The following is a 288,358-nucleotide window of genomic DNA, read 5'->3' on the forward strand; positions in this document are numbered from 1 at the left end:
CATAGTTTCTTGTTTGTCGGTCATGTGGTGGAGAATTTCTCCCTGAGTCGTAACTGCGCGCTGAACTGTTGCGTCTGAAGTTATTCTGTCTCCCTTGATAATAATAGTTCTGGTTGTCATATTGTCTATTTCTATGATTGTCTCTGTCATATTCATTACTACGGAAATGCGATCTTTCTCTGTAACAATTATTACTCTGCCAGTGGTTGTCATATGGGTGGTGTCTGTTTTGGTCACGATTTACGTTATAAGAATAGCCTTGTCGTGTATTATTTCTGTCATCGCGGAATTGTGACAGATGTGACCTGTAATTGTTGTGCTCCTGTTCCCGCGTTCCCCGATTGTCAGTGTCAATTTCCAGTTCTTGTAACAGTCCCTGAAAAGCTTCAATGTCTTCTTTGCAACGTCCTGCTAAAATAATATGTCGTAAATGTTCAGGTAATTTGATTTAGCAAATGCGGATGAGTTCTGAGGGGCTGTATGGGTTTGACAGGTACTGATTCTTGTGCAACATGTCTTCAAAATATTTCACAAGACTGGAGAATTCAGGTTGTTCGAAATGTTTCATCATTATGATGCCATGTTTTACTCGGTCTTGTGTGGCTTGAGACCAATATGCTGAGAGGAAGGCATGGTAAAATTCTCCTTCACTGTGGCAATCGTGAATGACTGATCGCATTCTTACAGCTGGTTCATTCTCTAAATAGCCACACATGAATTCTAATATGTGTTCTAACGACCAGTTGGGAGGAAAACAATGAGAGAATTGATGGAGCCATGCTTGTGGATGAATGTCGTTGCCAGATTTCTTAAATGTTTTGAATTTACGTGTAGTAATGAACAGCTTATAGTCAAAATCATCATGTCGGCAAGTCGCATGTCGGTCATTGTTACATCGTTTCGGCGGTTCCATCTCAAAATTCGGCGTACCTTGCCAACTTCTTTCACAATTTCCGAAGTGCCCTGTGTTGTTATTTTGTGTCTGTTCCGTATTTCTATGTCCCTCTTCCCGTATTGGGGCGCGAGTGTCCTCTGAAACACGTAATTCTTGTACTACTTGTGCCAACTGATCTTGCACTTCCCGGATTTCTCTTTTGTACTGTGTATTGATTTGATTTTGATTTTGTTTGAATTTTCTAATTTGTTCATACTCTTCAGTGTCCGTGAAGGCTACAGGTGTTGTGTCATTCAGATCATCATCTACCTTTGAAGATAAATTAGTGAACTGATCCGAAAGTTCGGCTACTTTCTCCGATAGTGTACTTATTTCCTCAGTGTGTTTTTCTGAACCAAGTTTCAGAGTATCTACTGTGTCCTTTAAGTTTTCCTGAGTTTTTGCAAGTTGCGTAACCGAATCGATAGATGCAACTGAGTCAAATTTTGCTTGCAAGGTCTCATGATTTTCATGAACAATAGTTTGCAGTTTTTTTATGGCTCCATCGTGATTCTGTAATGCATTTTCATGCCGCGAAAAAATAGGTTAAAAATGCTCACAAATTTGTGTTTTTACGTCATTACAGATTTTTGACATTTCGATTCAATGTGATGTAACTCAGTAGTTAACTCCTCACGTGTTCGTTCAAGAGTTTGCTCCAATGAGTCTAGCTTTTTAAGATTTTGTTCCATTGTGTCTAACTTTTGAAGCTTTTGCTGTGTTTGTCCCATTTGTTGTATTAATTGTAATAACAATGCATTGGTGTCTGAAACATGTTCCTCAGTGCTTTTCGGCAGTGAATTTGCACCGGAAACATTCACATTTTGACAAGCAGAAAATGTGTCTTGACTTATTTGAGAAAGCGGTGAGGATCCAAGACCTGAATCTACAGTATTTGCGAGATCGTGTCGTGTCATTTCGGCTTCCTCAGGCGAGCTATTGCCGACCGATCGATCGATAATGCTTCCCTCTTCACTAATTGTTTCACTGTCCACGCCATTGTTTGCCGCCCGCTCCATTTCCCTATGCACAATTACCAAATTACTACTTTGAACATCAGTTAATTCATTACTCGGTGGCGCTAACACACTGCTTTCATTTTCACTGTCATTTCTCAGTTTACTTTGGAGCCTAGTATTACGTTTTTCACACGCCATTATTGTCACAATATTTCACACGATAACACAGAAAAGCACAATTTGAAGTGCAAAAATAGGAGAACACATTAACATAGCACTGAAAATAATATTTAGTTAATTGCAAGCGTAGCTGCGAAATACTTGGTGCAAATCTACATGCATGCCACAACTGTTTTACTGTACAACAATGAACGGCTACAACTACAAAGGAGATTCTCTCTACAATTACGCGCTAGCAATAAACAAAAGCTACACTAAATACACAAACTACAAGTAAAATCAGAAGATTCCAGTGAGGTATCCTAGGCTAAGGGTCGACATATGAAACGTCCCCTTTCAACAATTATACATGACTGTGCATAAACTGACACACAATATTTTGTTAGCGCAACGCAATCTGACTTTCAAAATTCCCTACAAAAGAATGGCCCTGACTAACATTAAACTATACCTTTCACAAATCACTTACCTCACAAAAATCTTCGCTGCTCAAGCTACTGCAATACAGCTAGCGCCACTACTGCCAGCTAAATAAAAGATTCAAACTATGGAAGGCACTAACTACTGATAGGGATAGTTAGCAAATGAAAGATATTAATAGAGAACAAACAATGTATTTACCTTGATATCATCATATATAAATATAGCAGTTCATGACAAATTACAAAACTCCGCCATCTCTCTCCTCTTATCCACCACTGCTGGCGGCTCACCTCCAACTGCGCAACGCTACGCGCTGTTCACAGCCAGCTGCCTAACACTACAATGGCGAGTATTACAACAATGCAAAGCAGCCACAGACTGCACACAGCACAGCCAGTGATTTTCATACAGAGGTGGCGTTACCAATAAAAAAGCCTAAACAGCCTACTTACAACACGTACATGCATTTTTGTCAAGTCGCCAATATATAACACTCTCGGAAATTGCGAAAATATTTAGTTGCATCAATGGACACAATCTGACACTCATGGGGCATTGAAAGACACCCATAAGTACTACTACTTATAGTACACTTCTCGATCAGAGTAAACAGTCTTATCACCATTTCAAATCTCGTCTGACATCAAAGTAGCTCAGACGCTATAATGAACTTATCAAACTTCTTACTGGTGCTGTAACACAAGACAACGAGAAATGATGTGAACTAGTGTATACATTTTGATATACAGTTAAAAAATAGATACAACAATCACGTCCTTGTGAAATTAAAAGACTTTGCATTAATGGTGGAGGAACACATTAATAAGGATCTACGTCCTTGAATCTTTATCAGATTTAAAATTACTGAGGACATATTTTTAATACAGGGTTGACTAAGTTTTAAGTGTCACACTAATTGAAATACTAATTTAACATTTTAAAATAGTAGATAACCGTCCTTTGCATCATAAGAAGGACACAGATAGATATTGATTAACATTTTTATATCATCAACGTTAAGAAATCATTGCAACCTGTAACAGCAGAAAGTGAGTAAGAAGATCAGAATGAATTAGTGCGCAGGCACTATTTTAGTGTGAGTGTAATGAGAAATCAATGTTACCAGAGCTACAGCTCTGCCTGTACAGAGGGAGTTAGCTATCGAGACAGGGAAGTGGACCAGACACGGATGGAGTCCATGGAACGGACTGACGATCACTGGTTTGCTTCTTCAGCTGGCTTAGTTTGGTTTTTAGACGGTTTTCCACATTCGTTTAGGTGAATGCTCGGCTGGTCCCAAACATCCTCCTCAACATATGCCAAATAGAGACAGATGAAATACGAAACCCTACAGAACGGAATTTACAAGATTCACATACAAATGGCGCACACAAATTTCCTCTGTTAGATATAACTTGCAGCTGTGGTGACTTTAAGGGCAACGCTGTAAACGGTAGGAAAGGGAGATTATGTACAGCAAGTGAGATAAGGATCGGTAAATTTTTTTTTGTATACATGAACAATTACACGTTCCACACGTTGGTTCTGAACTTAATATCTAAGAGTTTTTATCTGTAACCACTTAAATCGACATGTGAATTATTTAACTGTTCAGAAAGAGAAAGTTTTTCAGTAGCAAAACCAAAAGTAGTTAAACAAAACAGATTTTAAAGTCATTACGGCGTAAAGTACGTGAATATGTAGGTCTTCTATGTCAGGGTGTGGTATCAGAGTATTAACTATATACATTGTATAACTTAAGGTTTGTGTCATTTACAGATGAATGAATCCTTTAACAATTAATTAAACCTGTAACGTCAATTGGAGCATCAAATATATTGATATATTACCGAGGTGATCAAAATGCAGAGAATCAATTTAAGTATCGTAAAATCTCTTTTGATGATAAATTCTGACTATGTCTTAGAATATATGAAGAAAGCTGCCTGTTTGAAATGCCCTCTGATAACAATGTGTTAAATAATCATTAGTGGTTAATCATGATATGAATTACAAAATACGTAAATGACCCATATAACAAACAAAAACACGTACAATGAGCGTTCGAGGGAGTAGTATAACAGTAGGGTTCAGGCGCAGCTTGACCTTTCAACTTTTGTTTGCCTACATCAGGAATAGGAAATCAATGATTTTGGACTTATGACATTGTTGGTCAATGACCATTGACTTTTGGTCATGGCACTTACAGGTATGCCACCATCCATACCTATGAGCACATTGTGTCATGAAGATGATGGATGTTTGAAATTTTAAAATAGGCAGGAAAATTAAAAAATGTTGAGTAATAAATTTTAAAATTTTCATGTCTTTTTTCATCCAATCACACCGCACATACACACCCACAGACCCATCCACCCACTCGCCTACCAACCCACCTCCCCCCCCCCCCCCGTCCCATACACACACACAAATACATACACAACGCATTTATCTCAAATTCACGTAGAACGTGTAACTTGGAGTATTTCATAGTACTTTAAATGGTGCTCAAAAGAATCCACAGGCTCTGAATTTTTGCGTCATATTCTTCGAAAACATCACTTAAAATAGCACTTCTGTATGTGCAAATGTTGAACGAAATCTCAAATTAATTATTTTCTGTCTTCAAATTATTGTCAAGTATCACAAGGCTGGCAGATGGGCAGCTGCAAGACTAGACTTATTGCTATGTATTTCACAAGCCTCAGCTGCTATGAGAAACTCGTACATCCATTTTTGTCAAGTCGCCAATCTATAACACTCTCGGAAATTGCGAAAATATTTAGTTGCATCAAATGATCACAATCTGACACTCATGGCGCATTGAAAGACACCCACAAGTACTACTACTTATAGTACACTTCTCGATCAGAGTAAACAGTCTTATCACCATTTCAAATCTCGTCTGACATCAAAGTAGCTCAGACGCAATAATGAACTTATCAAACTACTTAATTTCCATATCCGTGATGCTTGTGAAGTATGACAATTTCCTTTCCAGATCTAAAATGTCTGCAAAAAAGGTACCAGCAATGCAACGTTTGTGTGGTGTATCACAGTGTTTATTTTCTGTATTACACTTTTATTTTCCAAACATATTCATCGTATTGGTGGCTAAAACATTATTGTGCACTCTAAAGAATACTTTTTTCCATAATGAAACACATACCATATATAAAAAGTAATAGACAACTTACAACCAAGGTGCTCCTAAAAAATTAATGCTAGGAAACCACACAAAGAAATACACACATTGTTGTGGATTGGCAAGACAGCCAACCCACTATGAGAGGAAGCCGAAAGGCACGCGTTTTAGCTCACGCAGGCTGGCGTGAGGTCTGGAACAGGTCAAGGAAATGAGACTAACAAAAAACGTACGTAGCTGCAGGAATACTAAACTTTAATCCATAATTGGTGAACATCGCTCTTGACGGTACATATTTTACAGCATCAGTAGTAACTGGTAATGGCGCTTTGCTAGGTCGTCGCAAATGACGTAGCTGAAGGCTAAGCTAACTATCGTCTCGGCAAATGAGAGCGTAATTTGTCAGTGAACCATCGCTAGCAAAGTCGGCTGTACAACTGGGCGAGTGCTAGAAAGTCTCTCTAGATCTGCAGTGTGGCGGCGCTCGGTCTGCAATCACTGATAGTGGCGACACGCGGGTCCGACGTATACTAACGGACCGCGGCCGATTTAAAGGCTACCACCTAGCAAGTGTGGTGTCTGGCGGTGACACCACACACATAATGTATGTAATTTATTGGGCCTACTCTTAGAACAACATCCTGTTTTTCAGCACTAGGTGTGAAATAAACAGCTGCAGTTGGAAGTATGCCTTTCCGAAACGTCTCCAAATTGGAAATATGGCTCATTAAAACGTTTACACGGTGCATTTCACATAATCAACACAGTAATGCAATAAACATACACAACATAGAACACCACACACAGTATAGCCAAAGACTATTTTACAAAAGAACGAATATGGTGTTTTATTATGATGTACTGCTTAAACTGAAGAACGACTGCTTTGCTTATGCACATACGCAACATGACAGAGGATGGTGACGGAAATGTAGCATGAAAAAGAAAATGACGGACTTCGTATCTCAAAAGGAAGTTCTTTGAGAGAATAATTTATGATGTATGGAGTACAAAAGCAGAAACACAGGAAGTTCCTATAATAATTCGATCAGTATGAAACTCTATTGTTTCTCGAAATATGCAATATTTCGTACACTTTGCGAGCACGTAGGGCATCCAAATTAAATATTTCCGCATCTAAATTTCTTCATTACTTACTAAGATACGTTTGAGAGGGCATTTATTCCGACTGGTAAACGTTTTAGAGTGCCATAGCTCCGATAGCCGCAGTTTGTTTCGTACCTCAACCCGACAGGGTCCAATCATTTGTCATAAATGCCATCAATTTATATTTCTGTTGGCAGATTCTCTTCGCTCCTCCTAACCTGGTGCTGAAGAATGGGGTCTTGTTTTAAAATACCAATTTATTTGAGCTTTTGCCTAGTACTACAGGTTGTTGCAAAAAGGTACGGCCAAACTTTCAGGAAACATTCCTCACAAAGAAAGAAAATATGTTATGTGGACATGTGTCCGGAAACGCTTACTTTCCATGTTAGAGCTCATTTTATTACTTCTCTTCAAATCACATTAATCATGGAATGGAAACACACATCAACAGAACGTACCAGCGTGACTTCAAACACTTTGTTACAGGAAATGTTCAAAATGTCCTCCGTTAGCGAGGATACATGCATCCACCCTCCGTCGCATGGAATCCCTGATGCGCTGATGCAGCCCTGGAGAATGGCGTATTGTATCACAGCCGTCCACAATACGAGCACGAAGAGTCTCTACATTTGCTGCCGGGGTAGCGTAGACAAGAGCTTTTAAATGCCCCTATAAATGAAAGCCAAGAGGGTTGAGATCAGGAGAGCGTGGAGGCCATGGAATTGGTCCGCCTCTACCAATCCATCGGTCACCGAATCTGTTGTTGAGAAGCGTACGAACACTTCGACTGAAATGTGCAGGAGCTCCATCGTACATGAACCACATGTTGTGTCGTACCTGTAAAGGCACATGTTCTAGCAGCACAGGTAGCGTATCCCGTATGAACTCATGATAACGTGCTCCATTGAGCGTAAGTGGAAGAACATGGGGCCCAATCAAGACATCACCAACAATGCCTGCCCAGACGTTAACAGAAAATCTGTGTTGATGACGTGATTGCACAATTGCGTGCGGATTCTCGTCAGCCCACACACATTGATTGTGAAAATCTACAATTTGATCACGTTGGAATGAAGCCTCATCCGTAAAGAGAACATTTGCACTGAAATGAGGATTGACACGTTGCTGGATGAACCATTCGCAGAAGTGTACCCGTGGAGGCCAATCAGCTGCTGATAGTGCCTGCACACACTGTACGTGGTACGGAAACAACTGGTTCTCCCGTAGCACTCTCCGTACAGGGACGTGGTCAACGTTGCCTTGTGCAGCAGCAACTTCTCTGACGCTGACATTAGGGTTATCGTCAACTGCACGAAGAATTGCCTCGTCCATTGCGGGTGTCCTCGTCGTTCTAGGTCTTCCCCAATCGTGAGTCATAGGCTGGAATGTTCCGTGCTCCCTAAGACGCCGATCAATTGCTTCGAACGTCTTCCTGTCGGGACACCTTCGTTCTGGAAATCGGTCTCGATACAAACGTACCGCGCCACGGCTATTGCCCCGTGCTAATCCATACATCAAATGGGCATCTGCCAACCCCGTATTTGTAAACATTGAACTGACTGCAAAACCACGTTCGTGATGAACACTAACCTGTTGATGCTACGCACTGATGTGCTTGATGCTAGTACTGTAGAGCAATGAGTCGCATGTCAACACAAGCACCAAAGTCAACACTACCTTCCTTCAATTGGGCCAACTGGCGGTGAATCGAGGAAGTACAGTACATACTGACGAAACTAAAATGAGCTCTAACATGGAAATTAAGCGTTTCCGGACACATGTCCACATAACATCTTTTCTTTATTTGTGCGTGAGGAATGTTTCCTGAAAGTTTGACCGTACCTTTTTGTAACACGCTGCATATCCTGGATAGCACAGTTACGAACTATTAGGACTACTTTATAATGTCTACTGTCTAATTTATGTTACACGGCATGTGGTTAGGAGCAGATATATTATGTTTTAAAGTTTACTGTCATATTCGAAGCACCATTATGGCGAATATTTGTGGAAAATAGCACAGTAATACCTGATCTAAGCGTTGTGATATGCAACGTCTCTTGTGTGTGCCTGGAGAACCAGGTGATGGTAACACAGTCGTTGTGATGGTTTTTTTAGTAGCGCGGTCCTTACATGTAATGTATATTACCGGCGGTAGAATCCTTCTGCGGTCAGCTTCAAATGACGATTTTCAATAGTGTTCCTCGATAATAAGTCTCCCATTTGAACTACCTGGTGAGTGCTACCTGACTACTGAAAAAGAAAAATTACTCACCATGCAAAGTGACTCTCATGATCAAGTTAATTAATTAGTCTATCAATTTGATATCAGTGACATGCCGCCTGGCAGGTGACAGCTAGGGCATCACAAATATGATTTTTCCTTGGAGTTTTTTTCGTTACGGCGGTATCTTTTAACGATATTTCAGTCGTCCATTTATACAGGGAACGGCAACCATCGTAATAAAATCAGATGTTTTACCGAATTTATAAAATGGTACACAATATAAAACTTATTTACAACTTCCCTGTGCTGTTACCTTAAGAGAGTTCGTATGTGGCGAAACGTTTGGTTACCTTAAGAGAGAGTTCGAAAGTGAGGAGGCGTCCTGTGACAGTGGTGGATCTCAGCACCCCATCATGAGCCAAAAATTAGTTTGAGATTATAATCCTGTGATGCATGACGTGACAGATAAGGAAAGATATTTTTCTACCTGATAAAAGAAGACTTAGAGAGAACATAGCCTATGCCGTCCTCCTTTACAGGATTTTCACAACACGTAACGATACTTTATAGAAGTGAAAACTCGTGTATTGTCCGATATCTACTATCTTCGAAAATAACTCGTAGAAACGGGAGGAATCTACAGTTCACGACAGAAATTCGAAGTGTATGGTCAATTTTTGGAACTGGTAGGTGTATGTCGAGGGGAATTGCTTAGAAATACTTTATACGTCGAAGCTGCAGCTGCTTGTTTCAGAGTGCATCGTGGCTGCCTGCAAGGACGGTCACGAGGAGTTGTCAATTGGAAGTAATGGATTGGCTTAGCCCTCGACATGTACAAATAATGCGCCCAGCATTCCAGCAGCATGGGCTGGCGAAGTGACCAGTGTGCTGTGTGAGCGCGACAGAAGCAGATGGGTGTGTGTTGCGTGAGAGAAGGATCTAAATGATGCAAGTTTGCACTGGACATATTGATAACATCCGAATTCCTACCACTCCAGTCATCCCTTGATACCCTCCGTGGCTGGGGGCGGTGCACTATGGCATATACGCGCGGAACGTGCGAATGTTTTTAGCTGTCTCCGACATATAGCCATGACAGCTTATTGCTACGGACTGGATCGTGGTTTAGGTGTGTCATGTTTAGTGCTTCTCAATACATCACAGTGGACTCTGTCTTACAGTGGCATTTGCTGTAGTCTCTATTCTATTACACAGAAGAACCTTCCTCCCTCCATCCGAATGTAGCGGAGAGTGCCAATTTTGGAAGTCTATAACACTTTTAAAAACCCAATCGCAACCTTAAATTCACGACTGATCAATTTATTTTCTCCGATAGTTGTATTGCTTGCACGCATGCATTCGGTACGGGCAGGCACGGCCGGCGCGTCCGCAGCTCGTGGTGTGCGGTAGCGTTCTCGCTTCCCGCGCTCGGGTTCCCGGGTTCGATTCCCGCCGGGTTCAGGGATTTTCTCTGCCTCGTGATGACTGGGTGTTGTGTGATGTCCTTAGGTTAGTTAGGTTTAAGTAGTTCTAAGTTCTAGGGGACTGATGACCATAGATGTTAAGTCCCATTGTGCTCAGAGCCATTTGAACCATTTGTACGGCCGGCGCGCCGCGTCGAAAAATAGTGGCGCCCAACAGCAAGTGGCGCGCACTTCGTGATCGCGAATTTGTGTGATCATCAGGATTTTTTTTCACCATATATGTTCAATGCAAACGTTGTGGTGGAGTAGGGTGCGTACAAGACCTCAGATATATTTAGCGCTATGAGCTACACTCCTGGAAATGGAAAAAAGAACACATTGACACCGGTGTGTCAGACCCACCATACTTGCTCCGGACACTGCGAGAGGGCTGTACAAGCAATGATCACACGCACGGCACAGCGGACACACAAGGAACCGCGGTGTTGGCCGTCGAATGGCGCTAGCTGCGCAGCATTGGTGCACCGCCGCCGTCAGTGTCAGCCAGTTTGCCGTGGCATACAGAGCTCCATCGCAGTCTTTAACACTGGTAGCATGCCGCGACAGCGTGGACGTGAACCGTATGTGCAGTTGACGGACTTTGAGCGAGGGCGTATAGTGGGCATGCGGGAGGCCGGGTGGACGTACCGCCGAATTGCTCAACACGTGGGGCGTGAGGTCTCCACAGTACATCGATGTTGTCGCCAGTGGTCGGCGGAAGGTGCACGTGCCCGTCGACCTGGGACCGGACCGCAGCGACGCACGGATGCACGCCAAGACCGTAGGATCCTACGCAGTGCCGTACGGGACCGCACCGCCACTTCCCAGCAAATTAGGGACACTGTTGCTCCTGGGGTATCGGCGAGGACCATTCGCAACCGTCTCCATGAAGCTGGGCTACGGTCCCGCACACCGTTAGGCTGTCTTCCGCTCACGCCCCAACATCGTGCAGCCCGCCTCCAGTGGTGTCGCGACAGGCGTGAATGGAGGGACGAATGGAGACGTGTCGTCTTCAGCGATGAGAGCCGCTTCTGCCTTGGTGCCTATGATGGTCGTATGCGCGTTTGGCGCCGTGCAGGTGAGCGCCACAATCAGGACTGCATACGACCGAGGCACACAGGGCCAACACCCGGCATCATGGTGTGGGGAGCGATCTCCTACACTGGCCGTACACCACTGGTGATCGTCGAGGGGACACTGAATAGTGCACGGTACATCCAAACCGTCATCGAACCCATCGTTCTACCATTCCTAGACCGGCAAGGGAACTTGCTGTTCCAACAGGACAATGCACGTCCGCATGTATCCCGTGCCACCCAACGTGCTCTAGAAGGTGTGAGTCAACTACCCTGGCCAGCAAGATCTCCGGATCTGTCCCCCACTGAGCATGTTTGGGACTGGATGAAGCGTCGTCTCACGCGGTCTGCACGTCCAGCACGAACGCTGGTCCAACTGAGGCGCCAGGTGGAAATGGCATGGCAAGCCGTTCCACAGGACTACATCCAGCATCTCTACGATCGTCTCCATGGGAGAATAGCAGCCTGCATTGCTGCGAAAGGTGGATATACACTGTACTAGTGCCGACATTGTGCATGCTCTGTTGCCTGTGACTATGTGCTGTGGTTCTGTCAGTGTGATCATGTGATGTATCTGAACCCAGGAATGTGTCAATAAAGTTTCCCCTTCCTGGGACAATGAATTCACGGTGTTCTTATTTCAATTTCCAGGAGTGTATTTGTGACAGATATTTAATGCTTGATTTGCATAATGTTTGTATGTGATACTCGAACGTTTGAAATGTATTTTATAATGAAGAAGGATCATTGTAAGGAAAAAGAGAGGGTTTTTAGTCATCTATTTGACTCCTGTAAATTGTTAAACAATTAATTTGACAGGCTAGTGCAAATGGATTATTTAAATCAATTTTTGGTATCGAAACTGCCTCAGATTTCCGTTTGTCTCCAACAATAGCCAATGGGAATATAGTATTCTCAGGAGAGATGAAAACCTCTATCTTCGTATTGGAGACGTTGGTTCACACAGACAAGCAGGGAGTGGCTTCTTGAGAGCGACAGAGGAGTGCAGCGAGTCTGGAATCTGCCGATCAACAGAATGCCGTCACTTGAAGCTTTGTTTGGGGGAAGCGACATGAAAGCAGAACGTGATCTGTAATTAGGTCACTGGGCTGTTTTGACCTTCGTGGTTGCGCCCTGGCGATAGACAGACACGTGGGACACCCAAAGCGATGGCTATTATATCGCACTTCATTCCATTTCCTTGTGATTACGGTTATTATGTCATGGGGAGCAATGTTGGGGGGGGGGGGGGGGGTTCACTCATGAAGTCTACCCAAGTGAGTGAACCCTGTCTGCCGAAAATTGATTAAATAAATAATAAGCATCAAATGTATCAATATGTTATTGACTTTGATTTGAATTTCGTGTCGTGAGATGGTCTGAGCCCGCATGACAAGTCGGTGCTGGTCTGGGCGGCTACAGTTTTTCCGTGCTCGTGGATCCATCCGAAAAACCTTGCTTCCAGTCTGTACAAAACTCTGTGGTGAATTGCGGCCGCGGGCAAACGTCCCACTGCTTTGCTGGTATCCCAGTTACGACCGTGCCTTGTTTTGCAAACTACTGTGATTGTCTATTTAACAATATTTTTCAGGATTGTTTTCATAGTTTCGATACTATGTATTTGCGCTCATTTATTTTAGCTATGTATTTTTTTTCAGTGTATTTTGCCATGATGTATTGCCGTTCCACGTTCATCTGGGAAGATAGTCCAGCATTTTGCGTGCGAGTCTATTTGAAACAAATTGTTTAAAGCAACATTTGCAAATTTGTTTGCCTTATTTGTTTATGCACACTAATATTTGGGAATAGTTCAGGAAGACTGAGACGTTCCACAAGTGTGCCACAATATTTTTTTAGAGGCAGTGGCAGTGTACATCGCAAAACTGATGCAAACTACTGTGCACCGATCTGTTCTTTGAAGGTGTATTTACAGCCATATTCAATTGGATTTAGTAGGTACTGAAGCAGTTCGTGTTCACAGAGAAGTGTATTTCCCACAAAAGCACGTCAAGTATCTCAGGGATGGTATACAAGTGTGTGGCGATCTTTTCTTTTAGAGTAAGTATTCAAGTGCGGCAGTGGAGGTTATCCTCAGAATTGTTTAAATATTCTCACATCATCTGCTAAGCTCCCTCTTTGTGTAGTGATTCATTTAGTTCATGTGATTTCTTCAAGTTATGTATGTGACGATATTCCGTAACATCAGATGTAATAACTCCCAAAGTATTTCGTGAAATGCAACACAAGAAAGTGTGCCAGGAGGGCTGGGGCAGTTTAGAGTACATAGCAGGATCGATTCTCACACGGGCATCTGCCATGGAAGCAAGAAGTTCTAGCCTATGTCGGTCTTCAGCATGGGGTTTACTGGGCAAACGCTGTTTTGCTTGCGGATCGGTCCGGCCGCGACCGACGGCGTATGCAGACCCAGCAGGACGTGAGGAGAAACAGAGAAAGACAACAGTTTTCAGAGGAATTTCTTGGGTGCTTTTGTCGGGGATTAGCGTCACATCTGGTCCTAGAGTCTCGGGGCCCGAGCGCGCAGCCAATTCTCAGGCTCTCGCCGATGTGACGCGGGGGCCCGGCAACCGACACCGGTTCTGAGGTGCGTGGCTGGGGCAGCCTGCAGGGACGGAGATGCAGAATGATGGACAGTGCGTGTTTCGCGAACGATTTTTAACATGGTAATTACATGTGATAGGTGTTTCATGACGTTATTCCTTGCACGATCGGGATAAAAAAAAGCGGTCGATTTAATTACTTCCTTACAAAACCTACATCATCCCAAACAGCAAAATGGTTCAAATGGCTCTGAGCACTATGGGACAACATCTGAGGTCATCAGTCTCGTAGAACTTAGAACTACTTAAACCTAACTAACCTAACGACATCACACACATCCATACCCGAGGTAGGATTCGAACCTGCGACCGTAGCAGTCGCGCGGTTCCGGACTGAAGAGCCTAGAACCGCTCGGTCACAACGGCCGGCTCCCAAACAGCAGAGAATGATGAGCACCAGAAATCCAACCCCTGAAAACTGAATTGTTTATAAATAAACAATATGCTCTCGGTTGTGCAATTGAGTTTCCTATCATTAGATCCTTCCTCTCCAGCACAGAAGCGCCAGTTTCCAGGTAGGGGAGGGGGAGAATGTATGTGTGCCCCTGTTGAAGTCAAGCCGCAGTGTGGGGCAACATGACGGTTGTCCGACTACTCACCATAGGTCTCAAATATTATGTGAGAGAATCAAGCGTGAATAGTTATTTGGGTATGACTTCAATCTGGTATTAATTAATGTGAGAATGGACATAATATACTTTAAATTTTACGCAGTACACATATGAAAAGCCCGCCCGGTTGGCAGTGCGGTCTAACGTACAACTTTCGGGCGGGAAGGAGCGACGGTCCCCGGCACGAATCCGCCCGGCGGATTTGTGTCGAGATCCGGTGAGCCGGCCAATCTGTGGATGGTTTTTAGGCGGTTTTCCATCCGCCTCGGCGAATGCGGGCTGGTTCCCCTTATTCCGCCTCAGCTACACTATGTCGGCGATTGCTGCGCAAACAAATTCTCCACGTACGCGTACACCACCATTACTCTACCACGCAAACATAGGGGTTACACTCGCCGGGTGTGAGACGTTCCCTGGAGGGTCCACCGGGGGCCGAACCGCACAATAACCCTGGGTTCAGTGTGGGGCGGCGGAGGGGTGAAGTGGACTGCGGTAGTTGTCGTGGGGTTGTGGATCACTGCGACTGCGGCGGGGACGGAGCCTCTCCGTCGTTTATAGGCCCCCGGTTAACGTAACATAAAATAACACATATGAAAAGCAGAAAGTTATTTGTATTGTTGCAGTGTACCTTTAATGGAATGAATATGTACACGAATGTTGTCAAATATTACATACTGTATACTAAAGGAGACAATTAAGCGTTGCTGCTATGGAGCCTTAGTCGAGTAAATTAAAACACAAAGTAAAGTATTTTCATCATCTCGCAATTTATTGTGTGGAGGAGAAGTTACTTTTGTTCATTATGTTTACACAAGCGTCTTCACTGTACACTGACTCACGGATGGGACTTCAAAAGAAATGTGTGAGCTCATTGTTGGCATATTTAATGGCACCCACCAAGTCGTGTAATGACGTGAGAAACACTAACTTTAGAATAAGTACAGAACTGATAGAGTTACTTTGAGACATAGTAAATTCTCGCATAACAAGAAGAATATCTCTTCTCCTGAGCTATGAAACTGATATCTGATTAAATTTTCAACTAATATAAATAACTTTCTTAAGATAAAAATTTCTTGAAAATTAAACAAAGTAGGTATTTCATCAGTGATGGTAGCAAGAAAATTAGGTACCTGACATTTTTGAATGGAAATTGCTGCTGTTTTAAGACACATATAATTTTAAGCACCAAAAGTGAACTTCCGGTTCGCTAGTATTACCTTGTAGCTTCACTTTGCTTAGATGTAACACTATTGGCCATGTTTTTATAGCAAGATCTTGCTTCACCACAAACTACCTTCCACAAGGCTAAGTACAGCTACATTATCTGTATTAAATTCAGTACATCTAACTACATTGATGGTCTATATTACTTCAGTTACATGACCTATCTGGTAACCATTCCGCACTGCTTTTTAATCTTTTGATGCTGTAAATCCTGACATTTGTAAGAGACAAATGCAGAAAGAAATACTTACATATCCTTAGGAATAAACACAGAAAGAGGATTCTGCTTCAAATGGGAAAGGAAAAAAAAAACGTAATGAAGAGATCATGTAAAGGACAGCTCTTCTCACGCTGAGGAATGAAAAAAATAGAAATGATCGTGGGCGACTTGCGCACATGAAATGATGATGAAGATTACACGACACAAAGGCTATGAGGGGAGAAAATCTTCTACTCGGCTGTGAATCGAACCCAGTCCCCCCGCAGGGGAGACAAACACGTTACCACTCAGTTAAGCAGGTGGACTGCTGAGCAAGCAATCATGAAATACACAGTTCCGATACAAACACTGTATACAACATAAGAAAAAGTATTACACAAACAATGTGCTGATGGCACCTCATAACCATCCCTGTTGTATGAAATACTGTCCCATTGCCTATAACTAAGTGACAAACAACGCAATTGGGTTCCACGACCTAAGCAAAAGAGAAAGGCGTTCACAGGAATTGCCTCAATACCTAAAAGGCATATACGGCTGCAGTTCTTCGTAGTAGCTGTTACTCATCTTTCATGTGCTTGTGTATGACATCAATAATGAGACAAATCGTTTTCTCCTCTGGCTGTCCTTTCTGAAATAATCCGTAATACACAATACATTACTTATTTCTAGAACAAAAATTAAATCAAAATAATACAGAAAACCAGTATCGAAATTCCTTATTGCAACATTATGCAATATTAGGGAAAGACAACAACACACATACAGCAGACTGAAGTGTAGTGCATAGACACAGACAACAAAATTTAGTAGCCTTCAAGGTCTGGCCCTCTTTCTGGGTAACAAGTACACCTTCCTACACACACAAAGATACAGACACCGTAATCCACACTACCGTAGCCGAGGCGACACTGATTGTAGATTATCTACTATTCACAGAAGTTGCTAGAGCTGACTGATGTGGGGAGGTGACATGGACGGATGCATAAGGCATAAAGAGAGCCGTGGCTTAGTGGTAGCATGAGGAGAAAAGATGGATGACTTAGCAGCTGCACAACGAGACTAAACAAGGGAGTAGAACATGTGAGTCATTTAGAGAGATAGAGAGGGGTAGGGATGGGTAGAAAGAGAGGAAGGTGGGGATGATGAGAAAGTGATAGGAGGTAGCTCAATCTGGACAGGGAAGAAAATAAAAGGGAAAATATAATGTGAAGCAGTGGGAAACATGTTAGTGGTGGTTTGGGCATGGTGGATTGTGAAAATGTGGGATATGTTGGAGAGATAATTCCTGCCTGTTTAGCTCAGAGAAACCTGTGCTGGAAGGGAGTATCCACATAACATCCATAGTGAAACAGGCGTTAAAGTAATTTCTGTTGAGGTATGCAGCAGTTTCAGCAAGGTGTAGGTCAAGTCTGCAGTTTAACACAGTTTGGTGGTAGCTGTTCGTGAAATTAGACTGTTGCTTACGTGTCGTGCCTACACAGAATGCTCCACAGTAATTGCAGGATCCCTGATCTGCACATGGATGCTTTCACTCGTCGCACTGTCTTATATTTGGTGCGAAATACTTGTGACTGGAGTACAGTAGGTGGTGGTGAGTGGGTGTATGGGACAGGTCTTGTACCGGCATCGTCTAGCGGAAAATGAACCTTAGGCAACAGAATTGGGAGCACAATTGGAATAGGGATCGACAAGAATATTTTGTACATTGGGTAGATGACGAGACACTGTTTTGGACCGAGCGAGGTGGCGCAGTGGTTAGACACTGCACTCGCATTCGGGAGGACGACGCTTCAATCCCGCGATCAGCCATCCTGATTTAGGTTTCCCGTGATTTCCCTAAATCGCTCCAGGCAAATGCCGGGATGGTTCCTTTCAAAGGGCACGGCCGACTTCCTTCCCCGTCCTTCCCTAATCCGATGAGACCGATGACCTCGCTGTCTGGTATCCTTCCCCAAAACAACCAACCAACTGTTTTGGATGAAGTGTGTAGGATTTTTGGTAGAGTATCCATCATCAAAAGTAGAACGAGAAGCAGTGTGAGCCATACTGAAGGATGTGGTTGAGCTTCCCAAAGACAAACTGATAATCAGTGATCTGAAGAGACCTAATCTGTGCCTGATTAGTAGGTTTACAGCTGTCATGGCAGGACATGGCACAGGATATCTGTTTGTGGATTAGGTGAACATTATATTGTCTGTGAATATAGACTCTAGTAAGGCTAGATGTATATTTCGATATCCCGTGCTTATCACTATATGCAGTGTCAATGAATAAAAGAGTGTAAGGAACAGACTTTTTGACAAGGAACGAGCAACAATTGTGAATGTAGAGGTGCTATTAGTTGTTTATGTACTCGATATTAACTCAAGATCTACTATCAAATCCGTTTCACCAGTCCCATGCCAAACATCAAACACCATCCCTCAAATGGTTCCATAAATATCTCATTTCACGCCAAGTGCACCACCCACAAACAATACCTCCACTTTGACAGCCCTTACCAGTTCAATGTCAAAAAAAAAAATACAAGGCACCATACCAACTTATTTTCTGCCATATTAATTCTTTTTGAAGGTTTACGGATGATAATGTTGAAAGGTTACAGTACTGCCCGACATTGAAAATAGGTACAACATTCTTCGTTATTCTTGTCAGAACAACATATTTTTTCCTAATAATAACTCAATTTCACTTAATACACCGAAGCCGGATACCAGTGTAGGAAGTAATGACAATTTATTTATTTAATTGATCACAAGTGCACTCTCACAAAATAAATCCCTACATCCAATTTGGTGAGATCTGCGACATGAATGATTGTATGGTCGTCTGCTAACTGCAGATAGTGAATGTGCAATATATGATCATCTTTAAGACGGTTCTTTGGTCACCTTTGGTGGAACCAAAGAGAGAAAATTTACCAGAGCTTTGAGCACCTGAAATGTGGCTGACCAATACGGTAGCATGGTGCTCCCCCACCTTGGCGGAGGTGCGAGATTGGCCATGTTTCAGCACTCTGCCGCTGGATCTTGTGTTGGTAAGACCTGTCTTAGGTGTATTCTGTAAAGACAAAACAGTGGAGAAATGGTATGCATGTGAAATACTTAAGAGTAGTTTGGAATAAAAATTTCTCTATTTCAGGAACTTTTGTGCGGAGAATTAAATGTCAGGCAGGTAATATTAAGGGGATCGTAGCAATCTTCGGAAGTGACTAACGGTCACAATGAAACCACGTGTAGCAATAAGTTGAAATACTTCCGAGTGCATAAGTTAAGCTGAATCACTGGCGTGTATACTATAAGTTGGAAATATTTAAGAAATGGCGTGTGCAGGACTTTAAATTAGAGACGAGTACTTCCACGTGGTGAGTACGGTGTGAGTCTCAATCTGTGTATGAGACAAAGGATAAGGAGAAGTACTCATCCATGGTATCAGTTGTGGACTCGCGTGTGTGATGAATATGTTCTTAATATTACTTTGTGTGTTATGTTTCCGTGTGACGCTTGATTCAAACTATAATACTCTAAGAGTGAAGCAAGGTGGGTCAGCCGTCTATCCAGCAACGCCACTTGGCTTGTATTGTACAGGAAGACGTGCATATATCCTCCAGAGTTGATAGTAGGAAAGAAAAGATACGAAGTGGGACAGTGTCGTGTGAAACTGGGATGAATACTAATTGAAGTGGGAAAGGTGAAAGTGATGTGATTATAACGTTGTGACTATTCTTTGTATTGTATGTTGCCAGTGTGATGTATTTCATGAAATTTAAGAATGTGTGGTTGGCATGGGAGAGTAACAGGATAGTTTCAGAGGCTGTGGGTTATGCATGTTCCTTTTTGTACCGCTCGGTCTGGAGGAAATTTTCGTGGTGATGGGTGTGAGAGTCGATGTGTGAGATATAGCAAAAGATCCATCATCCTATCGAGAAAGTGCACTGTAGCGTTAAATAATTACGAGACCATAAGATAGAGAATCACAAATGTAAAGCCATGCCCACCGGGCGGAATTTCTCGTGTGTTATTGTTGTAGGTCATACAATTTGTGTGTTTAGGTTATAGAATTTATCGGAATAAATGAGATAGTGAAAAGAAAAAGATTAGTGGCCTTTTCCTTCGAATAGTATGTTGTCATGATACCCTTAATTTATAATGTGTGCGCCATTCATATTCAGTGCGTGGGCCACGTGTTGATGAAAGCTGTTAAATAAGAAAGAAAATGTGGTAGTGCCAGTGCGTAGTGAACAGTTTGAGTTGTGTAAATTACTAATAGTCACATGTGCGTTATCCGTTTCCGTTGCGTAATATGCAAACAGGAGAATAATTTGTAACTTAATTGTGAGTACTAGAGCTCATGTTACTTGATAAATGAGAATGAATCCACTCGCTTGGCAGACCACTCATCTTGCAGGCCTGACTGCTTGATGCCACAGTATGAGCAAGGTATGTGGGTGCCTCTCATAATTTCGACCCTGCCAGGATTGTGCTGTTAGGGGTTGCTGTTAAGATTTCTTTTGATAGGATATATTGTGATAGCGCTAAGAAGTAAGATTTTTTGTTTGCCATTTCTTTCTGGATTGGTGAGGATCTTTTATTTTTTTAATGTAATTAATTGCTGGAAGATCGTTGTATATATTTTTTTAAATTTGCTTTATGTCCATAGTAAGTAGGTCGCAGTCGAAAAGTGTAGTCACCATGGAGGAGAGTGATTCTGGGGCGAACGTAGCAGTGGAACAGGAAGTAGGTGTCGACCTAGGGGTTAATGAGCGAGAACGGCAAACACTCGGAATGGGCTGAATTGGTCAGCGGACCGTGGCTAGGTGATCCTTTAGGCGGCGGGCTTTGTCCACAATCGGGGGCTTTTCCCGACGACGCGGGCGAGCTGGGACTAGGTCAGGTATGCAATGAAAGTGTAGCTACCCTTAGCGAGGCTACGGTTTCTCAGGCGAACGAGGTGAGTGCACCGAAAGTACCAAATGACAACGTGCTACTGCAGTTTTTACAGAGGATGGATAGAGATAATAAGGAAAGATTGGAAGCGATGGATAGAGATAATGAGAGATAGGGAGACTAAGGAAAGATTGGAAGCGAATAAGGAAAGATTGGAAGCGATTGATAAAGATAGCAAGGAAAAATGGCTCTGAGGACTATGGGATTAAACATCTATGGTCATCAGTCCCCTAGAACTTAGAACTACTTAAACCTAACTAACCTAAGGACATCACACACATCCATGCCCGAGGCAGGATTCGAACCTGCGACCGTAGCAGTCGTGCGGCTCCGGACTGGATAGTAAGGAAAGATTGGAGGCAATGGATAAGGCAATGAGGAAGCTACACACAGTTATCGATGATCGTCTGTCTGCAGTTAATAATCGGTTAGATGAGGGGGAGAAGAATCTGGGTGCATTGAACCAAGTATGTGACGCCGTGAAAGAAAAAGCCAGTAATTTGGAGGTACGAATAATTGGAATAGAGAGTGATATTACAGAACGTAGGGACGTGTTGCCGGATGAGCGAATCAAAGAGATGGTGGAGGACTTACTTGCAGATAAACAAGGGGTATTAGACAGCGTGGAAGCTCAAGTCACCCGGCAGGAAGTGGCGCTAAATAAACACAGGGATGAAGTTGCGGAGGTAGTGTTCAGAATGAATACGATTAGCGCAGATGTAGAAAAGATCAGTAAAAGAGGCGAAACAGGCTCTGACAGTACGCAGCGAGAGGTTTATGCCGACCAGGAGGAGATACAATCATTATTACAGTTTAAAGAGGCACAACTAGAAATAAATAGGAAACATAGGGAAGAATTAGCACAGTTGTAATTAGCGTGCGGTAGTGAAGGTGACACACCAACAGGTAGATTGCAGAGGGAGAGTGAGATAAATTCAAAAAAAAAAAAAAAAAGGCAGAAAGATGAAGACGAATTCAGAAAGTCAGAAGAACGGTTGTGTCGGATAAAACAGGTGGCAAACCCAACTGGGAATAGTCCAAGGCTGTCTCAATTTCAAGATTCGTTACCTTCATCGTGGGGACCGCTCCTCAAAATGATGTTTGTGTGTAATCATTTGAAGGACGAGGCTAGAGCGAAAATGCAGGAAGTTATTAAAGACTGTAGTAGCTACAAGATATTTTGTGACAAGTTTTAAAATGAATTCTGGTCGAAAAGTAAGCAGGACCAGGTTAAGCAAAGCATATTGATGACGCCAAATTGTAACGAAGGTGGTGTAAGAGATCCAGTGGCGTGCTATCAGGAAGCGCTGAGACGAAATAGGCATTTGGATGTGCCATACGAACCTGGGGAGCTCATTAGGATCTGTATAACGAAGTTGCCAGTGAAATTGCGCAGAGATATAGCGATAGCAGGCAGAGGCTTAGACGATTCTTCGTCATTTCAGCACTTGTTACAAGAATTGGGTAATGAGAGCAACTTCGTGAATGGAGGCACGACTCATAGGTCAGACAGAGTCGAGGGTAGGAACGGCAGAAACTATCAGAATGACAGGAGAGCGTGGAATTCTGGCATTTCTTTCTTGCATTAATGGATTGATGGATAGGAGAAACTAATCTAACATATCAGCCCTTAACATCTTGCCTTAAAACACATGCCGCTGGCACTGAAAATTGTCTATGTAGCAGACATACTCTACTGATACGTAGGAATGCAGATACCTTACTTCTGAGCATAGAATAAAACACCAGTAATGGAAACTGTTAGGCTAGTCTCTCAGAGCAAATTTTGCAAATTTTTATTTGGAACACTAAAGTAAAAGGACTGTTTCCTCAAAAAACCAGTTGCTAATAATGTTATGTAATAATGCCAATGAGTCCAGTTTAATTAGTGCGATTTGACTATTGCAGGTACTTAACACGTAATGTAAAAAGCCAACAGTGTGATCTGTATGGCATAGTGTACGTTTACACCGCTGTTACAGGTAACATTAGCAATGTGACCGAAGTTTTTAGATTAGATGCCATCTGACCTATAGTATGTCATTGTCGTGGTGACAGTTATAATGAAGTGCTGCGTATGGTTGTTCGGAATCTGGTGTTAGAGAAAGAGGCCACTAGCACCAAAGTTTCTAACACTTGTGCTGTACCTTTCTCCCAGCTTGTATATTCTCTGCACACATTTAATTTTCATGGAAGCACAGGTTCCTAACCAGCAAATTCTTTGCTGTGTATAGTGGACCATTCAGAGTGAGGCGGATTGTCCATGAAAATGCTGTACTGATTGAGACGATTAAGGGAAAACAATTGCGTGGGCTTCATCACATTTCTAACATCAAATTATGGAAAACTTAAGGATAGATCGAAAGTAGGCAAGTTATGGTAGATAGTCAGTGTATTTATTTGTGATTTGTAGCGTTGTGCAGGGTAAAATCGAACATAAGAATTTTCATGCGGGATGTCAGGAAGTATGACGGAATAGACTGGTCGAATGAGTCATGAACAGGAGTCGACAGAGTGGTGTATGTACGTATTTTTTGTCATATGAATAAGGATCAAGCAGAAACGATGTGATGATTAATGAGTGCATAAAGATGGTAGATAGAGAGAGAAGCGACGTGATAAATAGTAGTGGATAAAGGTGATATTTAAGGAGAGAAGCGACGTGAAGCAGTGTGATCAATAAAGAGATATTCGACGTGATGAAACAGTGGTAAATAAAGGTGAGTAGAATTAATAGTGTGGAGGTGTTTTAGATGTATGTTACGGAGAGGCCTGTGTATGCTGCAGTCGAGATTGATGCCAATGGCGAAGGAAGACCAGGAAATGATGGAGTAGTGGACGGACGGAGAGCCGAAATACGAATGAAGAGACATAAAGGGAGTATGAGATCCAGATGGTGAACGTTGTGGAATACTGACGTAAGATGTAATATAAGTGTAAATCTAATTCTTATCATAACATTTGCAATATGAAAAAAAATAACTTTTGTTGTTGTTGTTGAAGCCTGGTACCAGTATAACTAATCGAAACGGTTCCAAGAATGTGTACAGTTATTTTGCAGGATGAATAATTTGTGTATTTTTTTTCTTAGATGAAATGTCGCAATTCTAAGTTGATATTCAGCAGGGTAAATAATCGGTAAAGTGAATGGAGAGGTAAGCCGATGGAGAGAGGTGCCAGAGTGAAAGGACAAATTCGGAGACTGGAATGCTATCTACGAAACAATTCCATGTGTTATGTGGTTGAGTATAAGGTAGCAAAGGTATGGTATCTTGTCGTGAGTGTGGTGGTGTTAAGGTTAGCTGACTTCTAGACCTATTCTGTTGGTGTATTAATGGATTGAATGAGAAGGAAAATGTGGTGTCCGTTGAGTGAGAGTCGTAGAGTAGTGTAATCAATGCGCACACTCCTGTAAAGGGGATGCTACCAATCCATAACTAAAACATTATTGTGCTTTATCGTTTGATTTGGATGAACCTCGATGGAAGATCAGGATATGACGTCGTGTGGATGGTAGATACATGTCCTAGAAATATTGTAATGTATAATAAAAGGTAAAATATGTAAAGAGATACTAATTCCTGTCTGTCACAAGCACAAAGGTGCATTGTATGTTGTAGACTTAGAGTCATCAGTTTCTAAAATGTTTATTGTGTTAGGATGTTAAAGTAGTAGTTTACTATTTAACATTATGTGGTAGGTAATCGTGAGCTGTATAGATGTTTTCTTATTTTTTTGTTAGAACACTTTCAAGGGGTATTAATTTCAGTCTGTCACAAGCACAAAGGTGCACTGTATATTGTAGTTTTAGAATCAACAGTTTCTAATATTTTCACTGTTATAGGATGTTAAAGTAGTCTACTATTTGATATTGCAATTATGAGCTGTATAGATTGGTTCTTATTCCATTTTATTTTGAACACTTTCATGTTTTATATGATTTATGACAGGTACAATCAATAGCACAAGTGTCGGCTGTATATAGAAAAGGGATAAATGTTGATGTTGTATGTGTAGAAAACTAGGGTGTATGATTTTATGTTTCTTATAACAAAGATTCTTTTATTACCAATGTATCTAATAGATCATTCATGTAATCAATGAGTATTTAAATACTGTAAGAATATCCTTTTGTCTGTAATGTTGCAAGATGCACGGAAGTGTCTGACTGATTGGGTGTCGTAGCGCTGAGGTGCCCACGCAGACCGCGCCCGTACCTATATAAAAATGGTGGAGGCCAAGCTGACGTCGCCATGGGAGAGGCGACAGAGCCGCTGCGCTCCCCACTCCACTGCTGGTCGAGGTACATTCCACGCGCCCACTACAGCAGGTCAACGGCCTGGGATGACACGCACGTACCACTGGCCATTCATAAGTACCGCCACCCTTACGACTGGAGACAGTATCCTGCGGAGGCAACAGCGGGTGGTTTTTTCTGCTCAATGGCTTTGCGCGGCGGCGGCGCGACGGCAGAATGAACGACGCGCAGCAGAGTCTGGCGGGCATTTTTTAACAGCAACTATTAACTATTACTGGGCTGTGGAGCCGTGAAACAAGATGACTGCTCGTATGTCTCAATAAGGTGGAAAGTGAAGGACTGGTGTTTCCATGTTGTGAGTGGTGGAAAAGATTTTGCCTTTAGCAGACAGGACGATTGTTTTGTTTTGTCTTGACCACTGAACGGTGGGATCCATAAACTTTTGGCAGTGACTTGTTAAGTGTGCTTTGTAAACTGCATGTGGGACGCTTGGTATACTTAAAGAGGACAGTTGTCGTTTGATGACTAATTATTGTATGAATGCAAGAAACTAAAGTGGGACATTGGCATTTGCATTTGTAGTAGGAGACATTTCTTAAATTGGTGTGGGAGTAAGTGCTGTTTGTTGGAACTTAAGACTTAATTACACCATGAACTAAAAAGGCAGGATCGTGGATAATAGTAGTTGCAAGGCCATTTCTGGACGACCAGATTCGTGTGGATGGTACTCTGAGAGTGACTATAACATTTGTGTGTAATGTGAGATACACTCTACAGTTCAGTGCGTGTTCAAAATGCCGATTTGAGTGACCTAAAGACTTTCGTCCGGGTAACCATGGGAGAGCTTTGACACCGAGACAGTGTTTCTAGGAAAACTATCAGCAACCTTTTGTGCCCAAGAAAATCACTGAATGAAATGTTTCCATTTGACTCGCAAGATAGGGAATAATGTATTTGTAATTGTGTAAGTTTTTTATGTGTTTCATTCCTGAAGGGACAGCAAGTGTAATTGTATTTCATTAACATACGTGTTTAGAATAGTTAGTGTTTTTTTGTTTGTTCAGGGTTATCAAGTTCACGTAGCATGTTTATTAGAATATTTGGTACAAGGATGCTTTAATTATTAGCCAGTGTCGTAATACTAACCTAGCGGCTCTTGTTGCATTGGTCAGTAAGGTTGTCACAGGGGACAAGAGTTTGCATTGGACAACAAATATCGGAATTAACTGATGCATTTTGATGTCGTGGACAGTACTAATCTTGTTGGTGTGTTGACTGAAGCCACTTATTTTCATTATCACAGTGGTGATATTTCACATTGAAGTGTAACGGAGGCTAGTCGAAATGCAAGTTCTTGTCGTCTAAATATGTAACAACAAAGAAATGAGCAGTAGAGTGAAATACGAGAGCTACTGGTGGATTCAGGCACTTATTGCTAACTATTTACTGTGTGCATTGATCAAAGTTGATGAACCGACTAGCTCAGCAGCATAAATTTGTACTGGTGGACAAGGATAAGGTTAAACTCACAGTCGAGTAGTGGTGGTAATTGCTTAAGTGATGATAGTTAATGAGGTATGACATGATGTCTTAGATGAACTACACTCCTGGAAATTGAAATAAGAACACCGTGAATTCATTGTCCCAGGAAGGGGAAACTTTATTGACACATTCCTGGGGTCAGATACATCACATGATCACACTGACAGAACCACAGGCACATAGACACAGGCAACAGAGCATGCACAATATCGGCACTAGTACAGTGTATATCCACCTTTCTCAGCAATGCAGGCTGCTATTCTCCCATGGAGACGATCGTAGAGATGCTGGATGTAGTCCTGTGGAACGGCTTGCCATGCCATTTCCACCTGGCGCCTCAGTTGGACCAGCGTTCGTGCTGGACGTGCACACCGCGTGAGACGACGCTTCATCCAGTCCCAAACATGCTCAATGGGGGACAGGTCCGGAGGTCTTGCTGGCCAGGGTAGTTGACTTACACCTTCTAGAGCACGTTGGGTGGCACGGGATATATGCGGACGTGCATTGTCCTGTTGGAACAGCAAGTTCCCTTGCCGGTCTAGGAATGGTAGAACGATGGGTTCGATGATGGTTTGGATGTACCGTGCACTATTCAGTGTCCCCTCGACGATCACCAGTAGTGTACGGCCAGTGTAGGAGATCGCTCCCCACACCATGATGCCGGGTGTTGGCCCTGTGTGCCTCGGTCGTATGCAGTCCTGATTGTGGCGCTCACCTGCACGGCGCCAAACACGCATACGACCATCATTGGCACCAAGGCAGAAGCGACTCTCATTGCTGAAGACGACACGTCTCCATTCGTCCCTCCATTCACGCCTGTCGCGACACCACTGGAGGCGGGCTGCACGATGCTGGGGCGTGAGCGGAAGACGGCCTAACGGTGTGCGGGACCGTAGCCCAGCTTCATGGAGACGGTTGCGAATGGTCCTCGCCGATACCCCAGGAGCAACAGTGTCCCTAATTTGCTGGGAAGTGGCGGTGCGGTCCCGTACGGCACTGCGTAGGATCCTACGGTCTTGGCGTGCATCCGTGCGTCGCTGCGGTCCGGTCCCAGGTCGACGGGCACGTGCACCTTCCGCCGACCACTGGCGACAACATCGATGTACTGTGGAGACCTCACGCCCCACGTGTTGAGCAATTCGGCGGTACGTCCACCCGGCCTCCCGCATGCCCACTATACGCCCTCGCTCAAAGTCCGTCAACTGCACATACGGTTCACGTCCACGCTGTCGCGGCATGCTACCAGTGTTAAAGACTGCGATGGAGCTCTGTATGCCACGGCAAACTGGCTGACACTGACGGCGGCGGTGCACCAATGCTGCGCAGCTAGCGCCATTCGACGGCCAACACCGCGGTTCCTTGTGTGTCCGCTGTGCCGTGCGTGTGATCATTGCTTGTACAGCCCTCTCGCAGTGTCCGGAGCAAGTATGGTGGGTCTGACACACCGGTGTCAATGTGTTATTTTTTCCATTTCCAGGAGTGTATATTACATAACCAGTATGTAACTTGTGGTATATTTCATTGTTTTTTTTTCTCGGTTTTATTTCTATGTAGGTTTGATATACATTTTAGAGTAATGGTATGGAGCCTGACATTCTACATGTAACTAGTGTACGCAATGTTTTTTCTTTTGTTGATTTTATCTTGTGTTTAGACATTGCTGTGTAAAGATTATTACAACGCAATTATGAATGTCAGATTACTTGCTCTGTGTTTGGACGGTGAGCTATTTAAAATTTTATGAGTACAATCAGTACTTCTTATTTTTTTTGTGTCGAATTAGTGAAGTTTGGATTACTCATAAAAATAACGGAGATCCCGGTAACTAAGCAAATTTTTATCTCACCATTATTTTTTATTTGTGTGATGTAATGTTTCATTTGTCATTTGGGTTGTTGTAAATTTGTATGTGTACGTTACTCCGGATTGTGGAGAGTACAATAATGCAACAACTCTGTCAATAATTTGGTAAAGTAACAGGCTTTTGGTCGTCTATTTGAGGTCACCAGGGGCTAAGGTCTCCTCCTGGTTATTATGATGACTTGCTACGTTTGTTCGAACACAGTTTTCTAAAAACATGTGCGGAACTACCCTCGCATTGCAAGGATAGTACCGTGCCATTTTTTTCTGCATGGGTAGCCGGTGGTGAAAGGGTACAGTAACGCCCAAAATTGAACATAGGTACAACATTCTTCGTTATTCTTGTCAGAACAACATATTTTTTGGTAATAGTAACTCAATTTCACTTAATACACTGAATCTGGATACCAGTGTAGGAAAGAATGACAATTTATTTATTTAATTGATCTAATGTGCACTCCCACAAAATAAATCCCTACATCCAATTTGGTGAGATCTGCGACATGAATGATTGTATGGTCGTCTGCTAACTGCAGATAGTGAATGTGCAATATATGATCATCTTTGAGACGGTTCTTTGGTCACCTTTGGTGGAACGAAAGAGATAAAATTTACCTGAGCTTTCAGCATCTGAAATGTGGCTGACCAATACGGTAGCATGGTGCTCCCCCACCTTGGCGGAGGTCCGAGATTGGCCATGTTTCAGCACTCTGCCGCTGGATCTTGTGTTGGTAAGACCTGTCTTAGGTGTGCTCCGTAAAGACAAAACAGTGGAGAAATGGTATGCATGTGAAATACTTAAGAGTAGTTTGGAATAATTATTTCTCTATTTCAGGAACTTTTGTGCGGAGAATTAAATGTCAGGCAAGTAATATTAAGGGGATCGTAGTAATCTTCGGAAGTGACTAACGGTCACAATGAAACCACGTGTAGCAATAAGTTGAAATACTTCCGAGTGCATAAGTTCAGCTGAATTACTGCCGTGTATACTATAAGTTGGAAATATTTAAGAAATGGCGTGTGCAGGACTTTAAATTAGAGTCGAGTACTTCCACGTGGTGAGTACGGTGTGAGTCTCAATCTGTGTATGAGACAAAAGAAAAGGAGAAGTACTCGTCCATGGTATCAGTTGAGGACTCGCGTGTGTGATGAATATGTTCTTAATACTACTTTGCGTGTTATGTTTCCGTGTGACGCTTGATTCAAACTATAATAATCAGAGAGAGAAGCAAGGTGAGTCAGCCGTCTATCCAGCAACGCCACTTGGCTTGCGTTGTACAGGAAGACGTGCATATATCCTCCAGAGTTGATAGTAGGAATGAAAAGATACGAAGTGGGACAGTGTCGTGTGAAACTGGGATGAATACTAATTGAAGTGGGAAAGCTGAAAGTGATGTGATTATAACGTTGTGACTATTCTTTGTATTGTATGTTGCCAGTGTAATGTATTTCATGAAATTTAAGTATGTGTGGTTGGCATGGGAGAGTAACAAGATAGTTTCAGAGGCAGTGGGTTATGCATGTTCCTTTTTGTACCGCTCGCTCTGGAGGAAATTTTCGTGGTGATGGGTGTGAGAGTCGATGTGTGAGATATAGCAAAAGATCCATCATCCTATCGAGAAAGTGCACTGTAGCGTTAAAAAATTACAAGACCATAAGATAGAGAATCACCAATGTAAAGCCATCCCCACTGGGCGGAATTTCTCATGTGTTATTGTTGTAGGTTATAGAATTTGTGTGTTTAGGTTATAGAATTTGTTGTGGACTGGCAAGACAGCCAATCGACAGTGACGGGTACCCGAAAGGCACGCGCTTAAACTCGCGCAGGCTGGCGTGAGTTCTGAAACAGAATACGTAATGAATGCTATAAAGAAAAGTACGTAGCTGCTGGAATACTTAACTTTAATCCACATCTGGTGAACATTGGTCTTGTTGATACAGTATATGCGTCATTAGATACATAGCAAAGGATAAATGGCGCCTTGCTAGGTCGTAGCAATTGACTTAGCTGAAGGCTATGCTAACTATCGTCTCGGCAAATGAGAGCGTAATTCTCAGTGAACCTTTCCTAGCAAAGTCGGCTGTACAACTGGGGCGAGTGCTAGTAAGTCTCTCTAGACCTGCCGTGTGGCGGCGCTCGGTCTGCAATCACTGATAGTGGCGACACGCGGGTCCGACGTATACTAATGGACCGCGGCCGATTTAAAAGCTACCACCTAACAAGTGTGCTGTCTGGCAGTGACACCACAGAATTTATCGCAATAAATGAGATAGTGAAAAGAAAAAGATTAGTGGCCTATTCCTTCGAATAGTATGTTGTCATGATACCCATAATCTATAATGTGTGCGCCATTCATATTCAGTGCGATGACCACGTGTTGATCAAAGCCGTTAAATAAGAAAGAAAATGTGGTATTGCCAGTGCGTAGTGAACAGTCAGAGTTGTGTAAATTACTAATAGTCACGTTGCGTCATCCGTTTCCGTTGCGTAGTATGCAAACAGGAGAATAATTTGTTACTTAATTGTGAGTACTAAAGCTCATGTTACTTGATAAATAAGAATGAATCCACTCGCTTGGCAGACCACTCATCCTGCAGGCCTGACTGCTTGATGCCACAGTATGAGCAAGGTATGTGGGTGCCTCTCAATGTTTCCAAGGATTAAAGGTTTCAAATTATTGTCATTTCTCACGAAACAGTTATCAATCTCACAATTACCAGAATGAAAAATTCTCCTGTCACAACACAAAAAAATTTGCTGTGTCCTGGCTAGTGTCAGGAATGTAAGAAAAGGGTAGTAGTTCTTCTACTTACCTGGCAGCTTCTAAGACATTTACATCAAAACATCTTGACATATTCGCCTTTTTTTAAAAAAAATTGTGAGTATTAGCACCCATGTCATGTGACATAATGCTTCATATCAAGCAAAGTAACATGATAATTGATCTCAACTCGTATAACATGACAGATGCCTTAAATTCATCCAACATCGCATTTGTCATGCCCTGTAACATGATACAATATGTCATTAAAATTTAGGATGTGTACATCCCCTCTCTGATACTTCCTAATATACACAGATGCACCCCAACTGTTGGAAGATTTCCTATTGTTGATGCATCTCACATCCTAGAACCACATACATTTGTGTCTGTTTTTTCTTATACCCCTCACTATATGTGTAAACGTTGGTGGTCCTGGGGAAGACATGGTCCACTCAGGAAAAAAGTTAACCACCATTCAGAAATCAATAAATTGGCTTAGTGTCCCACCAAAAATTTTAATCCCACACCCCCCCCCCCCCCCCCATAAAAACATTTTACCTATTACACGCATGATTTGCAGCAACCGACCTGCTTACATTGGCTGGCGAAAATTCTAGTATTTGAACACAGGATCGGAGACTTAAGCCTACAAATTACAAGATGCAGGTATGCCAACACCCTGCAGCTAACGGAGCTCACTGCACTGGGGAAGAAGGGTTATCTCGTGAAAAGGGAAAATATGTCAAGATGTTTCGATTTCAATGTTTTTGAAGCTGCCAGATAAGTCTAAAAGCTAGTTCTCTTCTTTTACATTGATAGATCCCGCCAGGACGGGTAGTCGGTAACTGGGACGCTATGAGGAGAGGACGCAGTGTTGAGGCGCTCCGTCCGGAAGGTGATCGCTGTGTCGTCCGAACAAGGTACAGCCAGGACAAAAGCACCACAGGCGCAAAAATGCGAGCTGGTAGCAGTGTCACAGAGACTCGCCACTTGCGCGAGTTCCACAAGCGCCACGGGCGGCGCTCAGGATGAAGGTATCGACCTCGCCTCCGCCAATTGCCGGCCGAGAGCAATTCGCCAATTACCGGACGACAGCGGACAAAAGCCTACTCTGGAGATAGAAGAGCAGCTCTCGCTCACTTGGTTAGTTGGTTATAGATCACCGTACAGGGCTGACTTAGGCAGGGAACGACGTTTAGTGAACTCTTAGAAATGAACAGACAGTTGTTGTAAATTGCATTTGCTATGTACTGTGAAGTTCACCTACGATTATTTCCATTTAGTTATTATGGGCCTTTTTTGTTTTATATTACATGCAGTGTTGCATACTTCATTATTCGACAGGTCACAAAGATATGCAAACCCTTCAAACTCGTTTGTGTGACTTTGCTACTAATTTGTTGAAGTGTTTTAGATCCTTCGTTCGCCTATCCTGTTCCCTGACACTGGGGCATAGCTTTGTAACAGTGGCTGGGAGAAATTGTCTTAGCGGTGTACTGCATCAGATGCCGTTCCACAAAATCACAAACTCGGCCTACCGTAATAACAGTGGCAACTCAGCCTCCACAGCGAGTAGCGACGAGGCCTTTACAAAACTGATGACGAATGTTTACAGAAATGGTTTGTTTTTATTTATTTATTTATTGTTCCGTGGGACTAAATTAAGGAGAAGTCCCCATGGTCATGGAACGAGTCAATACATGAAATTATAACACGATAGTAGAAACAGATAAAATGAAATATAAGAAACACAATGTAACACTGGAACTTGCTTAATTTTTCAGCTCATCCAGGAGCTCCTCGACAGAATAGAAGGAGTGAGGCATGAGGAAACTCTTCAGTTTAGACTTAAAAGTGTTTGGGCTACTGCTAAGATTTTTGAGTCCTTGTGGTAGCTTATTGAAAATGGATGCAGCAGGATACTGCACTCCTTTCTGCACAAGAGTCAAGGAAGTGCACTCTATATGCAGATTTGATTTCTGCCTAATATTAACTGAGTGAGAGCTGCTAACTCTTGGGAATAAGCTAATAATATTGATAACAACAAACGACATTAAAGAAAATATATACTGCGAGGGCAATGTCAGAATTCCCAGACTATTGAATAGGGGTCGACAAGATGTTCTCGAACTTACACCACATATAGCTCGAACAGCCCGTTTTTGAGCCAAAAATACCCTTTTTGAATCAGAAGAACTACCCCAAAAAATAATACCATACGACATAAGCGTATGAAAATATGCGAAGCAGACTACTTTTCGTGTTGTACTGTCCCTTATTTCAGATACTGTTCTAATGGTGAATAAAGCAGCATTTAGTTTCTGAACAAGATCCTGAACATGGGCTTTCCAAAACAGATTACTATCTATCCGAAGGCCTAGGAACTTGAACTGATCCGTCACGCTTATAATATGCCCATTCTGTCTGATCAAAATATCGGTTCTTGTTGAATTGTGAGTTAGAAACTGTAAAAACTGAGTGTTACTGTGATTTAGCATCAAATTATTTTCCACAAGCCACGAACTTATTTCATGAATTACACTATTTGATACTGTTTCAATATTACACACAATATCCTTCACTGCCAGGCTGGTGTCATCAGCAAACAGAAATATTTTTGAATCAGCTGTAATACTAGAAGGCATATCATTTATATAAATAAGAAACAGCAGTGGCCCCAGCACCGACCCTTGGGGAACATCCCACTTAACAGTGCCCCATTGGGACTAAACATCACTACCACTCTCAATATTGCGGAGAATTACTTTCTGCTTTCTGATCTTAAAGTAAGAGGCGAACCAACTGTAAGCTTCTCCCCTTACTCCATAATGGTCCAACTTCTGCAGTAATATTTTGTGGTCAACACAGTCAAAAGCCTTCGTTAAATCAAAGAAAACACCTAGCGTTCGCAACTTTTTATTTAATCCGTCCCAAACCTCACAGAGAAAAGAAAATATAGCATTTTCAGCTGTTAAACCATTTCTAAAACCAAACTGCACATTTGACAGCAAATTATGTGAATTTAAATTCTCTAGTAACCTTGCATATACAACCTTGTCGATAACTTTAGCAAACACCGATGGCAGAGAAATAGGTCTAAAGTTGTCAACATTATCCCTGTCTCCCTTTTTATAAAGTGGCTTCACTACCGGGTACTTTAATCAGTCAGGAAACCGACCACTCCTAAAGGAAAAGTTACAGATATGGCTAAGTACTGGGCTAACATACATAGAACAATACTTCAGTATTCTGCTAGATACCCCGTCATATCCATGAGAGTTCTTGGTCTTTAGTGATTTAATTATTAACTCAATCTCCCTCTTGTCAGTATCATGGAGGAGCATTTCAGGTAACAGTCTCGGAACACTTTTTTCTAAGAGCGCTATATGATTCCCTGTTGGACTAGGTTTCTATTTAGTTCACCTGCTATATTCAGAAAGTGATTATTAACTACTGTACATATATGCGACTTAGCAGTAACAGCCGGCCGGAGTGGCCGCGCGGTTAAAGGCGCTTTAGTCTGGAACCGCGCGACCGCTATGGTCGCAGGTTCGAATCCTGCCTTGGGCATGGATGTGTGTGATGTCCTTAGGTTAGTTAGGTTTAAGTAGTTATAAGTTCTAGCGGACTTATGACCACAGCTGTTGAGTCCCATAGTGCTCAGAGTCATTTGAACCATTTAGCAGTAACACGGACATTCCTCCTACGCACTGATTCCATATACTCGGCCTGTCTCTGCAGACCACATGGTTTTAATTTTATTCTAAAACTTAGCTATTCTATCTGCATACCACATACTTTTTGCCTTCCTAATAACATTTTTAAGCACCTTACAATACTGTTTGTAATGGGTTGCAGCATTTAGATTTTGACTGTTCCAAACGTTTTGATATAATTGCCACTTTGTTCTACAATATATTCTTATCCCTCTAGTCAGCCACCCAGGCTGACTAGAGGGATAATGTCGCTCATAAAATAAGTTCGTGGCTTGTGGAAAATAATTTGATGCTAAATCACAGTAAGTGCAGTATATCATGGTAGATACAGTTCGCGAACCAACTTCCCCTCTTTGACTCGACTCACGAGCGCACTTGAAAATTATGTGCTCAAGTATATCTGTGGGTAGCTTCCCAACTCTGTGCGGTTGCCCTTATGAATTAATTTATGTAGTAGCGGCATTTCGCGTACTGCTTTGCGGTGTGCTTCAGCGTGGCGACACATGGAAGGTTGTGCCCTGGTGTTTGATAATTCCCTTCGGCCTCCGTATAGGGTGACCATTGATAGGTTGATTATACGCGACCAGTTAGCTATTTCAATACTTGTCAGCACTGATAGTAGTATGGACAAGTGATTCCAGATTATGTTCAATTGTAACATCTAAATTTGTAATATAATTTCTGTCACCTAACAAAAACCGGAGTTGGACTTTTCAGGCAATTACCTCTCGTCTCCCAAATCTCAAATCCATAATTATTTGAGTAAGAACCCCCTTAGTACCGTAGAAAATAATGCCAAATCAACAAGCATTTCTCCCTCTTGATAACGTAGTAGGAATATGGGCGTAGGCCTGAAGAAATGCTAGCGGTTACCACCCTCGTTACTGAGTGCTTTGGTTTTCTGTGTGTGTCTTGTTATCCATTGCGTGTACTAGTGTTTTATCAATAATTAAAAATCGCACGAAATATTATCACACCAAATATTATCACGCACATTCAAGCACTGCATTCAGTAGGGGAGATAAGAATACTGTGTCATACTAGTGTATAAGCACCAAACAACCAAGCAGACAAGCAGCGCAGGCGGGGACGCAAACAAGAAGACGGTTACCGTGCACGTGGCGACCGCTGCCTAGGCGTTCCTAGAGCTGCAGGTTCTACTGAAATGCGTCAGAGTATTACGTGTACTAATAATACGTTTCTTCGTGTACAATTCTGTTTGTACTTAGGTCGTCATTGTCTTATTATTTATTGTTCATACTAATGTCAAAAAATGTGTGTGAAATCTTACGGTACTTAACTGCTAAAGTCATCAATCCCTAAGCTTAGACACTACTTAACCTAATTATCCTAAGGACAAACACACACACACCCATGCCCGAGGGAGGTCTAGAACCTCCGCCGGGACCAGCCACACAGTCCATGACTGAAGCGTCCCTAGACCGCTCGGCTAATCCCGCGCGGCCATACTAATGTCTTTCTGCTTGTTTCTTTGTAGGGTATCGGTCGGAAAGCTGAGTAGTTGATATTTGACTGTTGGATTATGAGCTGTATTACCACGAGGTCACGTGCCCGTAATATGAATAACATGGAGGAGCCGCGAAACGCAGACAAGGGCGAAACTTAGAAAGTGGAGCGAGCGATTTGAAAGGGCGTGGCGGCTACATATACGCATCAAGAAAAGTTTTTCATCACCTCGGTTCAGAGAGTTCCGGAATCTGTACAGAAAATCGGAATAGAGATCAACATAAACATCATTTCCGCCCTTTTTATTGCTCATGAAAACCACACATTGCATGTTGTACCGCCATACAGGTGGTGGTCCAGATTGCTGTACACACCGGTACCTCTAATACCCAGTACCACGTCCTCTTGCATTGATGCACTCGTCGTGGTATACTATCCACAAGTTCATCAGGGCACTGTTGGTCCGGATTGTCCCACCCCTCAACGGCGATACGGCGTAGATCCCTGAGAGTGTTTGGCGGGTCACGTCATCCATAAACAGCCCTTTCCAATCTATCCCAGGCATGTTCGTTAGGGTTCATGTTTGGAGAACATGCTGGCCACTCTAGTAGAGCGATGTCGTTATCCTGAAGGGAGTAATTCACAAGATGTGCACTATGGGGGTACGAATTGTCTTCCATGAAGACGAATGCCTCTTCAACATGCTGCCAACATGGTTGCACTATCGGTCAGAGGATGGCATCCACGTACCGTATAGGAGTGACGGCGTCTCCATGACCACCAGCAGCGTACGTTGGCCCCACATAATGCCACCGCCAAAACAGCAGGGAACCTCCACCTTGCTGCAGTCGCTAGACACTGTGTCTAAGGCGTTCTGCCGGCCGAGTTGCCCCCAAACACGTCTCCGGCGATTCCCTGGTTGAAGGCATATGCGACACTCATCGGTGAAGAGAATGTGATGCCAATCCTGAGGGGTCCATTCGGCATGTTGTTGGGCCCATCTGTACCACACTGCATGGTGTCATGGCTGCAAAGATGGACCTCTCTATGGACGTCAGGAGTGTAGTTGTGCACCATGCAAGCCTATTGCGCACAGTTTGAGTCGTAACACGACGTCCTGTGACTGCACGAAAAGTATTATTCTACATGGTGGCGTTGCTGTCAGGTTTCCTTCGAGCCATAATCCGTAGCTAGCGGTCATCTGCTGCAGTAGTAGCCTTTGGGTGGCCTGAGCGAAGCCGGTCATCGACAGTTCCTCTCTCTCTATTATCTCCTCCATGTCCGGACAACATCGCTTTGGTTCACTCCGAGACGCTGGACTCATACCTTGTTGAGAGCCCTTCATCGCACAAAGTAACAATGCAGACGCGATCGAACCGCGGTATTGACCGTCTGGGCATGGTTGAACTACAAACAACACGAGCCGTGTACCTCCTTCCTGGTGGAATGACTGGAACTGATCGGCAGTCGGACGCCCTCCGTCTAATAGGGGCTGCTAATGGATGGTTGTTTACATCTTTGGGCGGCTTTAGTGACATCTCTGAACAGTCAAAGGGACTGTTTCTGTGATACGATATCCACAGTCAACGTCTATCTTCAGGAGTTCTGGGAACCTGGGTTATGCAAAACTTTTTTTGGGTTGTGGATATACCTCGGTAGCCAGAGGAAGTGTTTCGGCCGTAGGTAACGGACAAATTAAAATAGGGCGGAAACGGGGCTGGCCTTTACCCCTGCACCGGTGGTCTGTTGTGAAGGGCGCGACGATGACGAAATTGGCGCGGAACAAGCACTGGTAAAGCCTTCAGCTGAAACTCACGTGGTCGAAATAATTGTTGCACCAAGCATGGGGAGTAATGACGCACTCATGCAGTTTTTGCGAAAACTTGATAATAAAACTTGATGAAACAAATAGAAAACTTGTGAAGGACGAGTGGAGCGTAGAGGAGCTCGGCCGGACGATTAACAAAAAGACTGACACCCAAAACCGTGCTTTCGATCAACGGCTCGTCGAGCAGGAAAGTAAAATAACCAAACAAGAGGAGAGAATCAGAAAAATTGAAGGGTCGTTTCAGCAAGAGATACGGAATGTTCGATCGGACCTTGCTGAGGTGAACGAAAGTTTAGTAAACCGAATGAATAGCCTCAGAAAGGATTTGTCGGAGCGTGATAAAGTAGTTCCAAGCTCTGGAGACATAGAAGATGTCGTGGAGAACATCTGTGAAGGCCAAAGTAAAGTCGTTTATAAGGTGTGTGAGCAAGTTGCCGACCAAGCACGGTCAATTATGACACAGAACGTCACTTTTAACAATGTCGCTAAGATGGTTGATGAATTTGCTGTAACAGTTGAGTAACTTTCACGGCAACCGTCGTCGTCAGAGCGAACACAATCGATACCGATAAACGAGTGAGAAGAGGTAAGATCACTCTTTTCGTTTAAGCAAGCACAAACGGATGTAAAGTAGCGCCATACAGAGTCCGTTACAGACTTATGTGAGCGAGTATTAGGCGAGGACAGACGTGCCAGAAATGACGGCGGTGTAATGTATGATAGCAGTGCGGAAAATCTAGAAAATAAACACAGGAGATGCGAAGAGGAGGAGGTACGTGATTTAGTGGACCGTTTGTGCAGATTACGGCGTGTAGGCGAGTTAGCTGATCACAGACAAGACAGTGATCAGCACGAGGAGGAGTGTCGTCGACACTTTGTGTCTGTGCACACGTATTCAACATTTCTTGACAGCAATAATGAATTGCATCCCTCCCTCTGGCTTTCGCAATTTAATTATTCTTTGACCACATTGTGGGGACATGTATTGCGAATCAAATTTGTTTGCAGTCATTTACTATGTGTTGAAGCAGCGAGAAAGCAGGCCCGCGCAAATGAGTGTAAAACTTATGAGGAATTTAAATTCCGGTCGAAAGGAACTCAGGGGCGGGAGAAACTAGGAATCCTTGTGGAGGAAATGTATTCAGTCAGTACACACGGCAGTCTGTTAGAGTATTTCAAGTCGATTGTTAGAAGCAACCAGTATTTGGATGCCCCGTACGGCGCCAGGCTTACAAGAAATACTCTGACTAAGCTCCCAAACAGACTCAAAAGAGATACTGCAATATCTGGTCGAAATATGATAGATGTTAAGTCCTTCCACTCTTGCAAGAGGTAGCTGCTGACAGGCGGCTTAACGATCCGATCAATATAGTGTCTCTTGCGGCGCAGCGTCAGAGTGACGGAAACGGAGAGAGTCGTAATACTTGGGGGCACCTGCGCAATAATCGACATCGCGGCAGATGGAATAGCAACAAAAACCGAGGATCGTGAGGAACCAAAGGTAATAATAGGTATTACAATGACAGGAATGGACCGCCGGCAGATGATAGGCCTCACTCGAGATGGAATGGCGACAGGCAAGAAGAGCGTCGCGTAGGCAGAGGCGCGAGCGATGGTCCGTAAATAATACGATCATGACTAGCAATAGAGTGGCAGGACGGAGAGTGTAGCACACACGGTACGAAAGAGGCGGTAGCTATTTTGTACATAGGCTTTGATGATATTGGTGATAGTTTACTACAAGAAGAAGCAGTGGTAAACTCAATTAATTGCCCCATTGTAAATATTATGATTAATAATATCAGCTCTTCCTGTCAGGTGGATTCTGGGAGCCAAGTATCAGTGTTAAGGGAGAACATTTTTGAACGGAGCTGTGCAGAGAAGGACTGGCTTGTCCTTCCGTTGCAAAGAAACAAAGATGCGTGGTGCCATACAGATTAAAAGTGTCGTAGCTACAAGTCAAGCAGAAGTAGAGTTCTCGTGTCAACATCACAATTTTTTGCAGTGCTTCTCATCGCCCAGTCACTCACAGTAGAGGCTATGTTAGGAGTAGATTTCTTGAGTACTCACAATGGACTATTAGACTTTGTCCGGTCTGGTGTTACGTTAGAAAACGGACGAGAGAGTACATCACTCACCTTTGAAGAGGACGATGTATGCGAAGAGAGGATTTGGGCACCTATCCTGGTCTTCACGTCGAGGAAGATGATGAAGGCAGTCTAGAGTGCCTGTGCGTGCTAAGTAACCTGGTGAGTCATGAAAAGGAAAGTACTAATGTAGAGGAAGTGATAAGGGATAATGTGCAGCATATAGAGGTGGTAGAACACAGCGAACAGCTGCAGCAAATACTGTGTCAAAATATACGAGTTTTCTCGGAGGCACCAGGACCGATTTGAGGTCTTCAGTATAGGTTTCGCGTGAAGCCACACAAGCCCATTGTCTCCCATACTTACCCACTTCCTATTGCCTACCGTGCGGAGGTAAAGAATTAGATTTATTCGATGTTGCGATTAGGCATTGTCGAGCTTCCTGTAAACTCGTACAACAGCCCCCTTCATCTAATGGCAAAGAAGGGAGGCGCCGTCAGATTAGTATTAGACTCACGGAAGATTAACGAGATTATTGAGCCTGAAAAAGATAAGCTTCTGCAAATACTTTACGGAGATAAAGTCTTCACTTCAGCGAATTCTCGTAGCGGCAGGTCGAAGTAGAACCTTCCTGTCGCAAATATACTGCGGTTTTGTGCTTCGGTAGATGCTACCAATTTAGATGATTGCCCTTTGGTCTGAATATTCCATCAGCATCTCTCATTTGTTTGCTGAATACAGTTCTACCGGATGACTTACGCAGTCGAATAACCTGTTGTATTGACGACGTGTTAATAGGAAAACCCTCACTGGAAGAACATAACGGGGTACTGAGTTCACTACTGCGAGTGTTGGGTGACAGGGATGTCTGTGTAAATTTGAGCAAGTCTGAAGTAGGTAGAAGCGAAATACGATTTTTGGGGCATGTAGTGAAGGGATCCTGCCAGATCCAGGTAAATTGTTGATAATGAAGCAGTACGCAGCATCAAGATCAAAGAAGGGATTGCGGTCGTTCTTGGGCCTTGTAATTAAGACGGAGACTGTCACTACACCGCAACTATGCGATTTTACCGGCAAGAGAACTCCGTGGCGCTGGGATGAGAGGGCACCAAGAGAGTTTGAAGAGCTGAAAACGGCACTGCTAGAGGCACCGCTTCTTATACATCCGGATCTACGGAACGAATTCTGCATGACATCAGATAGCTTGCGCAATGGCGTGGGCCTAGCTACCTTTCAGGAATAGGAGGTAGACGGAAGATAAGTCGCACAACCAATAGCCTTTAAGCTGCGGGCCCTGAACAAGACGGAAAAAAAAACTACACAGTGACAGAGCTGGAGGCGCTCGCTCTTGTGTGGGGCTTTGCCAAATTTTGGTACTACCTTTACGGGCGAGTGGCAAAGGAGTACACCGACCACACGGCCTTACAGTTCTTGCTGTTTACAGGCTGACTCATAACCACCTCACTAGATAGGTCTTATATCATCAAGAGTTTAGTTTCAGGATTATTTATTTTCCCAGGTCACAGAATATCGTTGAGGACGCGGAACCCCGCAACCCGATAGGGATTGTCCGCGGAAACGATGAAGAAGAGAGTGAAATCTGGTTCATCGTCATGTACATGAAGCAAGTAACGTTTGAAAGTTACGAAAGGAGAGCACTGAGCCATATGGACATGGAGCAGGAGAAGGACAAGAACCTCAGTAACATAAAGAAGAAAATTCGGGATGACAGCTAAGCACACTTGCGAAATCTCTACTTGATCAGGAACGGAGTTCTATTTTATTGGCGTAGTGTAAATAGCGATCTGTGGTTAATAGGCATTCCCTAAGAACTAATAAATAATCTTGTCTGGTATGCCCTTGTTAGCCACGCACATTTACGTGCCCGTAAGTGTTGTTAGAAGTTAAGAGAAACATCTTACTTCAACAGTATTGAGCGCAGTATAAAACGAGTACTCGCAAAGTGTAAAATTTGCCAGAGAGCTAAGCACTCAACTGTGAGAACCCAGCCACCATAGTTACCCATAGTCCTTGCGTGGTTAAAAGAGTTAGAGGCAATAGATCTGTTAGGGCCTTTGACGACCACAATGAGTGGTTACAGGTATGTACTTGTGGCAACGGAATTGGTGACGAGATATGTGACATTTACTCCTTAGAGAAGTGCGACGGGCAAATCAGTCGCTGCAGCGTTTCAACGGTACTTCTTGGCCGATGGAGGTACAGTCAAAAAGGTACCATCTGATAACGGGCCTCAGGGTAGGTCGCGTCAATGGCGAAGACTTTTGATGAGAAGGAGAACTGAACCAGTGTTCGTATCGCGTTCGTACTCGGCATCAAGTCCCGTCGGGCATGTTATAAGGGAACTAGTGAGGTTCTGCAGGATTTATTGTCACAGGCAGCAAAGAAAGTGGGACTGTTACTTACGTGATTTTCAGAACATTCTGAATGAAATGCCCCATTGTGCAACTGAGTTTTGTCCAATACAGGTTTTTAGGAATGAGCTACCTGCTGATAGAACTAGGGAATTAATTGACTTCTCACCACCTTGTAGGCTGAGATACAGAGGAACCGCAGACAGGATGATTAACCACATCAAAAGGAAAGCAGAAAGAAGGCAACAGAAACAGAAGGGAGAAATAAGAAATTTAAATCTCCGGGTTGGGGACTAAATATTGATAAAGACCCACGGACTATCGAAAAGGAGTCATTACCTTTGCAATAAATTATTTAATGTTTATTCAGGACCTTACCGTGTTAAGAAAATAGTCCATCAGAATGCAGCATTCACTGAAACTATAAGATCGCAAAAGCCCAAATTATGGATTATGTGGACGATGTGGCCTATTGTACACCTTATTTTAGATCTATGTGGCGATGCTGTGCTGATTATATTTATATGTTTTGAGGATGCCATTATGGCCTTACCACATTAGGACATCAAAGATTGGAATAAGAAACATTTAAAATCCAAATAGTCTATCATGTGTGAAATATCAAGCTATGGACAACGTAAAAGAGGTAGACGAGGAGATATAGTAAATATTAATTTACGCGTTATGTAGAAAATGACCTTATGAGCTAATCAGTCAGTTTTAACCCACAAACGTAGCAGGCAGAAGGTAAAGCGAATAAGGAAAATTTGTTGCTTTGCGGAAGTTACTTGCCTAGACAGAGCAAAACCGACTAACAGGGAAACCATGAGTATTTACGAGAATGGAGCGAACCTCTAAGAATAACGTGGAGATAAAATGCACAAAGGGAACGCCTAAGTATAAGTAGATTGCGACAGGGGAGCGCCTTATGGAGTTGCACCAGTAGAGCGCATTGTGTTTATTGTCGGAAGCTGGGGGCGCAGAGTTCGTGTTGTATGTTGGTGGATGAAGGTAGAAGGGAGACGCTGATCTTGAAGTGGTAAAAATGATGTAGCTTGTAGTACGATGGAGTTACGTTAAAAGTGTGTGGCAACTTAGAGGACATCGATTAGAAGCTAAACAGTGTGTTAGGTTCAGCTAAATTCAGAGGAGTATTGTATCACAAGCAGGAAGTACTTACCAGTATCGTATCGATATCTTGATTGGCATAATGTAATTAATTAGGTATTCAATGTGTAATGACTATATTGGGTAAGTGACGTTGTTTTAACGTGTTCTATTGCTGCTAACAGGAAAAAACAAACACGATTCTGGTGGATGTCCCGTGTGCAGAAATGAAGCCAGGACTTACAGGCATTGGTGAAGAGTGAGAGGCGTAAGGTATCATCGACCAACATTAATGATGAGAGTCTGCGACCCAAAGAGATTGCTTACAAGTAAAAGGGTTTCGGCAAGATGGCAGAAGATGTTAACCAAGAGGTGGTTTGCATAGGTAACGAATTTGTTTTTCTTATTTGTACAATGGCATAACGAATGGTAATGTCAGCGATTATTGCTGGATCTCTGCATTATGTTTTTATGTTTTCAAAAACGTTCAAAATGTGTGTGAAATCTTATGAGACTTAACTGCTTAGGTCATCAGTCCCTAAGCTTACACACTACTTAACCTAAATTATCGTAAGGACAAACACGCACACCCACGCCCGAGGGAGCACTCGAACCTCCGCCGGTTTTATGTTTTCATTAGCATCGTGATCTATTACCTAAATGTGGCTCTTTCGCAAGTGTCAGCAAGGAAAATGTTATTGGCATGACAAAAGGAGCAGCGCAGTTGCAAACTAATACATGTGTTTTGTATTCGGTGTTGAGCATAAGTGCTGGTGATGGAGTAAGGAGATAGCAAATGTTTCCCTACCACTTCCTGTCCAACCAAGTACTCATGAACTCCTTCTGCTGTTACGAACTTCTTTATGAGAGTGAAACCGGAAATTAACTGTAACATTTGTTTAGGGTAGAGTAACTGTTTGTGCCACGTTATTATGTAAAGCTTTCCATTGGTTCAGGATAGATGTACCTTTCAAACTGTGTGGAATTTATTTGTGTTATATAAAGAGTTAGTTGCTCGAACTATAATAAGTCCAATATGTGGTCCCTATTATTTGATTAAAAGGGGCAGTGATTTGTATACTTATTTGTTAGGACTAGGAGCCATTATGGTAGATTAAAGAATGCACTCCATCTATTTGTAAAATACTTTAGGAGGCACCGATGAAGAAATAACGAATTGTTGTAACCTTTTTGTGTTGCAAGGAAACTAGCAAGGTGTGCAGGATGTTTAAGGGATGCCATTAGTGTGACACTTGCTCATACGTAACATTTTTTATGTTTCGAGGGAGCGCCAAGGGCCACTACCCCTACTCAACGCGCCAGGCATAAAGCGCTCGCCGCCAGTGACCTTAACGCTAATGACCTTGTGCGACCTTCAGCTGCAAGGTCACGGGCGCGCGAAGTTACGAGCCGTGGGTTAAGAGCGAGACAAATTGGGTATTTCGGCTCGGGAGAGAAGCGGCAGAGTGACCAGGTGGTCGACAGTCAACTGGGTGCGCTGGCGCCAGAACGAGTGTACCACAACACGCGTGTTTCACCTGACCGGCGGCCCCGAATCAGGTGGGCTGCCAGAGGAGTCAAGCAAGGGCCACTACCGCTACTCAACGCGCCAGCTGCGATACCGGGCGCGCTGTCAAAGGAGGCGGACCGACACACTCCCTCATCGCGCCGACGAGCGTAAACATTGCGTCGTCCACCGACAAGGCGCACTGCATCGCGCGATCTAAGCGCCATACAAGGACGACCACATGGCGGTAGATGCTTTCTTGTGAGGGCGAGCTTCTTACCAAAGACTGGCATCCTCTTTAGCTCGCTTCACGTTGGCACTTAATCGCAGTGTGAGGAAATTCGCTTTTCTACACTATTAGCAGAGTGTTCTAATAGAGAGAGAGAGGGGAAAACCAGGTGGCTCAATCCCAAGCGAGGTAGAACGCTTTGAGTTTGATGAACAGGAGGGATTTGGTTGGGAACACTGTGTGTCAGTTTGCCTGGGCAAACATTAGTTGATGGTTGTACTGAATGTTGAACTTAGTGAACACAAACAGCTACACTATTAGGACGGTAGTAGGGCGTCGGATGTATTACTCTGCTGTGGACATTTGCCTAGTAAGAGACATGTCACGTAATAGTTTCTAGGACAGTATGAGTAAATTATGTACTTTAGGCGAACGAGTCATGGTGGACTCAAGATCCATTGTGATCCATAACGTTATTATTAGTAGCTGAGACCGAGAAGAACATTACAAGTTTCTATCTGGATGTAAATGTCGTGTGAATTGGGCCTCCCGTCGGGTAGACCGTTCGCCGGGTGCCAGTCTCTCGATTTGACGCCACTTCGGCGACTAGCGCGTCGATGGGGATGAAATGATGATGATTAGCACAACACAACACCCAGTCCCTGAACGGAGAAAATCTCCTATCCAGCTGGGAATCGAACCTGGGCCCCTAGGATTGACATTCAGTCGTCTGGATGCAAGAATGGGGCTATCAGATGTTTGATTCGCGGCCATGAGTACCTATCGTGCTCAACGATGTTACACATTATGTAGACTGATGCAAGAGAGTAAGCGACAATCTGTGGTACTGATGTTAGAACACTGCACTTGTTGTCCACGGGCAACGTGGAGACGATGGTTAGGAATATGGGATAATTAACGCGGTAATCTGGTACGCAGAAGGACAGTAATACAACGCGGCTGTACCCTCGAAATCGTCGGAATCAGGAACGTCGAAGTTACTTTGGAAGGTAGCCCTCTCCGACGATGACCCTAGGCAGTAACAGTGATAATGCCTTCGTGTGACGATCTGTTGTCTGTTAATGTGTCATGAATATGATCGCGTGCTGATCAATGTTGAATTGGTGCTAATGGGTGCACGTAATTGCTCTAGTTTTGATATGATTCAGAGATCGCAGACGAGCTGTGAGCAAAGTACAGTAACGTTCTATATTTTATCTGTGCACTTGTCATTTGCGCTGATGCATTTTTCGTTATGTTGGAATTCGTGCGTAATGATGTTTTATTGTGATCATGTTGTGTGTACGTTTGTACATTTTCTGAGTTGATCATGGTTTTAAATATTGTGTTGGCGTATGGATATGTTTGCGAGCCTTAGTGTTATGTGACTCGTTAGTTTGTTGTCATTGGTGGTTATGTCAGTCGTGGTAGTTATCTCATATATTGTTTAAAACCTTTGCCTAGCGTGAACGTTATCAGTTTTGGGAAGCTGTTACCGTGATGTAATTGGGTTGGGTTGTTTGGGGAAGGAGACCAGACAGCGAGGTCATCGGTCTCATCGGATTAGGGAAGGCTGGGGAAGGACGTCGGCCGTGCCCTTTCAGAGGAACCATCCCGGCATTTGCCTGGAGTAATTTAGGGAAATCACGGAAAACCTAAATCAGGATATCCGGATGCGGGGTTGAACCGTCGTCCTCCCGAATGCGAGTCCAGTGTCTAACCACTGCGCCACCTCGCTCGGTCATGATGTAATTATTGTGAGGATATAAGATAATCTTGTATGAAGTATTGCTCATTTTATTAGTTGATTCAAGAACTCTCATTCATTGGTTTGACTAAAAATTTCATAATGTTTTAAGGACTACATTTTATTACATTATGTTAATTACCTCATTCATAAATGTGCTTGGATTTCTGTTTCATGAACTTCCCTTGTAGAATTAATTTTGCAATATAATACTCTTCTAAGGATATCAGGTAATCTTATTTAAATTTGATAAGTATTAAGTCACAACGAAACTTTCATCTATGCTGTTGACAAAATTTTGTATAAGACAGTACTTTTACACTACGCTTATCATTTCCTTAAGAAATATGTTTGCGTTTATGTTTGAGGGACTCTTCTAACGGAATCGCATTTGAAGAATAATTTTCCGGTTGTTGAAATGTGTATAACCTGTGTGAAAGTATTCGATGCCTTATAAGATTTACGATGATGTAGTACTATGTATGTAACTTTTGTCTTGTTGATTACGACAGATGACTTTTCACTTTGAGAATCACGACTTAGCTTGCTTTCATGATGTTTGGATTCTATAAACTACTGAGATGTATTAGCGAATATGTATGTGTGACTGACAGTTCCACCATTACTGATGTTATAATATTACAGTCTAAATCATTAGCAATTTATTTTATTGAAGGTAGTTGGGTAATTAATATGCAAAGAAAGATAAAATTGACGTAACGTGGAACTTAAAGGTCCCCTTGACGTCATGTCAAGGTAAAGAAATTACTTGGACTGATTATCCACTCCATTTCGACGTCCATTAGATAGGATTATGAAGCGGTACTGTAAGTACGGTTCATGAATAACCCAACTAATGGACATGTAGATGGCAATTACGTTTTTATTTCGATTGCGTTTTCAATGTGTCATACTCCATCATTCTCTCTGTACCTTTCAAATTTGTATGAGGACGTGTTGTGTGATTGCGTCAGGCCTAGAAAGATGAAGTGCTGTTTAAAAAATTGTCAGTAGTTGCGGTAAGCTTCTCAAAAGAAAAACAAGGAAAGCTAAACGCAGGGATTGCTTGAGACACTTCGGAAAGATCGGGTGTGGGTGTGTAGAGAGCGGAGATTGACCTTCAGCTAATAGGAACGTGACGGTTCGAGCAACGGCCAGAGTGGCAAGTCTGTAGCGTGGCGGGTAGTCGGTAGCCGGGACGTGCTGGGGAGAGGTCGCAGCATGGAGACGCTCCTTCCGGAAGGTGGTAACATGTGGAATGCAGTATATCATGGTAGATACAGTTCGCGAACCAAGTTCCCCTCTTTGACTCGACTCACGAGCGCACTCGAAAATTATGTGTGCGAGCATCTCTGTGGGTAGCTTCCCAGCTCTGTGCGGTCGCTCTAGCGGCATTTCGCGTAATGCTTCGCGGTGTGCTTGAGCGTGGCGACGCACGGAAGGGTTGTGCCCCGGCGTGTGATAATGGATTCCCTTCGTCCTCCCAATAGGGTGACTATTGACGGGTTGATAATACGAGACCAGTTAGCTGTTTCAGTACTTGTTAGCACCGATAATAGTGTGGATCAATGATTCCAGATAATGTTCATTTATAACATCTAAATTTGTAATAAAATTTCACTCACGTAAAGAAAACGGAATTGGAGTTTTCAGTCAATTAGCTCTCGTCTCCCAAAGCTAATTATTCCTAGTAAAACTGAATACGTGGAGAAAACTGAAAAAATTTTCTAGGACAATGGCATCGTGCCCATAGACCCCATAGACCCCACATCCGCGTTGCAAAAAGAGATTAGATCAGGACTCCATAACACAAAAAATTTAATCGGTTAATTTCGTAAAAAATGGCTTATAAATGTGAACCCTAAACAACAGACCAAACCTTGGATATATTAGAAGCCAATTTTCGTTTTTGCCCGCATCTCGTGGTCGTGCGGTAGCGTTCTCGCTTCCCACGCCCGGGTTCCCGGGTTCGATTCCCGGCGGGGTCAGGGATTTTCTCTGCCTCGTGATGGCTGGGTGTTGTGTGCTGTCCTTAGGTTAGTTAGGTTTAAGTAGTTCTAAGTTATAGGGGACTGATGACCATAGATGTTAAGTCCCATAGTGCTCAGAGCCATTTGAACCAATTTTCGTTTTCGAAAACAAATATTCATTATCGAAATAGACGAATTAATGACCCTTTTACGCATCACTGTTAAGTAAAACTATTTCTCATTTAATGGCCGACTGTGTTCACAACCATTTGGTCTAGCCATGGGCTGCCCGTTGGTAGGTATTTTGTGAGAAATTTTTGTAAATTCTATGGAGCACACTTTTTTCGAAATAACTCTGATTTAACGAGCAGAATAATTTTTTATGCAAGATACCTAGATGATTCACGTTTCGTAACTGAAGGCACCCACTTTGACATAGATCACATTTTTACGGCGTTTAACAACCTCCATGAGAAAATAAGCTTCACCCAAGAAACTGAAACATCTACCGAGCGAGGTGGCGCAGTGGTTAGCACACTGGACTCGCATTCGGGAGGACGACGATTCAATCCCGTCTCCGGCCACCCTGATTTAGGTTTTCCGTGATTTCCCTAAATCGCTTCAGGCAAATGCCGGGATGGTTCCTTTGAAAGGGCACGGCCGATTTCCTTCCCCATCTTTCCCTCACCCGAGCTTGCGCTCCGTCTCTAATGACCTCGTTGTCGACAGGACGTTAAACACTAATCACCTCCTCCTGAAACATCTAACAGAACTTTGAATTTTCTTGACCTAACTTTGACAGTGTGGTGTCACCGCCAGACACCACACTTGCTAGGAGGTAGCCTTTAAATCGGCCGCGGTCCGGTAGTATACGTCGGACCCGCGTGTCGCCACTGTCAGTGATTGCAGACCGAGCGCCGCCACACGGCAGGTCTAGAGAGACGTCCTAGCACTCGCCCCAGTTGTACAGCCGACTTTGCTAGCGATGCTACACTGACAAATACGCTCTCATTTGCCGAGACGACAGTTAGCATAGCCTTCAGCTACGTCATTTGCTACGACCTAGCAAGGTGCCATTACCAGTTAATATTGAGATTGTAAAACATGTACCGTCAAGAGCGATGTACACCAATTATGGATTAAAGTTAAGTATTCTAGCAGCCACGTACCTTATTGGCTATATTAATTACATTGTCCTGGTCCAGACCTCACGCCAGTTTGCGTGAGCTTAAACGCGTGCATTTCGGCCTCCTCTAGCAACACGGTGTTGGCTCTTCTGCCAACACATCAGACAGTGACTGACAATAAAATAAGTTTTAACATTTTTCCTAAAGACAATTTTACCGAGAATATTATTCCTGTTGAATCCACACACCCCCGAAGCCCACAAAATGGCCTTTTTCCATTCAAGTATACATCGAGCACTATCTATTCCGCTTTCTTCAGACAATTTACAGAATGAATTAAAGACACATGAATATATTACCCAAAATAGTGGTCACAATCCGAATATTGTGAAACAAATCTATGATAAGAAAACTCATATAAACATTACGAACTTATCTACACTAAGCAGCCGGCCGGAGTGGCCGTGCGGTTCTAGGCGCTACAGTCTTGATCCGAGCGACCGCTACGGTCGCAGGTTCGAATCCTGCCTCGGGTATGGATGTGTGTGATGTCCTTATGTTAGTTAGGTTTAATTAGTTCTAAGTCCTAGGGGACTGATGACCTCAGACGTTAAGTCGCATAGTGCTCAGAGCCATTTGAACCATACACTAAGTACCACTTATAAAAGTCACTCCATTAATTTCATTTCCATCCCGTTTATAGGCAAAGCTTCTTACAAAATAGGGCGCATTTTAAAGAGTCGGGGCTTTAAAGTCGCCTATTCAACTAATAATAGCCTTAAAAAGAACCTAATCCACTCTCAAAGTAACAGGATAAATTGTCGCGATTAGGTGTTTACAAAATAACCTGTAACGATTGCCCTAGTTATTTCATAGGTCAGACAGGAAGAGCTTTATCGGCTAGATACAAAGAGCATGTACCTACAAGAAGTGGAGATGGCACCCGTGGCTCGACATTTGCAGAACATCTAATCCAAATGACCCATGCCCCTAATCCACTTACAAACACAGAGCTCTTAAACCAAGAAGCTAAAGGATGCAGGCTACATATACTCAAAGCAATGCAAATTTTCAAACACCTTCTTTATGATAAAGACAACTTGCTTAAGGACCAATTGCTTCGAAGGATTTCAGCTCTTGCTTCGTCTACCATGATGATGCGGGACTTTCTATGTCGCCCAATGCCATTGCCCTCCTATCTTTATGTTTACATACGCAGTTCACGTAATCATCGTTATTTTCTACAAGTTTAAGGCTTTTCACAGTTTTATACACATCAAATGTTGTATCTATAATTATGCTTGGTAAAAATTGCACGCAACATGACTTCTTATAACTGCCTTTATAATGACCTGTGACGTGGTTCGCCTCTCTGTACTGCTTATTAAGCAGTTAAATATAATACTGTATATTGCTTATTACCCAAGCCAGTACCTGGCTACAACATACAGCCTTTCTCTTATTTGTAGCTTAGGGTATTTTCCGATTATACACTGCACATTTAATACACTAACCTATGCTCAATGCTGTTTCACAGTTTGTTACACATCTAATGGTGTGTTTATAATTAAGAACGTCATAAAGTTTGCATATAACTCCACTGGCTATACAGTCTTTATAATATTTTGTGGCTATGACATACAGCCTACTGGTTTTCTTATGCATTAATTGCTGATCACATACTGTATATCTGACCGCTAACCTGTATGAGACACTTGTCCTTATTATCATTCACAGACGTTAATTCATAGCTAAGGTCCACACATCTAGTTAACTTATGGCCTTTTCTTATTAAAAGCTTCCTTTACGCTGTATAATGTCATTTGCCTCTCATAGAACTGTAACTTCTGTTATTATGGTTTATGTGCAGGTAACATTTCTCGCTGTTGTAACAAATAATGTTATCAATTAATGTTTACTCATACTTTTGTACAGTAGACTTTTTATATGTCTTTTGTCTTTGGGCTATGGTTCTAATGCCATTAATAGTCCGAACTGTTGTAATAAGCTGTAAGCTATTTTCCATAATAATCTCAGTTAACAATTACTGGTTTTAACAACTTTAAACATAGCTTACAAAAACCAGCGCCTCCTTAAAAAACAGATATAACTGCGATGTTACATTCTCGACTAATAATAACCTGAAAACCAATCTCCTTCCCAATTTAAAATCAGTACGTTCCCCTTTGTTACATTCAGGAGTCTATAAAATCATTTGCGACACATGTCTTTCATATTATATAGGACAACAGGGCGTGCTTTTTCAATCTGATATAAAGAGCATCTAACTGGGGGAAAAGGCATTAACATTCATAATTCTTCTTTCGCTGATCATTTGCTGATCACCGGCCACAAACCTAAGGAAATTAATGAAATTAATATTCTGCACACAGAGAAAAAAGGTCGTGGATTTGATGTTCTTGAGGAAATGGAAATATTCAAACACTTCTCCCACAATGATAACCTTATTCTTAATGAACAGCTACAATTACGTAACAAGAATTTTTTCAGTGGCTTCAAACCTTTACTGAAGGATCCTTAAACGATACCTTTCATCTACGTAAATTCTTCCTCATGTTTTTTCTGAAAGGTTGTTTTCCTCCCCATACTCTCATTGCAGTTTAATCACCTACTGTACTTTACTTTAACAAATTACTGAACAATTTTTTTTCTTGCTGCTTTTAAATTATAGTATGTCTTCACACTATAAAATGTTTAAAAGTTGTACGCATCTGCTATACAAACTGCTGTAACCTTTCTATCACGTAAAGCAGATGTTATCAATTTTCATCACTAGAGGGCGTGACACCTCATGTCCACATTGTAGTATAGCCGGCGCACGCGCCACCCAGTTTGATGCTACATGTTTCAGTATACACAGCAGCCATTAGCGGCAATCTTTAATTTTTAACTAGAAATGATGGCAAAACTTTTATGTAGGATGCTTTATTATGTGACGTGGCGTTTTTGGCGTAACAATTGTATGACGAGAGCTGTTATGCTCAACTTCTTACGTATGTAAGTACATCTTTATATACGAATATTAATTATTACTGTCTGGGGACTCCCCATCTCCTTACCATCCAAAACAAAGCTCACAATCGCCTCCGCCTCCTGAAACTCCTGTCCGGCCGGACGTGGGGTCTGCATCCTCCCACCATCCTACACACCTACAAATCCATGATCCGCCCTATCCTTTGTTATGCCAGCATCGCTTGGATTTCCACCCCTCCCCGGTTCTATACCGCCCTCCAAATCCTCGAACGCCATGCACTCCGCCTCGCCTTCCGCATCCGCCTTCCGTCCCCCACGTGCATCCTCTATGACCTCATCCCCTTCCCCCACCTTCTCCTTTTCCTTGAACACATGCGCACACTATATATTGTCCGCCGCTTTGATCCCCCTCACCCCCTGGTGTCTCCTTCCTCTTCACTCCCAACCAGTTGCCGCGCCTTTACCATTGTGTCCCTCCCTCTCTCCATCTCCACACCCTCCAACTCCTTTCCCAACACAACTTCCACCGTCTACCCCTCCCGGATGATGAGCTTCGCCCTGACATCTACCCTTCCTACCAACTCTAACCCCCTCTTCCTGCCTCCTCCTCAGGGCTCCCTCTCCTCCCCCTCCCTCCTTCTGAGCGGATTTCCCCTCCTACTCCCCCTCCATCTCTTGTGCCTTCTTTCAGTGTCTCTGCGCTCCCTCCTGCCCTGTCTTCCCTTTTCCTCTCCCGCCCCATGTGTCTCCTGCCTCTTCGTGAACCCACGGTTGCCCCTCCTCTCTTCATCCCGCCGCTTCCCCAGCTGCCCCATGCTCTCCCCTCCTTTTCCATCCTCGCTGACCTTTCCATCGGCAGGTCCCACCTGGTAGCTTTATTCTTCGTCATGCGTGCTCCAAGTGGGTTTTAAGTGTGTTGTTTTGGAGTGTTTCTAATACTGTGGCCAATTTTTCACCTGTGCATGCGCATCCAGTGCCTTCTCTGTGTTTTAAGAATCGCCAACTGTGTTTTTTAACTTTCTGGTGACTTTTTTAACTGTCCCCAATGAACGTCTCCATGTCAGTGTATTTTTACCTCCATTTTCTCCCCTTACTCTGTTTTATGTTCCCCTTTTTTATCTCCTTATGTATGTATTATTTTATTCTTGATTTAGTTGTCGTGTCACTCGGCTGAAGAGCGGCGGATTGTGCTGCTGACAGCCCTCCCCTGCCCATATGGGGCAGGGGAATGAAATCACAATAAAGAAAAAAAAACAATATTACTGTCTGGTATTCTGGGGTTGGATTCCCTCACTTCCTCATCGAGGACTCGCACTGCCTGGGCTACTCTTAGGGTGTATCTTCGACGTGGAAGAGCCCCAGCCGTCCCTGTCGTGTTGTTGCCCGTCTGCACGCCGTCAGTGCTGCCCGCCACCGCCGCCGCCGCCGCCACCTGGTCGCCGTCTCTCGGTACTCGCCGCTTCTTCTGCCGCCGCCGCTTCTTCTGCCGCCGTCTCTCGGTGCTCGCCGCTTCTGCCGCCGCCGTCTCTCGGTGTTCGCTGCTGCCTGCAATCATGGACGCCCCCAACTACCACCACCATCTACACCTCCCCTTCACCTGCCCCCACTGTAACGTCATGGAGTGCTTCCTCTGGGATTCACCCGTCTCATCCAACTCCCCTACTCGCAGTCTCCTCCCCATCTATCTCCTCTCCATCGCTGTATCCCCACCTGTACATCACTCCTACTCCTACCCCTGCTGCTGCTCCTGCTCCTGCTCCTGCCTCTGCCCCTGCTCCTACCCCCCCCCCCCCCCCCCGCCCCGCTCCTGTCGCCCGCCGAGACGACTTTCCCCTTCTCCGTCCTGCAACTACCACTGCTTCCCCTGCCCGAGTCACCGCCCGCCGCGCCACAGTCGCCGCCACAGAGCGCCCTACCCTCTCCTCCGGTGCTACTGCCCCACAGGAAGGCCCTGCCTCCCACCACCTCCCTATCCATCCAGTCCCTCATCCCTCCTCCCAGGCAAAACCCGCAAAAAATCTTCCAAACGGCCCTGTGGTGACACCCCCCTCTACTCCCTCATCCAAAAAGCCACTGCCCGCCCCACCTCCCGCTGACCCCGCTATGGATACCACACCACCTCCCTCCTCTCCAGCCCCCTCCCTGTATACCTTTGTCCTAGCCAACCCTGATCCGAAATTCCTGGATGCCCGCACCCTCACCCTTGAAATCCAGAAGTACATCTCCAGTGCACCCATCACCCAACTTATCCCTCGCAGAGACTCTGTTCTCATCAAGTCTCCCTCTCCATCCTTCCATACTGATCTCCTCCAGCGCCTTCCCCGCATCACCTTTTGGCCCCACGCATCCCTCACCCCATTCCTTACATCCTCCTCTCCTCGTCAGCCCCGACCGCCTCGTCGTCCGCTGACCCTCACCGCCGTTATCACAAAACTCAGCCCTGTGGTTGCGGAGGCTGAGGTGTTGGCGGAACTGATTGCCCACCCCGCCCTGGAAGTCTGCTCCGCCCACCGTATTTACAACTCCTCTGGCCCTACTTTCCTCATGCATATATTTACAGAGTCCACCTCCTCCATCGACCACCTCCTCACGCAGGGAGCCCTGATTTTCAACCACCGCCACCCTGTTGACCCGTCCCGTTCCCCTCCTCAATCCTACCGCTGCCAGCGTTGTCTCCTTTACAATGACCACCTCACCCAAAACTGCAAGAACCCACCCATCTGCCTCATTGTAAAGCCTCCCACTTCCTTAAACAGTGTCCCAACCTCGCCTCCCCCCCGTCCTGCAACACCTGCAATGAACCTCACTCCACCTATTCCTCCAAATGGAAAGCCAAGCCCTCTCCCACCAACCCTTAACTCACTGTCCCCGTTCGCCCCATTGACCCACCCATCCTCCCTAACAATTCCCTCTGCCCTCCCCCTACAGCGGAAGACATCATCCGGATCCTCACAATCGTCCTGCAGAACATCCACCCCTTCTAGCGCCCCCACACACTCCAGCAGATTTCCCTTGCCACCTGCTCTGTTTTCCACTTAAACACCTACGCCACATACTCCCACAACAAAGCCCACTTTACTTTCACCCGCCTAGACACCTTCGTTTAAGCCCCTCTCTCCCCTTCCCGCACCCTTCCCACCCCCAACCTCATGCCGCGTCAACAGTATCATCTCCTCTACCTCAACATTCGCTCCCTCCCTGCAAACAAATACCTCTTCATGTGTACCCTCTCCCAGCACCACGTTGACTCCTTCATCCTTAACGAAACCTTCCTCCAACCCCACCATGTTGTCTGCACCTCTCCTTCACCGCACTGACAATCCCCTTCCCCTAGCCCGGGGTGGGGTCGCTATAGCCCACCTCAGGCATCTCCCTGTCCGGCCACAACCCCTCCTCAATGACCCAACCGAACACCTTCTCCTCAGCCTATTTTTTCCCTCCCTCACCGTCACCTGTGCCACTATCTATATCCGCCCCACAGCCCCTCTCCCCTTTGACTTCATTTCCCATGTTGACCGTACCTTCTCCACCTATGTGATCGCCGCTGACCTCAACATCCACAGCCGTGACCCTGCCACCCTTCGGCGGTGGCATCAGTCCCTTGCCACCCTTCATGGTGACCTTGTTCCTCTCCCACAGCCCACCCGTCCTGAAAGTAGCTCCACCCCCGATGTTATCCTCGCTTCCCCTAACCTCCTTGGTCGCATCGCCGTTGATGTCCTCGATCCCGTCGGTAGTAACCATCTCCCTGTCCTTCTAACCATCTCCTCTACCCGTCCCGCCACTGCAGCCACCAGCCCAGCTGCCCCTCCAAAGTCTGCCTATGACTACCACCTTGCCAATTAGGATGCCTACCGGGAATCCATTGCCTTATAGGTCGAAAGACACCCCCTCACCTTTCACCACCCTGATGACATCACGCATGCCTCTTCCTTCCTTCAGAAGACCATGACTGACGCTGTGGAGGCTCATGCCCCTACCAAACTCATCCACCCTCACCGCCCTACGCTTCCTCCACAGGCCGTCCATCTTCTGCGTGAATCCCGCAGGGTCTACCGCTCCTTTCTCCGCACTCGTGACCGGGATACTCTCGCCTGCCACCGGCAATTACAGCGACATATCCGGAACCTCCTTACAGCAAAGAAACGCCGGGACTGGCGCCAGACATGCACACGCCTCAACTCCACCCTCCCTGTCAACTCCTCCAAGTACTGGTCAGCCTTCCACTGCCTTACTGGTAGCCATCACACCCTGCATTACCCCATCCTCCATGACGATCGACCCTTTCCTGACGACCTCAGTAAGGCTAACCATTTTGCTTCAGACCTATCCGAGGTCTTCTCCATTCCTGATGATCCCCATTTTGATTACTCCCTCTTCCCCACCGTCCTTGACCACACTGACACCTCTGTCCCCCCACTTGCCTCTAGCTTCCAGTACTTGGATTGGTTACCCCCCTCAGACATCAACACTCTCATCACCACACAAGACATCACACTCGTCCTCCACTCCAAACGCAACACCGCCCCTGGTCGTGATGGCGTCACCTACCATCACCTCAAGGAATCCCCTCCATCCTTCCTGTCTGTCCTTGCTAGCCTGTACAATGTCCTCCTCTCCACTGGATTTTACCCTGACCTGTGGAAGACTTCCCTTGTCCTGCTGTTCCCTAAACCTAACAAACCCCCCTCTGATACCTCTTCCTATTGTCCCATCTGCCTCACCTCCATGTTCAGTAAGGTCTTCGAGGCCATCCTCTCTCGCCGTATTCACCGCCACCCTAACCAGCACCGCCTCCTTCCTCTTACCCAATGTGGCTTCTGGCCTTCCTTCTCTGCTGATGACCAGCTCCTTAACCTTACCAATCTTCTTTCCCTCCAACTTAACTCCCGTCGCACTGCTATCTTTGTTTCCCTTGATATCCAGGACGTGTATGACCATATCTGGCATCCCGAGCTCCTTTTCAAACTCCAGACCTATGCTCTCCCCATCAACTTCGTCCGTCTCCTTGCTTCCTTCCTCTCTCATCGTCCCACCTATGTGACTATCCACAATTCCAACTCCTGTACTTTCTACCCCTCCGCCAGCACGCCCCAAGATTCTGTCCATTCCCCTCTCCTCTATCTCCTGTACACGGCTGATATGCCCAAACCTCCACCTCCTGTTCATCTTCTCCAGTTCGCTGATGACACCACCTTCCTAGCCCTTTATCCTACCCTTCAACGGTCCCAATGTACCCTCCAAACCCACCTAGACCAATTCACCGCTTGGTGCAACCAGTGGTTCCTCCGTGTCAATCCCTCCAAGACCCAGGCGAACATCATAGGCCGCACCACCCACTACTTCCACCTCCATGATTTCTACCTCACCATTTATGGCCATCCTATCCACCTCACTCCTACCCTCAAATACCTTGGCCTCACACTCGACCGCCACCTCACCTGGACTCCCCATCTCCCTAATATCCAAAACAAAGCTCTGGACCCCCTCTGCCTCCTGAAACTCCTGCCTGGCCAGATGTGGGGTCTGCATCCTTCCATCATCCTTCACATCTACAAATCCATGATCTGCCCCATCCTTTGTTATGCCATCGTCGCTTGGATTTCCTCCCCTCCCCGGTTCTATAAAGCCCTCCAAATCCTCGAACGCCATGCGCTCTGCCTCGCCTTCCGCATCCGCCTTCCATTCCCTACGCGCATCCTCTACGACCTTGTAAGGTGTCAGGCAAATCCAACACCTTCCATGAAAACCCTGACATGATAAGCAAATCCAGTAGTATATGTCACATAGCTCCAAATAAATCGTGACATTAAATTAACCAAAGTAATATGAGTAACTAGTGAGAAAATGGAATACCACAGACTAACACAAGAATGCCTAAACGCATATAATACCTTCCCACCATGAGACAGGCGCAGTTCCGAGGGGAGAAACGAGAACAGAAGCCGAGAGCAGAACTGTGTTAAGCTAGAAGGCCCTACGATAATAGATGGACACCCACGTCGCCAGCTAACCACTAGGACCACACCACCCACAAGTTTTTAGCGTGAGACTTTTTCGCGTCTCTGTTACGTCAGGACCACCCCCCGGCCCATGTTAAAAGATAGAGCCCTCCAGAAGAACAGTATAGATCTTACAATATCGCTAAAAGGACCACACCAGCTGCAAGCTTTAGCATGGGACTTTTTCGCGTCTGTTACATTGCAAACTTTAAAAACATTGCCCCACCACGAAAAGTATAAAGTTTCTCATAAGACAGACAGAATTTTTGTAGGCGGAGCTTAAGGTTAACATTGAGACCCTGATTGGTCAGATGAAAACACAGCCAGATAGTTCTTTTAAACCAACTTCGGTAAATTGTAGTAAGGAGAAGTTAGGAGAGAGTTGCATCCGAGACGGCGAGGTGAGCGGAGCTGTGCTGACCGCCGCCCCCTGACGAACACCGACAAGGTAATGAACACACGCGATGCCGCATAACAGCGCATAAAGCTTCACTCAGAACTGCAGAAGTCTCATCTGTTACACCCCGTTTTTGCGTAATACTAGTGTCGATCGTCAATTGAGGCTCATGGTGTTCACATTTGCCACTTGAAGTAAAAATCTGAAACACGATGATTTTTCTGTTATGTAGTTATTGAGAAGCCACATCAGCCGCTGTAATTTACGGCACGTTAGATAAGTAGTATAAGATAATTGACGGTCACTGTAGACCATTTTGATCGTTTTATCTCTTGTGAAACTTAATTTAAACCTAGATTATATATGTGATATGGCATAGGTCATCCTTCGATCCATTGTAGAACTTGGAAACCCACTCAGGGAAAATTCGTTCACATTTTTGTTGAACGTAGTTGGTTTCTACCATCCTGTTTTAAAACATTTCCTTTTATCAATAGTGCAATTTATAAACGATGTTTTGTGCTTAGAATAAAATTTCCAATGGTAAACTTAACTGCTTATTCGACGTTATTTTACCAGCTAACTAAAAATAGGAAATCCTTGAACCCCTTCCACTAAATTTAGTTAGTATTAAGATTCTTTTACAGGGAGTGCAGTGGAGCTGACGCTGAAATCATTAAGTATTTGGTTATATCATCGCTTGTCTCACTGAACTCTTGTGAATTCTACATGTCATGTGTGGTCTGACGTCTCCTTACCAGTAACAGGTCCCAGGTTCAAACTAGTCAATTCCCTAAAAAACACGCTCAGAGCGTCGTTGCGCGAAAGTGGTAGGGAGACATGATATAGAACAACAGAAACCACGCAGAATGTTAGAGAATGGCGACCCTGCCAGGATGGTAAAATACCGTGATTGAAGGGCGACCACATGCCTTACTAGGTCAGAAAAATATCCTGTTGAAAAATTTTCGTAGTAAAAAATTTTTTTGAAGTTACACATAGTCGAAAACAGTAGCTGCAGCGATAGATAGTAAAAGTATTCAATAGAAAGTGAGTCTGGCAGAGAGAATAGCATTATTATGTTATGAATTTTAATATTGTTAGAGATAAGTTTTCTCCTCAATGCAAGCGCACAGGTGGCGGATACATCGTTGACAAGTTGATTCTGACCCAACAAGTAAGTGAATGGTTTGTCAAGTCGTGTGAACAAAAAGTTTATGCAACGTGTGAGATCGTATGAGCGCATGTTGACTCGAAGTAGGGCGCGTGAATTGCTTTGAAAACATGAAATAAGGGATTCGGAAAGATTAGCAATGGCAGATCGAGACCTTGACCGAATTGGGATAGAGACCCAGCATGAAAATGGACATTGAATAGAGGACAGTAAAACAGACGATGCAGTATCGAGAGAAATAGGACGTATAACGCACCATAACGAGGATAATGTACGTCAAGGCATAGAAAACGTAAGTCAGCATGCGACAGAGGAGCAGAAAAGTAGAGAGACAGTCGATGAGGATTCTAACTTGCGTCTTGTATACGTAGAACTCATACGAGATGCATTCAAGTTCTAAGGCCTCCGATTTTTTATCTAATTAACTACTCACCCGAAATCGATGAAACTGGTGTTACTTCTCGACGTAATCGCCCTGCAGACGTACACATTTTTCACAACGCTGACGCCATGATTCCATGGCAGCGGCGAAGGCTTCTTTAGGAGTCTGTTTTGACCACTGGAAAATCGCAGAGGCAATAGCAGCATGGCTGGTGAATGTGCGGCCACGGAGAGTGTCTTTCATTGTTGGAAAAAGCCAAAAGTCACTAGGAGCCAGGTCAGGTGAGTAGAGAGCATGAGGAATCACTTCAAAGTTGTTATCACGAAGAAACTGTTGCATAAAGTTAGCTCGATGTGCGGGTGCGTTGTCTTGGTGAAACAGCACACGCACAGCCCTTCCCGGACGTTTTTGTTGCAGTGCAGGAAGGAATTTGTTATTCAAAACATTTTCGTAGGATGCACCTGTTACCGTAGTGCCCTTTGGAACGCAATGGGTAAGGATTACGCCCTCGCTGTCCCAGAACATGGACACCATCATTTTTTCAGCACTGGCGGTTACACGAAAGCTTTTTGGTGGCGGTGAATCTGTGTGCTTCCATTGACCTGACTGGCGCTTTGTTTCCGGATTGAAAAATGGCATCCACGTCTCATCCATTGTCACAACAGACGAAAAGGAAGTCCCTTTCATGCTGTCGTTGCGCATCAACATTGCTTGGCAACATGCCACACGGGCAGCCATGTGGTCGTCCGTCAGAAGAACAGTATAGATCTTACGATAACGCTAAAAGGACCACACCAGCTGCAAGTTTTAGCGTGAGACTTTTTCGCGTCTCTGTTACGTTGCTAACTTTAAAAACATTGCCCCACCACGGGCAGCTATGTGGTCGTCCGTCAGAATTCGTGTCACCCACCTGGGTGACACTTTTCGCATGTTCAGGTCGTCATGCACGATTGTGTGCACAGAACCCACAGAAATGCCAACACTGGAGGCGATCTGTTCAACAGTCATTCGGCGATCCCCCAAAACAATTCTCTCCACTTTCTCGATCATGTCGTCAGACCGGCTTGTGTGAGTCCGAGGATGTTTCGGATTGTTGTCACACGATGTTCTGCCTTCATTAAACTGTCCCACCCATGAACGCACTTTCGACACATCCATAACTCCATCGCCACATGTCTCCTTCAACTGTCGATGAATTTCCATTGGTTTCAAACCTCGCAAATTCAGAAAACGAATGATTGCACGCTGTTCAAGTAAGGAAAACGTCGCCATTTTAAGTATTTAAAACAGTTCTTATTCTCGCCGCTGGCGGTAAAATTCCATCTGCCGTACGGTGCTGCCATCTCTGGGACGTATTGACAATGAATGCGGGCTGATTTTAAAACAATGAGCATGTTTCTATCTCTTTCCAGCCCGGAGAAAAAAAATCGGAGGCCTCAGAACTTGAATGCACCTCGTAGTACAAGTAATCAGAGCTCCCTCACCACAGAGTACAAGGAATGCGAGCAGAAACGTGTCACATCACAGTTCAATGCAATCGGTTGCGAACCAACACTTGGGCGAAAACACAGAGCGTAGGACGTCGGAAGAAAACGCAATAGGACCCACCAATCTGGCAGAATTATTACAATTAATGACGGAAACCATGACAAGACAAAATAAAGAAACTGCGAACCAAATTAACATTCAGAATGCAGAAACGACGAACCAAATTGCAGAAATCACGACACAAATGCGTAAGATTAAAGACCAAAACAAAAAAATTCAGTTACACCTAAGTCATATTGAAGGCGAGGCAAAAGAATCTCGAGAAGTGATAGGAAACTTAATAACAGGTCACAATCAACTGAGAACGAGACATTGACAAGGTACAAGCGGACGTACAAACATTGCGTAATGACATTCAGGACGAGATCAAAACTTTACGTAACAACACCCAGGGAGAAGTTAAGAAACTAGAGAAACAGATAAACGAACTTACTAGACAAGCAGCAGGTACAGCGCGTGAAGTTGTTGATAACAGTGCGTTACACAAACGTATCACAAAAGCAGCGCTGAAAAGATATGATAACTGCATAGTCAAAATAGAAGCGCAAACGAAGCGACAATTTCAGAAATTGCGAACAGAGTTGTTGGTTGGTTGGTTGGTTTTGGGGAAGGAGACCAGACAGCGTGGTCATCGGTCTCATGAGATTAGGGAAGGATTGGGAAGGAAGTCGGCCTTGTCCTTTCAGAGGAACCATCCCGGCATTTGCCTGGAGTGATTTAGGGAAATCACGGAAAACCTAAATCGGGATGGCCGGACGCGGGATTGAACCGTCGTCCTCCCGATTGCGAGACCAGTATCTAACTACTGCGCCAAACCGCTCGGTACAACAGAGTTGTTGCAAACCATTGAAGAGCGTAGTGAACAGGATCGAACAAGCACAGAGTCTGAAACCACATCCGTATCTGTAACAGCACCGGAAAAACAAGCAATTAACGAAGATATTACGCATTTGCGATTCCAGTCACAGGCGGAAAGTAACATACGTGACAGTGGAAAGCCAGGTCGCGAAGAGTACAGTGCAATGCATTCAGCTACACGTTCACAATCGATGGAAGAAAATTATTGCGTACCACTCCAACGATACTACGCAAGGGTAGGCGAAAGTTACAGTGGACAACATCCAATGGATCTACCACAACCGGAAAGAACGATGGGAGAAATGATCAGAAACAAAAGTGGCGAAGAATCGCGATTTTCATATGGAACTATGACGAACTACGACAATGATCATTTCCTCCCAGCCAGAAAATTTCAACACTTTCGAGAAGGAAACTCGTTACATCCACGAACTTTTATTGATCAATTCCGAGTAAGATTACCAGAACACTGGACGCTAGCACACAAATTAGACTTTATATGTGCACACATGTCAGGAACAGTCGCAGAAACCGTGCAGAATGTTGCAGCGACATGCCGATCGTACGAAGAACTCAGAGAGAAGTTTCTCTCACGATATTGGTCCAGCGAAGCACAGAACAGAGTGAAGTACGAACTATTAAAGAACCCATATTTTGAAAATTCAGGAGAGAAGAGTCCCATGAAATTTTTCGAATTAATGGCAAAGAAAAATCAATGCTTAGATGTACAATACAGTGAGGGAGAGTTGATTAAATTATGCGCGATGAAGCTACCATTGAAATACCAGCAATCATTAGTAGGTTGCGGAGGCAATGACGTCGAAGCATTTAAAGGTATTCTAAGGGAACTAGAGTTCATATTTTCGGAAGATGACGCAAGAAAAAGACGAAGCGCACGTGAAAACGAAAGCAAAAAGCAGAGGAATCCACAATACACAGTACGAAGAAAGAATAATTATGAACCATGTGATAACTTTGCACCAAGAAACGACAATGGATTTAAAAAAAGAACCGGTTATGGATTTAGAAGAGAATATTGCAATAACTATAATTCACCCAGGAATGGCAACAACTATTACAGAGGGAATAACGACAACTGTAACGGGTACTGGAGAACCAATAAACCGACAAATTATCAACAAAGAAACCACTATCAACAAGCTGAACAAGAAAAGAGAATACAGAGAGAAGAGGTGGTGGTAAGACCACCAAACCCCGATAAACGTTCGAATTGACAGCTGAGCGCCCATGCCAAAGAGAATGGCGCACCGACCCAGGACAATTGCAGCACCTTGAACAAATGGTTCAAATGGCTCTGAGCACTATGGGACTCAACTGCTGAGGTCATTAGTCCCCTAGAACATAGAACTAGTTAAACCTAACTAACCTAAGGACATCACAAACATCCATGCCCGAGGCAGGATTCGAACCAGCGACCGTAGCGGTCTTGCGGTTGCAGACTGCAGCGCCTTTAACCGCACGGCCACTTCGGCCGGCGCACCTTGAACAGAGAAGTAAAAATCTTATCACGAGAAGAGAAGAAGGAAGAAACAAATCTGCAGGGACCAGATGAAAACGAAGACAAGAATATAACAATATCGTGTTGGGACGAAATTAATTGGGAGAATACTGACGAGGAAGATGAATTACCAGAGGCATGCACAACGAATGTAGGAGGAAAGGACGAAGTAATGAGTATTGCAGAGCTATTTGATATGGAAACCATGGAAACCGAATTCAATGAGGATAATGCGCAGTCGACAGAAGTTGAAAATAAGTTACGAGTGGGCACACACCCCAACGTATATAATGAAGGAAGTTATAAAGCGATAATTAGAGCATTTAGATGCGATTATATTGAAGAAAGTGCAAATAAAGGAAGAAATAGAGAAGAGGAAATAAAAGAGAGAGAAGTAGCAGTCGAAGCTTATCCTACAGAAAGTTCGAATTCACATGGGAAATTCCTAAAAAGACTCATGTATGATTCAGTGGAGGATTGGTTGATGCAAGAAGAAGAAGAACAGAACCAACCCTTTCAAATTCAACAATTGTGAAGGCCATGGTAAAGCATATCCCAGTCAATATTGTAATTGATAGCGGAGGTGAACTGACTGCGATATCAGAAAATTTATTCATTCAGTGTAATGCCAACGAGGAATTGCCAGTTCTGAAAACACGTAAGATTTAAGTAAGAGGTCCTATTTGAAACAATGTTGCGGAAGTTACGAGACAAACAAGGTTAACTCTTTCGAGTCAAGGTCAAAAGATCGAAGCCAACTTTCGTGATTATACCTAAACTAACTTTAGATTTGATTATAGGTGCAGATTTTTTAAATGAGAGACGAGCGATAATAGATATGGGGAAAGGTAGCGTAACATTCGGGAATGTCACACTTCTCTTTGAGCAAAAGCTAAAATTAGAAGAAATATCAGTTATAAACAAACAATTAAGAATGATGCGAGATAAAGAGGATGAAGAATTAGAATGGTATGCACAAAAGGAGGAATCGCCTCAACTCATATTAGAAGTCCATAAAGAAATCGACGAAAAATTGCACGAAGTTTAAGGAATTTCAGAACACGGTAAAAGAAAATTAGAGGGTATTTTACGAGATAAAGCAGAGGTATTATTCCCTATGACTGGCAGTGTTAAACACTTTCAGTACAAGTTTGAAGTAAAACAGGCAAAACCTTAGGACTTCACCATGTGAGCCATATCAAAAAGTTTGAAGATTAATTTTATTACTGGTAAATTATCAGCACAATATTTCAAGATTATGTTGCAGATAAGATCGTCAGGAGAAAGAACAGTGAGGAGAGAGGAAGGTGGGAAAAAGAAAGTAGTTTCAATAAAAACAAGAACAAAAATAACACCAATATTACCAGAGATTAGGGTGAAGGAATCAAACGTAGATAGTCTAACAGCATGAAATACTAAAATGGTATACACCATGACACTACACAAAAATAAAAAAAGAATTTGAGGATTCTTGTTAAGACTCAAAATATCTTAGAATTGTAACATGGAAAGGGCGCCGAAATTTGTAAAACTTTTTAAGAAGGTGTAAAACAATGTAGGTACTAGACATATGTTAGATGATTATAAGTAAAACATTTTGTAAAAACCATTGTAAAAACTCCAGCAAAGACCAGATGCAGGGACCCACAAGTTGCAATGCGAGATGTATCAAGAAAGGAAATGACGTAATTAGCAAGACACGGTTCCTACAAGGCAGAAGCATCGAGAGAAGGGAACGGACAGCGACACCAACAGAAGGCCCTTGTAACTGAAGTGTTCCGTAAATCTGCCCACTAGGCGGAACCCTGCAGAGACATGACAGGACACCGAACGCCAGAAGGGACCCGTGCAGGGACTGACAAGCAAACACCAGACTTTCACCGCTCGTAAGCCCCGGAGCGCCCCGAATGAACGGAGCGGGCAAAAAACGGCCCGACGAGAAGACCACTTGGGCAAGCCACCACTGGCAAAAAAATATGTGTAAAAGTCACATTACTGCTATTAAACAGCAAGCTGATGCACGAAACTGAAGAAAACTTCCATAAAGTGAAAATGACACACCCAAACAATTTATCAAACTGTTACTAAGAGGAGAACTTCAAAGCGACTAGTTATCAATAAATATTTCCATATCCTGCCCAGATAAGAACCAAGAAGCAAGTAAGAAGCAGAGAAAAAGCAGGAAGAACAGAAGATGAAGATTCGCAAGATTGAGACCAAGAAAGAAGATAGGTGAAGAATAGACGACATACCTTCCCAAATCCCTATCCTATTGTAAACGAGTCGTCTGCGAAGTATTACAATGAAAAACGACCGCTTTCAGCGACACATAACGAAGACTTTCACGCGTACAAAGCCAGTAAACCAAGAGATTCTGCACTCACAGCTCCATTCCATTATGGGGCCTCCACAACAGCAACACACACTTGCAAAGCCAACAAGGAACGACGAACAAAGCTGTACGTCAAATACTTGCCCACATCTATCTCGCTCAAGTCCATCACTTTCATGCAAAAACATTCGCCAACCTAATGCCTAAATATTCATAGGATTGTGTGAATGTGTGAACTCAAATTATGTGCTGTGGGAATTGTGCAAAAGAAACGTGTGGAAAACTAAATAAATTAAGCACACCAGACAGCTAATAAACTACAAAATAACAGTCATTGACTATGGACTTCAGTAAAAAATAGACTATCGATAAAAATAAGTCATTAGTTCTGAAATGGACAGTATATAAAGAACAAAAGTAAGGCATAATAAACACTAAAACTGTATGCCACTTATTTTCTCCTCATTGATATAAAAGAAACACTATATTTTACTTATTTTCTCCTTATAAAAATAAAGAATAAAAAATTATCTTGTTGGATGTTTTCCCTTTTTTTTAACATTTGTACCATTCGTTAGGATAACATCTCAATACTTGTGTATGTCAAAGCAATTCTTGGAAATAATTCTTATTTGTTAGTGTAACAATATTGAAATGAGTGTCTAGAAACAAAAACATTTGACTTGTACATGATATTTAGAAAATGTGTTAGGAATTGATTTTACATAATTACTACATTTATAAATAAATATATTTCTAAGAAAATCGATGTGAAAGACTCCTCACTTTCGATAACAAACTTCTTAAAAAACAAACTTCACACTTAAATAAAGAAAGAAAATAATTAAAAATTAATAATAGCATAAAAATATTCTTCTCTTGCCATTTTTGAGAATCATGTGGAAGAATATAGAAATATAAATTAGTAATACAAACTAGCATAGAACCAGATTAACGTGGCTGAACAGTAGGCAACAATATTTAGATAACGGAATAATTTTTGACTGACTTAGACAACGACTCAATCATTGCGTAACTTCAGTATTGAAATTAAGTTCGAAGGGTGGTGATATGTAAGGTGGGAGGCAAATGCAACACCTTCCACGAAAACCCTGACATGATAAGCAAATCCAGTAGTGTATGTCACATAGCTCCGAATAAATCGTGACATTAAATTAACCAAAGTAATATGAGTAACTAGCGAGCAAATGGAATACCACAGACTAACACAAGAATGCCTAAATGAATGTCATACCTTCCCACCGTGAGACAGAGGCATTTCCGAGGGGACAAACGAGAACAGAAGCCGAGAGAAGAACCGTGTTAAGTTAGAAGGCCCTACGATAAGGGACGGACACCCACGTCGCCAGCTAACCACTAGGACCACACCACCCGCAAGTTTTTAGCGTGAGACTTTTTCGCGTCTCTGTTACGTCAGGACCACCCCCCAGCCCATGTTAAAACATAGAGCACTCCAGAAGAACAGTATAGATCTTACGATAACGCTAAAAGGACCACACCAGCTGCAAGTCTTAGTGTGAGACTTTTTCGCGTCTCTGTTACGTTGCAAACTTTAAAAACATTGCCCCACCACGAAAAGTATAACGTTTCTCATTATAAAGACAGAATTTTTGTAGGCGGAGCTTAAGGTTAACATAGAGACCCTGATTGGTCAGATGAAAACACAGCCAGATAGTTTTTTTAAACCAACTTCGGTAAATCGTAGTAAGGAGAAGTTAGGAGAGAGTTGCTTCCGAGACGGCGAGGTGAGCGGAGCTGTGCTGACCACCGCCCCCTGACGAACACCGACAAGGTAATGAACACACGCGATGCCGCATAACAGCGCATAAAGCTTCACTCAGAACTGCAGAAGTCTAATCTGTTACACTTCGTTTTTGCGTAATACTAGTGTCGATCGTCAATTGAAGCTCATGGTGTTCACATTTGCCACTTGAAGTAAAAATCTGAAACGCGATGATTTTTCTGTTATATAGTTATTGAGAAGCCACATCAGCCACTGTAATTTACGACAAGTTAGATAAGTAATATGAGATAATGGAGGGTCTCTGTGGACCATTTTGATAGTTTTCTCTCTTGTGAAACTTAATTTAAAACTAGATTATATATGTGATATGGCATAGGTCATCCTTCGATCCATTGTTCAGGGAATATTCGTTCACATTTTTGTTGTACGCAGTTGGTTTCTACCATCCTGTATTAAAACATTTCCTTTTATCAATAGTGCAATTTATAAACGATGTTTTGTGAATAGAATTTAATTTCCAATGGTAAAGTAAACTGATTTTTCGACGTTATTTTACCAGCTAACTAAAATAACAAAGCCTTGAACCCCTTCCACTAAATTTAGTTAGTATTAAGATTCTTTTACAGGGAGTGCAGTGCAGCTGATGCTGAAATCATTTGGTTATATCATCGCTTGTCTCACTGAACTCTTCTGAATTCTACATGTCACGTGTGGTCTGACATCTCCTTACCAGCAACAGGTCCCAGGTTCAAACTAGTCAATTCCCTAAAAAACACGCTCAGAGCATCGTTGCGCGAAAGTCGTAGGGAGACACTATATAGAACAACAGAAACCATGCAGAATGTTAGAACCTCATCCCCTACCCCCACCTTCTCCTTATCCTTGAACACATCCAGACACTATATATTGTCCACCGCCTTGATCCCCCTCACCCCCTGGTGTCTCCATTCCTCTCCACCCCCAACCAGTTGCCGCGCCATTACCGTTGTGTCCCACCCTCTCTCCATCTCCACACCCTTCATCTCCTTTCCCGACGCAACTTCAACCGTCCACCCCTCCCGGATGATGAGCTTCGCCCTGACGTGTACCCTTCCTACCAACTCTAACCCCAACTTCCTGCCTCCTCCTCAGGGCTCCCTCTCCTCCCCTCCCTCCTCCTGAGCGGCTTCCCCCTTCTACTCCCCCTCCATCTCTTGTGCCTCTTTTCAGTGTCTCTGCGCTCCCTCCTGCCCTGCCTTCCCTTTTCCTCTCCCGCCCCACGTGTCGCTTGCCTCTTTGGGAGCCCACGGTTGCCCCTCCTCTCTTCATCCCGCCACTGCAATCAGTGGCCTGTCTTTACTAAATACTTGTTTTAAGTTTGTATTACTCCGCAAAAGCATGCGCGCCATCACCAGCTGAACTCGCTGTGTCGCTGGCCGCGGCGCCCAGTTACGACTCAGCGCCCGCAGCCCACCTGTCTGGCCCGTTGGTGTGACCTAACGGCAAAACATTAGAAGTGACGCAGTGTTGTGACTATGTACTGTAGTGCTAACAATTTAAGTTTGAAAAGGCCAATATCTGTCACGTGTTAATTTAATTTTATATGGTGACTTTATGAAGAAGGCTACATTAGTATAGCCGAAACATAGGTAAAGTTTCTTTGCTTATGCAACAGGAGGCTGAAATTTAATATAAATAATAAAAATAGGTGTAACGCACTGCTTAATATCAAAACTGGGACCCTCTTAGTAATAACAGCAATATAACGATTGTTGTATCTATAACGGACAGTCAAATGATAACGAGACAGGCGAAAAAAAAGTAACTAAACTGTTCATTATCTCGAAAGCATCACCATAACTGTTAACACATTTATCCCACCGTGAGCAAGACGCACAATGCTTTCATCGAAAAATGTTTGCGGTTGCCTACGGAATCATGATTGTACCCAGGCGTTCAACTCTTCATCCGAGGCAGAACGGCGTCTATGATTTTTTTTTCAGGTCTCCAGAAACATGGAAATCGCATGAGGAGAGATCGGGACTGTATGGAGGATATGCAAGGGCTCCCAGCGAAGATTCTGCCCCTTACTCGAAACAGCCTTGCAACATGCGGGCAGTTCTAGCGGGATAAATGTATTAACGGTTATTACTTTTCAAATAATAAACAGTCTGTTAATTTTTTTCTATCTGTCTCGCTTTCATTTGACTGTCCTTTTAGGAAGCAAGATTACAGAGGCTGGCAAAGCGAGGGACGTTTAAGTTGACATGCAGATGAAGGAAGTTTTCTTCAGTAAAAGAGCTGAGGAAAGCATAAGTATTAGGTACAGAATAGTGTGAATTTGAAACGTAAACCACCATAAATCTGGATAAGAAGGAAATGGAAACATTCGGAAAGTGATACTTCGAAGACTGTTAAAAATATAGTGACATCGTAAAGTAAATTACTCCCGCCTTGCCACACTAAGACAATTGCGTAACAAGACTAGCGGATTGCCAGAAGAGAGTATGATTTCTAGTTTGCCTGTGGATACATTTCTGCTGCGTCACGGATAACAGGTGCATTACAGTGGGGGAGTGAAATCGCTCGGCATCCAGAAACGTACCCTAAAGTCGAAGTAAGCGGGACAGTACTGTTCTTGTGTGCATAAAGAATAATTTGACATAGATTTACCATGAAATTTCAGCGGTAGCGTATGACGCCTGTTCAAAAAATTCCGTAACATTCGTAATTTCGCACCAATAGTGTGCTAGAGCGAAAAGCGGTTGCGATCCCTGCACACGCCTGTTTTTAACATGTAAGTGCCGGAAGTGCATTGTTTTATGTCTATTAGTTATTTTTCAGTGCTGTATCGAGTAGGACGTTGTGTGGCACAGTTTGCGAATTTCGAGATGCCAGAGTTAAGGGAGCCACGCGTCTGCATTAAATTTTGAGGGAAATGAAGGAAACCTTTAAGGAGAAACATCATATGATCAGGAAGCCTAGGGTGATGAGTGCCTGAGTGCTTAACCCATACTCGGTGTTACGAATATTTCACGCGGTTTAAAAAAGCCCGGCCGGGAGTTGAAGATGACTCTCGTGGCCGGCCGGTGTGGCCGTGCGGTTCTAGGTGCTACAGTCTGGAACCGCGTGACCGCTACGGTCGCAGGTTCGAATCCTGCCTCGGGCATGGATGTGTGTGATGTCCTTAGGTTTGTTAGGTTTATGTAGTTCTAAGTTCTAGGGGACTGATGACCACAGGTGTTAAGTCCCATAGTGCTCAGAGCCATTTCAACCATTTTTTTGATGACTCTCGTTCAGGACGCCCTATGACGTCTACCGACGACGCACATGTGAAAAACATCAACGAAATTGTTCTTGCCAGTCGAAGACTGACTGTCCGAGGGATTGCAGAAAAATGTAACATTTCATTTAGAACATGTTACGAAATCCTGACACAGCGTCTTGGAATGCATTGGCTCGTGAGTCAAGATCAGAAATATCTTCGCCTTGCAATCTGTGAAGAATTTTAGGATAGTGGAAATGAGAACGAGATGTTCCTTAAGAGACTCATAACTGGTGATGAGACGTGGGTCTACGGTTATAATATTCATACCAAGGTTCAATCTCCACTATGGGTTAGTAAGGGTCTCCAAGGCCTAAATGTTCATCAGATCTGGTCAAATGTTAAAGCCATGTTGATAGTTTTCTTCGACATTGACGGATTAGTTCATCATGAAATCGTGCCAAATGGACAAACTGTTAATCGATTGTATTACCGCGGCGTGTTGCGACGCCTGCGAGAAAATGTGAGAAGGAAACGCTCTGAAATGTGGCGCACAATTTATGGCACTTGCATCACGATAACACACCCGCACAGTATTCCCTGTTGGTTTGTGGCTATTGCACAAGAAACGAAATCACTGTGCTGCCTCATCCTCAGTGCTCTCGGGACCTGGCTCCTGCGGCCTTCTTTTATTTCCGAATTTGGAAACTTCGTTGAAAGAACAAAGATTTGCAACGATACACGAGATAAAAGAAAATTCGCACAGGCGTTTCGCGCGATCCAACAACAGGCGTACCAAGACTGCTTCATGAAATGGAAACGGCTTTGGGAACAGTGTATCAATTGTGAAGGAGAGTATTTCTAAGGAGAGCATACAGAATAAGTAAAAGGAAAGGGTAGAAAAATTTTGTGGATAAAGTTCTGAAGCTTTTTGAACAGGCATCGTTATGGAACGAACACAATGTCAGGTCCAGCAGCAGTAAAATGGTGACAACAATTTTACAACTGCCGCGCACACGTGGGGTATGCTGATCGTGTTTCCGTGTCACTTTGAAGTGCAGTGATACGTTCAATAAATGTTACGTGGCGTACCATAACAATGTGCAACTTCGTGTTTGAAGTCGCTTCGTGATCAGAAGCAAATGTATACTAAAAAGAATAGGCGAAGGAAGATGTTACGAAACACCTTTACCAGAAGAGAGCGACAGATTAGTGGGGGTAACTGCCACGGTATCCAAGAACAGAAAAACTGAAAAAAGCAGTAGAGGCAAAAGCGAGTAGGGCTGGGCAATATGAAAAACAGACTATGTAGGCTTTTGGATATAGAAGTAAAAAGATTAGCGTGAGACAGGGAAGTATAGAGGGCAGTATGAAACCATTTGATAGACCGATGACTCCAAAATTGTATTGGTATTTTTGTAGTAGTGAAACTAGTTACCGTATCCCGTCAGCCTCAAACATTGCAAACTTATTACTTCTTTCTCACTAAGTTACGGAACCGCGCGGAGTGCTCACGCGGTTTGAGGCGCCATGTCACGGACTGCGCGGATCCTCCCGCCGGAGGTTCGAGTCCTTCCCTCGGCCAAGGGTGTGTGTGCTGTTCTTAGCATAAGTTAGTTTAAGTAGTGTGTAAGTCTAGGGACCGATGACGTCAGCAGTATGGTTCCTTACAAATTCGCACACATTTCAACATCTGAACTAAGTTACGGTGGCGACCACTACACCTGCCATATTCAGTACTGACCCGGAAGAGATCGTATTGCTGGGCCACCCTTCAGCCGAGAGCCGACTTTGCGAGAACGAGATTAGCTGTTCGCCACGAAGTTAGGGAGCCGTGACCTGTGCCGACAGAATTCCAACACGGGAGCTCACTTCACATTCTGCCCGCAGAACTTCTCAGCACTCTCCCTCACTACTTCCACAGCAACCTCCAATGTCGTGTTACACACGTAGCATACCTGTGACGGAGTGGTTCAAAACCTTACCGTCATCCCATGGAACAGCTTGTCGTGATGTTAAAAACCTCTCGCTCACTGTACTTTAGTCGGTCTACTACTGGTTATTTCTCCCATAGTACTGTCCGAATACTGTTTTTACAGATACTCTCAAATGCAGTAACACGGTTGCTTCGCTTTGAGATCATGTGTGTAGATTAATTATGACAAAATCGGATATACTTGTTGTGGATTAAAATTAATCATGCGAAAGAGATGTAAAACGACGCAGAAAGCCAATTATATTGCACTTTAATTTCTGTACTGAGCATAACATTAACACAGTCATCATTGTCATGACATATTTAACGGTATTTAGCCAAATACTCAACTGCGAGAAGTACCTTCTTTGTACAATGACAATCAATAATAAACAACGTCATCTTGATTCCAACAGTCCAATTCAGCACAAAAAGCATAATTCAGACACACTTTATTATGACAGGTTACCAACGTATTGACGACGAAACAACTGCAGTTAGCAAGGGACTATAACATTTGTTCATAATCTGACTGAATAAACTTTTAGAAGATGTTCTGCAGATGCTGCTGTGGCGATAATCGCAGGGGGATCAGTAAGATCATCTACATGTGAATCAAGAAAAATCTGTCGTTATATGTACGATGAAACTGACCATGTTATCAATTTCACCGACTGATGTGACGAAAAGGGAACAAGAGGGTCACATCAACATCCCCTTGTCACGGAGGTGTGAAGTAAAACTCCTCAAGCGTAGGGTTTATAAATGGAAGTACACAATCAGACATAGTATGATGTTGTAATCTTCAATTCGAAGACTGGTTTGATGCAGCACTTCACGCCACACAACAGATCCTTGTGTCCATGGTAAATATGACGACTATAATTCCCTTTTGCTTTCAGACGAGTCGCAATAACAGTATAACAAGGTCCGATTAGTATGTTCACAATGAGGCCACGAAATGGATCATTAATGCTTACGGTGATATACAGGATGAAGAAAAATTGGCACGCTTCGCAGCTGGCATACGATTCCTCATCCTCATTCAAGACAGAAGTGTATCCAGCAAATTGCTTTAGTAAAGATGAGATATAAAAATGAGGCTCTGTCAACGCTGTAACTGCGTGGTGCATGGCTAAGGACAGGTAGGATAAACCTAGCGCCGTGCTGCAGCTGTTCTATTAGCTCAGTGAGATGAGAGAATGCTGCGCAGAATGGATACCCAAACCCAGAGATGTTCGAATCGTGTTCACTTCAGGGATTTTTTCAGTTAAAGCATCAAATTTTATCCTGTTCACAAATCCACAATGCAGTGTTTTGTGTATTTCTTTATGTTACTGTTACTTTTAATTAAGCATTTAGATATAACATGAACTTTTTACAGATGTAAGTGACCACTTCAGTGCACACATGTCACAAATAAAGCCAACAGAAAATAATAATTGATATAGTTCATCGTCTGTATCCAATGGGACACAGAAAATACAATATGCAAGTAGTGGGACAAAGGGAGGATCACCCTACAATGAATTGTTGCAAAATTTATTCAAGATGGTGGATCCAAGATGGCGGCGATAGATGTGGCAACAGCGCAATAACCTCATTGCAAGAACTTCAAATTTTAGCAGGAAAAATGTCACTTGGGCTACCTCCACTAACCTATGTTATCCAGCCACCACCTCTTCCTTGGAATTGGCGGAAAAAGGACTCAGTCTGTGCTGGGCTGGTGGATAGGATGGAGGGAAGTCTTTATTTTGTATGCAGTGTATATATAAACAATTTGAATTGTCATATAGCTCCATCCAGCATGTTCACCATAGCGTCCAGAGTCCAACTGACCTAGTACACAGTACCGCCACCAAAGGTTGCTGTCCTCCCTTCTGTCATGTAGTCAAAGATAGTGGTATGGGGAAAAATGGCGGTAAAACCACTCAGTCTGTGTCGAGCTGCTGGAGAGGAAGGAGTGTGCTTTGTTTATTTTCAGTGGGAAGTTGGAATAATTTACTTAGTTTATCTATTATGCTGATACGAAAGACTCGCCCTGGAGTGCTTGGCGTCACAATAAATAGCCTAGAAGCCTGCAAACAGCTTATAAATTGCCGTAAATATGTAGTACACTGATGTGCAGACACGCAAACAGCTTTTAAATAGTCAAAATAATGCATGTAAAACGTTCTGCAAACACGCTCACTAATTTTAAACTGTCTAAGTAATGCACTGCACACCCTACAGACCTGCAAACTACACGTTAATTAGCGAAGTAAAGCAGTAAACTGATATACAGACATGCAAACAACTCGTAATCGTCAAAAGACAGCATGTAAAACGATCTGCAAACAAGCTCACTAAACGTAAACTGTCGAAATAAGGCAATGCACAACATATAGACATGTTCATAAAATAATTCAGTACACTGATGTACAGTCACGTTCACTATGCACAAAAAATGTCAAAAATAATGCAAATATAACGCTATACAAACACACTCACAACACTTAAAGAGCCGAAATAATGCAGTGCATAAACACCCATTGCACGTAAAAATGCTTTCGAACTATCATTAAGAAATTCGGCCGCAACAAATCGGCGATTTGTTCACTACAGAGATCCAAACTGGACTGATGACCAGATGTGTCAGGCACACACGCTGTTCCAGCCTTTACCAGGTGCAAGATGCATCTAGGCGCACACACGTGTTTACCCATCCAGTGTGGCTGATGCATAGCCACAAAATGTTTCCCTAGCAACTCACTCTCATAGGTGCAGCTAAAAGGTTGTCATTGTTATACTGACGTCACGTAACTATGTACATAACAGCCAAGTCTCTCTCTGGACGCGCTATGGAAATCTTTTGCAATGCTTTCGGGAACTGTTTACGAATATATCCCAGAATAACACAGAATGCTTTCTTCCTATTGATCCTAACAGTACAGCCCATCCATTACATATCAACCATTACCGGAAATCGCAAGGTGCTGCAGGAATAGTTAACGGTAGCTTTTGTTGTCGTAGGAGCTTTTGTGAAGTATCAGCTTCTCTGCATGGAAATTCTTGTTCTCAAAGGCCCTGTTTACGAAAATTGCCCAGAATAACGTCGAATGCATTCCTCCAGATGCTCCTAATGAGACATCCTGTCCACAACATGTTACCCATGCTGCAAATTTTAATGTCCTGCTTTCAACATACGTCTCAGAAACAGTACACGTTTCACACATATTCTCATCGCTAAAAGCCTTCTTCGTGTCAGTGCATTCTTGCGAAAAACTCGTTAATCACAAAATCATTAATGCTGTTTGGAAAGAGACAACTGTCTAAATACAGACATGAATATCAGAACAATGAATGGAGCATTCTGATTGGCTCTTACTGTATTTACCAACCTAATTACTGATGCTTCCAGTGCAGAAACACTGTCCGCCTTCTTTCTCTACAGACAAGACTTTCAGCGGCAAAACAATATTACACAGATCGTCATATTGCATTGACAGTTAAGAGCTGCAAAAGTCGTCTACCCATCCTCAAAAACAAAAAGACACTTCCTCATTTCAACTGCTCTGCCACTGACGATGGAAGATTGAATAATTCAGAGTGAAACCGATCTCCAACCTGGCTATACAGGGTGGTCCATCAAATGAAAAAACTACAAAGGACGAAACTCGTCTAGCTTGAAGGGGGAAACAAGATGGCGCTATGGTTGGCGCACTAGATGGCGCTGCCATTGGTCAAACGGATATGATCTGCGTTTTTTTAGATGGGAACCCTCATTTTTAGTACATATTAGTGTAGTACGTAAAGAAATGTGAATGTTTTAGTTAGACCACTTATTTTGCTTTGTGATAGATGGCGCTGTAATAGTCACAAACGTATAAGTACTTGGTATCATGAAACATTCCGCCAATGCGGACGGTATTTGCTTCGTGCTACATTACCCGTGTTAAAATGGACCGTTTACCAATTGCAGAAAAGGTCGATATCGTGTTGACGTATGGCTATTGTGATCAAAATGCCCAACGGGCGTGTGCTATGTATGCTGCTCGGTATCCTAGACGACAACATCCAAGTGTCCGGACCGTTCGCCGGATAGTTACGTTGTTTAAGGAAACAGGAAGTGTTCAGGCACATGTGAAACGTCAATCACGACCTGCAATAAATGATGATACCCAAGTAGGTGTTTTAGCTGCTGTCGCGGCTAATCCACACATCAGTAGCAAACAAATTGCGCGTGAACGGAAATCTCAAAAACGTCGGTGTTGAGAATGCCACATCAACATCGAATGCACCCGTACCATATTTCTATGCACCAGGAATATGAACGTCGTGTACAGTTCTGCCACTGGGCACAAGAGAAATTACCGGACGATGACAGATTTTTAGCACGCGTTCTATTTAGCGTCATTCACAAACAGTGGTAACGTAAACCGGCATAAAGTGCACTATTGGGCAACGGAAAATCCACGATGGCTACGACAAGTGGAACATCAGCGACCTTGGCGGGTTAATGTATGGTGAGGCATTATGGGAGGAAGGATAATTGACCCCCATTTTATCGATGGCAATCTAAATGGTGCAATGTATGCTGATTTCTTACGCAATGTTCTACCGATGTTACTACAAGATGTTTCATTGCATGACAGAATGCCGATGTACTTCCAACATGATGGATGTCCGGCACATAGCTCGCCTGTGGTTGAAGCGGTATTGAATAGCATATTTCATTACGGGTGGATTGATCGTTGAAGCACGATACCATGGCCCGCACGTTGACCGGATCTGACGTCCCCGGATTTCTTTCTGTGGGGAAAGTTAAAGGATATTTGCTATCGTGATCCACCGACGACGCCTGACAACATGCGTCAGCGCATTGTCAATGCATGTGCGCCGACCGGAGTGGACGAGCGGTTTTAGGCGCTTCAGTCTGGAACCGCGCGACCGCTATGGTCGCAGGTTCGAATCCTGCCCGGAGCATGGATGTGTGTGATGTCCTTAGGTTAGTTAGGTTTAAGTAGTTCTAAGTCCTAGGGGCTGATGACCTCAGATGTAAGTCCCATAGTGCTCAGAGCCATTTAAACCATTTGAATGCATATGCGAACATTACGGAAGGCGAACTACTCGCTGTTCAGAGGAATGTCGTTACACTTATTGCCAAATGCACTGAGGATGACGGACATCATTTTGAGCATTTATTGCATTAATATGGTATTTACAGGTAATCACGCGTTCTCAGAAATGATAAGTTCACAAAGGTACATGTATCACATTGTAACAACCGAAATAAAATGTTCAAACGTACCTACATTCTGTATTTTAATTTAATAAACCTACCTGTTACCAACTGTTCGTCCTAAATTGTGAGCCATATGTTTGTGACTATTACAGCGCCATCTATGACAAAGCGAAAAAAGTGGTCCAGCTAAAACATTCATATTTCTTTACGTACTACACGAATATGTAATAAAAATGGGAGTTCCTATTTTAAAAAACGCAGTTGATATCCGTTTGACCTATGGCAGCGCCATCTAGCGGGCCAGCCATAGCGCCATCTCGTTTCCCCCTTCAAGCTAGACAAGTTTCGCTCTTTGTAGTTTTTTGGTTTGACGCTTATTTCGTGGGATATTTGGCCCGGTCCCGATCAATGGGCCACCCTGTATATCACCACATGCCATACCGATGTAGTAAACACCCAATTAGTATCCTGTGCTATTCAAAATCATCACTTCTGCATCCTGCATATAGCTATCGCCGTCAGATACTCGTACATATACCACCAAGACAGACTGCTTAAGCTTTCCCCCCTCCCCAATCAGTTTTCCTCTCCTTCCCCCCCTTTTTTCCCGTCATCTGACCAGTTTCCCCCCACCTGCTCTCGGGTGTGGTATGTCATATTTGTGCCAACTTTTTAGTGCAGTGTTTAAGTGAGTGTTCAGTGTTGTGCGTCTTTCCACATTGTTGCGAAAAGAAATCATGCTGTCGCTGGGTGTGCATTTTATATCTTTTGCGAACAGAACCCAGACTGTCGCCGTGTTTTTTAATAGTCTGTCTATTATTTTTCTGCTTCCTGTGTATTTTATTAGCATCATCAACCCTGTGTTTTATGTTTTAAGCTCCAGAATATTCTGCCATTTTACCCTTAAGTCACCGGTTTTATCGCCAACTGCTATTATTTTTTCTTATCTTTATCTTTTTACAACAAATTCTGTAGGCTGAAGAGCGGCGTAATAAGGCGCTGCCAGCTCGCCCCCCTTTAGGGGGAATCGAAACTCAATAACGGAAAAAAACTGCTTAACCACATGGACCGTATATAGTCCTTGCAGCACCAGACATTTCCTGCGAGCTCAGTAGGTCATCCACCATAGCCAATGGTCACAAGTCATCTGCCCCCGCACACACACTGGCCTAACACATGACCAGAGCACGCTCAGTGGACCGAGGTCACTCTCCAAACTGTTGTACAAGGGTAGGTCGGTTACCCTCGGCACAATGTGGTTTCTGTTTTGTACTCCGACCTGCTTGCTTGTTTGCTTTCTACACCAATCTCCAGACTGTGGGATTACAAGAACATACACTACATGACCAAAAGTGTCCAGAACCCCATAAACACACATTTTTCTTGTTAGGTGCGTTGTGCTGATACCTGCTGCCAGGTACTTCATATCAGCGACCTGATTAGATATCGTGAGAGAGAAGATTGGGGCGCTTTGCAGAACTCAGGGACTTCGAACGTGGTCGGGTGATTGGGTGTTACTTGCGTAATACGTCTGTATGCGAGATTGCCACACTCATAAACATCAATAGGTCCACTGTTTCCGATGTGATAGTGAAGTGGAAACGTGAAGGGACACGTACAGCACAAAAGCGTACAGGCTGACCTCGTCTACTGACTGACAGAGACCGCTGACAGTTGAAGAGGGTCGTAATGTTTAATAGGGAGACATCTATCCAATCATACAAGAATTCCAAACTGCATCATGATCCACTGCAAGTACTATGACAGTTATGCAGAAGGTGAGAAAACTTGGATTTCATGGTTGAGCAGCTACTCATAAGCCACACATCACGCCAGTAAATGCCAAACGATGCCTTGCTTGGTGTAAGGAACGTAAACATTGGACGATTGAACAGTGGAAAAACGTTATGTGGAGTGACGAATCACGGTACACAATGTGGCGATCAGATGTCAGGGTGTGGCTATGGCGAATGCCTGGTGAACGTCATCTGCCAGCGTGTGTAATACCAAGAGTAAGATTCGGATGCGGTGGTGGTATGGTGTGGTAGTGTTTTTCATGGAGTAGGCTTCACCCCTTCTTTTTTGTGGAACTGTCTCAGCGCAGGCCTACATTGATGTTTTAAGCATCTTGCTTCCCACACTTCAAGAGGAATTCGGGGATGGCGATTACATCTTCCAACACGATAGAGTACCAGTTCATAATGAACTGCCTGTGGCGGAGTGGTTACACGACAATAACGTCCCTGTAATGGACTGGCCTGCACAAAGTGCAGACCTGAATCCTATAGTATACCTTTGGGATGTTTTGGAACGCTGACTTCGTGCCAGGCCTCACCGAACGACATCGATACCTCTCCACAGTGTAGCACTCCGTGAAGAACGGTCTGCCATTCTCCAAGAAACCTTCCAGCACCTGATGGAACGTATGCCTGATAGAGTGGAAGGTGTCATTAAGGCATTACCGATGGAGGGCGCCATGAACTTATAATTTTCAGCCAGGTGTCCGGATTACCATACAATTTTTGCCATACTTCTCGATAACAAGCACATAGCAATATCTCTTGCATTGTACTATCGCTTGCACGGTATAATTCTGAAGATATAGACTCGAAATTATTTCTCTAGAAACCTGAAACTTCAGCGAGGTGAAGCGTGCTGTAAACCACTAAGTAACTAGAAACTTATCTTGTCTGCGAAGATCCTTATGTGAAAACTCGAAACAAGTAGAAGAAACTGATATTTCAACTCCCGAATACCGATGTCGATGATATAACAGATTCCAAATCATGTTTATAATTAACGAAGTTAGCTGAGGTGTTCCTCATGTCTAGAGAACCAGCAAACGTACCTAACACCCGTCTTTCATCTGCTAGATGCACACAATACACACCACAGTCGATGTTCTCTCAACCAAATAAAGACGGGGAATGCGCAAATGCAGTCAACCGCCGCGCGGGATTAGCCCAGCGGTTTAAGGCGCTGCAGTCATGGACTGTGCGGCTGGTCCCTGCGGAGGTTCGAGTCCTCCCTCAGGCATGGGTGTGTTTGTTTGCCCTTAGGATAATTTAGGTTAAGTAGTGAGTAAACTTAGGGACTGACGACCTTAGCAGGTAGGTCCCATAAGATTTCACATACATTTGAACATTTTTGAGCAGTCAACCAGACAATTTACACGGGAGGGAATAATGTCCAGTGCAAACAAATGTCCATATTGAATCTTCTGAAATTTCCACTGAGAACACACGCAGTCACGAAGGCTGTCCAAGACATACTAAGTATCAATTCTCTATCCAGTCATCTAGAGGACAACACGATTAGGTCAGCTGCATTCCTGTGCCCCAAGCGGCCTTTGCGTTTGGACAGCTTCTGCTGTTATCCAAAAACGTGCATCATTCCCGCCACAGGCCATCGTCACTGCGCGCCATGCCCCCCAGACAGAATCGTCCTAGGAATCCGGCCACATATATATTACTTACAATTGAATATTGCGATTGCGATATCAATTGGACGACATTCCACAGTGAGCGAATTATCACAAATACACCCTGCTGATGACTGTGGCTCTGGACATAGAAATACCTGTAACAGTCTTATAGCTTGACATACTTTTCCAAGAAAAAAAAATCTTACATTTCCTTTGTGGCTATCGTAGTATTCAACGTCAAACCCATACCTTCCCTCTGCTTGGACATAATTCAAATGGGCCAAATGGCTCTGAGCACTATGGGACTTAAGATCTGAGGTCATCAGTCCCCTAGAACTTAGAACTACTTAAACCTAACCAGCCTAAGGACATCACACACATCCATGCCCGAGGCAGGATTTGAACCTGCGACCGTAGCGGCCACGCGGTTCCAGACTGAAGCGCCTAGAACCGTCCGGCCACCACAGCCGGCTTGGACATAGTCATTTTCTTTGCACACGTCGGAACACACACACATACTTTATAAGCCTGATGCTCAAGGCGAACCTGTCACGCATCCCCTACTATTAAGAGCAAAACTTTGACAATAACTGGTTTTTGGCGATACGAAACGATACTGAGCGAAAATCAGCAATGGGTGAATATGTCTCATAAGTTTTTCTTATGAGTGGTACTACAGTGTCGTAGAAAGAGAAACGTCACCGTTTTACAAGCCGCCAGATGTTAAAAACACGGTTGCAACTACCATGTTACCATCACAGTCGGTCTTGGTTCTACAGGTGCTCACAAGTATCGCTAATGACATTCAAAATTGAAAATTATGCAAGCCTTATAAATCGAGGTATGGCATTATCTCCGAATGAAATAGTTTTTCCTCACAAATATCATGACAGTGAATATAGATCTTGATCCCGGAGTGTATATCATCAGACCAACAGATGGGTTACACGCTGCCGACGGTGTAAACTCGTAATAGAATCACCGTATTTTGAAAGTGATTCCGCTAAAGAACACGGTAGAAAGCCGGTATTTGCAGCTCTTTCATGCCACTGTTAGGTATTTCTCCAGTGTTTGTAATGCATTTTTTCTCGATGCCACATCAGATGTTCTCTGATATGTCCACTGGGTTATAGGCGATGGTTGACTGGGAATGATCACACACAGTGGATAGTGTGCTGATTGAGGTCATAAGAAATGAACACAGATTTCTAGTGCTACACTTTCCAGTAGAAATGGTATCTGAGATTTGCATTCAACCACATACCTGGATCTTATGGAGAAGTCTTTTAATGACTACAGCCACCAGTGAATCATATTTCTGGTACTCTCATATCTCGAAACGAGTCACCTTTCTCGAACCTATCTGCTACAGTAAAATTCCAACGTGATTCTCGATAGTCCCTACTCATCTTGCAACTGCTCCTGAAACACTGCCCTGCCATTCCTACAGATTTGCACATGTGATTGTCCTAATTTAAGTGGGAACTGTGCATAATTCGGAGAAAGCTATATCTAATACATTCTGCAACCCGTGTAGAAACAGGCTATGCTGAGTTAGTGCGACAGGACCGTGTTTTCGCCATTCAATGAAAGTGGGAACACGACAGTAGCTCCGCCAATTGACACATTGTCAATTTGGCAATCCGTAGGTGAGTAACCAGACAATGGCATGTGCGCGTCACTTTGCACAATGGGCACACTCGTCATTCGCCTCTCAATATGCGCAGGACCGCACGGAATGTCTGGAACTTGAGCTGCGCGCTGTAATCTCGTCCCAATTCACAAGTGTTATATGCGCCTCAATGTGCGCTTAGCCTTACTGTGAATATGAGAATGGTTTCACAGAACTTACCAGTTACCTTTCTTCTGTCTGACCATACAGCCGGTGTAAAAGCATGTTATGAACGGATCTTCCCGCTGTCCTTGTGCCCTTTCCTAAACAGTGAGGAACAAGATAACAGTACAAACATAGGGCAACATAAAACGCTTCCGTTGGTCACTAGTTTACGCTTCAACAGCCAATAGCTGATCTATTACGATTATTTATTTAACTAAGTTACATACATATTGAGCTCCAGCGGCAGACTGGTGAAACTGATTTGTCTATTACGGGTAACAACCTATAATGTGGACATGTCTGGAAGTATTTCTTCCGATACTTCGGTTCCTACGTTAAGTTTCTTCGTAACCGCTGTTCACAGTAATGACACTGAATCAGTGGTTTGCTACGTTTCTAAGATCATTACGTCTGTGTGTAACGAGATATAAACTAATACCCGCTTCTCCACCCTCCCCTCACCAGCATCAAAATTAGCGACGAACTAATGTTTGGAATGAAAAACAATTTTCTTTGAACACTTTTGTTCTCAAAATGGCGAAACATAAATGATAATTTTGGTAGGTGTTTTATTGAACTACGAGCTAATGAGTCACTGAGAGTAGAATTAAAATGGGGATTGTAGGTCATTTTTCGCAGAACCTCCAAAATCGTGCAATTCCTCCGATTTCCCTTGAAATTTTACGATTTTTCCCAATGTTTACGGAAACGTTACCCACTGCCCCATTTTCATTCTACTATTAAATAAGCTGGGACACATACGGAAATAATACTTAATCAAGCATTTTTATCATTTTTTCAAGTATTTTCGCAATTTTTACGGATTTCTCCCCTCATTTTCATCAATTTGTTCCACTTTTTTACTCATTTTCTTTTGTTTTGAATTTCCTAAGAAAGTAAAAGTAGCGAATCTATTTTACTACAACAGTTTTTAAACATCTTTGTCTAAGAAATGATTTACACAAGAAATTATGTGACCTGACTAACTTGAGAAAGTACGAAATTTAACTAAAAATTACAAATCATGAAATCCATTATTATTATTTTTAAATTTCTCGATTCCGGTGTATCTCAATTTAACCTTTCCATCTGCAAAAGATTGAAGATCCTAATCTGTTATTAATTTCAAATGTCTACCTGACAAAATAATCTTAAATTCGTTATTGACATACATACAAATTTTTTTCTGCATCTACTATTCAAACATCTGCATCAAGTAATGTTATACAAAACGTTTACTAGTAGCCTACTGATTTTTGTAAACAAATTAAAATTTGGGTTAGATAGAGCAGCAATCAGTCGTAGAATTAAGTTGCTTTAATATGACATTTATAGTCACAAAGCAGACCTGCTTTGTGACTATAAATGTCATATTAAAACATCTTAATTCTACGACTGATTGCTGCTCTCTGCGTTGTGACTATGAATGTCATATTAAAGCAACTTAATTCTACGACTGATTGCTGCTCTATCTAACCCAGTATAGCCACAGTCGTTGCGTGCACCCACCCCATGGAGGGCAACCTGATGAAATCAAAATGTCTTGCATTATTGAGGTTCTGTAGTAGGAAAGCCATTTATATAAGAAAAAAAATTAATTGTATGATGAGAAATTACTCAAAAGAGAGCAATGTTCCCTATCAAATACCTTCTACTTGGTGACCACCTATGTACTGTGTCGGCCGCTACCCAATCGGCCGCACTTTCAAATATGTGCGCCGCCACCCGCGTTACCTATAGCCGCCACCGCAGCACGAGAGTGCTGCCATGAACGATTACGCCGCTACCAATGAGATGCAGGTATTCCTTCTCCGAAGCTCCAGAAGAAGGTGTACTGAAGTTCGAACATTCGTGCACTGTGCCCATTTTGTGTGTTTGCCAGTTGAATAACATGTACAAAATTTTATAGTGGCCAGGGCTTGTGATCTACTGAATATTTATTGTACTAGAAACTGACTGATTTGTAAAACTGCGGTATCTGTATATGGCTCAACATTCAAAGCTAGTGTTAGCAAATGGCGCTGCAACTACAGCAACAAAGTTGTGTATTATTTTTACTATTTGATATTATACGTGGAGTAAATTAACATCTAAATTTTCTGTTCATGAACAGCATCCGTTCCTCGCTCCTGTATTCGCTAAAGACCTACGCAGCGCACAAGGAAGTTACAACTAAAACAGACTGGTGACGAGGGAAAGGAAATGGAATTGTTTAAGTGTCAAATACACGTTGCTGCTACAAAGAATAAATTTTTCCTCACGCAGTGTCGTAGTGATCAATCCTATGAAGAAAGCACTGTGGAACTGCAGGGCATGATTATTGACCGTAAATTCAATTATGTCTGTGCTGCATTTTATTGTTATGAAATTCTTCGCGATGCTATTATTCAGAAACTATCAGATCAGAGATTGAGAGTTAAAATTCAAACTATCGAAGCCCTAGCCTCAGTGAACTGCTGAAAGTTATCGATGCACGCGAATTTCAAGATTTAGCCGAGCAAGGCTTCTGTCTATCAGCTATCGTTTCGCTAGAGACAAGTAACCGGGGCCCCAGCCACTGCCCCCTCCCCCGCACTCGCACGTCAGCAGCGCGTAAACAAGGCCGGACACGCTACATGCAGCCCTTGCCGCGCCGGTGCAACGCTAATTACACTGTTACAGTTCCGCGCAAAGCGAAGTCATGTGCGAAATGCTGTCCCCCATGATCGGAATAATTGGTTCTTCAGAGAAGCTGAACGCAGTTTTCGTCATCGCACGGGACATATAAAACAGGTCTGCCAGCAGAGGACTTGAAAGCCGTCCTCTAATTCACGCAGGAATAATGCGCAGAAGAAACGGATGGAAATCAATGTCATTTCATGTACAAATTCTGTGCCTCCTCCTGCTCAAAAATCATACAAGCGAGGATGCAGAAAACGCACACACACGCATTTAATGTGAGTACAACACAATTCGAAAAGGCTTTCCCAGTCTGGAAATTCACGAAATCGCTCTTGCGCACAGGTGGAATCTGAGAACAATTTTTCTCAGCACAGAGTGGACAATTGCATTCAACAAACACACCGCAAACTGTGGATTACATTGCAAATTCGTAACCAACCAGTGCTTTTTCAGCTAGATACCGGAGCTTCGGTAATGCTGCTTAACCTAGATACACATGAAAAAACTGGCCAGCCACCTTTGCAAGCACCAAGTCTTCATCCCACCGCCTAAACGGCGACAACATTTCAGTGCTTGGAAGGTGACGGACTCCTACAAAATAGAAAAACATGACTAAGAAAGTCCCTTCCACTGTAGTCCACTCAAGCACGAGCTCAAATATTTTCAGCTTGGATGCGCTTGAGTCCTTCGGATTAGACACACAGGACAACGGGCATGCCATTGACACAAAAGTTTCGTATGCTGCAAGTCGACAACTTTCTGACAAGTATCAACTTTTGTTCGACGGTACTCTACGATGTGGAATAGATGTTCACGCCCACATTACTCTAAAACCTAATGCACAACCAAAATTTTGCCGCATTCCTCCGGTGCCGCATACATTACGCGACGTCGTGGCTATAGAAATTCAGAGACTGGAATCCGTTTGTGTCTTAAAACCTATTTGAGCAAATAAGTGGGCATCACGCTTAGTCGTCATTCGTAAACCAAATGGGAAGATTCACCTCTGTGCGGTAAATTCCCGACAACCCGTTCATTCCTACGGATACACGTGTATAGAGGAAATTTTGGATCGCGTAGCGGGAGGACAGTTCTTCTGAAAATTGTTCTTGCAGAAGCCTATCTTCAGTTACCATTGGACGAAGAGACTAAGAATATGTTTTGTTGTGGATACTCATGTCGGTTTGTTTGAATATCAACATCTACCTTCTCGAAGTGGTTCCGCGCCTGCTTTGTTTAACAAATTTCTCGAACAACTAACATCCAAGGTGCCTTCTTCTTTTATGATCTTGACGACATAATTGTCTTCGGGCAAACATTGGAAAGGCCTTAAAAATAAGGACTGTCTTTTCCAGGTTTTAAATGAAGTTGCCCTCAAATGTAACTTGCAGAAATGTTCTTTTTTCAACACAGCGATTGAATTCTTATGACGCATCATCGACGACAATGGTGCTCGTCTTTCAAACAAAACATTTGAAGCTATTCAGCAATTGTCATCCGCTAAGAATGTGCTTGAACTCGAGGTTGCTCTTGGAAAACTGACTTATTACGTAATATTCATTCCTAATGTGGCGCAAACTGCCACGCCTCTGAACCGCCTCTGACGTAAAAATGTCCCATTCCATTGGACAAATGACTGTGATTACGATTTTCAAAGACTGAAAAACGCATCACTTCGTCAACCTTGCCTTATGCACCACGATCCACTTAAACCACTTGTTCCTGCAGTCTAAGCTTCGTCCTAGGGCAGCAGGGAGGCTTTATCCCAAAAAATTATCAGAACAGAACGCCCCATCATAATATCTTGACCAGTGCTAGTAGTGGGGCAATGGAGCTCCAAGGACACTTTAGATATCACATTGATAAACAAGTTTATTAAACTGATCAATTAATTATCCTCAACCCAACCCTCACTCTCACCACTGGATGACCTCATGGGTTTTGTCCGCGCCTCCAACTCCTCACTCCCTGTTCCCCATCTGCGCTATAGGCGGGAATTTCAGATTTTGGTGGGAATGTCAAAAAATTGTGAGAGTTTCCAAAATGGCCGGAAATTTTTGTCCCAGGCTTTGCTAATGACGTCCCAACCCATCCACCACCTGGGAACTGATGGCAAATTCAAAATGGCGGTGACTTTCTGGGACTCATACCACAGTCCTTCTGGGTGGAGAGCTCAAGTGCACCCCTCAGTACAGGGCACCTGTCCAGAGGTAGAAGAGGTAGGTTGAAAACTGAAGCAAATATCGGTCTTAATTACGTAATTCATCACAATGATTGGAACTAATTACACAACTATCTGCATAGCGCTACTCAAGGAGCGCCTAAAATAGCAATGCAACTCAAAAATTGAGCGTGTAGTACAACCACTGTAATCCTACTGGGAAAAAGTACACAATACCACTCAAACCTACTGGCAGATGTACTCAAACCCTACGTAGGAAGATACCTCCACCTATAAGCTGGCGGGTAAGATGTTTGTGTGGAAAGTATTTTCTTTATTTTTGGAGGGAACTGTGTTTACCTGTCGAGATACTACCGTTAAACAGAGAGAAGTTTAATAAGAAGTAATATTACCTGTAAGCATACAGCTGAGAACTGTGACTATCACTGTTTGAAGTTGGAGTTCGCTACAAACGCTTCCCAGTGCATTACTCAACAATCACCCTGCAGGCCTGGTGATCGAAATTCAGGAAGGATATTACACGCTACCACAACTGAAAGAGAATGCTTCTCTGCTCTAATTACACATCGAAATTGTCATGATAAAATCAGTACTTGTAAACAATGGGTCATGATGAAGCACATGTACTGGCAATTGAGAAAATCATTGCAGTACTACATCTACAGCAAAAACTAGTCTCAAAAGATCACTCCAGGAGAGAGGGGAAGCAGTTGCACATGTCTTTTCATCAATATGCAGCCACGAACTAACCAGCTTAAAGCCAGTCTTACCTCTCCCCACCTACCATCCTTCATACATTTTCTTTTTCTACCATGACTTCGAGCTGTTTTTCAGGTACTAAACTGACACTAACATGGTTAGATCCATTGGCTCCCGCAGAAAGCTGGACATCACATGGTGTAAACTATGCTCGACCCACAACACACAGGGTAGTAGAAATGAAACACAGAGGCGATGTGTCTTATTGGAAGGCATATACTAGATTGCAAATGCACATAGATGACTGTGCAGTAAGTCCATTCAGTCACATACATCGAAGTATACTGTACAGCGTCCTATACCTATGCAGTTAGGTTATCAACATACACTCCTGGAAATGGAAAAAAGAACACATTGACACCGGTGTGTCAGACCCACCATACTTGCTCCGGACACTGCGAGAGGGCTGTACAAGCAATGATCACACGCACAGCACAGCGGACACACCAGGAACCGCGGTGTTGGCCGTCGAATGGCGCTAGCTGCGCAGCATTTGTGCACCGCCGCCGTCAGTGTCAGCCAGTTTGCCGTGGCATACGGAGCTCCATCGCAGTCTTTAACACTGGTAGCATGCCGCGACAGCGTGGACGTGAACCGTATGTACAGTTGACGGACTTTGAGCGAGGGCGTATAGTGGGCATGCGGGAGGCCGGGTGGACGTACCGCCGAATTGCTCAACACGTGGGGCGTGAGGTCTCCACAGTACATCGATGTACATCAGTGGTCGGCGGAAGGTGCACGTGCCCGTCGACCTGGGACCGGACCGCAGCGACGCACGGATGCACGCCAAGACCGTAGGATCCTACGCAGTGCCGTAGGGGACCGCACCGCCACTTCCCAGCAAATTAGGGACACTGTTGCTTCTGGGGTATCGGCGAGGACCATTCGCAACCGTCTCCATGAAGCTGGGCTACGGTCCCGCACACCGTTAGGCCGTCTTCCGCTCACGCCCCAACATCGTGCAGCCCGTCTCCAGTGGTGTCGCGACAGGCGTGAATGGAGGGACGAATGGAGACGTGTCGTCTTCAGCGATGAGAGTCGCTTCTGCCTTGGTGCCAATGATGGTCGTATGCGTGTTTGGCGCCGTGCAGGTGAGCGCCACAATCAGGACTGCATACGACCGAGGCACACAGGGCCAACACCCGGCATCATGGTGTGGGGAGCGATCTCCTACACTGGCCGTACACCACTGGTGATCGTCGAGGGGACACTGAATAGTGCACGGTACATCCAAACCGTCATCGAACCCATCGTTCTACCATTCCTAGACCGGCAAGGGAACTTGCTGTTCCAACAGGGCAATGCACGTCCGCATGTATCCCGTGCCACCCAATGTGCTCTAGAAGGTGTAAGTCAACTACCCTGGCCAGCAAGATCTCCGGATCTGTCCCCCATTGAGCATGTTTGGGACTGGATGAAGCGTCGTCTCACGCGGTCTGCACGTCCAGCACGAACGCTGGTCCAGCTGAGGCGCCAGGTGGAAATGGCATGGCAAGCCGTTCCACAGGACTACATCCAGCATCTCTACGATCGTCTCCATGGGAGAATAGCAGCCTGCATTGCTGCGAAAGGTGGATATACACTGTACTAGTGCCGACATTGTGCATGCTCTGTTGCCTGTGTCTATGTGCCTGTGGTTCTGTCAGTGTGATCATGTGATGTATCTGACCCCAGGAATGTGTCAATAAAGTTTCCCCTTCATGGGACAATGAATTCACGGTGTTCTTATTCCAATTTCCAGGAGTGTATTTCTAGCCTACCATTATCACTGGCCATTTTTCCCTATGTGGATGGGAGTCGCAGAGCGTTCTCGTATTTGTAGGATGAAGATGGAGATTGAAAGATCTCCCCACACTGTCCTCGAGCAACCCCCCTGCAACACAGCCACCAATTTAGTCTGCAACTGACCAGAAGTAGGAGGGTACTATATCCACTACGTTCCACGTCTCGTGAAGGAGCAGAGCGAGCTGACTCTGTAACTACTGTTCAATGATGGCTTACTCACAGAACCCATCCAAGTGCACGCGATCTCTCCAGATACATGCATGTCAAGGAAGTTAACACACGTTATTGGTGTATAGTACATACGAGAGTGTTCCAACGGTACAACAGATGGTTAAGAAGAAATGTGTGCCTAATTCATGATGGAGTACCAGACATCCATCCATCTAACATGGATCTGGCACACAAAATACCGGAAGGGGGATGATCATGTGCCGTCATCGTGGATATTATGAATATAAAATGAGGTGCGATAGGCGCAGCAGGATGCCTTGATTTATTCTTATTACTAGAGAATCTAGACACTCTTGTTACGATATATTGCTAATATAACTTCCATCAAGTGTGTTACACTTTTTAGCGGCAGGAATTTAAGTGGCCTTACATCCCCTACATAACCGGTTTGCAAAGAGTATTTCGTTCTTTGCAGGGCTGTAGCACTGTCAGAAATAAAGCACAAGCGGTTAAAATAGAGACTTCACGAATGGTAATATGCACAGAGAGACTCTGTGTACATGTGTGTAGAGCTGTTGGCAGCGGATGGTCGTGGTTTGAATGCATAACTTGCTAACTGTTAGTCTATGAATTACGTTGCCTGGGAGATGCACTCTGTAGGTAGGGAATATGGTGGAAACTCTTACGGCCCAACATAAGTGCAGTCGACACACTGTCAACAAATACATAATTTATTAGTAGGATAAAGAAATAGCCGAAATCTACAGTGTGCAGATGCCCTGACAGGGTTGTGGAAACATATCAAGGTTGGAAGGTATAAACAAAAATAGGGAAGCTCATCTGGCAAGCAATAAGAGCAAATACTTATGGGAAAAATATCAGAGCAGGAACAGAAATAAACTCTGCACACATGTCGACTCCCTGTTGCACATCTCTATGCCATAAAGTTGAAGTCAATGAACATGGAAAACTGTTTCCAGTTTCTGAGACTCCATGAAGTGCATCACTATATGAGTCTGAAGATAAGCTCTCTGATGTGTCGTAGCAGTACACGGATATGCTTCCAGCCTACAAGTTTCCAATTTCCACCACCCGTTGAGCCTCTTATAGGTACGAGGAAAGTGTTACTGTACTTTTCATGATCGTTCTATCCAAAATTGAGGTAGGGAGATCATCGGGAAGAGGGGAATTCCTAGAATTTTTAGTAGGCTGATGTATAAGACACACAAATATCTTCGTATAAAATCAAACAGCTCGTGGATATGTCAGCAAGACGACAACATACGTATGGAAAGCTACCGAAAATGTACGAAAAATGACATAAAATAGGTAAAAATTGATTAAAACTGGGTATAATTACCACAAATTGATAGAAGATACGTAAAAGTTAGGGAAAATGAGACGAAACATGGAAATTCGCGAAAATCTTGCAAAATTACACAAATTGACTGAGAGAACATAAAATTAGAGACAAAAATACCCTGATGTGGGGGGAATTTAGGTGGTTTGTGCATTCCCAGACTCTCAAGAAGGAGAAAAGCTTAAAAATTATGCTGTGTCTGCATTTAGTTTTAACTCATCCCCTCCTCCTGTAAATTACGTGGGTTTTCGTAACAATTACTTCAACAAATGCGGTATAAGGACTACACAGAAGCGCTATATATTACAGCAGGTGAATCATATGTATCCCTATATAAGACATGTTCTCACACATGCAGTCTAATATAGATATTGTCGAATTACGGTTGGTTCTCACAAGCAATGCTGTTCCATAAGTAGTTGGGAGAAGAATCAATGTGTTTATCAGACTTGAGACATTCCATAGCGAGTTCTGTAGAGGAGTCGACTGATGTTACATACTTCTGCCCTAACAGAGTGAGATGGGTGTACTCCAGAGACGTGGTGTTAGGACGAAAGTCCTATATTTTCCTAAACATGAACAGAACTACCTGACATCAGACCCTGACTTCTATGTCCTAGAGGAAGGCTACCAGGGCCGAGGTGAGGCTACTTAAACAGCAATAAGACTGTTACATCTCCTTCGACTACTGAGCATGGTGTTTACTTCCTCGTAAGAAGTCTCTGTTTTTCGGTGTGCGTTTTCATGCAGTAGGGTGTGGGTGGTAACTCAATGTATCAACTGTCGAAAATATTCATGTCGTTTTTCCTATCTCTGTTTCCTAGTGAGGCATGGCTGCGCCCATCAAAACCTCTACTAGAACTAATAAGCATGATTGATGAAGGAAATGTGATTGAGGGTACACACGTTCCCAATTTAAAAACACGTATAAAATCGGTCAGTCCCCTAAAAGACAGACCAGTGGTCTCCTGACTCCGTTCTAGATGGTTTATATGCAGTTTGAATGGCGGATATACACCGACGATACCTATGTAGTGCGGAACAACGCGGCCGCTTCCTAGGATACCAGAATAGTGTAGGAGGAAGAAGTTTTATCGTCCTGAACTTCATTGCCGCAGTGATGGGGTAGAAAACTTGCAGGGTGGTTGTATGTTGCACATACATGTCCCGTATTGGAGTATTACGAGAGTTGCATTCTGCATGACTAATACTTCAGAAACCATATGGCTTTAACAATACAGCGTATTTAGGTGCAGAACCATGTAGCCTTAGGAGTGTGTGTGTTTACGTTCTATGATCATTTCTCTCTTGCTGCTACTTTCCTTGCGCTGACTCCAGACACTGAAAGAATACTCCAGCATTGATAGCCCAGTTGATCTACGTTGAATGTTTGAAACTCCATGCATCTGGAGCTCCATCACATATAAGCCACATAATTGTTCTTAACCATCTGTTATGTCACCGGAACACTCTCATGTCTACTATACACTGATACCGGATGCTAACCTCCTCGACATGCACGTATCTGGAGAGATCTTGTTCACTTGGATGGGTGCCGTGAGTATAATTGGTGCGGAACAGTTTTCGTTCAACATCGGTTGTGGACTCAGCTAGCGCTGTTCCTTAACGAGACGTGGAATATAACAGGCATAATATCCTTCTACTTCTGGTCAGTTGCAGATTAAATCGGCGGACATGTTGCAGGGAGGGTTGGTCGAGGACAATGCAGAGATTTTTCAGTTTCCGACTTTATCCTACCAATGCAAGGATACTCTATGACCCCCATCCACATAGGGAAAGATGGCCAGTCGTAATCCTAAATTCCGCACTCTGACAGATGTGCTAGAAGAATGTAGATACGTGCTACTCTTCTCTTTTGTCTATCTGTGACTGATTTCCACAGACTGGATGGATCTCTTAGTGGACAATAAATGACAGGATCGAACAGGCCTGTATCACTACCTACGGTAAGGAGAGTTAGGGATGAAGAGCGGTAGGTGGGGAGAGGTAACACTGGCTCTAAGCTGGTTAGTTTGTGAGCGCACGTTGATAAGAACACATGTGCAACTGCCTCGCCTCTCTCCTGGTGTGATCTTTTGGGGTCAGTTTTTGCGGTAGCTGAGTTATTACAATGAGATTCTCAATCTCTAGTACACATGCTGCATTATGACTCACTGTTTAAGAGTGCTGGTTCTTTTCATGACAATTTGATGTATAGTTAGGACAGAGAAGCGTTTTTCTGCACTTGTGGTAGCGTGTATTAGCCTTCCAGAATTTCGAGCACCAGGGCTGCAGAGTGATTGTCGAGCAATACAGTGGGAGGTGCCTGCAGCCAATTCCAACTTCAAGCAGCATAGAAACAGTCCTTAACTCTATGTTTACAGGTAATGCGCTTATCAAATTTTTCTCTGTCCAACACCAGAATCCCGTCAGTTGAACATATTTCCCGTGAAAAGCAAAGATGATACCTTCCAATCGAGCCTTTTTCCCGCCAGCTTATAGGTGGATGGGTCATTCTATGTAGACATCTGCCACTAGTTTCGAATGGTATTCTGAGTCCCTGTTTCCCTGCAGAATAACAGCTGTTGTGTGACATCATTAACGTTTAGGCTGTATTGTAATTTTAAGTGCTGCTTGTGTAGTACTATGCATATAGTTGGGTAATTTGACTCGATCTTTGTGATGAATTACGTAATTGGGACCGATCTTTACTTCAGTTTACGACCCAAAATGAATAAAGTATACCAACCTAACCTACCTGGACAGTTTCCCTGTGTTGGAAGGTGCACTTGGTCTTTCTGCGCAGAAGGACCAAGATTAGAGTCCCAAAAAGGGCAACACCATTTTGATTTTTCAGGTAGGTCATGAAGTGTGTGTGTGTGGAGGGGGATGGGGGGAGGAGACGTCAGGAAAGACTTGGACAAAGAAATTACCAACATGTTTGAAATTCCAACATTTTTGAATTTCCCCAAAAATTCGAAATTTCCCAAAAATTCGGAAGTTCCATCAATAGATCAAGTGGGGCAGGTTGAGTCTGGAGGGGTAGGAGGTGGGAATCCACAAGCCAGCTGGCGAAAACCCATGATGTCATCTGGGGTTGGGGTTGGGGATGACGCTGGGGTATGGGGGTGGTTGTAATTAATAGATCAATTTGGATATCAATTTGATATCAAAAGTGTCCTTGGAGCCCCATTACTCCACTACCAATTCTCAGATTAATAATAATCCTCTGAGAAGGAATTCCTGGCTACAATATAAGTTCTCACCAAATTTCGTCCTTACATATATGACAGAAAATTTTTCCTGGTCACGGACCATAGGCCTTTGACTGCACTATTTCATCTGTCGAAACAAGTTCCCCAACCACACGGCGCAAAATTTTCAACATAACTCTCTATTATTGTCAAATTACCAGTATGATATTATGTACCACATGATGGTACACCACGTAAATGCTGACACATTGTCTCGTTTACCTGTAAGCAAGATGCAGTATCCAACACATTGGTAGCTTGTTTACATACTAATTCTTTTGATTCACAAGCACTCTATTCTTTTCCTACCGATTTACAACGCACTGCAAAAGCCACAGAGCATGGCCAAGCTCTATGCCTGCCTAAAAGCTACATTCATAAAAGTTGACCACGCCTCGGAATTGTATTCCCGATCCCTAAGTTCGAAGATAGTTTGTGCACCACAACAGTTTATCTATTCTGATTGAAGTGATTCTGCTTCGCACACCTAACAAACAGACAAGAGTGTTGCCTGCCTCATTGCAACAACAGATGTTAAGTCACTGGGGAACTGTTCCCACTAAGCAGTTGGCGTGTCAACATTGTACATAGCTCGGTTTAAATAAACGAGCAGAACATGCGACAGCACAAAGTCGTACTTCTGTGGACAATCATGTTGCTTCGTGGCAGTAATTTTTCTGCTGGCCACATTATAATACTGCGTGGGACTGCCCCCATATATACACTCCTGGAAATGGAAAAAAGAACACATTGACACCGGTGTGTCAGACCCACCATACTTGCTCCGGACACTGCGAGAGGGCTGTACAAGCAATGATCACACGCACGGCACAGCGGACACACCAGGAACCGCGGTGTTGGCCGTCGAATGGCGCTAGCTGCGCAGCATTTGTGCACCGCCGCCGTCAGTGTCAGCCAGTTTGCCGTGGCATACGGAGCTCCATCGCAGTCTTTAACACTGGTAGCATGCCGCGACAGCGTGGACGTGAACCGTATGTGCAGTTGACGGACTTTGAGCGAGGGCGTATAGTGGGCATGCGGGAGGCCGGGTGGACGTACCGCCGAATTGCTCAACACGTGGGGTGTGAGGTCTCCACAGTACATCGATGTTGTCGCCAGTGGTCGGCGGAAGGTGCACGTGCCCGTCAACCTGGGACCAGACCGCAGCGACGCACGGATGCGCGCCAAGACCGTAAGATCGTACGCAGTGCCGTAGGGGACCGCACCGCCACTTCCCAGCAGATTAGGGACACTGTTACTCCTGGGGTATCGGCGAGGACCATTCACAACCGTCTCCATGAAGCTGGGCTACGGTCCCGCACACCGTTAGGCCGTCTTCCGCTCACGCCCCAACATCGTGCAGCCCGCCTCCAGTGGTGTCGCGACAGGCGTGAATGGAGGGACGAATGGAGACGTGTCGTCTTCAGCGATGAGAGTCGCTTCTGCCTTGGTGCCAATGATGGTCGTATGCGTGTTTGGCGCCGTGCAGGTGAGCGCCACAATCAGGACTGCATACGACCGAGGCACACAGGGCCAACACCCGGCATCATGGTGTGGGAAGCGATCTCCTACACTGGCCGTACACCACTGGTGATCGTCGAGGGGACACTGAATAGTGCACGGTACATCCAAACCGTCATCGAACCCATCGTTCTACCATTCCTAGACCGGCAAGGGAACTTGCTGTTCCAACAGCACAATGCACGTCCGCATGTATCCCGTGCCACCCAACGTGCTCTAGAAGGTGTAAGTCAACTACCCTGGCCAGCAAGATCTCCGGATCTGTCCCCCATTGAGCATGTTTGGGACTGGATGAAGCGTCGTCTCACGCGGTCTGCACGTCCAGCACGAACGCTGGTCCAACTGAGGCGCCGGGTGGAAATGGCACGGCAAGCCATTCCACAGGACTACATCCAGCATCTCTACGATCGTCTCCATGGGAGAATAGCAGCCTGCATTGCTGCGAAAGGTGGATATACACTGTACTGGTGCCGACATTGTGCCTGCTCTGTTGCCTGTGTCTATGTGCCTGTGGTTCTGTCAGTGTGATCATGTGATGTATCTGACCCCAGGAATGTGTCAATAAAGTTTCCCCTTCCTGAGACAATGAATTCACGGTGTTCTTATTTCAATTTCCAGGAGTGTATTTTGATGGTCCCTTTTGGTAAACATGTTAATATGATAATTATCGTCGATGGCTACAGCAAATACCATTTTGTTACCCCAATGCATCCGACGAACACTGCCAGCACTATCAAGGCCCTCGCTTCTGTATTTTCTTTCAAGGGCTTGCCACAAACAGTTGTTTCCGACAAAGGACTTCCTTTTGCTTCCAAACAATTTGCAGAACTTTGCTAACATAATGGTGTGCTGCATGTCAGTGCAACACCATACTGACCAGTCTATCTGCAAGGCCGAACGTTTCGTTTGAACGTTCAAGATGTAAATGTCAAAACTTCGAGCTTCACATTAACGTGAAGATACCTTACTGATAAATCTGAGTTCATATCGCACTTTGCCTGCTCCTGACACTCCTCCAGCAGAGGATTTATACAGGAGACGCCACTGAAACTTGCTGCATTTGCCTCATCCTTACTGCTCTGCTCCACCTTCAGACTTAACCATGGTGATTCAGTTGAATATCAGGGTTCAATATCAAGCATATAACAAACCACATTTATGGGAATCCAGCGATGTTCTCAAATGGTTCAAATGGCTCTGAGCACTATGCGACTTAACTTCTGAGGTCATCAGCTGCCTAGAACTTAGTACTAATTAAACCTAACTAAGCTAAGGACATCACACACATCCATGCCAGAGGCAGGATTCGAACCTCCGACAGTAGCGGTCGCTCGGTTCCACACTGTAGCGCCTAGTACCGCACGGCCACTCCGGCCGGCGATGTTCTCAGATTAGCTGGCAGAGTGTAGTATACTTTTCGTGGCAGCGCAGCACCACTAGAATCAGCACGGCGCTGTGAATTCAGTGACCTGCTGTAGATCAAACTGTTCCAGATTTCTTCACTGCACGACGTCTGGCCGCCATGACGCAGCCACATCCGTTCACCACAACGTAGCCTCCTACCAATCTTACAGAGCGGGTGCCTCCAACATGGCCATCTCATCAGTGGAAGTCTCCCCCTGCCCACCTGTGACGCTGTTGCTGCCAATGTTGCAGATCACCTCTCTCATGGACGTCGACGCCGTCGCCGTCTGCTAGTCGGTTTACTGAGGCAGTTTACCTGACTCCCGCAAGACGCAATGTCGGGATGCAGGTTGGTCTGCTCTACCCCCAGCCATGCAACCAGCGTCATCATCATTCATGGTGTAGGTGTCCCCCCATACCTTTCAAGTTTGGTGGGGAGGGATACAGTATCAGCCAGTATCTGGTCGTCCACACTTTCAAATGCTCGAGCCACCAGTTACTCCACTGCATTCCTTACAACTGCCATTGAGAAATGTCGGTGCTGCCACAAACGATGATGCTGCTGCCAATGAGGTGCAAGCATCTCCTTCCCAGAGCTCCAGCGGTGAATATGCTTAAGTTTGAATATTTATGCACAAAGCCAATTTTGTGTGTTTTCTAGCTGAGTAACATTTATAGACTTTCACAGAGGTCAGGGCTCATGAGCTACTGAATAGTTATTGTACTGAAAAACTGACTGATTTGTAACTCTGCGGTATCTGTATATGGTTCAACATTCAAAGCTACTTTTAGCGACTGACACTGCAACTACAGCCACATAGTTACGAATCGTTTGTACTTTCTGATATTAGATGTGGAATAAATTAATATCTGCATTCACTTTTAACAACCAGCATCTGTTCCTCGGTCTGTATTCCCTAAAGAACCGCATGGTGCACAAAGTTGATTTAACACTATAGACCGAGCTTCTGGCCTCTGCCATCCTGTCCATCAGCATATCATGGAGACTAACTTCTGAATCAACAGAAGTGCTCTGTTTATTTGGGCTGAAACCCTCCACCCCTTCTTTACTTAGGGTAGGTCTCAAAACTACCCAGAGGATGGCGATAAGTCATACAGAAGAAAGGATAGAAAACGTTTTGTCAAATGGATGGCTAGTTGTCCCCACACATGAGATGCACCAATAACTGTGAGATAATGGCGAAAATCCTTCAGTCGGCATACTCGTGTAGTTTGACACAGAAAAGCGTACTGCAGCTTGTATGTATAGTTGGTATTCGAGTGGAAATCTTGATTCAAATATCTGCATTTTATCAATTTATTTTTAATGTAAATACTTTATTTTCTTCACATATCACGTTTTTTAGAACAGAGGAATTCTAAACAGCATGCTGATGTGAATGTGAACACTGAAAATAAATTAAAAAGGAGTGTTTTACATGTAAAATTAAGTATATTCCCATATTAATTTAAATGGAGTATGATGCAGTTACATTTGCGAATGAAGCAATCAACGGCTTCGGGAGACTCACAGAGGTATGAAGGTGGAGCGAATAACAAGGCGTCTTGTTATCTAGAGGCAGCACTGTGGCTGTATATATGTCGTCAGTGTTTGCTGTTTATCTCAGTCTGCTGGAAAGGGTCAGAGAGGCAGGAGCTATGGAACTGCTATGTTGTTCTGCAGCTCGTAACCAAAGTAACTCAGGCAAATATTGATTAATTTCGAAAATTCAAAAAGCTAGCAAAATCTACATAAAAGGAGCTATACAGAGAAATAATGCTAAATTGCTGAGCTAATTTACTTGCCGCGCATCATCTGTAATATTTTTCTTTCCATATATAATTATTATGGGAACCGTATCTGCAGGTATTTTCTAACTTGCACAAATTTCCATCATCATCTGCTGAATTATTACATGTTTTGCTACATGTCATGCTTACGACATAGAGAATATATTTTGTTATGATATTTTATCAACTTACATCAACATCACCTTTCAGTTATGTGAAAAGTTTAAAATCACAAAGGATACTGCAAGCTTTCAGGCATTTATATGTGGGGTCTAAGCTCCACATGTCTTGAGGATTTACTTTATTTCTGCCATTTTTTAAATATGTTTTTTGTACCATAACATGATCATGAAGTATCAAATTGGCCAAGTGATTACAATTAGTTTGAAACACAATATAAATGAAATAAGTTATATCATAGTCCACTGATTTGTAGTAATCCACGATATCTTACTCGAAATTCTTCTTACCTCTTAACCCAGCCACTTCAACAGTTTGCAATTAATAAAAAGTTCTCATTAATTTTGGATTTTCCAGTATAATCCTCATTGTTCAAGCTCAGAATTAGGTTCATATTTAACATATATATGCTAATTTCCATGTTTTCTGCTACAGTCTTACCCTTCCTTGGCAGTGCACCCTTTACTTCAACTTGAGCTTCATTGTAATGAACCCTTCGAATAATGGCACTTGAACTCCAAGTAAAAATTATGCTAAGATCCCCTTCCTACATGTGGATAAAGCACTGCATTTTTATTCTTCTTTATTTTACTATATTTAAGTATATGTCCGTCCATATAAATTTCATCAACAATAGATGAAGTTAAATTAAATAAAATTGATGACGAAATAAAGCGATGATCTATTATAGATAAAACATTATTACCTTTCCTTATAGCTACAAAGTCAAGTAATTTTGCTACATAGTTATCAATTAATGTTTTCATTAGATTTTCCATCATAAGCTGAATAATCTGTTCTATCAGCTGTACCAGTTTTAAAACTCATGTGCAGCTGATCTTGATGAATACTAATTTTAGTATCATTGTTATTTTTAGATTTCTCATTTACAGGGAATGAGTAGATCTGACAGCTGTCAACTGTGTTTGAATCGAATAATTTCAGGAATATATTTAGCTACAGTCTTTTCATTACAAATATTTTTATTACTAAATCCAAGTATACTACCAATACTATCTTTGTTATCCATGTACAATTTAACATCACACGTGAGTCTCTCTATTTAAGCTTTCATCTTATTTAATTAGTACACTAGGCTGTGTGTATAAACTTTTCTAGGCTTTTCGAACTATATTGACCAACAGAAATTTCTATTGTTTCTCCATTATACTAAAGTTTAATATTTTTGTTGTAATATTTGGAATAAGAAATGTTGTATAAAAGCCAACAAATGTAACACTGTCTTAACTATCTTTTATAAGGACAGTCAATCGCTTTTTGTGGACAGGTGACTTACCACTCAATTGAAATAATCTACTCATTTACTATTAATTAAGTATTACTAATTAAATTACAGCAGATTGGGAAGCAAACTTAAGACTTAGAAAGAAAAAATCAAAAATTTAATGTAGTGAGCTTTTACCAAATTCATTTTCATGTAGAATAGCAGGTCCAAGTTGATGCAGATAAACTACATTAATAACTGACAATAATGTCTTAGCTCCAGAATAGTTGAACTGGAATAAAATCAATAATTTGTATGTTTACACAAGAAGTTTAGATGAGCGAAGACGTCAAGAATTTATAAAAATGTGTAACAAAATCGAAGACAAAAATAATGAGAAGCTTACTAATTCTACTGTAAATAAGGATGAAATTATGCCACTAGATTAACATCAAGGTGATTCACTTTTAATATTTGATGATGCCATTCTTGAAAATCAGGATGTAGTTAGAGAATACTTAACTAGAGGAAGATGTAAAGAAATAGACTACATTCGTTTAGGTCAAACATATTCAAAGATTCCAAAACTATGAGAGATAATCATAATGTCATAATTACCTTCAGAAAGGTGATACAAAGTTAAATCATACTTATAATGAGTTTGCTGGTGGTGACTTAAAAATTGATGATTTGTAAGGAAATGTATAGTAAATGTCAGAATCAGGACCAGATTGAATTTTTACAATAGACATGACTGGGAGGCCTCGTGAAGTCAAATACAATGATACAGTTAAAAATTATCTTAACAACAAAAAACATGAATGTTGATTTTTCAACCCTGGGGATTTGCCAGATTTAAAAATGAAGGTGTCAAAATAATATGTTAATATATTATTATCTTTATTAAATGTTGGCAAATTATGACATAGAAATTGTTAAAAAAAGCTCAGTGAATCTGAAGAAAAGCTTGAAAAACTGAAGGAGGGATTCAAGTTTTTTTAAGGGGAAGGCAACCAGCAACAAATATGAGAAATTTGAAAAAGAGGATCAACCTCTTATCTACGAAACTGAACAAGTCAAGCAAGTATTCGAAGGCTTAGGTGATAATGTATTGAAAGAAATTGAAGAAAGAAGAGTTACTGAAAAGAAATAGTTTCATGTCACGGAGATTTACAACCAATTAAATGATGTGAAAGTGATGATCTTCCTGCAGATTATGACTACACATTAAGTGTATTAGAAATACAAGATGCACTGAAGAAGTACAAAAAAGAGGTTAAAGATAGAAGAGCTAAAGGTCAGGACGTTACAGAAGTATGAGATGTATATGATAAATGTCAAGAAGAGCAGAAAAATAAAGGACATGCCAATGTTAAAAAAGTAACAGATGTTAGAAAAATGAATGCAAGTGAAAAAATATTGGGTTATAACAACCACAGTGAGTAAAGAGTTTTTGGACTACAAAGTTACAGATGTACTGATGAATCTTTTAAGTGAATAAACAAAATCGCTATGGACGATATGGGTACAAAGTTTGATACTGCTGATTTACGAAATTGTGCAGATATACTGTATCATTCTGGAGCATTATATTCTGATAATAATCCAAATAAATGATATCAACTATAGCTAAAAATAAAAGATTTCTAAAAGAAATTGTTGAAATGTAGTTTCCAAAAAGGAGCTGCAGTCCAATTCCTCAGAGTCTTCAATTGATGACGAAACAGGTGAAAGATTATCAAAGATATATACCAAACAACCAGGTAAATATTTCTGAATGACTGATGTTAGGGATTTAATCGACAGATATGGTGTAATTCATGGTGAAGCATTAGCTGAAAGTAGAAATTATCATAGTGCACCAGTAGGAAAGACAATTATTTTGAATAAATTCAGCGACTTCATTGTTAAAAATCTTTAAAAAAATTCCATACTCGATTAGGTTTCTCAGCAATCTTCCTCAAACATTTTGGAAAAGTGAGAAATATATGAAAGGGTTGGTGAATACTTTGATCAATAACCTCCATCTGAAATGCGTCTTCCTTGCTAACGATTTTGTGCTCTACGAACCAAAGAAGATGAAGATAAGCTAGAGGAGCTCAAGGAATAAATCCATCAGACGAAGCCTGAAAATAACATGATGTTGCATATAGAGATTGTGGAGATTTACAGAAAACACATGTAGTGGACAATCAACTTCAACTAGCATTAAAAGAAAAATTGGATCCAACTGCAGTTAGAGCAATAATATGTGGAGGATGAAAATTAGGAATAGTCATTGAACTTTATGAAAATTTTTGGGGTCCATAAAAATTTCATTAATGGAAAAGCACTGCTATTAAAAATATTTATCTTCATTTTATTTTTATCCTGTACAAATCAATAATTTCAGCATTGATTACAAATTGCTGCCTGGTGACAAAACTAAACCAAAAGCAAATAAAATTAAGCATAATAATGAATACCTACACTTGATTGGTAAGAAAGAGAGACAAGAAAACTCATGAAAACTTACTGAGAACATTATGTGTACCTGTTATGAAAAAATTATTGAATATCTAATGATAAGGAAAGAAGATCGATACAAATAAAAAATGAAGTGAGTTTCTTGCCATTATTGTTAGCAACATTACCATATTTAACCACTACTGGTTCATTAGTTGGTGCAGCAGCTGCTGCTGCTGCAAATGCAGTAATAAACGATAAGAAAGGTGATGGAGAATTGACTGAACAAAAGAGACACTACCAAGCAATGAGGAATAAATGCAAAAGGTTAAAAAGTTGCAAGACATAAATGATTTATAATATTGATTAAGTTCAAATATTATATCCACTGCAACTTAAAAATGCATCACTTGAATTGAAAAAGCAGGATAAACATTTTACATTTATAAATAAATCTGTTGATATTATACTTGTTCCAGGCGAATTACTCATGTTTGGGGAATTGTTGCTAGGACCACATGGAGATGATAGACTGGAACAATCTATACAAATGGATAATCGTATTTGGTGCTTTAACTCCAATAAATTTACTGACAGACATCAATCACAAAGAGTTATAACTAAAAATAGAAGAACTGAAGATATCTGCACAGTTTGTAAAACTAAAAATAGTAAATTGTTAAAGAATTGTCAACATTCACGAAAAAAAATTATTATTGAGTTTCATAAAGCAATGAGAAAAACTTTTAATAGAGGAAATGTCGTTTCTCTTGGAATAAATGAATTAGTGAAAGCAGATGTACATATGTATTTTTGCAACTTGAAAAGAATTTCAAAAATCAATAAAGAATATAAATATTTATTGACTGTAATTGATGTTTACGAAATACTAGCATGCTGGAACAGCTGTGGACCAGCGAATTCTGTTAATCAGTACAACAACAAACCAGTACAAAAGATGGAAATTTTACTTCTTTTTTTCGCTCGATGACTAGTCTGATGCTGAGACCCTTATTCAAAGCATCTAACATAGTCAAGACTGATATTTCCGAAAACGTGAGAACAATGTCAAAAATGTGCAAACAAACAGTTATGGAGCAAACAGATAACTCATGTTTTCAGATATACCAATTCTGCCTGTGTTATGATGACTTGAAAATGTGTCTCATCCCGAAACTCGTCACTGCGTGAATAAAAAAAGGAAATTTGCAACTTTGGATTGGTTTTACATTGTACTTTGATTTACTTATTTTCAAAACTTCTGCAGCTATTCCAGTTGATGGTAAAACTGGCCAAAATGTAGCTGATGTTTTATATAATATTTAAAGTAAGAACTCAAAGATATCTACAAACAGATAATGCTAAAGAATACTATAACAAAGAATTTGATGAACTTATAAAGAAATACAACAGTAACCATTACTCAATTTTTACAGACTTAAAAGCATGTGTTGTCGAAAGATTTAATAAAACAAAAAAGGAAAATACGATTAACAGGTATGCTATGAAAGAAAATTGTAAATGGACTGATCACACCGAATAACTGATTGATGAATAATACGACAAAAAGCATTCAGCAATGTAATTGAACCCAAAAGATAGGACCAACTAAAATGAAAATGACTTGTTGCAAATAGTTTATGTAACAGATGTAGCAACAGCTAAACCCAAATTCAAAGTAGGTGGTAGATTAAGACTAATCATATTGAAAGGAATTTCTGGAAAAGGATACAATGCTAATGGGTCAGCAGAATTTTTTTTAATAGAAAGTGTTGTTCTCTCTACCGTAATTACATAACAGTTAAATGTTTTAGATATAGTAGAAACAATAGCTACAGAAACTAATTATCAGAAATATATCTTGCTGCAAGAGTTTTGAGAAAGAAAGGAGATAAAGTTTATGTTAATTGGTTAGGATTTGATACTTCAAATAATAGTAGGTTAAATAAAGAGAACGTTATTTTATGAAATATTTCTTACATTTTGTAAAAGTTGTTGGTCAGTCTATGCAGCAACTAAAGCAAATAGTTTCTGTAAAAATTAATATTATCACTCAATTCTTTTCTGTTTTTATTGTATAAGCTGATTGAGTTGGGATTGTTTTCGATTCTTATTATTTTTTGACAATTTGGATGTCCATCCTCAAATGTATATAACTGTCTTTGAGTATATCTTCTTAGACTTCTACTCGCTTAGTAATCATACTCAAATTCATCATCAAACAATTGTGGAATAAGAAACATATTTCTCAGAGTAACACCTTCACTTGGTATAGAAAAATATGGTTGGATTTAGTTAAGTTCTACAAGTATTTCCTATGCAAACTCATTGTTGACTAGATCTTTGACTGACTGTATTTAATAGAAAACTTTTTTATTAGATTTTTTGTAGATAATGCAGATTCATTGATAAATATTATGTTTTATTCATTATGGATTAGGGAGGGATTGGCAGGCCTCCTGATATTTTCACCACTGTTGGAATGTCTTTTGTGATAATGAAAATCTATATTAATATAGCATGTTAAGACTGCTCCACAGGAAATCTTCGTAACGATGACATAAAATATCATTTGTTATGGATATTTTCAGCTTGGTCCATTTTTTATTTTAAAATTAATGAATATAATCCTGTTTCAAAAATAAATATAGTATGTGGTGAAATTCTATCTCTTTGTAACTTTTAATACGTTTTCCTCTAACATCATCAGTTAAAGATTTTCTTGAATTAGGAATTTCCACAACATCATGAACATCCATAGATAATATTTATTTCCAGTCACCGGCTTCCAGGAAACTGCATTATTTTCAGTCAGTGGCTTTACATCACCTGTAACTCGCTTTTTTTTCTCGTTAAAATACAAGTCTTATTAACAGACAACCTACAGGCCTAAAAGTAAGTGAATTAAAATCTAGAGCAGAGTATTAGGATTTAAAGGATATTATAAAACAGCATTGTGTTGACCTCATCTTCATCATCATCATCATCATCATCATCATCACCATCATCAACAGCAACAACAACGATGACGTTAATGAATTAAAAGCTAAATAAAAACATTTTATCCAAATGATTCTTCATTGGCTGCTATTACACTATCAGATTTCATTGTCAAAGATTTGATCAAAGATTAGATCAAATTTTCCGTCAAATATATTTGACAAAGATCTTTGACTTAGCACTAGAAGGGTATTACACTGTCATCATATTTTTCGTCAAAGCTCAAGATGGCTGACAACAACAACTTGTTATTAACCATAGCAGTTGCATGTACCACAACTGCACTGTGTACACATGTGGAAGAGAAGTGTGGGGGAAAAAGGAAACATACCTAGGTGAAGCTGTAGGTTTTACGACGACATGATAAAAGCATTCAACAAAACTTGTTACATGAGCTTATAGTGGAGGACGTCAAGTTGCACATCAATTACTTAAGAATGGATGTGCATACATTTCTGTATGTGCTCAATGAAGTGTATCCTCATATCACAAAGCACAATATTCACCTAAGAACTGCTACATCTGCAGAAGACAGGCTGATTGTAACACTCCAATTCCTTGGAGTTAGGGTTAGGTTAGGTTAGGTTAGGTTAGGTTAGGTCAGGTCAGGTCAGGTCAGGTCTCCAATCTTCTTAATCAATTTTTGTATTCAGCATGCCTCATGTTGTGAAGCGCCTCATCAGCTTCATACATCTCTATTAATTTTCTAGTTGTCGGCACACACCAATTGTATTTACCAGATGTGTTTCTAAAAACACTACAGACGACAGAATGCTGCAGCGATGCTAGCGCTCCATGTGGTAACATGTCACATTGCGGTGAACAGAAGACAAGCGACTTCTTTGATCAAATCTACAGCGAGGCCCTAGATTTGATAAAATATTGCATGACGTTTGACAAAGTTCCCTATTACACCATCAAATATCTTTGACAAAGATATTGGACAAAGATATTTGACAAAGAAATTTGATAGTGTAATACTGGCCTTACATGCGAAAACATAGATTTAGAGAGATTATATGAATCGTATTTAATAAATGAATCATACAGAGACATAGTTGTTGATTATATTAAAAGAGAAATCCATTCAGTTAAGGTGATCGGAAATACTTTCTATAATGATGTTACAGATTATCTGCAAAATTTGCGAAGGAAGGAATTACAAGATAAAATTGACTGACAATATCTATCAAAACACGAAAATATCTGGAAACTTTATAAGAGAATTTCAAGATAAAATAAACTATGACACTATATCAACATATTAATAATTTCCTGAGGATTTAATAACAGTATTTCAGGATAAGTTTAATTGGTGTGGAACATCAAGATTTCAGAAATTATCTGAGAACGTCATAAGAGAATGCCAAAACAAAATAGATATTGAATGTATGTCATTAAAAAAAATGATCTGAATTTTATAAGAGAATTTCAAGATTAATTCAGTTGGGAGGATATATCAAGTGACAACAGTTATGAGAACATTTAATGAGAGAATTTATACACAGAATAAACTGGAATACCATATCAGCAATGCAAAATTTATTTGATGATTGTATGAGAGGATTTCAAGATGAATTAAATTAAAGGGATATTTAAAGTACTCAAGTATTGTCTGAAGATTTTATAATGGAATTTAAAGATAACGTTGATTGGCTTACCATATGGAAATATCAACATCTATCAATATCTTTCATACAAAAAATAATAATGCCCTATGAAATACTATGTAGATCCCAAGTGTGTTGCTCTACACACTTAAATGATCAAAATCATCAGACTATAAAAAGAAATGTATTCATGTGTTTCAAAAAGAATACATTGTTATGTAGTTAACAGAGCATTCTTCTTGTCCAATGTGAAGAAATGTCACTAGATGATATAGTTAGTATTTACTGTCTGTATGAGCATACAGTTTGGAATTTAAAATTTCTGGAATTTAAAATTTCTGGGGTATGACTATTTTTCCTTTCAAATGTCATACAGAAAACACAAAATTTTCATTTTTTCAGGGTCTGGAAAGGTAGATCGAGCATTGTTTACTATTTTCAATGTGACATTCAGCACGTCTGCATTACCATAACGAATGTTGCCTGGAAGAACGAAAACAATTTAAATTTCTCAGGGAACAATTGGTTGGAATGAACTTTTTTTATTTAAGCAATGTTATGAAGATGAGTTACACCACTAATCTGTTCCTCTTGTTTCAGATTACTGAAGTAATTCTGATAGCAAACAATGCATAATTTTTTGCAAATTATCTAGAATAAATTTATCAAGTTAGGATCATAATTAAATCATATCAATTCTTCACAGTTTGAATGAGTACCTTGAACAATACTCGATAGTTTGTGTAGGATTATTCTTTGTATTGTCGTAACACATTCATTGTATGCACAGTTATGAGCAAATAATTTTAAAATAATGACTTTTGACCTTAAATTTACATTGGCTGTTTCAGTTACTACATGCAGTAATCATCTGTTTTGCTCTTCCTTTCACTTACTATTTTATTTAAGATTTGTATGTGATCTCGAATTTTATTTACATTATTCTGGTGAACCATTTGGTCTTGATATATTTCCTTAATGTTATATTTTCCCTGTTCTCGAATTAATCATAAAACTTCATTAGTAACTTACTCTTGAATTGTTTGGCTACTTCTTTTTTAGGCTTTAAAATTAATGAATACAAGACATATTGGCCGATAAATACTGATGATTTTTAATTTTTGCTACACCTATCTCTGGAATGGCTGCTGTATATTCTAATGTTTGAGTATCATCTACTGCTATGTTCTTTCAAATTGCTTGGTTTGTATCTTTATACTCCAATACCTCTGCAACATCTGTAGCTTTCAAGCAAGAATTATTCTCTTTTTCAGTTATCGTATATGTTTGCTTACCGTTGTTTTTGATTAGATCTACAATCTACTCTATTTAACAGAGAAACGTTTTTGAAAATATGATTTTTGATTTTAAATTGAAGAATATAATTGAAATTCATTTGACGAAAACAGTATTTCTTGTGTGTTATAAATATGGCATCATGTGGTTGAGTCCTACTTCTAATAAATTTGCTAATATAATCCAATCATCTTATGATATTTCAATTGTATATAAATTAAAATACTTCTACTATTGTTGTTTGTGAAACTAGCAGTTGCAGCACCAAATGAAGGAGACTTACTTCTATGGCCAGATGAGAAGAGTAAACCAATTAAACATTTAAACACCATTGGTTAACTAGATATTTTAAATAACGAGAATACTCAAGAGAGTGATGATAAATTAAGAGATTCATTTCAGTTAACAGTTAATACACTGAGTTAACTGAAGAGATTTTAATTTTTATATATAAATGTAGATGTGTAAAATATACATTTCGTAGCTATAGAACAAGCACACATATGGGAATTAAAACCACAAAATGGTGCTACAGAGTTATAACTAAGAAGTAATAGAAGCATCGAAGGTAGCATTTCGAAAATGGAATAGTTAAATTGACAATACATTTCATAGTGATACTAATAATCCTGATTTTTAATAATGTAAGAAATACACATGGATCTAAAATATTAGTTTACCAGTGTCCAAAAAACCTAGATGGGAAAGGCAATGTGTTAGGTCATGCATTTTATCCAAGTGTGAATAATGATCTGGTAGGGATAAGTATGGATCAACATGCAATTTGGTACTCATAGACTGATAGTAATACACCAAAAGATAAAACAGATCTATTCAAACTTTTAGTGCATGAAAATTTTCCTGCATTAGGCTTAGAACATGCAGATGATTACAGATCATTAATGCATCCAATATATAATGTATCAAATTTAGAATTCTCAGAAGATTATGTTGATGCCATTGAAACTTTATTTGGTAAAAAAATATTTCAGTAGTACTAACAAAGCCATGTGTAACAAGGAGCATACCAGTTATACCATCTGAACCAAGTGAATCATTATTTCAAATTCTGTGATTAATTACAATTTGCAGATGGTATATCATATATATTTACATAAGATTTGGGTAATGACAGATGATAAACCTTACAAAGAATGGATGGAGTTTGGGGTATATAAGATGACATAAACAAAAGCGAAAATAGGTTAATGGAGCTTAGTACAATTAAATCAGATGATGGTGAGGAAATTAGATTAGGAAACAAGGACTCTGAGCAGTAAATGTGTTTTCTATTTGGGCAGCAGAGTAACTGAGCCAGCTGCAGAAGTACAGAGAACATAAAATGTAAATCTAGGCTGACAGTGTCAAGAAAAGCATTTCTGAAGGAGATACATTTTTTAACACCAAATGTAGACTTTAGTGTCTGGAATTCTTATCTGAAGGTATTTGTCGAGAGTGCAGATATGTGTGGATGTGACACAACAATGATAAACAATTTAGACAAGAAGAGAATAGAAACTTTTGAAATGTGATGCTACAAAAGAATGGTGAAGATTAGAGAGGTGGATCATGTGACTACTGAGGATGTACTGAATAGAATTGGGGAGAAATGAGACTTGAAGCACAGTCTGACTAAAAGGGATCAGTTGATAGGACACATTCTGAGACATAAAGGGACCACTAATTTTATTTTGGGATTAAGTGTGGGTAGTAAAAGTCGTAGAGGGAAATCAAGAGATGAATACAGTACACAGATTGTGAAAGATGTAGATGGCAGCAGTTGTTTGGAGATCAAGAGCCTTTCACGGTATAAAGTGTTATCAGACCACTCTTCAGAAGACCACAACAGCAGATGGACTATAGCAAAGACCTAGTGGTGAAGCTGTATTTTATATATATAATGAGGTCCGTGATAAGAGTGGGGGGACAATGCAGGAGACAAGGCAAGATCCTAGCAGAAATGTATACACACTTTGAACTGTCATACACAATTTGTTTCCCATTCTACAAGGTCAAATATCTGTCAGAAATGAGAAAGTAATGTTATGTTTCTTCAACAGGTGACAGCAGTGGCAAGGAAGTAACTGCAACATGACGGATGTGCATTTGAGCTTTGAAGCGCGGAAGCACATAATTAAGTGGTACTGTAAGTTTGAGACTGTAACTGCGGTTTGAAGGCAATGGAGAAGTGAGTATGGTACAGAACCACCTTCAAGGTTAACAATTACACATCTACGTGACAAATTCGAAATTCATAGAACAGTGTGTGATGTGCATAAAGGTCGACCAGGGCGACCTCATACAGCTACAAGTGATGATTCCACAACTGTGGTCTTGGAACTGTTTCAGCGTTCGCCTCAAAAATCTTCAAGGCTAGCGGCACGTGATAGTAATATAAGTGCTAGTAGCGTGCTGCACATTCTGAAGAAAGGCTAGTTTCGTGTGTACATTCCAAGGCTCATGCAACACCTAAGTGATGACGATCCAGACGGAAGGTTAGAATTTTGTGAATGGGTTCGGGAGTTGGTGAGACATGAACCGGGATTTATGGGTAGCATAATTTGGTAGGATGAATCCCAATTCAAACTCAATGGAACTGTCAATAGACACAATGGTGTGTACTGGCCTGAAGATAATCCTCACATTACAGTCGAAAAGGCTGTGAATTTCCCTGGTGTAAATGTGTGGTGTGGTTTGTCTCCAAGGGGACTCATTGGGCCTTTCCGCTTTGAAGGTACTGTTACTGGAGAAACGTACCTAACAATAGTTGCTGATTCCATATTCCCTGCCATTTGTCCATCATACGGTAATGATGAGATTTATTTCCAACAAAATGGCGCCCCGCCGCATTATTATAGGGACATACAAGCATACCTGGATCACAATGTGCAAGGCAAGTGGAGAGGACACAGGGGACCAATCCAGTTTCCTGCACACTCTCCAGAGCTCACGCCACTGGATTTCTTCTTATGGGGCACAGTAAAAGATGAGGTGTACAAATGTAAACCACGTAACCTGGACACACTTTGGTACAATGTATGGAATCAGTGGTGACTCGTACTCAGAAATGTATTGATGCTGAAGGCCACCAGTTTGAACATTAATCACATTTGCAAAGTCTATTAATTTTTCCAATTGTACGTTAAGCTTTCCATTTCCGGAAATTTAACATTATAGAACAGGAAAAAAATTTTCTATGGCGCTTCAAAGCGTGCATACATTTTTTGATGCACCCTGTATATCTGTGCAAGCCTCTTCCGCTCTGAGTTACTACTGCAACCTACATCGTTCTGAATCTACTCACTGTAATCATCTCTTGGCCTCCTCTCTATCGTTTTCACCCCCCATGCTTCCCTCCAGTGTTAAACTGGTGAAAATATATGACATAAATTCACAAACATTCTAGTTAATCCCTGTATATCTGAAGCCACTATTCAGTGTAGGATTATGCCAGCATACAGCTTTAAATGGTATAGTCAACACATAGTGAGACAGAATATTTTTATTTTTGGTGATATTTTCTATTAAGAAATCGATGAATGTAATTTTAAATATAAAATACTTCGATTTATTAGAAGAGGATATTTGGCATTACTTGCTGGAATAAATTACGTATTTAGGTATAATAATGGAGTGTCTAGGGATGACACATTCTATGAATACATTGAATTCACAAAAAAGGTAGTTCGAGCTAATGCAACTGATTAATCACTTTTTGGCATGGGTTACAGGAAGCAATCTGCATTAGTTCTTCACACAATGGCTATGTTTTGGTATAATACAAATTTTACTTTTTCCTTATGAAATTTTTTTGCTATATAAATGTAGCAATCTTCAGACTGTATCAAGTTCAAGGATAGTAAAACTTGTGCAGTAGAGAGGTCAAGTGATAATCTTACTTCAGAGAAATACACAAAAGATATTACAGGAGAAGGTGTAGACAATGTATAAGTATCATAAAAAACTGTATAACAGACAACAAATTCTGTGTGTATCTGGAAAATATATTTATACATGTATTTACAAGGAACATTTAAAACAAATTCCAAGTGATGAACACCCTAAAATCTTATCATCGATGAAACCAGAATAGCAGTAAGAAACTGAGAGTGATACTATAACATCAAGATGTATTAACTTTAAAGAAATTAAAGATTTGAATTGTTTTTATCATATATACTCTTGTAAACACGTATTTGTGACTAAATGTAAGAAATGTATTTTAAAATATACAACAAATAGCAATTCTAGTGTTAATAATCAGGCTGATTATGCTTCGAATTCAACCTTTCAGGAAGATCCCAAATACTTTTACTATAACCTATTAAATTTCATTTTGTATTAAATTGTGAATAAATTTAGACACTGGTCAATTGGTGAACTTTGTGATTGTCATAGATGGAATATTATAACTTGATGCTGTGAACTAAGAAAAGCTGATTTAATTGCTTTTATTATTAGAAATGAGGGAGATTCCTCGAAACAATTACCTTATTCTAAAATCATTGAAAATGATGAAACTTATCAAAATAATGAAAATAAACCAATTAAAGATCTGTTTCCTTCATATACTAATGTATTTTGGGAATCAAGAAACAGAAGAACAGCTAATGACAATCGATTTAATGAAGCATTTACTGAGAGACTATGGCCTAAAGTATAGAAAATATTAACGTAAGTTGTTCTTGAATGCATTGAAACAAAAAATTACGAAAATAGTGAAAAATTATCGAAACATTCATCATGGATGAAATTTAATTTTATCCTGTTTTACTAGTATCAAATGTAAACCGACCAAAGGATTATAGAATTTAAGTTCCAGACACAAAATTATAAAATCAGAAATGAAGGAGATTTGATTAGGAAATGTAAAAAAGGAAATAAGAGAAATTGTATCAAAAAAGTTTAATCTTCAAACACAATGATCAGGCTGGGCATTAAACAGAATTGTTGACTTGCAATTATGAATTAATAAATAAGTTCCATTGAGAAACTCATCTTATATTGACTTACCAGAAACAATAAGAAATAAGGAAGATATAGTATTGTGAAAAATAAAGCTCAAAAACCTTACTGTGGGCTACAAAACCTGCATAGTACCCTGTAAATAAAAATCTGATACACTTACAGGATATAGAAACTTTGGTCGTAATATGGATAAAAAACTTGAATAATTTTAATTTCCTATAGTTGTCTGTTATATTCCAAAAATTGAGACCAAATTAATGTATACATTAATATTTTCTCATTTGATGAGAAATATCAAGAATATCCACTAAAAGCAACAAAATGCAAGAGATAAGAACATGTAAATTTATTGTGTTTCAATGGAGATGGGAACTTACACAGCTGTTGGATAAACAAATTATCTTCACTTTGTTTAAACTCAAGTAAAAAAATATAAGGAACCGAAATATATTTTGATATGTGCTTGCGCCACTTTAACAGTACAATTACACACCAAACTGTTTAGTTAACAAATCATTAAAAGAAGAATTGCCAGAGAATGGGTCATATCTAAGTCTAGAAATTATTAATATAGCCAGAAAGTTCCATTTCTTATTTATGCAGATCTTGAGAGTTTGGTTGTAAAATTGTTCAATGGCCAACCAAACCTACAAATGGTAAAAACATTTAAATGAATTCAAAAACATTCAGTCCTGACAGAGGATAATATTCACAATGGCTAATACAAGAAAATGTTAAAATAAGGATGTAAATTTAGGAATGAACGAATAAATGTAATTAAATTAAAATTAAATAGCAAATCATATACTATGAAATATCAAAACCATGAAGCAACTGGATTTTATTATTACATTAAGTATATTGAGAAGAAATGAAACCACTAATATCTGAAAAACAATCACAAGAAATCTAAAATATGTTCAATGTGTGGTTATAATAACTCTAAAACAAACCAAAAAGTGCATCATCACAATCATTTAACTGGAAAATATATGAATCCGGTATGCAATAATTGTGATTTGCAACTAAAACAATTTAAAGTTTTCCATTTTATTTAAATAATTTATCAGGATATGATTCTCACAGTTTCATAAAAGAACTTAATTATGATGAAAAAGATACATATTTAATACCACATAATGATGATAGAACAAAAATGGGATGGAATAAAAACGAAAATTAATAAGTTATAACTATTGACACATTAAATGTTATGGCTTAAGTCTTCACAGCATTCCTCAGATTTAAAAAAAGATCAAATGACAAACATCAGACAGTTTTTTCAGAAAATCTAGAAATTTGAAAGTAGAAAAAGGGTTTACCCTTATGTGTACGTGTATAGTTCGAAAATAATGTGAAGAAACAAATCTTACATCAATACTAAAATTCTATAATAAAGTAAATAAATGTGAGAGAAACAATGTAGATTATAAACATGCAAAATTAGGTTGGGAAAAACCTAATATACAAACCCTGTAAAATATCATCACTACATCTTAACACTTACATTTTGTTGGTGGTTGAAGTTTTCAAAAATCTTAGAAAAAATTATATAAAAGCTTCTGATTGAGACCCATCTTGGTATTCTATAGCACCTGGCTTACCTTGGGATGCAATGACTAAACAATCACTTGAGTTCTTACACGATTATTATATGATATTAATTAGTGAAAAAGGAATGAGAGGTTGCATATCCCAGTGTTGTAAAAGATATTTTAAAGCAAATAATAAATATGTATATAAGTTTATGACTGATATCAATTTTTAGCATATTTAGATGCAAACAACCCATATGTATATGATATGAGCGAATATTTATCATATACTGGACTTGAATAAGATGGCCCAGCATGTTTTGATTCTAGTAAAGCAATTAAGATGTTAAACACTTATCAAGTTGGATGAATATTGATAGTAGATACTGAGTATCTTAGAAAACTGTATGAGTTGCATACAGATTTGCCTATTGCTCCTGAATATAATACTGTGTCAGGTACTAAAGAAAGAAATCTGTTGAGTATCCTGGATAACAAGCATAATTATGTAGTTCACTATAGAAATATTAAATGATATCTGTCTCTAAGAATAGATATAACAAAATTATGTGAAGTTTTAAAATTTAAGCAATCTGGTTTTTTGAAGAAATATAAGGACATTAATACAGAAATGTAGATGAATGCTAACAGTGACTTGGAAAAGTGTTTCTACAAGTTGATGAAAAAGTGTGTGTTTGGAAAAACAATGGAAATCATAAGAAATAGAGTGGATATAAAATTAGTTTCAAATGTAAAAAATTTTGAAACCTGGTACCATTTCAAACTTCAAAGTGAGAACAATATTTGATGAAAATCTTGCTGCTATTTGTAAGGATAAAACCAAAATTATGTTTAATAAAGCAATTTACATTGGTATGAGCATACTTGATTTTTCTAAGGAACTGATGTATTATTTTTACTACAATGTGGTGAAACCAGAATATGGAGAATATATTGAGCTGTGTTATCAAGATAGAAACAGTAACATTTCAAGATAAAAACTCAAGACTTTTTTTATAATTACTATATTCTATACCTCTTCCTCTTCATCATCATCTCCATCATTACGAAATGAAGAATATAATTCATAATTTTATTTGCTAGCTCTTCAGAAACATAAACCCTTTCAGGTTGTTTGTTGTTGTGTACTGAGCTGTCCATTTATAACATATGAATTTGAAATAGAAAAGATATTTTAAGTGGATGTGTTCAGATCTACTGCAATACCATAATGAAGAAATTTATTGTCCCCCTCCCCACTAAATTTTTTTTCTATATAGATGGAGCCTGCACTCAAGAAGTAATTCTCAGTTGTTTAAAAAAGTAGTGAGCTACAAGTAAACATTATTTTTAACATTACATGATGCTAGTATTTGAATACTGGACATGGAGAAAAGATTTGTGTGGAGCTCAGTAATAAGTCTAAGATTATTTTGTCAAACAAATGTTTGAAATTAATAACTGATGGGGATTTTTCAATTTTCTGAGAAGGGAAATGTTGAACTGGAGTATAGTGGAATGAATAAATTTGATAATAATTATTATAGATTTCATGATTAGGAGTTTTTAACTTAATTCTGTAGTTTCTCAAGTGAGCCAGGTCTCATAATTTCTTACCCATATTACTTGAAAAAAAGAAAATATAAGAAATTATTCTAATAAAATAGATTTATTCCCCTTATTTTCTATAAAATGGTCATAGAAGAGGACATAATGGCGAAAATGGTGTAAAACAAATGAAATATGAGTCATTTCCATGAGTTTACCTGGTTATTTTGTAGTAGAATGAAAATGGTGATTGTGGGTAATTTTTGCCTAAATATCAGGAAAATAGTGAAATTTCTAGGAATCCTGAGGAATTTTATGATTTCGGAGATTTTGGGAAAAATGAACTCAATCCCCAATCATTCTTCTAATGGGGAATTGAGCACTGCTTATTCATAACAATTTCTTAGAAAACGATGAAGCAATTGTTTGTTCATTGCGATTGCTCCTCATAGCTCCTTCCCAGAAATGGTACACGCTTGATAAAACACATGCATCTTCAGCACTGCTCCCCTCCCAAGGGACACTTATTAAAACCATACCCCCATTTAAAATCAACCGAGTTAAAATGCACCATGCTTACTGTTTGTAAATCACTTGATTCCTGGACTCCTTACTTCTGATGACAGAAACTGGAAGCCTTCAGGCTAGAAATGCCTTGTGACTTTCACTGCCACTAATAATTATAATAGTAATGTATAGTCCATACAGCAGTGAATTACCCATTAGGTAGTTAGTGTTGTGTTTTACTGTCAATTATTTCGTTTATCTGTTCCAAAGTGTGTGACAAAGCAATTTTTCGTCCATTACAGGAGCCATCTGCAAGTCATTTTCGTGATACACATGGGAAAAACGTAATTATTGGTAACTTCTGTAATCAGTCTGTGATTTTACGAAATAGTAATAATGCAATGATCTTGTAAAAATAATTTAGCTTGTTGACAAAAATTCAAACACTTTTGCCGTTTCCACTTAGAAAATTTTATTTTATCCCTGAGAGGATAATTGCCCCCAGTTTCGGAACCATCACATTAGATCCACAAGTTCAAGACATCCAAAGAAGATTTGTGACTTTTATAACAGACACGCGACGTAGACGGGCAACGCTAATTTTACTTTTAATTAGTCTGCAAGGTAGCACAGGTTGGAAGAGTAAAGAGACAAAAGTTAACGATTATAAACGTAATGGCGACTGTGAACACTTACAGCGACGTTATAGCATGACAGGCTACAAACTGACATCGCTGCTTTATAACTTACAAAGAAAAAATCTTGGTTATTGATTATCCAGTCTGTTGATATTCTCAGTGCCCACACCGAGTGTAGGAGCACTTTATCTCACGGTATGCAGAGAATGCCGACGATGGCTCAAGCATTCCTATGCAATGCCGAAGCGTAAATGCCAGTACAAACGTTGTGAGACGATGTATTGCTATGGACCGTTGTGACATGCCACATATGCAGACTATGCGCAATCGACGCCATAACCGCTACGTGAGAAATACGTTGTCATATTGCAGAGGTGATTGCCAGTGAGCAGAGAGCCACGGCGGAAACTCCGTAACGTACCTCTTACCATAGAATGCATTACACAGATGCAATGTTTTAATGTAACTGGTAAATTCCTGAAGTAAACACAGTACTTGTATGGTGTTCCTTGGTGTCTTCTGATAGATTAGGCTATCGTGCGTTTCCGTCAGGTGATAATCAAATAAATCCTACAGATTGAGTTGCCACTTATTACCTGACTAGCAAAAATTGTATTTATTGAAATAGGTATTTAAATGCATATTAGGCTTGGCCTCAACACTGTCATAGACTTCAGTCAAACGGAATAACAGTAGTTCTTTGTGGTATTAATCGACTGTAAGCTATTCGTGTTATGCACCATTAAAAGCAATGAATTAGATCCATATTCTTTACGCTGGGACAATTAAGGTAACTGACATCATGCCAGTAGGAGGATAAAGCGGTTTCTAGCGCAATTTTAAGATAAAAATTGATATCAAACTAGATAATTGCCCCCACGTCGTGGGTTTTTCCCAGCTGGCACGAACGTCCCGTTCCTTCCTCCTCCCCCTTCCCCCACCACTCTCCTCGCCCTAATCCCTCCTCCAACTTTCCTATTGGTAGGAATTTCCAATTTTGGCAGGAATTTCGAATTTTGACGGAAAATTCAAAAATTGTATGACTTCCAAAAATGGAGGGAATTTCTTTGTCCTAAGACTGTGCTGACGTTCCAACCTCCACCCCCAGCCGGAAATTGGCGGGAAATTCAGCATTGCGGGTGCCCTTTCTGAGGCTCAAACCCTGGTCCATCGTTGTTCTGGGCTGAAAGCCAAAGTGCACCACCCTACACAGGGAAATGGTCAGTCTCTATCCAGATACAGGAGAGAAGGTTGTGTTACCGTGCTTAACTTACTTTGAGTGGGAAATTGAAGTAAAGATCGGTCCAAATTACATAATTAATCATAAACATAGGTCCTAAGTACACAACTATATGCATAGCGCCACACAAGGAGCGCCTAAAATCGCAATACAGCTCGAAAATTTGCGAAATCATATAAATGGTGTTATCCTACTCCGGAAAAAATTCACAACGCACTCGAAAGTAATAGCAGATGTACTCAAAATAAATAGTAACTGCGCATAGGATAATCCCTTTACCTACAAGTCGAAATAAATCCCTCTGCTCCACATGAGGATTGGCGGGGAAAAGGCTGGGGTGGTATTATCTTTATTTTTGATGGGAAATGTGCTCAACTGACGAGATGCTGTTGAACAGACGGGAGTTAACTACATATACTACCAGTAAGCGTACAGCAATGGACTATGTCTACGGCCTCATACAGAAGGAAGTGAAGGAGGTGATAACGGACGAGCGTTTGGGGAGTACTTTTCAGCAAATAATGGTGGAGCAGCGGGATGGACTGCAGATGCAATTTACAACTCATAGAGACTATTGCCTGTGCTGGAGCTGTAAGTGTTCCTGAAATGGCCTGTCAATCCACAGAGCAGGAGATGACCTCACATGACCACAGCCATCCCCCCCTTTTTTTTTTTTTTTTTTTTTTTTTACCAACCGCGCGTGGCTCTCGCTGTTTGGCGTCCGAGTTCGCTACAGACACCACCCACTGCTTTTCTGTATGCCCTACACTCCAATCACCCTGCAGCCCAGGTGCTCGAACTTCAAATAAACGGTGCTCTATTTCTCGACAACTTCGTCCTGTTCCAATGACCCCAAGAGGTCACCTTGGTATAGCTCCTGAGTAACTAGTACACTGATAGAGAGTGTGAAGGGTTTGGGCAACAAACCATCACTGAATTGTAGGAAGGCCAATACAAGCTACCACAGCTGATGGAAAATGCTCAACTGTTCCAATTACACATAGAAATAGTGAAAAAAACTAGCACTCGTAAACAAATGATTCATAGTGCAACACACGCACTGGGAATTGAGAAAAATCATTCCAATAACACAACTACTGCAAAAACCAACGCCGAAAGAGGAGAGGGGGCGGAGGGGCAGCTGCAAATTTGTTCACATCGATGTGCGGTCATGGACTAACCAACTTAGAATCAGTCTTACCCCCCCTCTACCACCACTCCTCCCTGCCTGTCCTTATAGCAGGTAGGGATACGGGTTTCTTTATCCTGTCTCTGATGGTGCACAAAGACATCCATCTGTGTGTACTCTTTCAGGTCTGTGGTATTTCAGTTACAGATCGACAACAGACTCAAGAACAGGACGCTTCCTACAACTCGTTAACCGTATTTCTCGGAAAGACTGGCCCCTGTAACAATAGCGAAATACGTGAGTATCCGTCAAAGATGAAGAACTAAATAGTCAACAGCAGCGTGCTTTCAAACGTTCTGGATGTGCCGGCAGCCGGGTTAGTAAAATCAGGGTCAAGTAGGCCCCGAGCCACAAGCTACGCCCCCTGACTGACGGAAGCACTGGTTTCCGCTGCATTCGGTTATAACCCGTCATCGCTCGTATTTGTTCTGTCTCTTCATGTAAACGTCGAAAGGCTGTTTGGTAGAGGTTTCATATACTGCACTGTGCCCAAAAACAGATTCTTGTATGCATCTGTACTGCATGTGTACTGTTGGAGGAAGAGATATTCCGCTAGCCTCAAAGAATGTTGCCTTTATGAACATCCACCTAAGTACAGTGCTTGTTGTCAATGCTCTAGGTACGTCCAAAGGTGGTTGAAACTTGCACCGGAAGGAGTATGCACACATAACCACAGAGGGGTGTGCTGTACAGACGTTGGATGAATAGAAGGTGGAGGAATTTTACACAACTCACTTGCTCCTCTTGAAGTAACGCCTTAAGTGTTACCGTTATTAACAGCCCGACTGCTGTAATGTCAGGTCATTTACTTAAAAGAATGAACACGAAAAATCATCTGAGATTTTAATACTAATAATCATGTGTGTTGCTCACGTCTAGAGAACCAGCAAATATCTCTTTCAGCGGTGTTTCATCATCTCGATGCAAACAACGCAGCACAAACGATGTTCTAACAAGCAAGTACTGACAGGAAACGTGTAAAATGGCACACACACACACACACGTGTGCCCAAAGAGGGAGAGAGAGAGAGAGAAAGAGGGAGACTCGTCTCAAATAAGCACGAAACTAGTGTGCTATATGACATACAACAAATGAGTGAAGTGTCGGAGATACCCCTTAATGACGACTGTAGCTCTGGAAATATCAATTTCCAACGTAAATCTACGAGGGTTGCCCAAAAGTAATGCACTGCACTTTTTTCTGCAATAATTCTTTATTGAACATAATGGTGTTTTATCTACACACCCCATTTCTCCGCGTATCTCCATCCCGTTCTATGGCCTCCCTCCAGCGTGAAACAAGGGCGTGTGTACTCTGTCTGTGCCAACCCTTGCCCTGGGGGTGGAGCCAGTACTTCACTGTGTGAATCACCTCCTTATCATCCTCAAAATGTCTTCCACGAATGGCATCTTTTAATGGCAAATGACAACATCAAGCCGCTGCAACATGTCAGGTGTGACAGCCGTGAATGATCTCACCGACCGCTGCAAATTGTGGAGCTCCGCAAAACCAACTTCTGATGACCTTACCCTCTGTGCCCAGCGACTGGCTGTACTTTTGTAGACAGCAGATGCTCCATAGACTTTGCACAAGCGTTTGTTAATATTTCCCACAGTTTTTTGCTCTGTAGTGAGAAATTCAATGACAGCACAGTGCATGTAACGTACACACCTACAGAAAACCATTTTAAAACTGTCCTGCAGCTACGCTACCAGTCGGAAGTGACGTAAAATTGGCGTGCTCACTCAGGAGAGTGCAAATAGTACATACGTAACGTTTCGAATTCGTAGAATTATTTTCGGCTGAGAAAAAAGTGCGGTGCATTACTTTCTGGCTGGCTGGCTCTGAGCACTATGGGACTCAACTGCTGTGGTCATCAGTCCCCTAGAACTTAGAACTACTTAAACCTAACTAACCTAAGGACATCACACACACCCATGCCCGAGGCAGGATTTGAACCTGCGACCGTAGCAACAGCGCGGCTCCGGACTGGAGCGCCTAGAACCGCACGGCCACCGCGGCCGGCTTTACTTTCTTTGAAACCTTCGTATATCCTCCTATGACTGGGAGTAATTCATTTCCACGCAATATATTTTGTACCCCTATTGCTGGACATGCACTGAAATAGCAATTTTCCATGTCATATCTATACCTCCTTTACAGCCAGACATAGTTTCTTCATTTCCCGCCCACAACATTTTCTTTTGCACATTACGGAACATAGACCACAGTAACATTCACTCCAAAATATATGCAATCATCGCTAAAGTTATGGTATGTCTGCACTCACACCGGTTATGTGTCTCGATTATCCTCTGTTCAAGGAAATTATTTGATATTTAGATATTCCAGCCTGTCAGATTCGAACACTCTCTCAAACTCGTGCTATAAGACACAGATGTCCGACAGTACGTCGCATGGACACCGAACGAACCGTGCACTGTATTCTCATTCTAGTGCAGTAACTAGCGTTCCGTGGAAATTAGCTTCCTACCAGAGTAGCACAACCCCTTTAAATTGCATATAAAGCATTCAGATCATTCGAATTCGATGACTGAGTGCTTCTCAAACCATAGTCGATTACGTGAGTAATGATCGGTGCTTTTGTGTGGGCTGATGGATATCTAAAATGCACTGAAAAGTGCTAAAGTGCTGTTTACTAACTTCGAGTGGAACGAACACGTACATTTACTGTACTGATCTGACTCTATTCGTTAGAGCAACATGGCGGGGTACTCCTAGTGAAATAGGAGGGAACTTATTCAGACTAAGAATGGTGTCATCTCTTGAGCTGAAGAGTCACTATCAGTCTTCAAACAGAATGACGGACAAATGTTTCGAAACGGGTTCCGACGGTTGCTATACTTTCAGGTATCTCGATTCGGATACTTTTAGAGGGTTAATTCTATCTCTGATTACAATGCAGATAAAATGGTGAAGTGAACTTGCTGTCACCGCGAAAACTCTATTACAACCCAAATACAGATCATGCATGTTGTTATTGGTATAGAGCCGGCCGGTGTGGCCGTGTGGTTCTAGGCGCTTCAGTCTGGAACCGCGTGACCGCTACGGTCGCAGGTTCGAATCCTGCCTCGGGCATGGATGTGTTAGATGTCCTTAGGTCAGTTAGGTTTAAGTAGTTCTAAGTTCTAGGGGACTGATGACCACAGATGTTAAGTCCCATAGTGCACGGAGCCATTTGAACCATTTTTATCGGCATAGCAGCTGACAGTGTCGTCAAACGTTATGGTGCAAACAGAGAATGTATAGTGGTGTACGAAGATGCGGCTCGTTCGAACAGAATGGGAGAAGGTGTGCCGCAAACTGATATGTATATCGAAGGCAGTTGACGGTTATGTACGACAGATTCACTCTCGGTATTCCTGTCTGAGGCAGCGACAGTGTTAGTCCAGCAGTTACTCCCTGTGCTTGGTGTTGCTGCGATGAAATTAACAGCTGGAGAGACATCACAGGACCCATTTCGAAAGCAAGAAAATGCCGTGAACACACATAGTCTGCAGTGGTGGATTTTGTTGTAAGGGACTTTATCTTGTAGAAAATGCTAGGTATGTAAGACAGAGGGAAAAATAGTAATTTTTTTCTATAAAAATAGTACCACCGTTACTTTAATCTATGTCTATCACCTCGTACAGAAATTCTACGTCACTCTTGCTCTTGTTCTCCTCGTCCAGCCCCTCCTTCTCCTCATCATCCTGATCCTCACATGGCAACAAATACCACCTTGGTGGTTCCTGAATCTATGGTGGTGGAGAAGGCGATGCCAGGCTATCTGGTAGCAGTCCTGTAAAATAACAAAAATGAAATGAGCTCTATGGATCACTACACACACACACACACACACACACACACACACACACACACACACAGAACATCAGCTGTGCACTGAATTCCACCACGAACTTTGCTCTGTGTAATAGTAAACCCCGCGCACAGACATCTGCTTATTACGAGTCAGACAATATCACTTTCACAATGAATCTCACGTGTAGTGATTGGTGCTCGTAACTGCAAAGAGCGCTACGAATACTGTATGTGACCGGTATAAAATAAAGGGTATGCAGAATCCGGAACCTTCGCTTCAGTGAAATAAGTCACAGATGGTGACGAGCGGGAGAGATTTACACATATCTGAAAACATTAGGTACAGTACTAGGCCGGGAACTTCATATAAGACATCGAAGGTTCATCCTAAATGAAACTAACTTGGATATTTCACTAGTAAGCATAACACGGTGAATAATGCGGTATCCATAAAACATTTATAAAAGAGCTCCGGGAGCGATATTTTCTTTTTCCTCGTTGACGGTGTTGTCAACTGTAATGTATTGCCTTCAGCCACAAATGAACTTAGGTAACCGTTAGATTCCTTTAGCAACCAAGTAATGTCGATATAAATGGAAACGGCCTTGATGTATGACTTGACTGAAATTTTTTCACACTAAGCTGTGCAGAGACTCGACACTACTCCTATTTATTTAGGAAAAACAATGATTGTATCAGTTTAACTTCCCAAGCACGATTAACAGATCGAATCAAGGCTTCGTAAGCCATTAGATGACTACTATAATATTAATACTTTAACACGAGATTTTGAAGTACCGACTCTTAATATTAATTATTCAATGGGGCCAATGAACTTACATAATTCGAAAGATAATTTGCCATAGATATGAACAAAGAAAAAATGTGTGTGTATGTAGCTGTTAAGAGTGTCAAAAGGAAGAAGATGCTCTCACATTCATAACTCTGATATACCTTCTTTATGACGCATTAAAATCTCCAATAAGTGAACATCGAAAATTAAGTGCTACCAACATGTGATCTGCATACCGATCAGGTGCCACGGTAGAAATGACACATAAAAGTAACAACGATTTTTGAAATCGCTACGTAGGGTATTTCGTGTTTACTTGGCTCTGTTGCAGTAACACACGCATACCGGGCAGTTATACTGTAACAACTGCTAGGTCGATGAAGTTTCAGGAACGAAAATAAAAATATCGCAAGTCTCTAAGTAACTTTGTATACTGGCGTCGTTATTTCGCTTGCTTTTCTGCAAGAGTAACTTTGTGCTCATTTACTGCCGTTACCAGAAAATTTGAAGAAAGTTCCTAATTTTTAATTTCTTCATTTTGAATATCTGTGACTTACATCTTCCCTTATTATAAGGAAAACAAATTTGTTTTTGACCATGCCTAAAATGAGAACAGTAACGGGTCGAAGGGAGAGAAGCAGAAGTAAACAGAGACAAATTTTGAGTAGAGAAATGTGGACATTCGTAATCCTAATGCAACTGTTTTATTGGGCGATCATAATATTAATATCTGAAAAACAAAAATTGAAGTAAGGATTTTTAAAATTAATTATACAAGGCCAATGAAACGTATACAATTCTAAAAGTATTTTGCGACAGCTGTGCACAAAAAACCGTGGTACATTTTATTTAATAGTGCTAAAAGAAAGTATACATACACACACCAGAAAAGTTTTCCTCTGTCTCTCACAACGCTAATATTGGTGTACCAACACCGATGAGTTGCTGTGGTAGAAATGATACACGAGAGTAACAATGGTGCTTGAAATCACATTCTAGGGACGTTCATGTTTAAATGTTACAGATAGTTCATTTGCAGTAACTCACGCATTTAAGGTAGCTACAATGCCACAACTGCTACGTCGCTGATGCTGTCAGCGGTGGAAAATGAAACGCAGTAACGAATTCTTCCGTGGCGGTAAGCGAACTGTTTATTAGCGTAATGTTTTCACTTACTTTCGCCTACGGGTAAACGGAAATAGCTTTTGTGTTCGTTTGCCACAGTCACCAAAAATTTGAAGTGTTCCTAATTTTCAGTTTCTTTACTTTCAATAGCTACGACTTCCCTTGTTTTACGGTAATTATATTTGTTTTAGGCTATACCTCGAAGAAGAACACTAACGGTTCGGACGGAAAGACGAAGAACTAAAGATAATCAATTTTTGTGTAGACAAAGTAATAGGAATAACGTGAATGTTGATAATAATTCTATTGTTGTGCTGAAAGATAAATTTAAATCAGAAATTTCAGATAATTTTGAGAACTACAATTGCGATTTGCTGTATTTACAGTTGAGATTTTGTAACTCAAATAATCTGAGCTTACTTTACGCGATAAAACGGCATTCACGTTGCGTTGTCATAAGGGTGTAGCGTCCCAGCACAGTTTCGTGGTGCAATAGCAACGTTGACAACAATCTGAGGGTTGTTGGGGTTTCCACCTCTGTTGTCGGAGATGAGAGGGAGAAAGCCCTCCTAGGTAGGACTGGGTGGTTATTGGTTGCGGTGGTAATCTTTTAGTATTAATAACAGGATGGGTATGCTGAAGAGTTCAGTATTTATTTGAGTAATTAATTTATTACCTCTTTCATAACTTATAAAAGAGGTGCCAGTTTCTAACCCCTTCTTTAATAAATGTCAGACTCAATTTATTCCTATCAACAAACCATTCGCCTAAACTTACAAGAGACAATTACCTTTCCGTAAATTGTTCTTGTTAATTACGAAACTGCAAATGCTATCTACTCCTTGAGACAAAGACTGGTCGTCTATGTTCAAAGCTATTATCAAGAATAGATAATAATTACTCATTTTGCAGTTGACCTGCGTCTCACCATGTCTGATCACCGACTTCTTGCAGAGAATATTACTTTTGCATGCTTCTGCTTCTGCTGCCTGGCGTAGCTACACGGTGGATCCTCAAAGCGGCCTCTGGCTAGTCGATCATATTACTGTTCTCTGAATCCTCTCTCAGAATCTCTTGCTTATATACCGTTCTAAGTCGCGGCTGACCTTCCATAATATCCCTTCGGGATATTTCCATTATCTGGCTCCTTAGACGAGTAAACACTTTAATGTTCGATTTCTCTTATAGGTTTCCACTTGATGTTACCACTTACGAGTCCTGGAAAGCTTCCTTTATCGTCAGAGCTTGTGCCTCTTGGCGCAGTCTCGAATAGATCCCTCACTTGTTTAATCCGTGATTTGACTTGCTACTTGATGTCCCAACTTTACATATGGTAAACTTTTGTTGACGTCTCACTGCGGTTCAAATAGTGTCTTAATGCATATTGATTGATCTTACGCGTCTTATCTCTCTTCCCTTCGCAAATATCCTCCACTATGGTTTCCCAATTCTTTAACTCTAGTACTTCTAATTTCATGGAGTTGCAATTGTTCTCCTTTCATTTGATCTGACAAGTATTGCTTATTAAATTTTTTTCTTGGGACTGGACAAGGGAAAGTTAATTTGTCTAGACCATGTCCATTAAATCCATTGCTTGAATTTCACTATTAATATTTGAAGCTCGTTGTTCCATCATCGAAATTTCTTTGGACACTTCGTCAGTCTGCTATAAATCTGATCAATAGAGAGTTGACAGCAGCGGAGGCAACTGGGAAACATTTTGTGCTGTGACACAGTGTGCTAAGAAATTGATTTTCTCTTTTTCAACATTACTGACTCGTCGGGTTTTGATGAAGATCGTTTGCATCCTGCCTCGGGCATGGATGTGTGTGTTGTCCTTAGGTTAGTTAGGTATAATTAGTTCTAAGTTCTAGGCGACTGATGACCTCATAAGTTAAGTCGCATAGCCTCAGAGCCATTTGAACCAGTTTTGAAGATCGTTTAACACATTAACCTACATTCATTGCCGTCAAGGTACTCGAGAACTAACGCATGTAATGAACTGTGGTCATTCCGTTATCATAGGACATTACCTAAGCAGTTTTCGAACTGGTCAAGAGCATGGGGACTGGGATCACTTCTCAGATGAGACTAGAGTACTGATGGCGATAGCTGGAAGTACGCAGTGTAGTGTCAGTTGTCAGTCGCGTTGGTGGAGGAAAGGAAAGACTTTACACATGAATTTCATACTAATCGTGCGGACAGTCAATAACATGGGCCATGATCGGTGTGTCTGTGTGTGTTGATAGGGATCTAAAATGCACTGAGAAGTGCTAAGGCGTTGTTTACTAACTTCGACTGGAGCGAGCACACACATTTACTGTACTGATCTGACTATGCATTCAAGATGCGTCTGCGACTCAAAGCCCTCCACTTATAAACACTGCTATGCACTTACCATCGGCTCACTCCACCTCCATCTCGTCCTTATCCCTCAGTATCGCATGGAGGAGACTTTTCGCATCCGTCCAGAGCTCCTTATCTGTGGATAACAACGAAAACAATGTGCATATAGTTAAATTTATTGAAGCACTTTCATGATTCGAAATGTCTAGAAGTATTTCCAACTACACGGAAAGCATGCGAGATCAAATTCTATGACATTAAACACTGTATTGTGCTCACCATCACACAGGTCTGAATCCAACTCTGCATATTCCTCCTCTGTTTGATTCCCTTGCGGATAGTAACGAAAAAAAATCATACGCCTGCAAGTTATTTATTTTTAATTACATATCAGCTGACAGAAGATACCACAACTAGGTTACGTACCTCCAATAATCTCCACAGTGTCAGCTGTGGAGATTGTGTGCCCTTCCTCTTCTTCAGTTACACCCATTAACATAAAAGTGAGGATGGGCTCCACCCCTTCATCAAGTTGTGCTGGAAAAAAGTAAAATAATCACAATTACAGTTTTTCGGACGACATATGTATGTGGATGAATAAACACACGGAACTGACGATAATTAAAGAGAAAGTGAGACTTAAACCAAACCCTCAGAGCTATGACCTGGTCAACTCAACGATAATTTGGATCACTGATTGAACTGTGGTGGTTGTGGATGAGAGGCAGAGCCATGGGTAATCTGTTGGTGGGGCAGGGTTGTAGGACGAATACATCCCTATTGGGCAAGCTACCCTGGAATTATCCAACTAGCTGTGGTTGCGACTGTCTGGTCTGCATGAATATACCCTGCTTGGTTAACTTACGTCCTGTAACTGCACGACAGACCTTATTCACCAAACGTGGAGTGATAATACTAAATAATTATGAGCGTTGAATCTATAATACACGATGTTCTGCCCCCCCCCCCCCCTGTCAGTTAAATGATATAATTACAGCAAGTGGTTTAAAAGCGGGATATGCAGAATGGATTCTTATTTAGACGACGCAGACGTTGAATTCGGTAAAAAAAGAAGCTCACGATCTGGCTACTAACATATAGAATGAGAGTCGGCGGTTAGGGTCTGCTGCAAGCCCTCCTACTTAGCGTGAGAGCTACTTGTAATTGATGAGCGCTCCATAACCATAACCGCACGATCAGAATGCCGTTAGTTTACAAAAGACGTGAGAGCAGTGTTGATCAACAGCGGGAATTGTATAATTCACATCTACATCCACATTTATACTCCGCAAGCCACCCAACGGTGTGTGGCGGAGGGCACTGCTTATTTATGTACTTCTGCATGTAGGAATTTGAATGCAGTATATCTGCGGTGAATTTCTTTTAGTGTTGAAAATATGTATATAAGCGGAGGGGTTCGAGCAGCTTACAACCCGCAGACGCTTCTTGTGTGTGTGCAGGAGGACGCATACGCACGCACACACTCACAAAAAAACACACACACACAAAACAGACACACACAGGGCACCGCCAACTGCAGACCATCGGAGAAGAGTCGCTTCTACAAGAGAAATATCGCGATCCACTTTCAAAAGCAGATGGCTGGCAGAAAGCATTTACTTTGTAGTCTCCATCTGATACAGCGATCGCTGCATTCCTGTGTAGCTGGCGCTGACAAATAAGAAACAAAGAACTCACAACTGAATCAGCCCTCCGACAATCAGACCACTGCGTCACTCGAGGAAGGCATCGTTTGTCTCGCGTCAGGTCATGGTAAGGAGGGCCGCCTCCGCTTATCCACAGTTGAACAGAACATATAGTCGTCATTTTGCTCTCGGTCACAGAGCGATGGAGGATGAAAAGCGGGATCTATCGGTGGCCGCTAACAAAGACAGGGAATCGTATCCCCTGTTCCCTGCGTCTACTAGTTGCCCGATATAACAACAATATCTTCCTCTCTGTAATAGACTGCTTTTGAGTTGTAAAAAAGTTTTTACAGTGACAGAAAATTCACTATACCGAATGGTCAGCATTGCAATGAGAGAGAGAATTTAAATGCATATTTATCCTCGCAAAAGTATCCAGAACGTGACAGCTGTAAGTATAGCAGCCGTCGGATCCCGTTTCGAAAAACTCGTCCGTCATTTAGTTTGAAGACGTTGGGTGACTTTTTAGCTCAGGAGATGACACCATCCACAGTGTGAATAAGTTCGCTCTTCCTATTTCACTAGGAGTGCAGCGCCATCTTGCTGTAACGAAGAGAGTCAGACCGGTAAAGTAACTGTACGTGCTCGTTCCAGTCGAAGTTAGTAAAGAGTGCTTTAGCACATTTGAGTGCATTTTGGATACCCATCAGTCCACACAAACACACCCATGTAATTGACTATCGTTTGAGAAGCACTCCTTAGTCATCGAATTCGAATGATCTGAATAGTTGATATGCTCGAAATTTAGTGCGGACGTCAATACAAGATGCTTTTAATAATTTCCACAATGAAATATTGTCTCAAAATATGGTAGAAAACCCAAAAAAATTCTGGTCGTATGTAAAGTACGCCAGTGCCAAAAAACAGTCAATGCCATCACTGCGCGATAGCGATGGAGATGTTACCGATGATGGTGCCACTAAAGCGGAGTTACTAAATACAGTTTTCCGTAGTTCCTTCACGAAAGAAGACGAAGTAAGTATTCCAGAATTCGAAACCTGAGCAACTGTTAGCACGAGTGACAAAAAAGTAGATATCTTACGTGTTGCGAAACATCTCAAATCACTTAAGAAAGGCAAGTCTTCCGGTCCAGATGGTATACCAATCAGGTTCCTTTCAGAGTATGCAGACACAATAGCGTATGCAGACACAATAGCGCCTTTCTTAGCAATCATATACAACATCTCACTTGACGAAAGGTCTGTTCCTGAAGACTGGAAAGTAGCACAGATCACACCAGTATTCAAGATAGGAAATACGAGTAGCCCATTGAATTACAGACCCATATCACTGACCTCAATTCGCAATAGGATTTTGGAGCACATAGTGTACTCGAACATTATGAATCACCTTGAAGAAAATGACTTATTGATAGATAACCAACACGGATTTGGAAAATATCGTTCTTGTGCAACACAGCTGGCTCTTTATCCCCATGAGGTAATTAGTGCTGTCGACGAGGGATCTCAGATCGATTTCATATTCCCAGATTTCCAGAAGGTTTAGATACCGATCCTCACAAGCGACTATTAATCAAATTGCGTGCATATGTAGTATCGCCTCAGTTATGTGACCGGATTCATGATTTCCTCTCAGAGAGGTCACAGTTAGTAGTGACAGACGGTAAATCATCGAGTAGAGCAGAAGTGATGTCTGGCGTTCCGCAAGGTAGTGTCATAGGCCGTCTTCTGTTACTGATTCAGCCGGCCGATGTGGCCGAGCGGTTCTAGGCGCTACAGTCTAGAACCGCGCGACCGCTACGGTCGCAGGTTCGAATACTGCCTCGGGCATGGATGTGTGTGATGTTCTTAGCTTAGTTAGGTTTAAGTAGTTCTAAGTTCTAGGGGACTGATGACCTCAGAAGTTAGGTCCCATAGTGCTCAGAGCCGTTTGAACCATTTATGTTCCTGATTTATAAAAATGCTTTAGATAATAATCTGAGCAGCCCCCTTAAATTGTTTCCAGATGACGCTATAATTTACCGTCTAGTAAAATCATCATATGATCAATTCCAAATACAAAATTATCTAGAGAGAATTTCTGTATGGTGCGAAAAGTGGCAATTGGCACTTAACAAGGCAAAGTGCGAGGTCATCCACAAGGGTACTAAAAGAAATCCGATTAATTTTTGGTATACGATAAATCGCACAAATATAAGGGCTGTCAATTCGACTAAATACCTAAGAATTACAATTACGAGCAACTTAAATTGGAAATACCACATATATAATATTGTGGGGTAGCCGAAAAAAAGACTGCGCTTTGTTGTCAGAACACTTGGAAGATGCGACAAACCCACTAAAGAGACAGCCTACATTACACTTGTCCGTCCTCTGCTGGAATACTGCTGCGCAGTATGGGATCCTTACCAGGTAGGATTAACGGAAGACATCGAAAAAGTGCAAAGAAGGGCAACTGGTTTCGTGTTATCGCGCAATAGGGGTGAGAGTGTTACTGATATGATACGCAAGTTGGGGTGGCAGTCACTAAAACAAAGGTGGTTTTCTCTGCGGCGAGATCTATTTACGAAATTTCAATCACCTACTTTCTCTTCCGAATGTGTAAATATTTTGTTGACTCCCACCTACGGAGGAATAAATGATCATCACAATAAAATAAGAGAAATCAGAGTTCGAACGGAAAGATTTAGGTGTTTCTTCTTCCCACGCGCCATTCGAGAGTGGAATGGTAGGGAAGTAGTATGAAAATGGTTCGATGAACCCTCTGCCAGGCAGTTAAGTGTGAATTTCAGAGTAACCATGTAGATGTAGATGTAAATGTATGCGATTTAGGGAGGGGGGGGGGGGGGTTGCGCTACTCTGGTTGAGAGCTAATTTCAATGGAAAGGTAGTAATGACACTGGAATGGGAATACAGCACACGGTTTGTTCAGTGTCCATATCACGTAGTGAAAGACACCTGTGTTTTACAACACTAGTTTGAGAGAGTCTTGATGGGATGCAACACCTTCCGGAAGCACTGGCTGAAAATACTCGCAGAGTTTTCTCGAATCTGGTTGGCTTGAAGATATAAATGTTAAATAATTTCCTAGAACAGTGGAGAATCGAGACACCTAGCCGGCGTGAATGTGGGCACACCATATTTTTTCGGGCGTTATACACACATAAGGATAATTGCATTCTATGTCTAAAATGCGTATGTGTTGTAGTATAATGTTACTGTGGTCTGTGTTCAGAAATCTGCAAAAGAAAATAATGTGGGTGGGAAGTGAACAAACAATGTCTGGTTGTAATGTAGGTACAGATATGGCATGGAAAATTGTTGTTTCAACGCATGTGCAGGCCGTAGAGACATAAAAGATACTGCGTGCAAAAATTAGGTCCAGTTGCAGAACTCTATAGGTTTGCGATTGGCATTTCCAGAGCTATAGTATCCATAAGGGGTATTTCCGATACTTCACTCATTATCGAATGTCATAAAGGCACACTAGTTTCGTGCATACACTATGTGATCAAAAGTATCCGGACACCTGGCAGAAAATGACTTACAAGTTCTTGGAGCCCTCGATGGGCAGTACTGGAATTCAATATGGTGTTGGCCCCCCCTTAGCCTTGATGATAGCTTCCACTCTCGCAGACATATCTTCAATCAGGTGCTGGAATGTTTCTTGTGGAAAGGCAGCCCATTCTTCCCGGAGTGCTGCACTGAAGAGGCGTATCGATGTCGGTCGGTGAGCCTCGGCACGAAGCCGGCGTTCCAAAACATCCCAAAGGCTTTCTGTAGGATTCAGGTCAGGAATCTGTGCACGCCAGTCCATTACAGGGATGTTATTATCGTGTAACCACTCCGCCACAGGCTGTGCATTATGAACAGGTGCTCGATCGTGTTGAAAGATGCAATCGCCATCCCCGAATTGCTGTTCAACAGTGGGAAGCATGAAGGTGCTTAAAACATCATGTGATAGTGCCACGCAACAAGGGGTGCAAGCCCCCCGCATGAAAAGCATGACCACACCATAACACCACCGCCTCCGAATTTTACTGCTGACACTGCACACGCTGGCAGATAACGTTCACCGGGGATTCTCCACACTCACACCCTGCCATGTGATCGCCACATTGTGTACTGTGATTCGTCACTCCATACAACGTATTGTCACGGTTCAGTCGTCCAATGTTTATGCTCCTTATACCAAACGGGACGTCGCTTGGCATTTACCGGTGTGATGTGCGGCTTATGAGCAGCCGCTCCACCATGAAATCCAAGTTTTCTCACCTCTCACCCAACTTCAAAATGGTTCAAATGGCTCTGAGCACTATGGGACTTAACATCTATGGTCATCAGTCCCCTAGAACTTAGAACTACTTGAACCTAACTAACCTAAGGACAGCACACAACACCCAGCCATCACGAGGCAGAGAAAATTCCAGACCCCGCCGGGAATCAAACCCGGGAACCCGGGCGTGGGAAGCGAGAACGCTACCGCACGACCACGAGATGCGGGCTCTCACATAACTGTCCTAGTACTTTCTGTGGATCCTGGTGCAATTTGGAATTCTTATGTGATGGTCTGGGTAGATGGAAATGAAATGAGCGTTCGGTGCGTCATTGGCCGGGAGGCCCCCTGCGGGGCAGGTCCGGCCGCCTTGGTGCAGTTCTTATTACATTAGACGCAACATTGGGCGACCTGCGCTCCGGATGCGGATAAAATGATGATGGAGACAACACAACACCCAGTCCCTGAGAAGAGAAAATCTCCGACGCAGCCGATAATCGAACCCCGGCCCGTAGGACGGCAGTCCGTCACGCTATGTCTGCCTATAACACCTTACGACCCTGTGCAACAGTCGATGGCATCTGTCAGTCAACAGACGAGGTAGGCCTGTACGCTTTTGAGTTGTACATGTCCCTTCACGTTTCCACTTCATTATCTCATCGGAAACAGTGGACCTAGCGATGTCTGGGAGCGTGGAAGTCTCGCGTTCAGACGTATTACACAACTGATACCCAACGACCTGACCACGATCGAAGTTCCGCAGAGCACCCTGTTCGGCTCTCTCACGATTTGTAATGAATACTGAGGTCGCTGATATGGAGTACCTGGCAGTAGGTGGCAATATAATGCACGTTATTTGAAACCGTACGATTTTGGGGGTGTCCGGATACTTCTGATCACATAGTGTATTTGAGACGAGTGTGGTGTCACCGCCAGACACCACACTTGCTAGGTGGTAGTTTTAAATCGGCCGCGGTCCATTAGTACATGTCGGACCCGCGCGTCGCCACTGTGTGATCGCAGACCGAGCGCCACCACAAGGCAGGCCTCGAGATACGGACTAGCACTCGCCCCAGTTGTACGGACGACTTTGCTAGCGACTACCTGGACGAAGCATTGCTCATTAGCCGAGCCAATAGTTAGAATAGCCTTCAGCTAAGTCAATGGCTACGACCTAGCAAGGCGCCATTAGTAACATTGCATGTATCTAAAGAGTCTCACTTGTATCGCCACAATCTCCAGATGTACCAAAAGGATGGATTAAAGTTAAGTATTCCAGAAGCTACGTACTTTTCTTTGTAGCATTCATTACGTATCCTGTTTCAGACCTCACGCCATCCTGCTTTAGCTTAGCGCGTGCCTTTCGGCTTCCTCTCATTGTGTCTAGGCTGTCTTGTCTAGACACAACAACGAGTCTCTCTCTCTCTCTCTCTCTCTCTCTCTCTCTCTCTCTCTCTGTGTGTCATCAGTCCGGTAGGTGCGAGGCCTCTTGTTCGACTGTGAGGTACTCTGCCATTCTCCACATTTCCGGTCTTTACTACGCTGAGAGAACATAGATTCTGTTACTTTGTTTCCAAGATGAAACACTGGTGGAGAAGATATTTGCTGGTTCTGTCGACATGAGAAACACACACAATTATTACTATTAAAACCTTAGATGACTCTGTAAAATATACAGGGATGACCTCGAATATGTTGTATCGCTGATATCGGTATTCGTTAAAAAAATAAAATACGAGTGGAACTACCAGTTTCCTTTATTTTTTTCGGGGTTTCATGTAAAAATCTTCGCAGACGGGATAAGTCTTTAGTTACTGATAGACAATCTGCGGTCATGTCATCACTTCATAATAATGCGGTAAGATGGACGACTTTATTACGACGTTACATCATGTGGCATCCTGCTTTCTGGCTGCACGATCCCGCACTTCCCCACCGAGCGGTTATTACGGAATTAATGTGATCACAAACAACGTGCAGTGTGGCTTTTATATCTGGTCGTGGAACAATGTAGTTTTTAAATGAGTCATAGCAATCAATACCGTACGTCGAGTCCTCGATACTATGATGTCAACCACGATTTATAAGACCGCGTATACGTTTAACATGATAATCGACACAGCGATACCCGCATCTGTTTTTTCTGATTAGGCTTGCTGTAGAGCCAATGCTGAGGTGCAGACGCATAGTAACATACAGCTTGCTGTCATTTCCTTTTTTTACATTTTGGCTGTTACCCACTGTTATCACTCATAAGAAAACCACGTCTACCCATCCCGGAAAGTTCAGAGTTGGTTATCGTGTTACTGTTTGGTCGTACCAGTAGTACGATATTCTAGACGTCTTCTACTGCCCATAGTGTGTGGCACTTGCTAGCTGAATGTGTGTTTAAGGACTTCTGGGAGGTGTTCAGTTCTTATTTTGTTGTATATTCAACGCAAGATACAATGTTCACGGTTCAATGTTCATTGTTGCAAGCATTAGTTCGTACCACAAGTGTGAGTTTATACTTATTTAGCTGGAGATATCCTTGATTTTAGTTATATATCCACTGTTTGACGTTACAGTATTCGTTTCAAAACCTTAACACTACACCCCTCCAGTCTCTTGTTTCTTGTCTCTAGAGGAACGGAAGGTTCCAAATGATTGGAAAAGAGCACAGGTAGTCCCAGTTTTCAAGAAGAGTCGTCGAGCAGATGCGCAAAACTATAGGCCTATATCTCTGACATCGATCTGTTGTAGAATTTTAGAACATGTTTTTTGCTCGCGTATCATGTCATTTCTGGAAACCTGGAATCTACTCTGTAGGAATCAACATGGATTCCGGAAACAGCGATCGTGTGAGACCCAACTCGCTTTATTTGGTCATGAGACCCAGAAAATATTAGATACAGGCTCCCAGGTAGATGCCATTTTCCTTGACTTCCGGAAGGCGTTCGATACAGTTATCTCCTGATAAACAAAGTAAGAACCTACGGAATATCAGACCAGCTGTGTGGCTGGATTGAAGACTTTTTAGCAAACAGAACACAGTATGTTGTTCTCAATGGAGAGACGTCTACAGACGTTAAAGTAACCTCTTGCGTACCATAGGGGAGTGTTATGGGACCACTGCTTTTTACAATATATGTAAATGACCCTTGTAGATAGTGTCGGAAGTTCCATGCGGCTTTTCGCGGATGATGCTGTAGTATACAGAGAAGTTGCAGCATTAGAAAATTGTAGCGAAATGCAGGAAGATCTGCAGCGGATAGGCACTTGGTGTATGGACTGGCAACTGACCCTGAACATAGACAAATGTAATATATTGCGAATACATAGAAAGAAGGAACCTTTATTGTATGATTATATGATAGCGGAACAAACACTGGTAGCAGTTACTTCTGTAAAATATCTGAGAGTATGCGTACGGAACGATTTGAAGTGGAATGATTATATAAAATTAATTGTAGGTAAGGTGGGTGCCAGATTGAGATTCATTTGGAGAGTCCTTAGAAAATGTAGTCCATCAACAAAGGAGGTGGCTTACAAAACACTCGTTCGATCTATACTTGAGTATTGCTCATCAGTGTGGGATCCGTACCAGGTCGGGTTGACAGAGGAGATAGAGAAGATCCAAAGAAGAGCGGCGCGTTTCGTCACAGGGTTATTTGGTAAGCGTGATAGCGTTACGGAGATGTTTAGCAAACTCAAGTGGCAGACTCTTCAAGAGAGGCGCTGTGCATCGCGGTGTAGCTTGCTGTCCAGGTTTCTAGAGGGTGCGTTTCTGGATGAGTTATCGAATATATTGCTTCCCCCTACTTATTCCTCCCGAGGAGATCACGAATGTAAAATTAGAGAGATTCGAGCTCGCACGGAGTCTTTCAGGCAGTCGTTCTTCCCGCGAACCAAACGCGAGTGGATAAGGAAAGGTATGTAATGACAGTGGCACGTAAAGTACCCTCCGCCACACACCGTTGGGTGGCTTGCAGGGTATAAATGTAGATGTAGATAGATGTCAGGTGAGATCTGTTGGTGCAATATACGTTGTAGCAGGCACAAGAATCACAAATAGAGACTGTATGATGTTATATTTCACGCAACAAATGAGTGTTCATGATTATTTAGTCAATTTTTTTTAACAATGAGCTGACATTACAGCAGTTGAGCTGTTAAGAATGGCAGTACTTTAGGAAGACATGTATCGTGTTAATTCATGAGCAGCAAGTGAGTTGTGTAAAATACCTCTACCTTCCATTCATCCAGCGTCTGTAAAACAGGAATGCCACTCTTTTAACACCAGCACAGTGGTTTTGTGTGCATATTCTTTCTGGAGCAGGTTCCAACCACACACTTATATACCTAGAGCATTGTCAACAAGCATTTTACTTAGGCGGATATCCATAAAGGCAACAATCTGTGAAGCGAGCGGAATAGCTCATCCTTCCACAGTATACAAACCACACAGGCACATACTAGAAGCTGTTACTGGGTACAGTGGAGCGTCTAAAACCTTTATCAGACTTCTTTCGGACTGTTTACATGAAGAGGTAGAATAAACGTTAACAAATACGGGTCATAACTGAATGTAGCAGTCGACACTGCTTTCCGTCACTAAGGGGACACAGCGTGTGACTCGGTGAAAGTTGAGGGAACTAATATAAAGACCCATATGTATCTCATTTACGCAGGATGTAGCGTTTCAATGTTTTTTCCCACATGATTCTGATTTTACCACTGTTGTCCAATCAGTTCTTCATCTGGGATGGACAGACATGTATATCGCTATTCTTCCACGGGGGCAAGTCTCGAGAGAAACACGTTTAACGACTTGCAGGAAGCGTCCTGTTCTTGAGTCTTTTGTCCAGCTGCAACTGATTTCCGCAGACCGAAAGCAGTATATCACTGCCACCAGATGGATCTCTTTGTGGACCATCAGCAACAGGATAGAACTGCCCTTTATCCATATGTACGGTGATGATATGGAGGGACAAGGGGTGGTACCGGCTAAGATGATTAGTCGATGTGAACACACTTGCAGCTGCCACCCGTCTCTCCTGGTGCGATATTTTGGAGTTGGTTTTTGCGGTAGTTGTGTTATTACAAACATTTTTCCCAGTGCACAGTATGTGTGTTGCATTATGACTTTTTTCACGACAATTTCTATGTGTAATTAGAACACTGAAGCATTTTCCATCAGCTGTGGTAGCGTGTATTAGCCTTCCTACAAACCAGTGAATTTTTGCTTCCCAATCCCTTCTTGGTATGTATCAGTGTACAAGTTACTCTGCAGCTATGCCAAGGTGACCTCTTGGGAGCAGCGGAAAGGACGAAGTTGTCGAGAAAAAAACAGAGCACTGTTTATTTGAATTTCCAGCACCTGAGCTGCAGGGTGATTGTCATGTACGGTATACAGCAAAGCAATGGGAGGCTTCTTTAGCGAACTCAGAGTTCAAACAGGCGAGACACACTCGCGGTTCGTAGAAAGGGATGACTGTGGGTGTGTGAAGTCATCTCCTGCACTGTGGATTGACAGGCTATTTCAGAAACACGAACAACTCCAGCACAGGAAATAGTCTCCATGAGTTGTAAAATGCATCTTAAGTCCATCCTGCTGCATCACCATTATTTGCATCTGTAGTTCATACCACTGCTTCACCGCTATTTGCTGAAAAGTATTGCCCTCACGCTAGTCCATTATCACCTCCTTCGATTCCTCATGTAGGAGGACATAGACACAGTCCTTAGCTGTATGATTACAGGTAATACACTTACTAAACTCCTCTCTGTTGAACACCAGCATCTCGTCAGTTGAGCACATTTCCACAAAAAATAGAAGTATCTTCTACTCCAGCCTTATTCCCGCCAATTCTCTAGTGGAGCAGAGAGATTTATTTCGACTTGTTGGTAAATGGATCATCCCATATAGAGTTACTACTCATTCTGAGTATGTCTACAACTAGTTTCGAGTGGGACTGGGAAATTTTTTCCCAGCATGATAAAACCATTTGTATGGAATCTTCAATTCTTGAGCTATATTGAGATTCTTGGCGCTCCATGTGTCACACTATGGATATATTTGTCTAATTAGGACCGACATTTATAATTAATTACATAGTTAGAACTGATCCTTATTTCAGTTTCCCACCCAAAAGAAGTAAAGTACAGTAACCCAACCTTCCTCTCCTGCAGCTCGATAGAGAATGACTGTTTCCCAGTGTAGGGGTGTGCGCTTGGGCTTTCCACCCAAAGGACCAGGGTTCGAACCCAGGAAGGGGAATCTGCTATTTTGAATTTCATTCCAAAATCGAAATACCCACCAAAATTCGAAATTCCCGCGAATATGGCAGTTGGGAGAGGGGGGGGGGGGAGATGAGAGGAAGGAAGGGGGGAGGGACTCATGTACTTCCTGGGGAATACCCATGATGTTACTGGGGGATAATTAATTAATTTTATATCAATTTGAAATAAGCAGGGAATCTCATCTGCCACAGAGCGTATATACTGATACAAATGAGCACTAGTGTTACTTAAGCATCGATAGTAGACACACACGGTGTTATCGATAGCATTTTTAGAAACTATCGATGTATCGGCCGGCCGGGGTGGCCGAGCGGTTTTAGGCGCTACAGTCGGGAACCGCGCGACCGCTACGGTCGCAGGTTCGAATCCTGCCTCGGGCATGGATGTGTGTGATGTCCTTAGGTTAGTTAGGTTTAAGTAGTTCTAAGTTCTAGGGGACTGATGACCTCAGAAGTTACGTCCCATACTGCTCAGAGCCATTTGAACCATTTTTTGAGGGAGGCATTTTTGATGTATCGATTATCTATCGATTGAGTTGAGCAAGTATTTGAAATGAAAAATAGCTTTGTAAGAATTTTTATTGCTTAAAATACTACAATGCAAGACATACAAATTTTGTTTCATAAAAAGTAAGGTATTTAATTTCTTGTCCTTCAGTCTGTTATTTAAAATACAACATTAAAAGACAGATGTAAGGTGTTCAAATTCTTCTCCTTTAGTCTGTTGCGATTTTAAGTAACTATTTATCTCAACATGGATAAAACCCTCTCTGCAGGATTGAAGTCGCTGTAGACCACAAATATTTAATGGCCATTACAAGCAACATTCCATTAGATTTTGCACAATATTCTAATACAGAAGCACGCTTGTCTGTTACAGTTTTTTCAAAATATTAATGTAGGTCAATTATGGAATCACTGACTAGTGTAACGACATCGACGTTAAGCTGTTGCTAATTGGGCAAAAACAGTAGATAATCCGATTTCAAACTGTTAGACTATCAGTAGGCGAATGAACACTGCTCATGGATGCTTGTGTTTCAGGTATTATTCTTGTAGTTGATGCGATGATAGCAGCATACTCTATCTGAAGTACTTGTGCAACGTTCTCTGCCTCATGAAATGACCTGAAACTAGATTTTTAAACCTAGGATCTAATAATGTCACAAGCATATTAAAAGTGAGTGTGTTAAATGGTTTCACTCTCTCATTGGCTGGTTTAGTTAAGGAATCCAGAACACTTAGTCCTTCATTAGTTGTTAAGGTGCTTTATAAGTCTGAAAACTTTGCAGCAATACCTCATATAGGAGGTACGATTACGGAAGCAGTGGTGTATGACTCTCCTGAGATTGTTGTTGTTGCTACTTTAAAAAGTTCAAGAAGATCTAGTCTCTCTTTTAAAGCTATGTAATTTTCTGCTGTACGGGTAGCCAGTTCTTTTAATCTTTCATTCATCGCAATCTCAAGCTCATTTCGCACTTCCAAAATTCTTTTGAGCGTGTTGCAGGAGCTGTTCCATCCAATCGGCACCTCTTGTGTCAGTCTCAGCTCTTTCTTGTTTGCTCTTTCTTGAAAATACGCAGTTTGTTTGTGGCTAGTGTAGAGTTATGAAAGAAGGTCACAATAGCCCTGGCTTTCAGTAAAATTTTGGAAAATGTCTCTATTTTGAAACAATGTTGTACTTTTAAGTTGATGCGGTGGGCAAAACAGGGTGAATGTCGATTCCTTAAGATGTAGGTAGCCTTTTTGTAACTACAGCGTTGTCTGTAACCACTACTACTGTCTTATCACGGATATTTTATTCTAGTAAGATTTGATTGATGAACTGAAAAAATGTTATGTTAAGGTAACCTGCCAGTTTGTCGGAAATTTTGCATAATATTTTCAAAAAATTTCTTTTTTCCAACGTCTTGTTATCTGAAAAATTACTTCCAGTATAAAAAATAGTTCTCATATAAATTTGAACAATATATTACTTGTCGGGAAGCTTCAGCGTCTTAGAAGCACGGGAAAAGCAGGAAGAGGAAGAGGAAGAAGAAGAAGAAGAGGAAGGTCACCATACGGAATAGGGATGCGAGAGGGGAAGTGTTTACTGGTCTGCCACGCAATGCAGCTCCACTAGATGTGCATGCTTGCTGACTAACTGAAGCAGATACGATACTGCACATGCGAATAACAAGACTGAAATTGCGTTGAAGAGACCAAGGACGGCTTCTTCACTCATTACGTTTTTCCCAGCTAAGTTGACACTCAGTACAAAAAAAAAAAAAAAAAAAAAAAAAAAAAAAAAAAAAAAAAAAAAAAAAAAAAAAAAAAAAGGGGGGCCATCACTCTACTGCAGTGTTACAGCTGCTACATCGCTGAGATCGACAGCACTTGTGATCTTAGTGCAGTCGACATAAAGTGTGTAGCTTGTAGAAGTTTTGTTGACTGTTTCGCCTTTCGTCGGGGTAAGCGCACAGAGCGGCATAAAGAGCGCAATACGGTATTAACGAAGCATAAGGAAAGGTGCGGCGAGAGACAGCAGTGCTGGCACCTTCATCCATCATACTGATGTAGTCCTACAATATACGCGCGCCGCTCAAAGTCTCCACTTGACAGAACGTGATAGATAGCGTTTAGTGTGCTTCACTGTAGTGGCGATACAATAGTTTCCATTACACAACAGCTGAGAGTTTTCCATTATCATTGGAAGGTTACGATTCGGGTAATAAGGCCTATATTTACAACTTGCTACGGTTAGTCTTTTTTGGCAAATATATGCATTAATATTGACGCTGTTTTATAAGCACCGAAAGTTTTAATTCTATTCCGATTCGCCAACACATGGAAATAATTCCGCGTAAATCGCACATCCAAGCACGTTGTTTGTATACTCGGAAGACAGCATCACCGTAATTGTGTTGGGGTTCGCGTTCGTTTCTCACTTGCTAGTCTGCCATCGCACAAACTCTCAAGTGAAAACTTTGGACGCGGGAGTAACAATGTTTTGAGAAAGCGCATTATAGAGACATCTATGTTCAAATGTGTTGTTTATTGTAGTTATGAATAAGAACATGTATTAAGCCTGTTGTAACGCAATTATTCAATTATTTCCTGAATGATTTGTTACGGTTGTCAGTGTCCGTAAACAGAACACAAATGACACGACGGCTTCAGATTTCTATGGACAAGAGCGGCGAGGGGATGTGGGAGCGGGGAGGGGTGGGAATGCCAAGAACTACCTTACAAGTTACGCCGACTTGACTTACACTGACATGTACCGATCACGAGAATGAGACGAAACTCAGAATGGCATTGACGAATTAAAGAAAGAAACAATTTAAAAAATGTTAGTTACATGTGCATAGATTCTGCGTTGTGATGACCTGCAGTTTTTGTCACTTTTAATATGGGTGAAGCTAATTTTTCGTCTATAATAAAGTGGAAAGTCAATGGCATTATGTCTTCATTCGCGTTACTTTTCCGCATGTCCGTTCTAACACTAAAAAAACTACGTTTAGTAACGGCTTTCTCTAATTTATTTTTATCTTTTCCTATAGTTTTGAGATTAGCAACCATTGAAGTGTGGTTTTATCTGGCTACTCATATCTGCTGTCAAAGACATAAAAAATTTTTTTCAAACTTGATGGTCGGAAGCTCTGTACGGTAGCATATCGATAGTAATCATTTGTGCATAAAGAGATCCAAATTCTTTTTTCACTTTTGAACTGGCATCGTACAGCTAACTTCTGTTGGAATACTTTTTATAGAGCTTCTCGATTCTTTTGGTTGCACCTCTTGCACTTGTTCTAGCTCACAAGTTGAGCCCTCACCTTTCAATTCCGTTACTAATTATTGGTTTCTAGTTTTTCACCATGCTTTCTTTTAGTGCACTCTTTAAATTAGTCATATTCCCTGATCATGTTTATAATCTTTAATGGAGACGGTACACTTTACAAACTGAGAATTATCTCCTATTTTCGTCAAAAATTCCACACAGATGAGTGATTTTTATGGTTCATTTTCAAAACAATAACAGAAAAATCTATTTACGCACCTCTTACACAAACAAAATAATGGTGGAAACGCGGAATTTCATAAGCCAACAGAGACTATCGGTGGTGCGAAAAGTACTGATCGTTCCATGGCGGCACCATTCGGAACACTTCTTCGCTACTGCGCTCTTTGTCTCACTGCTGCCAACGACAGTGACTTAACAGTTGTGGCACTATAGTTGCGTGATGAAGAATCCTGTTGCTGAATGACGAAGAAGCCATTGTTGGCACATTGAGCTCACATCCTACGATACCCCGTAGAGCTAGCTCTAAAGGCGGAATTCTTCCTCATGAAGTTCGAAAAATTATTAATCAGGTTGCAGAATGATGTAAACTCGAAAAAATGAAAAAAATAAATAAAAATAATGGTAAGCTTATTCATACGCTGTACAAGTTTCAAACAAGGGGCTTCAGCCTTTACGGGCAAGACCTTAAGAAATATCTACAGGATTTGGAGTTTTGCAAAACTATTCCTTGACATTCACAGTGAACTCTTGGCAAGAAGAGATTAGTTATGTCTCACATCTGCTGAAACGTTCACATTTCGCCCGAATTACTTATGAATACGCACTGCAATGCTGTGAAAGCAGATAGCATGTAAATACAGCTGCATATTTTAATGGTTATGTCCAACCACCATACAAATAAACAAAACTTGACAGTCGACGGGTTGTGATTTTTTTATATTCAGTTTGCAGGAGCTCGTGTGTCCTTGAAGGAACAAGCTCCGCTAATCGACCACAACATGGGCAACTTATGAATGATATTTGTGCTTCTGCAAAAGCAGAGTGGCGCAGGCGCAATAGGACTGCGTCATTGTTTTGTGTTTTCGAATCACTTTACACATTAACATGTACAACTGAAAACACACGTATGTACATTGAGGACTCAGAAAAAGAAGAGGACAGAAGAAGGTGTGTTTAATTAATAACAACAATAATTGTACTTAGTTTATAATGCATTGTACAATACAATCAGAAACACTTAACAAATCTTTAAAATGTCATTTTTTGCTCCACTAACTGCGTTGTATTACAACAGCCTTATTTACATTTCTATTCCTTGCTACTAGTAAGTAAGTTCAGACATTTGAAGATGAAAAAATGTACAGTTACGAATCCATGTTATTTACGTGTGTACTTTTTACCGTAAGTATTTGATAAGTACGAGATACGCACGACCATCAGTTTTCGTCACTGGAATACAAACAAGAAAATTCCCTCTTTCACGAACCCTCCCCCACAGCGTCCAATCTATTATACTGGCTAAGGAGCCACCATATTTGTTGTTGACTAAATCCCTCCATAAAATATATTTCCCTCTGTACTCCAAACGCCATGGAGGTAATTGGAACCGACAATTTTTCAGACGCCAATTCAAAAAGAATTACATTATAAACGATAAGACTATCGATAGTTAAACCAGACTACAGATAATGAGGATAGGGCAGATATTATCGATTAATTGATAATTTACCATTGTTTAAGTAACACTAATGAGCACAAAGAGTTCATCAGCTGTGTTTAAGCTAGGGAAAGATACTTTCTTAAACAGTTTTTGCAGGGAGCGAATTATCACGGCCCTATAGGCTGGATTCTGCCACCACGGAACTGGTCGAAGATTGTCGGTTATCCACATACCGTCATCGTTGGTATTAATATCTACATCAACATCTATAGCGATTCTCCGCGGTCCACCTTACGGCGAGTGGCAGAATGTACCCCACATCCCTACTACTTATTTACATTCCTGTTCCACTCGCAAATAGAACGAGAGAGAAACGACTCTATATGAGCCGTAATTTGTTTTATTTTATCTTCGGGGCCCTTACGCGCAATGTATGTTGGAGGAAACAGAATCGTTTTTCAGACAGCTTCAAATGCAGGTTCTCTAAATTTTCTCAACAGTATTCCACGAAAAGAATGTCGCCTTTCCTCCTGAGATTCCTCTTTGAGTTCCCGAAGTTTAACACTCGCGCGCTGTTCGAACCTACCAGTAAAAATTCTAGCGGTCCGCCTCTGAATTGCTTCGATGTCTTCCTTTAATCCGACCTGGTACGGATCCCAAACACTGAAGCAGTACCCAAGTATAGGTTGCACTAGCGACCTGTATGCGGTCTGCCTTACAAATGAACCGCACTTTCCTAGAATTATACCAATAAACCGTAGTCGACCATTCGCCTTCCCTACAGCAATGCTCACATGCTCGTTCCATTTCGTATTGCTTTGCAACATTACGCCCAGGCATGTAAAATACGTGACTGTGTCAAATAGGACAGTATTAATGCTGCGCCTGAACTTCATGGGTTTATTTTCCTACTCATCCTCATTAATTTACATTTTTCTGCAAAATTGAATAGTGACCGATGAATAAAATAATCTCCAAGAGACGACGAGATGTGTCCCTGCTATGTTCAACAGTGTAGGCGTTGGAGATCTTCGTGGCACGTACAGTGCTTACTACCACTCGGACAGAGCTAAGGAAACGGTTGTTGCAACGAAAACTCGAATATATCCTAAACATATGTCTGGACAGTGCTTCGTTTACAAGTTACTACTCAAATTAACTTATACAATGTCATGAAGTTATTAGTCAATAGTAACAGTTCGCAATGTTGTGATTCATAGGAATGACGCAGAAGGTTCTCCTGTCCCTTGTTGGGCCTTATGAAGTCTTCACATCATGGCCTTTCTAATGCCCAAAACAGGAATGCTCTCGTTTTGCAAGTTTTGATGACACTTTATACTCTACATTTCTAACGGCCGTTACATAAACGTTTACCTTTAGATATCTTCATAGACTGAAAGAGTTATCGTCAATCGGGCATGAACATCATGGTCGTGTTGCCTCTTTCCCATGACATGATGCTGTCTGCAGCACCACAATCGACGTTTCCAAGTACCCAAAATCCCCATCCGAGAATCAAGCTGCGGCAGCTAACAGATGGCAAACGGAAGCTCCTCACGCCCACGGCAGTAGTTGTCTGTGGAAGTGATCAGCCTAACCCCACAACGGGCAATACTGTCTATATTCTTGAGATTCGTAGGTGTCGCTGATTCTTGTACCGTGGACTCATAATCTAGCCAGGAACTCACTAAGGCCTCATACAACTAAAGTTCTCCAAACCCTCTTTCTGTAGTAACTGTGAGATGTTCAGTGCCTTCAGAGACTCTGCATTCAGTTACCTTAGGTGGTAACCACGATTACTTAGAATGAAATACGTCAATATGTCATTCTGAAAGTTAATCAGTCCTTATACGGGCAGACCAGTAAATAAAAACTATGAGCAGCATTGCTGTGAACTCTTTCCTTTGAATGTTGTGCTGTATCAGCTAAGGTACATGTCGAGGATGTTAGACTTAAACCTGTGCTTTAATGGGTACCGTTCTCCCACTCAGTTGGAGACGTTTGTCACAAAGCTCGAGGCGTCCATACTTTTCCATCTACAGAAGTAAGGATTGTGTTTCACTTGTCTGAATATTGCCTTTTTCGACAGTTGCGAAATACCTTTCTCTGACTATGATATTGAAATATTGTTATAGCATTTGCTTTGGTTTGTTGTGAAGGTACCACATTACGTGCCGTTTATTGAGCCATGAATAAACAAAGTTACACGAGCTTCAGAAAGAGCCGAATCCAGCTTTTACACGGACGAAGAATAGTTATACGACTGAGTACTATTGGATTTGAAAATTGCCTATTACCTAGATTTAACTTACATCTTAATTGTCTGTGATTTTTATATTATTTGAAGCTGCACTTATACACTCCTGGAAATTGAAATAAGAACACCGTGAATTCATTGTCCCAGGAAGGGGAAACTTTATTGACACATTCCTGGGGTCAGATACATCACATGATCACACTGACAGAACCACAGGCACATAGACACAGGCAACAGAGCATGCACAATGTCGGCACTAGTACAGTGTATATCCACCTTTCGCAGCAATGCAGGCTGCTATTCTCCCATGGAGACGATCGTAGAGATGCTGGATGTAGTCCTGTGGAACGGCTTGCCATGCCATTTCCACCTGGCGCCTCAGTTGGACCAGCGTTCGTGCTGGACGTGCAGACCGCGTGAGACGCCGCTCCATCCAGTCCCAAACATGCTCAATGGGGGACAGATCCGGAGATCTTGCTGGCCAGGGTAGTTGACTTACACCTTCTAGAGCACGTTGGGTGGCACGGTATACATGCGGATGTGCATTGTCCTGTTGGAACAGCAAGTTCCCTTGCCGGTCTAGGAATGGTAGAACGATGGGTTCGATGACGGTTTGGATGTACTGTGCACTATTCAGTGTCCCCTCGACGATCACCAGTGGTGTACGGCCAGTGTAGGAGATCGCTCCCCACACCATGATGCCGGGTGTTGGCCCTGTGTGCCTCGGTCGTATGCAGTCCTGATTGTGGCGCTCACTTGCACGGCGCCAAACACGCATACGACCATCATTGGCACCAAGGCAGAAGCGACTCTCATCGCTGAAGACGACACGTCTCCATTCGTCCCTCCATTCACGCCTGTCGCGACACCACTGGAGGCGGGCTGCACGATGTTGGGGCGTGAGCGGAAGACGGCCTAACGGTGTGCGGGACCGTAGCCCAGCTTCATGCAGACGGTTGCGAATAGTCCTCGCCGATACCCCAGGAGCAACAGTGTCCCTAATTTGCTGGGAAGTGGCGGTGCGGTCCCCTACGGCACTGCGCAGGATCCTACGGTCTTGGCGTGCATCCGTGCGTCGCTGCGGTCCGGTCCCAGGTCGACGGGCACGTGCACCTTCCGCCGACCACTGGCGACAACATCGATGTACTGTGGAACCTCACGCCCCACGTGTTGAGCAATTCGGCGGTACGTCCACCCGGCCTCCCGCATGCCCACTATACGCCCTTGCTCAAAGTCCGTCCACGCTGTCGCGGCATGCTACCAGTGTTAAAGACTGCGATGGAGCTCCGTATGCCACGGCAAACTGGCTGACACTGACGGCGGCGGTGCACAAATGCTGCGCAGCTAGCGCCATTGGACGGCCAACACCGCGGTTCCTGGTGTGTCCGCTGTGCCGTGCGTGTGATCATTGCTTGTACAGCCCTCTCGCAGTGTCCGGAGCAAGTATGGTGGGTCTGACACACCGGTGTCAATGTGTTCTTTTTTCCATTTCCAGGAATGTATTTTGTTACACACTAAGTGGTAAGGCTGTGGCAGTTGGTTTTGTCAGAAAATGAGAGAAACTGGAAACTAGGAAAGATGGAGCTAAACTTTGTGAAACGAGGTTTTAACAGGAAATCATGCCTAAGACATACAATGTGACAGACTACACACTTTCAAGAGGAACAGAAAGAAGACACAATTGAAAATACCTGCAATCTCTTTAACATATGGCATAGAATGGTAGGCTCGGTTTAGGTGAACAAAACACAATTTCGTCTTAGCTTCTAACAATAAAGCTTGCGATCCACTGCATTTGTGTGTGTATGTGTGTGTTTTTATCGCGGCTGTCAAAATGTATGCACTCAAGCATCCAGAGGCACTGTGTTTCAGAATCGACAATTTCTGTTTATTCTTTGACTTTAGAGTGCAGTCCTCTTCGGCATCAATAGAGTACATAGCTACGCATTATTCTGCTAAAGAGACGGTTTTAGTCACATTTAAAGTTTCTCATAATCAGATTTTCCTAACAAGATATTTTTCTTCTTTGCAATGTTAGTAAAAATATTTTTCTACTGTGTACAAGAGTTATATTTCGTGCACCAGCTCGACTGAATATTAGAACGTGCATGTTCAGTTGTTTGCATGGCCGGTACCTCGCTGTACACCAACGGTGCACAATGATTATCCAAGACGAGTCAAGTTTCCATTACGCTGGAATATCTACAGATTTCTCGAAGTTTCCACGAATGGTCGAGAGCGTGGTAAAGGCGCCGCCTGCTACTAGCTCCTACGCAAAACTCAGGGCAGAACTGATCCGGAAAGTCTCTGCCTCACAGGAAGAGGGCATAAGCCAAGTTTTGACACAGGAAGACATAGGCAACCAGAAACCATCGCGGTACCTGAGATATTTGAGAAGCCAGAACTGATACCACACTGTGCCAGACAACCTGCTGTGTACCTTGTGGACTAGCCAGCTACCGCCACAAGTCAAAACTGTTAATTACAACGTCGCAGATTCAGATTCGTTTAGACGCAGTCACAAAATTGGCTGGCAAAATGCAAGATGTCATGACATCCAACCATGTCAATACGGCGACATCACCGTGCAATACTGTATTAGCATCAGTGGTTACATGTGCGGACAATGAATATCTTGCAGCCAAGGCCGATGTTTTAACAAAACAAATCAGCGAATTTTAACTTTTCGTGACTCTAGCAATGACAGAGGTCCCTACCACAAGAGGCCACGTAGCCTTTCTTCAACGAACTCTTCGACACCCAGAGTAGAAAGGCAGTAAATTTGTTGGAATCACAGAAAGGTTGAGGTGAGATGCACAAGTGCATTTCACCTTGTGCTTACCCAAACGCTAGCAGCTGTTAGGCGTATGCGCATCCGATTGCTGAGTACAGTCATAGTGCCGATACACTAGTGATCTTAAGTGAGGTTGGGAATTTTTGGTGGACGCGAGATTAAAGTTGTGTATATTTGCACCTATCTTGTTCATGACAGTCGACCACCAACTTTGTTCTAACTGTTTGCAGCAAACAGTTCTTTGATATCAACATATGGTACACAATGGATTAAATTAGATTTGGGATTGCGCCATGCCTTCACATGAGACTTTACACCTGCTGATGTCATGGAACCAATACCTGGCGAGAATTCCTGGGATACTACCACCTTCCAACAGACGTGGTGAACCCAGGCCTCATCGGTAACATCACTGGCTTGACACTTACGGTTTTCAGGCGCAGTACAGCAGTGCACACCACAAATCTTGTTCAAGTTGTAAGTGGTGTGTATGCAAATCTACTGCGGCAATTTTCAGCCTTGATGTGACCTCCTGGAGATATTAAAGAGGTACGTCACGGCATCGTTTACCATGTTAAGGCTACCGATGAGTTGCCTACCTCATGTAGACGTAGACGATTAGATCCAGACCACTTGGCCATTGCGAAGGCGAAATTTGATTCTATGCTTAAGGAAGCCATTATTCCCCCATTAAGAAGCCCATGGTAGTCTCTCCTCCACCTTGTCCCTACCCCTAAGAGGCGTGGTGCATTGTGTCCGTGCAGCGCCTATTGAACATTCAACGCTCGGACAGTGCCAAACCGTTATCCACTATTCCTGTTGCGGGATGACAGTTACCCTTTACGTGGTGCTACCGTCTACAGTGTGCTTGGCTGTGCTAAGGCCGTTCCTCAAATTCCGTTGACACAAGAGTACATCCCCAAAACAACCATCATCACTCCGTTTGGTTTATCTGCGAGACGTTTTATGACATTCAGCCTACGGAACGCTGCACAATCGTGGCAAAGGTTTAGCAACTCAGTACTGCCAAGTTTATCATTCTGTTTCGCCTATCTGGACGAATTCCTCGTCTTTTTAGCCACTGCGAAACAGCAAGCACCAACAACACACAATCGAAGTCTTTGAACGCTTAGATCTGCACGGAGTAGTTCTGAACTCTGCTAAATGTGTTTTGCCAGTCGCAAATTAACTTTCTAACCCACTAGATTTCCTCATCAGGCTAACTACTATTGTAAGAAAAAATAGAATCCATTCCGAAGATCGCGTTTAGAAACACTGTAAAGGATTTAAATCACTTCCTGGGGATGTTGAATTTTTACCGTCCCATTTGCCACACTTAGCTGAGCTAAAGGAACCGCTGAGTGCAGCAACTGCAGGTCCAAAAACCAAAGGAAATTCTCCGATTTAGTTGAGAGACGCGATGAGCCTGACCTTCAAAGCAGCAAACCAGAGCTTAGCGAATGCCACGCTCCTGGCACACCATGAACTGGGTGCACCCCTTGCATAAGAGGTAGACTTGAGCCAGGCTTTATCCGTGCAGCATTGCAACAACTACACTACGGTGCATGGCAGCCCTCACTTTCTATTTGCATGGGCTGTACCACAACAGCAAAAGTCGAGCCTTTATGATCGAGAACGTCACGCAGTTTACGAGTCAATCAATTAATTTGGCCCACAATTAGAAGCTAGGGAGTTCCTCATCTTCATAGATCAGAAGAACTCACCTATGCCTTTCGACAAAACAACAGCAGTTGCTCACCACGTCAATATAACCATTTGTAATTTATCGCCCAGTTGCGTGCTGATATCAAGAATATTTCGGGCATCGACAGTGTGGTAGCTGATTGTTTTTCTCATATCAGCAACATCGCACAACTCGCCAAGGCACAACATAGACCGGAAGCTCCTCCATCTCCTCAATGATGGATCATCAACCTTATAATTGCAGCTAATCGACGTTCCTGGTGCAGATGTTAAGTTATATTTCGATATTTCAAGTAGATGACCTCCTCCCTGTTTACAAGCTAAATTCCGCAGATGCACCTTCGACAGCTTGCATAACTTGTGCCACCCTGGAGTCAGACCATCACATCGACTAGTCTCGAAATGATTTGTTTGGCCCAGAATGCAAAATGACTGTCGCAGAATGGAGTCGTGAATGTATGCAGTGTTAATGCAGCATGTATTCTCCCATGTGCATGCAGCAATGGGCGACTTTCCTAACGCAATTTCATTAATTTCGCACATACACTATGTGATCAAAAGTATCGGGACACCCACAAAACATACGTTTTTCGTATTAGGTGCACTGTGCTGCCACCTACTGCCAGGTACTCCATATCAGCTACCTCAGTAGTCATTAGACATCGTGAGAGAACAGGGCGCTCCGCGGAACTCACGGACTTCGAACGTGGTCAGGTGATTGGGTGTCACTTGTGTCATACGACTGTACAAGAGATTTTCCCACTCCCATACATCCCTAGGTCCACTGTTACCGATGTCATAGTGAAGTGGAAACGTGAAGGGACATGTACAACACAAAGGCGTACACGCCGACCTCGTCTGTTGACTGACAGTGACCACCGACTGTTGAAGAGGGTCGTAATGTGTAATAGGCAGACATCTATCATCACGCAGGAATTCCAAACTGCATCAGGATCCACTGCTAGTACTATGAAAGTTAGGCGGGAGGTGAGAAAACTTGAATTTCGTTGTCTAGAGGCTGCTCATAAGCCACACATCACGCCGATAAATGCCAAACGACGCCTCTTTTGGAGTAAGGAGCGTAAACATTGGACGATTGAACAGTGGAAAAACGTTGTGTGGAGCGAGGAATCGGGATACACAATGAGGCGATCCGATGGCAGGGTGTGAGTACAGCGAATTCTCTGTGAACGTCATATGCCAGAGTGTGTTTGGCCAACAGTAAAATTAGGAGGCGATGGTGTTATGGTCTGGTCACGATTTTCATGCAGGGCGCTTGCACTCCTTGTTGTTTTGTTTGGCAGTATTACAGCACAGGCCTACATTGATGTTTTAAGCACCTTCTTGCTTCCCACTGTTGAAGACCAATTCGGGTATGGAGATTGCCTCTTTTAACACGATCGAGCAGCTGTTCATAATGCACGGCCTGTGGCGGAGAGCTTACGCGACAATAACATCACTGTAATGGACTGGCCTGCACAGAGTCCTGACCTGAATCCTATAGAGCACCTATGTGATGTTTGAGGACGCCGACTTCGTGCCAGGCCTCACCGACCGACATTGATACCTCTCCTCAGTGCAACACTCCGTGAATAATGGGCTGGCTGCCATTCCCCAAGAAACCTTCCAGCACCCGACTGAGGGTATGCCTGCGAGAGTAGTAGTTGTCATGAAGGCTAAGGGTGGGCCAACACCATACTGAATTCCAGGATTACCGATGGAGTGCGCCACGAACTTGTACGTCATTTTAAGCCAGGTTTCCCGATACTTTTGATCACATAGTGTACATGTTGACGTTGAAGGCCCACAACCTCTGTCAAATGGTTAACGTTATCATCTGAAAATTTCTGATTGCTTCTCTTGCTGGACAGAAACTGTGCCAAATGACAAGATTTCATCAGGAAGTCTAACCTCTGCCTTTGTGTCAAGGTGGATATCACATTGCGGTTGCCAGCTACATGTCACAGACGCTAATCTGAATCTGGTCTATTCGCTGAACTTACCAAATTGTGTGGCAGTATTCACCACAAAACGAAAAGTATCATCTGGAGAGCAACGGCTTGATGGAACGTTGGCACCGTTCCCTAAAAGCAGCAGCGACCTGTTATAAAACTAACTAGTCTGCAACACACCTATGGTCTTACTTCGTCTCCGTAATAAATACAGTCCGGACTTAGATTCCTCAGCAGTGAAACTATGATACAGCAAAGCGTTACAGCTTCCTAGAGAATTTATTGGCGCGAATTCCACGCAGCCTTCTGACCAAAACCAAGCAGACTTTATTCGTCAGTTGACTGAACGTACAGGGCACATCGGCCCTCGCAAAGCTCCGAGACTCGGTACAATGTCCGTTTATGTGCATTGCGACTCACAAACATACGTACGTGTAAAGCTACGTACTTACGGTGTGAAGTCCTCCTTGCAGCCACATTACATAGTTCCGCACCGTGTCTTACAAACCGCAACATGAAGACTGGACGTAAAAATAATCGGCAAATCCTTTACAGTTTCCGTCGACCGAATCAAAACAGCGTTCTGATACACCACGGAACCACCTGATGTGCATTTGCCAGCAGTACACAAGGCACAACCATTTCCAGAACGCACAACAAAATCCGGACGACAAGCATACTTTCATTGCACGTCTTTTTTCTCAGAGGACGCTGATGGAGTGGTCAAGACTGCCGTCCGCTGCATTTGTGTGTGTTTGTAACTCAGCTGCCAAAGTGCTTCCGCGACAGCCTCCAGAGGCACTGAGTTTCGGCATCAACAATTACGGTTTATTCTTTGACCTCAGAGTGCAGTCTTCTTCAATGTCAATACAGTGTATAGACTGAAGCGCCAAATAAACTGGTATAGGCATGCCTATTCAAATACAGAAATATGTAAACAGGCAGAACACGGCGCTGGGCTCGGCAACGCCTATCTAAGACAACAAGTGTCTGGCTTAATTGTTAGATCGGTTACAGCTGCTACAATGGCAGGTTATCAAGATTTAAGTGAGTTTGAACGTCGTGTTATAGTCAGCGCACGAGTGATGGGACACAGCATCTCCAAGGTAACAATGAAATGGGGACTTTTCCGCAAGACCAACAGTGCACCGCATCAGGAATCCGGTAATACATCAAATCTCCGACGTCGCTGCAGCCGCAAAAAGATCCTGCAAAAACAGGCCAGTGACGTCTGAAGAGAATCGTTCAACGTGACAGAAGTACAACCCTTCCGCAAATTGCTGCAGATTTCAATGCTGGGCCATCAACAAATGTCAGCGTGAGAACTATTCGACGAAACGTCATCGAAATGAGCTTTCGGAGCCGAAGGCCCACTCTCGTGCCTTGATGACTGCACGATACAAAGCTTTACGCCTCTCCGGGGCCCGTAAACACCGACATTGGACTGTTGGTAACTGGAAACATGTTGCGTGGTCGGACGAATCTCGTTTCAAATTGTATCGAGCGGATAGACGTATACGGGTATAGAGACAACGTCATGAATCCATAGGCCCTGCATGTCAGCGGGGGACTGTTTAAGGTGGTAGAGGCTCTGTAATGGTGTGGGGTAAGTGCAGTTGGAGTAATATGGGACCCCTTATACTTCTAGATACGACTCTGACAGGTGACACATGCGTAAGCATCCTGCCTGACCACCTGCATCCATTCATGTCCATTGTGCATTCCGACGGACTTGGGCAACTCCAGCAGCGCAATGCGACACCCCACACGTCCAGAATTGCCACTGAGTGGCACCTTGTCGTACTCTTACGGATTTATGGACATCCCTGCAGGATTCATGGTGTCAGTGCCTTCCAGAACCATTTCAGACATTAGTCGAGTCCATGCTACGTCGTGTTGCGGCACTTCTGCGTGATCGCGGGGCCCTACACGACATTAGGCAGGTCTAGCAGTTTCTTTGATCTTCAGTGTAGTTACGCATTATTCTCCTAAAGAGACGGCTCTGCTCACAGAACTGAAATACAATCTTTTTTTCCAATTGTAGCATTAATTGGAGCTTGTATTAGTGCTTGTGTGTTACTATTAGATGAATATTGTTCTACACTCTGTTCTTCTCTTATATCTATGCCCGTCATTGTATTTTAAGACATCGACATTATTAACTTTATTGCCCCGACCCCGTGAAACGACTATCTTCGGAGGGCATAACGTGGTCGGGATTAGTTTGCTGGAGTCTCGTTGTGGGTAGTTGTCGGTTGCGATTCGTTTGTCACTTCAGGTATATTTACCGGCTGGCTATGGCTCTGTCGGCTTGTATCAGGTGGGCCGTTGAACATCGGATCCACTTTACGAGGATTTCACTTACCATTATCATTATTGTTTCCATAAAACTGTTCGCCCACATTACCTTGGTAACCACAATGATATCGACTGTTATACCTTTTCCTGACTTTATGACTCAGATTCGGCGGGCGGGAGTCTGCACATCCTGCGTCATTCCCGTGTGACGTAGGAGGTGACCACACGTGGCTAGCCAGAGTTGAGATTCTGCACATGCGGCTCACTTGCCAGCGGCGGACCATTATAGCCGTTATTGTTTCTGTTATTGACCTTCACGTCCTCACGTATTAGGTTTGTGGAGTCGAGAATTGACACGAATTGTACTAAATTGTCGTTCTGAACATATAGTAATTTCTCTCGTACATCAAACGGTAGCTTCGCCTTCAGAATTCTTAACACATGTTTGTAAGAAATGGGCTCATCCCCGTAAAGAGTTTTGTTAAGGTATTTCTAAAAAAAAACCATGCAAACTACCCTGTTGAGCATGAAATGCTTCAGGATTGAATACCTGTTTTCTAAGTCTGCCTTTCCAGCATCCTGACTAGTACTTCGTGCTCTTTCAAACTGTTAAGATATTTGGTAATATTCTGCCATTTCTGTGCCCCAAAGTGTACCATCACCATGTGTATATCCTGTAGCGAAACGAATCTTGTTCGGTCAAGGATTGTGGTAGGACACTTTTGAAAGCCCTTATGAACACGACGGGATCTGGTACGAGTTTATCTGGCAGAAAGACTTTAAAATACCAATGCTTAATTAAGCTCTATCTTAGCAGGACAGATTATAGTGACAGCACAGCTCCTTCTTCGTACGGCACGCGCTTGGGTGATAAACCTCCGGAACTCATTTAGTTACCGTATGTCGCATAATACACGGCAGGACTATTATAACTGTCACATCTAATTCGCACATGGATAAGTTCGCTGCCCTGAACAGTTTCCCCTAACCGCAGACAATTCATGTTCTACCGTCGTAATTTTGCACTCACTTGATCACGCCTGTCCGGCAAATCTTCGTTTCAAGTGACTTTTATTTGCTCTAATTCGGGCTTTACCCACTCGCCGTAAATGTCTCGTAGGACATAGCAGTTGTGACCGATTCGCTTACGACACGTTATAATTCTGTACTTAGTCTGTCATTCATTTCTACATGTTTGTGTGAAATCTGTTGTGAAAAGTCATTAACAGTGTGCCAGCACTGACAGTTAAACTGCTTTTGAACATTTACACCTTGTTTTTCCACGAAAGTATCCACTTTATTTTCTAATGGTACAACCGTACGTTTTGTTTTTGATCTTTCGAAAGTGTCTGTGTGGGAGCCCACTGTAAGCTTTCTCTAACACTGAGACATCACTTGCAAAAGTATTATATTGTATTGAAAGTTGTTGAAATTATTATTCAATTTTTCTACGTCATTACATCATTTTTGTATTGGTTATGACACTCAATTTTGTTGCATGGATTGCTTCTGTAATTCTACTACTATATTGGAAAAGTTTCCTTTCATACTTTCTAGCATCACATGGAAAGTCTGAAACAACTGTGTGATGGTATCAATGGACTAATTACTAATTTAAATGTTTGCTTCTCGTGAGGTATTGTCTATTGTATCATTTACTGCACGCGAAGCATCATCAGGTTGTTCAATTACAGCACCTCTCAGTGATCTACATGACCATTAGTATCACATAAACGATCATTGATAAAATCGTTTGCATCGCTTTCAAAACGCGATTGTAGATCACTTTCTGAAACGCGTAAATTTTCAACTTCCGCGTCAAGTAATTCGCTTTGCTCTGTGTTAAGCTCCACTGCGCTATTGACTTCTGTAGTCATCTTTGTAATTTTGCCTATCTTTACCATATCATCAATCGTGAATACAAAATGTCTAAAATTTAGAATAAATTACGTTTTGAAGGAATATCTGCTTGGTAACAGTGCATAAAATTTACTTGCATCTAGATCAACAATAAGGTTTTAATGGTTATTGCAATATGACACAGCTTCGCCATTGCAGGTAGTAAGGCAACCATCTTGTGCCCAAAAACCATTGACTAACAAAGTTAGCTTTTTTCTACGTGAAGTTAGAAGATTAATATTATTCGTGATGGACGAAAATTTCAATGTATAAAAATTGTATGTTATACGGAAATGGACAGAGTAAATTTGATGCCATATCTTAACTAGTGGCATGCTGTGACTTCCAATAACAAATCCCATTAATTTTCTTCGTAATATTTCTCAGCAGTTTATTTATTTTTCGATCCATTCAGTAATGCTCTTCAGTTTGATCATAACAATTTTTGTTTAACTCCGTTCATGGGATGGACATGAAACACAGAAGAAACAAACAATATAAGACATTTATAAGTCATGTCACGGTCTCGCCATTTTAATTCCTCCTCCTCTTTAGAGAATGATTAAATGTTATTTTTGTTACGTAAATGGAGGCGAGAGGACAGAGAATTATCTTTAAGGCAGTGAGCGACGATTAGTATTGGCTCAAACGATAATTGTTGATCCGTTACTACCGAAGACGTGTGTGACCATGTAATAAATTGTGTGAATTTTTGATCGTCAGCTCCTTAAACTATTGTTCTGCTAAGTGGATTATGACCCCTTGGGGACAATCCGTCCTTCTGAGAAACCATCCACCCGTCCTCATCCCTCTCCTATTGCCCCTTCCCTTCCGCTCCTGGACCTCGTCTCACTGATACAAGTGCACTTCCAGGCCTGCGTTCTTCGAATAGCCCCCTCCCACCATATCAGTTTGACTGGAAAATTAATTAAATTGGCCAATTAATTAATCCCTCCCCACCTGAGAAATTCCTCAGCCCATCCTTTCCCCCACTTGGAAACGGGCGGGAAAACATTCAAATTATTGCCCATTTGGCGGGAAATCGATTGCAGTGTATGGGATATTGTTTAAACAATTTCTGGTAGACAGGGAAATGTGTGGAATATTTTTTATTTAAACAATTTATGGGATACAAGACTGTGTTTGGAATATGGTTTAATCATTCAGTTAAAGAATTTGCCAGGAAATTGATTGCAGTATATGAAATGCGGTTTATTTAAACATTTTGAGGGTGACAAGACATTATGGAATAGCCAAACAATTCCCTCGCTTTTTTATCCCGATTGTTCAAGGAATAACATCAACACAACTCATCACATGTATTTACGCTGTAAAAAATCGTTCGCACTGATTGAATGGCATTGCGCGCCCACACCCCGAACTACTTCACTGAGCCAACTGCTTTGTGTATTCCCGCATGGGCAGGCCGCTCTATGCTCGCCCGCTCCCCTTGACTGGCAGACCAGATGTTGCGCTAATCCCTGAAACAAAATTGTCAGGTGGTGGTAACCCTTTGATATTGATACCTGAGAAATTCCTGTAAAAACATGTGCTCTCTCTCTCTCTCTTATGTGGGCACGTCCTGACATGTTTCCTTGCTTCCTATTGGTGAATACTGGGAATGGAAGATTTGGCGGGATTCGACCCTGAAACCACCTAGTTCCAAAACCCCACTGGAGCTTTTTCTTTTCCTTGGCCTCCTATCGGTGGATACTGGCACAGTTCGGTCATTGGGTGGGAAGTCCATTACGTTGGAGATAGCTGAAAATTTCAGATTTCAGCTCAGTTACGTGCTATACCCTTGAAAAATCTGTGGAAGGTTTGGAATAGTGTGTGTGCTCGCAATGTAACCGCTGGAAACAATAAACTGATGAATTAGAACTCTGACGGGGCAATTCGGTAGTTAAAGCACTATAGAATTCCTAAAAGGGCTCCCAACATGGATAGAACTTACATCTGCACCCACCTTCCCCAATTCCAATTACGTTATAACTGTAATTACCGAGGAACGGAATGAAGTGCTTTATAGTAGCCACCATTGGGTTCTTCTGCTTGTGTGTCTATTGCGATGGCACTGCCACGAAGGTCAAAACCGACCAATGTCCGAATTACGGATCATGTTACTGTATACCACCAATAATGGACCGGATATTGACCTCCTTTGAACATGGGGCCCTAAAACGAAGTATCAAGTGGCGGCATTTTGTTGGTCGGGAAATTTCAGACTCGCTTTCTGTCTCTGCCTCCCTGTTTGTATGTGTGAACCAACGTCTCCAAACATGCAGACGGAGGGTTCCATCTCTCCTCAGAATATTGTGTTCCTAATGGCTAATGCTAGAGACAGAAGGAGAATTGACGCAATTTCTATACCAAATATAGAGTGGAATCATCCATTAGCACTACTTAAAATTAACTGTGTAACAACTTACAGGAGTCAAATTAATCTATTAAAACACTCACCTCCACCTTACGATGATCCTCCTTCGTAATAATACAAATTTTCAACGTTTGAATATCACCTGCAAATATTGTATAAATCAGGTAATGAAATGTCAGCCACAAACAGATCGCAACGCTAAATATATCGAAGGTCTCGCATGCACCGACATTTGAGATCACGAAGAACCTACTCCACCACAATCTTTCCACTAAACATAACCGCTGAAAAGAAAATCCCATCAATCACAAGACTCGTGATAGCGAAGCGAGCACTGTCCACCGACTGCAAAGTAGCCCCGTCCAGGCCAGCCGGGAGAGACCGGCAACTGTGCCGACGGTACTGGCAGCTGCACACCTATCCCCCGGCATCCAGTCACGGGTTGTATCGAACGCTGAGAGGTCGGAGCAAATGTCATCAAACAGTCAACTGATCAATTTACGTGGGGGGAATAATCATCCTGCACAAACACCCATTATACTGAATGTTCTCACGCAACATACACGTACGCTTCTGTCATCGCTCACCAAGCACATTGATGAATTCGCCAACCTCCGCTGCTGTGGACAAGATCAGAGAGGTCGGCGCATTCTTTTTACCTAATCGGCAGTCAACGGTTGAGCTAATCCGCAACTTCCGGTGACCGAAGGTTGGTGTCTCCTCCTGCCTCTGCCACTGCGAAACAAAAAAACTGTGGTTTGGATGTATACAGTAGCTCTAACCAATTCTACCCCAACATAGATCCTGCCAGTTTAAAGAATCCACTTTCGCTGGGAGAGCGGTCTGCGTGGCGCCACCTGGGGAGATGTGCTGCCTTCCGTAACTGGGTTAAAACGTCCAGGAGACCCTCTGATTCCTGGAAACCTTCAGACCTGTTCTGAAGCGCTCTTGTGGCTCAGAGGAACCTGAGTGGGGTGGGGACCGTAATGTCCTATCCCGTGGCCTTGACGTGGCCCTGGCGCTCAGTAAACCCCTCAGATGGGATGAAGCTAACACGGAAAGGGCCATCCATGCATGACGTTGAAAGGCTGGCCCTTAACTGGGTGCAATCCTCACTGGTCCGCACAGGCCCACCGTGAATTATCAAAAGCGGTGGGTGGGTGAGACATGGTCGGTCATGATCCCCCCACTACGTGTGGAGGCCCTCCGGGGAACATAACACGGGTCTGAGTGTCGGACCGTCTCGATGATGTCAAACTCCACAACATAAGACCTGGGCCACAACATCGCAAATCACATCATCACAATCTCAGCTCTATACAATTGTATGTTCTGTTGTGTGGCTTAGAATACTATCAATATGCAATCGTTAACAGCAAACGGTTCCATACCACAGTCAGGAGATTGCTTCCAAGGCATGTGTGATGAATAATGTAAACCGACGAAAAACCTATTTCAGCACCCTCCTCTAGATGAACGAAGATTTATACAAAAGAACTCCATTTCTCTGCCGTATCTTGGACATAAATCGAGCCTTCAGTGTCATCACTGCAGTTTCATGTATTTCTGGGGTACTGCAAACCCTATGCATATATTTTCTTGACAGTTGTCCTGTTTACAAAATTAGTGCAGCATGGCATGTAATATCACATGACAAACATTACTGTTATGCTTTTGTCTATTTCCTTGCAAGAGGCATTTCCCAATGCCAAAGAATATTTTATAGAACTGATGCAAGCATAATCAGATGTGAACAGTGGGAACTATACACTCTGGAAAGCTTATTGTACATGTCACATTGAACCTATTTCTACTTTGGTGTAGAGGGAAGTAGTTCGTCACCATAGTAAGTGAGATAGAAAACTTGCAGGATGGATGTATGTCAGATGTTGGGCATATAAGTCCTTCATTAGCATAATAAGAGCGTTGCACTCCATATGACTAATATTTTGGAAACATCATTGCTTAAATATTATAGCATGTTTAAGTGCAGAACTATCTAGCCTGATGAGTATGTGTGTTAATTTTCCACAATTATTTGTCTGTTGCCAGAACCTTCTTGGTACTTTCCCAGTCACCACGACGTTACTTCATAATTGAAAGCACAGTTGATATACATAAAATGCTTCGGACTTTGTCCATCTGGAGCTCTTATATTAGATATGAAAGTTTTGTGATAACACACAGATAAGAGATGCCAACCTCTTCTACAAGGGTGCATCTAGAGAGGTATTGTGAACCTGGATTGGATCCCTGAGTAAGAGTGCTGTGCAACAGCGTTAAGTGAACAGCAGTTAATGACTGACTTCTCGTTTCGAGATATGGGAGTGCCACGAACATGATTCACCACTGCCCCTAGCAAGTCATATTCATAGAATCCAATGCAAGTATGTGGTTGAATGGAGAGACTTGATTACAAATGGCAGGTAGCATTTTCACCAGAAAGTGTAACAGTATGGATCTGAGAAACTAGTGCATTGGTCACAGGACAAAATGCATTTCTTACAATCTCAATTTAGTGTTGCATTTTTGTGATTCCTCTCATAGCATACCATCTACTGTATGTGATCATTCTCAATCGACTATCATCCTCTCTACCCTGTAACCCTATCGATACATCCCAGAACCTCTTTTACAAATACTGTTCGTTAGCGTGAGAAATGTCTAGTAACAGCAAGAGGAAGTTGCAAATATCAGCTTAGTTCCTTAGCCGAATCACTTTCTAAATTCGGTGATAAGGGTGGTTTTATTCAGATCTTACATCCCTGGTGACATGAACAGCCATTGTCAGTGTGTTAATACACACCCTGCGATCAACATCTGTATTGAGTGTCATGGTATTTGTGTGGAAAGCCACTTCATTTGGAAGCAGTACCATACCTCGGTTTATAAATATGTATAGTTTTAATATGGATATCGTCAGTGGCTCTTGTTTGTGCCTGCAGAACCAAGACCACTTTTATGCAAAGTCACTGTAACATAGTCATTGTGATCGTGTTTTTAATATCGCGGTCGTTAAGTGGAATGTATGTTGTAGGAGGTAGAATGTTCCTGCGCTTCCTTGAAAGGAACATCCCCTTTCCTCCAGTGATTCCCATTTCAGCTACCTGGTGAGCTAAATCCAACTGCTGAAAAAAATTGTTTTCGATGTGCAGTGATCTCATGACCTATTTAATTAATTAACCTCTGAATGTGATATCAGTGACGTCCTGCCTGGCAGTGGAAGCGATGATTAGGGTACCACAGATATGATTTGGTAATGGAAGCAGTAATCGGGCGTTCTTTCGTTGTGGAGATACGCTATGTAATCAAAAGTATCCGAACTCCTGGCTGAAAATGACTTACAAGTTCGTGGAGCCCTACACCGGTAATGCTGGAATTCAATATGGTGTTGGCCCACCCTTAGCCTTCATGACAGCTTCCACTCTCTTAGACATATGTTCAGTCAGGTGCTGGAAGATTTCTTGGGGAATAGCAGAACATTCTTCACGGATTGCTGCACTGAGGAGAGGTATCGATATCGGTCGGTGAGGCCTGGTACGAAGTCAGCGTTCCAAAAAATCCCAAAGGTGTTCTGTAGGATTCAGGTCAAGACTCTGTGCAGGCCAGTCCATTACATGGATGTTATTGTCGTGTAACCACTCTGGTACAGTCTGTGCATTATGAACAGGTGCTCGATCGTGTTGAAAGATGCAATCGCCATCCCCGATTTGCTGTTCAACAGTGGGAAGCAAGAAGGTGCTTAAAACATCATGTGATAGTGCCACGCAAAACAACAAGGGGTGCAAGCCCCCTGCATGAAAAGCATGACCACCGCCTCCGAATTTAACTGGTGGCACTACACACTCCCGCAGATGACGTTCACTGTGTATTCGCCATACCCAACCCTGCTACAACATGGTAGCCACATTGTGTATCGTGATTCGTCACTCCATACAACGTTTTTTCACTGTTCAGTCGTCCAGTATTTATGCTCTTTTCACCAACGAGGCGTCGTTTAGCTTTTGCCGGCGTGATGTGTGGCTTAAGAGCAGCCGCCCGACCATGAAATCCAAGTTTTCTCACCTCCAACCTAACTGTCACATTACATGCAGTGGATTCTGATGCAGTTTGGAATTTCTGTGTGATGCTCTGGGTAGATGTCTGCCTATTACACATTACGACCCTCTTGAAATGTCGGCGGTCTCTGTCAGTCAACAGACGAGGTCCGCCTGTACGCTTTGGTGCTGTACGTGCCTCTTCACGTTTCCACTTCACTATCACATTTTAAATGGAAATCTCGTGTGCAGACGTGTTACACAGGTGACACCCTAACACCTGAGCACACTCGAAGTCCATGAGTTCCACAGGGCGGCCTATTCTCCACTTTCACGTTGTCTAATGACTACTGATGTCGCTGATATGGAGCAGTAGGTGGCAGTACAGTGCACCTAATATGTAAAACGTATGTTTTTGGGCGTTTCCGGATACTTTTGATTACATAATGTATGTTTTAACAAAATTCCAATCTCCCACCTACACAGGGATAAATGACCATCGTAATAATATCACATATATTACTACATTTATAAGGTGATGCGTAGTATAAACCTGATATTTACAACTTCTCTGTGCCGTTACCTTACGAGGCTTCGTATGTGGCGTAGCATTTGGTCACTTTAAGGGAGTCTGAAAGTGAAGAGGCATGCTGTGACACAGGTAAATCTTAGCACTATGTCAAGAGCCAAATATGAGTTTAATATTGTAGCCCTGTGATTCAGGATGCAACACATATCAATCTAATTAGAAATGATATTTTTCTATCTGATAAGGAAATACTCAGAGGGAACGAAGCCTATGCCATTGAGTTGTACAGTGCTTTTACAACATATTTACAGATATAAAGGTAACAACATTTTTGTCTCGGATTGGATAAGGTAGATTTTCAAACTGGGGGAGGGGGGTCCATTTTGGGGTGAAATTGAGTAGAGCTACTGAGTACATCCGAACCACATCTGTTTGTTTTTCAGCGCACCGCGGCTGGTGGCAGGAGTGGTAACGAGGCTTCGTTGACTGAATGTTGCTCATCCTGCGACTGGAGGATAGATACAAAGAACGCTCCGACCTGTCTTATCTTGACTACGACAGCGGTGGTAGGCAAATGGCCTGTGTGATGGGTGAGTGGCGACAGAAGCGGACGTGTGTGTTGCGAGAGAAGATTCAATATAATGGGTGTTTGCACTGGATGATTATTCCTCCCCATGTAAATTGATCGGTTGATTGTTTGGTGACAGTCACTCCATCTGCTGAGCGTTCGGTATGACGGGCGTGTTGATGCCAGGGTATGGGCTTGCAGCTGCAAGCATGGTCAATGCAGGTGCGGGTCTCTCCTGACTGACACAAGCAGGGCTACCCTACAGACTGCGGAGAGTGCTCGCTTCGTGATCACGAGCGTGTGTATTGGTGGCATTTTCTTCACCAGATATGTTTAGTGGAGAGGTTGTGGTGCAGTAGGTTCTTTGTGTTCTCAAACATTATTGCATACTAGACCTTGGATATATTTAGCGTTACGATCTATTTGTGGCGACAATTTAATTACTTGATTTGCGTAATGTCTGCGTGTGATTCTCAGATGTTGAAAATATGTATTATTACAAAGAAGGATCATCATACAGAGGAGGTGAGTGTTTTAGGAAATCTGTTTGATTCCTGCAAGTTGATAAACAGTTATTTTTATATGGTAGTACAAATGGATTATTTAACTCAATTTTTGGTACAGAAATTGCGTCACCTCTCACTTTGTCTCCATCATTAACCAATATGAACACAGTATTTTGAAGAGAGATGAAAACTTCCGTTTGGAGATTTTGATTCACACAGACATAAAGAAGGGAGTGGCCTCTTAAGAGAGACAGGGACATTGAGCGAGTCTGGAATTTCGCAATCATCAGAATGCCGCTACTTGATGCTTTGTTGGGAGCGCAAGATCAAAGGAGCCCGACATCTGGCCCGTGGTCGGTGGTATACAGGAACCTGGTATGATATTTGGACATCAGGCAGTTTTGACTTTCGCAGCAGCGCCATGACTATAGACCCACACGTGGGAGAACCGGAATGGTAACTATTATAAAGCACTTCGTTCCACTCCTTGGGGGTGACAGTTATTGTGTCCCAGGAAGTGGAGATTGAGGTTGCAGATGTGAGCTCTACTCAAGTGAGTGAGCTCTTTTAGGAATTCTATAGTGCTGGAACAACCCAGTCGCGACATAAAGGTTCTTATTCTTCAATTTATTGTTTCCAATAGTGGTATTGCCAGTAAACACCCCTGTCCTAAACCTACATACATTGTTTAAGGACATAGCCGGCAATTGAGCTCAAATTTTAAATTTTCAGCTACCTCCAGTTTAATGGACGTCCTACCAAACGCTGTAAGTGTGCCATAATCCACCAATAGAAGGCAAGTGAAAAAAATCCAGGAGGGTTTTGGAACTGGGTGGCTGCAGAATCGAATCCCGCCAAATATTCCAATCCTAGAATCCACCAATGGGAAGTAAGGAAATGGGACATGACATGGCCACTTGAGACAGAGAGAGCACATGTTTTGACAGGAATTTCTCGGGTATCAGTATCAAGGAGTTGTCGCCACCTTACAAAAAAAAAATGTTCAAATGTGTGTGAAATCTTATGGGACTTAACTGCTAAAGTCACCAGTCCCTAAGCTTACACACTACTTAACCTGAATTATCCTAAGGACAAACACACACACCCATGACCAAGGGAGGACTAGAACCTCCGCCGGAGCCTGCCGCACAGTCCACGACTGCAGCGCCTAAGACCGCTAGGCAAATACCGCGCGGCACCACCTTACACTTTTTTTTTTCAGGCATTAGCACGACATTCATTCTGCCAGCTGCAGGCCCAAGTGGGCATCGTGCGGCCTGCACGTGCGGGAATACACCAAGTGGTCGGCCCAGAGAAGTGGTTGGGGCGTGGGTGCGCAATGTCCTGCAGTCAGTGTGAAGGATATTTTACTGTGTAATTACGTGAAATGAGATATGTTGATGGTATTCCTTGAGTGATCAGGATAAAATAGTGCTGCTATTGTTTAAATATTCCATACTGCCTTGTCAACCAGAGAATGTTTAAATAAACAGTATTCCATGGACTGCAGTCAAATTCCCAACAAATTCTTTAATTGAGCAAATAAATTGTATTCCAAAACTGCTTTCTTTCCCATAAATAGTTTACATAAACGATATTCCACACATTACCTTTTCTGCAAGCAATTGTTTAAACAATATTCCATACACTGCAATCGATTTGCCACCAGAATTCTTTAAATAAATGAATAAACTGTACTCCATACACAGCCTTGTACCCCATAAATTGCGTAAATAAACAATATTTCATCCATTGCCTTGTCTACCGGAAACTGTTTAAACGATAATCCAGACACTGCAATCGATTTCCTCCCAAATGGCCGATTAACTGAGCGTTTTTCCCTCAAGTTCCAGGTGGGGGAGGGGAGGGGAGGACTGAGGGATTTACCAGAGGGAGAGGGGTTAATTAATTGATTGATTTAATTAGTTAGTCAATCAAACTAATAGAGTGGGATGGGGTTGTTCGAATAACTCAGTCCTGGATGTGTACTTGTATCGGCAAGGGGAGTTCCCAGATTCGCGGGGAGGGGAGTGGGAGGGGGATGGACATGGGAGGAGAGTTTCCAGAAGGGCAGATTGTCCCCAAGGAGCCGTAATCCGCTTAGCAGAACATTAGGCTAATGAGCTGTCAATCAAAAGGGAACAATTGGTGTGCCCCTGAAGGATTGTTTGCCTCTCAATAGGCAACCCACACTTACAAAACGCCATTGCATTCCCTTTGCCCAGCTACTTCTGCTCACCCCATATCCGAACTGTATGCTAATTGACTTTGGTGGAAAATGATATCATCACTGACCACTGCATGCACTCTAAACTGTTATACAACTCCAAGATGGCTGTTGGAATAACTCATCTGGACATGCCACCTAGTGAGCATGGCCAGAACTAATCGTGTTATGTGGGAACAAAGCTTGAAGATATACAGCACTCGATGCTGTATCAAACATTTCCGTAAATATTTACCCTTTTTACAGATGAAGGTTAATTTTGTATTACTAATTTATAAACACACCTATGTACGATATGCTATAGTAGTTCAAGGCTCTTGATTTTAGACAACTATTCACCAAGAAAATTTATATGTTGAAACAGAATAAATCGGAACTACATCGAATACCTAGTGGGAAAACGTAAGTGTAAAAATGTTCAAATGTGTGTGAAATCTTATGGGACTTAACTCCTAAGGTCATCAGTCCCTAAGCTTACACACTACTTAACCTAAATTATCCGAAGGACAAACACACACACCCATGCCCGAGGGAGGACTCGAACCTCCGCCGGGACCAGCCTCACAGTCCATGACTGCAGCGCCTCAGACCGCTCGGCTAATCCCACGCGGCAAACGTAAGTGTAGTAGGTGTATATCTGATGAAATAAAACTCGATAGTTTTCCTTCATTAGATGTGTTCCTTGTCACGTCAAAACAAGAATTAGCCCACTGCAGGGCGACAAGCTGCTATTTACCGCTTTCATGCCTCGGTTACTTTTGGACAAAACGCCAGGACACGAGAAGGTAAGGTACAGTCACGCCAGAAGCCTGTTGATAAAGGGTTCCCTTATCGTGACAACGCGCTCTTGTCGCGGGGGTATCACATTTTATGGGCCAGACACGTGCAAGCGCTAAATCCTTCGCCCCGATAAAGGATCTGGAACAGGATCTGGAACAGCCAATTTCTCACGCAGCGCGGAGTCGTTATCTCGAGAAAGAAACGAAGTATTCCATTTTATTGGTCGTTGTCCCAATGGCGGCAAAGGGCCTGTGTCACCAACACTGGCTACAGTGTGAGGGAATGGGCGGTCTGGGCAGTCCACCACACAGCGTGCGCCGGCTTCCTAAGGCCCTGACATCTTCCTCTTGTCGAACGCTAGCTCGAGCAAATTTGTACCATTTTTTTTTTCTTTTCAAATCTTAAAGTATCTCACGATTTTAAATTCTTTACTCTTGCAGGTATTATTACTTAATGACCTGCTTCGACTGAAATTATACCCAGAAGATTATTGCAACTTATGCACCGATTTAATTAATTTTTATTTCATTAAACAAAAAGGGGATATGGATGACCTACACGCAGATGGAAACACAAAGTTTTATAGTTCACAAGGAACGATGTAAAATGTTCAACCTGTGTGGTCATTGTATTTCGCCTCACGTCCTCGTCTAACACACACGATCAGCCACCCCGTCCTCCTTTTGCTGGGACATAAATTTTGTTGAAATTGCCTAAATCAACAACTAATACTTCTGTGGTGTCACCGCCAGACACCACACTTGCTAGGTGGTAGCCTCAAATCGGCCGCGGTCCGTTAGTATACGTCGTACCCGCGTATCGCCACTATCAGTGCTTGCAGACCGAGCGCCGCCATACGGCAGGTCTAGTCTAGAGACTCCCTAGCACTCGCCACAGTTGTGCAGCCGACTTTGCTTGCGATGGTTCACTGTCTACATACGCTCTCATTTGCAGAGACGACAGTTTAGTATAGCCTTCAGCTACGTCATTCGCCACGACCTAGCAAGACGCCATATTCAGTTACTATAATTACTTCATGAATGTATTCTGAACAGATAATATTGTGAATCATGTACCGTCAAGAGCGACGTTCATCATTAATGGAGTAAAGTTAAGTATCAAATTAATTACGTCCGCTTTCTGAATTCTCATTCCTTGTCATGTTCCAGATGTCACGTCAGTATAGTTCTTCCCTCCTCACGTCAGCCTGTGTGAGCTAAAACGCGTGCATTTCGGCCTCCACTCGTAACACGATGTTGGCTCTTCTGCTAACACAAAAACTTCCTCTATTTGGAGGTTCAGTGCCGTATCAGGTACGAAATGCACTGAAATAGCCTACATACTTCATTGTTGGCATTGGAGGATATGCTTTCCAGTAACCGTATTAACTGTGCTTGTTGGAGTACGCTGTACCGCTTCTGAGAGTTGCTGGCATCTAGTATTATTCCGCTGCACCAGCTGTATTTTGTGTTTGTTGTGAAATATAGCGTTAGGGCAGTGGGAAGCACACATCGCATCAACTAAAGATTGATCACAATTCTAATATGAGATACAAAATAGTAACTTCGTTGCGTCGCTATGAAAAATGCACCAGCGAATGTGTGAACTCAAGAATACAGAAAACATAATAGTCCATGGTAGGCATCTTACAACTGGCACACGCTGTTTGTTGATGTGAGCATCGCGGCTGTCACTTACGCGGTTATCAATTCTCTAATTTTAGATCCGCCTTGAAATAAATCAATTTCTTGCACTGGCTGCTTTTTATATCCATTTTATATTTATTTTGAATAATACTGAAAGATATTGTAAATTATCGTAGAAATTTTTCTTGATTTGGATGTCTGCAATGCAGATGCTAAGACTCGTGTGAAGTTATTCTAGGAGGGCTCTAAACATACAACCTTGAGCAGTTGGTTAGATAATCAACTCGAGATGGGAACATATTAGGTATCTTGGCCACAAACACACCTGATCCTTTTGAGGAAGTTAATCTAGAAGAAGGTATTAGCGACAATAGTGTCGTTGTGGCTTCTATGTCACTGGAAGTTGCAGAAAGAGCAAAGAAACAGCGTAGAGTTTTCTTGTTTGGGAAGGAAAATAAAAGTGTAATTAAAGAATATGTCCATAGTCATCTCCTAGCATTCACCGCGCGACGCAAAGATATTGAGCATCTTTGGTCGGAATTTAAAGGTGTTGTCCACCACGTGGTAGAGAAATATGTGTCTAGCAAAAATATAGCGGAGGGAAAGGATCCACCTTGGTTCAACCAATATGTTAGGAAGTCGCTGAGGAAGCAGAGAATTTTGCACAGTCGTTTTAAACGTAGTCACTGCCCCGCTTACAAACAGAAATTATGCGAAATGAAAGCAGCTATCAAAAGGTCAATGAGAGATTCTTTTAAGGAATTTGAAAGCGATATTTTATCTGCATATTCTAAAAATAACCCCAAAGAATTTTCGTCGTACGTAAAATCTATGAACGCTACAAATAATTCCATACCTTCTCTTGCTGTCAGTACGGGTAATGTAACGGATGATGATAAACAGAAGGCCGAAATTCTAAACCTAGCTTTCAAAAACTCGTTTACGATAGAGGACTGCAGCACCATTCCCCCTTTCAATTATCGAACAAAGGCAAGGATGGCTGACATAGTGTTTAGTGAATCTGAGATTGTAAAACAGTTAAGATCATTAGACGCCAGGAAGGCATATGGCCAAGACGGTATCCCCCTAAGATTTTATGGTGACTATGCTACAAATATAGCACCATTCTTATCCATCATCCATCAGATATCATTGGAACAGCTAGAAGTTCAACGGGACTGGAAGAAGGCGTAGGTCATAGCAATCTATAAAAAGGGTAGAAAACCGGATGCACATAATTACAGACCAATTTCACTGACATCGATTTGTTGTAGAATCTTGGAAGATATTTTGTGTTCAGTCATAATGAGCTTTCTAGACTCTGAGAAGCTCAACTGCAGAAACCAGCACGGTATAAGGAAACAGCGGTCATGCGAGACACAGCTGGCCCTCTTTGTGCATGATATACAACAGGATCTAGATAGCGGCTCCCAGGTTGATGCCATATTCCTTGACTTTCGAAAGGCGTTCGACTCAGTTCCCCACTGTCGCTTGCTCCAAAAAGAGCCCGCTTACGGTTTATCCGATGACATGTGCGGTTGGATGGAAATTTTTCTGACAGACACAGAGCAGTATGTCGTCCTGAATGCGGAGACTTCAACAGAAACAAGCGTAACATCAGGTGTGCCCCAGGGTAGCGTAACAGGTCCGCTGCTTTTTATGCTTTAAATAAACGATCTGGTTTATGGTATTGACAGCGGTATTAGACTGTTTGCCGATGATGCCGTACTCTACAGGAAAGTAGTATCACACGAAAGTTGTGAACAAATCACTGAGAATTTACAGAAAACAAATTCGTGGTGTAATGACTGGCAGTTATCTCTCAATATTAGAAAGTATAACCTACTACGTATAACAAACCGAATATCCGCATCAATCTACGAGTACAAAATAAATGCCCAGTCCTTGGAAGCGGTAACATGCGCCAAGTATCTGGGTGTGACTATTCGGAATGATCTCAAATGGAACGATCAGATTACACAAGTAACGGGTAAGACGAACTCTAGATTGCGGTTTATTGGTAGAATCCTGAAGCGATGCAATCCTTCAACAAAGGAAATTGCTTTCAATACTTTTGTTCGTCCAGTCTTAGAGTATTGTTCGTCTGTCTGGGACTCTTACCAGTCGGGCCAGTTGTGTCTGATTCAAGAGATTGAGAAGGTCCAAAGAAGAGCGGCAAGATTCGTGACTGGTACATTTCACCATCGCTAGAGTGTTACATATCTCATAGAAAGTTTGAAGTGGGACACACTTGCAGATAGACGACGTGCTAAACGGAAGGGGCTGCTCTCTAAATTCCAAAATCCGATCTTCGCCGAGGATGTAGAGCATATATTATTACCACCAACTTTAAAAATCGCGCTATGATCACCATTCAAAGATAAGGGAAATTAGAGCTCGTACTGAGGCGTTTAAGTAGTCGTTTTTCCCTAGCGCGATCCCCGAGTGGAACAGAGGGGTAGAAATATCACTTTAGCGCGTAGTGCCCTCCGCCACACACCGATTGGTGGCTAGCGGAGTATATGTGTAGATGTAGATAGTAACCCGAAAATTGCTACAGAGAGAAGGTCACCTTATGTCTAACCAAAGGGAAATTTTTACTGCGTTTTCTTTAAAAACTACTATGCTACCTCGTAGAAAATTTCTTTTCGGACCTAATAAGCTTAAGTTCGTCAATTTGAATATAGGACTGAAAATTTGGTACTGTTTTGTGATGCATACGACTACGGTGCACACGTTGTGTCACAGTTTTTCTGCATACTTCAGTTAATCGTACTCATACGTAATTCGGATTGGTTGTTGCAACAGTTCGCGCCAAAATCCATCACTTTTATTTTACTGTGGCACTTGTTACAATTCAATTTTTACTACTGCATCCTTTAATCGAACAATGATAAGACTTTTAAGATACGAGATTATAACAAGATGTATGCTTTTCAGTAACTAAACTGATTGCGCAAATCGCTCAGCTTGCGATATAGTAAGCCTTTAAGTGCGTTTATCTGTGTAATATGGGCATATCGTGCGACTATCTACTTACTTTAAGTATTTACTTACATTATTATCAGAAACTCCGCACAGTATTAAGTATTTCGTTCAGTATCGTATTTACGTTTGCTGTTATTTTGTGTACTGAGTTAACTATTTATGGTTACTTTTCATACGTTTCCGAGCACAGTCTCTTGCGTATACAAATAAAATATGTGTAACTACGCAACAAAAAACAATAAAAAACAAAACAAAATTAAAATTATATAATCGAATAACAAAATTATAAAAATAAAACAATTTATAAAGTAATACAAAAAGCACCTTGACGTGGTGGTGAGGCTTCTGTACTCTGAGGACACAATAAGCTATACTGGACAAGTTCAACCATACCAGACAAGTAACCATCGAGGAGCCACAATAATGATCCCCAAATCAAGCAACATGGTTCGAAAGACAATTAAAAAAGCTACACACGATCATTCGATGTCCAAATCAATTAAAATCTACGTCGATTGCCAAGCTATGGCGACGTAATTTCAAAATTACGGTAGCGTGAAAGCTGGAACCTGAAGAAAAATTCTCTTATCATTCCAAAAAAGGGTTAATAGAACCTGGGCAGTGTTAAGGACGTAAAAGAATGGAACGAGCCTTTCAACTTATCTATTAGCTTTAAGAACATTTAAATCAAAACATCTTGACATATTCGGCATTTTTAACGAGATAAACCTATTTCTCCAGCTCAGTGAACTATCTTAGCTGCAAGGTGTTGTACCACCTGCATCTTTCAATTTGTAAGCTAAAGTCCCTCACAATCTGCCCAAAATTCAGAAGATTGCCAGTCATAATTAACAGTATACAGGGTGGTCCATTGATCGAGACCGGGCCAAATATCTCACAAAGTAACCGTCAAACTAAAAAACTACAAAGAACGAAACTTATCTAGCTTGAAGGGGGTAACCAGATGGCGCTATTGTCGGCCCGCTAGATGGCGCTGCCATAGGCCAAACGGATATCAACTGCCTTTTTTTAAAATGGGAACCGCCATTTTTATTACATATTCGTGTAGTACGTAAAGAAATATGAGTGTTTTAGTTGGGCCACTTTTTTCGCTTTGTGACAGATGGCGTTGTAATAGTCAAAAACCATATGGCTCACGATTTTAGACGAACTGTTGGTAACAGGTAGGTTTTTTTTAAATTAAAATACAGACCGTAGGTACGTTTGAACATTTTATTTCGGTTGTTTCAATCTGATACTTGTACCTTTGTGAACTTATCATTTCTGTGAGTGCATAATGTTACAGCGTGATTACCTGTAAATGCAACATTAATTCAATAAATGCTCAAAATGATGTCCGTCAACCTCAATGCATTTGGCAATACGTGTAACGATATTCCTCTCAACAGCGAGTAGTTCGCCCTCCGTAATGTTCGCACATGCACTGACAATGCGCTAACGCATGTTGTCAGGCGTTGTCGGTGGATCACGATAGCAAATATCCTTCAACTTTCCCCACAGAAAGAAATCCGCGGACGTCAGATCACGAGAACGTGCGGGCGATGGTATGGTGCTTCGACGACCAATCCACCTGTCATGAAATATGCTATTCAATACCGCTTCAACCGCACGCGAGCTATGTGCTGGACATCCATCATGTTGGAAGTACATCGCCATTCTGTCATGCAGTGAAACATCGTGTAGTAATATCGGTAGAACATTACGTAGGAAATCAGCATGCACTGAACCATTCAGATTGCCATCGATAAAACTGGAGCCAATTATCCTTCCTCCCATAATACCGAACCATACATTAACCCGCCAAGGTCGGTGATGTTCCAATTGTCGCAGCCATCGTGGATTTTCCGTTGGCCAATAGTGCATATTATGCCGGTTTATGTTACCGCTGTTGGTGAGTGACACTTCGTCGCTAAATAGAACGCGTGCAAAATATCTGTCATTTATCTTGTGCCCAGTGGCAGAACTGTACACGACGTTCAAAGTCGTCACCATGCAATTCCTGGTACATAGAAATATGGTACGGGTGCAATCGATGTTGGTGTAGCATTCTCAACACCGGCGTTTTTGAGATTCCCGATTCTCGCGCGATTCGTCTGCTACTGAAGTGCAGATTAGCAGCGACAGCAGCTAAAACACCTACTTGGGTATCATCATTTATTGCAGGTCGTAGGTGACGTTTCACATGTGGCTGAACACTTCCTGTTTCCTTAAATGACATAACTGTCCGGCGAACGGTCCGGACACTTGGATGATGTCGTCCAGGATACCGAGCAGCATACACAGCGCACGCCCGTTGGGCATTTTGATCACAATAGCCATACATTAACACAATATTGACCTTTTCCGCAATTGGTAAACGGTCCATTTTAACACGGGTAATGTATCACGAAGCAAATACCATCTGCACTGGTGGAATGTTACGTGATAACACGTACTTATATGTTTGTGACTATTACAGCGCCATTTATCACAAAGCGAAAAAAGTGGTCTAACTAAAACATTCATATTTCTTTACGTACTACACGAGTATGTAATAAAAAAACATGGGTTCCTATTTTTAAAAAACCAGTTGATATCCGTTTGACCTATGGCAGCGCCATCTAGCGGGCCAACCATAGCGCCATATGGTTTCCCCCCTTCAAGCTAGACGAGTTTCGTTCTTTGTAGTTATTTCGTTTGGTGCTTATTTGGTGAGGCATTTGGCCTGATCACTGTCAATGGACCACCATGTATAATATATGGCTGACGAGCATACACGTAATAGATAAAAAATTTTCTGTGTTGATAATATTTATGAGGGCGAATTTATTCCTCGGGAGACGTTAAAACATGTTTCTGATTTCTGGTTGGAGGGGGGAGTAGCTGAGTTTTTCCCAGAGGTGATTGTTCCTCCCCGTTACCGAACCTCTGTTAATGTATGGTAAGGGGCGTAAGTACAAATAGACATAAATTTAAGATCTCGTAGAGATTCGGATGTATCTACAGCAGGACGTATCCGGGATTGCGGGTGCATTTATAATAGGAAGTATCCAAGAGTGGGGATGCGTGCATCCTAAACTTTAATGATATCTTGTGTCATACTACACAACATGAAAAATGCCATGGTGGGGTACATTCTGGCATGACATCATGTATCATGCTTCTTTACTTGACACGATGTATTGGATTACACGATGGATACTAATACTAACAAGTAAATAAGCTTGAATATGTCAAGCTGTTTGGATTTCTATGCCTCTGAAGCTGCCAGGTAAGTCGTAAAGCGTAAAGCTGGTTCCCTTCTTTTACGTTCCTAACTCTGCTCAGGAAGCATTTGCCATTTTTGTGCTATGATAGGAGCATTTTCTCTTCTGGTACGTTAACGTAGCAGATTATCTAAAACACGGAGATGATGTCTAACACAACGGAGATGGCCCACCTAGATTTAAACAGAGTAATCAAGTGGTAACTTATTTCCATTATCTTACACTCAGTGGAATTAAGGACATTAGTCAAGAGTGATAAATTACATGCATGCGATTTCAGGGTAAGAAGAATGCAATTAAATTTACTGTCCAACTCAAACTCAATAAAATGGGGATCGTATGCTCGCCCTGTACCTAGACCCAAGCCCACAAAAACCGAATCAAGAAAATTCAGTAAGAATGATTGTCTGACGTTAAATATAGTTCTCACAACCACATGTAATACTGTCAGTGTAGTTGAATAATCAGTATACATGCATCGAGAATTGCACTCAATGACTCGCAAAACACTGATCGGCCCATCACACGCAACTCGAGGAATAGCCAGCCCCAAACATATGTACACCAGCTGACAGATTTGAATGAAGCGCCTGCTGCGGTTTCCGACACTCAGGACAAAGCATATTTATGATAGGTTCGCAAGAAAGCTATATAAAGGCGGACTGCAAATTTATCCAGTTCACAATTTCAATCATTTATTACGTAAGAAATCATAATATGCGGACTTGGAAAACCCATTGAATAAATGGGAGTGTATGTGACTATTATTTTTCCAATTACCAGATAAAATATAGAGAGGGATGTAGAGCCAAGATTACATTCGTAACTAAGTACTGTAGAGGCAGTTTGTCACAATGGTATCTTTCTAAGTAATCTACCATTTACCAGTTTTAGAATTCACAAGCCAAAATAATTTGCTTGTCACGGTTAATCATCAATCATCACTATATAAAACTAGATAGGAGAAGATATTAAGATCTGACCTTACATACAGAGTAATGCCCAAGAAAAGAGCTGCATTTCATTTTTATAAGTGACACAACATACAAATTTTGAAGAGAAGATAAATAATACTCAATCTTCGCAAATGAAAACCTGATCCCGCTTATCAGCATTTTTCGCAAATCTGCACTTTGGCTACATTAGACGTCATTGCAGGATTCAGAGATAGGGTGCTGACTCTGACGAGCGATGGTGGCATGTGCACACAATTGAAAACAGGCGTGGATGACATATTTATGGACTAAGGCTTTCATGACTGGTATTTGCTTAATTGCTGATGTTTGTTTTACGTCGCCGGCCGGAGTGGCCGTGCGGTTCTGGGCGCTACAGTCTGGAACCGAGCGATCGCTACGCTCGCAGGTTCGAATCCTGTCTCGGGCATGGATGTGTGTGATGTCCTTAAGTTAGTTAGGTTTAATCAGTTCTAAGTTCTAGGCGACTGATGACCTCAGAAGTTAAGTCGCATAGTGCTCAGAGCCATTTGAACCATTTGTTTGTTTTACGAGGATGAGGCCTTGGTCCAAGACATAACTCCATCTTACGTTTCATCTTCCAATCATGGAGACATCAGTAGTAGGGAGATGAGGTTGCTGCCGCAATTTTGGTATCAAATTGATATGATAATTAATCCCCACCAACAATGCCCACCCCCAACCCACCCCAACCCCAGATGACGTCACGTGTTTTTCTCAGGCTGCACGTGGATTCCTACCTGCTCTCCCCCACCTCCTCCTCCCCCTCCCACTCCACCTCCCCCACCTGCCCTACTTGCATTAATTTAGAATTTTGGTAGGAATTTCGAATTTTCGTGGGAATTTCGAATTTTGGTGGGAATTTGTTTATTCCAGGGCTCTGCTGACGTCCCACCCCCACTCTGCCCACAGAAATTGATGGGAAATTCAAAATAACGGTGCCCTTTCTTAGAATCGATCCCTCATTCTCCTGGAGGGAAAGCCTAAGTGCTCCCTAGTAACACAATTATAGCACCAAAGGCGCCTGGAATTGGCAAGAAATTAAAACTGGCGACACCCTTTCAGGGACTCGAACCCTGATTCTTCTGAATGGAAAGTACAAGTGCACCCCTCAAAACATGGAAACTACCCAGATGAAGGAGAGGAAGGTTAGGTTACTCTACTTTATTTACTCTGGTAGGGAAACTGAAGGAAATATCGGCTTTAATTATGTAATTAAAGGTAAAGATCAGCCCTAATTACACAACTATATGCATAGCGCTACACAAGAACTACCTAAAATTGCAGTACAGTTCAAAAATTGACGATGCCATGCAACATACAACTGGTGTTACCCTGTAAGGAAAAAATTTCACAATACGACTCGAAACTAGTGGCAGACGTACTCAAACTTTCCTCTCACCTACAAGCTGGCAGAAAAAAGTCTGGGGTGTAAAATACTATCTTTATTTTTTCTTTTGGTGGGAAATATATTCAACTGCTGAGATGCTGGTGTTGGACAGAGAGGAGTTTAGTAAGTGTATTACCTGTCACCATACAGCTGAGAAGTGTATCTATTGCTGCTTGACGTCAGAGTTCGCTATAGATGCCTGCTCGACAATCACCTTGCAACCCAGGTAATCGAAGCCAATACACAATACCTAAAATAACGGAAAATGCATTATTGTTCAAATTACATGTCGAAACTGTCGTGAAAAAACCAGCACTCGTAATGAACAGGTCATAAAGCAGACAATGTACTGGGGAAAATCATCGTCCCAAAAGACTGCAGAGTGGTGGTATTCGAAATTTTATTCTCCTGGATGGTTGCTCCCGAACTAACCAAGTTGGAGGCAGTTTCATCCACCCCTTCCCTCTACTTCCCCCCACCGTAGGTAGGGATAGAGGCCTGTACTATCTTGCCACTGGTGGTCCACAAAGAGATCCTTCCGGTGGCATTGATGTACTGTCTCCAGTCTGCAGAACTCAGTCAAAATAGACAAAAGTCGAGATGAGAACGCTTCTTGCAATCTGTTAAATGTATTTCTCAGAAAGGCACTGCAATATCATATTTATCTGCCGATACCATGCAAGTGACATTCAATTACAACGTCTGACCTCTACGGGAATGTATATAATGGATGTATGAGTGCAGGTCGTAGACATATGGTTGACGACATACCGCGGTTTGGGTTTGGCCATGAGTTGTGCACAGATAGCCAAATGGACACAGTCTGCTTTAGGCGGTGGCGCGGCGCGGACCTGCTGTCCCGGCCGCGGGCGCGCGTGAACGAGGAAGTGTTTACACCGCCGGTACTCGCGCGTGTTGTTGTCTGACTCGATCGCCATGGCACACAATTTTCGAAAGACTACGCTCCAATTTACGTTCGACAACGAATTTGCCAGACCCAAAGCTTTCGAAATAGAGCGTTTTTTGTGGGAATAAGTTCGTTTACCTGCTGCAGACATAATTGGAATACACCTGTCCATTGTAAGCAGTACAATGTACGTAAAGATGACCGATGACGCTGCGTGTGAAAGAACTCTCTCCGCTGCTCAAAGAGGATTTAAATTTCGACACTCTGAAGGCCATATCAGCGATGTAACAGTAGCTCATTCCGGATTGGGTGTGAGGGTCATTCGGATCTTTGAATTGCCGTTTGAGATGCCTGAATCGATGGTTACTGAATCGCTGCGACCATATGGAACGGTACTTAGTCATACGCCTGAACGCTGGGCAAGTTTTAGTACATATCCTGTGCTTAACGGCGTGCGACTGGTGCGGATCGTCCTTACTAAACATATCCCGTCTTATTTATACATTGGCGGATGTCGAGCTATTGTGATCTACGATGGCCAGCCACGCACCTGTTCTGTCTGTGGTGGAGAAGGACGTATCCGCTCGGAGTGCATACAACGCCGCGTCGTGCAACTGCCACATGGGGAAGCGTCACAGCGAGAAGTTCCCACGTAACTGCCGATGACGTACGTGTCGGTGGCTCGCCGGGAGGTGTTGCCCAGTTCGGAGCGTGACAAGGACGTGTTTATGCAAGAGCAGACCGAGTTACGGGAGCACGGAGGTGACTCGGAGAATGTCCCTACACCCACATCACGTCAGTTGAGGGAGGAACCTTCCGAAAACTCACATGAAGCACGCGGCGTGGAAGTAGCGGTCGAGACAGTGGCGCCGGCAACGGCCCAACGAACGATCGACGAACACAGTGAGGCAGCAGAGGGTAGGGCACGCAAACAGCGATCGCCGAAGCGTCGCAAAAAGCGTCGCCATAGTTCGGGTGACGCGTCGCCCCCTAGCCTAGGGGACACGGAAGGTATCCTAGCCGAAGACCTGTCTGACACGGAACATGTGCCTTTAGAGGACGCTGACAGGATTCCGTCAGATGGTGACCGGATGTCCTGCCTTCCAGATGGTCCCTCTTCATTGACACCGACTGACCCAGCGCTGCCGACGAAGGAGTCAGGGATACCAATGTCCCAGCAGCCACGTCGAAATACATTAGAGGTCGTTTCTCGAATGGATGACCACTGCGACTGCGCGGAACCAGTCGAAGACATACAGGAATTGCCACCCCCTGATGATGACCACTCACCTAGAGGATGCACACCACGGAACGAAAACAAAGGAGGGCAGCCCGTTGGCGGGCACCCCTCTGAGCACGAATGGTGGACTAAAGCCCTTGGAGTTCTCAATGACATGACATGAGCATGACAACGACAACGGACCAAGCATATAAGGTGGGCACAGTGAACATTAACACCGCACGTTCGCTCGCAAAGATGCAACTTCTCCGGGACATGATTTACGCCACTGACGTTGATATTCTGCTGATGCAGGAAACCTGCAATTCTGCTTTTCCCGACGTGCATGGATACAACACTTACCTAGCGCCGACTCCCGATGGAGGACGTGGCACAGCGATACTAGCCCGGGAAGGGATTCCGATGTGTGACCTCGATTACCTTCCTTCGGCCCGGGGTTTGGCTATGACCGTGAACGGCATCCGTATCGTCAACATCTATGCACCCTCCGGATCTGACAATCGACAGGCGCGTGCACGATTCTACTCGGAGGAGATTGCCCCCCTCTTCCATGGGAGGTATGACCACATCTTGGTAGGGGGGGGGGGGGGATTTTAACTGTGTACTCACACCGAAGGATCAAACTCCTAATTTCAGCTCCTGCCACGCATTGAACACGATCTGCCGGGACATGGCCCTTATGGACACGTGGGAAAAGATCCATGAGAGGGCTACACGTATTTTACTAGCCACTCGGTGAGCAGGCTGAATCGGATTTATGTTTCTGACGGATTAAGAGATCACGTGTTGGCTGCTGAACGTTGGCCCACGGCTTTTACGGATCACCTTGCACATTTATGCACGTTAACCATCCCAAGGCAGAGGGTCTGGCGGAGTCGTAGTTCCTGGAAACTTAATTCATCCTTATTGGTGGATCTCGAATGTCGCCAGCGGATCGAAGAAACATGGCAGACTTGCACTCGCCCGCATTCGGGAGGACGACGGTTCAATCCCGCGTCCGGCCATCCTGATTTAGGTTTTCCGTGATTTCCCTAAATCACTCCAGGCAAATGCCGGGATGGTTCCTCTGAAAGGGCACGGCCGCCTTCCTTCCCAATCCTTCCCTAATCCGATGAGACCGATGACCACGCTGTCTGGTCTCCTTCCCCAAACCAACCAACCAACCAACTTGCACTCGCCGTCTGCCGCTGCACCGTACGGTTCTTTCGTGGTGGCTGCAGTGTGCAAAACCGGCGATACAAAGAGCTCTCATCACGTATGGCAAGGAAAAAGCGAAATGGCTCCGAGATACACTTCATTATTACTACATGGTGCTCCACGACCTGTCCTCCAGGGCCCCATCGCCCGAGCGTCAAGCGCAAGTCCATCGCATTCAGCCCTGCATTTTATCGATCACGAGACGTCGACTGGAGGGACTTTCGATCCGTGCTCGGTGCTTGGTCAACGTCGATGGAGAACGTATTGGCATGCATCATGTGTCCAAGGGACATGCGCGTAATCGCCGATCCCTAATCACAGTCCTCCATGATGACGATGGTCGGCCCTTGACGTCACAACAGGACATTGCTGCTGAGTTTCTGGAGCATTACCGCCTCCTTTTCACTGGGACGCCGACGGACAATCGGACAGGAGAAGAAATTTTGCGACAGATGCAAACGGAGGTGGATGGTCCGGATGCAGAGGCGCTATTGGAACCCCTAACGGAAGATGACATCCGGGGCGCACTCGCGAAGGGTGCGGTGCATAAATCCCCTGGGCCGGATGGGTTGACACTCGAATTTTACCGCGCATTTGCGGATTTAATGATGTCCCAGTTGGTATTGATGTATAATGAGTTATTGAGCCCTGCCACGGACGTTCCGTCGCAGTTCATGGCGGGAATACTTATACCAATACCGAAATCGACAGCGAGTGTCAGCGCACATCAATTTAGACCGCTCACGATGCTCAATACTGATTATAAGATCTTTGCGCGAATGTTGGCGGCAAGGCTCAAGACTGTAATATCCCAGACAATACCACCAGACCAGGCTTGTCGAGGGGTTCGGAGCAACATACATTCTATCCTCGGCGAATACCGTGACGTAATTTCCCTGACGGAAACTTGTCGCATGCGAGCGGCGTTCGTATCGGTGGATTTTGATCGTGCCTTTGACTGGATCAACCATGATTTCCTTGACTCGACCATGCGACGCATGGCGATATCACAGGATTTTATTACCGTCCTCATGCGCCTCTTTCGCGGCGCTTCTTCGACGGTGAGAGTCAATGGCAGGGAGGTAGGAACGATTCCTGTTTGCAGCTCAGTTAGGCAAGGATGTCCCTTGTCGATGATACTGTTTACAATAGCGCTCAAACCATTGATGCAGACTCTTAGACGGACTCTAACAGGCGTCCGACTCCGTGCGAGCTCCTTCACGTGTCGTGCATATGCCGACGACTTGATGATACTCGTCCGGTCGGAGAACGAAGTAAGTCAGGTGGTTACCCTTCTTATTACGTACGGAGTAGCTGCGGGAAGCAGGGTCAACACGAATAAAACCAAGATCATGCACATCGGTCGAGGGCTGGACGCTCTGCACAGTCCGTTTACGACGGTGGACATCTTGCGATGCTTAGGTGTATTGTTCACCCGATCGCTACGGCAATCAGCGGCGGCGAGCTATCGACGTCTCCTCCAGAACGTCCGACTGCACATACGCAACAATTCACTCCGAACGCACGACCTGCTCCAAAGAGTGGACTACACTAATGTTCATCTGGCCTCGCGACTGCCGCACCTGGCACAGGTACTGCCAATGCCACATGGTATTGCTGACAGATTACTGGCGGCCTTTGGATACTATGTCAGCCAAGGAATGTTGTTTAAGGTCAAATACAAGACTTTAACTCTCCCACACCATTCTGGAGGACTTAACCTCACGGATGTGCGGAACAAGGCTCTAGCTCTATACCTGCGAGCGACGCTACGCACTTGGAACCAACGGCAACACGCCATCACGTCGGCCATCCTGGATGTGCTTCTTCCCACGTCCTTTGAACCACCGGTGGCGGTAGGCACAATCTCGCCCTCTTTTTCTCACGTCGCGCGATTTTTTGTTGATTTTAGTTATGTTCAGTTACAGATACCTTCTACAAGAATCCCCACTACCCGTGAGATATATCGATACTTGCGTCGTCATCATTGCAGCAATGTTGTCGAACTTAAATACCCAACACGAAACTGGCGACAGATTTGAAGAGCTGTCCATACACCTCTCCTCACCACAGCAGCGCGATCGTCATGGTATACACTAATCAACCGCAAGACAGTCAACCGCCAACAATTGTACGACATTCGCATGGTAGATTCCCCCCTCTGGCTTATATGTGGCATGTGGGACACCGACGAACATTCTCTGCAGTGCGGTGAGGCAAAGGATGTTCGGCGGCTGACGCAACGCATCATGGCCCTCCTCCGACGCACCGACGAATCAACGATCACCACGGACGCTTTATTTTTCCCTGACGCTGTATTTTTCCCCTCACAAAAAACTTCGGCAATCCGATGGATTGGAGGACACGCATCGCACTACGTGCTCTCGCGGACCTTGATATCGGGCATGGACTATTGGCATTATCTGCTAGAACAACACGAAATCATCCGACGCCACTCTAAATATAAAACGCATTTTGCGAACTTTCTAGGCAGCATGTTTCATAACCCCCCCGAAGCGGAGGGGAGTCCCAGGTTTACGTTGTTTTGAGGGATAGGATGTACTCCCAGTGAAGTGATGAGGAAGTCACTTCAGCCCTATATTTCTTTCCCTTCTTTTTTATATATGATTTTTTTTGGGACATTAAAATTAAATGAATCAATAAAATATTATTGTTACTAACAAAAAAAATTATAATGTACAATGTTTCCTTCCTGTTGCCTCTCCCTTATATATATAATTAAAAAAAAAGTTGGTAGGAAAAAAATAAATGGTAAGGCGACCTCTCACGATATGCGGGAAATCTGGCTTCGAGTCCCAGTGTGGCACAAATTTTCACTGTCGTCATTCTGTTCTACAGCTGATGGTAGTCCTTATTCGCAATTGTGAATTCATTTCACGTGTTTCTTAATGGCTGTGGTAGCCGCAGTGCCTTTTCCTTTGGACTTTGCTTCGTTATCAGAGAAACACAGGCAGTGCAATATCGTATAACATAGATTTTACACAGTGAGACATTCTCCCTACCCAGTCTCTTTCGACCACCTGCCAGTGCTTCTGCCCTCTCCTGTGTTATGTACTCCACACCACTATCGCTATGTACCAGAGCTCTACGCAGTCTTAGTCCAGTAAAGAATGAACGACATCACACATTTCACAGTTTTCTCAACAGCAGTAACTGTATTTCTGCAGTTTACACTAAAAGGGTTAATTTAACGATTTAACAATGTCCTTACACACGAAACACCAATCACCAACCTTACCGTTTCATAAACAATCGTCTCCCTCCTAATAGACCATATCACTTGATAGTTCATGTTAAATAGTTGCAGTTACCTCCCATAAAGGAATGATATCTATAGAAATCTTAAAGTATTTATGTTCACCTGGTATATTAGTAATATTTGAATGCAATGACGTTTATTACTAAAATATAATAATGAAACCAAAATACTAAAAGTAGAAAGGAAGCTGTGTAGGTTCCCTAGTGCTATACCCTTGCAGATGGTAATTATCACCATGACCAGGTAATGTGCAAGGAAGAAAACGAGAAATAAACGAAAGCTCTGCGATTGTAAATGAAAGTACTCAGAAATTCGGCGTTTGCGTCTCAGTGCAATGTAAATAATAAACCTGTACGTATTGTCATACGAATGTGTGTTACTCATACGCCTCTTACAAATGCTAAAATACAAATAAAATGTCTAAAACTTAGAAATTTACAAATGGTGCTAACGTTTTAGTGTATTGTAATTGGCTGTGATGATCATGTAACACGTCTACATTCACTAAAACGTTTAATAAACTGGTTAATATTGTCGTAACACAACGATTATGATCTCATACAATAAAAGAGAATGACATAAAACTGTGCTAAACATGGAAGCTTGTGACATACTTATCGTTATGTGAAGGGTATTGTTGTCTTCACTGAGAGGACATCCCAGTTTTCAAGAAGGGACGTCGAACAGATGTGCAGAACTATATACCTATACCTCTAACGTCGATCAGTTGTAGAATTTTGGAATACGTATTATGTTCGAGTATAATGACTTTTCTGGAGCCTAGAAATCTACTCTGTAGGAATCAGCATGGGTTTCGAAAAAGACGATCGTGTGAAACCCAGCTCGCGCTATTCGTCCACGAGACTCAGAGGGCCATTGACATGGGTTCCCAGGTAGATGCCGTGTTTCTTGACTTCCGCAAGGCGTTCGATACATTTCCCCACAGTCGTGTAATGAACAAAGTAAGAGCATATGGACTATCAGACCAATTGTGTGATTGGATTGAAGAGTTCCTAGATAACAGAACGCAGCATGTCATTCTCAATGGAGAGAAGTCTTCCGAAGAAAGAGTGATTTCAGATCTGCCGCAGGGGAGTGTCATAGGACCGTTGCTGTTCACAACATACATAAATGACCTTGTCGATAACGTCGGAAGTTGACTGAGGCTTTTTGCGGATGATGCTGTGGTATATCGAGAGGTTGTAACAATGGAAAATTGTACTGAAATGCAGGAGGATCTGCAGCGAATTGACGCATGGTGCAGGGAATGACAATTGAATCTCAATGTAGACAAGTGTAATGTGCTGCGAATACATAGAAAGAAAGATCCCTTGTCATTTATGTACAATATAGCAGGTCAGCAACTGGAGCAGTTAATTGCATAAATTATCTGGGAGTACGCATTAGGAGTGATTTAAAATGGAATGATCATATAAAGTTGATCGTCGGTAAATCAGATGCCAGACTGAGATTCATTGGAAGAATCCTAAGGAAATTCAAACCGAAAACGAAGGAAGTAGGTTACAGTACACTTGTTCGCCCACTGATTGAATACTGCTCACCAGTGTGGGATCCGTATCAGATAGGGTTGATAGAAGAGATAGAGAAGATCCAACGGAGAGCAGCGCGCTTCGTTAGTGGATCATTTAGTAATCGCGAAAGCGTTACGGAGATGATAGATAAACTCCAGCGGAAGATTCTGCAGGAGAGACGCTCAGTAGCTCGGTACGGGCTTTTGTTAAAATTTCGAGAACGTACCTTCACCGAGTAGTCAAGCAGTATATTGCTCCCTCTTACGTATATCTCGCGAAGAGACCATGAGGATAAAATCAGAGAGATTAGAGCCCACACAGAGGCATACCGACGATCCTTATTTCCACGAACAATACGAGACTGGAATAGAAGGGAGAACCGATAGAGGTACTCAAGGTACCCTCCGCCACACACCGTCAGGTGGCTTGCGGAGTATGGATTTAGATGTAGATGTAGAGAGAGGGAGGGGGTAGGTGAATCCCTTTCATCAGAATGCGATCAAAATGTGGTAGGCAGTACGGTGCGTGGCTCGGTCCAAGTTTAAAAATGAACGTGTAATTGTACTGTAAAAGGCGACTGCTTGCGTTACTCCTACAAATACGAAATTCTTACAGCTCAGTGGTAGGGTTAAAATTGGATTCTGCATACAAGGGCCACAGGAGCTTGCCTCAGCACTGAGCACAATTTTGCGATATTGATGATGCTGTTAATAATGTGTCTCAGATAAACTTTTTAAAAGGAGGCTTTCGGGCTAGAATGCAGAACTAAGTGTCTCCAGGTTCATTTTCTGTGGCATTACGGCGGATACTCACACTTGCGCCCTTTCATGTGGTGTCGATCAAAAACAGATACAGTCTACCTTGTATTTCATGCGACGACCATTGCGTACGTGAAACATCATTTTGGTTTCCATTAAAAACAAAAAGTTGTGTTCATGTGCACGATCAATAACGCACCCTGCAATTAATCTGGCTCGCAGTACGTTAAATCACGAAGGAAATTCGTTATTCCAATATGGTCCGAATATTGCTGTTTGCAACAGGAGTGTGTGTAGTGCGTATTTCACATTGTGATTCCTCTTCTTGCCTTGTATCTTCTCATGAGAATATATCCTAAAATTTGATACCACACTGGACTAGAGAAAGAGAAGATGACAGCAAAGACAGTTATGAAAAAAAAATCTCTCAGTGGAATGCAGGAGCAACTAGGGGATTTACACTCCCAGCAACTGACCATGCAGCGCCATCAGGCTGCGTACCAAAAATTACCATGCGAATAATATACCCCTCATAAGTAGAAGGATAATGACGTCGTCCGTCTTTTGTGTATTGGATGAAGCAACACCTGGACATTACAAAATTAAAGAGGCAAATATCTTCTGAATCACTAGACAAATTTGATCTTGTATATTTGTATTTGTATCCGTGCATGCGTGTACGTGTGTGTGTGTGTGTGTGTGTGTGTGTCTGTGTGTGTGTGTGCGTTCGTGTGTTTTAGTGTGAGTGTTTATTTCGAGCTACTAGAAACCTGTCGCTTAACTCAAGAGGCCGCTGTAAATTAATTACGTGTTATTAATCATGTCATCGAAACGTATTCTTTAAATTTATCGTAAACTATACAAAAGATAGGATGAAAGGATAAGCTGCGCTGTAAAAGTGGATTGGCTTTATTGGTGTACCCAGAGGCTGTATAATAAATGAAAAATTTAACTCTTAGAAGAAACTCCTAGTCAAGTTTTTTCGAGGCTGCTGGTGAAACAGCTAATTTGCTGCCTGTGGATGGATCTTCTTTCCTTAGTGACTTCAGGGCCATTTCTCTTAATGAAGACGTGATATACGAGGCCTGCACCTTAATGTTCTGTATGCTCCGCACGCACAGTTAGCCTTCCTCCGGGAAAACCCTGCTGTCCTCAAACTGGCAGGCAGCTTTACTGCTGTCTCTCCCTCTGTCTCTCTCCCTCAGTCTCTCTCACTCATTCTCTCCCTCCCACTCCCTCGCCTTTTCCCAGTCCACATCTGCAACACGGAGCTCTATAGCCGTCCTTGTTGCCACTCCACAGCATTGAAAAATGGTTCAAATGACTCTGAGCACTATAGGACTTCACTGCTGAGGTCAGCAGTCCCCTAGAACTTAGAACTACTTAAACCTAACTAACCTAAGGGCATCACACACATCCATGCCCGGGGCAGGACTCGAGCCTGCGACCGTAGCAGTCACGCGGTTTCAGCCTGAAGCGCCTAGAACTGCTCGGCCACCCCGGCCGGCACCCCTGAAAAACACCGTCGCAGTAAGTGTAGACATATATTAATTATTTATCATCATACACTCATTTTACAGCACATGGTGACAAAAAAAACTCACATATTCCTTGAAAGCCAATATATTTGTAACAAAATTGTATATAGTTAAATATATATTACTCTTTATAATGAGGGTATTGTGGATTTGTTGTTAAAAAAGTTCAAGATGACAACAAATGATCATAAAACAATCATTGTAAGGGCATTTATGTGTGAATTACCATATTATGACGGAGGTTTTGGACCTGTCATTCGTTGTCGTCGTGAAATGGAGTTGCCATATAGACTCATACCACATAGACTCATATTTTTAGCCAACCTGTGGTAAGAGTTACAGCAGTCACATGTGTCACCAGCGGATCGTATGATCAGAGGCTTTAATGTACATACACTCCTGGAAATGGAAAAAAGAACACATTGACACCGGTGTGTCAGACCCACCATACTTGCTCCGGACACTGCGAGAGGGCTGTACAAGCAATGATCACACGCACGGCACAGCGGACACACCAGGAACCGCGGTGTTGGCCGTCGAATGGCGCTAGCTGCGCAGCATTTGTGCACCGCCGCCGTCAGTGTCAGCCAGTTTGCCGTGGCATACGGAGCTCCATCGCAGTCTTTAACACTGGTAGCATGCCGCGACAGCGTGGACGTGAACCGTATGTGCAGAAGGTGTAAGTCAACTACCCTGGCCAGCAAAATCTCCGGATCTGTCCCCCATTGAGCATGTTTGGGACTGGATGAAGCGTCGTCTCACGCGGCCTGCACGTCCAGCACGAACGCTGGTCCAACTGAGGTGCCAGGTGGAAATGGCATGACAAGCCGTTCCACAGGACTACATCCAGCATCTCTACGATCGTCTCCATGGGAGAATAGCAGCCTGCATTGCTGCAAAAGGTGGATATACACTGTACTAGTGCCGACATTGTGCATGCTCTGTTGCCTGTGTCTATGTGCCTGTGGTTCTGTCAGTGTGATCATGTGATGTATCTGACCCCAGGAATGTGTCAATAAAGTTTCCCCTTCCTGGGACAATGAATTCACGGTGTTCTTATTTCAATTTCCAGGAGTGTATTTTGCAGCCAGCATGGATAGATAGCGCAATGGAAAAAAACTGTGAGGACATAGACATAAAAATACTTCGCTCTGACTGGCAAAAAATTCTGTTCTTCTAGATTATTGAGGGAAAGTGACAAGAACTCTGACCTGATGCGTTAACTTGTCCCGAATTCAAATTGCTACATAACGTGTAGAAATATCTACAGCGCTACATGTGGTTTCTGAAGAGGCGCACCACGCTTTTCAGTAGTTTCAGGTGTAACTGGATGACTGACAGATATGGCCTTTTATCATTTAGCCAATATGGCCTTCTTACATCACCACTCAAAACACTTACTTCACCTCAAAGAAAAGGGAATCTACAGCCAATGTTTATCCCGAGGGCATGCCGCCCTCCTGCATGTCTTCATGACCATCGCATCATATTGGCTAAAATCATCCGCAGGTAAAATAATCTACGGGCGTGGTCTATTCAGTAGGATGTCGTCATACAGATAAACAAAGCTGGCGTTATACGATTCGGAGCGTGAAATATTATATCCTTCAATCGGGTAGGTAGATTAGAGCATACGAAAAAGAAAAGAAATGTATAGCCTGAAGTCAGGTACAGCGAGAACTACTGAAGAAAGCTGGGAGGAAGAAGAGTTCTGATCCCGTTAGTACAGGATTATACATGGTCGAGTCACGTTAATGACCACCGCCTATGTTCGCCGTCAACGTCCAATAACCACTCACAGACGGCAAGCAGCAACAATAGATGTGGAGGGTATATAAATCGTCTCGGGAGGACGTGAAACACATTGCAGTCATTATTATAATGCCAAAATCGAGCTATTTATACGACGTTCAAAAGGGCATGATAATTGGCATTCAGGACAAGCGTGGAAGCACTTCCCAAACGGTTAAGTTTTTAAACTGTTCATGTGCCGCGGTGGTACACTGTGCATGGTAAAATGGCGCTATCCAAAATCCGCATCAAGACAACTGTGGTGCACCAAGAGCCATAGATGAAAGGGATGAACAGCGGCTGCGGAGATGTGAGCTGCCAAATAGACATACAACTGTTGACCAACTGACGGACCAGATGAACCAGGGGACTACCAACAGTGTCACCTCAAATATCGTGCAGCAGACGTTGCTGCTTGCGGAATTCTGCAGGAGGCGCCTGTTTAGTGCACCCATGCTAACAGCTGCTCAACGATGACGAGGGCTGAATATTGCAAATATTGCACGCCAGTATCACAACTGGACGTCTACTGGGTGGCAGAAGCTGGTCTTTTGAGGTGAATCACCTTTTTGCTTCATCGTACGGATGACCATTGCCACATACGACGTGAAACGTCTGAAAGCAAAGGGTCCATGAGAGAGGACGGAGCATTATGGTCTGGGGAACATTTTCGTGGCATTCCATGGATGGTCCCGTCATTCTGGCAGGCTCGGTGGACCTACACAAGCATGCATCTGTCCTTTTGGGTCGCGTCAACCCCTACATGCGGGCTGTTTTCTCCTCGACACGATGGCATCTAACAGCAGGACAATGCAACGTGTTGCACAGCTCGCAGTCACATGCGTGGTTCGAAGAGCACCAGCATGAGTTTACCGTACTCCTCTCGCCACCAAACTTCCCGGATTTAATCCCAATCGAGAATCTGTGGGACCACCTCGATCGCCGGCAACGGTGGCCGTGCGGTTCTAGGCGCTACAGTCCGGAACCGCGGGACTGCTACGGTCGCAGGTTCGAATCCTGCCTCGGGCTTGGATGTGTGTGATGTCCTTAGGTTAGCTAGGTTTAAGTAGTTCTAAGTTCTAGGGGACTGATGACCTAAGATTTTAAGTTCCATAGTGCTCAGATCCATTTGAACCATTTGAACCACCTCGATCGGGCTACTCAACCGAGAAACCTAGGGACCGGCACTACAATCTGTATGGCTCTGCATCCTTCCAGAAGTTCATTGAGTCTCTTCCGGTACGTCTCGCAGTAGTCCACACTGCAGTAGGTGATTATTCAGGATTTTGACAGGTGATCACAAAAATATCACTGGACAGTGTACATACATAATCATATATGAACAAGCGATAATAGGTCAAATCTATATAAATAAAAATGTAAGTGTTCGTCTGTCCAGGATCTTAAATCTACTCAACTTTGCATTCGAATACCTGTGTGTTTTCATACATCTAGTTTTCAATATATACAAAATATAAATCACTATGTAAATAGTCGAAAAGTTCTTGATCGATTTACTTCAAATTTTCCCAATACTCTAATGAACATTGGACAGGCAATATATACTGGTGTCGAAAATTAAAGCGACAAACCACTATTTCTCTGTCCTGCGTCAAATTCGCGGTATAATCATACAAATTGTCAACATATGTCCGTACAGTCGTGTTCTGCACGGAAAATGACATTCTGGTCAACGGACAACCACGTTAACAGACAACCACGTCAACGACGACGTCAGGACACCTATCAAACGGGGTAGTGTTTGGGAAGTAGTTCCACTTACACAGTCGCTGTGTACACAATCGCCAACGTTGCAGTATGGCATAAAGACGTCGCATACCAGACTCCCTGCGATGGAGGGCCATAAGAAGAACAGAAGCAGCCGCAAACTGATGAGGCCCGATGGCTTAATGTGAATCGTTCTGTTGTTTCTCGGATGTCGCAACAATTTATAGAGACAGAAACAGTATCCCAAAGACCAGGGCAGGGCAGGGAAGACCACGTGTGGTATCAGAAAGAAAGGACACGCATTTTGCTGTAAGGGCACGGCAGTACCGTCTTAGTACTACACTAGACGTGTTGTATCGAGACAAAAGGTGTACAGAAGGCTTTGGCAGAGTGGCCTTCATTGCCGGAGATACGCTGTATGTGTACCTCAGACGTGTCTTCACAGAAGGGATTGTCTAGAATGGCGTCGTCAGCCTGCCAATTGGCCGGTCGAAGACTGGGCCAATGTTATTTCCACAGATGAGTCTCGATTTGGTCTGGAGAGTGATTCTCAACGCATTTGCCTCTGGAGGAAACGTGGAATACGTTTTTTTCGGAACCCAAACATTATGGAAAGACAGCGATATCGAGGAGGATCCCTGATGGCGGGGGCAGGGATTATGTTGACAACTCGAACAGCTCTTCATGAAATTGCACGGGTGAATAATCAAGGTTTAAATGCCGTCAGATATTGTGACGAGATCTTGGGACCTCATGTGCGGTTGTTGCGAGGTGCTATAGGCCCAGAATTCGTACTGATGAACGATAATGAGCGACCTCATAAAGCACGATTGGTTGATGTTTTCTTGGAAACGGAAGATATTGCACACATGGCGTGGCCTGCTCACTCCGCCGATTTGATTCCCGTAGAGCATTTGAGGGATGCACTAGGGAGACAGGTTGCATCATGTCGGATTCCACCAACCACTCTCCAAGACTTGCTGTGCTATCGATAGCAACGATGCCATGGTGTATTCAAATTATTAGGTTGGCACTACGACAGACTCCGACGACAGTGACCTGTAGACGGTGCTGTCCAGATCTACGAGCTCCGCTCCAGATTATGCCCATTTGATGAAGAGCAGACGACCGGGACACTTCGCACCCCATTGCAAAGTTATGTGTTCTTCTTGATAAAGTAAAGGTGATTTAAATTCATACTGCAGTACCGACGTGTTTTACCTCACCTGCTCCTACTCGCTTCCTACATTCGGCCAACCTTTCAGTTTACAGCAGAAAACCCAAGCGCCGCCTTCCAGGAGGGATAAAAAAAGTGGTGACGAGGCTACTTTTTTTTCATCTCCTATCATTTCCTTTCTTTGCTCGGAACTGCTTTCCTTTCGGGCTAGCCTCAGTATGAGACTTTCATTTGTGTAAACCATGGCTTCGCCACAGGAACAGGCTTCGCTGTCCGATCTTGTACGTTTTCAGGCTCAGCAAATGACGCAGCTGCTTGCTGCCATAAATGGGCTGGTCACACTACAGACTGCAGCCTCCGACGCCACCGCCAGTACCGACGCCGTCGCCGACGGCGCCGCCATTTCGTGCCTTCAATCCTGACGTTGAACGCTGGCCAGAATACATCGCACAGCTCGAGGCACACTTCGCAGCATACAACTTATCAGGTACAGAGTGGCTTGCTTTTTTCATTGCCAACGTTGGTGTTGTCTTGTACCGTGTGCTCGTGAAATTGTTTCCCACCACCCTCCCAGAAACTAAAACGTACGACAAAGTGATTGATGCTTAGGACTCCCACTTCCGTGACAGTGTAAATGTGGTAGCTGCACGCTACAAATTCTTTCGTCTCCGGCGTGGCCCTACTCAGTCGAATAAATCTTGGTTAGCGGACCTTCAGGGACTAACTTCTGATTGTGACTTTAATTGCTCGTTTGAACGCTCATATGCGGATGTAATGATTAGGAACGCTATTGCGCACAATGTGGCGGATCACCGCATCCGCGAGCTAATCCTCAGATTTAAAAACACGTCTTTGCAAGAAGCAGTGGACTTGCTAGACAGACAAGATACATTAGACATGGCTACTTCCGCGTTCGACGTGACCCCTGGTGTGTGTACTGTTTGCGCGGCACAACACGTGCCCTTCCACCCAGGCCAGCCAGCCACGCCGCACTGCTCGGACACAAGTACACACGTTCCAAGCCAGGCGCCCACAAAAGAACTGAAAACATGTGCGGACTGCTTTCGTGCCCACCCACGGAACAGTTGCCCACCCCGTCAAGCACAGTCTTATTTTTGTAATAAGAAAGGACATGTGCAAGCTGTGTGTAGTACGAGAAACTCTAATTCACAACTTGTCTCCCGTTCGCGTGACTCGCGTGGGCGTCACAGCAACGGCAACCGCCTTGATCATGATTCACATCAGCCTATGGACGTTGCCATTTACTCAAAGCCCTCTGCTTCACGTGCTTCGAAAGCTCGTCGTGTGAATCAGGTTTTGCCAGACGCTTCAAATGGTTCAAATGGATCTGACCACTATGGGACTTAACTTCTAAGGTCATCAGCCCCCTAGAACTTAGAACTACTTAAACCTAACTAACCTAAGTACATCACACACATCCATGCCCGAGGCAGGATTCGAACCTGCGACCGTAGCGGTCGCGCGGTTCCAGCCAGACGCTTCCCCTCTCATTCAGCGTGATGCGAGTAAACTTTGTAACTTTGAACATTTATGGACGTTCGGTTCGCATGCAGCTGGACACTGGTGCGTCAGTTTCTTTACTGAACAAATCAACGTAAGACTTGCTTGGCACGCCCCGCTTCGTCATTCACATTCCACACTGACTGCATTTACTGGACAGGAAATCTCAGAGCTCGACGTGTGTAGTTTTCAAGCCACGTATGGTGCAACATGTCTTTCCATGAGCTTCGCTCTAGCGATGCTACGAACATTTTTGGCATGGACGCATTTGAACTTTTTGGCCTCGCAATTCACGACAATGTACTTTGCATCGATGGTAGTGACCACGCAGACAGTGTTGCAGCACTATGCGATGATTTTGCTGAACTCTTTTCTGTTGCCCTTGGTTGTGCCATAGACTTTGCAGCTCATGTTGTAGTTAAAGACAATGCCATGCATGTTTTCCGGTGCGCACCCCCGGTACCGCGCGCACTGAGCGACGCCGTAGCTACTGAACTTACGCATTTGGAAGACAGTGGTGTCACTGAACCTGTTTCTGCTTCGCCATTGGATTCGTCCATAGTGTGTGTCAAGAAACAATACCGTCGTCTCCGTATTTGTGCTGACTTTAAGTCTACAGTAAATCCCCAGTTACTGGTAGAAACATTTCCCTTTCCGCGTCCTGAAGACATTTTTGATAAGATTGGTGCGGTAAAATTCTTTTCCACGATTGACTTGCGGGACGCATACTGTCAGACTCCGATCGATGAACAGTCGTAGCGCTATTTTGTGATTAACTATCTGGACGATAGTCATATCAGGTCGCACCCCTGACGAACATTTGCAGAATTTGCGTGCCTTATTTACTTTACTTTTGCAGGCAGGACTAGTGTTACTGAGACAAGTGCAAATTTTTTCCAACTGAGATTCAGTTTAGGACATACGATTAATGGACAAGGCATCCACCCCTCGCCGTCATACCTCAGTGTGATTAGAGACTTGCCAGCCCCCAGGAACTTAAAAGAACTTCAGTCTGTGTTGGGCAAAATCACTTACTATCTTCGGTTTATACCGAATGCAGCGCAGATTTCAGCGCCTTTGCATCGCCTTCGGCGTAAGAACATTCCTTTTGTTTGGTCTGCGGATTGTGATGCTGCTTTCCACAAGCTCAAATCTGCTTTGTTGAGTGATCGCAGTTTGATTCCTTTAGATCTCTCCAAACCAGTTGTTTTGGCTGTCGATGCACCTTCTCACGGCATCGGAGCGGTTCTCTCGCACCGCATTAATTCTGTCGATCGCCCGATCGCTTTTGCGTCTAAGTTGCTCAGTTCTTCCCAGCAAAACTATTCTCAAATCTAGTAAGAAGCTTTAGCGGTTGTATATGGATTGGCATATTCCACGATTTTCTGTACGGTCATAAGTTCTTTTTGGTCACCGACCATAAGCCTTTGACGTCGTTGTTCCACCCGTCCAAGCCAGTTCCGGCCCGTACTGCACAAAAGTTGCAACGTTGGTCCTTTTTTTTTTGTCTGACTACAATAACGAAATTTGTTGCGGCCTACGGCCCAGCACGGCAATGCTGATGCTTTCTTGTCTACCTATCGGTCCTGACGAAGTGTTTGATTCTTCCGAATTGTCATGCATGTTTATTGGTTCGCAAGATAAGGAATTAGCTGATAGTTTTCCGGTGGATTTTCGTCGCATTGCTTCCGCGACAGCCGCCGATGCTTCTTTGCAGATTCTTTTGTAGTATATTCGTAGTCAATGGCCTCTATCTGCTACACGGATTCGAGATCTATTTGTTCGATGTTACTTTGTGTATCGTCACAACTTGTCTGTACACAACAGTGTTATCTTGTTACGAACTGACAATGATCAGTCTCGTGTGGTTGTACATCGTTCGTTGCAGTCGGAAATCCTCCGATTGTTGCACGCTGGTAATTGGGGTATAGTGCGGAGGAAGCAATTATCGCTTCGTCACTGCACTTGGGTCGGCATTGATAAACAAATTGAGAATTTGCTTGCTAACTGTCGCTCTTGCGGGGAGCATCAATCTGCTCTCCGCCGGCGCTTCTTTGCGTGGCAGACACCAACTGCGCCTTGGCAGCGTGTTCACATTGATTTTGCAGGTCCTTTCTGGGTCACCCACTGCTTGATAGTTACTGATGCATACAGACCTTTCCTTTTCTTGTACCTATGTCTTCTACTACATCTGCCAGTACTATTTTGGCTTTGACGTCTATTTTTTGCATTGAGGGCCTTCCTGTAGTTAGTGTCCCCGACAATGGTCCCCAATTCGTGTCATCAGAGTTCGAAGCGTTCTGTGCTGCTAAAGGCATTCGCCATCTGACCTCAGCCCCATTCCACACCCATTTGAACGGTGATGCTGAAAGCTTTGTGTGTGTATTTAAGTCGCGGATGAGGAAGTTGAGCGCCACGCACTCTCGCGAGCGCGCGCTCTGGACTTTCCTTGCTTCCTATCGCTCTCAGCCGCGGGGCACCCGTTCAACAGCGGGATTACTACATGGCCCCGTCCATCGTTCACTCCTGCAGCTATTGCACCCGCCGCCACGCACTCTCGCTGCTTCGCCTCGTTGTGGCTTGGCGCCGAATGATTTGGTGTTCTATAGCGTTTTCTCTGGTAGGCAGCGCTGGGAGCAGGGGCGCATTCTTCGCCAGCTTGGCAGCGCGTTATTTCTCATTTCTGTTCCCCCTGGCACTGTCAAGTGACTCCAGAACCATATTAGTTTCTGCCAGCCTCGGTTTTCTGCCGCTGGTTGTTTTCCAGCAGAATTGGAGGCTTCATGGTTTCTGCCGCCTCAGCCCACGACTCCGTCGACAGCGCCTCCGCCGCTCCCGCCTCAGAGGGCGCGCCTGCCGTCGTCGCCGCTGCCGGTCCGGTTACCATCACTTACCGGAAGCCATACTCAACGACGGTGCGTCGTTTCATGGGGGAGGGATGTGGTATCGATAGCAACGATGCCACGGCGTATTAAAGTTATTAGGTTGGCACTACGACAGACTCCGACGACAGCGCCCTCTAGTCGGTGCTGTTCACATCTACGTGCTCCGCTCCAGATTATGCCCATTTGATGAAGAGCAGACGGCCGGGACACTTCGCACCTAATTGCGAAGTTATGTATTCTTCTTCCTAGAGTAAAGGTGATTTAAATTCATACTGCAGTACCGACGTGTTTTACCTCACCTGCTCCTACTTGCTTCCTTCATTCTTCCTATGCTTCAGTTACTGGAGTATTTATTTATTTATTTAGTTATGCATTTATTTTACCTGGCAAGATTAGGGCCTTCAGGCCCTCTCTTACACCTAACCAGGCATACTCAAATCGAACGAATTACAGTTTCTACAGAACATTAAGGACATTTAAAGTGTTATACAATATTAATGTTAAAGAAAAAAAATAGAGATTATAACATTAGTACAATGATAATTATAACAATCAAAAAAGTAATTATAACAATCAAGAATAATAATAAAAATAATAATAATAATAATAGTAATGAGGAAGAGTTACAACTACTGGGTTATATAGGAGCACTCACTACACTAAATATACACACTACGCAGAGATCAGAACCAACCAACACACAGAAGAAACCCACAAAACCAGCATGGCAACACAGGCTACAGATCAGAATAGAAAAACTGAGAAAAGACATCGGACAGCTAACACAATTTATAAGAAATGAAATGTCAGAAAAAAAACGAAAAAGGTTAGGTAAAATCTCACAACATGAAGCGACAGAGCAATTAGATGAAAAGAAGCAGAAATTACAAGTATTGGCCAAACGACTTAGAAGATACAAAAAAAGTGAAAATAGAAGGAAACAAAACCAAACATTCAACACAAACCAAAAGAAATTTTACCAGACAATAGATAACACACACATTAAAATAGACAATCCACCAAACATAACAGACATGGAACACTTCTGGAGCAACATACGGTCAAACCCGGTACAACATAACAGGCATGCACGGTGGATACAAGCAGAAACAGATACATACAAGATGATACCACAAATGCCTGAAGTGATAATTTTGCAACAAGAAGTCACCCAAGCAATTAATTCTACTCACAATTGGAAAGCCCCTGGAAAAGGTAAAATAGCAAATTTCTGGCTAAAGAAGTTCACCTCAACAAATTCACATCTAACTAAATTATTTAACAGTTACATTGCAGACCCATACACATTCCCTGATACACTTACACATGGAATAACTTATCTGAAACCTAAAGATCAAGCAGACACAGCAAACCCAGCAAAATATCGCCCCATAACATGCCTACCAACAATATACAAAATATTAACTTCAGTCATTACACAGAAATTAATGACACATACAACACAGAACAAAATTATAAATGAAGAACAAAAAGGCAGTTGCAAAGGAGCATGAGGATGTAAAGAGCAACTGATAATAGATGCAGAGGTGACATATCAAGCTAAAACTAAACAAAGGTCGCTACACTACGCATACATTGATTACCAAAAAGCTATTGATAGTGTACCCCACTCATGGTTACTACAAATATTGGAAATATACAAAGAAGATCCTAAATTGATACAGTTCCTAAACATAGTAATGAAAAATTGAAGAACCACACTTAATATCCAAACAAATTCAAATAATATTACACACAGCCAATACAGATTAAGCGTGGAATATACCGAGGAGACTCATTAAGTCCTTTCTGGTTCTGCCTTGGTCTGAACCCACTATCCAACATGCTAAATAATACAAATTATGGATACAATATTACTGGAACATACCCACACAAAATCACACATTTGCTATACATGGATGATCTAAAACTACTGGCAGCAACAAGTCAACAACTCAACCAATTTCTAAAGATAACAGAAGTATTCAGCAATGATATAAATATGGCTTTTGGAACAGACAAATGTAAGAAAAATAGCATAGTCGAGGGAAAACACACTAAACAGGAAGATCACATTTTGGATAACCACAGCGACTGCATTGAAGCAATGGAAAAAACAGATGCCTATAAATATCTAGGATACAGACAAAAAATAGGAATAGATAATACAACTATTAAAGATGAACTAAAAGAAAAGTATAGACAAAGACTACCAAAAATACTGAAAACAGAATTGACAGCAAGAAATAAGACAAAAGCTATAAATACTTATGCTATACCAATATTGACCTACACATTTGGAGTAGTGAAATGGAGCAACGCTGACCTAGAAGCACTCAATGCCACAAATATAGAATACATCACATACATTCAGCAACTGAAAGATTCACATTAAGCAGAAAGGAAGGAGGAAGGAGATTTATCGACATAAAAAACCTACATTATGGACAGGTAGACAATTTAAGAAAATTATTTCTAGAATGAGCAGGATCTAGCAAAATATACAAAGCAGTCACTCATATAAATACATCGGCTACACCACTCCAATTTCATAACCACTTCTACAACCCTTTAGATCACATAACATCAACAGATGCGAAGAAAGTAAACTGGAAAAAGAAAACACTACATGGCAAGCACCCGTACCATCTAACACAGCCACACATAGATCAAGACGCATCCAACACATGGCTAAGAAAAGGCAATATATACAGTGAGACTGAAGGATTCATGATTGCAATACAGGATCAAACAATAAACACCAGATATTACAGCAAGCATATTATTAAAGATCCCAATACCACAACAGATAAATGCAGACATTGCAAACAACAAATAGAAACAGCAGATCACATCACAAGCGGGTGTATAATACTAGCAAATACAGAATACCCCAGAAGACATGACAATGTAGCAAAAATAATACATCAACAGCTTGCCTTACAACATAAACTTATAAAACAACACGTTCCCACATACAAGTATGCACCACAGAATGTACTGGAGAATGATGAATACAAATTATACTGGAACAGAACCATTATAACAGATTAAACAACACCACATAACAATACTGACATCATACTCACCAATAAAAAGAAGAAATTAACAAAACTAATCGAAATATCCATACCCAATACAACAAATATACAAAAGAAAACAGGAGAAAAAATTGAAAAATACATCCAACTGGCTGAGGAAGTCAAGGACATGTGGCATCAGGATAAAGTTGACATTATACCAATTATACTATCAACTACAGGAGTCATACCACACAATATCCACCAGTACATCACTGCAATACAGCTACATCCCAACTTATATATACAACTACAGAAATCCGTAATTATTGATACATGTTCAATTACCGGAAAGTTCCTAAATGCAATATAACATATACCGTACAGTTAAAAGGAAGTCACGCTTAATCAAGGTCCGCGTCACTTTCCATTTTTGACCAGACATAACGTCTGAGAAAAGAAAGAAATAGTAATGAATATGTATATGAAAGTAAACAAATTTTTCTTTTATGAATGTCAGTCCTATTGCTAGTTGGAAATTTTCTCGTTATGTTCTTGCAGCTTGTGAGTTATCCTCATCGAGCAGAGACATAAGACGAAAGAATGGCGTGAAAGAGATATAGAAGAGGTAGATTAGGTTAGAGGAAGAGAAATAGAATGGTAAAATTCGAAGCTATGATGGAGAGGAGAAAGAAAGAGATGAGAGGGGCACAACAATGGTGGCTATACGGTCCCTAATATGTAGGTTTTGAGTTCCCTCTTGAATGTAGACCCACGCACCGCCTTCCAGGTGAGAATACAAACCCTGTGAGTAGCTCTGCAGGAACAATGGGCATTATTGCCTCAACATGAGATTCATGATATCATTCACAGCATGTCCTGTCGTTGTTAGGCATGTTCTGATGCCAGACGTCGTCACACCTCATACTGAGCACATTCAGCAGATGTCATAATGTGTGCGCAAATCCATTAAGTTGGTGAAAATGAAGAACTTTTTGTATACCGTTATGCATTTTGCAGATGTTTAGGTTCTCTACTTTTACATTGTTTCTACTTTACTATCAACTGACTACATTCTTTTGTGGCAAAATAAACTCAACATTGTAAACTTTCTGTTTGTTGCCTTTACAACTTCCCTGTATTTATGGGTTATCGACTTGTGATTAGAAAACTACAACAGAATCTGAATTTGCAATAAAATAAACAAGGTTCAAGGCCAGAATGATGGGAGAAGAGGGGATATATAGAGGGGCGGGAGGAAATCGAGATAGAAAGCGGAAAGCAAGAGATGGACAGAGAGAGGTGAGAAGGAGATGGAGGGGGGAGCGAGAGAGACACAGAGAGAGACAGAGATGGAGAGAGAGAGAGACGGAGAGAGAGAGAGAGAGAGACGGAGAGAGAGAGAGAGAGAGAGAGAGAGAGAGAGTGAGAGAGAGAGAGAGAGACGGAGGGAGAGAGAGAGAGATGGAGAGAGAGAGAGAGAGAGAGACGGAGAGAGGAGAGAGAGAGAGAGAGAGAGAGAGAGAGAGATGGAGAGACAGAGAGAGAGAGAGAGAGAGAGAGACGGAGAGAGAGAGAGATGGAGAGAGAGAGAGAGACGAGAGAGAGAGAGAGAGAGAGAGAGAGACGGAGAGAGAGAGAGAGAGAGAGAGAGAGAGACGGAGAGAGAGATGGAAAGAGAGGCAGAGAGAGAGAGAGAGAGATAGAGAGAGAGAGAGAGAGAGAGAGACGGAGAGAGAGAGAAACGGAGAGAGAGAGAGAGACGGAGGGAGAGAGACAGAGAGAGAGAGACAGAGGGAGAAAGAGAGATGGAGGGAGAGAGAGAGAGAGAGAGAGAGAGAGAGAGAGACGGAGGGGGGGGAGAGAGAGAGAGAGAGAGAGACAGAGGGGGAGGGGGGAGAGAGAGAGAGACGGAGGGGGGAGAGAGAGAGAGAGAGAGAGAGAGAGAGACAGAGGGAGAGAAAGAGAGAGAGAGAGAGACGGAGGGGGGAGAGAGAGAGAGAGAGAGAGAGAGAGACTCAGGAAGGGAGAGAGAAAGAGAGAGAGAGAGAGACGGAGAAAGAGAGAGAGACAGACAGACAGAGAGAAAGAATGGGAGGTAGTAGGGGAGGGAGGAGGTGATGGACGGAGGCAGGGGAATCAGGAGGCGATGGACAAAGGGAGGAGGAGGAGGAGATGGGTGGAGACAGGTGGGGGAGAACGAGATCAGGATGCACAATCATTTCTCATACTTATTAGAAACGTGTTCTGCCTCTTTCCCATTTACGCATAGCCACAGCAAAGGGAGGCCAGTAAGAGCTGGTAATGAAAAAGACAACTGTAGTCTGGGTAAGTTACACATAGAGGATGCATTATTGTAAGCAAGAAAGGCACGAAGGAAGACACACCATAATTTTATGAATTCATAATCGTACCAGCTCTGAAAATAAGAGATTGAAAGTGTATTGAGACTAAAGCAGTATTTAATTCAGATAAAGCAGAAAACGGAATCGAAAAATAGCACATCATGGAATGGAAAGAATGAAAATGGGAAGGAGCATGGTAAAATTTCAAAATTGGTTTAAGAATCATGAAACAAGATTGTACACATTGAAGAGACTGGGAGACAACGGTAGGTTTCAGATAGACAAAAGTTTCGAAACCAGATTTTAAGCAGCATATCTCCTGGGACAGATGCGGTCTCTGACTTATATTAATTGGTTATGGCTTGCAGATAAAAACCTGAATGAATTGTAGAATGATATGGAATTAGGTGGTGACACCTGGATTAACTGAAGCAGATATTCTTGAGAATTTCATAGGACACATTAGGAAGCGGTTGATGGAAAAAGCGGAAGAAATAAAATAGAAGAAAGAGTAGCTTTTTTAAGACTGCGATGTGTCAGATAGGCAAGAAGACAATTTTCAGTAGAAATACTTTCATAACACAAGAGACATCGAATTTAATTAACAAAATAAGAAAATACAAATATGCAACAAACGAAGAAGGCAAGAAGTAAAACATATTTTAAAAAATTTATTGAGGTACAAAGTAGACAAGCAGAAATGGCTAGAGGATAAGTAAAAACCTATAGGAACATGCATATCTAGCGGAAAGATAGATACCACCTAAGGTAAAATTAGACTTTTGGAGAATAGGGTACACCAGCATGAACTTTAAGAGCTCAAGTGTCAAGTCAGTACAAAACAAAGAAGGGAAAGCTGAAAGGTGGAAGGAATAAATAAAAGGACTTTGCAAGGAAAATAAACTTCAAGACAATGTTATAGAAACGGAGGAGGAATTAAATGAAAAGGAGATAGAAGATATGATACTGCCAGATGAGTTTGACAGATCACTAGACGAAAAATGTAATAGGAATAAGTTAGTTGTTTTGTGATATCGTTTGTCTAAAAGTAAGAAGCAAAACCGATTAGAGAAACAGTTTATGCACCTTTGAATGATTCCCGAAATCATGAACTGTGTGAGCAATAACTATGATGACGACAGCAGTTGTAAGGGAGACATTAGTTCTTTCGGCATAGGGTACAGTATTTGAAATATTCTCTGTTGAAATATTTTTGAGACTGGAAGGTTGTTGGAACTTTTTACATCTTCGGGCAAAAAGGATAGAATAACGTTAAGGCCACACAACAAGCTACTTCACGGTATACATTATCCCCAGAGAAATATCCTCTAGTACTCTTTAAAATCCTTTGATTGCAAACTAAGTATTAAACTTTTAATTCAGTCGGCACTTCATTTGTTGCACAGGAATTCGATCACTACTCGAAGTAACATAGGATATTTCACTAATCCATTTAAGTCTTACTTTTAAACAAATTATTGTACAAGACATTTCACCGCCTTTTTGATTTTTATCAGGGTTTGATCAGAAAGCATGATACACTATGTATTTAAATACCGGTCGGTAGTCTGTTGTTGTTAACATTATATATGTCAAAATAAAGCAGAGAGGTTTCAGTTGATTCTGCAATTGAATATTTATTTCATTTTTTCAACATGAAAAAAAGAAATCCACAAATTTCCATTTGATGAGGGGTGTAATTCCGATAACTTCTTCAGCTCTTGAAATGCTGAACGTTCTTGCTCACTGTTACCGCGTCAGAGACCAGTTAGACCGTTTTCTTTTCGTTCTGAAGTACTTTTGTGTGCCAAGCGGTGGAAGGCCTTTCAAATGCGCATACTGTTCAAAAAATCTCACAAGTGGCAGCCACAGAACAGACGATATTCTTACCATCATCCAAAACGTAAAAATGAACCTAGTTTTATCTGAAAACACAGCCAATGCAAGACCACAAATCCAAATGGTGAAAGAGCCGAAAGATCGAAATCTGATCATCACCCCATACACTTGACCTTATAGGTCAATGACATTTCGTCGGGTCTGTCCTCCTGTATCATTTCTATGCCGACGACCTCAAGCTTTACCTAAGCTTCAAACCTGAAGATACAGACACTGCAGTCGTTCAGATTAATGATCTGTCTTCAGTGGTGACATGGGCGAAAAACTTGGGGCTTAAACTAAATGATAAGAAGATAAAAGTAAGCTTAATAGCTCATCAGAAATGAAATAGTTCTGATTTCCGCCAACGGCTGCCTCCTATTCTGCTCGACGGTATTCCAATATCATATCAGAAAACAGTTAAGAACTTGGGCGCAACTTGGGATGAGAATCTCAACTGAGAAAAGAATACAGTCGAATTGTGCCGGATGACGTCCACCTGTATCTATGTTCTCAAAAAGTTTCGGAATATATTCCCACAGAACGTGAAACGCCAGCTCATTCAAGCACTCGTTCTACCGGACCTCCACTATTGTGATGTAATTCAGCATGGCATGAGTAGTGAAAACAAAAGACCGTTAGAACTAACCATGAATGCCTGGGTGCGTTACACCTGCATCATTCGCCCATATGATCGTGTTAGTGCTTCATACTCCCAGCTAGGGTGGTTGCGGCAGGACAAATTGCGTGACTACCACACTCTGTCACTGGCTCCCCGTCGCGCAAGCATCCAGTAACTAGCTTCAGAAATTAATCACCACTCATGCCACCATAACTGAAACACGAGGTCACTTTTATTTGGTATCCTGTGTCCATTCGAGGTCACTTTTATTTGGTATCCTGTGTCCACTCACAAATCAAAAACACTTGCAAACTATTTTCCACAAAATTAATGTACAAGGCCAGTCCTTCCCTCTGTCAAATACCAAAGCTAGTCTCTTCTAACTTGCTCCTTTCTCTTCCTCCTCTTCATCTATCTCAATTAGCCACGCGATCTTCTTTTCTCTTATATTTGCTCATCTGTGTTTCATCATGTGCCTATTCTTCTCCTCCCTTTACCATCAGTTTCCCTCGGACCCAGTGCTGCTAGCATTTCTATCTAAAATCTGTTTCTATCATATTGTCTAATTATAGCAGGACTTATCATCTACGAATATGAACTGTATGTGTACGTATTTTTCCAAGTGCATCTTTCTAATTGTTTGTTTCACTTTTTTTACTAGATGTAGTTTAACACGCCTACTAAAATATATGAAAGAAAAATGTGTAGAATGCTGGTTAGATGTAAGAGAGGGGCTGAGAGCCTTAATCTTGCCAGGTTAAATGACGAAATATTCGCCTTCCCAAGTGGACCGCACTTGAAGGCAAAGTAAGCCCACGTGACTTACGAGCAGTAATCGCGCAGCTCAATATCAAAGGCAGCGGAAGTCACGGGATTTCCCTGTCTCATTTGCCATCGTAATCGACAGCAGTCGCTTAAATAGTTTAAAGACGAGTATCATTAGTTGAAATGATAGAGGGTCGCCGAAGCAAACGACAGCTTCCTGTGGTTGCTGAGCTTCGTTAAGCTGATCTCGATGCGTCCATCGAGTTTCAATGATTTCACCCAATGCGCCAGTGATGAGTCCAGGACTAAATGAAATATTTTATTCCGAACATAACTCGAGAGCCGACTGAAATACTGATTTCAACGGAAGGTCCACCACAGTCATCGCCGTTTTGTATACGATGCTTTTTCAGCACTGGATTTTCGGCGTCCTCTGACATTTCGGAGCACGTAGCGATCGTGGAAACTTCATAACCTTTGCAGGCAGTTCTGAAAGCCTCTGCTGGTTCCAAGTAATGCACTGTGCATTTGTTGTAAGGAAGTAAGAAGCAAGATTAGGATTTAAAGTCGAGGACACTAAGGACGGAGAACAAACACGGAATGTTTCAGGGAGGGGAAAATGAAATCGACAATGCCCTTTTCAAAGGGAAGTCACAGAAAACCTAAATGTGGATGGTTCGATACGGATTTGACCCGTCGTCTTCCAGAATGTGAATCCAATATGTTCACAACTGCGCCACATCGTCGATGCACTTTTTGGATATATGAGAAGCAACTGCTTCGCACCCTCCCATCTCAAATCACCTTCGTATATAAGTCTGCCGTAGAGGATATCCAAGCAAGTCAGTGACGACATTGTCCTTCTGTTGCATACTCTGATGGAGTTCCACAAAATTAAAAAGGTATCACATATTAAAAGTATGTCCGAAAGACTTTATTCTGCAGTCGAGTCGGCAAGAGAAGAGCCCTGACACCTAACAGCCTGTTGCATGCTATCAGCTGTGAAGCGCTAACGGTTGTGGGAGATACGTAGACTTCTACAGAGCTGTGGAAACATTTGGCGTTACCACAGCTAAGTTTACAAAATCGCACTTATTGCATCTCTCTTCTCAAAATGGCCTCAATTTAGTATTTGTTTCGAAGGAAACAATTTGATAGTTCTATATCACACCTATGGGAATTTTTATACACAAAACATCATGGCCTCGAAGAGACGAATTTTTTGGCACCACGTTTGTCTTCCTAACTTCTTCTGTTCTCAATATGTCCTACATTTAATACTTGATTCGAAGAAAGCCTTTTCGACTGTTTAATTCACCCCATGCAACTATTTACGAGAAAACCTGTTAGGTCTTGAAGAGATGAATTAATTTATAGAGATAGTAGGTGCTGTTCTTGAAATATGTCAACTATTCCGTAAAATCACTAAGTTTTTCTTCATTATCCGAATTCTTTCAAGTAATTAAACCTTTTTTGCAAAATTTCACTTCACACTACACTGCTTGGTGTCTCCATTGTAAATTTTCCAGTATTCGTTTGTCTGTGAAAATATAGAAAAAGCTTTTCTCTGAAATCATTATTTAACTCCACTTAAATACTTACTTTCAAGTATTTAAACCCTTTTTTGGCAAAAGTAGACTTCACGCTGGTCAATTTGATACCCCATTGGTGCACTTTTTTTACTCGTCATAAGGCTATGAGAAGTCGGGCAAAAATCCATAGTGTAATTTTCCCCCAAATACGTCATTAGGTTTTTGTTAGTTACCCAGATTACTTTCAAGCATTTTTTCTCAGCTAAAACTCACGCTGGTCACTTTAATATCCCATCTCTCCATTTCCCACTCTCCGTATGGCTACGAAAAATCGGACAAAAATCCATTGTGTCCATTGTGTAATAGTGTAGAGTAGTAGGCATCATGTTTTTATGTTACATTCAAAAATTTCAGCAACAAGCCCCTTGTAGTAGAAGAGAGTTGATCAGAATTATTGAGATTCTTGGGGAGCAAACTATTCCACCTAGTATGCCAGATATGAGAGACAGGGGAAATAGCTTCAGTTTTCAACAAGAAGGTAAGAAATCGAATTTCGAAAAAGGCAACTGCTAACGGGTGTGAAGATTACCGAACCGCCACTTTAATAAGTCATGATTGTAAAATACTTACAGATATTAATTACAGAAGAGTAGAAAAATTGGAATAGGCCGAACCCAGGGAACTTTAGTTTGGGTTTTTAAGATATGTGGGAACACGCGAGGCAATTCTGACCCTACGACATATCTTAGAAGACACGCTAAAGAACAGCAAACGTACGTTTATAGCACTTTTAGATTTAGAGAAAGTCTTTGACAGTGTTAATTCTTTGAAGTTCTGAAGGTAACAGGAATAAAACACGAGAACCAAAGGTTGTCAACAACTTGTACAGAAACGAGACTGCGCAGTTTCAAGAGTCGAAGGGAGCAGCGGTTAAGAAGGGAGTCAGAGAGACATGGGGGCCCTCGTCGGTATCATTCAGTCTGTAAAGAGAGCAAATTGCGAAGCAAGCTCAATAGAAACTTGGAAGAGATTTAAAGTCCAGGGAGAAGCAATAAAATCTTCGAAGTTTGATTGTGACGTTGTAACTCTACTAGATATGACAAAGGTACTGGAAGAGCAGTTTATAATACGAACAACAACAAAAGTGAAACAAAAGTAATGGAATTTAGTCCCATTATATTAGGCGATGCTGAAGGAGTTATGTTAGAAAATGAGACTAAAAACATTACAACAACTGATGGTGGCCGAACAGACAGTATATAAATGCAGGCTAGAGATAGGAACAAAAGAATTTCTGAAAAACAGAACATACGATAGAAATTTATATGTTGGGAATTCTTCTCTGGGGGTATTTGACGTGTAGCCTATTACAGAAGTGAAACGTGTGTAATAAACGGTACTGCCAAAACAGAACAGAAGCTTTTAAAATGTAGCTATGAGCATCAAATTCGAATAGAAAATGGGCCAAAGCACACGCACCTTACTTTAGCATATATGCTGTAACCAGACATCTGCCGCAGATGTCTGGCTATGACCGGAAAAAATGCAACTAGCGCAAATAATCGGCACAGAGTAACATACTGTTCACAGTGAGTGACTTACGAGGTCTGCACAAACCTCTTAGGCAGGCACTGTCCGTTGTGCTTTGGACTAATATGGGGAATGGTTCCTGAGGTTCGTTTGAGCAGCTGCTATAGAGCTCCTCTCAAGCGACCGAAAATTGGAGTTATTGTGTATGCTCAGCTAAGATGAATGACGAAGGAACCAGGTAGTCGGTGTTTGCTTTGCTCAATCGCTTCTCGTTTCATATCGGCTTGGAATTACGTGACCACTGGCGCATCACGAGACGACTGCAGCGCTGTGACAAGCTGTTCAGAGGGATCATTCGGAATTATTGTACTGACAGCAGTTGTTCTATCAAATCTTACCCAGATCAGGAATGCAAAATAACGAAGCATCTCTTGGTATAAAGTACCTATCTTAGATAGCAAACAGCAGAGCCCTTCCAGACCATTCACACTCTTTGGGCATTTACTTTGAGGGGCTAAATGTTCGATTTCGTATTTAAGACAGTGTTTTTGTGGTGTCACCGCCAGACACCACACTTGCTAGGTGGTAGCCTTTAAATCGGACGTGGTCCGTTAGTATACGTCGGACCCGCGTGTCGCCACTATCAGTGATTGCAGGCCGAGCGCCGCCACACGGCAGGTCTAGAGAGACTTCCTAGCACTCGCCCCAGTTGTACAGCCGACTTTGCTAGCGATGGTTCACTGCCTAATTACGTTCTCATTTGCCGAAACGATAGTTTTGCATAGCCTTCAGCTACGTCATTTGCTACGACCTAGCAAGGCACCATTATCAGTTACTATTGATATTGTGAATCATGTACCGTCAAGACCGACGTTCATCATTAATGGATTAAAGTTAAGTATGCCACCAGCTACGTACGTTTTTTCTAAATTCTAATTTCCTTGTCCTGTTCCAGACCTCACGCCATCCTGCGTGAGCTAAAACGCGTGCATTTCGGCCTCCTCTAGTAACACGGTGTTGGCTCTCCTGCTAACTCACAACGGTTTTTATAACTAGACGTTTTAGTAGCTTTGCCCTGGTACTTATAGAGCCACTTCAGAACCCTGCAAGAACGTGAAACAGAAGATAGTGATTGCTGAAGTATACTCATGTTCAGAAAAAACAGAACACTTTGAACGACTGGAGGTTCGACGTTCATATTCACATGACATTTAAATGAGTACGTTCTGCAGAAATGATTAGCATTTGAACCTTGTTCAAGGTCAACCTCGAGATCGCGGAGTAGCACCATATACCGGTAAAATGTGCCAGAGGCTCGCGTTGTCGCTAAGCCGCGCGGGATTAGCCAAGCGGTCTTAGGCGCTGTAGTCATGGACTGTGCGGCTGGTCCCGGCGGAGGTTCGAGTCCTCCCTCGGGCATGGGTGTGTGTGTTTGACCTTAGGATAATATTGGTTAAGTAGCGCGTAAACTTAGGAACTGATGACTTTAGCAGTCAAGTCCCATAAGATTTCACACACATTTGAACATTTTTGCATTGTCGCTATAAACCGAAGACAATGGATCAGTGTGACTTGAGTGGACGTGTAGGAAGCCTCGCAGACATATGTGGAAAATGTACGGTCAAATCAATGAGTTTGAAAGAGGTCGCATCATTGGCATGAGAGAATGTCATGCATCCATCCGAGAAATTGTCGGTCGTGTAGAACGAAGTGTTTCGGCAGTGCAACGTGTATTTACAGAATGGTTCACGGAAGGCCGTAAAAAACGACGGGATGGGTCAGGTGGCACCACCCAGACCACCAGCAGAGAAGACCGACACGTCATCTGAATTGCATTGGAGGGCAGATGTGTGTCCTCCTCGGCTCTCGCGCAGCATTGAAAAAGTGTCACACATCGTGCAGTGTGAGGGGTGACAGTCCGTCGTCATTTATTACGGCATGGGTTACGAGCACGTCGTTCACTTCTCCACCTACCTTTGACTAACGTGCAGAAGGCCCGCCCGGTTGGCCGTGCGGTCTCACGCACGGCTTTCCGGGCGGGAAGGAGTGCCTGGTCCCCGGCACGAATCCGCCCGGCGGATTTGTGTCGAGGTCCGGTGAATCGGCCAGTCTGTGGATGGTTTTTAGGCGGTTTTCCATCTGCCTCGGCGAATTCGGGCTGGTTCCCCTTATTCAGCCTCAGTTACACTATGTCGGCGATTCCTGCGCAAACAAGTTCTCCACGTACGCCTACACCACCATTACTCTATCACGCAAAGATAGGGATTACACTCGTCTGGTGTGAGACGTTCCCTGTGGGATCCACCGGGGGCCTAACCGCACAATAACCCTGGGTTATGTGTGGGGCGGCGGAGGGGTGAAGTGGACTGTGGTAGTCGTCGTGATGTTGCGGACAACTGCGGCTGCGGCGGGCCTCGGAGCCTCTCCGTCGTTTCTAGGTCCCCAGTTAACATACAATACAATACAATACAACGAACAGATACATGCTATACGGCAATGGTATACGAAACTACGTCACTGAAGACAGGAAAGGCATCAGATAGTGTTTTCAGACGAATCCAGGTTCTGCTCGTTTGAAAATGATGGCGGAAACTTGGTTCGCCACAGACAGGGAGAGCGGCTTCACAGTGAACACATTCGCACAAGACATACAGCGCCAACTCAAGGCCGTATAGTGGGGCGTGCTACTGGGTACCACCACAGATCGCAGCTGTTCCTATCTCTAGCCTGCATTTATATACTGTCTGATCGGCCACCATCAGTTGTTGTAATGTTTTTAGTCTCATTTTCTAACATAACTCCTTCAGCATCGCCTAATATAATGAACGACTGCGTCACGGAGCGGTGACCAGTGTGACCCACGTGACTGACATCCTGAGACCCGTAGCCATACCATTTCTACACAATACCACCGACGCCATTTTTCAGCAAGACAATGCATGAAAACACGTAACTGCACGAACACTTGCCTCCTTCACTTCACAGGCTGTCAGCCTTTAGCCCTGGCCCACCAGATCGCCAATCAGAAATGTGTGGGAAATGATGAAACGACAAGTGCAGCGCTGTGACACAATGGCAACCACCACAGACGAACTTTGGAAGCTGGTGAATGCAGCATGGATGGCTATACCACAGGACGCCGTCCGCCCAGGGCGGTCTTTGTGCCTACTACTCAACAGCACACATGCTGAACCAAAGTGACTGAAAAGTTAATCATTTCTGCAGAACATACTAATGTACAGTCGTGCTCAAAAGTATGCGAACGACCTGAATTGCAATTCGCCTGATTCGCATGCAACCCACATAACGCAGCTGTCTAGCAGGTCCTCTAACCACTCCTTGGTACAGTCGTTTGCCTATTGAAAATGGCTCCAACAATCACCCCTAGAAAACTCGGCTCTGTAACGCAATAACTCAAAATGTAAAGTAATACCACGATACTATCAATATCAGGGAACACCTTATCACAGATATGACTGTCCTTAAGGCTTGTAAGCTCACATTTATTGCAATAAATGACATACCTGAAAGGTTACCACTCTCATTATTACGTCAGATAGGCAATGCACCTAGTTAAGTTCGTCGTATTCATGATTTCTTCTTCAAAGTAACATACCGTACTTGTTATTTAACACAAAATGACATTAAAAATTTAAGTTATTCACGAGCAGCTTGTTGAGAATATGTATGAACTTCAAATGACACGACGAACCGTCTCGTTCTGCATATGGATTCAAACCCAGGTCATGCAGACAAATATTTCGTGACTGACGGAATCTAACAGTCATCCCTGTCTAGGCATACAGACAGTGATATACCTAGATTTTAGACAGTATCAGTTAGCAAATATCAACTTCAAATTACATAACGTAAACATTTTTAACGGACGCGAATTCCTACACAGCATCTATTGTCCCTGTTAACGAACTAGGAGAGATGTTAAATACTGCTTCTTCACAGGTAACTTACTTGAAATGCCGTGAGGTAAAGCTTTGTGTTGGACAGGGATTCGAACCCAGAACCAAATCGGATTGTTATCGAAGCACAATCAACGGTGACATATCGGATTTTCTCGGCAGTAGCTAGATGTTTTAACTGAAATGACGAGACGAAACATTAATTTTTTGCTTCCCAGGCCTCCAACCCAGAACCTATCGCTGTTATATTCTAGAGAAAACGAACGTTAGATACGGGTTTGTTAATTCAGCAGCGACATGAGAGCGTGTTTGAACTAGAAATAATATGACGAAGAGTTCAGTGCTGACTAGGAATCGAACCCCACACATATCGCTGCTGACTACACCCAAAGAGATGTCAGCTACCGAAATTTTCTCCACCAGCAGCTCGGAGAAACATCCTTGAACTTACAGTGATCTCTCAAATAGTCCTGTGTCTCACTGGGAGTCAAAACCGTCAGATATTGTTAGTGTTGACAACGAATGAAAATGCATTAAAAATCAAAATTATTATCCACCAGCTGAAAAGTGTTCTCATGCCAGAGCTTGATAATACATAATGAAAACTTTAGTGCCAGGCCAGCATAGGAACCCATTCACGCGCAATATGTGGAGATGTTGAGGAATCTGCAGTTTCGAACAAACAACAAATTCTAGTCGAGCTGTATTGTCAAGAGTTGCATTCCAAGTTCAAAACCAATTTTTTCGACTTACAGAAGCTCAAATAAAAGATGGAATAAGGGTCCTGTGACCCTACACAGCGTTTGTTGCGTCACTAGAAATAAATAACTTGTGTAAGAAAGGTTACTGGTGATAGAGTTCCCACATTTCGCCACTCCTGACTTTATTGTGTTTCAACCTTACGTCTACTTGGTAGAGAAGGAATATCATGTTTAATGTGAATTTCAGACCACAATGCCGTTATACATTCTTCCCTTGGCGTAGCCAGAAGAGATTACAATCTGTCACTCCCTATTAAAAATCATCGGCAGAAGTTGAAATCGAACACAGACCATCATCATAGGAACGTCACACCAATCCAACAGGCCAGCAACGCGTCTGCTGTATGACTCATTTTCTATCATAACACCGCTGCGGCACACTCGATAAGAATTCTGACACACAAGCTCCCTCTAGTGGTTTGCAGAATGTTCAGTACATTCATTTACTTGGTTGGCCGAATCCCCATGAACTAGCTGCCTGAGCTACCCAGTGCCTACATTCGACTATTTTGTAATCACCGAAATAAAATCACGTAACTGCCACCTACACAGAACTTCCAGCAGTGTAGGATGCAGAAATTTAAATAGGAAGTGTTCCTTTCAGTTTGAGATACTCTAGTGCGCTATCTGTTTGTTGAAAACGTCCTGTAGTGCAAAAGAAAAGCTGTAACTGTCTGTTTGTCAGTAGTGTAGATCCGGCCATATGAATTATATCACAGCACTGTGGAATTCGGAAGTTCTGGAGGCGCTCTAGGTAAGTGTCGCGCACCATAGATAAGACGTTGCAAGTTCCATTGCATTCGCTGCTACTTTTTTTACAACGCATTTCTGCTGTCTGCTGAAGTTACCAATTTAATGGAACTTTGAACATAATTCCCTTCACTTCTCAACCCAAAATAGCCGCAGGTGGAAAAAGGGCTAACTTCTGCGATATTTTGTTCTTTTCAGGTTTAATAGACGGCCAGGCAGCTGATGCATCTCGAAGCTTTAGCATTATGTATAGGGAGAGCGCATCAAGCCAAAATAGTCAGAAAAGTATTTTCTACATTAGCTGTCGTCTGGTAGTGGCATTTTATTCTTCAAACCTTGTTTGACAGCTTTAACTTAGAACAAGTTTTCTACATGCATGTAATCAATAAACTGCATGTGCATTGTCAGACGGTCATAGATAACATCAGGAAATTCGCATATATCGTTGATGACTAATTTCTCTCTCATGTTTAATATTGTTTTAACAACACTAAACGAAACCTTACGAAAATTGTGCACTGCATTATAAGAAATGAAATAAAACTACCCACGATAACCTTACATAACCTTACGTCGAAAGTCTCATTGATAAAACGGAGTATCTGTACACAAGCGTGTATCTATAGGCACGAATTAGTAAAATACTACTCAGATTTCGATTCGGTCAGTGTTTAATTGGTATGCTGTGTCATACTCAACAGGTATGCAAAAGTGGCATTTCATAAATAAAGTTATGTATTCCTAGACACCCAAAATATGCTTGTCAGCAGCGGAACGAGGCGTTACCTGTTGTGGAGCATTGTAAGTTTTTCACCATTGAAAGTATTTTCTTGCGATTTCCTTATCGATGTTTGATCTGACTGCTTGTAGCTTTTTCACAGAAGGGATAAAAACGTTACATTCTACGAGAATGGAACCACGAACCATAACAGCCGCTTTCTCAGAGGTCAGCACGTCACCACAGAGCTAGCGAAGAGGTATATGTTGTGCAGTCCTCTTACGATGCCAATAGTGGCTAGAGCTCGTAAACAGCTATTTAAAGGACGAGTTTAGTTGCGATTTCCACATGCAACGACTTTCCTGGGCTGAAAACTGTAAATTTACAATCTTTTGTTACACCTCAAGCGACAATAACTCAGATTTTTCAATGGAAAAGACAGGAAAAATCAAGTGAACTTTGAGGCTTAATTCCGTGCACACCAGGAAGTAACTCGTCGATCACAGAGTTGCCAAATATACCTTGCCTTGTTGCCAAATCTCAGTTACATTACTAGCAGGAAGTAGACGAACCGATGTGATCCTATAGCGGACTGGGAAGTGACCATACCCGTCCTCTCAAAGACGCGGCTGCTACGGCCTGGAATGCGTAATGGGTCTGATTCGCATTTCTGTAACCAGGTTTAGGGACTGCAGCGTAGTTACTAATAATACTCAGTACTGACTGCAAACTAAGCATCATAAATCAGTAACTCTCATAGTTGTTTTTATAATTCTTTCGTAACTGTTCTCAAAACTAAGAAACTCATTCACTGACGTTTTCGTGCCTCGCCGATAGTCGAGAACACCAAACAAATAAAAATGAAAAAGTGTGTGTGTGTAAAAAAATTTTGTAAAGAAATTGAATACCAGAATGTAAAGAAATCTTTCATTAAAATAACACATTCCACATCATTACGAAATGTCTTGTTCATGATCTATGGAACGATTATTAATCTCATCTAAACTAATCATATCATATTGCTGACTAGCCGTGAAGAGTCATGAATTATCGAAATTTTCGCCAATATCAGTAACCAAATCTAAACTTGAAATTAAAAGACGACAGTTTTTGTAATATCCCGGGACTTCTATCAAGACCCTTTCATCCCTGTTAACTCACCACGAAAGATGTCTGGTATACCTCCATTCAGAAGGAACAAAGTGTGTATGCATGTAAAGATGAAGTGCATGATGTGAAGTTCTATGACGGAGGTACGAACCCAACACGTAATCGGATTGTTGACTAAGAAAATCAAATGTTAAGCATCGGTTCTTCTTACCAGCTGTTAGGTGTTAGAATCTAAAATGAGGATACTAATTTTTGTCCCTGAGCGACAATCGAACCGCACTCCTATCGTTCTTCTTTATCGTCCACGAATATAGCTAGAGTATCAATTGCTTACTCACCAACAGTAAGAGGTGTGCGTGTTTGACCAGAAATTGTTGGTAACACATGAACAGACATTAAAAATACACGTTAATTTTCACTAGCAGGCCGGTGTGCACGTGATAGGGCTTGAAATCAAATTATGAATATTTTTGTACTGGGTCAGGAATCGGACCCACTTACTTACCTTTGGAGGAGACCTAGAGAAGGTTGCAGTCTTGGAAAAAGGAACGAAATGATTGAACTATATTGTTCCGAGAGATTCAGATCCTCGAAGGGGGAGATACGAATTCGAATCACAGACCAGCACCAAATTTTTCAACGTTTCTAGTTCAATCAAGTACAAGTAAAATAAGAGCCCTGTTCCTTTAAATAGCTATCGGTTCATCAAACAAAATAAGATTTTGTAATGTAAGTAAATTTACTGGCGACAGTATTTCTGTTTACAATGACCTCCACCTATGTCATTTCCTAAAACAAACCGGCTCTGTCCAGTTGGGAATGAAGGAACGTGATGTTTAATGCGGATTCTGGATTATAACGTCTTTCTCGCGGTTACCAGGGGTATAGTAAATCTGTTTGTGCCTCTTAAAAGTAAATGACTGAACCCACGCATTGCACTTGTGATAGTTCGTTCCACCAGACCATTGTGGCCACATTTCCGAGCCCCAGGAGTGTGCTGTAACGCATGATGTTCTTAGCTTACAGAATTAGTCATGGCGGAAAAAAATGCGAGTCTATTAAATGATTAAGTAGAAGCAAGCTTCTGACGTGGAGATTATGCTATTCTCACGATAGCAGGATGTAAAGGCTCTTCTAGGCATCATAGCCTCGATGTGAAGCCATTTTGAAATTTTCACTAATTCAGGAAATTTCTTAGTTCGAGAAAATCCACTGTGAAGTGTGAAGTTACCGGATAAATCGATTGGTACCGTCATTCTTACTATCATCTTCATACTGCTGCTGGAACACATGTGCTTGAAGATCATTTAAGGCCTTTTGGTCATTATAGAGGTAGTTGCCCAAGAACAGGTTCCTTTCCTGCCTACTGAATCCCTTTCATGTTAATATCAAACATCAGCAATTACTCGTAGATTACATTAAAACTAATGTAATTGATGAAGTCGTTACTTGATAACAAAAACTCGCTGCCTTTCTTCATTTAATTGCGCCTAGAAATGGCTGTTGAATACTGCCAAACCAAAAGCCAAGGGGGTCTTACTGTCTTGCGAAATTCGTCGCTGCCAGTTCTTCCATATGATTTGGTCGACGTGACCTGTTTCAAGTTGTGTATGACAGAGAATGTTTTAGAAAATCAATTGTTTTGCTTAGCAATAAACAGTAAGATTTTCATTCTAAGCTATCCAAGCTCAAAATTTTCGTAATATTAGTTCAAATTTAATATTCGCTCCTATAATACAGGAAAGTATTTCACAGTTGCAAAAGCCGCATCAGACTCATTGTCCTTACTCTTAGTCGCTGACCATAAATTCCAGCCCAGAGTGACACCAGTTTAAGTAACCTAATGTAGCGAAGACTGTTTCCCAGTGCTATCTCTCACCGGAAAATATGCAATTCACTCATTGGGCTCCTTTAGTATACTCTAACAGTAATATCTGTGTGTATGCAATGCATACGGATTGTAGAATTCAGTGGTGCTCTCTCTTCCACTTCTGTATACAACATGCTTGACCTAAACGAGCGCCGGCCATGGTGGCCGTGCGGTTCTAGGCGCTGCAGTCCGGAACCGCGGGACTGCTACGGTCGCAGGTTGGAATCCTGCCTCGGGTATGGATGTGTGTGATGTCGTTAGGTTAGTTAGATTTAAGTAGTTCTAAGTTCTAGGGGACTGATGACCTCAGATGTTAAGTCCCATAGTGCTCAGAGCCATTTTTATTAACGTGAACGGGCGCTTTGTCATTAAAGGCCCTGGGCGGTGGAACATCATACTGACAACAGTAATGTGCTTATACTGACAACTTCACTGTTCGTTTTACCTGATTTTGTAATCATGTAAATAAAACATGACCTTCCAGAGGGAGACATTTCGTCCACCTTTTCCTCGTGTGAAATTTGTCAGTATGCTTTTTGCCTTCCAACCAACGAATTGCGGCAGAGTACGGCAGGTAAACGATTCACAAACCACGATTTAGTCCCGTTAAGACGATTTCTTTAAACATTGGCACAGCTGAAGGAATTTATTTTCTTCTTAAATCGCCTTATGCGGCAACGTTCACAGATATCTCAAATAGGAAACCTTTATATCCAGACAAATTTTATGGGTCGCCACTCAACAACATTAAAACATTTTACCCCATCGAGAGTGAGGAGTGGAGCAGATGTTGTCAGCAGAAGGCGAAACAGTGGAGTGCCTCAGCCCCCGCCGGTAGGCAGCAAACGGGTCCCAAAGAATTCAGGCACATGCAGTGTTCAGAAGCAGATGGTCGGCGAAGAAATCTCTCGCTAAAATATTGTTGAACCAAACTTATTACCAATGTTACAGAAAGCGAAATACATTGTAGATTCGCTTGAATTATACTCATAGCTTCACCACCGAGAGAAAGGGGCGATAAAAATTTTGTCAACATGTGCTTTTGGTTACCAGACGTCGTATTAGCTAGTCTCGCGTTTTACTTCAAGACTACAGTCGTAGACAAGAGTGATGTACTCTGATTGCAGTTAAGAGTTCCTTCGGGAAGTGTAGCAGTCTACTATGTTGCCAGGTCGAGAATATTGCCGAACATTGATTTCAGAGAGGAGCACGACTGTATTGTCCACCTTACGTGAACGAATCGTTGGTCAATTTTTTTGTCTAAGACTGTATCTACAACACATGTTGCACGCATAAGAACCAGAAGAATTAAAAAAACATAACACGTTTATGAGAGCAACGTTAACGATAGCGTTCCAAGTATTCATTTTATTGTATAAGTGTGAGTCAACGCCTTCCAATGCCCACTCAAGGAAAACAAGGATACACAGTATAGCTTCAATATTATAAATACGCCTCAGTATGTGGATGAACTCAGACTTAAGTTGATAATCTTTTTGAATATTTAGCAGTGCTGTACCCACTGGTGTTAAACTTGTTTTCAACCAATGATTCCCACAGCTACAGGATCACTACTTGTGATACCTCTTAGACATAATACTTACGCAGTGCTATCAAACGAAAAGATCAACCCGACACAAACTGTGGGAAGTTTGTTTTACAACCTTCGTACCTGGATAAAGAGCGTTTGCTATTTGAGATATCTGTGAAAGTTGATGCATAAGGCGATTTAAGAAGAAACTAAATTTCTTCAGCTACGCCAATGTTTTAAGAAATCTTCTTAACGGCACTAAATCGTGGTTTGTGAATCGTTTACCGGAAGTACTCTTCCGCATTTAGCTGGTTGGAAGGCAAAAAGCTTACTGACAAATTGCACACGAGGAAAACGGGGACGAAATGTCTCCCACTGGAAGATCATGTTGTTTTATTTAAATAATTACAAAATCAGGTAAAACGAACAGTGAAGTTGCCAGTATAAGCACATTACAGTTGTCAGTACGATGTTGCAACGCCCAGGGCTTCTAATGATGAAGGGGGCGTTTAAGTCAGGCATATTGTATACAGAAATGGAAGAGAGAATACCACTAAATTCTACAATCCGTATGCATTGCATACACACAGAAATTACTGTTACAGTGTACTTATGGAGCCCAATAAGTGAATTGCATATTTCCCGGTGAGAAAGAGCACTGTCAAACAGTCTCCGCTACATTAGGTTACTTAAACAGGTGTCACTCTGAGCTAGAATTTATGGCCAGCGTCAAAGCTTAAGCCGGCCGGAGTGGACGAGCGGTTCGAGGCGCTACAGTCCGGAACCGCGCGACCGCTACGATCGCAGGTTCAAATCCTGTCTCGGGCATGGATGTGTGTGATGTCCTTAGGTTAGTTAAGTTTAAGTAGTTCTAAGTTCTAGGGGACTGATGATCTCAGCAGCTGAGTCCCATAGTGCTCAGAGCTATTAGAACCATTTTGAACTAAGAGTAAGGACAATGAGTCGAATGCGGGTATTGCAACTGTGAAATACTTTCCTACATTATGGAAGCGAATATTAAATTTGAACTAATATTGCGAAAATTTTGAACTTGGATAGCTTAGAATGAAAATCTTTCTGTTTACTGCAAAGCAAAACAATTGATTTTCTAAAACATTCTGTCATACACAACTTGAAACAGATCACGTCGACCAAATCATATGGAAGAACTGAGAGCGACGTACATCGGAAGGCAGTAAGATCCCTTGGCTTTTGGTTTGGCAGTATTCGACAGCCATTTCAAGGCGCAATTAAATGAAAAAGGCAGCAGGTTTTCGTTATCAAGTAACGTCTTTATCAATCACTTTACTTTTAATGTAATCTACGAGTAATTGCTGATGTCTGATATTAACATAAAAAAGGATTCAGTAGACAGGGAAAGAACCTGTTCTTGGGCAACTACCTCTATAATGACCAAAAGGCCTTAAATGATCTTCAAGCACATGTGTTCCAGCCGCGTTATGAAGAAAATGATAGTAATAATGACGGTAATAATCGATTTATCCGGTAACTTCACACTTTACAGCGGATTTTCTCGAACTAAGAAATTTCCTGAATTAGTGATAATTTCAAAATGGCTTCACATCGAGGCTATGATGCCTAGAAGAGTCTTTACATCCTGCTATCGTGAGAATAGCATAATCTCCACGTCAGAAGCTTGCTTCTACTTAATCATTTAATAGACTCGCATTTTTTTCCGCCATGACTAATTTTGTAAGCTAAGAACATCATACGTTACTGCACACTTCTGGGGCTCGGAAATGTGGCCACAATGGTCTGGTGGAACGAACTATCACAAGTGCAATGCGTGGGTTCAGTCATTTACTTTTATGAGGCACAAACAGATTTACTATACCTCTGGTAACCTCGAGAAAGACGTTATAATCCAGAATCTGCATTAAACATCACGTTCCTTCATTCCCAACTGGACAGAGCCCGTTTGTTTTAGGAAATGACATAGGTGGAGGTCATTGTAAACAGAAATACTGTCGCCAGTAAATTTACTTACATTACAAAATCTTATTTTGTTTGATGAACCGATAGCCATTTAAAGGAACAGGGCTCTTATTTTACTTGTACTTGATTGAACTAGAAACGTTGAAAAATTTGGTGCTGGTCTGTGATTCGAATTCGTATCTCCCCCTTCGAGGATCTGAATCTCTCGGAACAATATAGTTCAATCATTTCGTTCCTTTTTCCAAGACTGCAACCTTCTCTAGGTCTCCTCCAAAGGTAAGTAAGTGGGTCCGATTCCTGACCCAGTACAAAAATATTCATAATTTGATTTCAAGCTCTATCACGTGCACACCGGCCTGCTAGTGAAAATTAACGTGTATTTTTAATGTCTGTTCACGTGTTGCCAACAATTTCTGGTCAAACACGCACACCTCTTACTGTTTGTGAGTAAGCAATTGATACTTAAGCTATATTCGTGGACGATAAAGAAGAGCGACAGGAGTGCGGTTCGATTGTCGCTCAGGGACAAAAATTAGTATCCTCATTTTAGATTCAAACACCTAGCAGCTGGTAAGAAAAACCGATGCTTAACATTTGATTTTCTTAGTTAACAATCCGATTACGTGTTGGGTTCGTATCTCCGTCATAGAACTTCACATCATGCACTTCATCTTTACATGCATACACACTTTGCTCCTTCTGAATGGAGGTATACCAGACATCTTTCGTGGTTAATTAACAGGGATGAAAGGGTCTTGATAGAAGTCCCTGGTTATTACAGACACTGTCGTCTTTTAATTACAAGTTTAGATTTGATTACTGATATTGGCGAAAATTTCGATAATTCATGACTCTTCACGGCTAGTCAGCAATACGATATGATTAGATTAGATGAGATTAATAACTGTTCCATAGATCATGAATACGACATTTCGTAATGATGTGGAATGTGTTATTTTAATGAAAGATTTCTTTACATACTGGTATTCAATTCCATTACAATTTTTTTTTACACACACATACTTTTTCATTTTTATTTGTTTGGCTTGCTCGACTATCAGCGAGGCTCGTAAACGTCAGTGAATGAGTTTCTTTGATTTGAGAACAGTTACGAAAGAAATATAAAAACAACTATGAGAGTTACTGATTTATGATGCTTAGTTTGCAGTCAGTTCTGAGTATTATTAGTAACTACGCTGCGGTCCCTAAACCTGGTTACAGAAATGCGAATCAGACCCATTACGCATTCCAGGCCGTAGCAGCCGCGTCTTTGAGAGGCCGGGTATGGTCACTTCCCAGTCCGCTATAGGATCACATCGGTTCGTCGCCTTCCTGCTATAACTGTAACTGAGATTTGGCAACAAGGCAAGGTATATTTGGCAACTCTCTGATCGACGAGTTACTTCCTGGTGTGCACGGAATTATGCCTCAAAGTTCACTTGATTTTTCCTGTCTTTTCCATTGAAAAATCTGAGTTATTGTCGCTTGAGGTGTAACAAAAGATCGCAACTAAACTCGTCCTTTAAATAGCAGTTTACGAGCTCTAGCCACTATTGGCATCGTAAGAGGACTGCACAACACATACCTCTTCGCTAGCTCTGTGATGACGTGCTGACCTCTGAGGAATCGGCTGTTATGGTTCGTGGTTCCATTCTCGCAGAATGTAACGTTTTTATCCCTTCTGTGAAAAAGCTACAAGCAGTCAGATCAAACATCGATAAGGAAATCGCAAGAAATTACTTTCAATGGTGAAAAACTTACAATGCTCCACAACAGGTAACGCCTCGTTCCGCTGCTGTCAAGCATATTTTGGGTCTCTAGGAATACATAACTTTATTAATGAAATGCCACTTTTGCATACCTGTTGAGTATGACACAGCATACCAATTAAACACAGACCGAATCGAAATCTGAGTAGTATTTTACTAATTCGTGCCTATAGATACACGCTTGTGTACAGATACTAAGTTTTATCAATGAGACTTTCGACGTAAGGTTATGTAAGGTTATCGTGGGTAGTTTTATTTCATTTCTTATAATGCAGTGCACAATTTTCGTAAGGATTCGTTTAGTGTTGTTAAAACAATATTAAACGTGAGAGAGAAATTAATCATCAACGATATATGCTAATTCCCTGATGTTATCTACGACCGTCTGACAATGCACATGCAGTTTATTGATTACATGCATGTAGAAAACTTTTTTTGAGTTAAAGCTGTCAAACAAGGTTTGAAGAATAAAATGCCACTACCAGACGACAGTTAATGTAGAAAATACTTTTCTGACTATTTTGGCTTGATGCGCTCTCCCTATACATAATGCTAAAGCTTCGAGATGCATCAGCTGCCTGGCAGTCTATTAAATCTGAAAAGAACAAAATGTCGCAGAAGTTCGCCCTTTTTTCCACCTGCGGCTATTTTGGGTTGAGAAGTGAAGGGAATTATGTTCAAAGTTCCATTAAATTGGTAACTTCAGCAGACAGCCGAAATGCGTTGAAAACAAAGTAGCAGCGAATGCAATAGAACTTGCAACGTCTTATCTATGGTGCGCAACACTTACCTAGAGCGCCTCCTGAACTTCCGAATTCCACAGTGCTGTGAGAGACAGACAGACAGTTACAGCTTTTCTTTTGCGCTACAGGACGTTTTCAACAAACAGATAGCGCAATAGAGTAGCTCAACTGGAAAGGAACACTTCCTATTTAAATTTCTGCATCCTACACTGCTGGAAGTTCTGTGTAGGTGGCAGTTACGTGATTTTATTTCGGTGATTACAAAATAGTCGAATGTAGGCACTGGGTAGCTGAGGCAGCTAGATCATGGGGATTCGGTCAACCAAGTAAATGAATGTACTGGACACTCTGCAAACCACTAGAGGGAGCCTGTGTGTCAGAATTCTTATCGAGTGTGCCGCAGCGGTGTTATGATAGAAAATGAGTCAGACAGGAGAGGCGTTGCTGGCCTGTTGGATTGGTGTGAGGATCCTATGATGATGGTCTGGATTCGATTTCAACTTCTGCCGATGATTTTTAATAGGGAGAGACAGATTCTGATCTCTTCTGGCTACGCCAAGGGAAGAAAGTATAACGGCATTGTGGTCTGATATTCACATTAAACATGATATTCCTTCTCTACCAAGTAGACGTAAGGTTGAAACACAATAAAGTCAGGAGTGGCGAAATGTACGAACTCTACCACCAATAACCTTTCTTATACTAGTTACTTATTTCTAGTTACGCAACAAACGCTATGTAGGGTCACAGTACCCTTATTCCATCTTTTATTTGAGCTTCTGTAAGTCGATAAAATTGGTTCTGAACTTGGAAAGCAACTCAGATCGCCCCTAACGCGGATTTTGATCCCTTCTTGACAATATAGCTCGACTAGAATTTGTTGTTTGTTCGAAACTGCAGATTCCTCAACATCTCCACATATTGCGCGTGAATGGGTTCGACTGCTGGCCTGGCACTAAAGTTTTCATTATTTGGTATCATGCTCTAGCATGAGAACACCTGTCTGCTGGTGGATAATAATTTTGATTTTTGATGCATTTTCATTCGTTGTCAACACTAACGATATCTGACGGTTTTGACTCCCAGTGAGACACAGGACTATTTGAGAGATCACTGTAAGTTCAAGGATGTTTCTCCGAGCTGCTGGTGGAGAAAAATTCGGTAGCTGACATCTCTTTGTGTGTAGTCAGCAGTGGTATGTGTGCGGTTCGATTCCTAGTCAGCACTGAACTCTTCGTCATATTATTTCTAGTTCAAACACGCTCTCACGTCGCTCCTGAAGTAACAAACCCATGAAACTTTGTGGCAGATTAAAACTGTGTGCCCGACCGAGACCGAACTCGGGACCTTTGCCTTCCGCGGCAAGTGCTCTACCACATATTGCGCGTGAATGGGTTCGACTGCTGGCCTGGCACTAAAGTTTTCATTATGTGGTATCATGCTCTAGCATGAGAACACACTTGCCCGCGAAAGGCAAAGGTCCCGAGTTCGAGTCTCGGTCGGGCACACAGTTTTAATCTGCCAGAAAGTTTCATAACAGCGCACACTCCGCTGCAGAGTGAAAATCTCATTCTGGAAACAAACCAATATTTAACGTTCGTTTTCTCTAGAATATAACAGCGATAGGTTCTGGGTTGGAGGCCTGGGAAGCAAAAAATTAATGTTTCGTCTCGCCATTTCAGTTAAAACATCTAGCTACTGCCGAGAAAATCCGATATGTCACCGTTGATTGTGCTTCGATAACAATCCGATTAGGTTCTGGGTTCGAATCCCTGTCCAACACAAAGCTTTACCTCACGGCATTTCAAGTAAGTTACCTGTGAAGAAGCAGTATTTAACATCTCTCGTAGTTCGTTAACAGGGACAATAGATGCTGTGTAGGAATTCGCGTCCGTTAAAAATGTTTACGTTATGTAATTTGAAGTTGATATTTGCTAACAGATACTGTCTAAAATCTAGGTATATCACTGTCTTTATGCCCAGTCAGGGATGACTGTTAGATTCCGTCAGTCACGAAATATTAGTCTGTATGACCTGGGTTTGAATCCATATGCAGATCGAGACGGTTCGTCGTGTCATTTGAAGTTCATACATATTCTCAACAAGCTGCTCGTGAATAACTTAAATTTTTAATGTCATTTTGTGTTAAATAACAAGTACGGTATGTTACTTTGAAGAAGAAGTCATGAATACGACGAACTTACTATGTGCATTACCTATCTGACGTAATAATGAGAGTGGTAACCTATCAGGTATGTCATTTATTGCAATAAATGTGAGCTTACAAGCCTTAAGGACAGTCATATCTGTGATAAGGTGTTCCCTGATATTGATAGTATCGTGGTATTACTTTACATTTTGAGTTATTGCGTTACAGAGCCGAGTTTTCTAGGGGTGATTGTTGGAGCCATTTTCAATAGGCAAACGACTGTACCAAGGAGCGGTTAGAGGACCTGCTAGACAGCTGCGTTATGTGGGTTGCATGCGAATCAGGCGAAATGCAATTCGGGTCGTTCGGATACTTTTGAGCATGACTGTACACGTCCTGCGAATTTGAAAGACCTGTCTCTAGTTGTTCAAGGTGTTCAGCTTTTTTCTGGATATGAGTGTATAATTTGCTTATATAGAGTGCCCCAGAAAAGCTGCGACAAACTTCTGCTGGAGGCGGGCGAGATCATAAAGATTGAGAACGACTTAGCGCTCCATGGTCACAGACATCAGGGTTAAGCAGTAGAAGGGGTCGAAGGTCGGAATGGAAACAACGGAAATTGAAATATTTATTGGACACGATGCGCGAACATGGTGTACGACATGAATACAGCTGTAATGTTACGACAAATGATAGAAGTATGCATCATCAGTCGCCATGCATGCCTGACAACGACGGACCATTCACTGCCGGCTTGCTCTTTGAGTGTAGCAGCTGTTTAGACGATTCTTGCGACGAGATCCATTTTAGACTCCACAGGATCGCTGTACATGAGATATACCATGGTTTCCTATAGAAAGAAATCAAGTCTCGATAAATTCGGCGAGTGTCGGGCCAGGGAACCGGTGCATCGCGCTCAGTCCATCGACGAGCGAATGACCTGTTCAGATGCCTACGTTCAGCATGTCCAAAAACAGCTCGCGCTCCATCATGTTGGAACCGCACGCTGCGTCTCACATTTTAGGAACATCTTCAAGCAAGTTGACAAGAACCTCTTCCAGAATGGCCTGATAATACGCAGCTGTCTTAACTCTGAACTAAAGTTGTGACGTTTGGTGCCGCACATTGTGTCGGTTTTCTGGTGCCCACAATTGCCTGTTGTGGTGTCTGAATACGCCATCCCCAGTGAATGTGGCCTAAACAGTGAACAACACATAAGCTGGGAGACGCACCTCTCAGCCCATTTGTAGCACAAGGTACTGTGAGAAATGCACGCGTGCAGGATGGTCTTCGGGGAGCAATAATGGCACCCTTTGGAGATGAAAGGAATGTAGCTCCTACATGAACCACCCAAAAACCACAACTACACAGAACATCATTCTGATACGACTGATACATGCAATGAATGGAGGACATTGCACAGGTGTCGTTGGTGGTCATATACTACATCGCAACCTGCAGAATGGGCTAGAATCTGTTTTAATGTTCCTGTTAGCATTTCTCGCCGCGTTTCCATAATTTTGTCCAACCCCTGTATCTACTTCGTAAGCCACTAGTTAATCTTCTGCGTCCGTCCGTCGGTCTGTCTGTCTGTCTGTGTGTCTCTCTTTCTCTCCCTCTCTCTCCATACATTTATGTGGAAATGTAAATTTGTGAAATATCTGCGAGTGATGAAAAGGAATCTAAGGGGGTTAAGTCAGGAGCGCAAGGGGTACAAAGCCTTTGAGAACTTAAAACATTCAACCGAACCGGGAAAGCTGCGTCCAGCAAGTAATTAGGAACAACAAACGCAGTATGGGGTTGTGCTACAACATGCTGGCAAACAGCCGAATCCTCAATCATATGTTCTACCACCGTGGCTCCAGAAAGATTTCCATAAGTGTCTCCAGAAATTGTTTTTCTGAAATCATAAAGGGCCCATAGAAGGTGCTGGATGTTAACCCCCGCCACACGTTTGCTTTGTGGAAGTCTCGTTGCCACTCTTACAATGCTTGCAAACGCTCGTTTTTCCAGATCCTGTAATTGTCCTAATTCATATTCCCACTGTTGTGGAATGTTGCTCTCATCATTCAACAGCAAATGTGCTGTGTGACTATCATTTTTCACAGTTTTGTAACACATTATAATGTGTAGTCCGCAGGCTGCACAATCATCAGCTTCAAGGTTATGCAGAATCTGATTTGATGTGGTCGTTTCTTCCATGACTGCAATGTTAGGTCACTGTTTTACTAAAAAGTCATGTAACGTATGTAAATTCGTAACAGGAGACCCATTTGACCAGAACTGCGACACGTGATAAACCACAGTATCAGTGATTGGCCAGCCGGAATGGCAGAGCGGTTCTAGGCGCTATAGTCTGGAACCGCGCGACCGCTACGGTCGCAGGTTCGAATCCTGCCTCGGGCATGGGTGTGTGTGATATCCTTAGGTTAGTTAGGTTTAAATAGTTGTAATTTATAGGGACTGATGACCTCAGAAGTTAACTCCCATAGTGCTCAGAGCCATTTGAACCAGTGATTGTCAGCAACTGACTAATGTAACCTTACCCTTCATACACTCTTGATTCGGAAATGAATGTCTTATATAAATGTGAGGATGCAGAAAGCACTCTGAAAGGTGCAGAAGCACCCAGATTGTCAGAGGAGTAAAAGAAGGACTCCACACTCAGGTGCCCAAAGCACTTCAGACGAACGGTGATTGGATCTTCTGTGGCGCAAGCCATTGCCACAAAACATTTTCCAGCCAAGGCTGGTGGAAAGAAGAGGAACGTTACTTGCAGAACACCATATCGCGCATAAAAGTAGAAAACTGAGTTTCTCTCCATTAAGCACCAGACATCAGATAAAAATCTCGAATATAGAATGGGGACCCACAGTTTTTAGGCCGTTGATGGTTTGAGATGACTCTAAATGTGTTGACTGCGCAAAAACAAATGTTTACGTGATATAGAAATCGCAGTGATTGGCTGACATATCTAAACAAGAGGTTAGACAATGAAGCTCTGTTGTGCCGATGAGGACTGCCTCGTTGCTCACAGAGAAAGATGGAGAGAGAAGCGGCTTCTTTCTGTTTAAAATGGTAGAACGCATCACGTTCTAAGGCGCAATTTTATTGGTCGTCACTTGAAAGATCTGACGTCCACCCAGTCTGAATACAGTAATAGAACGAAACATGGAAGTGTGAGGTTTCTTAGCAGAAAACATTTGATCAGAAATCTCTCGATTTTATACTTCATCTTGGATTGTTCCTTTGGAGACATGATCATCAGGCTTTGGTAATTGTGATTCTTGTCACAACTATAGTCATAGTATTCCCTGTTCATTATTTTTGAGGTTGATTAATTAATGTATGTCAGATACAGGGTGCACTTCCACATTTCTGCATACATTATCAACCACCAACACATGTCCATTTGCAATTATAGTGACGCCTGCCTCGGATTAATTGGCCTGTGATCTCCTGACACTGTAGTCCGACTTGTGAAATTTAAATTTGCAGGAGAACATATATTCCTACCTAAAAAATAATGAAATTCACTAAATATAAAATGCAGTATTATGTACTGGTCCATAACCACTTATGCATTCTTCTCCGTAAGGTTTTTTGGTGCATGTCCTTCATAGTCCAGCTGAAGAAAGATAGTTGAACTTCTGGAGGGGACTTTCTTTTCTGTATGTTTATGTTGTATGTTAGTAGGAGAACGAGTTTTGGTGTGTGCATGAAGACTGAGGAGTTTTATGTTCGGTTGGCTGGATATATTTTGCCTGTCATGTGCGTTTTAAATTAAATATTTGTGTTAGGGAATGCTAAGGATCACTACAACGAGGGCGAGAAGCCTAGCACAGCTGTGCGAGATAGAGAAGGAAGTTTCAAATGATTCAAAAATGGTTTCAGATATGGAGGTGCCGCAAGAAAACGCTCGGGAAGTAGATAATAGCGAGCAGTGTGGGGTAGCGTCTCAGGATGGAACAAACAAGATTAGCTAACAAGAACAGGAAAAAGTAGTAACGAAATATTTGGGGCCGAACTCAGAGGAGCAGAAGAGCGCGAAACTTCACCTGTGGCAGACAACTTCGAGATTAGAGGACGTGAAAGTGCAACACAGAGTGATGTCCATCGTGATCCTATACTGCCACAACCTGCAGCATTTGACTTGTGGACCATCCTATTCGCACCGTTTAAACAGAGTGAAATATAATAAATGTGAAAATATACTTAACGAAAGCCAAGATAAGAATGAACAATTTAGCAGCGACATGGAACATTTCAAGAAAAGCGAAGAAACTACGGTTGCACAATTCAAGAAAAATAAAAAGCAGCTTAAAAAGTTGAACAAAAAACTGGATAAACAGGTAGGAGCCGTTAACAAGAAATTAGGTTAACACCTACAGAAATTAGAATAGCAGGGAAAAGCTATGAATAAGAAGTCAGACGACTAGATGCAGGAAATGAATTCAAAAATGGCGACACTATTGCAGAACACTAAAGGAACAGCTGGAAAATTAAGGAAAGGCATCAGTAGTAAAAAGATAAACGTTAACACCAACACAGAAAATATTGAAGTTAAATCATGGATGGAGGCGTGCGTTAATTTACAAAAGGATACAGTAGGGAATGTAGGAGAGAAGTGGAAGTGTTAACCACCGCCATAGAGCAGTTGTCGAACCAAAGTGAAACAGCATGTGATAGGACGGCACCCGTAAACATCGTGAAACACGCTGAAATAAGAGATCTGGAAGAGTTTACGAATGCGCAGGAAACCATAAACCGCAGGAACAGGAAGACGCTAGACGCGCTAACGAAAGAGGAGGTGAGCGCCAAATATTCGGTAAGCAATAACTGGAGAGAAAACATGACAAGTCAGAGCGAAGCAGTACACAACAGGCAAGAGCAATAGATTCGCTACCTGGCTCTTGGACTTTGCCGCATCAGAGGACAGCCGTCACGTTCCGATCCCCCAGTAATTACCATCGTGACTGCCGATCTTGAGACATAGATGGTTCAAATGGCTCTGAGCACTACGGGACTTAACTTCTGAGGTCATCAGTCCCGTAGAACTTAGAACTACTTAAACCTAACTAACCTAAGGACATCACACACATCCATGCCCGAGACAGGATTCGAACTTGCGACCGCAGCTGTCGCGCGGTTCCAGACTGTAGCGCCTAGAGCCGCTCGGCCACCACGGCCGGCTCTTACGACATAGATGAAGAGGATCATAGGAGGCAGTTCGAGTCAGTACAGAAGTTTTCACTGTTTCCCCGGACACTGCGACACGCCTACAGTCAAAATTCCGGATCTCAGAATTCCGTGTGACGTCACCAAAATCTTGCCACCTGTTTTGCGAATTCGATTTGTATGTACTCACTTCAGAGAGGGAGAGGCGGAAAAAATGCGACAAACTGCGGGACAATGAGAGCCGTAGGGCGAATTTACGCTTGCCTTTCTAGAAGAATATTGCTCTGAGGGAAAAGAAGAACAAGTAAAACTGACAGAACACTATGCAGAATAAAAATTTAAAGGTGCAGTGCAGTTCTTCAAAGACATGATAGGGAGAAAGAGAGTCTTAGACGTGCCGTGTGAACCAGCAAAAGTCACAGAACTTAGCATGATGAAGCTCTTAAGTCGGTTCAAAAGGATATAAGGATCGCTTTCAGAAATATGCACTACGTTAAAGGATTCCATCACTTCCTACGTGAATTGGGATATGACAGGATCGGAAAAGAGAGGACTACAGTACGTTTTGTACAAACTAATATTCCATCAGCACTCCAACCCGCAAATTGCCAGAACTGGTGATGGCAACGCCTACGGAGGAGAAACAGAAACGGATGGGAGAGAAGAAATGACAATCGTCGTTGGTGACATCACTATCAGCCAGATGACCGCAGGAAATACTGGAGACGCAACGACAGAAGGAATAATGACTTGAGACATGATAGGCAAGAAGGAAGCATGGAATCGTGTACGTTAGACGGCCTGACCTCCAACAAAATCCAAAGAATGAGGTGCAAAGAAGTGATGCACCAAACTGATTGCAGAAATCAGCTCCAGAACGGACAGCCCAATATACCAGAACAGCTGGAGAATTGTATATAGACTGAATATATTAGAAGCATTTTTTTAGGTGAGGACAAGGAGGTTGAAATATACGAGTAGCCTACCCTGTTGATATTATAAATAGATCTTAATGGTAGTTTGATCCACGGTGTACCGAGTAGAGACTGCCGTGTTTCTCTGTCAAAGAGGTTATGTATGTGTTGTAGGAATAAGAAAGAAACGCTAAATAAGAGTATAGAGGGAGAAGATAAATAACTAGGAAATAGATAAAGAACGTGAAGAATGTAGAGTGGACATTCCAAACAAAATTTTGCATAAGGAAGATAAAAGGACTGTGGATGATCTATCGATTATATAGGAGAGAGAGAATCACCGAGGGACACAGTTTTATTGTGATCCAGGAAAAGATCAAAGAAAAGCCAGTATCTGAACAGTACATTTTTCTACATTTAGGGAATAATATTTATTAGAAGACTGAACTGTTACATAATATCTAGTCTCCAGTCTTCCATAAAAAGGAGCAATAGTATTAGCATGAGGTATTCCAATGAAATAGAAGAGATATATGTAGCTAAATATGAGGTGCATGGAATTAGCGGGATTATTGTCAGAAGGAGTCAAGAGGAGGGTGCAGGAGACACACAGAAGACGAACACTGAGCAGACTGTTGGCTGCAGTTGCCCTGTTGGAGAAATTTGTATTGAAATTTAATTTTTGTAGGTATGCCAGAAATAATAAGGCACTGAGCAAGAAACCATGGTGCTTAATGAGTTGTTAGTAGACGTGGAGGAATGATGCGCAGTTAGGTTGTAGCAGGTGCAAAAGGACGCTGCACAGTGAGAGGTTAGCAGACACAGGAGATGCTGTCATTTGTGAGTATTTTTTTTTTTTTTTGATGATGTTCAAATGGTTCAAATGGCTCTGCGCACTATGGGACTTAACATCTGAGGTCATTAGTCCCCTAGAACATAGAAATACTTAAGCCTAACTGACCGAAAGACATCACACTTATCCATGCCCAAGGCAGGATTCGAACCATCGACCGTAGCAGTCGCGCGGTTCCGGACTGAAGCGCCTAGAACCGCTTGGCCACCGCAGCCGGCTAAGGATGATGTACATGTGTCAATATACTGATGTACTTGAGTATTCATGAGTTAATTAGAGAATAATGTAATAAATTTCTGTATCTCCAGGAACTACTGATGTCATAGAGATCTGAGTGATCAAACACACTCAAGTAAATTTTAAACAAGAGAAGATATAAGGGTACGACTCATGTTGGAGGAAGGAGTCTTGATGAAGTTCGGATAAATCGCTAAATAAGGAGAGAGACAGTGAATATTAATAACATCTGGTTGAAGGTAAAATATAAATATGCTGAGAGGTAAGGTAAGAAGGACACCTTAATCTGAGGTTGTAGAGAATAAAACGAATAAACATAGAGCAAATTTCGTTTGTCTTGAGCGCCAAATTATGCTTGTGATCTTTTTATTACAGATCTGCAATTGCCAATCTTAGGGAAACCCACAGTGAGTAGAGAAGGAAGTGTGTTAATGCCAGGACAGAGGCCAAATTCTCAGAGACAAAATAATGAATAGAAGGGTTGAGACAACTGCAAATGGTTACGTTTTAATTAAGACCACATTAGTCTTGAAGTGACAGACATTTTATGGCAGTGTGAGGGTCACTCGGAAAGACGTGCTAAGTACTGGTGCGTGTCTCTGGTATGACTTAAGGTATAAAATCCTATACAATGTTTCACAAACTTTCTGAAGAGATAATAACTTATTATGAGAGAAACATTTTATAGATAAAATCTACTAGGAATTAGAATGTGAGGGGAATATCATTACGGCATGGAAGAGTCAATCTGGAAAAGGACTAATGTTAATGAATTAAGTTTACTTGAATGTTTAATTAAATTCATGATAAATGTGATTGAATCTTGAAACAAAAACAACAATTTGAAAAAAAATTTGATTGAGTTTGGTTTCGTATATAAGTGATGGTGAGAGATGGCTGTAAATCCAAGATGCATTTGTATGTAATCTGTATGTATTCAAGCTGTATAACTAATTTATGCTTTGAAAAATTGTTTTTGAGGTCACACATACCACACAAGATCCAAACACAGGTTGCTGACTTGGCGAAAGAGATTCTTGTCGCCTCGCCCCAAATCAAACAAATGAGCAAGGACAGTGTCATTTATATACACAATGCTTTCATTACGATGAGAAACTTCAAGTAATCTGTTGACTAGCTGCTGAATGTTACCCAGACCGCATGAGATTGCATTTTATCCTGAAAGAACAATACGACTATGTGATGTCACACCAACGGACTTATCAACTACTGTTGTGTGAGAGCAGATGGTTTACGACTTTCCTTGCATTAACACTGGTCGTAGCATCTGACGTTGAGCGCAGGAGCGCCGCGCGGGATTAACCGAGTTGTCTAGGGCGCTGCAGTCATGGACTATGCGGCTGCTCCCGGCGGATTCGAGTCCTCCCTCGGGCATGGTTGTGTGTGTTTGTCTTTAGGATAATTTAGGTTAAAGTTGTGTGTAAGCTTAGGGACTGATGACCTTAGCAGTTAAGTCCCATAATATTCCACACACATTTGAACATTGAACATTTTTTAATACAGGAGGACATTAGCCTTTTAACATTAAAATCCAACAATGAATCCCTTCCAATACCTGCAACTTAAAATTTCAGTGTTCCCAGTTGTGAACCAATCATAGACTTGAACTGACACAGACAGATTAAGATCGGAAACGCCATGCACAACTTAGTTTGGAATGTTATGTGTGTGTTTGTTGGTGTGTGTGTGTGTGTGTGTGTGTGACGCCATGCACAACTTAGTTTGGAATGTTATGTGTATGTTTGTTTGTTTGTGTGTGTGTGTGTGTGTGTGTGTGTGTGTGTGTGTGTGTGTGTGTGTGTGTGTGTCTGTGTGTGCACAATAAATCAATGGAAAACATTGTGCCGTGAATGATCATGCATCACAGACAGGTGGAATTACGTCAGATTAGCACCCAATTGCCACCATGAAGTGGTATCCCATACTCAGTGATAACCGACATTAACTGTGTAACTCTTGTGCACAGACAGTGACGGGTTCTCATGTGAGAAACTCATCGTGCCACAAATCGAGTTTTGTTTCTTTTTCTATAAAATTTTTGAGGCATGATGCTTTTATCTGTGTAACTGATATAACATTTTATTAGAACAGACTGACCTGTACATCTTACAAATAAGCATTGGTAATAATTGATATCTGTGTTATGTTCTTACCTTGGGTAGCGATGATTTTTATTTTGGAAACTGACTTGTGGAAATGCTAACTCCATCAGCCTATAATGTAAATTAATACATACTAATTAAATTCGTGTTTACATATTTATATGTTGACTCACACCCAGTGATTACATGCAGAAATATGATTTGACTTTTGTTCTTTAATGACTTCCGCTTTTCATGAGTGTATTATTCAGTAGAGATTTTACCGTAAGCAAATACTGTCCTCTACATTTGTTTAAAATTTTGAGTTGGTTTGTGCTAATATATGCTTGGATTTCGTGTATTTTGTACTACTTGTTTTACTATGTGGTGTTTTATGTGGTTTGACTTCCGTGCATCTTGTGTTTTCTTATGTGATGTAAAGTTTTAAAGTTTTCATAGTATTAGAAATTACATATGATTTGTTAGAGTATGAATAAGGTAAGTATCAAGTTGGTTGGAGGGTGAATGAGAAATAATCAATGTTAAAAAAAATGGAATGAGTGAAAATGTGTTCAAACCATCAACCTGTGAGTTGCTAAATAACATAATCATATTTTTTAAAGTTTTTTGATGCAAATGTAGATTAACTGAGAATTATCTGTAAAGTTAATTTCTGAAGAAGCATGAATAAGTATAAGCTAGTACAGTACTGTAAAGGACAAACTCAATTTTCCCCAGCAAAGCTGATGGATGGATGAGTGATAGTTTGATAGGATAAGCGTGAATAAAATAATAAAAAATATAATATACTGCCTTCACAATATCCATATTCTTAACAATGTCTCAACTTAACATGCTGTCCTGCTGCCACACACACCCAAGAAATTTTTGATAAGCTCGTGCTTTAACAAGGTTTAGCACAACTACATCAGCATTAACTTCGAAACCAGAAAGAAGAGGTGTTTTCTGGAAAAAAACTTATGTAACGTGTGAATTCATAATGGAAAACCCATTTGATCAGAATAATTAATTAACACTGAGAAATATCATAAACCTAATAAACCACTGTACTAATGACTGTCGGAAACTGACTGATGCAACCTTACTCTTCATTTACTGTTCACTTGGATTTTGATACCTTATAAATGACAGGACATTGAAAGCATTAAGGACAGTGCAGCAGCACACAGATGCCAGGGGGATACTACTAGCCATTTCGAAACACGATACCCGAGGGAGGCGTACGTCAATAGCCCTGGCACATATCACGGACGAACACAAATACGATCTCCTGTGGAGGAAGCCCGCTTTCGCAAACCATTTTACAGCCAAGGAGAGGGGAAAGAGGGCTATGGTTTTTAGCTTAGCGTAATATTGTGCACAAAAGCAGCTAGCTGAATTTAGCTCCGTAAAGCGCCGGACATCATAGGTAAACGTCTCAAAAATAGAATGGGGACCCACAATTTTTGGGCCATTGAAGTCGTGCGCTATGTTGACTTTCTCAAACGAATAACAATTACAGGGATTGTCTAACATAAATTAAAAGATGTTTGGCAGATAACCTGTGCTGTGATGACAAAGTGGCCGAGCGGTTCTAGGGCCTTCAGTCCGGAACCGCGCTGCTGCTATGGTCGCAGGTTCGAATCCTGCCTCGGGCATGTATATATGTGATGTCCTTAGGTTTGTTGGGTTTAGGTAGTTGTACGTCCAGGGGACTGATGACCTCAGATGTTAAGTCCCAAAGTGCTTAGAGCCATTTGAACCATTTGTGATGACAACGTACTGGCTCGTTCGTCACCGAGAGAGAGAGAGAGAGAGAGAGAGAGAGAGAGAGAGAGAGAGAGAGAGAGACGACTGTTTTCTGTGTAAAATTATGGAACACACGTTACTGTATAACTGAACAGAACACGACCCAGGGGATGGGCCTAGTGTATTCTAAGGAGCAATTTTGTTGGCCAGCACTTGGAAGGTCTGATGCCCAGCCAATCTTAATACAGAGAGAGACTTGAACAGAAGCAGTGCGAGATATTATTGTAGAAAATGTTCGATCTCAAATCTCTTCATTTTCTGCTTAATCTTAGTTTTCACTTGTACTGCTTCTTTTCTGACTGGGTCTTCACGCTCTGCTGAAAGCTGCTGATAGCCTGCTGATGACAGGGCTAATCTTACAGAGGCTATGGGTTGATTCGCACATTGCTGCTGGCGAGGGTCGTTGGTGCCGCCAGTGACTGATAATACAGCCACTCCAGCCTCCTGCCAGAACACTGTTAGACCAAGCCAAAACCGCAAAAAGATGCATAGGAAAATTAGTCATTTTGTAACATTTCGACCACCTCAAGCTTCACTTTCTAGACTTGCATTTCTAATTTAGTGAACAGTCTTATTTCACCTCCGACCACACTTGCTCCAGATTCCCTTCTGTAGAACTTTTTGCCTTTCAGTTCACATCTCAACAATCAATGTCCACTTTGTGATTGAAATTAGTTCACTTACACGACTGTTAACGTAATTCCCCCTGACCGCTTTGTCAAACGTGTCAAGGTCTTTTCATGTTAATATTGCATAGTTTGTCAACTGTTTTATGAATAACTTTATCAGAATAAACAAAACTGATTGTCATTCCTGTCTCGTTTATTAGTTTTGACACCGAATTTATTACGCTGGAGGATGATTAATTAATGTATGTCAGGTACGGGGCTCACTTTCACATTTCTGTATTAATTAACCACTACCATGCAGTGTCAACTAGCAAGAGCTGCGTTTTCCAAAATCTGTTCTATGGATTACTTAGTCCCCTACTCATATTCTTCACAGATGCAGAGGTATCTCTTACGATAGTATCCTTTATGCATCCCACCATCTCTTGCTTTATGGGCGTCCTCTTAGAACGTCTCTCATCACCAACATTACCCTCAAATTTTCGTTGTCACCCAAATTCTTGACTGCTAACTTTGTGGCTCCTAGCTGCCTAAATTTACGGGTGGTGTCCTCCCGAACTTGTTGACATGTCATCCCACGCAAACGAACGCAAGCAGCACCAAAACTGGATTTATTTGTAATATTACTGAAATATATAGCGTATACTAAACTATTACGGAATGGCGCATGGAGTCCTCTCGCAATACTAAAGTAAGACTAATCCTGAAGATGGTCATTGTGATTTCAAAAACACTAGCTTGTGAATTACACGCCAATGATGGGCATGGGAGTTTATGTCCGGGATATAACAGAAGTGATAGCGCCTTCACAGTAACTGAATTATGAATGATCGTAAGATCGGCACAGCCCCTGCCAGTCATCGCTGAATGACCACAGTTGAAACGTCTTTTGCAAATCTGCACGAACTACTACAGTTGATCATCCAGTAACGGAAGCACACGCCGATGTGATTGTAGAAATGTACGCATAGAAATCATATTTCCTAATGAAGAGAAGAGTCGAAATTATCTTCCAAAAAATCTTAAATTTTTTCTTTAATTTGTCGTGGCTTATTTACAAAGAGTTTTAACATATACCATTGTGGAAATGTTTCTAATATTTGTAGTCTGTAATCTCAGAACTTCACAAGTCTAGAAAAGGCAAAAATGTTCAAGAATGGTGTCAAACTTCTTGTATTTAATATAGACAGTGCTGAAAAACTATGTATAAGATTTTAAACAAAAATATTTCGCTTATTGTAGAACATTTTAAAATGCGTGCTGATACAGCAGCTAGCAGTAATGTGTAATTTAAGCACCACAAAAACCTGAAATGAATCAGAAAGTTACTGCACTGTTCAAGTCTCCTGCTAAAGCTGTCAGTCACACTGCCTAGCACCGGATTTGAAGTGGGAGATATATCCTGGTGAAAGACACCTCTAAGTTCGCCCATCGTAAGCGATCTGGTTTCGTATACCCTCGATTTATTATAGCCAGAGACAATAAAATCACATGTTATGAGATCTGGAAAAACTTGCGGGCCAGTAATTATGAATAACTGGCCACCGAGAAATATAAATTGTAAATGATTTATCGTGATGTTAACTGGTTGATCAGTGTCCCCATCTTGCTGGAAACACATTCAATTCAGACGTCATCTTCTCAGTTAAGATACCAGCAGATTTTCAAGAATTCACAAGTAACGGCCTACCGCCACTGTAACTCCTCGTGCCGGCCACTGTGGCCGAGCGGCTATAGACGCTTCAGTCTGGAACCGCGCGACCGCTACGGTCGCAGGTTCGAATCCTGCCTCGGGCATGGATGTGTGTGATGTCCTTAGGTTAGTTAGGTTTAAGTAGTTCTAAGTTCTAGGGCACCGATGACCTCAGATATTAAGTCCCATAGTGCTTAGAGCCATTTGAACCATAGCTCGTCGTCTACTGTCCCCGCTAATCGGTATGGCTCAATTACACATATTTTCATAACTTGACACCAAACTGTCGTTTAGTTATTGCGAAAGAAACGTTCATGCGACGGGTTGTAGTTTCCAGCTCATCAGTGGCGGGAATTCTGATTGTTCACACACTCATAAATGGGAATTAGCTTTGTCACTCATCATGACAACCAAGTCGTCAGTCATCATTTTCTCTGAAAATGTTGGGCGTTTTCCATAAACTTTAAGCATTAATTGATCAGTCTACAGTTACTGCATCTTCCTGGAAAAACATTCAATATCGGCATCTTCCTCTTAGTTATAATGTCGAGAAATCCTCAAGAATTTCCAGGTAACGGCCTACAGTTACTGTAAAACCTTCTCCGCAGATCAGTATGACTTAATTACACACTTCTTTATAACTCGACAGAATCATATAAACTGAAATGATATTTGTCAATCATCATGAAAACCAAGTCGTCAGTCACCATTTGTTCCGAAAATATTATGCGTTTTCCTGAAGCATGAGCCATTAATTGCTGAATTGTCGCGTGAAAGTGTAATTTATAATGAAGTGTCAGGCACATGCACAACACAGGTGTCTTTATAATCTGGCTGGTATCGACTGTTTAGTATGTCTAATGCACTAATGTGTCACGGCAGTGACATTCCATCTGGTGCTAGTTAGTTAGTTAGGAAAGGGTAGGAACCGCTATAATGACAGAGATGGAAACCCTATGAGTCTCTACTACGAAAATTACGGCCATTTTGAAAGCCACCATCTCGGATGCAAGTAGTAATTTTCATTTGGAAAAAGGGCCACATATGACATAACAAATATGGGAAGTTACTCTATGTACTGTGTGGTAAGTTCCATATGGGATGAAACTGCTGAGGTTATCGGTCCCTAGGTTAACACACTACTTAATGTAACTTAAAGTAACTTGCGCTAAGGACAACACACACACACACACACACACACACACACACACACACTCACACACACACAGCCGTGCCCGAGGGAGGGCTCGAACCTCCGACGGGGGAGCCGCGCGAACCGTGGCAAGGTGACCACGCAGCTACGCAGCCTTGGGTGGTTGGGGGGGAGAGGGGACTTACTCGAGAAGAAATACAACAGTGCCTTTCACGTGAGAAGGTAGCTGTACAATCCGAGGTGCCCCGAAGTCTTTTATACAGGAAGAATACACCGAAAGAAATAACATCAAAATTTTACCTGCTAAGACAGACTGCAAGTATTTTTTTTTTTTTTTTAAATGTTGAATTTAGCCAAATTGCTACTCGTGAGACGGCTGGGGGAATGTACACCCATTCCGTAGCCGTAGCAGTCGGGGCAGGCCAATATTCCTGGTTGCTGGCACATCGGCAAACATAATACGGCACAAGGCGATAGTAATTTGTAAAGCGAATTTCAGTTTCCGCTGATAGCTTCTGTGACAATTGTTAGCAGTTTCTATTCACTCGAATTTGCAACTCTTTTGATATATTTGGTAATTAGCAATTCCCTTATGGTATAGCTAAGTGTTAACAGTGGAGATAAAACTGAATTAATGTTGTTTTCAGTTTCTTGGTATATGCTTGCCAGTCGCATCTGTTTTTGTGCAGGTTCCAGACTTTGATAGTACAGTGGAATCCAGTTAATGTTTTCAGCCTCGCAAAGATGAAATATGAAGAATATGGTATGCAGTCGAACGCACCTGCTTCGACTGAAGACCTGTGTACGTGGTATTTATTAGTTAATTTCTTGGGCATTCATTCGAATGATGTCGACATTTCGTTAGAAATTTTGGAAACATTGGAAGTAACAAGAAATAACTCTATCGATTCCGTGAACTGTGGTTCCAACTATGGTTATTGTGGTAATTCAAGTCCAGAATAAATATGCAGTACCTTCCTAGCCCGAAGGAAACACTTGTAGTAATAACCTTAGGTCACAAACAAAAGTATGTAAAGTTTTTCGTTAAACATAGGATGGAGAAAACGCTTAAAGTTGAGAGTCTGCAGCCAGGTTTGGTTTCATAAAATCTGGATGTGAACTGTATAAATGAAAGAACGATTTACACGAAGTACTCAGTATACGCCAATAAACTATTTGAGTGATTTAGAACTCCTCGTGAGAGACAATACACCGTTACCTCAGGCCCTCTGAATTTCAGTTGGGATGAACGGTACTGATTTCCATAGTTCCTCTATCTGGTTAAACGAAATCAGGAAATTATACGGAAAAGGAAATCGCAAAATTACCAAGTTTGTTTCAAGTGAACGTGTCCAGGACATATCGTTAACATGTAGTATTCTAAAGAAATTTGCAGCCGACGGCAAGATGACTTCTTCTTATCCCCTTAAACGTTACGTATAAAGAAAAGCAGTAAATTTCGTGGAGGAACTGCGTGCGAACAGCACTTTATCATTTCGAGCGAAGAAAGACAGAGTTACTTGCGCAGTTGGTGAATGCTATGACACATTCACATACAACAATACCAGTGATTACAGTGAATTACTGTTTTCCAAGCTTTATAGCTATCTTCGGGAACCACAGCGTAAATTAGGACGAAGAATTTAAACAAGTGACTTCTTAATTTAAAATAAAAAATTGTAATCGACGTAGAAAACTATGGAAAACTGCGTGAGATTAATTTTCAATATTACATCCAAAACGTCTTCTCACCAATTTCAGAAAGTAGTTCATTGATTTCGTTGGACTCTTTGTCTGGACATAATAGCTCTATCTTTAGAACGACAACGAAAGGACTGTTAATATAATTCGGATTCAAACCAAAACTAATAGTGTAATTCAGCCTCTCGAATAAGAAATTTTTGCGACAGAATTTTTCAGAAAATTGTAGGACAGTATCATTTACGATAGCTCTTCGTCATATCTGGCTCACCAGCGGAGCAATAGTATTAAACTTGTCACTTGTGCACTGTCCGTATTTGATCAAGTACACCTAGTATGAATAACAACGGCCACGACCATTTCTTACTCCATCCCTACTCTGTCTTAATACACGCATCAAAAAAAGGTTTGCATCACCCCAGTTCCCAGAACTCCTGAGGATAGACGTTGACTGTGGATATTGTATCATAGACACAGTCCCTTTGACTGTTCACAGATGTCACTAAAATCGCCCAAAGATGTAAACAACCATGCATGAGCAGCGCTTATTAGTCGGAGGGGTCCGACAGTCGATCAGTTCCAGTCATTCCACCAGGAAGAAGGTACACGGCTCTTGTTTTCTATTGATTAAACATGCCTAGACGGTCAATATCGCTGTTCGATCGCGTCCGCATTGTTACTTTCTGCCAGGAAGGGCTCTCAACAAGGGAAATGTCCAGGCGCCTTGGAATAAAAGCAATGTTGTTCGGACATGGAGGAGATAAAGAGAGACAGGAAATGTAAATGACATGCCTCGCTCAGGCAGCCCAAGGGCTACTACTCCAGTGAATGATCGCTACCTACAGATTATGGCGCGGAGGAACCCTGACAGTAACGCCGCCATGTTGAATAATGCTTTTCGTGCAGCCACAGGACGTCGTGTTACGACTCAAACTGTGCGCAATAGGCTGCACGATGCTTAACTTCACTCCCGAGGTCCACGGCGAGGTCCATCTTTGCAACCACGACACCATGCAGCGCGCTACAGATGGGCCCAACAACACGCCGAATGGACCGCTCAGGGTTTGCATCACGTTCTCTTCACCAATGAGTGTCGCATATGCCTTCAACCAGACAAATGTTCGAGACATGTTTGGGGGCAACCCGGTCAGGCTGAACGCCTTAGACACACTGTCCAGCGAGTACAGCAAGATGGAGGTTCACTGCTGTTTTGGGGTGGGATTATGTGGGGCCGACGCACTCCGCTAGTGGTCATGGAAGGCGCAGTAACGGCTGTACGATACGTGAATGCCCTCCTCCGATCAGTAGTGCAACCTTATCGGCAGCATATTGGCGAGGCATTCGTCTTCATAGAAGACAATTCACGCCCCATCGTGCACATCTTGTAAATGACTTCCTTCAGGATAAAGACATCGCTCGACTAGCGTCCAGCATGTTCTCCAGGTAAGAAACCCTATCGAACATGCCTGGGATAGATTGAAAAGGGCTATCTATGGACGACGTGCCCCACCAACGACTCTGAGGGATCTACGCCGAATCGCCGTTGAGGAGTGGGACAATCTGGACCAAGAGCTCCTTGATGAACTTGTGGATAGTACGCCACGACGAATACAGGCATGCATCTATGCAATAGGACGTGCTACTAGGTATTAGAGGTACCGGTACGTACAGCAATCTGGAGCACTACCTCTGAAGGTCTCGCTGCATGGTGGTACAACATGCAAGTGTGGTTTTCATGAGCAATACAGAGGGCGGAAATGATGTTTATGTTTATCTCTATTCCAATTCTCTGTACAGGTTCCATACTCTGGGAAGAGAGGTGATGCAAAACTTTTTTTAATTTGTGTATAACTAGTTATTATTGTGAAGTGTCTGAATGAATTAATTTTTCTTTGACTGGCAGTTACTACGAAGTACCTGATTGCATACTGTTTCTTTCATCAGGTGTATCCAGTGTAAGGAGACTGTGTGTTTTCGTCATGCGATAGATGGTTAAAAAAATGGTTCAAATGGCTCTGAGCACTATGGGACTGAACATCTGAGGTCATCAGTCCCCTAGAACTGAGAACTACTTAAACCTAATTAACCTAAGGACATCACACACATCCATGCCCGAGGCAGGATTCGAACCTGCGACCGTAGCAGTCGCGTGGTTCGACTGTAGCACCTAAAACCACTCGGCCACCCGGCCGGCTCATCCGATAGACACTTCTCATTTTTGTGACGGCAAAAGTGAATAAACGAAGAACTGTTCCATTGTTATTAAAATATACATTACTCAAGAATTATCAAAAGATCTGTCTACAGGAATTGTGGCAAAGTATTTCATGTCAACAAATGTACGTCCCAAATGAACCTAGTCACTTGTAAAGTAACGTCATGCACTGCCTTGAGTTTCTTTCCTCTGCTGTTCACTTGTATGACGATTACATATGAAGCAATTTAGTTGTCCATATGAACTGCAAATTATTGAAAGAAGTAGTGATTTGAGACTTTGGTATGCTTAAAGAGCTTAAAATTCGCATAATTGCCTTTTGGACTACCAGTTACGTGGTGCTACGTACTCCTGTCACGGCTGCGTCTGCTTATTTGCTGATTCGCGCGCTAGGCGGGACTGTACAGACGCTGATATAGGAGATTCTTCGTGCGACTAAAATGCATAACTTCGGAAAAAAACTTGCAGTGCGCCTTAAGCTAAAGTTTCAACTGTGCATTTCTTTTTGTGTGTTGTCGAAGTAGGTTTCGATATTTTGAACATTCCCTTGTGAGTGTGCACGCCATGCGCCAGTTGCTGATGACAGGATCTAGAACTCCGTGATCTGTTGCAACTGGATCGAAAAGGTTGGCGCCTTTTAAGCAAGACAGGTACGGTAGAATTACGAAACATCTGTCTTTCATTGAGGGACATTGCAAATTCAACTGACCAAAGAGAAGATGGTGCGAAAGAAAAACCTGCACGCAGTCACACAAGAGGGAGGGGGGAAGCAGAGTAAATCTGCTGAACATACAAGAATTCATTCCGTTCCACATGCGATATTCGGTCATTCTGTTTCGCATTCAGTCAGGCCAAGGCAACAGATTCTCAGTCTGTCTGGGGCATTGGATTCTGGGACTCTGGAAATTGTGCTATTTCATTCACATTCTTATTCTGAGGGCACACTTACTTGACATTCTGTATGCAAGCCAGTCGGTTTTCTACTCAGTTTTCGCAGGTTTAAGTCTGATTCCTGTGTATCCACAATATCTCTTGTTGTTTTGAGACAACCTGTTTCCATCAAGTTTTAGATGGTTTTTTTTTTTCAGTCTAGTGTTCATGTCCACGAATATTTGACTGAGTTTCCACTGTATTACATACAGTTTTAATTGTAACTACGATGCCGCCTCTTCAGTCTAATTACTGCTGACAAGACATGCTGCATGGGCATTAGGAGATAGTGATCGACCTCTAATGAGAGGACAACAGAGCGGGGCTAACATCCGGGTGGCGGTTTTACCCGGAGAATGACTCGGCAGGATGCAGTGGACAGAGTGCGCGAAAAGGCTACACTGGGCATCACCCATAAAACTACAGGTACATGGAGATGTGAGGACAAAAGCCGACGGCTGCCTATGTGAACACCAGGTCAGACCGCCAGAGATCACGTCACGCCGGCAGCACGCCAGCCACCTATGGTCTCATGTGCTGACGATTCCATCAATCACGTGCGCTGCTAACTCCTACCCACCCCCACTCACCCCTTCTACATGCCCAGTTACAGAATCATATCTACACCCATTTAATTTCGCCCTGAGAAATTTGTATTTACACTTTTACGTTAGATACAAATTGAGAAATTTATTATTGTTAAAACCCATCCACGTCTTTAATTTGTTACTGCGTTTTTGACGCCGAGTGTGTGGCCATTGCCGGCCGGAGTGGCCGTGCGGTTCTAGGCGCTACAGTCTGGAGCTGAGCGACCGCTACGGTCGCAGGTTCGAATCCTGCCTCGGTCATGGATGTGTGTGATGTCCTTAGGTTAGTTAGGTTTAATTAGTTCTAAGTTATAGGCGACTGATGACCTCAGAAGTTAAGTCGCATAGTGCTCAGAGCCATTTGAAACATTTTTTTTTTTTTGGCCATTCCATTTATTTCGCCTGCCCCTGTTTTTAATTTATATTACGAAAATAACACTATAGAGTGTAGCTGTAGAACTGTTATTTACAGTGAATACTTTACGTGCTGTAGACCTACACATAAAAATTATCCTTAATACGAGGGTAATCCCAAAAGTAAGGACTCCAATTTTTTTATAAGTACAGAAATCTGTTTGTGTGGCAGTTGGTGACACTGTTATGAAGAGTGCTTCACGGGCTGTATGTAAACACGCGCACGCCGCGCTGAGGCGCTCAGTTTTGGCTTGGCAGCCGTATAGAATGGAGCTCCCGTTGAATGTTACCGCCAAGTGCGAATTGCGAACAGTTATTCGGTTTTTGAACGGAAAGGGCACTGCGCCGATTGAAATCCATCGCCAATTGACGGAAGTGTGTGATGAGTCGTGCATGGATGTCAAAAATGTTCGTAAGTGGTGTAGAGTTGGCAGCTGGTCGGGCCGAGATTCACGACGAACAAAGGAGCGGGAGGCCGTCAATTTCTGGGGAGACGGGGTTGAAGGTTGAACAAAGCATGCGTGAAGATCGGCTGATCACCCTGAATGATATTTGCACGTTGGTTTCTGAGGTTTCCCGAAGCACCGCTCACAGAATTTTAACGGAAGCATTGAACTACCGGAAGGTGTGTGCAAGATGGGTGCCACGCATGCTGTCTGAGGACCACATGCGGCAACGAGTTGATGCTTCCCGCGCATTTCTTCACCGCCTTTGAGCCGAACAGGACAACTTTCTAGAGTCAACTGGCACGGGTGATGAAACCTGGGAATATCACTTTACCCCTGAGACCAAGCAACAATCACGCCAGTTCATAACTTTCTGAACAGCATGGCGGCGAGCTGGTATGACATGGGCATACAAAAACTGTCAGCGTCTACAAAAATGCATTGATAGAAATGGTGATTATGTCGGAAAATAGCTAAATGTTCAAGCTGTAAACTGATGTAAAACATTGTAGAAATAAACAGGTCTACGTACTTATAAAAACATAGATCTTACCTTTGGGATTACACTCGTAAATTGTGGGTAAGGTAAAAAGTTGTAATACATGCCTCCGAGACATTTGCGGACAATAGAAATGCTGTTAGGCAAAGCTTCACGTCAGATACCGACTGTCTAACGGTGTAATTCGTTTTAAATTAAGAAGTGGGAGAGAGTGTTGTACCTAGAGGATAGTATAAGAACACGTGTTGTTTTTTGGTCAGTATTTAATTCTAGTGACTGATTTTTCAATCACATGAAGGAATGTGCTCTAGAGATCGTCTTAAGAACTTTTCCCCATTCCCTACAGTTCTGTTGTTGTTGGACATGTGATTATGTATTCTGTAGCATTCGTAAATATTTCGCGTTCCATACATTTAGAAGATATACAATACATTAAAGTTATTTGAACTATATTTTTTATTCTTCAGGTACAGAATTTTACGGTGTATTAAAATGCCATACATTTTTAGAACTATTTAAATGACATGCGGAAAGTGAAGCCATTCCTCATCACTCAAATGGCTCTGAGCATTATGGGACTTAACTGCTCAGGTCATCAGTCAACTTAGAACTACTTAAAGCTAACTAACTTAAGGACATCACATACATCCATGCTCGAGGCAGGATTCGAACCTGCGGCCGTAGCGGTCTCGCGGATCCAGACTGTAACGCCTAGAACCGCTCGGCCACTCCAGCCGGCCCTCATCAGCCATGCAGTATCTTGTACATTGAAACAAAAGACGGTGTTTTACCGTGGAACATGTGATATTTGTAAAAGAACCAGGTTTCGTGAACCTGTCTCGGAAATCTGTGGTGGTTTCCACTAGGTTCTGTTTCAAAATGTATTTAACTTGTAACAGGTTTCTGGTTATACCTCTGCGTGACTGGATTTCGCCTACTGATTATTGATATGTAGTGGAGTAGTAATGTAACAGATTGACGACTGAGTAAAGTGTTGATAAGATTTTCCCGGCAACAATGTTTGTAATTTTTAGTAGAATATTTGTTCCTATGTACAGGACTATGTTGTACCTTGGAACATATTTTCACATTTGCAAAAATCATAATTTTCCAGAGTAATTTTTTCTAATTTCAAAAAAACCCTGCAGTACATGAAAAGTGAATGCTATGCTTTGAAAATGAAATAAGAAACAACGTTCTGTCCCAGTTGTACTGTGAGATGTTAAGCTTTGTCTGCTAAAGAATTACCTGTTTAGTTCATTGGTATGTAAATGAAGTGAAATTCGTTGTAGCGGTGTATGCGTTTGCTTTAAACACCTTAACTTATAAATTAGAATTACTTTAAGGTTTGTATTTTATTATACATAAGTATCGACCTCTACAGTGTCTGGCCTTATGCTGCACGACAGTGTATAAACAAATTATAAGTGAAGTAAAACTGAATCACCTTTCTGCTTAGCCTGTCAGTTTCCCGATCGAATGACGCAGCAGAACTGTCACCTTTTTTACATTTATGTCGAGAGAACTGTTTTCCGCTTTTCTTTTACTTCCACGATACAGTAGACTCATGTGGAAGTAAAATCGTAAGTTGTTTCGTTGTGCAATCTTCTGACACAACATGTTGCAGTTAGGCAATGAACGAAGTGTGCGGACCTCTGGTTGGCAGCGTTCCGGCAGAGGCCACGTCTGCGAACACACACACACACACACAGTGAAGCGGTGGCGCAGCGCCGCCGACGACAACCTGTCATTTGGCGCGTCCTATGGCCAATTCATGTGCTTTGGAGGGGCGACACAAAGAGGCAGTGACAGGGAAAGCGGGAAACCGAGTGCTTTGTGCAGATGGAGCCGCAAACACAGACTCGCCACCGGGTCTCCGTGTAATTTCTGACGCCGCGTGCGCTCGCGGTAGTGGGCGGTGAATTTGGTTGATTGGTTGATTGGTTGGTTGGTTTGTTGTTTACAGGGACTAGAGGCGAATTTGGGTGCCAGCGACCGCCGTCCTACTAATAGAAGCTCCGCCCATGGCTAACACGTGGTTGCTGTTCGGCGCCTGCGTTCCCTTCGGGCTACTACATCGCGCACCGCTTGAAACTCTTTCTCACATCGTTTGTGTGGTGTGCGTACTGTAAGACTTTCGGTGCACACACCATCAGATTACCTGACTTGTCGCTCTAACGAAGTAGGCGAGTGTCAGCAATATGTCTCGTGGTCATATCGTGACGTGTTTATCTTCTGCCGTTAGACCAGACGATAGAAATGCCACTTGCACGCTTAGAGTAGCATATTGACGGTGACCAACTTAAAACACAACTTCATTAATTTTCACACACATTTATTAAAATAATAAAAAATATAGACATTACGAAACTTGATTCTGGATGTTGTTTACAACTGACAATCTGAAGTTCCATTGGTCTTGGTACGTTAATCTTATTCTCACATATCTCTGATACTTGACAAAGTGTCTATACATTTTGTTGTGGATTAGCAAGAGAGCCAACCCACTATGAGAGGAAGCCGAAAGGCACGCGTTTTAGCTCACGCAGGCTGGCGTGAGTTTTGGAACAGGACAAGGAAGTTAGACTTTAGCAAAAAAGGACGTAGCTGTTGGAATACTTAACTTTAATCCGTAAATGGTGAACATCGCTCTTGACGGTACATGTTTTACAATATCAATAGTAACTAGTAATGGCGCTTTGATAGGTCGTAGCAAATGACGTAGATGAAGGCTATGCTAACTATCGTCTCGGCAAATGAGAGCGTAATTTGTCAGTGAACCATCGCTAGCAAAGTCGGCTGTACAACTGGGGCGAGTGCTAGGAAGACGCTCTAGACCTGCCGTGTGGCTGCGCTCGGTCTGCAATCACTGATAGTGGCGACACGCGGGTCCGACACATACTAACGGACCGCGGCCGATTTAAAGGCTACCACCTAGCAAGTGTGGTGTCTGGCGGTGACACCACACATTTCTCTTCATGGCTATGTACAGGTATATGATAATCTTACTAGGCGCAGACTGAAACTTGACTATAGACTGGTGCAGACTAATGCAGACTGGTACAGACTAATGCAGACTGACTAATCGGAGGTCTGTACACTCGTTATAATACCTCAAGCGTTCAGCTATCACTGCGCGAGTGTGATCCGCGAGGAGAAAATGTTCTACGTTAGCAACAATCTCATTGGCTGCGTTACATATTAATACGCGGATCGGCGGAAGCAGAATTTGTTCCGTCTCTAAGACAGCGCCATCTCGTAGTGCGGAGACGGACGAGCGCTGCGCCTGCGCTGTTGTGCTTAGCGGGGCGTGCTCTAGTGGGAAAGTTGTGTGCGCGCTGACTACGCGGATCTATGTACAAAACAGTTTGCGACCATTCCTGTGTCTTCTCAATAGGGCATTTTCCTCACAAATAAAGATCGGATACAACGCATTCTATAAAATTACGTTTGTGGGGGAGAAGGGAAAGGTCGGGGGGGGGGGGGGGAGCGGTCCTCAGCGGCGACCCTTCTTATCTACATAGAGCCTCGTGATGTCTGACAGTGTAAGAGTCCGTATGTTAAGTGTTACTCCCCAATATTACGAGAAGACACTATTGCTGTTGTATTAAACAGTTCCCGTTGTCTCCGACAATCGCTCGTAGTTGCATCCAACTCTTCCGAGCAAAACGTGTGCTGCAAGATTATACAGGGTGTTACAAAAAGGTACGGCCAAACTTTCAGGAAACATTCCCCACACACAAATAAAGAAAAGATGTCATGTGGACACGTGTCCGGAAACGCTTAATTTCCATGTTAGAGCTCATTTTAGTTTCGTCCACCTACGCTCAATGGAGCACGTTATCATGATTTCATATGGGATACTCTACCTGTGCTGCTAGAACATGTGCCTTTACAAGTACGACACAACATGTGGTCCATGCGCGATGGAGTGCCTGCACATTTCAGTCGAAGTGTTCGTACACTTCTCAACAACAGATTCGGTGACCGATGGATTGGTAGAGGCGGACCAATTCCATGGCCTCCACGCTCTCCTGACCTCAACACTCTTGACTTTCATTTATGGGAGCATTTGAAAGCTCTTGTCTACGCAACCCCGGTACCAAATGTAGAGACTCTTCGTGTTCGTATTGTGGACGGCTGTGATACAATACGCCATTCCCCAGGGCTGCATCAGCGCATCAGGGATTCCATGCGACGGAGGGTGGATGCATGTATCCTCGCTAACGGAGGACATTTTGAACATTTCCTGTAACAAAGTGTTTGAAGTCACGCTGGTACGTTATGTTGCTGTGTGTTTCCATTCCATGATTAATATGATTTGAAGAGAAGTAATAAAATGAGCTCTAACATGGAAAGTAAGCGTTTCCGGACACATGTCCACATAACATATTTTCTTTCTTTGTCTGTGGAGAATGTTTCCAGAAAGTTTGGCCGTACCTTTTTGTAACACCCTGTATAGTTGACGAAGGATTGGTAAGAACTCTATAACATTCTCATTCCCGTATGTACTTGTTACACACATTTTTTAACTGACAAAGAGCTTCCCCCAAGTAGTCTGCACCTGTAAAAATAAATAGATAAATAAGATAAAATAAAATGATTTGCACAGAACAGTATGAGACATGACGTTGTTCCCCGGTAAACAGATTTTCCATCACAATGCCGTATTCATTTCATAGCTGTCAGAGGGATGCGTAATTGATACGGAAGCAATACATAATATCCCGCTCAGTAAAATCAACTCAACTAAATTGTGATGCCTGCTTGTATAATGACTCTTAACAGCAGACGACTGCAACAAGTAATTCTTATAGACATTCAATTTCTGTCACTCCAAAACCATTCTATAAACATGAAATGTTTTCTGCTGTGGTTTAGCTACATTATGTTATACCGGTAAAGCTCGATACTCGTTAATGTGCACATTATCTTGATAATCTGCAGATTTACTTATTCACTCCGTTAAGATGCGCAATCAAAACTTTTCCACATTTTATCTAAGTAATGTGCACATTAAAGGCTTCCCTGTCATTAAAGTTCAAAACTTCGTTTATCTCATTTGCTTTCCCAACTCCTTTCAGTTCTCGCACCATTCTTATAGTAGTTTGGTTTCGACAGCGTCTTGTCCTCGGGGGCTGTTTTTATTTCTCACAATTTGCGTGGGCTGCCACTGTATGAATCTGTGCCGTGATTTTCTTAAAGCATATAAATTTAGCTCCAGGTATGGAAACAAGCACCAAATTGGTGAGTGAAATTGAGAAACGATTTTTCGCAAACCTCTTTAGCGAAAGTTCAAAATATGATAGTGTTGTAATGACAAAACGAAAGTATGAGCCACACTGAAGATGTGGAGCGAATAAAAGTTTCCGAGAGGAAAGAATCTTCTCGATGTTATCGAATAATTCAAAGCTATGATGTGTTGACCGTGCAACGCTGTGAAAAACTCATTGAGTCGTTGACAGATTCAGGAGAAAGTGTGGAAAGGTTTGTACATGCCGAAGAATTGTATGACATATTGCATTCTACCCATTTATCAATTGACCGCGGTGGGAGGGACAGGGTGATCAACGAGTTAAATACAACTTGTAAGGTTGAATGGTTGGTTTGGGGGAGGGGGGGGGGGGGACCGAACAGCGAGGTCAATTGTCCCATCGGATTAGAGAAGGATGAGGAAAGAAATCAGCCTTGTTCTTTCAAAGGAACCATCCCGACATTTGCCTGAAACGATTTAGGGAAATCACGGAAAACCTAATTCAGGATAGCCGGACACGGGTTTGAACCGACGTCCTCCCGAGCGCGAATCCAGTGTGCTCATTACAACTTATAAGAACATGACCCAAGCCGAAATAAAAATAGTTTTGGATGTATGTGAACCTTGTCAACAGAAACAAATAAATGCAAAAAAATGTATTGTTGTGAAGCCAATTATGTCATCGCATTACAATAGAAGACGCCAGGTGGATTTCTTCGATTACCAACCTCAAACAAAAGGGAAGTTTAAGTTTCTTTTGACTACGAAGACCACTTAACAAACTTTTTTGTACTGAACCTGGTCACATCAAAACGGGCGTATAAAATAGCTTATTACTTGCTTGATTTTTTACTCCTTTTTGGCGCTCCAAGTATTCTACATTTTGGTAATTGACGCAAATTTTATACTAACATGTTTGAATGTGTAATGCAGGAATAAGTGGTTAATGCCAAACCTATATACAGCCAAACACAAGGAAGTGTGCTGAGGTTATGGGTCCCTAATCCTACACACTGTTTAATCTAACTTCAACTTTGGACAACACACACACCCAGGCCCAAGGGAGGACTCGAACCTCCGACTGGGGTAGCCGCACGGACCGTGACAAGGCGCCCCTGACCGCGCGACTGCACCGCGCGGCAAGACATTGAAAACATGCTCACAACGTGGACAGCTAACAAACATACTAACAAGGGGGGCGAGGGCGTACGACTTGTGCAGTTCTTGAAGAATCATGCCTATCATTCTGTTACTAAAAGAAGGCCGTACGAAGCCATGTTCGGTCGTCCTGCAAAAGAAAGACCCCAAAATGTATTACACTAAGGTGACAGAACTCATGTGATAACTCCTAATATTGTGTCTGACCTCCTTTTGGCCCTGCGTAATGCTGAAACACTATGTGGCATGGACTCAACATGTTGTTGGAAGTCCCTACAGAAACAATGTGCCATGCTGCCTCTGTAACCGTCCAACATTACGGACGTGTTTCAAATACAGGATTTTGTGAACGAACTGACCTCTCGATCTTCCTATAAATGTGACATTGGAGTCACGTCGGGTGATTCGGTTGGCCAAATTATTCGCTCGAATCTTCCAGAATGTCCTTCAAACTAATCGCGAACAATTGTGGCCCACTGACATGAGGCATTGTCATCCATAACCATTCCGACTTTTTTGGGGGGCATGAAGTCCGTGAATGGCTCCAAATGGTCTCCAAGTAAGCGAACTTAACTATTTCCAGTCAATGATCGGTTCATTTGGCCCGGAAGACCCATTACATTTCATGTAAATTCAGCCCATACCATTATGGAGGCACCACCATCTTGTACATTGCCTTCTTGACAACTTGGGTCGATGGATTCATGGGCTCGGCACCACACTCGAACCCTACCATCAGCTTTTAACAACTGACAACTGGACTCATCTGACCAGGCCACCGATTTCCAGCCGTCTATGGTGCAAAGGATGTGATCACGATAACATCCCTTGTTTGTCACAAACATTTTCTGCTCATTCCGAGACACAGTAGCACTATCTATCGCTTCCAGATAAGTGGCTACACGCAGAGCTGTTGCTACGTCTTGCGAATTTTCCATTCTCACTCTGCGAGAAAATTCTGGAGGTATCCCTGTTAGGAAGAGATCTAGCGCCCTATCCTCTGCCTCTCTCAATTAAGCTGCATCCGTCTCCGGGCTGTTTGTCAGTTCATATGTTTGGACGAATTCTATCCTTAAACGCTTCTACAGTCTCATTTGGCATTTTGTAGGGTTGTGGGTTAATGATAATAATAATAATCAGTCATAGGTAGTAGGAAAAGTATTAGAATATTTGAAATGTTGTTCACCGTCTTTTACGAGAGCCTGGAAGCTATTGCTGTGGTCAGCCAGAAAGCGATGGAAAACGTACTGACCATAGTTCCCAGTCTAAAAGTCCACATTCTTGTCCAGCTCGCTGAAAGAAATGTTTCTATTCTCTGTTTGCTAAGTGGGATTAGGACTATGATTATAAATGAAGACTTTGAGCTCTATTTGATAGATATAGTTGTTAAATATTCGCAAGCACAATTTAATATTCATTATGTTAATACTAATAATAAATCTCTCTATCCTAAACAGCACTATGAGCAATTAAGAGGTGACCTCTACGGAAAGTCCCTATTACATTGCCTATATCGTCCTGACTTCTGATAATCAAAATAATTGCTCGCCACAAAAGTGGAAAATAACTGGCGTCACTTGCCACGCGGATTTGTTATCCTTATGGGCGGCACACTAACAGTTACTTCCACGAAATTTAAGCTATCCAGGATGGTATATGGTCCTCGCGATTTCACTTCCTATTTGTACTGAAAACATGAGTTTAGTTGCAGTCTGTCCGTGACGTCATCCGGGGCATCGCGTACTCCTGCGTTTGACTGACGTGGACTGTACGGCAGCTGCGTACGAATAGAAGCTACGCTACGCTACGCAAATGCACGGAGCTTCGCACTCCGGTGTGTTGTAGGGTGAGCGGATCACGCCTTTCCTACCTCTGCCTGGGTGAGTTTCTAGTAGTCCACTCTTCGGAATCTTCTGCACGGTTGCGTTTCTTCCTTTTTACTGCATCTGGCTCGTGTTGCGGCGTGTCTTCACTCCACCAACAGGTCTGGCCACCATGTGGTCGGGCGTCAGGGCACTTGGTGTCCCAAGTTGCGAATAAGCTCGCTCTCTGACATCCGGGCGGCCGCGTAAAAACGATGCGCCGCCTGCCGGAATCCGTGCTCGAGCAGCGGGACTCCTGCTACTCTGTGGAGTTCTCCGGTGCTGAAGTCTCGTGGCAGGTGAAGCGCTAACCTAAGCGCCTTGTTCTGGACCGTCTGCAGCCTGGCGATGGACAAGTCGGCAGCGTTGCCCCACGCCACAGCAGCGTACTGTAACACACGTCTGATGAGTGTCAGGTACAAGGTTATGCCACAGTGTGGGGGCAGGGTCGTCGCTGGGTTGAGTAAGGGGTACAACAAGCGCAATCTGCCAAGCGCTTTACCCCTTACTTCCCCGATGTGCGCCTTCCACGTCAGGCGCCGGTCCAGAGTGACGCCTAGGTAGCGTCCGGTGTTCGACCACAGGATGGGGCCCCCCATGATGCTGAGTGGTTAGAGGTCGGCAGGAATCTTCTTTCTGGTGAAGATCACCGCCTGACTTTTGGCTGCGTTGAACTTGAGCCGCCATTTGGTGGCCCAAGCCCCGAGGACGTTGCAAGCCGATTGCAGGAGGTGACGCATCAGCCTGGCGTTGATGTTTCTGCCGTAGAGCGCGGTATCGTCCGCGTAGAGCGCAACTTGCACGCCCTGCCGCCTCGAGACGTGGGCGGGGTATAGTGAGTAGAGCAAGGGGCCGATGACGGACCCTTGCGGTACTCCAGCTGCTATGGGGCATGCTGTCGACGTCCCGTCGTCGGCGCGCACGTGGAAGGTGCCCCCAGTCAAGTAGGATTTGAGCAGGCGGACGTGCGACACCGGTAGACCTCTTGTGAGTAGTTTATACACAAGGCCGTCGTGCCACAGGCTGTCGATGGCTCTGGAAACGTCCAGGAGTACCGCCCCAAGATACTCGAGAGGCTCCAGCGCCCCCATCGCCTGCTCGCGATGTGAAGCTTTTTAAAGAGGTGGAGCCCCTCCACGCCTACACCGGCATGATGGCCAACACAAAAGGTCTACTGCCATCTCTGCATAAGGGTTAGTATTCACTAAAGTGAGGTGTCGCAGGATGTGGGTACTGCGATGTCTGTGTACGTCTGGTTAGGATTAACCATTAATACGCGCTCATCTGGAGACAGATTGGTCGAAATCTGACGAAGGGTAGCGGTTTGAAGGGCAGAGGGAAAAAAGTGCCAAAGCAAGAGCCTAGGGAAAAAAACCTCTGCGAAAGTTAGGTCGGGCGGCAAGAACAGTAGCGGTTGTCTTGCTGCCTGCGATAGGTTGTGTAAGGATAGGCTTTGTTAGTAGTGGGTATCATGCATGTCGATACCTTGACGTTGTGCGTTTGAGCTGCTCGGCGGCTGGCGCTGGGTGCTGGTACAGAGTCCTCGTTCAGCGTCCTGCAACCGGCAACAGTTAGGTTTGTTATCGGTCTTGTGTCCGATAGGTCATATACCGGAGGCACAGTGTGAGGGACTGTTGGCAGATTGTTCGTGCGTCTGTGGGCGAGCTCGTCGGTGTCCCTGCTGTGGCCTGTTGGTTGGCTCTAATAGCAGCTGGTAGTTGCCAGTCAGTGTTGCTGATATGCAGGGGCTTACCGGCTTTTGTCGCTGTTTGCGTATGTTAGTTTACCATAGGTGGTTATGCCCTAGCTAGCAGTGTCTTTGGCCGCTTGTGTTTCCACCTGTGGTTGTGATCGTAGTTTCCCAGAGTGAGGATGAAAGGATTGTTCGAGTGTCTCGAATTCCTGTATAGTCGTGTGGCGTGTTTCTTGAATACTTCAAGCCTCTCGGGTTGTATTTATATACTGGCGCAGCGGACGGCCAAGGGATCACCTGCTGTCATCTGCTCTATGCCCACTTTAGTAACCTCTGAATAGCCGCTTTCTCAGACCCATAATATTTTACAACAGTGTTGTGTATTGATTTAGAATCTTCATAATTTTTTATGAATGCAGTTAAGTTGATTAAAATCACAGAAAAACTTTTAGCTCAACTACATATAAACTTTGAGGTCTAGAATTTTTAGAAAAGAACTGACAGTAGAACATGATCTATGAACTACAACTCTAAGACGCGTTGTATTTGTTATTATTTACATCCAGGCCTTTAAACTTGTTACAGCTATATTATTTAATAGGTTTCATAACGTGCTGTAGAACTGAATGGTTGTATTGTGTCGTCAATTTACAAACCCCCAGGAGCAGATTTCCAATTTTCACCTACAGACAACTACACCAATCAACAAGCTCACTTTATTGTTGGAGATTTCAATAGTCATAGCAGTGTTTGGGGTTATGCTGAGGACGACAGTAATGGTGAAGCAGTTTTGACTTGGGCTGATACCAACCATCTTAATCTTGTCCATGATAATAAACTCCCACCATCTTTTAACAGTGGGCGTTGGAAACGTGGGTATAACCCCGACTTAATTTTTGTTAGCGAGAACATAGCTCACCAATGCAGAAAAACTGTTCTAAATCCGATACCAAATACTCAACACCGCCCCATAGGCTGCCAAGTGTTTGCAGCCATTACTCCTAGAATCACATCATTCCGAAGGCGATACAATTTCAAGAAAGCAGACTGGCAGAAGTTTGCTGATCTCCTTGACTCAGAAGTTTCACGCATAGAACCCTCAGTTTCCAACTATGATGAGTTTGTAGAAGCCGTGAAAAGATGCTCAAGACTCTCAACTCCCAGAGGCTGTCGAGTTAACTACATACCTGGCTTGACAGAAGAATCCGTGAAGCATCTACATAACTATATCCAACTTTTCAATGATAATCCTTACAGCATTGAAACCTTAACTGCTGGCCAAAATTTATCCTCAGCCTTAGCCAAATCCAAAAAAGAACGATGGATAGAGCTACTCGAGAACCTTGATATGTCTAAAAGCAGTCAGAAAGCCTGGCAGTTGCTGCGACGCCTGAACAACGACCCTGTCCACAATCATGGCCATGCAAACATTGCACCAGATCAAATTGCTCATCATCTAGTTCAGAATGGAAGGGTCAATTGTTCTAAAGATAGAACAAAACTCAAAAGAGAACCTGAACGTGAAAACAACCATATATCAAATGACTTCATCTTACAAGAACTCAGAACCGCAATTCAGAAATGCAAAAATGGTAAAGCGCCTGGTCTGGACGACCTAATGATTGAGCAAATTAAACATTTTGGTCCCATCACGGAAAGATGGCTTCTGCAATTCTATAATGGTTGTCTGAAGCGGAAACAGATCCCTGCCATCTGGAGGAAAACTAAAGTTATTCCCTTACTAAAACCTGGAAAGGGTGCAGCTGATCCCAAGAACTACCGACCGATTTCGCTCCTTTGCCATTTGTATAAAATCTATGAAAGAATGTTGCTAAATAGACTCACTCCCATTGTTGAAAAACAACTCATACCTCAACAAGCAGGTTTCCGACCTGGAAAGAATTGTACAGCACAAGTCCTTAATCTGACTGAACATATTGAAGAGGGATATGAGAAAGGATACATTTCCGGGGCTGTCTTCGTGGATCTCACAGCAGCATATGACACCATTCAACATCGACAATTATTGCACAAAGTCTACTACATCACTAGAGACATTAATTTCACCAGAACTGTGCAGACACTTTTGGAAAACCGGCGATTCTATGTGGAGTTCCAAGGAAGAAAGAGTAGATGGAGAAGTCAAAGGAATGGCTTGCCTCAGGGTAGTGTCCTTTCCCCCATATTGTTCAACATATTTACAAATGACCAGCCTCAACCTTCTCTTACAAAGAGTTTCATCTATGCAGATGATCTTGCCTTAGTCACACAAGCCAGAGATTTTGACACAGTAGAAAACCAGCTTACTGTTGCTCTCAAGGACCTATCTGAGTACTACAGAGTCAATAACTTAAGACCGAACCCTGCTAAAACTCAAGTTTGTGCTTTCCACCTACGCAATCGAGAGGCCTATAGAAAACTTACAGTGTTTTGGGAAGATCAAGAGCTTGAACATTGTTTCTACCCCAAATATCTGGGTGTCACCTTAGATCGAACGTTGACCTACAGAAAACACTGCACTAACACCAAGCAGAAAGTTGCTGCTCGTAACAACATCCTGCGGAAGCTCACTGGCAGCGTTTGGGGTGCAGATCCCAAACTACTAAGAACATCAGCCTTGGCCTTGTGTTATTCCGCAGCTGAATACGCATGTCCTGTATGGTACAAGTCATCTCATGCAAAGCAGGTTGATGTGGCCCTGAACGAAACCTGCAGGACAGTAACGGGATGCCTCAAAGCTACACCTATTGATAAACTCCATAAACTAGCAGGTATTGCTCCTCCAGACATAAGGCGTGAAGTCGCAGCCAAACTTGAGAGACATAAAGCAGATCATAACACCGATCACCTGCTACATGGATACCAGCTACCAATTAGTAGACTCAAATCTAGGAGGAGCTTCATGAGAACTACTACACCCCTCACCGGTCGGACTGGAGCAGCCAGACTATCTCAGTGGACAGCAAAATCTGACAGTAACGATTGGATGACTCCTTCTGAGACCCTTCCTCCTGGTGGAAATCAAGTCTGGACAGTGTGGAAGTCTCTAAATCGGCTCAGGAGTGGCGTCGGACGAACTAAGGACAATCTGTTTAAATGGGGCTTCATGAAGGAATCTTCCACCTTGTGTGACTGCGGAGAAGAACAGACAACCAAACATTTAATTAACTGTCCTAGATGTCCTGTATCATGTTCCACACAAGAGCTTGTTGATGTTTCAGACAATGCTGCTGCCGTTGCACAATTTTGGGCTAATACCGTTTAGTTTGTTCTTTTATGATTTGACCTGATTTGTTATATTGTATATATTGTAAATATTGTTGTAATGTTTTTGACTCGAAATAAATAAATAAATAACGTGCTGTAAGCAGAACTTTCTAGCATTAATGTAACAGATACAGGTACTTAATCTACTACAAATAAGAACGTTTTTAAAACTTCCTGGCAGATAAAAACTGTGTGCCCGACCGAGACTCGAACTCGGGACCTTTGCCTTTCGCGGGCAAGTGCTCTACCATCTGAGCTACCGAAGCACGGCTCATGACCGGTCCTCACAGCTTTACTTCTGCCGGTCCCGAGTTCGAGTCTCGGTCGGGCACACAGTTTTAATCTGCCAGGAAGTTTCATATCAGCGCACACTCCGCTGCAGAGTGAAAATCTCATTCTCGAAATCTCCCCCAGGCTGTGGCTAAGCCATGTCCTCGCAGTATCCTTTCTTTCAGGAGTGCTAGTTCTGCAAGGTTCGCAGGAGAGCTTCTGTAAAGTTTCGAAGGTAGGAGACGAGATACTGGCAGAATAAAAGCTGTGAGGACCGGGCGTGAGTCGTGCTTCGGTAGCTCAGATGGTAGAGCACTTGCCCGCGAAAGGCAAAAGTCCCGAGATCGAGTCTCGGTCGGGCACACAGTTTTAATCCGCCAGGAAGTTTCATATCAGCGCATACTCCGCTACAGAGTGAAAATCTCATTCTGGAAAGAACGTTTTTGATCCAGATTTAGTTTTCAGCAAACTACTCAAAAAGTATTAGAGGTAGCTCAATGGGGTTACATAGGTAATGTTTTTATACTAAACTGAAGCGTCATACAAATTTTCATATTTCTAAGTCTAATATTTATTCCCTTCAATTTTTCTTAAAAAAGTGAATTTATGGAAAATTTTTCATGTGATCAATCTGAGATTTAAGAGTGTAAATATTAATATACTAAAGCACATGCTGACATATTTTTGAAAAGCAACTTTAACTTTTAATTCCATTCTTAAATTATGGTGCAGTACTTGTGTGCTATTCACGGAAGCGTGTGGTGACGTTGCGCTACTGGCAGTGAACTGGGGAAGTTCCGGCACACTCGCTCGCCTCTGTATCTCTCAAATGATACAGCGCTTGTTTTGTCAAAACTTGTCTAAAATTATTTACCTTTTCTCGAAAAAAAGTACTATTTTGTTTTCTCTGCATTTGCTTTAAGCCAGGGGCGGGCAAACGTTGCACGCGCCTCATGAGCGCACAGCGCTGCACGTGTGCTGCTCGCGTGCAGGCGTCGACCGAGGCTGTGGCGACAGCCTGCCAGGTTGCGGCTGTGTAGTGCCAGGCTAAGCTGCGGACGTTGATGCGAAGCGAGCACTATGTAGTGAACGTTGTATTTCAAGAAACGGAGAAGTGGAGATTTGCTATCTTTTAAAAAGTAATGGGAGAATCATTTTTTTCTTTGTGCAAAAACGTGAAAATTCGAAATGTTTAATATGTGGCAGTATTCTCGCTGGTCAACGGAAGTTCAGTATTGAAGGCCATTATAATAAATTTCACAAGGACGGGTACAATATATTGTCGGATTCTGAGCGGATGGGGAATTGACTGAGCTTAAGAAGAGCGATCTGACGATACCATATGAATCTGTCGTAGTTGGCCGGCCGGAGTGGCCGAGCGGTGCTAGGCACTACAGTCTGGAACCGCGCGACGGCTATGGTCGCAGGTTCGAATCCTGCCTCGGGCATGGATGTGTGTGATGTCCTTAGGTTAGTTAGGTTTAAGTAGTTCTAAGTTCTAGGGGACTGATGACCACAGCAGTTAAGTCCCATAGTGCTCAGAGCCATTTGAATTTGTCGTAGTTGCTGTTGTCACGAGAGATCTGCGACTTTCTCTCGTCGTGTCTTTCATCTAACTGATTTAACATTTTATGGAGCTCTGTTTTCAAGTTTTCAGGACGACAACAATTACAGCCCAGCGGTATGTGCAAGTTATAAGACTGCGCTTAATATAGCGAGAGCTGGAAAACCATTTGCTGAATTAATAAGTCTCGGTTAAGAGCAAACATCAGTGATGAAAATTTACGTAACTGTTTGTGTTTGTCTGTATGTAGAAATTTTGTTCCAGATATTAAACGTATTGTAAACTCTACCGGTGATAATTAAATAAAACGTATCGTAGGTAATAGGTACTCTTTCAAACCATGATATCTTTCAAGCACTCCTACTAACCTTATTCATTCACTCAATAAAGCAAGCTAGGAAACAAAACGCATTACAGAGGAAGGAGCGGACAGAAGGTATGGTGGGGATGGGAGATAAGCGGGTGGCCAGCTTGCCCCTGTGTGCACGCGGAACACCTGTTAACTGCACGCGTGCAAGTGCACCGCACATGTGCAGGATTCCTGCCCGCCCCTGCTTTAAGCCATTTACCAATTCTATAATTGTGATTCCCTTACTCAAAATCTCATGGTGCATAATCTACTCCTTAGCCTCGTCCGACAAGGGCAGTTTGGCAGTCTGCAATGACGTTTGTTCAGACCAGTTGCGCAAGCTCTCTGCGGGTAACAAGTTCTGAATAAATATAGTGACAGCCTTCTTATGTTTTGCCACAAAACATAATGATGATGATGATTGGTTTGTGTGGCGCTCAACTGGACGGTTATCAGCGCCCGTAGAAATTCCCAACCTTTGCTCAGTCCAATCTCGCCACTTTCATGAATGATGATGAAATGATGAGGACAACACAAACACCCAGTCATCTCGAGGCAAGCGAAAATCCCTGACCCCGCCGGGAATCGAACCCGGTACCCCGTGCTCGGGAAGCGAGAACGCGACCACGAGACCACGAGCTGCGGACGCCACAAAACATGGAAGTAAGATTAGCGGCTAGAAAATCCACGGATGGTGAAAGTACTGCCATTATTGATTTAACTTCTAGGACCCGATTATGAAAGATCTGCCGCTTGACTACCCAACCCCTGAGACATTAGCTCGTTCCCCTCCTCCAATAATTTCACCCGCTCCGTTAGAGCTGATCCTAGACCGCTGTAGTAGTTGCTCGCATTTGTGCCATATTTGTGCAATTTCCTTTTCTGTCACAGTAGGCATACGACTTATGCACCGCACAGTATTCACTAACATGTTTATCAAAAATTACTTATTACTTCGTCTCATCGACACCCAGCGATACTCGACCACTTCCTGACACCAATTTTGCGAGACTTGACTACTGGGAGGCGTAAGTCGAGATGGTTCTGTGTCAGGATGCACTCTACCAGTTCGCTCCTTGCCGGTTTTCCTCTTAAGGATGGTGTTGATCTGTTGTCGCCGGTAGTTGCAGTGAAAGAAGATTCTGAATTACTTATTTATTTCCATAAGTTGCAAGTGGTGTCTCGCTGTTGACATCGGCTGCCGATGTCTGTCGAGAAATCGCGTCGTAAGCGCTCAAGGTAGATGACGTCTCGGTGGCTTCGGAGCTCTTCGTACCTTGATGCTGCGGTAGTGAATGAAGGCAGCGCGTGTGTTGAAATTCGCCACGCCGATTATGTAGGTGCTCTGTCACTTCCCGCTCACCGCTGTTCCTCTTCATCTCTTGAACCGCGATGACGGTTGTCATGTAGCCGTACAGTACGACGATACTGGTCTGCCGATTTTGTAGACCCCGGCCCGTCTGCTGAACCATCAGGAATGCTGAACGCTGGTGTCCTGCACCCTGATGATAATGGTTCAAATGGCTGAGCACTGTGGGACTTTACATCTGAGGTCATCAGTCCCCTAAAACTTAGAACTACTTAACCCTAACTAACCTAAGGACATCACACACATCCATGCCCGAGGCAGGATTCGAACTTGCGACCGTAGCGGCAGCCCGGTTCCAGACTGAAGCCCCTAGAACCGCTCGGCCACTCCGGCCGGCCCTGATAGGCAAGACCCCGGGATCCACCCATCTGCGACGGCGGAATAATGTGATTTTGAACTCTGCAGCTGGTGATTATGTCCAGGTAGTTGCTGTAATTGCTCAGGAGCGTACAGCAAATCTACTATACACTTTTGCCAGACGTCACTTTACTGTAATCAGGGAGGGGAGTGCGAAAGTTATGTACGGTATCAATCCGTCCGGTGGTCATGACTACATAGTTCGTACCTTTACGAAGGTGTCTGCGGTTGTCAGCCGGCCGCGGTGGTCGTGCGGTTCTAGGTGCTCCAGTCCGGAGCCGCGCTGTTGCTACGGTCGCAGGTTCGAATCCTGCCTCGGGCATGGATGTTTGTGATGTCCTTAGGTTAGTTAGGTTTAATTAGTTCTAAGTTCTAGGGGAATGATGACCACAGCAGTTGAGTCCCATAGTGCTCATAGCCATTTTTTCTGCGGTTGTCACTACGCCGTACTTGCTTGAAGAGTTTGGTATAGTATAGGACTGATTCGTAAAAGTTCTTGACAAGTGTCGTTGCACTATCAGTAGCATTTATTTCATTAGGTAATGAAAGTGACGTGATCCTATGAAGTTGCCCTGCCTACTGTTTTTCTGCTGAGGTTCGCTGCCTGGCTCACCAGAAACGGCAATGTTGTAGTTTTCCCCTGACCTACTCTTGGTAGTGAAATGTTATTCCCCACGCACGCCTCGTATCTACACTGCCATAATGTTAGCGAGGTACCTTCACTCTGGGACATTGAAAATTTTATCCGTTTCCCGCCCTGTACAAGGTTGGCATGCAACAGGACAGTTAAATAATTTTTTTTATGGTCTGAGCTGGGCCGCCCATAGGAGGGCTAGTCTAATCGCAACAAAAACACGGCCCACCCAGTGTTACACAACGGCGACCCTGTACCAAGATCTTGCAAAAATAGCAATCTTCAGATCAAGTCTAAGTCTTTATTATATCAACCCAATTTTGTTGATACTGGGTTACTAGACAACAAAGTGCTCAGTATTGTAAAAACTAAATGTTTGGAACTGTTACTAGTTTTGCAAATTTTGCAGTAATCTCTTAACTTCATGCAGCAAAATAAGTAATGTACACGTACACCGCTGCGCCATAACCAACATTTCATATTCAGAGTTTCTTGTGTGGTCTGACCTCACTTTACTTTCTTCCTCATCGTTTCTTTGGCATTGTGTCATTATGTGTTACGACAGGACATATTTCAGTATTAGGATATTGTAATCTTTCGAGAACCGATAGATATAGTTCCATGATTTAGTAGATGCAGTTAGTGTATAGAAATTTTTTATATTTTTGTAAATTATTTTTACGTATGTGCGTGTGAACAATAGATTACGATGTTCATGTTACCTCGTACTAAAGCTCGTAAGGAGAGTAGCACAGCACACAGAGTAGAAATGGCAGAAAACCGAGTAGAAAAGGAATATATAGTGTGGGATGTAGACAGAGAATTGCATGAACTTGACAACACATAGTGTGGTCGTATAATGGATTGTGAGTAATAAACGCGGAACCACGTAGAAGCAGTAGTTACTATGCGGAACTACCCGGAAAGTTAGTCTGATAGTCCGAAAGTACAGAGAAGGTGTTACAGAGGTCCTCTGTCATGCGCATCCGGACGAGGTAGTCCGTCGTGCACATACGAAAGGCAAACATTTAGCAGGGAAACCTGCAATCGTGAGAAGTAAAAATATCACCTGCGAGTCTGGATGGAGGGAGAGACACATGAAGGCGAAAGAAAGGTAACGATATGTTTAGAGTATTCGATTACTTGGAAGAACTAGGTGAAAAACTAGGTAAAACACGAGTAGACATGTGAGAGAAGACTAAGTTAGTAGGAGAGGAGACAGGAAGCAAAAAAGAGAAGATCAAAAACAAGATGGTGGTATTCCGAGCAGAACTGAAACAAGAGTTTTTCAGATGCACAAATGCAAGCGAAGGAAGCGAGAATCGGCAGGTGGCACAAAACGTATTACACAATAAACTCGACCAGAAACCAGAACGACAGCGGAATCAGGCACAACTGTTCTTAGTAAGGTCCACACCAGGATAAAGAAACGGGTACAGGGAAAAGCGCAACCGTCAGAACCCGCTAATGGCTGAAGGTCAGAAAGCAAAGTACCGGGACGCTGAGACGGGACTACAGCAGAGGCTACTCCAACTTCTTGAAAAGAAAGAGTTGCCTATAGGTCAGGTGCACATACGCAGGTTTCGGACACAAGCAGGTGCCATGTTACGAATACCGAGACTGGGATCCTGCCCACTCTTCTAACATAGGGTGCCTAGGGAGCTGTTTTCTCGAATAGCTAGACAACAATTCAAGCACATCACATTAATGGAGTTTATTACAGTAAATTGAATTGACAATACTTAACTTGGATTTACATGAGTTGTCGAAAAGCAATTGGCGACATGCAAATAAGTAATGTCCATCGATGTATACAATTCCCATGCAAGTAATTACACAAGTTCATAAGCCACTGCTATAGGATTTATATTACTGTTAGTCTTCTAGTGCGGCTCTTCTAGTGCTGTCGAGGCTAGCTAGAGAGGCGTTTATATTCTATTCGTATAGACCCAACTCCCGTAGTGGTGCCGTCTAGTCGGCGTTCTATGGGCTGACGTCGTCTCACAGCCTTCTCTGCTGTATCGTTCGGCCCGACGTGCCAGCGCTTGATATTACGCCGGAACAAAGACAAAGAGCATCACCTCGCCACCGAGGGATAGCGCAAGAAACATCGAAATCAACACACCAGTGATGCGTGAAAACCAGACCGTGCGGCCATCAGCAGTACAGCAGTAATCGGACAAATATGCATAGCGCAGTCCGCATTGGAACAAGAAACATAACCGGTGCTTGAACACACTAGTTAGTAGTCAGTAATCGCAACAAATATCAAAGTGCGTTCCACTAAGAGGATGTGACACATGTATCACTAATGTGGGCGCGTCGCAACAAGCAGTAGAAACGTCACGAACGGAAAACACGTTCGTTTGAGAGAAATACAGCAGTAGAGCAAAACAGGAGAGAATCGGAAGTGGCAATCGTCCGTGAAGTATATTTATCCACTGGCAAGTTTCAACATTATGGACACATTGCATCCCCGAACCCTTATTGAATAATATGCAAAGGCAATACTGCCGGATTGGCTGAAGCAAAAGAAAACTGATTTCGTGTCCGCAAGTATAGAAGGTGTGGTTGCAGATACGATGAGAAAGACAACACGATCTTGCGGGATGTACGAGGAGTTGAAAAATGCTTTCTTTAGTCGTTACTGGTCACTAACGATGCAAGAGAGAATTAAACACGAATTTATGATACATCGAGACATAGAGTCATCTGGTTTCAAAAGTAATGCAAATTTCTTTGATCAAATGACCATGAAAAACCAGTTTCTGGACACTCTCTGCCGTGACAGCGAAATTAAACAGTTGTGCTTTACGAAACTGCCGCTTTCATATCAGCCAGTGCTAATCGAAAAGTATGGTGACGACACAGAAACATTCCGAGGAATTTTACGAGAGTAGAGTTCGTTCAGGACGAAGAACAACTCGAAACTAAGCGACGACAGCGAAAGTCCTCCTCCCATCAGCGACGAAACAATAATAATAAACATCACCACAACGAAGGAAACTACAAAAGACAAATAATTGGAATTGAACGGTATCAGGACACAGTACTGTTAGCAATTCGGGAACTAGAATAATCAAAGAACAAACTGGAATGGTGATCGTAGAAACAACGGAACACAGTTCCACAGAAATGGGAATGTAGAAGGCCACTCTCAGCGAGGAGATTCGATTGTAGAAGTTCGTCCACCGAACCCAACCCAGGACGAGCAAGGGAAGAAGAAAGCGCACTAAACTGACTGCCGGCCGAAGTGGCCGTGCGGTTCTAGGCGCTGCAGTCTCGAACCGCAAGACCGCTACGGTCGCAGGTTCGAATCCTGCCTCGGGCATGGATGTGAGTGACGTCCTTAGGTTAGTTAGGTTTAACAAGTTCTAAGTTCTAGGGGACTAATGACCTGAGAAGTTGAGTCCCATAGTGCTCAGAACCATTTGAACCATTTTGAACTAAACTGACTAAGTTCCACGGCGGGAAATACTGTACATAAACCACCAGAAAAAAAATCGGAAGCAGCCAAGTGAAATTACTTGATTATGACGATCTAGGGAACCTGTTGGTAGAAGAATTCGACACAAAACAGAAATATGACCTGTATATGAGTAGCAGAAATCCTAATAGCCAAAGTAAAGGCAGAAGCGACCTTAGAAACTGGAAGCGAGCAACTGGCCATTTCTGAACAGTTATATAAAACAAGTTTGAAGTGTAAATACACCAATATTGTGGTGGTCGAACTGAAGTCAAATTACTTGCAGCTTAAACCACTCAGAAAGGAGATTGGTTCTTCCATACGCAAAGCCTTGTGCAAGGACTTCCTTAGGCAAGTAGGCTATATAGATAGAATTCTGTCCGACAATGGTCCACAATAGTGTTCAAAAAGTGGCAGGATACACGGGAACATAACATATGGCCTGTATATATCAGTAGGTATCTCCCAAGTTCCAACCCTCGCGAACGCATTATGAAGGACTTAGGAAACCTTTGTAGAATATACTGCACCAAGAATCACGTGACTTAGGATGTGTACTTGCGAGATTTTCAGGATGCCGTAAATGAACTACCCAACAGTTTCACACGTTTCCCACCACTGACAGTATTAAAGAGCAAACATCCACCTCAACTGATAAGAGAGGCAGTGGACTTCCGTCCGAGGTCACGACCAAGACATGCTGAAATCGTAAAAGAGGCGCTCCACAACGTGATGGTAGTGGCGCATAACGGAAGGAAAGAGCGGATAAGACGGCGACGATGAGACAGTTTGACAAATGCCAGGAAGTGTCGAACAGACAGAAGACAATATGCCACAAATTCTTTGATGCTTACTATGGTCCAGTGAGCGTACGACGCTTATCCAATGCTTACTCGGTGGACTTCATTAGGATACGCCAAGTAAACAATCTAAAGACATTCATAAAATACTATGTGTAGAAGTAAGAAACTGTAACATACTGTGGAGTTTGAAGTATTATAACAGGGTAGAACGTATAAAAAAATTATTTTCAACATCAAATAGAAACAAAAAAGGAAATGTCAGTATAAAAGTAACTGTTCAACCAGACTTTTTCAAAGTAGCGTTGGAATGAGCGAAGCATTCATTTGTAGCAAAGCATATCTCAAAACGAAGCAGAAATGCCAGGTACAGGAACAGCAAACAGAAACGAAAATTAGGAAGTGGTCACGTTTCTATTATCATGATATGGTTCAAATAGCTCTGAGCACTATGGGACTTAAATTCTGAGGTCACTAGTCCCCTATAACTTAGAACTACTTAAACCTAACTAACCGAAGGACATCACACACATCCATGCCCGAGGCAGGATTCGAACTTGCGACCGTACCGGCCGCGCGGTTCCAGACTGTAGTGCCTAGAACCGATCGGCCACCCCGGCAGGCTATTATCATGATAATCAAGCTTCTTGCATACACTGCCAACGAAACGTTTGGTGGATTAAATGGAGCAGTGTAGAGTGAGTAACAGCACCACATGTCGAAGAGAAAGATCCATGATGAACTTCGTCTTGACGAATTCTTCAGAGAGCAGCATCAGGACACTTGGCGTGGCTCAAAATTTTATGTTTGCAACAGAGGAAAATGTTTGTCCATCTTAATGGTTGACAAACCACGGATTTGGTGTTCCTTGGCCAATTCAGTGCAGCTTATTTACTTTTCTGGTTCGTTCTCCCTGTCAGACCAATTTATGTATATGGGGGAGTCCTCATACGAAAAACAAGCTAAAGAGGAAAAATAAGTGACAATGGAAAAGAGATGATGGTGACAGCCGATTGGGGACATGGAGTGTAGCAACGTCTTCGAAATGGACGGCAGAAATCAATGCAAGGGAGTTAGATAATGCATCTTAGTTATTTCAAATAACTGCAGCGATATGGATAGTAGAATGCATACACTACGAAACTAGTAACACGCATACTAACTACACACTTGCGTGCTTACTAACGGAATACTAGTAACAGTTAACCACATCAGCACTAACCTGTGTGAAAGTAATGTTGGAAAAAGTATTTACTGTAATATTTTTAAGAATTGTGACTGAAATATTTTAAAAATATTTACATTTCTTCGTTATTATTGCGAAGGACATTTAATTCAAGTTGATAAACCAGAAAAAAACATTTAATGTGATATTTATTATTGAAAACGATTTTTAATTCTAACCTATAAATGACCAACTACATTTAATATCAAAATTTATTACTGCAAACGATTTTTAATTCAAACTGACAAACCAAAATCAACATTAATGTCAGAATTTACGTCATTTCTCTTTAGTGAAATGACAGTTCCAAATCAGAATTTATTTTTCAGTTTTGAATGTCATTAATGTAAATGTAAAGAAGATATTGTAAAATTAATCATGAACCGTACATTACGACTGATGTACAGTTTGTGCAGATGCTTAGTAGCGACAGGGCACGGCAGAGCAGCCATGGGTTCCCACATGGAGGAACTGGGGAGAGGCAATGGCATGGGACTATGGCATGCCATTGCTAATAGGAAGATGGGCTAGTAGGTGGGCCCAGGTTCAAACGAAAGTGAGGTAGGTGGCCAAGGAGCAGCCTTCAAGTGGGCCTGTGTTAACAGTTCATAGAGTTGGTAACGCAGCACTTGCAAGGAGCCGAGGGCGAAGAAGCAGGTGCCTATGGGAGGTTGTCAAACTGACCAGGGAAGAAGCCTTGTCCTATGGACGACCTACCCTGGGAACTGTAGGGGGAGAGAGACGCTGTTCTGGGTGCCACAAGAAGAGCTAATCTGCATGTAACGTGGTACCTCTGATGTGCAAATCTTACTTCGCCTCCCGACACACTACCCTGGGCAGCAACCCATTTGTCGTCCGCTAAAAGCATCGTTGAACATCCGGTATACTTAGCTACAACTGCAAGCGTCGAGCTCCAGTGTACTTGCACCATGCAGTACGTTATATCAGCCTGTGGTGGAGCAACTGACACACCTGCACCAGTGCAAAGCAGCATGCAGTATTCCGGCAGTATATATGCTCCTTACAGAGGCGAGGGAATGCTTGGCTTTGATGCAGTGTCTCCCCAGTTCAAACTAGAGTGCCTCTACTGTTCAAAATATGGTAGCTCCACTGTTCAAAATACAGTGCTTCCATTTGTCAAATATTTTTCTCTCCCTGCGAAACCCAGTTATTCCCTGTAAAAAAAAAGTAATGTCACGGATTTGAATATAATCGTATGGCGCACGAACAAAAACATAATTTCTGCTCTTTTAAAAGCGTTTTGCATGTAATATTTCATAAATTCAGCACAACTTTATCAATATTTTGCATTTTCAATATGTTTTATGTTCATGCTGTCATATTCATGTAATAATTCTTGTTTCGATTGTCAAATGGTGTGTGTTTGTCAAAGCCATTACACACAAATTCTTTGTATGTTCTGTAATATTTTGATGTTTGCATGATTTGTGTATATATCCGGTTAGTTAAGTGAATTTCGGCCATTTATGATGGACAACCCTAGCAGTTTCTATATACGTTTCTTTGTTAAATTACATTTGTGATCCTGAATGACTTGCAGTCTTTGGCATTCAGTCACAGCAACAAGAAACCAGGTCAGTGTTAATTTCTATGTTAACATTTATTCACATTGGTTATCTCGCGTGATTTCTCCTTTTTAAATGTAAACTAACATAAAAAATAAATACACATCACAACAATTCTACGTATATTACCAGATTCAAGAGGTGGCCATGCCAGTTTTTACAGCTAAAAATTGATTTTTCTGATAAATTGTCTTATATGTCAATTCCTCATTGATCAAAAAAATTATGTGGTTGAATGGCTATAGACAATAAAGTTTTGCATATTTTTTTCTATTGATTTAGTGTTTGTTTACAAATGGATGGCTTAGGTAGACTTGCAATTTGAGATTCATCAGCGCGTTCGAGAATAGGTTGGAGACAGCCTTTCCCAAGTAGCCAGTCTAATGAACTGTCGTCATCGAGACTGATCTGCAGTAAATTTGCTTTCTGTGCCTTGATCATTTTGCCATTCGAAATGTAACCTTCGAGTTACAGAACCCAGAGTTCTCGATGAACGGGCACTGATGAGGGAGTAAATAATATTCACGAAATAAGTTCAGTAACTCATGGATCATAGCAGAAAATTTGTCTTCAAGGGATGTGTAATGTAAGGAAGCTGCATTTTGCACCCTTACAGCATCAGTTAATGTAATTAATGGTCGAAGAATAGACTAACATATTTGTATCATTTGGGATCGAATGTTAGATGGGGTATCGGTTTATTAATGGTACTTCTTAATACTGGACATCTTCCCACTAACAACTGTAGTGCTGTATGCTTTACAAAAGTAATTTTTGAGGTGGCTAGGATAGTGAAAGAAGCTGACGAAGCAACGAACTTCGGGCACGTTGGAGGCAAGCTGGGAGGTTTTTGCTCAGGAGCCAAAGGCCATAATTTTACAGCCCACAGCAAAGCCCACCTGCGGAGTGGCCCAGAGAGCGATGCCTCGAGTTGTCAGATCAACGGAGAAAGTTAGAAAGAGGCAGTAAAGAGCCATCCAGCAAGAATGATTCAGTGTTTTTCACCCCGTCAGAATGCATCTCCTGTCGCCATACCAGCACCTGGAAAACAACAGTTAAGTATTCTTCCCATGCAGAACACGTAGCACTTCCTCGATGCCATTTCCAGGAAGCCCTGTGATTGGCTTAGCCCTTCAGGTAGACGCTGCTGTAAATTAATTGAGAAGTTTCTAGAACATTTTTGTATGAACTGCTCAGGTCTGGCCAGCTGTTTCATATCTAGAAACAGTTACAGGAAATCAGATTGCAACGAAGACCGTCATTGGCCGAGTCGAGAGTCGAAACTAGTGAACTTAGATTCGCTAATATTGAAGCAGAAGTTTTCTTGGACTCACTGGTCGGTATCAAGCGGACACACATTGCTGGAGAACATTTTATTTGAGACATTGGTGGCAAAGCATCTAGTGAACACTCTTAAAATTAGTCTGAGAAAGTGTCTACTGTGGCACTTGAAGGATAGTCAAGTCTGTGCTTCTCCATGGAGCTTTGAGCATTCCAAAGTGTTCACTTATGACTGAACACTTGAGTAACGTGTGTTTTCCTGGCAAAAGTGAAAGCACATTATCTTGATTCTTGAATGAATTCTGTACATGAGTAACTTGGAACGTAACAGTTAGCGGCTGTAACCACATGTCCTTTGTGTAGCTAAATTCACATAATGCAATTCTTACTTTGTCTACAAGCTGACCGTAGCCTTCTGCAGACAGACACGTTAGACATGCTCTCTAATAGACTATTTATAGCGCTGTACGTGAGAAATAGGGAACCGCAATGATAAATGTTTTCAGCTCTACTAGATTGTCCTCTGAGCTCTCTGTTGTCAACTGCAGTTAGGGTGGAGGTTTTTACTGACAAACTGGCCATTTACGTGTTTCTGATGTGAAATTAGGGGGTACGATTTTTGCGTAGAAAATAGGTGTTGTACCAATCTTAAACTTAGTCTAACCAGTAGGATTAAATGAATATTGTAATTGTGCAAAATTTATGTTGCAATATGTTTTATTTTTGTAATAGGTATCTTTATAGCATCCTACTATTTTAATTTAACAATGATTATTCCTTACCCCGCTTATCCTGAATAGGTTATTTAAGAATATTAATTATTTACAGTCAATGAAACAGCTTTGTGTAACGTCTGAGACGGATCAACCATAGCAGGGCTAGTCAGGTCGCAACATCAACACAACAAAATCACGACCCACGCAGTTTTACAGTATATGCGATGTATATGTCTCAGTTTTGCTTTAATGAGTGCATGATACAGTGTACAAAGTATGTGTGTAGTAAGTGGGCTATACGTAGAAGAACATGTTCATACACGCCTTTCACAAACTACAACTTCCACGACATTGTCTCACAAATTAATGGCAGTATGTTAAAAAATTTAATTATTAGTAAATTATGTGATCACTATTACAGTCTTACGAAATAGTGGTAACAGCAATGATTCAGTATTTAGTATTTTCATTGAAGTTCAGTCGAACCCTTCCATTTATACCCCTCAGAACAATTCATCTTACCAATCACAGGGTAATTAGTTCCAGGTTTGGAACCACTATTTAAAGATATTTTCATCTGGTCGAACGTTGTCGGAAATATTTCTTTTTGCTTTCAAATAACATTTCACTGATATCTCACTTTCACTTCAGAAGCACTTTAGCACTGATAGTCATTGTACATAGTATTATACATCATGAGTGTGACCCTTAATGATATTCTTTTTCGGAGCTTTTGTTGCGTACTAGTCAAAGTATCTCATATGAATGTCGCATAATGTCTGGTATATATGGACAGGCCTCTGGTTGCATAATCATGACATTCGTGGAGGGGCTGCAGTAGCCATACAGTGAAATGATAGCAGCTTTTTAACTGCAAGTAGACGGAAGAAGCGAAGATAAACATCGTCCTCCTTTTCTTGCCTTTTCCGTTTGAGGATTTTCCTGCGGTAAATTTTCAGTCAAGACAATAGAAGTTCTTTCAGTGCTCAAAGCTCAAGGCTTTGTTTCCATTGGCTTCTGCGTGGTGACGACGCATTGGAAGTGTCTGCCTGGGATCCGCGCAGGATACGGAAAGAAGCAGCATTGTACAAGACACAACCAAGTGACGAGTACATCCATCGCAATAACACAACAAGGCGGCCAAAAAAAAGTGGTTTCAAACTGTCCACACTCGGCACAAGAGTGACTGGAGTTTAGCATGGACAAAATAAATTTCCTGCCCCTAAAACTTTCATAGATATTCTATTCCTGACCAGGTTTCATTTTGCAAAGAGGAAATCAAAGTATGCTAATGCTGCCTGTCGCTGAAACTTATCACTGATAACTTAATTTGCTTCATAATGGACGCACATACTTCACGAATATCAGCTGCAGATGATTTCACCCTAAAAGCAACTTCACTGATATCTGTGTTCTTTGCTTTTTTGTTCTATCAGTTATGCTGTCGATTTCGAGGTCATGTGCCTACATATTCACAGCTCCTCAGCGTACATGCAGCTTATGACATGCATTACCAAAATTCTTCCTTTTTCTTCTTACCATTGTGATTGAAACTACTGATTAAAATTGATTGTAAAAGTTTGTACCTCACGGCAGGGTAGTGCTATTTACAATCGCTGTACACTGTTCCTGGCCACACGAGTGTACCCTTTGTACCTTTTATCTGAAGAAACAGCACAGAGTGACCAATAGTGAATGAGCACTTTTCTAGGGCTTTAGCAGACTCGCCGATGCAGGACTGCAAAGTGGTAGCAAGTAAATGTAAAGATCCAGGAAAAACTGAGAACTTTAATTTTCCGCTATTGGGTACATCATAAATCTCTAGCACTAACCTGGTATGACAGTCATACGTTAGCAAAATCTATAATACGATAGACAACACAATAATGACTATACTCGTAAGGAAAATGGTTTACCCAGTGCTGTATCTAATACTTTGTCAAAATGTCGCCACTAGAGAGTAGGTTAGGTAACTGATGTCTCGAACAGTCTCGGAATAATGAGTTCTAAAGTAAGAATTTTGAATTATGAACATAAAAGAAAAGAGTTCCACTAATTTCCAAAAATGCACGGCAGTGTTCCTGAAATTCTGACGCTGGAGTGTGAAGGTGGAAATCGGATTACAGGAAAACCAGGGGAGCAGTAGGGGAAACCATCTGAAATGAAGACTGTTGAACGTATTCAGGACAGACCAACTACGAAGTGAGCAGACACTGGGAACACACGTGTGAAAGGGAGAACGTACCATAGTTACAAGAAAAGGCTAGATTGAACGGAGCGTATTCGTGAACTATTGACTGGTTGGTTGGTTTGGGGAAGGAGACCAGACAGCGTGGTCATCGGTCTCATCGGAATAGGGAAGGATGGGGAAGGCAGTCGGCCGTGCCCTTTCAGAGGAACCATCCCGGCATTTGCCTGGAGTGATTTAGGGAAATCACGGAAAACCTAAATCAGGATGGCAGGACGCGGGATTGAACCGTCGTCCTTCCGAATGCGAGTCCAGTGTCTAACCACTGCGCCACCTCGCTCGGTGTGAACTATTGACACTGAAGCTTCATATTTCTTACATCGTTACGCAATATTTGGTAAAAGTGAGAACTTTTCTATTATGTAGTTAAATTACTGCAACAGCTAAGAACTGCTGGAACGATTTCACATTATTTTAGGAGAATAGAACAAAAGGAATACGAAAAGAATAACAGAGATTTGAGTGGAAGAGCGTTCTTCTCCAATAGCAGTGCTGTTTACACTTCACGCTGCGCTTAAGGGAATCCTGCTCGTAACAATGTTTTGAAAATCTCACCAAGGATACCTTAAGCCAATGAAAAAATCAACATGAAAAAATCATGAAAAATTTAGTCCATTGATGATCAACAGTGATACGAAGGAAGGATCAAACATTCAATGTAGTAATACATTTGGCCGGTCGCAGTGGCTGAGCGGTTCTAGGCGCTTCAGTCTGGAGCCGCGCGACCGCTACGGTCGTCGGTTCGAATCCTGCCTCGGGCATGGATATGTGTGATGTCCTTAGGTTAGTTAGGTTTAAGTAGTTCTCAGTTCTCAGTTCCGGCACACATCTTCAAATCGAGTGCATCATTTATCTTCAGTCCTTCTAATACTAACAATGTCTCATAAACAGCACTTCGATCTCAGTATGATTAATGATTAACGCATCTAAATCTGCACATAGTATGAAATGATATTCTCGCCTAGTTGTTTAGTCAAGCTGTCTGTTTTCTAGTCATAGTGACGTCTGAAAATTTTGTAGGTTTCTTAAGGAAACAATATTGGTGGCATTCGTTTCCAGACTTGAACTGATATAAGATGGTAAATCAGAGAAAAATATTCCTTACGATTCATTACCGTAACAAAGCTGTAACAAAAGTCTTGCGCAAAATTTAGATTTCTTAGGGAACCCTTCAACCTGGGCCCGTCTAACTCGACTACACGAACGCCTGTCTGGTTACACTCAAACCTCAGCTATCGTTTTCAATAACGATAGGAAAATCCTCCAGTACCGAAGAACCACTAGAGCAACAATTCAGAAATACAGTGAACTGTAGCCTAACATCATACACGAATCTGTGAGCGAAATACACAGCCTGAAATAAAAGTTAAGCACCCAGAAGAGGAGAAAACGAATTGAAATTTTACAGGTTTAGACAACAAGTAATGTTATTTCAGTGACTACAAAAACGAGCCAAATATACAAAGAACTTGGCGGTATGAGCCCACTCATCAGCACTACGTTGCATCCCCTCTGGCCTGGATGCATGTACTAAACCGGTCGGGAGTAGCTTCGTAATTCCATTGTAGACTCTCCCGAGGCAACCTGGCCCCCAACTGTGTTTTACAAGTCCTCGATATGCTGGATACCGGGAGTGAGAGGGAGTTGACTTCGGAGCTGCTGCCACGCATATTATATCAGGGACAGATTTCCGGACCTTGCAGGCTACGGGAGTACCTCAACATGACAGAGACACGCGTCGTGTGAGGACGAGCATTGTCCTGTTGAAAAGTGGCTTCAAGGTACGGTCGCACGAGGGGTAATACACGAAGACGCAGGATTTCCATGACTCAAAGTTCCCAGAAGCACTACCTTCTGTGACCTCAAGTCATATCCGGTGGCTCCCCACACCATGACGCCAGCACGAACACCGGTGTGCCTCTTCTAAGCATTGGAATAGTGGGACCTCTCTCCAGGTTGTAGGCTACTCGCCGATGATGGTGATCCGGCGTCATGCAGAACTGCGATTCATCGCTAAACACAGTGAGACTCCATTCTTCAGCAGTCCACGCTTCCTGGTCACGGCACCGCTTGACACACAACCATTACGTAATGGTGTTAACGGCCGCCTACGCGTGCTACGGGAATTCCTAGTCCGGGCGCCGCTAGTCTCTGGGCAATGCTGCGGGAAAGCACAGAAAGTACGCGGGAATCCCATTTTCAGATGGCAGGCGCAGATGTGAAGGGGTTACAGTATGCTTGGTGCACAATACAGTCATCTTACTCAGTGGTGATCAGGCGTGTACGACCAGAACCTCAATGACGAGTAGCCTGCCCTCACGTTCCCACGCAATCCGACAACTGGCTACTCTCACATCCATATGCCCCAAAAAATCCTGATATTGCGCGATTTGCCTAGCTGGGCAAATGGAAAGCCAGAACAATGTATCTTCCAAATTCAGTCACGTACTGGTAACTCTGTCTCACTCGAGCACGTGACATCTTCGTATCCTTCACATTTATCAGCTACTATTTGACGCTGTTGACCCCTGTCCCAGAGAATTGAGACTCTACTGATTTACGTACAAACCTAAGGTGTGTACGTGTACGAAGTTAGTGACATCGAACAGTGTCTTTTGGATGTTTCATTTCATTTTGTCAGGCAGTGAATATTTTCCATAATACACGATTTATTTTGGTTTTTCACACACTCATCTGTTTCTTTTACAATTTGGTAGCAAGTGGAACCACGGGTTTGGCATATTAAGAATCACATCACATACATCCTGACTTCCTGATTTAAGTTTCCCTCAGTTCACTTAATGTACTTAGTAGTATGTGGGGCAAAGTATTGCTCAGCCACAATCGATATGGTGTTCAGTATTTATAAACAGTGAAGCGATACAATGCTAAGCACTTAGCTGCCTACTAAGTAATCAAATATACACGTGTAGCAGTGGTGGTAAACTACACGTCAGACAGCAGCACAGAATCAGCGTAAGTTCGGTTTAGAACTGACAGACAGACAAACACACACATAAATACGCACTCACATACACAGATATGAAGCGTGTTGGAATCGATGCATCCGGTGCTTAATTTCTAAACTTTTAGGTGCCGGAACGATCCACCTTCTACCACTCCCCCCCCCCCCCCCCCCCCGCCCCACCCTGCCGGCCAGAGAGAGAGACTTGTGATGAGACTGTACATACACACACACACACACACACACACACACACACACAGTACTTCCTGCTGGTCACATCACGTTGGTGACCCATTATGTCACGTTCACTTGTGCTGGCACAACGGCAAATTATAGTTACGTTGTGATGTAATACACGTGTACTATTTCAAATCTCCGGTGTTGAACCGTTAAAGAAAGAAAAGAAAAAAAAGGTGTATGGGAGGTGCCGGAACGCGTTCCGGCCGAAATTAAGCCCTGGAGGCACCTCAAATTTGATACGTACGTATCGATTTCTCCACTGGGTCGTCTTCATTGGTGGAGAGATTTACAAGTTAGAGTTCTGCATCTGAAGTTCATGTTCGTTCGAATTACTCCGTGAATATATTTCTGCGGCAGCTGTCAATACAGCTGCTTTGGACAGGGCATTTCATGCTCAAATTGATCGGCCAAGTACTTTAGTTAACCAAGCGCCGCCTAGTCGCCCACGGTAGGATTACGGCGCGTGAACTTGGGATGAAGGAACGTGCCAAATGCTTGGAAGATACTTTCATTAGTGACTGAGAAGGAAGTCCGCTGCATGTACTGTGACAAGTCCTTGTCTCTCCTGTCTTACAGATCCGCCACGACGCACGTGTCTGCACGATAAGACAAAGTGTAAATGCGGAAACGTTACCCGTTTCATTGAGCGCTACTGTAATTGAAAAGGTGCTTACAACTGTGTGCCATTTACATTAATATTAGGTGATAGGATTTCGCACCTTATGTCAGTGGCTTGTAAGCATCGGTTCAGAATTCGGACATTTAGAAATCTTTTACCTCATCGTATAACAGTAGCACGAAACATTGAAAGTCAAGCCGATGAAGTATGGGAGAGTATGACATCTAGCATTATTTAGGCAACAGGCGTAAAGCATTTGGATGTACAGCGTGTATCTGGACCGATTCATACTGGAAAATGTGGTAGCTGTCTGTTTTTGCGCATTTTGTTTCTATGATTATGTACTGCGAAATATGGGATTGGTGACAACTCTGAGAAGAAAAAAGTGGGGAGTTTATTAAAAGCTACACCGAGAAAAACCTTATTCAAATTGCTAAGAGCCAATTCCAAGCGTTTTACTAGGATTTCATTGTCAACGAGAGAGACGCTAATATATGCAACGCATTGCAATCCTTTCTGCATTATGCAAGGATGGCACATGTTCGGTGACGATTATTTTATTAAATGAGGTTGCAGTCGTTTATTCCAAACCTCATGCTGCCACAGATATTTTCTGTTTCATGAAAAAAAAACTGGTGATAGGAGTTCGACACAGACAACCTTGAAGCAAGAAACAGAGAGTAAGTGGAACGGTTGGCTTAGAATGCTGCAGTATGTAGATAGGCAGAACTATAAAATCATGAAAATGCTTCCAGAGAGTGGCGTCTCTGAAAAACTTACTGATTATGAAAATAACATCGCAGAAGAACTCGAAACACTTTTAAAGTCATTCAAGGATGGAATACGAGTGCTGAAGACGAGAAGTTCCCAACAATTCATTTAGTTTCGTTGTGGGTGCAAAAACTGAAAACTCATTGTTTTACATGGCCAGAAGATACAGAGATACGTTTAAATTACTGTAGACCCAGTTTTCCTGTTTAATACACACTGCGTGTCCAGCAAATTAAAATTTTGTTTAATCTCAACACGTCGGTTTCAGTGTCAGTCGGTATTTTGGCAGTGCAGTTCAAGTCGTATTATCGTCTCTCAACTGAAGATACTACCAGTAATGAAAGGTCGATGTCTCCGTCTCTAGATGAGAAAGTCGAAATTCGGACGCTGCACAGAATGGTAGCATTTTTGTCGTCGCCCTTCCCCTTACTCGAGTGGTGTTTGTTTCTGCTAAAGATGACACGTTAAGGACTGTGCGCTAAATATACCAGTTTCTGATATACCAGTTTCTGATAAGTCGGAACAAAATTATATAGTGTGAGCAATATCTTCCCCTGTTTTGTGATACCAGTAAATATTTATTTAGGACCTATGAGAGAAGGTCAGCACCGCTTAGCAGCCAAGAAAATGAAGACCGTTTTCGGATTGATTAGGCTATGGTGATGTCATACTCAGTCTAGCGATGAAGTTGACTTTTATTTAGCTCGAATGGATATTAGTGACGACGATGATCCGTTTGTGAGGTGAAATCATAACACGAAGCAAACTTGATGTGAAACGAGTCGATTCATTACAATTACGCCAACAGGGAATAATTTTGAGACAATTTTGTTCCTCTCACATTCCTAATTTCTTACGCGGTCAGTCTGGCATATTTATACTTGAATCAAATCAGATGGTACTGTAAAGAAAGAGGAATGTGATTTTTTATAATGAAACATATCATGAAAAAGGCTGCATAGTTTTCCTGTGAAAGTCCAAAGGGTCACCAAATTTTGGTCACTGCATAAAGCAGGCTATTTTCACTTATGAATCACCACGATGTCGCAATTCAGCGTAACTAAATTGATGTGGGTGTATTTCCATCAGCTGGTGGGAGTACGTCTGAACTGACCCCAGCCTGCAGGCACACAGAGTTGCTACTTAAACAGTCGCAACTGCAGCGTGGCGAGC

This window comes from Schistocerca americana, chromosome X (genome assembly GCF_021461395.2).
Source record: "Schistocerca americana isolate TAMUIC-IGC-003095 chromosome X, iqSchAmer2.1, whole genome shotgun sequence".
NCBI lineage: Eukaryota > Metazoa > Arthropoda > Insecta > Orthoptera > Acrididae > Schistocerca > Schistocerca americana.